The sequence below is a fragment of the Lepisosteus platostomus genome, chromosome 8, assembly GCF_059453375.1.
Source record: "Lepisosteus platostomus isolate fLepPlt1 chromosome 8, fLepPlt1.hap1, whole genome shotgun sequence".
Classification (NCBI taxonomy): domain Eukaryota; kingdom Metazoa; phylum Chordata; class Actinopteri; order Semionotiformes; family Lepisosteidae; genus Lepisosteus; species Lepisosteus platostomus.
In genome coordinates, this window is record NC_142618.1 from 7,731,771 (window position 1) to 7,992,879 (window position 261,109).

The window sequence follows — 261,109 nt, forward strand, 5'->3', positions numbered from 1 at the left end:
TAAGTGTTTGTTTCTTTATTGTTGTTGTTGTTGTTGTTGTTTTTTACATTTCATGTTTCAGGTTCATGTGATCATCAATTAAAGAGAAACAAATGTTAGTGGTATGGAACACCAAGATCTGATTTTGAAATGTGATTAATTAGCTACCGTACATAACACTTTAGAATGGCTGCTCATTTATAGTTGACCTTGCTGATAATGTTTTTGAAGATTCTAATCTATGTATGTGAATTAATAAGCAATTGATAAATAACAAGTTTATTTTCTTCTCACTCAACTTTAGACATATTAATAGTAGGTTTAAAAAGTTTTAAAGTTTTTCAGTTTTAAAGTTTTTAAAACAGTAGAAACAAACAGTGGAGACTGAGTAAATTGTTAATGCTGAAAACATATACAGTATATTGTAGCTGCTAATTGTGTCTGTCTAAAATGTTTGCACACCATTATAAATAATCAAGAAAGGTGAAATTCAAACAATCCAAATGTCTTCAATGTATATCCAACCTTTTTTCTAACTACTTCATTCAATTCAGTGCTTTGGGGGAGCTGGAGCCTATCCCAGCAAGCAATCGAAATGGGCACAAGGCAGGATACACCCTGGCAGGGACACCAGTCCATTGCGGAACACAGCCAGACAAACACACACACACACACACTCTCTCACCAGAGCCAGTTCTCCCAGAAGCCAATTAACTTGTACAAAGTATGTCTTTGGACAGATACAGAAACTGGAGCACCTGGAAGAAACCCACACAAACACAAGAAGATCATAAAAACCACATAGAGAGCACCCCAATCTAGAACTGAACCCAGGGACCCAGTACTGCGAGGCAGCAATGATAACCACTGCGCCACTGTGCTGCCCTACTAGATGGAGTTTTTAATGAAAGTTCGGGAGGAATGAAGGCAGCCGCGCTCATTCGACACAGCTGCCGCAATTCTCACTAATCCCGACGTAAGCAACCGGTCTCCATAAATATCAAACGTCACCCTCTCCTCTTCCTCGTTCGTTTTCTGCATCCCTCCTCCACCCCCTCTCCACCTTTGCAGCTACCCCATTGGTCGCATGGGGGTCCTATCCTCCCCGTCCAACGGCCGGGAGGTTGGCCCTCAGCCAAGCGGGTTACGCCAAATCTCCACATCACAATAAAAGATTCTAATTTCTCCCAAGCTTTCGGCTGCTGTCATTCCTCGTGAATTCATCTTAGTGAAAGGTACATCAAGCCTATTAAAGCCCCTGCAGGACAACATGCCTCGCTCCACTGTGCTCTCCCTATCCTGCTGGCTGTGGTTGCCTGTCATAGCCTCAAGGTTTGATAAGTGTGTGCCACATCTTTACCAACAATCCCCCACTTAATGCTAGCTACGTCTCCTGCAGGGAGTCATGTTCTTCTATGCCCCACTTAAGACCTCATCCAAGCATTACCTGGATTGCTAAGCAAAGGTCACTGATGTGGTACTTCCCCAATGGTAATAACTGTCCCTCCCGAGGCAGCAGGGTTGTTAAGTCCACCTTTTTGTTGTTGTCGGGTCAGAACCTCGAAAATGAAAAAGTGGCAGAAGAAGCCTGTTCCTCAGACAGCACATTTTAGCAGGATTGCGTTTTTCCTGTCAGCTGTCGGGATCAAATATTTTAAAGAAAACCTACAGGGAGGTGGTGACGAAAGCACCTTCACATTGAGCTCTGACTGTGTGCTCTGTTCTCTACTTTGAACAGACTGCGCGCCTCCAGTTACCACTGGCCAGCACTGAGCTACAGTAACAAACTCAGCCAAGAATCCTGTTTAATAGAACATTTCTCCACAAATAAAAAAACAAACAGGTAAAAACACTTCCAAATCATGGCTTTGATCATAATATGAACAACATTTCATAAAAAAAATAGCATTTTAAAGTTTATTTTTTGTAATCTAGCTACAGTATATTGGTTAAAAAAAATACCTTTTTGGAACCAAAGTTATAGAATAATTTCCATTAATTGTTTCTTTGTAATTAGAAAATTAACTCTGTGTTAAAATGCTTAAATGTAAAATGTTTTACCCTGAAATAGCCTTTTTTAAAATGACACTTTTTAGACAAATATATTTAGTAAAATTATACATATATAAAATTTCCAATTTTATGTTTGAGTCTTAAAAATCATCCGCAACATCAAAACAGTGAATTAAATTAATCATGTTGAAAGATTTGAACTATGTTTTAACTAAACGTGCATGTAATAAATCAGTCTATAACATAAATGCTTGTAATGATACATCAGAAAGTAATACAACGACTAGGCAGTTTTCCAAGCTCTGCCTTTTCCATGCTAGTTTTGTGTACTGCTCTTCCGCTGCTATTGAGTAATAAATTTGATATTTATCCACATATTTTAAAACATGCTTCAGTATGCAGGCTTTAAATTGACAAGATATATCTAGGATATCTGTCTGCTAGGCTGCTCCATGATGCTTTTTTTAGCATTACGCAGATGTGATGCTATTTACATGTGAATCAAATAGCATTCAAATATGTCTGACTAAATGTGAGTGCATATAAAAACAGATGCGTTATTCAAAATAAATAATTCTGTCATGTTTTTGTTTTTGCCTTGTTTTCTGCACAACAGCAGCAAATTAGGTCCTGCATCTTAATTCAGTATGTATGGAAGAAACAAATGGAAGAACTATGACAAACTATTGAAAAAGACAACACTGCAGTGTTTCTTTAAGGGAGAAGGGGAAGCACCTTTTAAACATCTTCATGTTCTGCACCACAGAAAACAGCTCTCCCTTAATTTTACTAGGATGATTCTGGCACCCAGAGAAATATAAAATATTTTATCTTTCAGTCATTGCAGCTGGACTTAAAAACGTATTATTGCAATATTATCTTGGCAAGACATTCACACTTTAAATACTTTCCTACAATATTACAATTACTTGTACTATTTGTATGATTAGAAATTAGGAGCGATTTCCTCAGATGATTTTCAGACCAATTTGACCTACTTAGAATTTCACTGTCAAAGTTTTGCTATTAATCAGGATTTTTCTAAGGCCGTATGGATATGTGTCTCAAGGAACACATAGTTTTTCATCTAATGACTGTAGATGGAGCTCAGAGAGGAAACTGTACCAAGCCAATGCGTTCAGTTACAAGGATGTAATTACAGAGGTGTTAAACAAAGCCTGAAACACAATCAAAATGCAGGTCTGGGCAGATAACATGTGTCCTGGAGAAATCTTCCTGAGAGTAAACTGTACTCTGATCTTCAGACTGAAACCATAGCAAAGTAAAAGTTCACATATAAGGGAAAGCCATTCATCTTTGGGTGATTCTGATGCTGTTAATTACAATTACAAAAACATTTGTCTGATGGATTGGGTGTTCTGATTAAGAATACTGATTTGTCGTGTTGCTACTGTATGTAACAGGTGAGTGTGAATTTGCCCTGTAAAGTAAAAAAAAACTCAAAAAATGTTTGCAAGTCAAGGAAGCAGTAGTATAGAAAAAATGCAGTTTAGTAAAACATATTTACAGATCAGATGTTTTAAGGATAGCAGAACATCAGCAACAATCCAGACCCCTGGTGAATTAAATAACACTGTGCTTTTGTTTATGTAATGAAAGTGTTGTATCTCTTTGACAGACTGCAAAATGTGAAGAAGCTCTGAAGTACAAAAAATGAACAAAACTGGAAAAAAAGTTATTAGAATTTAAAACAGTGCATGATTCTGCTTCAGATTTTTTTAACACATTTCATACACAGAAATAAAGATCATAATATATACAAAAATGCACAAGTTTATATATATAATATTTACTGTAATATAATATGTTAGTCTGTAATGAGTGTATGAATAAGTATAAGAAAGAGAAAGTTAAAATAACCTGGTAGCACTTTGTAAGAAAAACGTTTACAAACACACAAAATATCTGAATGACAATATCCAGGTGCTGAATAAATGTTATCATGCGAACCGACACATTGGCTCTAATGCAATGAAAATGCATCCTTTATTTGAACACACTAGTTCTCATAATTTATTTTAAGAGATTGTGTCTGTGGTCTCTGTTAAACTAGGATACACATTGGCATAAAACTAGGGACACAATTTTATGCCAACACCGAAACACAACACAACTCTAAGGTGCAAAACTGGAAAACAGTGATAAAAATGTTTAGTAGTTACAGCTGTAGATTGTAGTTCAGGTGGGTAGCTGTGCCAGCATGCGTAGACTGCAAAGGAACAAGTAAAGGTTTATTCCCTGCTGAAAAGAGAAGAGAAGGAAAGAAACAACATTTTTCGGCCTTCTTCGGGTGTCAGCTGTAGATAGGTTTGTAATACAGGAAAGCCATGTTTCATTCACTGGCTAGCCCTCAAGGTTGAGGATGATTGTCTTCTGTGAACCTGAAGGTGACTCAGAAAACCGATATGGAAACCGCTCACCGCAGGCTGGACAGGCCTTGTCTTTGGAGATATCAGGATGTGCCCATGGTGAGCTCTCTGTGATGCTCTCACCATGCTTCCTCATTCTGTCACTTTTGAGTCTCAAAACATTGCACTCCTTCCCAGATTTTCTGTCTCCCAGGTTTTCTTTTCTTTTGGTCAAGGGCAATAATCTCACAAGAGTTTATATTAGTGCTTTATTTCTTCATGTTTTTACAGTACATTCTGTCCTCTTCTGGTTTTATTGCCTTGGCTAAGTTGGGAGAGTCTGACATCCAGACGACATGACTTAACCTAACTCAGCTGGTGGCGGATGATCATAACTTCAAGCTTGTGGTATGTGTTTGGGTGAAAATACTAATGTTGATCTGTTTGTACTCCTACGTGTCCTCTAACAGCACTGATGATACATTTCCAGCCTTCATTAACTGTCTCCTGTATGTAGTCCATGTTTCAGCTCAGTGTCATACATTTGGAGTGATGACAGCACAGTGGACCATCAGAATGATTTCAATTTTGTTCTTACAATCCCAATCCAAAGTAAAGACACTTTCTAAGATATAGGAAGTACGCTACATTCTTCAGGCAGTCATTGTAAATCTTAATGGATGGTGGGGGGTGCACATCTGGAGCTTGCTGCTGGAGAAATTTTGATTTTCTGACTCTTAAGTGTGACTGCCATCTTCTCATGCCCCTCAGTAAATTGACAAATGTCTGACATTGATCTTTCAGCACAAACGTCAACATCAACAGCGTACCGGAGCTTGATGACTGAAGTCATTGAAGATGAAATAATTTAACTTCCATTGGAAAGAGGAATAAGACGCTTCAGGAGAATGCTTGTAACGATTTTGCTCATGGTGGTTTGTTCCCCCCTTCCTTGAAGTTTGTCACAGTCACAACACCCATTACTTCATCTTTCCAGATTCGTATGATAAGAGTGTAGGCATACAGTATAGATAAATCTTGTACACCGTGTTTAAAAAATCAATAAGAATTCCACTACTTCCTGCTGTTTTTTTGTTCTTTGTCTGCATTTCAAGCTTGTCTTTAACTGGGAGCTGTTGATGGAATTGAATATTCTATTGTTGATAGTGATTCTTGACAGGGGATCAGAATGCTCCTTCCACAGACTGTTGCCTGCCTTCCTTTCCTTCATCAGGTCTCCTTCCATTGGTCGAAATATCCAGAGAGACTGGTCCCTGGGGACTCAGGTCATAAACAGTTCCTGTGGCAGTGAACTTACCATGAATATTGTTTATGGCTGTGAGGTGTTAAATTTCTTTTGCTTGGTCTGCCCACTACCTGCTTTTTTTAACTCACTAGTTTTCTTTGTACCTCTACATCTGCCTGTTGGTGGGCCACCTTCTTCTGTTTGGAGTTAGGATCAATCTTGCTTGCATAGAAAACCTTGCTCTTGTGATCAATAAACTCATTTGTATTTTATAAAAAAATCCTAGTGTATCCACAATGTACTTCACAGCAACAGGAGAAGGGTACATTAAAATAGTGTGTGTTTTTTTTCAGTCAGATAGTATTGTGCCATGCAATAAAAACCTTTTGTTTTGTGCATTTAGTTTAAAAATATACAGATTTTCTTCTTTAACATTACTCTGAACCATTTTCTTAATGCCTTTGTTAAGCATCAGCCATATGCTTAGTTTGTGCTGTGCATTTAACAAAGGTTTCTAACACTGGCCTGAAACTCCCAGATTCATGAAACACTATAAAGATGCTATTGACCTCAAGGTTAACTTATGTCAGGTAAGCTTGAAAGATAATGGACAAAGAGCATTTCTTTTACAGAAGGAATGACGAGGCATATTCAACTCCTCATGCATTGACAGATTTTCTAATTCACTGCAGATTCTCATAAAACTGGGTGGCCAGTGTTAAAGAAATCCAACAAGGAGGCCATTGATACTGGGTGGGACAGAGGCAAAGCCAAATTAACCTGGATTAATTTAAAGGAGTAAAGGGTCTTCACATCAGAATTAAATGAAGATCAATAAATTAAATGTTAGGTCAAGATGTCAAGTTGCTGCGATGACAGACCGACATGTGGAAAGTTTGAACTGCACGGGCTAAGGATCCTAAATAACTTTATCACTAATAAGAAACACTACCATGTGTGTCTCTGTGTACTCGAGGATGATTTTGTTATAAACATTTATGTCTCACAAGAGAATACTGACTACTTTTATTCTTTGGTGTTCAGATTATTTAATTAAGGTGGGTGTGCTCTTGACAGGAATTACCTTCAGAGTTAAAAATGAACGTGTTCAGTAACATGAAAACATTTACTTCTATCCTGTGCGTGAACCTTTTAATGACAATATGTATAGTTAAATGTGGGTAAACCATTTCTGAAAGGCTGAATATAAAATTTGATTAAACAGGACAATGTATATTCCAAAATCTAAATATTTAAAGACCTTTTCTTCAAAAAATAGCTTGGCTAAATAACTGCTTTTGGATTTCAGACTGTGGGAACAACAATGTCCATAAGGCATCTCAGCTCTTTTCTCTAGCCAAGCCTTTCCTTTCGACATCTGTTGCCATACAGCCAACCAATTTAATGATCTGTGATGAAATATGACAGACGTGGGGCTACTCAGGGAAGGGGTTTGTATCCACTGCAGCATTAGGGTCCTGCAGGTTAACAGAGACATTCTTTAGCTAAAAGATCTTATCTCATGGTTAGTACAATTCACTTGCAGCTATATGATCAAATATCCAATAGGTGCTGCCTACTGAGGACAGCAAAAATATAAAATTAACGTAGCCAACATCTAATACCCTTCTGTTCTACAATTAGAAATAACCCAACAGCCCCCTTTTAGAGCTTTGTAAGTTAGAGAATCTTAGATTAAATCGCAACAATACTTTGTTTTTAACCTGTTTAAAGTTAATTAGGTGTATTTATTAAAAAGTCACATGTGGTGAAATAATAAATATGAATATCATTAAATGCTTTGGCCTATAATTCTGATTTAAGTCTGAGCTGAACTGCCTCATAGTACATTGAGTTTATCAAACTCAGGTAAGGAGCCTTGAGCTTCTTCTTAGCTTATTGCAACATTCCTGCACCTTATTCTGTTGGATGGAAAGCAGACACTGCCACTACAAAGATATTTCCATCCGGTGTTATGTTTGCTTTTTTCTTCCAAGCGCATGTGCTGTGTATCACAGGCAGGTTTCAGAGTTATGAAACCTCACACAAGTCTTAAAAGAAACATAACATGTTACAACATTACTGTGTACATACAGAACTATACAGAAACTGTCTTTCTGTCCCTGATCCCTGCTGGACCGTGATTTTCACCCTTTGGGAAATGGCTCAATTGGGACTGAGACTAATTTTACAAATATGCAAACAAAATACTTCAACGGATTACCATCATTGTTTATATAGGACACATTTAATGTGAGCTACAGGGGAAATACCTGTACAGTGTCAAAGTAATATATTGTGTTACATACCCAGCATAGCTACTATGTACAAAATAAAATATGATCTTCCATCTCCAGAAGGAGCCCTGCTTTGCTCCAGATGGGCTGGCACAGGAACAGATTAGCTTGTTCCCTGCCAGCCCCAAAGGTCTGGCAAATACACGTTAACATCCTTCCTACTTTTTCTGGACATATTTTTGTAATTGCCTGTCTTCAGGTACAAGGTGCTCGCAGGAAGTCATCAATCTTTCACGAACCTAGTCTACCATTTCTTAATTCAGGACAATAAAAGCTCTGAGAGGCGGGCACACTCATGCCATTGTGCGCTTGGGGAGAAGGGGAAGTTTTAATGGAGGATAAATTTGATCAAATGATAGTGGGAGATAATAAAGCAATTGTGTTAAACAGACTAAAGTAACAATAGGAGCAGGAGCAAAGAGAGAGACTGTTGCCTTTCTGATTTTTTTTCCTCTCCCGTCTTCCCTCTCCTCTTTTCTCAATGATATCCGAGACAATTATGAAACATTTCAGCTACTGGCGATGCCTTGCCCCAAAGTGTCTGCATTCTGCTCGCAGGATCCCCTCACACAGGTGCAGTGGAGAACACAGTCAGTCCAGCTGGTGAGATCTCACAGGCAGATGCCTCAAAACAAGAACCCCACATACCTGCCACCTGTCACTGCACAGCACACACCATTACCAAAAGGTATTTTAAACTTCGTTAATGGCTCCAAAAAAAAAAAAACACCGTTATAAAATTATAGCAAAAATCGAAGAACTTAAATTGCTTTAATTTAATTCTCTTTACATTAAGAGGCCATGTTCCATATGGTAAAAGAGGTTTTTCAAAGGTTGGGCAGGAAGAAGGCGATGTACAGCAGGGAGTCAGAAACAGATATCAGTCAGTTTCGAGTGTTAAAACTGATCCTAATCATGGCTTACAGTTGCAAGGTAAAAAAAACGTTCAAACAAAGTGCCAAATGTGAGCTGAATAATTCATAAATCTCTTTTTTATTTTCCATGTCAAGAACCTGAGTGAATCCCTGAAAATTGCTGCATTGAAATTCAGTGACTTGAATTGAATTCAGTGAAGGAAACTCAACCTGAGCCTCCACATCACTTAGAGCAGTTTTCTCTCTCATCATTGCATTATAAAATCCATACAAATGTTTGGATGTTTTTTTGTTTGTTTGTTTGTTAGTTAGTTTGTTTGTTTACATCCTCTTTTTCAACACTGGTTTTAATTACTCCGTTATCAAGGAAAGTATAACAATTTGGTTGTTCAGGGAGCTGCCTATCAGACCCATTTTAATTCTTATAGTTCTTTGCAGGAGCCAGGCGACTTCCAATGAAAACCGGTGCTGGCAGCTGAGAAAAACAAAGGACCCTTTATTCCCAGGTCACTGCCTGAAAGCTTGGCTTTCACAGTATTATCTACATATCCTGCAAGTGTGCTCACGCTGAAAAGTCAATCAGAAATTTTCAGAAAAGCCCCTAAAACCTAAGCTTGGGTTTCAGCATTTTCTGCTTGCTTTTTTCTTTCCTAAAATGAAAGGATAGAAAAGATCCATGATTATTTCTAGAGTGCATTTGTCTATTTTCTTTTGCAAAGTTTGACAAATTATTTTTTTAAAAGAAACTTAGGAGGTGAATAAACATCATTTTACATTGTGGAAGATTTGGCTAAAGTGGAACAAATATTTGAATTTTGCTTTTTTTAAAGAAATTCTAAAATGAAATCCCAAATACAAGGAATTTGGCCTGCATATTTTATATATGTCATGGTAGGTACTAATTAGGACCACTTGTAATATCCTGGGTATAAAAAAATATTTTAAAATATCTTAAGATTCAGAAAAAAGCAACTCAACCTGACAAGCAGGAGTGACAGAAATAGCAGCCTAAATAACATCATGAACCCTTCTGTCAAGAGTTTTTCCTCTACTCTTGTAGCAAAGATGCTTCTGGAGTGAATCACGTGTGGAAAGGTGAAATGTGGCCAGCACAAGTCAATGTAATCCATTCCAGACATGTGTGTAACACTAGGAAAGCAGGTGCAAACAATTGAACCAGCTGTCAGTAAGCTGCAGTGATCTCTTTTGATATCTTAATTGTTAGTCAATCCAAGTGCGACTTTGGCAACATCACTGTCAGGGCAGACTGCTCCTCACACATCTGTCAGGTTTTTTTTTTTGCTTTTTGTTTCCAGGGAGCGCTGATAAGTATGAGTCCACCATATCCTGGCATTTTGAACTAAATTAGGCCCGATTACTGCGGTTTCCGCTTTCCTGTAGTCCAGTCAGGTAGTTGACAAATGTTCATAATTGCTACAGTTAACTACTGTGTGCCATGTACTGCACCAGCTGAGCCGGATCACACACTCATTAGCATATCCAGAGCCAGGACCTGAACATGTGTCACACGGAGAGCACATCTGTTTCATGGCTGATCAAAGAAATTAAAACTATAAAAGCTTTCTCACACCCTTGATCGGCCCTTAAGTTACAAGGCTCTTCCAAAGTGCATGAACTACGCAGACCTTTTCCGCAAGAAAGACACTGTAGTTACAGGAATGAGCCATCAAATCATTTCATCTCCGTACCAAACAGGGCTCAGAACTCGGTTGTTCATTTGTATCTGCCATGAATAAATGAAGGATACTTAATGCAAGACATAAAATGCACCATGACAGAGAAACAATACCTGTTGTTCATACTGTATAATGAATCAATCGTTGTGGGGTTCTAACAGATTTTCTTCCAAAAAAAAGGAATGTCTTTTTTCACAGTTCAGGAATCAGGTTGGTGCTCCTGTCCCCGAGAGCCCGTGACCTTTGTCTGAAGAGAGCAGGCTGGTGAGTGGGTGCTGGCGACACATCCTGTTACCCAGACCTCTCCAGCTGTTCGGCAGGGCTGGGACAGCACAGGGGAGGTGGGTGCTCCACGGAGCTCAGCCGAGACCTTCATACTTTACAAAAACCACCACCTCGAAGTCAGCTGCTGCAGGAAACCAATGACAACAAGAAGATCTAAGTTACAGCATTTTCCATGAAACTAGTGTCCTTTGGATTTTGTAAGAAATATACAACTGTTTCTGAAAGTATGAAGGGTGTTTTTTCAACTGAAAATTACCCATCCTTCTTATTATAATTCATAAAATCCTCACAACCTGATTTCCCTTATGGCTAAGCTATTGATCTGATTCATTTTTCTGTTGACGATCATCAACATGGAGTAAATGGACAATATTTTGATATATTTATCACAGACATTTGCATATGCGCAGCATCACGGGCTCACTGTTAAACCATTACAGCTACAGCTCGTTTGATTTGTACAAGAAGATCCGAGACCAAGCAAAAATAACGCCTGAATTAATAATGAAAGGTATCCTGAATTGGTCTTCAGAGACTTGTTCAAGATGCTACTGTGCTCTTGTCCAGCCCCAAAATCTGCAGCTGACACACACTGGTCTGTATTTTCATTCCAGCCCCGTCAGCTGGCCATCATATTTGTTCCTATTGAACGCATTAGCTTCCTTTGGTCTGTTGTTTCACCTGGAAGGCTGATTGTATGAACAGAGGCCCTTCTCTGAGATATTGTTATTACCGTGATACTTATTAAGAAGGCAATCTACAGTATATCAAGGTTTTATACATTTGATGATGATTGTGCACTTGTTTTCTTTCTGCTTCTTTTTTTTCTATTCATGATAAAGAAACTCATTACTCAAATTATTATGTCTTGGCGAAGGCAGAGGAGGGGGCTTACGCATTGTATATCGAAATCTCTTTAGATGCACAATTCCTTCCTAATGAACTAAGATGAAGGGGTGGATGAAAGACAAAAGAAATACAGACCACTGATCAGACTTTATCCCGGTCTCTGTAGCGAGTCCTGCATTTAATGACACAACTGGACCACTGCATCTCTCTTTCTGAGCCTTTGAACACTGTGTAGAGGATACAGCAAGGGTACCATACAGCACTTAAAATCTTGGAACAATATATTTTCCTAAACACCACCAGAAAATATCAGAGTACATAAAAAAAAGTTTGAAGTGTAATTTTATTCCACAGGTGTTCTCCCATATCAGTATCAGATTATGGTGCAATGAAGTGCTTAATTGCCAAATACCCTAACATTTCTTTTCTGAGTTGACGAATATGAAAAGAAAATACGTCACTTCTCTTTAATTAAACTCATAGGAAACAATTAAATAAGTTAATAACAATGTACCTGCACTGGACTGGGATGGGTTAAGCCTGTGTTTTCTGGGAGCAATTACAGTGCTGTTATTATTGCCACTCAACTTTTCCTGTAATTTGTGGCCCATCTTGCTCCCCAATTACGAAAATGACAGTGAAGTTCAATATTGTTATACTTATTCTTTTCTTGCTAGAAATCAAAGGCATGTCTGGTTGATAAAAGGGCAGGGACTCCCGAAACGACAGATGTGGAAGAGGGAAAAGAGGACAGGGTCAATTTGCTTTGTGACATTAGTGTTTATCATCATTACAAGGGCTTGTGTGGCAGCTGAGACTGAGTTTGTATGGCTGTTGCATATTACATATGTATATATTCGTCTTGCTGAAAGGTTCGCATAGAACTCCTCACTTTTTTTGTCTGCGTCTGCCCCGGACACTTGCCACATCTTTTAAATTTTACTGTCTTCAACCGAAAAGTCCGATTTGATTTTTTCTTTCATGGTATGCTCGGGAGCGTGAGTCATGGAACAGGCTGAGGTTTTTAATAGCTGTCAGTTACCTGCACACATCTGACAGGCCTCAAGCCTGCTGGAGCAGATGGATATCACTTTTCAGTTGTGAAAATGTAGCCTATATAAACACAGACTAAGTCATGGTGTCTTTAATATATTTTTATATATTTAGTCAGCGGCGAATCTGAAAGACACTAATGTGGGCTGTTCCTTTGGCGGCTGTCGCGGTCTAGCACTCCTGCAAAAACCATTAAAAAGCTGCAATAAGCCGTCACTTCCTGGTGCAGCTACAGGTGAATATTTTAGTCTGGACAGATCTGGATGTGCATTTTTCTTTTGTGACTAAGAAACAGGAAACAGGAACATTATTTTGTGGTGTTGTTGCAGGTACCTGGAAGATATTTGTCTGAGACAGGTACAGGACACAGTCAGACTGTTTCTTTTTTATAAAGGCTAAATCTGATTTAGGTATGATCAAAAGTAGTGACCTTTAAAGAGGATAGAGAACTAGCCAAGCTGGACAATAGCTGTCCCTTTTGGGATATTACTTTCTCTTCCTGGAAAGTATATAGTATACCAGATAAATATTATATTTGTATAGTATACAGTATGTAGAACACAGATAGCTATCACTCCCCACCATCTCTGTCACTGATGCACTTAAGGTGTACCCAGTACCTAGATAGACTTATTTGAGAATGTCCTGTGAGGACTTCTGGGTATATGTGGAAAATGTGCTTTGAGTGTAAGAGGTTTTTCCCTGCCAGTGAGCACTCCACTGCTCCTTTTCAATGGCGATTCCCAGGCCACTATCAATCTTTAGGCACAATGGCTTTTGCCGGAGGGTCTGACTGCAGCCAGAAAAAAATAATCTATTTTACGAGGCTGAGTGGAGACTGATACCCTTAGATCATGCATGGTAATATGGATTTGATGGACCTGTTCAATTAGCCCCCATTTCCCAACCTTGTCTTTCTATTTTGTAGGCTCACCCATTTTATGTGGACATTTTTTAAAGGTGTTCTTTGTATTTTGTCATTTTCTCCTGAAAAACAAATTTCAAACGTGCTAAACAATAAATGCAGTTTCAGATCCTAACCACTATCTATTAAGAAGCAGCATTCTTAAGGCTTTCATAGACATGCAATGTTCTACAGAGCAAAAGACACTTTAATCAGCAAAAAGTATTTTCAGCCTCAAAGTTACGGCATCCACTGTAAACCTTTTACTGCTCTGTGTGGAAAGGAGACTTGAAGATTTAATTGGGAACTTGTGCTTGACGCCAGATAGGAGACTGCTCTACCAACTGTCAAAATGGGTTTTCCTCCAAAAATGCCTAAAAAGGTTTTAGAAGGTAATCTATAACTATGATTCTACCTCATTTAAAAGTTTTGTAGTCATCACTTTGTCTTCTTATAATTATTTTTTTTTCTTTGTTTATTATGTTTCAATGTGTTGTTTTTTTTAAATTGAACGCATGGCCTTTGCATCTAACTTTAAAAACGGCTAATGAAATTGAATCTTCTTTTTCTTTATCAACATTTTTTAGTGCTGTTGGAGCGATGGGATTTTGTGTGATGTGAACAGTGCTATTCACGATTAGCCTCTCTGATTAATCGAAACAGCCCAGAATTCTGTAACACTCCAGGTCTGGCAGTAACACAAGGAAGTTGTGCTTGCAAGACCCAAAAACCACAAGGATTTTTCATTCTTAGAGAACACACTTCTAAGCATCAAAAAAGACATCAAAATAATCACCTCTGGAAAATATGTTTTTAGTTCAATCTATTACATAAATATTATGAGTAAAACAAAAAAACTGACAAATTCTAAAGGCAGCTGCAAAGGTTAAAATAATATAAATCATTGGAGAACATGGCATGCATGAAGACCAAATTGAACCTTACGTATGTTTTTGACAAATACTTCTCTAAAAGAAGATGTATTTTGCATTTATTTTGCATTAAACACTACATTATTTAGCAATATGGATGAAACAACTGTAGTACTCTGCTACTCCTTATTTATTAAGTAATGGGTTTAATAGATTTTTATCTAATATACAAACAACAATGTATGTACCACACACAGTGAAAATACAAACAAATTAAGTCCAAGATAATTCTACTTTCAGGGATATTTTACAGTACAGTATTTTAGTAGTGTATCATTAGTATTGATGATAGATTTTTGCACAAGTAAAGAGATTATGTAGAAAAGCTTGATCTAAATAATAACAGCTTAACACTTAAAAGTTTAATATAAATTGTATTTTCAGTTTTTTAAGTCAAAGATAAGATCATTTCAGCTTGACGTCAATTAATACCTCTGCCCACCTTCATTAGTATTTAGAATGAACTGTTTCTTAAAGATTTTGTTTCACTGTTTGAAAATGAGTCTGAAAACTGTTTGAAAAGAGGGACTATCATTGACTTCGCAAATAAAATATGCTCACAACCATTAGAAAACATCTGAAAGTGCCCATGATTCACTATAGGCTGTGACAGTGTTAGTGCCTCATAAAGTTTATGAGTCACTGTTTACTTAAGAAATGTCTTTCAGAGTGCAGTTTTTCTTCTCACCCTTATTTTCTTTGCAGAAGAGGTCCAAAGCTGACCAAGTCCCCTGTCTTCCCTCTGTGTGAGGAAATAATGCCGAATTTGGATGTAAGTTCAGCTGGGAAATAATTCCAATTGCATTAGGTCTCATAATCAAAATTTAGTTTAAAGAACTGAGAAATTAATAATGCTAAATCAAATCTCACTGTTTCCATCCAACATAGAAACCTGTCACCTGATCCCATATCTTGAGATAAAAGTCTTTGCAATTAAGAATCCGACATACACTGCCTTTAATCTGACAAGGTGGAACACAGGAGCCAGCAACATGAGACTCAGGGGTGAACACTGCATTTAAAACCTATTCTTCTTTTAGGAGACGACACGCCTGAGGGAATCAACAGCTAATTCTTCTTTTAAAAACCAGAAGAAAAATGAAAAGTTCTACCAGCGGAGTTAGATTCTTGAGTGGTATGAAAAAAGGTCTCTTACTCAATAAAGAATCGGCAATGGTCTTTCAGGAAAAACTAGCTTTGAAAACTGGAAACAAATGCCTTTAATTCAACCTGTTCTTAGTTTTCAGCCTCCAGTGAAGTCTGATCATAAAAAATAACAGAAGGTAACAAAATGTACATGAAACAAAATTATTTTCATGAATAGGGAAAATGTATTATTTGTATAAAACCTTCTGGTCTAAATTCTTCGGAAATATGGTCAAATTGAATTGAAACTTAAAGCTGCAACTCAACAGTTCTAAGTTACCCTCCTTCCATTACTAAGTTTTAGTAATGATAAACAAATGGTACACCACATTTTGTACACACTAAGTTAAATTGAGGAAATCTGTGCAGTAGTGAATTTAATGACATTACAGAGCTTATTTTGTTTTAATTCGGTAGGCATGTCATTGAAATATATTCACAGTAAAAAGTTTAAAGTGTTATTCTTTGATTTTGTCATCAAATCCTAGCTTAAATTAAAACTGCACTGACACTTACTGTAAATAGGACATTACTGGCTTTGGGCATCAAACACTAAAAACCAAATAGATAAAAAAAACAGATTATATAAATTCCTCTTGCATGTATTTCTTTGAATGAAAAAAAAAACATTGGAAAATTTGATCATCAGAAAATGCCGTAAAACAAACATACTACTGATGAAGAAGAATAAGTCCTTATCCACGAGATATTTGATGAAGGTGAAATGTAGGTATTTTTCTTTCTGATGCAATAAAACTACACAGACAAAGGTGCAGTAAACTTTAATGTGTATCAAACAAAAGGGCAAAAAAAAGAATGCAGTGTACAGGAACCCTGCATGATAATTAGCAACGGGTGCTTATTACTGTAATGAAACTGTATCATGTTTCTTTGCTTATTGGACAGAACAAAGGAGCATGGCATCAGCTTCACATTACATGCTGGTGTACCGCCACCTGCTGGAAGATCTAAGTACTTGTTTTAGTTTCTTACATTCCGAAAAAACACACGTAGCCCTCATAAAGTCTATGAGGAATATGCAGTGGAAAATAGCTTTTACTAACACTGTATTATTAATAAGAATTTTAATATAATGCCTAGTCAGAAATTTCCGTTTTTTGTCAGAGCTGTGTTTGCTGTTGCTGAATACACCTTTCTCCGTTGTGCTGTAACTGCGCCAGGAGACACTCTTTCTGAAAGGCTTCTTCTCCTTAGTATCAGGAAATTTGGGGAAGACATTTAGTGTAACACAGTCACTGTCTCAAAATCCATCTGTTCAATCAAAACCCCCCACCTATTCCTGGTAATTACTGGGCATTGAAGAGCATTGTCTCCGGGTTAATGGTGGGATTATTTTACTCTCATTTATAATTTATGTAGTTCATAAATTCAACCTCTTTTTTTACAGATCAACTCACCTTTGCAAGATTTAAGGCAAATAAAATCACTCTAACTTACAGTTAAATATTTTCACTATTCGTGTTGGGAATGAAGCAAGAAATATCATTTTCAAGGTGTATGTTTTGTGCTTTGGTTTTTCTCTATAACAAATACTACTAACAATGCAGTAATTCCTTAAAAAAAGATGAAAATTATCACACAAATAATGGAGATTATGGGGACTGTACCCCTCCACAAAATTCTGCAAAGCCTTCTTTACCTTTATATGCACTACTGCTGGTGACAGGTCCTAACACTTGTATTAATACTTGCAGGGGTCTTAAGGGCTCTGCTACATATACAGTAGCCCTAAGAGCTGTGTGACTTAAACAGGAACCCTGGGGTCTCCATTAATAATGAGCAAGACTTAGAGCTCAACCTACCATACAAAGAACCCATGGTTTGTATTAATAATGCATGGTCTTTGGGTGCTCTGTGAATGATAGATTACAACAATAAATCACACATGGGCTGTAGTATCAGTATTGTATGAGAGGCTAATTTAATAAAGCACATGGCCCCTTGGGAATATTAATAGGCTCCTAGAGACTTGGTAGCGAATAATAAATGCCCCTAAGAGCACTAAAAATAACACTTGTTGCTCCAACACAATATTACAGCCTGCAGTTACTTCTAATTTCTGGATATCACATCAGAAGGAAAGAAATCAGTTTCTAACGGGACTGGTGTTTGAAGAGAAAAGTACTGCACTGCTTTGCTGAAGAAACCTGTTCTTGAATGAATTCTCTGGGTTGCCCTGTCCAATCTCAGACAAATACACTCACCCTCCTCCTGACAATCACTGTGCTTGGCCACCGTCTTACCAAAATGTGCAAGATTCAGTTCTCATAATAAGCATGAACTATTTCATCATTTGAAAGCCTGTGTTCAACATGTTTCCCAGCGTTCCTGGTACAGAAAACCACTCCAGTCACCTCACTATTTTTGACTACTTTTACTGCAGCATTCAACAGCGTAAACCTCAACAGCTACAAAACGTCCAATTATAGATTGAAAACCCTGTGACATTTGTAACGTTTAGCAAATCCACTTAAACCATCTTTCCTATGTTTGCTATTTTGCTTGGCTGTATAAGCTTAGCAGTCTAAACCTAATTGGTCAGTGTGGGAGAACAACACGTTATTATTTAAATTGCTTGCTTTTCTATTCTGACTAATAAAGGAACATTTTCAAAAAGCATGATGTCATCCTTGCGTTTTATCTTCTCATGGCCCAATGCCACTGCATTTCCATCAAGGATTCTATAATGATCTGAAATCCAGGCTAGGTTTTTGGGAATTCTCATAGATTATTTTTTCTGTGGATTAGTGCATCATGTTCCTAAATAGTATTTTTTTACAGAACTCCCACTGTGATCATCCACTGCTCCAATTTTCCGAAGAAACACAATATATATAAAAAAAAATGTATAACAACATGTTTTGAGTTTTTAAAACTTTAAGAGAAGGACACTTTTTTCTGCTGTTTTTTTTTTGTTTGTTCGGCAGCACTATTTTAGATTCACTTTTGTGGGAATCCTATTGTGGCCAATAGAGGGAACACAGCCCCTTGGTAACTGCCTATTAAAACTAACAGGCCAAGTCACTGTGGCTGGTTGTTAGCTGTGTTTGACCATCAACCAATAAGCATTACAATAACATTGTAATAAAAAACAGAAAACCTTTGCTTCTATGTATGTTTCTAAGGATAAAAGCCCACTTAAAGTATTATAATCCTGACTTTTTGGCCAAAGTGTTACTGTTTTACACATCTTTGCAAAATGGAGAAACACAATAGTATATACGGGTAACAGGCCTTATGGGCAGTGTCTTTCTCTTGCCAATGTAAAATCAGTATTGACCTACCACAGTCATGTGATCAAGGGATTAGTCCAAGTCAAGCCATCACCCAGGGGTGTCCTCTAGAGCATGGGACAAGGAGGTTATGAGCACTAGCTTCCAAATGATAGTCCAAAACCTGATGGCACTGTCTATGAAGCTGGGAGACATCAATACATTACTCCAATTAAGCTGATAATGAGCTGCCATGTTTAACTCAATAATGTCCAGAATAATTTAAAGTTTCTGTCAGTAGTGGTTTTAAGCCATGTTCTGCGATTCAGAACAAGGCAACAAAACTTCAGGTGATGTGTTGTGGCCCTATGACCTGTACACAGGCAGGCTTGTGAATACATCTCTATTAATCCAATAGAAATATTGCTCTCGATTTCAAGATGGTTTTGCCCGACAAATACTACTTGTTAACTCCACATGCAGATCACGTTGGAACATCTCTGTAGTGAAATGTCCGTACTTGTTCGCTCGTACATTGCATTACATTAGTCGTTACAGGGACTAGTGAGCAGGAAGGGCCGCATCACGTCGCACTTCGTGGGAACTCGCAAATGCGAATTTGCAACAACATGGCAACTTACAGTACTTCCACAAAATTCATGATTTTGTGCTCATTTCGAAATTCGTAAAATTTTCTATAATGTCAATAAATTTATTTTTGTTACCTAGATTTAATAAACGGTCTGAGAATTTAGGACTGCAGTTCACCTTCATCTGCTTTCAGTTCCTTGACATGTTGGGGGTTTGCCTTTAACTTATTCATTTCGTTAGCCACTTCAGGCCTTCCAACATTTCTGTAGAAGACTATATTTGCAAAAGGTTCCAATCAAGCAGCTCCAAAGTTCTCAGCAGGAATGAAAAGCAGCAGCTATGTACAGTTTGTCCAAGGGGCTGGGTTTGGGATATCGTCTTTATTGGGAACCAAATAAATTACCTGCAATAAAATTGTACCACTGTACTTTGCCCAGTTTTACTGGAGACTGATATTGCACAGCCCCACCTAAACATTTTGCTTCCTATCTGCTTTACAGGAACACAGTATCTTGTGCAGGCTTTTGTCCTCTGTGTGACAGTCACTTGCTGTCTCTACTCTCAGTTGTATCCTGAGAGATCACAGGTCCCAAATGCACCAACAAAATATCTATCCTAAGTCCAATATGTAGTTCCTCTGGAACGTAGTCACAGTTTTGGAAGTGACAGTATTGCACACTTAGAGAATGCATGTGATCCAGTGACACAAAATATTTAATGAATTAAATATTCATTTAATTTCTTTGGTGGCTAGAACCCCTTTTATTGTTTGTTGTTATTGATGTTGTTTTTTATTTCATAACTTATGAAATCACCAGTTAAATTTCCAATTATCATTCTGTGCTTCAAGCAGTGTGAATGGGATTGGAACGAGTGGTCTTTGTATGGCTTTAGCCTTCCTCTCCGCCAGGGCTGCTGGGACCTGTGAATATTAATTAGTTTTTTTTTTCATTTTAATTGAGCGAATTTTCATTCTGTTAATTGGGTAGACAGTCAAATTTTTAATCAGAATTCTGCCTCTCAAGGTCCTCTTGATAAAGTTGAAATAAATGCAGAATTAGCTTAGTGGAGAAAAATAAAATTACCAGCTGAAGGGATGATCGTGCGTGTCAAACCATGTCTGCACATACTGGACACTTTGAAAATGTGAAATCCTAACAATTTTGCCAGATGATAGATCTTAAAAAGATATCTGTACATGTTCAAATTGATCTCACCCCGGTCACTGGTTATCTGTCTTTCGTGTCTGTTTACCTTCAATTTTATAACTTGAAAAGAAAGAAAAATGGTCCATTTTTAGTTCCGTAAGACCCCCAACCCCAACATTGATATGACTTGTCAAACCACTTTTGTGCACCTGAACCAGTTTAAGTTTGCAATAGCAGGTGGGAGGAGGGCGGGGGGGTCAAATACTTATGCAATCAACATATTTTATTTTATTTTTTTCTGCCATTTTTGCTGACATTTAACTTCTTCCACCTATAAAAGTGTTCGGTTTGAGCACGTTTTTTGTTAAAAAAATATTCACTTTAAAAAAACAAGTATACAAGTAAACTAAATGGTGACCTTTGAAGGTGGTGACTATTTTTAATACAAACTGCATATTACACTACATCAGCCACTTGTCTCTCTTCCTCTGTATGCTGTATATATGAGTTTTACACATGGGTTTTGCAGTATTTCCCTACGAGTGGCGTAGCAAATAATGACAAAATCTGAAAATAAATGCTTCGGAGATCAGAAGCTGGAAATGGCTTTTGCTGTTATTGTTTTATGAGTTAGAGTTTTACTTTTATTATTTTCACCTCCAGCTGACCTCTGATTTAATACTGATCATTTTAGTGCCTGTCTATCTTAGTAAAAAAGCTCATAGGAAAGGGAACACGAGGAAGCTTGATGCCAGACAAAATAAATAAATAAATGGCTCATTGACAATATGTTCTTTAAGCAGTGTATCTTTCTTCTGGGGTATGCTTAGTGGTTTGAACTCTATTTTAAAACCGAAACTCATTCCTGCAATTCTCCTGTGAGCATGGAGTTGTAAAGATCAATGTATTTCCTCTCATCACACTGTGGATCTGCTTCCCCTCTGAACCCAGCATCTTCACTCAGCGGATGTTTTCAAGTCGCTGACCCCGGGAGAGTGGAAGAAAAGGATCTGTTGCCCTCGCTGAGCGAGATCCTCTTTCCGATCAGCCATACACTACCCGTTTCTTTGGAGTGAGCTGTGAACGAGAAAGAACGTTTGTTTAAGAATAGGCGCTTGCTGTTAAAATTGCTACAGAAAGAAAGGTGAAATACAGCGGATGTGGAGATACTTTGCCACGCTCATCTGAACTGTCTCTGTTTAGGATATGAACTCATCCTTCTTGAAATCTCTCAGAATGGTAGGTCCTCGTTTTGGAACATAACCCAGCTTAGATAGGCATCACCGCACAGTTTTCAGGACTTTGAAAAATTAAGTCATCTGTGGTTTAGAGGGGCACTGGAGATTTCTCATGTTTTTTAGTGCAGCCTCTTCAGGGTAAGCATTTATAGAGAATATACATGCAGGCTCATAGAAATTCAGAGCATGCATGTGAAAGCCAGGAGCTATTTACCTAGTATATGAGAACAGGAGAGAGGATCCTTCACTCTGCCAAAAATTGAAAAAAGTGAATTCCTTATGTGCAGTCATTAACTGTAGAGGCACAGAGAGGTTTTTTTTAGCAGGACAGAAGCCTTACAAAGGTAATGGAAGTAAGCATCGCCTTTTTCATGCTAGTTGTGGTTCGGCACAAGAGAAAATCACACGTCTCATTTCTCAGACTGTTCCTGACTCATATGAAAATGCATTTTATGTACTTCTTCCTCCAGTGCAGATGGGTTAAATATTACATCAAAGGGTCTTTAATGTTTCATAGTACTTCTCATGTTTCTCTCCAGTATCAAGTTCAAAACTACTGCATGGTCCATTTTTACAGTAGATTTAATGGATCACAGTCCATAATCAGATTAGCACTGGCTTAATGTATAACAAATTTCACCAGACCAGCATCAAAGACTGGGTTTAATAATATAATTGTGCATAGCTTCTTTTTCATAATTTAATAATTTGCTAGTTTTGAGGAGGGAAAGTGTATTATAATAACAGAAGCTTATAAATATAGCACATGTAAGAAAGACCAGTCACAGACAGAGGGGCCAAATATTCCTAAACTGCTGCATATGTTTTATTTCTTCCCCTAACCTTTAAGGCATTCCTTTCATTGTCCCATTTCAATCTTGTTATATAGTGTGCATATGGAGTATATACTGTACTCCAAACATATTACAGCAAATCAGCTTTTCTCTCCAATATCATCATGCTTTTAAACTAATTCAAAAATATAAAAAATGGTTAAACATATGTGATGCCATCATTGATCATTTAATTATCCCTCATATGTGTATGTCGCTACTCTCAGTTGTATCCTGAGAGATCACAGGTCCCAAATGCACCAACAAAATATCTATCCTAAGTCCAATATGTAGTTCCTCTGGAACACATTACATGGACGATTTAATTAGACAGTTGTTCCAACTGTTTTGTGTTTATTAACACTTGTTATGGTATGTTGCCTGACAGTTTTTAAAAGGAATAACCTCCCTGCTCAGAAACTAACCAGAACTGATTGAACAGAGCTTGTATGGCTCATTCTTACAAGACAGCTACATGCAAGCATGGTCATGTAAAAGCTGAAGTATGACATCTTAGTTAAAAACATGTGCTTGTGAGTGGGCATTTTCAAAGGTTAATAAATGTCACGTAAGGTTATCACATTTAATGTCACAGCTCAGGGAAAGAGATCAGAACGTGCGCTGGGAACACTGGATTTTAGCAAGGCTGCCAAGTGACCAGGCGAAGCCATGGTTGTTCCAGACCTGGTGGCCTACAGCTGGGGCTATCTGAGGGCTTTCTTCAACACAGCAACAGCTATGGCTGCCAATACAATTAATCACAGTGGAAAACTCATAAACCTGATTTCCTTGCCATGAGGCAAATCAGACTTACTAGTATCTAAATGCACCTACCCCTACAAATTTAATAAGCATATATAAAAATGTAAAAAGGTTACAGATGACAAGAGGTCTTCCAGTACCTCTAACCCATTTGGTTGCTAGTATCTGTGGATCTCATCCAGCTGCTTCATGACAGAAGCAAGGTATTGGCTTCAATCACAGGTCTTGACTTAATGCCGCTGGTCTGCATAACAGGAGTTTCCATCAACATGAACAAGAACATCCTGGGCATACTGAGAAAGGCTAGTGTTTCATGAAGAATCCCAGCTCTGTATTCAAGTCATTTAGCAATAGCTAAGCACAAACATTCAGGAGAAATCGCAAAATGCTCACTGGGTTCCATGTTAGGGATTAACATTGGTATGGTGACAGTAACCTGACGATGAGGGGCGTGCCTGCAAGATGGTTTCCTGGTTTAAATTACTCCACTGCACAGCATTATGTTGACCACATTTTGAGACCAATGTTTCACCTATTATTACAGCAACACCAACAACAATGTTTTCCCTCTACATTTTCAAAATAGCAATGCTTTTCTGTCAGACTGGGAATGGTATCATGCTGTGGTTGGATGGTTGAATGATTGCATCTTTACCAGACTGAATCAGATTGACACATATTGTACGTCAGTATCATCCACCACCAACTAGAATCACTGATCTGGCATTTGCTTTACAAATTGAAAAAACATTTATGTGGTCAGATGCAAAATTTCTGCCTGTCTGTGCCATGACATGTGAGTTCTTGCGTTTGAGCAGACTGCAAACACACCAGGAACTGATCACTTACTTAAGGTTAAAGCTGGAGCAAAACAAAATACAAGCACAAAGGTCCCAAACTCTAGTTCAAAATACATGAAGTGATTGTAAAGCAATTGCATGATCCAAAACATCTGCACAGTATCAGGCTGCCAAGGTCAAAATCAGTTTTTGTAGTATAGCCTCCCAAGTCAGAAAGATGTCTTCTTCGTACACAAGGAAAGATACTTTTACCAAAACGTAATTGGTACTTGCCAAATACAGTGTCCATGGACCTATTAAAGTGTCAGTATATAAACTTAGTTTACAGCTATCAAACATAGCTTTTTTACTTATTCATCTATCATTTAAAAAACACTTTAATGATAGATGAATATTTTAATGTACAAGGAGGGAAAAGTACTTCATTTACTGGCTCACTTTTAACTCAAGGAATAACACGTTGTATGTTTTACAATGATACATACAGTATGCAGTAGGATCATACTGACATCACACCACAACATTGGAAGTGTGTCTCTCTCATTAACTTTTTGAATCTTCATTTGCCTCATTAATTCACGAGATGTACATCATGAAATCCATTGATTTTGTTCTTTAAATAGGGTAATTAAAGTTGTGTGGGAAAAAGAACAAAAACAGAAATTAACCCACCACAATATATAAAGTCATACTAATTTACCTGTGCCACAAAAACATAAAATCTGTGCTCACGTAAGAAAAAATCAAAAGAAAGACTTTGAAACAGCAGCCAAACTGACTATAATAGAGATGAAAGAGTTCATTTCTCCTCACCACTTTCCAGCAACATACTCAGGACAGAAAACATTTTACTGAAAATACAACAGATGGACAAGTAAAGCAGCATATTGTATCAAAGGGCTCCACGAAGGGCTTGTGAACAACAACAAAGTGTTGGGGGATGAAATTCAAATGAGCCACAGTGACCTGAGAGTGTGTATTGTCAGAGGAGGAGGGGCATACAACAGTTTTTCACTATAGCCTATTATCAGCATTGTGGGAGGAAGTATAGGGTTCAAGGTGAGACTACACCCTGGACAGTATGTTGGGGTGGGATACGCACGCGCACATACACAATTAACCTAGCCAGCATGTCCTTGAAAGGTGGGAGGAAACCTAAGCACTTAGCACAACCCCACAGATGTTGCCTCTGTTCATGATTCATTTATTTATCTTTGTGCCCGTTTGAAGTGCTGGACTTACTGATGCAATCTAGGAAGAACTTTAATGGACACCGGAATATCAAAATGACAAGATAAAAAAAAATAAAGGATAAACGACTGGATTAAAAAAAAGGATTGTATGGGCCGTTATTAACAACGAAGAAACTAGGGTAAGCACTATGCAAACTTTTTAGATTCAACTAAAGACTCAAAAGAAGCTAAGTATGGAAGTTTACAATCTCTTCAGCAGTACCTTAACGAGACAAACATCCATGACAAAACCCAGAAATGAAAACCTTTCTTTTGTGCCACACACAAAGACAAGCAATGGACATCCCACTGCAGACTTACAGTATGGGAACCTAATCATTCCCTCTTTGGAGTGTTACCTTTATGGTCAAAGAAATTTCAAATGCAACAGTTTTTCGCCCAAAGAGGGAACAAGAGATTCAGAGAGGAGACGGAAGAAGAATGTAAAGAAATGTCCAGCGTGACGGAGGTTTTGTTGTGGATGTTGTGGGGTTGTTTATGTTCCCAAGGCTCCCATGACCTTTGTATTGTAGAAGGATCAACGAATACTTCAAAATATCAAGAAGCGGTGCTCTCAAGCAGGTTAACCAGTGCAGGCTTATTGAACAGAAGCTTGAGTTTCAGCAGGGTAATGACCCTAAACATTCTGCGAAATCTACAAAGGAATTTCTGCAAAACAAAAAGGAAGATCGTTGCTGTAGACTGGCTGTCTGTCCACCTCTGCAACACAGCTCAATCCCATCAAAATGCTTTTGCGTCCATGCAGTTGCAAAGATGAAGCCAAAGAACACTTCCATTTCTTCCATCCCATCCAACAGTTCCAGAGCTCAAAGCTGTATATGATGAAGGCAAGCATAAAGCCAGACAGCTGCCGTGGACCAGCTTAACACACTGGGTTTTCAAGAGGAAAGATGGCCAGCTGTAAACAGAGCAATGGGTTCTAGATCAAGGGTGCCAAAATACTTTCGTTATATTCAAAAATCCATTTTCACTTGCATTCATCTTCAGTAAAACTTCTAATTTCTTCACTTTCGTAGCTCCAGTGGAAATTACAGAACTCATTTTTTAATGTGTTCTAACTGGCCAAATGCTTTTTTTTTTTGGCAGCTCTCCTTTTTCTACATTGCTTATTTATGTACATGATGGGCTAAAGAAAATAGTTATTCATTTTTTAATGGATAATCTTTAGCCAAAGAACCCTTTCATCATAAAAAATATTGAACCATAAATGAATGATAAACAGTAAAATTATATATAACATATAAAGTATCTCAGTACTGTGGTTTAAGTGTAAAATGCAAAGCAACAGTTTTCTGATTTCCCTTCCTGGTTATAACAAAGGACAAAACTTCAGCTGATTGCAGTCATGTTAATCAAACCAAACTTCCTCTTCAGAGAGGCAGGATGTGTTGTTCGTTTGCCAGCTGCTGCTTATTCATAATTTACAATCTTCCATTGCAGCTGATTGCTTGCTTGTACAGACTGTAAGCATGAAATTTTGCCCCATCCCTCAGACCAGTCTAACATAAATAAACAAAAACGCACTACAATCCATCATCTCCCTCATTGCAGAAGCATAACCAAAAAATCCAGAGCTTCTGTTTTCTATCCTTAAAAATGGAATAGGGAGATATCCTTGAAACAGCAAAACATGTCACACTCACTCAGGTCGGAGTGCAGTGATTGGTTCTGAAGAAACACAAAACCACAGTCTATAACTCTGATTATACAAGTTGGGGGTTTCATTTCACAAACTTTTTTTCATACTCTCTGTGTTTAATCTTTCAGCTTCTGCTAACATGTTGTGGTTTGTTCCAAGCCTACAGAAACATGTGGCCCCTACTTGAGAGAAGCATCGGTCTCATAGCTCAATTCAAGAATTGTTTGAGGGTTTGACATGACGACTGGCTCTGAAAGGCAGGGGATAGTGGTGAGAATTGATGCTTGTGTGATTTCAGTTTTGTGTTTGTTTAATAATAAAAAACTTTATTTTACATAGCACCTTTAAAAAGTGGATTCTCAAAGCGCTTTACGAATACAGCGGTTTGGAATACAGAGGGACAGACACAGAACCAGCGAAATAAAAGCAGTTCTTTTGAAAGAGCTTGGGGAAGATTACTCTCTGATATCCTTATGGAACGAATTCCAGAGCTCTGAGGCTCAGCAGAAGAAGGCCCTGTCATCCATAGTATTTATTTTTATATAGCACCTTTAAAACTGACTTCTAAAAGCACTTTACAGAACAACACAAAAAAAAACATATTGGAAAGAGATAGTAAATGTAAGAAAGCCAAGCAGCACATAGAACCAGTTAATTAATTCCATACACCTATTTAGTTTATCTAACTTATTTCTGGACACTGTGTTTCATGTCTTAGGATGATGATTCCCAATGCTTAATCCACATGCATTATATTAATAATACACTTATATAGTGCTTTTCTGGAATACATCCCAGAAATTGCCACAGTTATAAACCTTAATACATGAAGGTGTTATTTTGTTGACATACTGTAGCCTCCCTGGAAACTAACAATCATGTGTTATGATTGTGATGCTGATATTATTATTATATAATATAGTTAATATATAAATTAAATTATAATAGTAATTGCTTACACCTATAAAGTACTTTTCTGGACACTCCACTCAAAGCACTATACAGGTAATGGGGATCCCCTCCACCACCACCAGTGTGCAGCCCCACCTGGATGATGTGACGGCAGCCATCGTGCACCAGTATGCTCCCCACTCACCAGCTCTCAGTGGGGAGAAGAACAGAGTGATGAAGCCAGTTCAGAGATGGGGATTATTAGGATGTCATGAACGTTAAATGCCAGGGGTAAATTATGACACCGGGGTAACACCCCTACTCTTTTCGAGAAACGCCCTGGGATTTTTAATGACCACAGAGAGTCAGGACCTCGGTTTTACGTCTCATCCAAAGGACAGCGCCTTTTTACAGTATAGTGTCCCCGTGTCTGTACTGGGGCATTAGGACCCACACAGACTGCAGGGGGAGCGCCCCCTACTTAGGTACTTCAATACGTCTTCCAGCAGCAAAGTTTTTCCCAGGGGGTCTCCTATCCAGGTACTGACCAGGGTCACACCTGCTGAGCTTCAGTGGGCTGTCTGTTGTGAGTTGCAGGGGAATATGGCTGCTGGCTAGATAAATAAAAGTGCATCTAAAAAACAGGTTTTTGAGTTTGAAAAAACTCAGGGAAGGTGACTATCTGATATCCTTAGGGATAGAATTCCAGAGCTCTGAGGTGCAGCAATTAAATTCAAGCTTTATTGTCCCCTAGGGGACACTTGTAGGAGGAGAAGACCCTGTCACCCATAGAATGTAGACGGGCCTGGGGGACAGGCAGGAGACCAGAATTAGACACGAAGGAAGGCTGTGAGGTGGGAGGTAGGATGATCGTAACTCAGGCAGCTACTGAGGTGCCAAGCAATGTAGAGCTTCATATGTGAGCATGGGGATTTTAGGCCAGCGGTTCCCAATCGTGGTCCTGCCTACAAGGGCCACCTACTTCAATTCTTGGATTCCCTATCAGGGACATTTCTGTTCCAATGTCTTTGTGGGCTTTTCTTTGGAAATTAGCAGTTGTCACTTCAGCAAAAAGGAAAAAGGTGGGGTTTTTTCATTATTTAAACATTATTTCATAATTTAAAACAATAAACAGGGTGAGGGAAAAAAAAAGCTCAATCACCTATCCAATTGATTTTAGACTTTTGAACTCAATGTTGTTTTGTTTTCCTTGTTTATTACTGTCTCTCTTTAAAGTTACAAGAATGAGACCATAGCTTCTTACACTGCCCATAACTGAAATTGAAACCAAATCTCTCAGCTCAAGTGATAACCTTCCCCTACTACACTGTTGTAATGAAATGCTTCATTCTGAAAAGCAAAGCTGCATGAAATATATAAACCATTTACTGGAAGTGAACTTTGTAAGACATTCACAACATTACAAGAATCTGCTTGTAATCTGTTTATTATGCTTTTATTGGAGGCATTCATAAGACGCTTTTGCATTGCAATTTTAGAAGCTGTGCTCAGTGCGCTAAAATAAGTGTGAATCGATATCTTTCTTCACACCAGTAATGCTGTACGTAGCAGTCTACATTCATCTAAATAATTGTTTTGTGTATTAGTGTAATGAGAGATGCTTGTAACATATGATGAGAAACAGTCAGATCTCCATTTGGAAGAGAAAAAATCCATGTTATGGTTCTAGTTGGATATCTGAATAAATTTAAAACATTGACATGCATACGAAGTTAATGAATTGATTAGAATAACACTATTGATTACACATCATGGAGGAAAAATACTTAGTGAATGAAAAATTATTAGAAGTGAAAAAAGTGATTAAACACAAAACAGTCAACATTTTTTTTAAATGATGACAAACATATAGTACAAAAAAAACAATGCATCTGTTTCTCATTAATCTGACATTTCACCTAATGAAGTTTGAAATAGAAAGTTGAAATGAATGGGAGTAATTTTAGACAATCAATGTGAAGACAACTGAATTAAAAACATGTGTACCTAAGTGCAGAGCACAGGCACACAATGTTAATGTTAAAGAGTTAAGTGACACCCTCCCACTGATATTGTCTCATGACAGTTTTGAAGACGCAGGGGATGGCAAGTTTAAAAAATTGGGCTATGTTAATGTTTCGGAATTACTGTTCCCAATGACCATCTGTGAAATACGCTTTTTACCTTTTTCTCCCCGACCACTTTAACTGAGATAGTTCAGCTGCAAGACTCTTCCAAAAATTAAAGTAATGCATACATAAATAAAACCTGCTTATCATGACAAATGATTAACTTCATTTAAACAAATGATTAAAGATACAACATCTGTGGGAAGTCACTTCTATTCAATAAAAAAAGAAAAAAAATGCACTAGCTGTGCCAGGTTAAGTCTTACGCCTTACCTTTTTTCAGTCCGTTTAATCAGTTTGTTTTTGTCTCATAAGACATGATTTATAAAGTTTTTAAAAAGAAATAAAAGCACATTTCATCCAACATTGCATGCAGACTTTATTTACAGAAAGTACAGGAAACACAGTGCAGCTCTCTGATCAGGGCCAAATGGATTGCATTTAATTAGGCGTTTCTCATTGCCCAATCTGTCATTGACAGAGTTCATTTGTTGGCATGTGTACTGTGATTAAAGAACTTCAGTGTCCTTCATACCACACTGAACCCACAAAACCTCTGAAATGTAGGGAATTCTCTTACAATGAGGCAAAGCCCCATGTCACTAAGTTGCCTACAAGACATTTACAGATTACTCATACTGCTGCTAATGTATCTTTGCCTTCACTGCTGGAGTCAAGTCAAACTAATTAAAGACATGCTGCATCTTGAATGTTCATTAATCTCAGTTTATATAGACTTTGAAGCAGTAATGAAAAACAGCCATTGAATAGCTGGCTTCCTAGTTTATTGTGACGGTACATACTGTGCTGGGATTACGTTTGTTTGTGCCAGATCTTACTGGGGACCAAAATAAAACAGTACTGGTAAAATAAAATGCATTTATTGCAGGTAGTATTAACTACTCAAAACAGACAAGCTGGCACATCTTTAAGGGGCAAACATTTAACACAGTTTTTTGGTTTAACAAACCTATGGCTAAATCTATTAGCATTGTGGTTTTCAAATTTGTGATTTGTTTTAGGCTACTAAAAATTTTTATTGGATCATCCATTATCTGCTTTAAATCAAAGTATATAATTACATTTAATACTCACAGTAACCAAGGCAAGTAAAGTGTCACAGTAAAAGCTTGGAAATGTCAGATTTTCAGATAAAATAACCTGGAGGCACACCTGGAACTGGTCATTTGACATTTGACCTCACCTGCCTGTAACAACAGGTTTCTTCTTGCTTTCCATTGTACAATTACAAGTTCAAATGAAAGGATTCACCAAGGGGTATGCAATCTAGTAATTAATTTTTTTAATTTATTTGTATTGCCTTTTTCTATTTATGATATGTTTTCTATTATTATCTTTAAATGACACAGATATCTTCTAGGGAATATCATTACAAGAGGTTTCTTGCTTTTCTCTGGCATTTGTCCATGCATTAGCCAGAGGCGTTGGATTATGCCCTCTTAAAGCATCTTGAAAGTTGTGTTTACTCTATTTCATCTATGATCAATAGTACCAATACATAGTAGATATACTGTCTATACTGTGATGCCCCTAAGGGTGATATCCTGGAAGGACACTACTTTCCTAAGCTGGTTGTTGATTTTGTTGATGTTTTTGTCCGCTCCAGAATCCATAACGTAAAATGGAGGTGGGACATCATGTCTGTAACTAGGTACTGGCGTGGGTCCTGTTCCAGACCGTATGAATTCCCAGGAGAAAGGATAAACAGGAGTGAATACCAAAATAGAGGACAAAATCGCCACTACAGCAACCTGTAAGTGACCTGAGAATATATTGGCTGGTTGTATGTTACTGTATATGGGAGCTGTGTTACATGTGGGAGAGAGGTAGTGTGAAGACAGAAGTAAACAGAATGCTAACTACAGAAGGAGATGACGGGGAAAGGGAAAGAAAGAATTAGGAAACTGGGAAAGCGAAACCGAAAGGGATGGAAAGAAAATAGAGACCAGAAAGCATGCAAGCACGAAATGACAGACGCCAGGAAGTAAGAGAAACCTGAAAGTAAAATCAAGCAGAAATTGGAGATACTTTCCTATATTTTTTAGCCCCCACGGGGAGAGAACTTTACATTTTTCCAGGGGCAGATTAGAAATTTAGTTAGAGGACAAAATGATGTAGAAGTTCCACTCTTTCTTTGTACTTTGTTTTGCTGTTGTTTGAGTTGCTAGTATTTTGTGTGTAAATTAATCTCCCATTAAACATTCCTCTCTCAAAGAGTTTTGTCTCAACCCACCTATCACGGTCCCAAATGATGACCACACCCCCAGCGGCATCACATTATCTGTGATATGTATAAAACAAATGATCTCAGAGAAAATATCTCCATCTCCTCTGAAGAAGAGGAGATTATATTGTGGAAGTGCATTTAAAACTGAGAACAGGAGGCACTTTTTAAACAAAAGATTGTGGAAGTGTGGAACAAGCTACTCAGCAATGGTTTTAAAGCCAATATGGAGTCTCCTACTAGAAAGAAATGAATGAGAGCATCGTATCAATTAGCTACCAACTACCAAATAGACTAAATGAGACAAATGGCCTCCTCTTGTTTGTAACCTGTCATACTCACATGTTCTCACTTTATGAATCGAGGGATGACATGTTAAAATTACACAACATATAGGTTAGATCTAACTTGGAATATCTGTTCACAGCACTAGGAGCAAAAAAGCTGCCCTGGAGGCAGTCCAAAGGAGAGCAACCACACTTATTTCTGAACTAAAGTGAATGGCACACTACTAAAATATTTCAATCTTAATTTATTTTCAACATCATATATAAAAAAATGGCACCAATATTTTGGTCCACACGAATCATCCGGACAATTCGTGTGGAGGACCTTCATTTACACTTATTGAATTGGAGACTTAACTGAATACACGTTAAAGGCATTACATTTAAAACAATATAATTTCACAAAGATATGTGATTACAATAGCATCAATATACTTGCTGTATTTACCCCCTTCAAATGATGTCCTGTTTTGTTGTTGGAAGTCCTTGAATGCTCATACTGAACACTTCTGCAAGTAAAAGATGTTACTGTAAATGTTAGCAAAAACTACAAAAAAAAATCAAACAGTAAAACATGTTGAAAACATAAGTATTTACCCACCCCATTGTCAGTCTAATGCTGAATGTGCTGGCATTGCATTGTCTCAATATGGCAAACCTAAACTTGTTCAGGTGCACAAAAGTACTTTGACAAGTGACAAATTAGTTGAATGGCTTCCGTCCATGTATAATAATAGTAATTCACATCTTTTCAGACTTAATAAATGTCTGTGTAAGGTACCTCAGTTAATTTAGTGAACTTCAAGTAAAAGATTCAACCAGGAAAAACAATTAGCTTTCAAAATAAAATTCAGGGATGAAGTTGTAGAAAAACACACATCAGGGAAAGGGAGCAAAAAAGTTCGCTGAATATCCTTTTAAACTTGGTAAAGATTAACACTAAGAAGAGAAAGGTGTATCACGACAATCAGAAACTACCAAGATCACATTGTCCCGCCAATCAAATAGTAAACTGATTAGCAATACTACCACGTGGCTAGCAACAGCTTTATTGATTAGTCTTTTTGAAAGAGTGCAACAGAGTTCAATGATTAAGATAGGAGAAAATGTCTGTGAGTCAACAATATCCTGGTCACTCCACAAAGCTGACCTGTACAGCAGAGCGGCAGACCCATGGAGGGTCAACAAAGCATTTAAACAGTTAATACTGCAAAGATGTGTCAAATGTGCAGATGAAACATAACTGGAACTATCTTGGTCTAAATGCAAAGCCCCCAGCCCAACACAGTACATCATCCATTGAACACCACATCTGCAGAGACTAGCAAGCTTGTCAATATTGAAGGATCAAAGTAGAGGCAAATCTTAGAGAAAAACATGCTTCAATCAGCTAATGACCTTGGACATTTACCTTTCATCAGGACAAAGTTACACAACCAAAGCTACAATGGGGTGGCTTAACAAGAAGAAAGCGCATGTCCTTGAGTGGCCTATTCAAAGTCCTCACTTGTATGATCTTCAACCAATTGGACAGGGCGACCTTTCGTATGTTCTTATGTTTTGGAACATGGGAATCTGATACAAAATTTAAATAAAAAAAAAGACAAGAAAGAAATCAACTCTGATATTAAAGACAGATATTGTTCTAACCTATAAAAACGTGATACTGCTGTTTTAAGCAGCGGAAGCTATCTACAATCATAGAAAAATAGGCTGGTGGAAGCATCTGTCATCTCCCAGTGATTTTTTTCTTTTTAATGAAGATCTACAGTTCATCATGCGTCCTGCCAACATGAGCTTGACCAACCATAAAGATTCTACTTCTAACTTGTGCTGGCTTACTGTCATAGTAAATGTTATAGCGCTTGTCCAGTATTGAAGCCTATACAGTTTCCTTCAAATACAGATCAGCTCTGATCACTGACCTCACAACCGCTTAATTAGTGCAGGTTTACAGGAAGAAATGTGGCAAAAACAAACCACAATATTAGCAAGCTGTGCATTGTAAACAAGTTTTTTTTTCTTAAGAATTTCATATTAAATGAAATCATCATGAGCTACAGAAGAACAGCTTGAAACCCAACACAAAATTGTAACAACCTTGAAGTGGTTTACCACTGCACAATTTCTTCATTAAAACTTGTAGTTTTATAGAGTGCTCCTGACAGAAGGCAACTGTTTAATGAAGGTTAAGTGCTCTTTTAAATAAACAAGTAAAGAAGCACTAGGCTCTGAGTGGAAATCTCTGTGTTTATTTGAAAGCCAACTACTGTTTCAAGAATCTGTAGTCCATCAGCATGCTTTGCAGGTGAGCTCACTAGAAACCACAGATGTCAGCTTTGTTATGAATACCCCAGAGGAAAAGTTGTGTTGAATTCTGATTTTCGGGCTTCCACAATATTTTGATGGTAGTCAAAACAAAATTAAATTCGTTTGTTATCTTAAAATTAACTCAGAAAAGATTCTTAAACATCCAACATTTCTTCTCCACAGTATATATATACGTTCATTTGTAAGTGCCCTTAGGTCAGAGTTCTTAAGTAATATGCACTTGATGATATTCTTTAAAAAAAAGGAGGTACAAAAAACGACCTGCAGGACTTATAGGACTTATGGTGGTGATAGTTATATATCTTGCGCTGAATTTCAGCCACTTATCAAAATAAATAAATCTGACAGATCATTTTACAGTTAGTTATTGTTTTATGCTTATCCAACTAACATTAAAAACAATGATGTTAAATACCACCTGATGAAACCTATTTTTTCAAAACAATTTGTTCTCTACCATTTTAATTCTGCCTAATTGTTGTGGTAATTTAATCCTAGTCTAAATTTGGAAAATTGAATATCTATTGGCAATATGAAGTTATTATACATTTTTTCACAACTACCAAGGGTTCTCCTTCGAGGGCCCATACATGCATTCTGTATAGTAAACCGTGCCCTGTTTGTTTTGATATAGTAAAGTGATAGATCACAGAATGAACGAGAAATACCTTTGTTATTCACCTGTAAACTAAGCTCCTGCACATAATTTAAACCCATCAAAAATCGGGCCCTTCGTTCTTTTAGTGTTAGATACGTAAGCGTGACATCGTGTATTTATGTATACGCCAATTTAAAAAAATGAACATTTTTAAGAAGTATGGCCTATTTAGGTTATCCTGTCCTCTATTCATCACAAAGATGTTGATCTGGGGTGCTATAGCTGTTCAAGGTGGAAACAGCATTACATGGAATGTATTCCTTACTGTTTCCATGGTCTGGTAAATATCTATCCAAAAATGTATAATTTAGAAAAATAACTAGCAAACAGATAATTAAATCTAAGAAATCAATGCAGTCTTGAAGGAACCAATTTTATAGTTGAAACTAAAATGTATCTTTTAATTCTTAAGAGAGAAGTAACTCCTGCAGAACCAAAGAAACAATTATACATTCAGATGTACCAACTAAAAACAGAAAAGAGGGACAAAATCACAATCATTGGATTGATTGATGATGAACAAACAATCATTGGAAAATAAACATTAATAAGCACAATGTGATACACACAGGAAGTAGAAACATACACTATACATATCACTCGGGCAATTCTGAGCTGCCTTGTCTCATTTTTGGTCTTTCGTATACTCCTAACAGGAAGCAGACCTCAAATTTCTAATAACTTTATCCATTGAAGAACATAAGACAGGTTACAAACAAACACCGTCTGTCATAAATGTCCTGGATGGATGGGAGAGCAACCCAAGTGATGGACTGGGCAGTTTTCACCACCTGCTGTAGGGCTTTGCGGTCAGCGATACTGCAGTTGCCACACCACACTGTGATGCAACCTGTCAGTGTGCTTTCTGTAGTGCATCTGTAAAAGTTAGTGAGGATCTGGAGACATATCTTAGTCTTCTTTAACCGTCTTAAGAAGTACAGGAGCTGTTGTGCTTTCTTGATCAGACAGGTAGCGTTGAGAGACCATGTGAGGTCCTTGGTGATATGGACGCCAAGAAATTTGAAGTTACTGATCTTTTCCACTTCAGTCCCGTTGATGTGGATAGGGGCATGTCCGTTTTGTAGTTTTCTGAAATCAACGATCAGCTCCTTGGTTTTGCTGACTTTGAGGGTGAGGTTGTTGTCTTCACACCATGTTGTAAGAAGATTGACCTCCTCCCTGTAGACCCTCTCATCATTGTCTGTGATCAGACCTACAACTGTGGTGTCATCGGCAAACTTGATGATGAAGTTGGTGTTGTGTTTGGCCTTTCAGTCGTGGGTGTAGAGGGAGTAGAGCAATGGACTAAGCACACACCCCTGGGGGACCCCAGTGTTCAGTTAGTGTGCTGGAGGTTTGGTTTCCAAGCCTGACAGCCTGAGGTCTGCCTGTCAGAAAGTCCCGAATCCAGTTGCATAGGGTGGTGTTGAGACCCAGTGCACTGAGTTTCTTGACTAGTTTCTCTGGAATGATAGTGTTAAAAGCTGAGCTGAAGTCGATGAATAGTAGTCCTGCATATGTTTTCTTTTTATCCAGATGGGATAGGGCAGTGTGTATGGCAATGGAGATTGCGTCATCTGTGGATCTGTTGGGCTGGTAGGCAAATTGGTACGGGCCCAGTGTGTTCGGAATGGTGTCCTTAATGTTCCTCATGACCAGCCTCTCGAAGCATTTCATGATGACAGGTGTTAGTGCCACCGGTCGGTATTCATTAAGACATGTCACTGTGGTTTTCTTCGGTAGTGGGATGATAGTGGTTATCTTGAAGCAGGTGGGGACTACGGCTTGGGCCAGGGACATGTTAAAAATGTCTGTGAATATACCCGCCAGTTGATTGGCACAGGCTCTGAGGATACAACTGGGTATGCCGTCAGGTCTTTCAGCCTTGCGTGTGTTCACGGAGGGTGCAGCTCTGTTGAGTGGTTCTGTGTTGCTAGCTTCAAACCGAGCATTGATCAGTGGCATTTCCAAGCAATTAATGAATTCTTAATCCAAACAAACACACTTCCCACAGTACCTATTGCCTGTAATTTGACAATTAATCTTTTATAGGGTAGTTTATTTAAAGTATTCTGAACATCTAAATATATTTCATGCTGAATGTGTCAAATACTCCAGTTACGTGTCTATCTATCAAGTAAGACCTATTTTGTATACATTCAAGCCGATTTCCATGTTTCTCAAGGCATTCAACCTACCTTTTCTAAGGCTACACTGAATAACATTGAACTACACCTTAAAGCAACAGAATCCTTTAATACCAGACACCTGTCTTTGGTGTAAATCCATAGCCGTGGTTTTACATGAGCCTGGACTGCTGTATGTGGATGGACTGGAGTTAACCACCTGCTGCGTGTTAATTTCTTCCCTAGTCTTCCCTACGTTCATTGGTGCTCAATGGAGCTGAGGCAAGGTATGAAATATTCACCTTCAAATTGTGAATAAGCCAATGTAATAATGCATAAGTCCTTGAATATGCACACTTTTGAATCCTACATAACAATCATTGACATATTATACAATACATTTGACATCTAAGCAGCGCTTTCATGACATTAATTTGCAATTACTAAACTAATGATGCTAAAAAACAAAAGCATTATTTCAGTGTTCATAGTTTATTACATCTTGAGGAATATTACAGTAAAAATATTAATGATACATTAAGTGTGGTTATTATGTTAGTATTTGAACAATGTAACACGTTCTATATAGGGATGACATTCAGACTTCCGGACCTAAGCTGTTAGTAAACAGAACAGTTTTCAAGTGAAATGGAAAATGCTTTTACCCTTGTGTATCTGAGAGGTGTTTTTGTAGTGCTGTCAATCAGTCACAATGACACAAGGCAGAAGTGGGTAACTATGAAACCGTTAAACCTTACAAGATGGTGTCTTAACAACAATCTGGCCCTGAATGTCAACAAGACAGAAGAGCTCATTGTGGACTTCAGAAAACGCAGAGGGAGTCACACCCCAATCAGCATCAATGGCACAGCAGTGAAAACTGTCAGCTGTTTCAGGTTCCTCGGCCTGCAGATCTCCACCGACTTGGCTCGGCCTCACAACAGTGTAGCCTGTCTGAAAAAGGCACAACAATCCCTGCACTTTCTGTGGTGCTTATGAAATGTGTTATAGAAATGTGTTATAGGGAAGCAGCACCTCATCAACTTTTACTGCAGCACCATAGAAAGTGCCCTCACTGGTGGCATCACTGTATGGTTCAGCAGTACTACCAGGCATGACAGAGATGCACTACACAGGCTTTTGACAACGGCACAGAGGATTCACACTATCCGCTATCACAATAAAGCCCAATCTATAATTCCGGATTCCAACCATTCCGACCACAAAGCGTTCTCCCCCCTGTGCTCTGGTAAGCAGTACCTCACTGTTAAAGCAAAGACCACTAGACTCAAAAACAGCTTCTATCCCACTGCAGTACGCATCCTCAAAAGCTAACTGCACTGCCTCAGACTCACACCCACACTCTGCATTTTTCGCACGGTCTACCCTGTATTTTTCTCACTACTAAATATTAATTGTCCACAACATATTCATTGTTCCTGTTGTTATTATTTATTATGTGATGTACTGTCTACATTGTGTGGTGTTGTCTGTTGTACTGTGTATGTCCTGAGATATCAGCGCAATTAAGAACTCCAATGTACCTGTACATATGGCAATAAACTACCCCACTACTCTACCTAAAACCATGCAAGCTCCCCACAGGTGATCCATGTATAACATTTTGTCAAAATGTAAACAAATTAATAAATGTATGAATACAAGAAATAACAAATATAAAAAAATCAATGAATAATTAATTGTTAAAATAAGTGTTTTAATTATTGAATGCCACTTTTCAACATCAGTTTAAGAGAGATGCTCTGCTAAACCTATAGTTCTGTTTGTTCTCCAGTTTCTTTGTATCAATCCTTTTTCTACACCAGTGGCTTTCAATAAATAACCTGCTATTAACACAACCACAGGCCAGCAGCTGAGTGTTAGTAGTTGTGCAAAATCCAGTGTTGTAAAAGATAATGCCAGTTCATTCTGAGAGATCTTTTTAACAATATATAAAAAGAAACAGTGATTGGGTTGCAAGGGATAGGGAAATGCAAAATAAAGTGAAATATTTTAATACATTTGGGAAAGTATAAATAATCAATTTATAAATAATCAGAACACTCAGAAACATTAAATATATAGTGTATACAAGTACAGGAAAATTGAATGCATATCAATGTCCAAGTATACCATGATATACATATAATTATTATTCTCAGCTTTAGTTAAAAATATCTTTTACAGATCCAACCTACAAAGAGCCATTATTTTGGTGAAATATTTTCAATTCAAGTGAGATGAACTTCGGTGCCTAATTTGTACACTGAAAAAAAGTTGTAACACTGGCGCCACCCAGTGGGCTTTATATGTAATAAACCTCCACAAGCAAGACATTTTACTGCTGTACAAAAGTGTTCATTCGCGACGGTTTTTGTCTGCTTGCTCCCACTTCCAACCCGTCGACTTCATCAGGTTCCACAACACAGTATTTTTTGGGGTGAAAGAATTTATAGTAAAGAACAAGACAAATAATACCCAAAACAAAAGTGCATATTACTGTGATACAAATTGGAAAGAAATAATCTGTCCTTTGAGCTGATGGCTTCAAAAAGTAATTTACTAACATAATGAACAAAGTCTGTAATGCAGAAAGTATATAGTAGATTGTTATTGATTCTTTCGTGTTTTGTCCTTTCACATTAAAAAATGTGAAAACAAGGAAGACTCCTACAATCATTCGATAAAAAAACTCCAAAGTTTTGGATGTGCAGAATGTTGTCTTCTGTCTGAAGGCCCAAAGAGTGCCAAAGAGCCACACAACAACCAATGCCGAAGTCCAGACCACATTCAAAATGGTCAGGAGAATTATGCTTAACACACGCGAGGTCACTGTGAAGAGTTTATAAAGCAGGTACACCACAGTAGTTAAGCCAGCATGCATTTCTTCCTTATAATGTAAGGATCTCCGAAGACACCTCTGATAGTCCACAGTGGCCCAGGCGATACTGAAGAACGAAGTCAGGATGGTAATATCTGGAAATTCAGTTAAAGATGAAGGGTTAGTAAAAGCATAAAATACTTCATTTCTCACATAACTACTGACATGGCACAACAGGTATTGTATTTTTAGCAAACTGCTGAGCAGCTCTTAAATTTTCTGCACAAATTAAAGCTGACAATCAGATTTCCCCAGCTGATCCTGTACATTCCAAACACTTTGTATCCAGTTGCAAAGGGTGACATATTTAAACCATATTACTTAATGGTGTCATTTAAAGGATGTTCAAGAGGAAGTCAAGGTACTCCATGTCTACCCACCACTCTGTATGCATCAGTTCTTGTCCCCCTCTCTTTACCCCAACTTCACCCTTGCAGCTGCCTCCCTGTTTCATTCCTCAGTGAGGAAACACCTCTGACCAGAACTGTCATTTCCTCAGCCTGGTGAGTTTACCAAAATATTAAATGTGCTATCTCTTAATATTCTTCAGTTCATTTTAAGATAAGATCACTTGAGAAGCTTGGGTTCAGAGCTCAGGGTCAGCCATTTATACGGTGCCCCTGGAGCAGTTGGGGTTAGGGGCCTTGCTCAGGGGCCCAATGGAGTAGGATTTCTCTGCCGGCCGCGGGATACAAACCAGCAACCTTCCAGCCACAGGCGCAGATCCTTAACCACAGAGCCACCACGCCACTCCATTTTGTCATTATTAGAATTTGACCAAACTACTGAAAATGTATTTTTTGTAATAGATCAGGATGAAAGTGTTTCTTTCTCAATATGCTTCTTATTTAACCATTCATCGTTGTCAGAAAGCTGATAGTCATGAAAATCGGGAGGCTATCTTGGCAGTATAGTGTGCATTGTTTTATAATGAATCTTAAGAGCAGCACAGTGCTGTGGCAGTTTGTACTGCTGCCTCACAGTTCCTGGTTCTCTAGCTCACAAATGAACCTTAAAGGCATCTGTGTCGAGTTTCCATGCCCTTCCCTTGTTTGCGTTTGTTGTCTCAGATGATTCAGTTTCTAGCTTCCTTCAAAAGGCATTCTGACTTGGCTATCTCCGTGTGTTTGTGCTAGTGATTGTGTGCGTGCTAAGCTTGTGAGCCGGATCCCCATCCAGGGCATAGTTCAGCCTTGCTCTTAGATCACAAGCTCCAGGTGCTTCCATAATAGACTCCAGGTTGCTACAACTCTTATCAGTGACTTTCAGAAGGATGATATATATTATTCCACAAACATTGACAATGGTGTGATAGAAGATTAGTTTTTTTTTGTTTCTTTTCAGTTTGAATTTGAGAAGTTGCACATTAAAGTTGTGTCTTATACACACAGAATTGAAAATATTTTTTAAAATAATTTCTCCGGCCAGCTGCTGTTTCCTTCTCTTTTTGGTGTCTTCTTCTTATTGTACACACGCTGATAATTCTAAAGACTGAACACTAGCTGAGCATGTTCATTTTTTGTTTTCGTTTTCACCTTGTGCTTGTACTAACGGTGGCCAGGCGTTTTCGCCCCGTGCAGCTCGCCAGCACTACGTACTGCAGCTCTGCACTTACACTGAATGGTGATGATGTTGCCGTATTCCAGGATGATGTACAGCTGCAGGACGAGCTGGGGGACACTCTCCAGGAAGGTCTCGAACAGCCTGAGCATGCTGACGTCGGCTGCCTCAGCGAACGCCACACAGTGGATGTTATTTCCCTGGTAACTCACAGAGCATCTGGACTTCATCGCTTTGAGCCCCTTACCAAGAAGCCAGATATACCTTTAAAGAGCATAAAGACAATAAAAAATAAGAGTTTTACACAACTGCCATTCTTTTCTTTTATTGGGCAATTTAACTGCAGCTGTCTTTTCACCAACTTAAAGATACAGAGTTCTTGCTTTTGTGAAAACGTATATACAGAGAGAAATGTGCATGAAAATAAAGCAATATGTCATTTTTTTACTCTACCTTTTCCCCAGGTACCATAATATTGTTAACTGTCTCCTTCACAGCCAAGACTACTAGCAATAGTAGTTTTATACAGTGTATACAGCTATACAGTTCAATATGTTCAAGCTCTTCTTTTGTTTGCACATTATCTATGGGTGGGCAGAGCTTCGTTGTTCTTTTTCATGTTCACATGGCACATGCTTTTCTCTAAAAACGACTCCAAAAAGGTGGACCAAAACAAGAAATTTGCATTAAACTTCTCCACTCTAGTATGTTAACAAATGGATAATACCCACCTATTTTGTAACCGTGGATTATAAAGGTTTTTATATATTAATAGAATTGTCTGGTTAAATTCTAATAACAACAAAACAAGCTGACAAATATAGGGGGACAAACGTACTTCATACTCGCCTGGCTGAGGAAATGACAGCCCTGGCCAAAGGTCAGCACTGTCACAACCCCCCTCACTTGCGAGGAATGAGCCAGGGAGGCAGCTTTAGTGGTGAAGTCTAGATGAAGAGAGGGGGTAGAAAAGATGTGTGCAGAGTTCTATGTAGCCAGGAGAATTTATATGCAAGGGAGTAGAAGTACAATATTAGAATTTAATGAAATAGTGTTTAATAAACATAATTTGTTGTTTTCTTTAGAATTCTTGGGAGAAAATACGATACAGTATGGTCAAATAATACTTTATTGTCTGATTTCTCAGACATTTGTTTTGCACCACTGCACCTACAGTATGTTTTACAGACTTATAAAAACATACAAACAGTACATATAAACATGACATTATAAATAAATATAACATTACATGAAAGACAGCAACCCCTACAAAGTCATTACCCCTCACTCCTACAGGAATCCACGTAGATTACCAGAACTCATATGTTCAATTCCCCTACAACCACCCTGAGTCGCTATAATTGCACAGTTACCCTTCATTTTTGCAACTAACCACTAATTGTACTTGCCCATAAACTTTAAACAGCTTGTTGGAAGGCATCAGCTGGTATTCTTCAAGCAGAACATGTGAGGGATCAGATGAGCTACTAACATCTAGTCTCAACATACTTGTAACGTAAGCTCAGCTCAGCTGGAAGCCCTACTATTTTAGATCACATCCTGAAGAGTCTGAATGTATAGGCTTTTTATTGCACAGAAAGATTGTTATACCAGACAGTTATCCCATAGTGCACGGCAATTTGTACCACAGAACTGAAAAACACAGACAGAATCTGACTACGAGCACCAAAAACCTGTAACCTACTATGGAAGTAAATTTGGCGTTACACTTTATCACATATAAAGTCAGCATATGCCTACCCAGACAGATTAGCATCTATGTGTATTTCCAGATATTTCAAGGATATAACTTATTTAAAGAACCCATAACAAATTATATCTGGGGGTGGGTATTCATCCTGTTCAAAGACCAAAGGCAATTTATTCTGTTTTTAATTTAAGTATTTAAAATCCAGGCTTTCTGATCACACCATGCAACCAAACTACACGATTCTGAAACAGGCTGGGATCATCATTATCTTTCATCAAAGAAAGTAAGGTGGAGGTATCAGAAAAGTTATTTAGGAACTGATTTGGACCACTGGCAACACAATCATTCGTCTAGTGAAGTGAAGAGTGAAGAGCAGTGGTAAATTCACACATCCCTGGGGCACTCCACAGTATATTATTGACTTTGTCTCGGAAGGATTGGGTTGTACCAAAATATCAGATATGGGTTCATCTGTAATTGAATCATTTTCAACAATAAAATGTAAGGAAAAAACGACTACCGCAAAATACTAATACATTCCTTCAGGCCATTTCTAGGGGCTTTAAAATAGTTTTTCAAATAACATGAACTTTCTTTTGAATTGATCAGTGTTGTCCTCCATGTGCTACGCTATTGACCAATGGCAAACAAACAGTGCTATTGCCTGAAACTTGGTTCAGAAAAAGAGCTGTACTTTACTTCAAGTCAATTTTTTCAATGACATAAATAACATGCTTAAATAAACACACTCCCACACAAGTCTCTCAGATCACACGGAAAGGACAATCTTTGACAAAAGCAGACACACAGCATAACCTTAATAAGCACTCATAGTTCATGGTCATGTAGACTAATGGATACTGACAGAATTATGAATGTCTGCTCTGCGTGTTAACATTTGTTGTAAATAGCACAAAGGCATGACAGTCATTTCGTAATTGTGAAGTGTCAGGAGGTTTCTAACAAACTGAACTTGACAATGGAATTCACACTCACCTGCACGCATGTCGCAGAAATCACGTTTCAGACATAATTGCAGGGCACACACAGACACCGATATGCACACACTCACATCAGAGCCAATTTTACAGGCACCTGAAGGTATCCCACGAGAACATGCAAACTCAACATCAATCACATCAATCCAGGTCCAGAACTGAAGTCGGGTCCCAGGGCAGCGAACCACTGTGCAACCCAACAACAGATAAAGTTATGTTAGTATTAGTAAAGCACTTAAGTATACTTAAAGTATACTTCCCTCTAGTGGCACCACCAGTAAATACAATCTACTACATTCCATCTCCCTTAAGCCTGGAGTTTGTTTTTCTACAGGTTTAACAGAACACACAGTTACACTTCTGAAACAAAACTACCACCCTAGTGAACTTTTGAATTTCCCAGTTCAAGATCTTTCAAATACCTTGGAAGTTTGTTGGTTCTCTGTGAAAGGCGGAACTTGCTGTCCCCCCATGAACTGGCAGGGTTGTCTGTGGAGATTTCCTCAGCTTGATCCCCATCTTTTTCCACCTTCCGGTGGTGTTGTTGGCCTGGGGGTTTCTGCTGCTATGAATGAATCGACTGGTGCCACCATGACCAAGTCTGAGCGTTCTGGGCCTGATTGATTGACTTGCCTCCACACTTTTGCTACCGCTTCCCGGTTTTTCGTGCTATCAATGAATATGATCCACATGACGTCTCCCCACGCTTCCACCTCCTGCCTCCCAGTTCATGACACTGCACTGCTTGCTTTTGCGGTCCCGGGATCTGCTCTGGACCATCACTAAGGTTTCTGGTTAAAACATCGTCTCTCTGTTGGAAATTACAATCCTGAAGTCTGCTCGTCACGTCCTGTCTTCTGCTGCTGTTGTTGGTTTTCTCTCATTTTCTTTTTTAGGTCTGGCTACTCTAAGTTAAGGGCGGAATGCAGTTAGTGGCTCATTAACATTTCAACAGGGGACTGTTTTCTTGTGGTTTGTGGTGTGATCCTGTAACTGAAAAGCACTCGACCTACTTTAGCTGATATACTCCCCTCAGAGCTTTTTTCCACCATAATTTCCTTTAAGTCTGAACAGCACACTCTACCAGCCCATTTCAAGACGCCTGCTATTGGGCTGAAGTTATGTGAATAATACCATCCCTTCTCATGAATTCCTTGAATTCTGTGCTGGCAAAACATGCTCCGGTTTCTGACACAACCATCTGAGGTATGCATCGATTGCTTAAGCTGTATAATTGTTTATGATGTATAAACAATCACTTGTAACAGCCGAAGTCTCTGAGATTACAGGATACACGTCCATGCATTCTGAATGAGCATCTATTAGCACCAAAAACAGTTTCACCCATAAATGGTCCTGCAACTGCATAAATCAATATGTAGTTCAAGGAGATAGCAGTGTCAGCATTCATAGGCTGCAAAGGAACAAGTAAAGGTTTATCCCATGCTGAAAAGAGACAAAAGAGAAGAAAAGAAACACAACGTTTTGGTCCACACCAGAGGAAGGCTCCACAGCCAAAACGTTGTTACTTTTCTTCTCTTTTCAGCCTGGAATAGACCTATTACTTATTCCTAATCAATATGTAGTCTTTTCCATGGTTTGTCTGGCCACTCCCAGGGATGAAGGGAAGCCACAGCAGTAGCCTTTTTGTGCTCCCGACATGACTTAAGGTGCGCGTTTCTACTAGATTCTCAATGTCCTCATTCAATTTTGACCTCCACAAACAACCCCGGGTCAAAGCTTTCGTGCGGGTGGTGCCTGCATGACACCGATGCCTTCTACCCTTGTGGTGGGGTATGTAGCGGCAATGCTTGTTAATAAGACAGAATTAAGTGTTGCTGTGCAATTAATAATTGCCCCAGTAAATGCCCAAACCCTACAGAACTGGTGCCTTCAGAGAGCACACTACAGGTAATTAAATGTGCATCCATTCTGCACACTTAACTGAGTTTGGCAAACTATGTAGGGGCCAAAGCCACTTCTCTGGGTTTGTTCTTTCCAGCATTTAGGTACACAGTCTCTTACTCCGGGTAGGATAGGGTCTGTACATTTCTATGCTCCAACTTGGGTGGCTTTCACCAGGTCAGTGTCTGCATCCTCAAAGAGCAACACTCTGTGGTAAAGCTCTGGACTCTCAGGTGTCTCTGGATGTGGAAGATGACTTAAAGCATCGGCATTCACACAATCCCATCTCTGGATTCTCCGGGCCTCCATCAGTGCCACAGTCTTCATCTCATTGAAAAGAGCTGGGAGAGGTTTGTGACCTCAGCGGATAGGGCATTTACAGCCGTACAGAGTTTCTGGCAATGCCATATGCTGAACATCCCCGCTAGGCCCTCTTTGTCTCATTGAGCATAATTCTTTTCAGCGGAGATCAGAATAAGAGACACTAACCCAACAGGCCTTTTGTTTCCATTCTGCATTTTATGTGACAGTACAGCACGCACTCCATACAGACATGCATCACAAAAAAGTATAACTTCTTAATCTCCATTATACTGAACTAACACTTGAGAAGACTTCATGAGTTACTTTGACTTTCCGCTTCTGCTCCTCACTGGTATTCCCTGTTTCTTAACAGCAAAGTGTGTGATGGAGCTGGGACCATGGAGAGACTAATGAGGACCCCGTCGTATTACCTCAAGAGACCCAAGTAAGCTTTAAGTTCTGTAACGTTTCTGGGTGCAGGCACTTTGCTGATGGCATTTACCTTATTGATTACAGGATGTAGCCATGTGGCATCAAGTTTTTGTCCCAGGAATTCCGCTTCCTTTCCCAGAAAAGTATATTTACTCCTGTTTTCTGGTCTTTGGAGCACCTCCGGCAGGTGGTTAAAGAGGTCCTGGTCATCACACCCCATCACCAGGTAGTAGGTTCATGTATTTCCAGCAACCTCATTTAGTGCATCGCATGCAGAAAATGCCCAGCTATTTACATGGGTGAGACAGGAAGAAGACTGGCAGCCTGGTTCAGGGGACATGTCAGAGCTGTGAGGATCACAGATCTCTTCCCCAACTTGCCTCTAAGGGCCAAGACCTTTCTGATCTCTCTCGCTGTGTCCTCACAGAGGGGTGTTGGAACTCCTATTGCTGAAGGACATCTGAAACCAAAATGATCCTGAAACTAGGATCACACCTTCCTCCTTCTCTTAACCACAGACTCGTCTCCTAAATCCTCTCTCTTCATTTGCAGATTCCAGCTTTCCACACCTCTCCTCCTGTTCTTCCTTAGTCTGGCCACCTGCTTTATGCCAATTTCCTTCTGTTATCACCCCTTCTTACCTGTGTTTTGTTCTCCTATGCCTTTTTTATTTGCCCTTTTCCCCTTTCCCCTCTCACATAAAGAAGGCTTCACTTCTGAAACACTGTGTTTCTTCCAGCGTGGAATGAACCCTTACCTGTTCCTTTACAAGTACTAAGGCCATTCTTGTTTAAATTTAATACTCAGCATTGCTGTTTATATATTATATGTAGGGGATGCAGACTTGGGCAAAATCTCTTGTATTCGTCAAGTGACTCATTAAAAAAAAAGGAACAAGTAATATGTTTATTCCGTGCTGAAAAGAGAAGAGAGAAAACACATTTCGGCTGTGAAGCCTTCTTTAGGTGACTGACCCCACCTGAAAAAGGCTTCACTGCTGAAACATTGCATTTTCTCTCTTCTCTTTTCAGCACGGAATAAACCTATTACTTGTTCCTTTGCAGACTACGCATGCTGATGCTGCTACCCACCTGAACTACTTATAATTAATAATAATTGCTTTCACTTATATAGCGCTTTTCTGGCCACTCCACTAAAAGTGCTTTAAAGGTAATGTAGATTGTTAATAATGATCAGGAACAACAATGGGCCTACAGTAAAATGATCTGTGTGGATCTGTCCAATTGCATGTTTCAAGATTGTTACCCAATGCTTAATCCACATGCATTATAATAATAATAATAATAATACACTTATATAGCACTTTTCTGGAAACTCCCCTAAAAGCACTTTATAGGTAATGGGGATTCCCCTCCACGACCAGCAGCGTGCAGCCCCTACCTGGATGATGCAAAAGCAGTCATAGTGCACCAGCACACTCACCACACACCAGCTCTCAGTGGGGAGGAGAACAGAGTGATGAAGCCAGTTCATATAGGGGGATTATTAGGAGGCCATGACTGGTAAAGGCCAAAGGGAAATTTGGCCAGGACGAAAAGTTTTTGATTAATGAAGAAAAAGGTGCCACTGAACTTTAAAAATTAAAATGGTAAGGTCGTTTAGAAATAAAATGTGAAAAGGGAAGTAAAACCTTTAAGTGCATTAAACATCAACAGCGCCTAGATGCTATATAATAATCCCAGTAGATGTGTTTTTTTAAATGTTTAAAAAGTTAAGCAGAACACACTTGTTTGTAACTGCAAAATGGTGAGCTTCGCAATTAACAAAGTACTAATGTGATTTTCAGGTGGCGGTGTTCCACAGAAAATCTAAGATTCATTAACTCCAAATTTAGTGAGACTAGCATTAACACGAGCAAGTCCAGACAATATCACAGTCGCATAAAATACTGGTCTAGAATAGCAAACAGCCTGTAGCCCCAGAGTAACATTGAGAAAACACGATATCTACGCCAATAAAAACTCTCACCTCTTGGCCGCCAAACCACTTGGGAATTTTTTTCCTGGAGTTCAGCCTGCACTTATATCTACTCCGCCCTCGACATCTGCCATCTCGCCTCATTATTAACTTATGTACACTGTTATAAAACTATTAAAATATGTATTTGTGATTTGGCGTATCCTGTCTTCACTGTAATGCAAATACTGCAAATAATACAATATTTTATGCATGATGTGTGTATGCTATTTATGATTTTTCTTTCTCTTCTTGAATATGTCATGTTTTTGTGATTTCGAGCGCACCACGATAACAATTCCTAACAACTCGAAGGGTTGATTTGGCGATAAAATTGACTTTACCCTTCCGGTGGTCTCATATATCTTCGCTACAAGGGTATTTTTGTCCGACAGAACGGCTAAAAGTTTTAAAAGAAACACGTCTGCTACAATACGAAAACTTAACGTAATTGTGAAAAAAACATAATTTCATACAACCTCGTAAATATCCCCATCTGCAGCAGGTGCAAGAGAAAGATACAGTGGCCCGGAGCCTCTTGCTCTTCCTGTGTTTCTTCGCCACGCTCTCTCTCTCGGTCATCTTTGAACCAGGAGTAGCTGAATATCTGAATTGTAACTGTTGCGCTGACCACGAATAAGAGAGTCAGCGCAAACCAGGCGTACCGTCCATCCATAAAGTACTGGAAGGCAACCCAGACATCGGTCCCGATGTCAAGGAGGTAAGTCAAGACCCCCACAACGGTCCAGAAGCAATGGCGCTTGGAGTACTGCATCGTCTTGATCGCGCAAGGTTTATATTCTTTAAAAGCCGCGACATCCCCTTTCATTTGAAGGCTTGCTTCCGTCGTGCTCTCGCCCTCGGCTTCATGAATCTGGGTTTCCCCGATATCCCCTGCCACAGCGTGGCCACGTTGCGCGTTCCCTTTTAGTCTCGTCTTTACTTTATCTGTAGAGACCAACGAGGTATCATTTCTTCCGTCACAGAGACGTTTCAGTCCTCCATGTCAGAAAAGAAAGAAAAATAAACACCGTCACAATTGTATGCCCAGGACAGCATTATTCTGGGCGATATGTTTTAACTTTTGATTATACGTTTTTGTAGATTTTAAGTACCTGTAACACATAGTTCAGTTCAGTTTTTTTGCCATATGCACTGAAAGGGCAATGAAATGCTTATTTGTACACGGGCTCCAATACAAAGACGTTAAAGGGACCGCCAAAAACATAAACACAGAACAGCAGCAACAACAACAACAACAAGTGAAATAACATACAACTTTAAAAAAAGAACACCAGCGTGATCCAGTGGCAGGGGGTGGAGTTCAGTAATCTCAGTTTGTGGGAAGAATCTGTCTCTAATAATATGTATTATTGCAACCTGTTATGACAAAATACTGATGAAAGTGTTAATATTACTAGATGTTTTGAGAATCTTATTCTTATTTTGCTTCCACAAGCATTAGGTCTAGGGATATCTTTCACTAATTGATGAAGATACTGTTTGTAGTTTGTTTGACAAATTTCTTAGTTTTAAAGGCATTCAGTTGTTGTTCACTGAACTTTACTTTGAGTTAAAAGATGTAACGTTTTAAATAGTGGAGTAGCCTGCATTCTGCATTGTTATGTTTGGACCTTGTTCAAATGAAACCACACTTCTACTGAAGTCGTTATGGCCTTGCCCTCATTCCATCGCCATGCTTATTTCCATTAGCTGGTTTCTGCTGTTCACTCTCCAGTGACATTTTCCAATGGTATTGGAAGAAAACTATACTTGAAAATAAAAGATAATAAAAGCCTTTCAAACGCCTGTCAGCATTTTGTTTTCGATGGAATTCCTCACAGCCAGACTGTGCTTGATAAATGTTAATCCGGACAGCTGTTTCACCATTCCTAGGACACTTCAGCGTGATATACTGTAGCTAACCCTGACCAGCGCCACAAGCATGCACTATGTATACGTGTCTGTTGTTGTTTAAAAAAAAGGCAGTCACTATAAGTTAACGGAATTTGAATATGAATTCAGTAATTTCACAGTACAAGAATGTTTCATTTATGATCAGTTGTAAAAGCTATAGCAGGTTTTATTTGACCTTTATTTGGCCAGGAATGTACAGTATTTTACTGCAACACACAACCGCAGAATTATTTTCTACATGTCCCTCTTGTCTTATTGGAGAGTTTCAACCAAATATATAAAGACAATTTTCCAAAGTAAAGATACAATATTCCTGATCTAGATTTTACCCAGACATTGAAGGTTTAAATATTTTATTATTTTTACTACTAGAAACTATATTTTGTTTAACCAAAGAACACCACAAAAGCATTGTGCTTATAAATAAAAGACGGAACTAAAACATGAGAAGCTTACAGATCAAAGTCTCTTTTGCAGTCTTCCATTATCGCTTACCTTGTGCAAATACTGCTCTTATCAAAAAACTATACCCGAAGTGTACATAGATACGCTTTTGAAAAATGTACAATTACCTAACACTCTAGCTGATTTTTTTTTTCAAATTATACCTAGTTTAATCCACTTTGTAAGTCCACACATATTGTTAGCATATTGTTATGTCCTCATCTGCTGCTGCACCTTGCTGGTTGTCTCCTTTAAAATCCTAACTGCAGCGAGAAGGGGTGAAAGCCCACTGAGAGCTCAGAGGTAACTGACAGACAAGCACACGGATAAAAGTAATATTACATTCACACTTTAGCTCAATTACAAAGCACAGTCTTACCATATAACGTCTGGTCTCCTTACATGCTGTACACTGACAGGGGTTGAGAAGCCAGACTACTTGACTAGGTGCTTTTCTTTCATTTTCATGTGAAACTTATTAGGAAACACCACACCCACTTTACTCAAGACCGGCACCACCAGCAAACGTGATTGCAGTCTTAACTATGAGATCACGTGTGCCTTGTTGAAGTCACTGCACTTGCCTCACAATTACCTGCTTCCAGATGTCCTTAATCATCAGATTGCAGGAACAATGTTTGCTTATTGTCATGTAAGCTCTTAGTAGTATGCTCAGAGAAGCAAGTATGTTCACCCCTCGTCCTGTTGGTAAGAATATGAGGCCAGAAATTACAATCCCACACAAGATTTGAAGCTTGAGTTTGAGAGAATTGCATATCATCTTGACATCTTTCAGAGCCCAAACATAAAACTTCAACAAACATCACATAAATTACAATGTAATGTGGACTCAGGCTAATTTTACTATTGAATTGCTGGAGTTTACACTCTGAAGTGTGAAGACAAGTTTTTTGGGTGCATGTTCAGACTGTTGTAACTTAATTTCTTTTAAACTTTAATGATGCAGTCATTGAAATGTATTCATTCTCATAATGTTTCAGATTCCAAGTATATACATTCTTTTAAAATGTTTTCTATGCAATTTTTTGGCATTTCCATAAGGCAATGTATATGTAATAATGTGTACTACATTACTGCAATAAGATAAACTTAACACTGTGTATTCCAAGCTCTCACTGCCATACAATCTGTGTCTTTAATACATTGTCTTCACTTGACTTCACAAAAATGATGCTCATGGAATTTAACAGGTACTGGTAGCTCCTGCTATGTTGCTTAACTTGTTTGGTGAAGTCTTCATTTTTTTTTCACTATTCATTTTTTGTTATTCTTTTTAATGTATCTACAGTGGATCATTCATTTCTTTGAACGCTTATAGTCCACCTATAACCACCAAGATAAAAAAAAGCCTCTCTCTGGAGTTCTTCAGTCTGAACAACTTCAAACTTCAAGTCTTCCAAGCTAAATCTAAAGGCATTTTAAATAGATGACTTTTTTAATGTGAAATGGTAAGTGGAAAATACATGGGTATTTAAAACAAAGAAAAAGAGGCACTTTTTTTATACAAAGGGTGGTGGGAGTGTGGAACAAGCTACCCAGCCCTGTTGGTAAAGCTGATATCCTGGCTTATTTCAGAGACTACTAGATGTGATCCTTAGATAAACTGACCACTAACTTCCTAATGGGCTATATGGGCCCTTTTCTAACTCTCCCCTCTTTTCTAACCCTTCTTGTTAACTTTTCCTACTGTAGGTTCACACCTATCTAGAAGGGTGCAAATGTATAACTATGTTTTCAGTCCATTGTTGTTTTTTTTCCTAAATAATACTAGCAGACATATTTCAAGAAATAATCTTAATTTACAAACACACATATATTGTACATACTATATATACACAATATGTGCCAATCTTATGGCCATAAGCAGGCAACATAACCTCTTTCAGCAACTTTACTTGCAATTACATTGCAAAGCAAAAGCACTGCTGGTGACGTCACCCACAGCTGCCTGCGGACTCCTGTTCTGCTTTTCTGTTTGTACCTGTCTACCAACACGGTGATGAAGTGGTCAAGAGTTTCCTTTATCAGTCTCTTTTTTTCCCCAATAACTGTGGTTCCGGCACCTAGAAACACGTCGTGGAACCAAACCTTAAGCAGCTGTGTTCTTCTAGCTCAGGATTATCTCTTGCTCGGCTTCACGGGATGGTTCACAAAACGCCCGGAACCAGACCCGTAGCAGCCAGGGCAGCTGGAGCAGTAAAACGCCTGGGGTAGGAAAACGCGACTGCTCTCGTCGCGCACAGATCTGCGCAGAACAGGCGCCGTGCTTTTTAAAACATCTGCATGACGTCACTTAGTCCGGACCTAGGACGCAGCTGCAGCGAACCAATCGCGCGATGTGACGCCGTGGTCAACAGAGGTCTCAAGGATTAATTTATTTCCTCAGTGTTTTTTTTTTTTCAAACGCCTACTTAGAACCTCATATCTAAAGGCGCTTGAATCTTTATCGGCCAAGAAAAAAAATAAAGAGTGTGTCTCTGTAGGCATGTGTTTTTTTTCCTCCGAAGCTGCCAGTGACGTCAGAGTGGGCTTTCTAGGAGAGAGCCGTGCAGCAGCAGAGCTGCGTGTGGGTTCTGTGCACTTGGATGTTAACAACGGGGATTTTAACTAAAGAGAGAAGGAGACAATGGCGGCTTTTATTCCTCGAATAGAACAGTTGTCTTCCCGTGTAGTGCGGATTCTTGGCTGCAACCCTGGACCCATGACACTCCAGGGAACAAATACATACTTAGTGGGCACAGGAAAAAGGTAACATTGGGGTCAAAGAACTCAGTGTCGTCCTCTCGTTGCGTTCTGCGTGTGCGAGAAAAGATACACTGCTACCCTTAACCGAAAAGGAAAGAAGAAACAGAATTGGTAAAAAAAAATAAAAATATGTATCAACAACCGCCACCCTCCATGTTTTTGTTTCTCTCGGGACGTTTCCGCACTAAGCCTCAGGTGATCGTGTGACTTTTCTTACCTAGAAGATACAGAGCGTGTTTTAAAAATTGCATTTCAACTGAAAAACCAACTTTCATTTGTCATTAAAACATGTGATTACTAATCAGCTGTTCCCTATTCCTGCCAATCTGGACCCAACTTGTTTGTGCGACGGTGTTTTGAGGGGCTTAATATTTCTACTAACGCCCGGTTCTGTTAACAGCTCCACTAACAGCCTTGAGCAGTACGAGCAAGCTACAGTAGCAGACGGCCCGTTGTGTTAGAACATAACATGTATATACGCTTAACTATAGAAAGACTAGGTATAAGGTGCAAGTATTAACTGCAAGTTTAAACATGGAGCTTACAAACGAGAGGAGCCCATCCAGCTCATTTGGCTTTCGGAAATTAGTTGGTCTGAGGATTTCTTTCAGAATAATCTTTTTGAAGTTTTGAATACCAGTTCTTATATTGCTAATATTATTAGAACGAATTAGCCGAGCGGTCATTGTCTTAGTGTGAAGTCGTTCGGCTCCCATCTTCTTAGATATGCTTACTAAATATAAAACGAAACATAAATAAGAAAGTTTATAATAACGGGGTTAAAAATAGTGGCCATTTGATTGGTTTAATACGAGTAACGTTTCCCCGCTTTTCACCGCCCACCACTCACAACGGCCTTACCTTGCCATTTCCCATGAACCTGGTCAACATGAACAATTATTTAGCAGGTCGACCTTAATGGATGAGGGTGAAACCTGGACGCTTCTCCTTTATTAACATGCATTCTTGCGTTGAATTATTTATACGTTTTTTGGTTTACGCGAATTCAAGAGGTACATTACCTGTATACCATATCGCATGTTCTACATTCATTATAGCTGCTTGTTCAAACGGTTCAAGCAAGGTAGTGAAGCGAGGCTAGTCTTTTCGAAATCCTGACTGTTCCCTAGAATTTATCATTTGGCGGGTTCTGTCGCTTTTTATGGGTGGGAACTACATTAGAAGTTTTATAGTCAATGGGTTGAATCTTTGTCTTGAGTGAGTGTTGGAGGAGGTTTGTTAATGGTTTATAAAATGTTTTTTTTTTCAGACGTTTCGTGCAATACCATTAATATCTGGAGATTTAAGTGTGTGCCACTGTGTCACAGATCCCATCCATGTTAATATCTTAAAAAGAGCTTTCTTATGACAACGAGAGGCATGTGGTTCATTTCTTCGTAAAATTAATTGACTTAACATCAAAAGACACATATCACTCCATGCACGTGAGTTTAGAAGACTGAAGTATTGTATGTGAGGTTGGGATATTGATTAAATGGTTTTGGTGTCAATTGTGATTAGCCTAATTGTTGTATAGACCATCCTGATGGGTTACAATGATGGTAGCTGTTTTTGTACCAGCAGCTTTTTTGGCCATTTTTACTTTTTTGCCAGAATGTGACAGTTATGCCAGGTGATTGTCATCAGAAGTATTGAATGTTTATGGGATGAACTGGGATGATGTGTCTGATCCGAGATTCAAAGACCAGATGTTGGGGAAAAATCCCATAGGACAGCACTGCAGAGTGGTGCGCAGCGAACATCACAGAAGCAATAATATTCATAATAATTCCTTACACTTATATAGTGCTTTTCTGGACACTCCACTAAAGCGCTTTACAGGTAATGATAAATTCCACTACCACCAACAATGTGCAGCCCCACCTGGTAGTACAGCCTGTACCAGTTCCAGCAGTGGCAATACAAGCTGGAGGCCTGTGACTTTCACAGTACCTTATTAACCTGCATCACTTAATTAAATGTTGCTGCACCTGCTACAAAAAGATTTCCTTCCTGTCATTTTTTTCTGCGCTTGGTGCAATTGAAATGGTTTATTTTGATCAAGTGGTGTAGGGTTTCCAGGCCTTTTCAAAACCTCAGCTCCAGATGAGCTGAGTAAATGTGTTATATTGGGTCCCATTAAGCCACTTAAGAGCCTGTTTAGATCTTTAAGAGACTTGCAATGAAAGCATAGACACACCAGAAACAGAGAGCCTGTCTCTGGTCTGAATGTTTCCCATTTTAATGTCTCAGATACTATTCTTCATGTTTTACTCTTCCTTGCAGTTGTAATAATGAAAAAAGCTTGTATTCTTTTCTTGACCTGTTTTGTTGACCTAAAATTTCTAACTTACAGCTCTTTATTGCAGTGAACTGTGAATGAATGCTCTGACAGCAACGTTAAAATAAAAATAGTTGAAATGTAACGTTCCATCTTTCTAATTTTTTTCCGCCTTTCTTGCTTCAGCAGCTGTTCTTATGTTTGTTTTGCTTTTTCTGTTTTCTGTGAACTGTTGTGGATTTCAGTTTAATGTGTGATTTGGGTGAGATTGTGTTTGCACTACAAGCGAAATTTCAGTATAAAGAGTGTGAGGGGACAATTTCTGTTTTCACTCTATATGACTTCAGTATCTTAATATAGTTTACACCACTGCTGGTAATCCTGGTCCTGGAGGGGTTGTACTGCAGCAGATCTTCTGAATCCTAAATAGTTAATTCCTAAAGATCTAAAAGAATTTTGTTCTGAGCATTAATACAGGGGTTCAAAAAAGTAGTTTAAAAATAATTTAAACTGAAAGTCTACCTGCAACTCCTAAGGTGAACAGCTGCTCATTCTTGAATTAATTAGTGCCATTAACTTACCACATGTTCCATGTCTTTAGATATGGCTGATTTAAGAATGACCTGTATTACCTGCTCCCCCGGGGCTCCCCAGAATCTGGGTTGGCCACCTCTGTTTTCCCCAGTTCAGGCTTGTTGTGGATGAGGTGGTGCAAGTTTTAATTATGTCCCTAACAGTGCTTCCTAGTCTGCAAAATACTGCTGTGCTAAGAGCGGAACACTGTTGGCACCTGTATAAGCAGAGGCTGTAAAGCAGAAAAACCATGTAGCTCATCTGATCTCTCCGTTTTATATCTGTAGTAATACAGATGTTGAAAATCATGCAACAGTCAAGTGGAAACTAGATGGAAGGGTATCATAGGGGAACTGCAATGCTATTTTTATATTTCAGGGTTAGAAAGAATCAGCATTGTTGAGTGCATTTCAAACCACAATAAAAGTAAAATGTACACAGTAACTTGTAAAACCTCTAATTTACATAATAAAATAGACAAAATTTCAGGAATGTGCACTGCCATGTTCAGCAATTCAGAACGAGGCAACAAAACGTCTGGTGACATGAAGTGGCCCTATGACATTATAAACAAGCAGGCTGGTGAATACATCTCTTTTAATCCAATAGAAATAATGCTCTCGATTTCGAGATGGTTTTGCCTACAAATCCTTATATGTTAACTCTGCCTGCAGATCACTTTGGAACATTTCTGCAGTGGAGTGTCTGCAGCATAACCTGTACTTATTGTCTCCTGCATCACATTAAATTAGTCATTACAGTGACTAGTGAGCAGGGAGGGCCACTTCACTTTAATTATACATCATTTATAAATTTCATTTTCAGCTCCTAGAATTTTACCAAGTTCCCAGGATCTGCATCAGAGATTCCGGTTGATTTTTATTATGAGATTGCTGCCGATTATGTATATTTGAGACCCTAAAAAGCACTTCAGCAATAGTACAAAAGTTCATTTTCTAAAAGTGGGAATTAGTGAGTGCTGATTGTTGAAGAAATGTGCTGTTATGGTTTATTATGTGTACTGTAAAAAGTACTCTTGCAGTTATCTTGAAATTGACAATGCTGTTCCTCATTGTTTCTAAAGGGTTATGTGTGCGTTTGACAAACTGTAAGGGTAAAAAGCTTGTTAAAGTATTCAGACGCTGCAAACAAATTAGTATGAAGGAATATGAAACATTTCTGTTCAAACAGTTCATTCTCCTTTTCAGGCGAATCCTGATAGACACTGGAGAGCCCTCAGTTCCAGAATACATAAGCTGCCTGAAGCAAGCGCTGACTCAGTTCAACACCACAATCCAGGAGATAACGGTCACACACTGGCACATTGACCACAGTGGTGGCATTGCAGATATATGCAAAGACATCACAAAAGGTAGCATGAATATCAACAATTTATTTTTCATTTCCTAACTTGCATTGGCTTTTACTTTAATTAATAATAATTCTTACACTTATAAGGCACTTTTCTGCACACTCTGGAAAAATGATTAATGGCTCCGTTTCACATGCTCTGTGATTTCAGATGGATTCGAATATTTTAGCTTTCAGCAGCAGAATTCAAGTCGAAAGTGTCCTTTTAAACCAATGTGAGATACTTGCATTTAATGGAGACGAAAAATTGTTATTTTTAATAGATTGTGAACACACATTTCACACGAGATTACAAGTAGACTGTAGATGTTGTCATTGTTTCTTTGTTCTGTTTTTCTGATTGTACAGATTCTGATTTGCGCATCACAAAACTCCCTCGTAATCCTCATGTTGAAGAAGGTACTCTGGAAGGGAAGACATACATGTACTTAAAGGATGGGGATGTGTTAGAAACTGAAGGCGCCACTCTTAGGTGAACAAACCACTAAAAATCGCAAACAAATAGAATGAAAATTCAGTATCAAGTCTGACCTCTGCTGCACATTTTAGGCCAGGTGTTGTCAGACCTGACAGTTGAATAGTGTAGAGGTTAGCACTGCTGCACAGCTCTTGGGCCCTGGGTTAAATTCTGGTCCTGCACCCCTTCTGTGTGGAGTCTGCATGTTTTAATATGCTCATGAGACTTTTCTCAAGGGACCAGTTTCCTCACGCCACCCAAAGATATCCTGCCTTGGTTTGGCTGACGATTCTGAGCTGTTTCTCTGTTGCCCTGAGATGGCATAACCTCTACTTCAGGCTGCTACCCTTGCCAGGAACTAGTTTCAGTGGTTTCCTGAAAAATAAAGAGGTTCTCAGTCCAATCTGTTGGGTTGTCTCACACCCGAACACTTGCTGGTTGGCTACGCTGCTGATATTTCCTGCATGCCTAAAGTGCCAGCTTATGGAAAATAAGTACTTATGATATAAAGTAAATGTGGATCAAGCACATTCATTTCAAATGGGAAAACGTTTAGTTACCTTTGTATTCTGTACTTGACAGAATAAAATAGAAATGGAATGCAATCTAATTATGGAAAACGTGGATGTGTCTTTCCACTCTTAACAATCCTAAGCTACGTTTAAAAATGCTCATGCCCGTCCATTCTGTAATATATTCTTGGGTGGGAAATCGCTGATCCCTGTGTGTTTTTGTGCTTTAACCTGCTAGCTTCAAAATGACGCTGATTGCTCAGTGAGATGGCTTTCCTCCACAGGGTCCTCTTCACTCCTGGGCACACAGATGATCATATGGCTCTCATTCTTGAGGAGGAGAAAGCTGTTTTTTCTGGAGACTGCATTCTGGGGGAAGGGACGGCAGTGTTTGAAGATCTTTATGATTACATGAAATCGCTGGAGGTCTTACTGAGCTCTAAAGCCGATTTGATCTATCCAGGTTTGCCATCTCCTCCTTTCATACATTAAGCCTTTCTGTACACAGCACCACATAGAAGAAACAAATTAGAAATATTATTTAGAGGGTTCTGGAGGGAGGTGTTCAACAGTCAAATAATATTTGTTTTTTACTGTACATTTTTTAGCATTGGAAAGGAAAGGTGCTCTTTGCCTTCCTTTTCATGCCTGGACTTTGCTTACAGCTTCAGATCTCCTTCAGGTTTTCTTCTATATCTGAATATGGCATAAAATAACATATCAGAGTTTTCTTCACTAATGAAAGCCAAATGAGACTTTACATAACTAGGTATTCCAAAAGGAAATGATTCAGAATTACGGCTGACAGTAAGATTTACACACCACCTTGTAATGTAAGCAGGTCTGACCAGCCAATGTACTGTATAACCTTGATTTGTTTTCCTGACTCAAAAAGAAATTGTGATGTTCACAAAGAATTTGAAATTCCACATTCAGTTAAATGCAGAAATACCCTTCATAGCAAGTTCCTAATTTCCCTTTCTGCCCTATTCACATCTTGATTATATAACATATAATTCGTTGTGTTGTTTTGGCATATAAGGATTTTTTTAAACGTAGGGGCACCTAATGAAAGAGATTCACCCACAGTGTCATTTTTCCTCAGTTATGTTCCTCTCCCCTCAGGCCATGGGCCGGTAGTGCATAACGCAGGGAGCAAAATCCGTGAATACATCGCTCACAGGAACCTGCGTGAGCAACAGATTCTCCAAGTTCTGCAAGAGAATGCTGGAAAGTCCTTCTCCTCAATGGACCTTGTCAAAGAAGTTTATAAGGTATTCATTGGATTTCCATTTTTACAAGGAAACAGCCACTCAATAGCTGCATTATCCTATTTTAATCTACTAAGGAATTTGTAGATTGTATAAAAAAAAACAGTTGAATGCTGCTGTTAACTGCATTGCAGTAAGATTCTTGACAGAATATGGTAGAATTCCACCACTGTCTCCTGAAGATTTTCACTTGTGCATAGTGAGCTACCGAAGCAGGATCTGTATTTGTCTTGTGTTTCGTTTCAACCTTGTACGTCATCTGGGATAAAGGGGCTATATAAATATTGAAGAATAATCATTCTTTTTTAACAAATGATGGAAGTTATCCAAATATCAAATGAACTGTAGTGAGCAGACTTTTTAATAATTCTTATGTCTGTGACTTATTAGGAGACTCCAGAGGTTCTACACAAAGCTGCTGAAGTGAACCTTGTGCATCATTTAAAGAAGCTGGAAAAAGAAGGAAAAATAAGTAGGTTATTTCTAGTTTGTGGTGGCTGCTCTACGGATGGCTTTAGAGAGTCTTTCTATAGACTGTATCTATAGAATGACGGTCTATGGACTGTAAATATGTATATCATCTGTAGATTCAAATCATGTCTGCAGTCTTCACACTTTAATTTGAACATGTTTTTCTAAGAGGTAACGGGGGATGGAATCTGAAAGGAAAAGACTCACTATAATAATATCTAAGGAACACCACATCTTCAACTTCCGGAGCTAAATTTCATACGGTCCCATCTTAGAAAAACTTCCATTTTCTTCCCTTGCTCTCGGGATTATCTGTATGCACGTTATAATGCACTTTACATTTTTGATTTTATCCACAGACAAAGAACATTCACCTGCAGTAAGATGGAGGAGCAGTCTGTGATTCACTTCATTAACTCAGCTTGCAGTTTCTTAAATGCCTTTGATTGTCTTTTAATTGGAACAGCTACAGCTAATTAAGCACTGTTAATGGGTTTAAAGTGACAGATTTTATTAAGGTTTTTCATCATTTTGGTGGCACTACATACTGGCCGGAGGTCACGTCAGTGAAAGGTAGAATTACCCACGTAAAAGTGACCATTGCTTTATTTTCATTGTCTTTGTCCTCTCCGTTCTTTCTTTGCCCTCTGTTCTGCACAGTACATTACATGTAGCTTCCCAATTAGCCTTCCAGTGTGGAATTAATTGTTCAGTCTAATAAAGATAAGATTTCCATGCAGTTAAGGTAACTGATTACCCGTTTGTAATGTAATGGAAGGATGAAAAGCTCTTTCTGCTTGGTGAGATTAGCACTCACAGCACTAGGACCCTGGGTTCAATTCCTGGGTTGCTGTTTGCATAGAGTTTGTCTGTTTTCCCTGTGTTCACATGGGTTTTCACTGGCTGCACAGCTTTCCTCCTACAGTACAAAGACATACCAGTAGGGTAACTAGTTTCTGGGATCATTCTTCTGGGCGGAGCGGTGGAACTGTGACTAAGGATCTGGGCCTGTGGCTGGAAGGTTGCCGGTTCAAATCCTGTGGCCGGCAGAGGAATCTGTTGGGCCCCTACTCTGTTGGGCCCCTGAGCAAGGCCCTTAACCCCAACTGCTCCAGGGGTGTCGTATAAATGGCTGACCCTGAGCTCTGACCCCAAGCTTCTCTCCCCACCTGTGTATCTCATGGAGAGCAAGCTGGGGTATGCGAAAAATGATATATGGCTAATAAAGTGATCTTATCTTAATTGTCCGTGGTGTGTGTGTGTGTGTGTGTGTGTGTGTGTGTCTGTCTGTGTCTGTGTCTGTGTGTGCCCTGTGATGAACTGGCATCCCATACAGGGTGTATCTTGTGCCCGTTACTTGTCGGGAAAGACTGTCTCCCCTGCAACCCTGAACTGGAATAAACAATTTGGATGCATGAATGTGCTACATAAAGAACATGCAACATGTCTGTCGTCTGCCTTTTTGAGAGCAGGATGATGTCCGATTGCTCAACAGGTTTGTTCCTACATGACAGTGGTAGTGTGCCTCAGCATTTCCACAATAGATTCACCGTAGCCCAGCCCAACAGTGCTGCTTTTCTGATCTTAACAACCTTTGTAACATTCAATCAGTATGTGCACTTGGCCTTAGAGGCAAACATAGCACCACAACAATATTCCTCCTAAAAGGAGAGACTGAGAGCTGTTTTGGATACAGTAGCCTGTGTACTGTGTTTTTCTAATGCTCCTGGAAATGCATGAACATGTATGGAATACGTCATATGCAATAAAATAATTAAAAATGTTTTCTCTCATGTCTTCTATAAAAACATTAGTTTATCAGGGTTTGATGCTATACACAATATAAGAATCTATAGGACATAAACTCCCAGATCCTTTTTAAGTGTGCTGCAGCTCCAGATCGCTTATGTACAGTATGGCAATAGTCCGTACTACCCGCATTCGCTTCCAGAGTGGTCGTTTCATGTCGCGTCCACTAGATGGCAGTGTTTTCCCAACAATGAGAAACTATCCTTTAGGTTTAGCTGGATTTTGTTTTTCTCAGCCGCACTTAATTCTACCGGTATGCAATTGAAAAGATCGCTTTTCTCACAATAAAGATGGAACAGGAAATAATTATTGGAGTGGATATATAACCCAACTTCTGACTTAAGGGTATGATTTTTAACATAAAAATGAAACTTTCCCGAATACAGTCTCAAATTATCACAATGCGATACGGTGGGTTTACACGCGAAAACTACGCCGTGCCAGAAACGCCTTGCAAAACATCTCCCGTTTATGCCGGTCAGCAATACCTCTTCACAAAACTGCCTTCCCTCCCCCCATCGGCCAGATTTCCGTGCGCTTGCCATAAATTTATATGCACGCACATAGCACTATTACATACTGTACGAACAAAGCATGAGTTCTGAACATATGGCAGCTTGTGGAGCACATTTTAGCACTGAACACAGAACGCAGCTTTTCAATAACCAAGGCTGGAGAGGACAAGAGCACATGGAAATAGCACAGCCCTAAAAAAAGTTCCATTAGGGAGCTGCATCAGCATGCGTAGGCTGCAAAGGAACAAGTCAAGGTTTATTCCATACTGAAAGGAAAAGAAAAGAGTCACAGTGTTTCGGCTGTGGAGCCTTATTCAGGTGTGAGAAGGCTACCCAGCTGAAATGTGCCCTAAAAAAGAAACCTTCACTTCATTGTGACCTTAAACGTCAAGTGCAAGGCTTTGATTTTGACTTAGATTTCATTCTCAAAAACTTCACACCCTGAAATCTGCAGTGGCGTTTTTACAGAAAGCATGCTGAAATGATTGGGAGTACCATATCTGATTCATTTTCATCTTGGTCTAGAATTAACATCCTTTTCTGAATCGGCGTGAGCCCCACTTGACGGGAGACGTGCCGATGGAAATGTTGCAAGGTCAGATTGATTTATTGCTCTCGCTGACTTCACAGATCTGGGTTCGGCACCTGGAGAAGAACAACCATTCGGCAACACAGATCTGGGTTCGGTAACCATTAAAGAACAGCAGTGCTTGACCTGTTTGGAGACATCAGACTCGACAGCACGAACCTTTATTAATGTGACATAATTGGCTTTTCCTGGAACCTAACCCCCCTGCGCAGGTCTTCAGGCACCAGAAACTAACCCCCCAGAGAAATTAGTGTGAAATAAGTATTTATTAATGTAACTGCCAGTAGATCAGTGGATTGTGAAATCGCCTCGAGATTAATGTGTTACTAAATCAAGACAGTATCTGGGACAGAGGGTCTGTGCTGCTGTGTTCTATGTGTACCTGTTCAACTTTCATGCTGAAAGCAGTAAAACAAGCTTTTGTTTTCACAAATTCACAGAATTGGCTTCGGTTTTCAAGTGTCATCTCAAAATCTTCGGTTTATGTGCGACCATTAATGCTTCAATGTCCCCAATTCCATAAAATTACCCAGCAGAGATTCACGGAAAGCAAGCAGCTTAGCAGAAAAGTTCATTTTAAACATACTTTACTACTGATCAGTACTGAGATGGGATATTGAAACATGTGCTCATAATATCAAAACCCAAAATAATTCCCTGAAATGTGTGAAATGGACATTGTTACCTTACAATAATGTATTTTAGAGCAAGTCTTTCTATTTGCAACCCTCACCTCCCTAAGTTCTCTTTCTCTAAATAACTGCAAGGTGAAGTGAGCCTGTGATACAGCTAAGCAGTGGGTTAAATGCGAAATGCCTTTGCCGCTGTAGGGACGCAAGAGATCACAGTACAGTTTTGAAGTACAGTAAGTGTATTACCAGTCATCCATTCAGAGAGCAAAGCAGATGTACTGCCTGCTCTGTTCTGCAACAATCATGTTTGACACACAAAATCAAATTTAGGACAAGGACACGTGATTTATTTATTTAAGCACAGAAGATAAAATGATGTACATGGTGTGGGGAATATTTTTATGCAGCACCACAGAATGCTTATTCTGCTGTCTGAATGTTTGAGAACATCACGAACATCCAGCCTTCAAACTATCTTGTCTAATGTTGTACAAGTGCACATCTTGCACATCTAAGTTCTGTTTTCACTGAATTCTTTATATAAATAACTGTTAGAATTGATTATATAACCTTACAAAGTACTGTACTCTTTCCTCACTGTAAAAGCTGGCCTTGTGTTCAGGGAGTAGCTGCTATATTTTTGTTATTGGATGTCTAAGGGTGATGAAGTCACTCAATTCACACATTTCAAGGCACGTTTTAATAAGAGTAGTGCATTTTTAATGACTATGAGTAAGCAACTTTCCCATTAAAGAATGATATGTTTGTAAGAGTGGAACAGCACTCCTTGTAGCCAAAAAGCTGGGGCCTGCAGCAAGTTTCTTCGCTTTTAAAGCTATCTATCAAATTAACACAAAGTATTATGGTACTTGTCAGTTGTTTCAGTAGCACAGTACTACATCTCACACCAGGGAATGGCAGTGTTTTCTTTCCTTAATTGTGGCCCCAGGAACGTTTTATGAGACAAGTGTTGTAACGTGGAGAATAAACAGTGGTCCCTTCATATGCAGAGCTTCCCAGTTACTGAATTCTTTCAAAGTTTCGGTGGATAAAAATCTAGAATTCAGGACACTGATTCGTGCGTCTGTGGCTTGATTCCGTTACACACAGCGTGGCAATACGCGAGGGTGTGTTCAGTGTGGAGGCGGGGCCCTGGATGAAGGGTTTTTGGCTAAACCGCAGCCGTGGGGCCCTTTAAGATTTCCTGAACACTGCCCGGAGGGACAAGCAAGTCCTCGCAAGGGGAGGAGCATTCCTCTGACAGTCCCGGAGGGGACTGTGACCAAGCGTGAGGCCGTCGTTTTTCCTTCATTTTGTTTTCTTTTCCCAAGGCCGCTGTGTATCTCCACCGGGGCAGGCTGATCCTTTTTCACGGGTCTGAGTTTTTATTTTGTTTTGGCTTTGCGCTCCCTGCTCTTCCAGACTGGACCCCGTTAAATAGGGTAGTTCAGTCTGGACGCCGCGGGTGCACAGCGGACCATTATTATTTTTTGCTTTTTGTTTCGTTCCACCCCTTTTGAGTTATTTTCGGTTTTCATTCACCTCACACCGGTGCCTCTGTCCCTCAGTCGGGAAGTCGACTTTAAGCGGTGCTCGCTGCAGCTCCTCCCACTCCCACACCGTTACAACAGATATACTGTACAGTACTTATTGTTAATGTTAGGCATGTGATAATACACTGTAACTATGTTTGCACATAAACATTATTTATGTCGTAAAATTGAATTGTAAGTTCTAAGTAAAATAAACCGATTTACTGTTCATTAAATAATTGCATGAACAGATCTGTGTCTCTTAAACAGTTCTTAAATGCCATAATTCCAGATCCCATTTGCACTGAACTGCAGAATTATGCTGAAGAAGGGCTCCTTTCTGCAGGTGACTAACTCATACCTGGCTATAGAACTAAAAGTGAGCTTTCCTTACAGGGCTCCAGCCCAATCCAAGTCACATGCATTTCCCTGTACTGTACCTCAGCATAATATGTCATTAAAGATCAAAGTTTCAGCATTAATGCTCATAATGACAAATAGCAGGGAATATTTCATCATTCCATAGAAAATTCCTGGGCTTCAAATTGAAAAACTGAGAAGACTACAAGGAGGTTTCATTCAAGTCTTAAAAATCTACAAAGGCATTGACATATTCAACTCTATCGACTTCTTCAGACTCAGTAATGAAACATGAACCAGCATCAAAAGTGGAAACTACATGGAAGTAGTTAGTCTTTCCCGGCAAGCAACAGGCACAAGGCAGGATACAGCCCGTACGGGGTGCCAGCTCATCACAGGACACACACAGACGCACACACTCACACCAGGGCCAATTTTCCCACCAGCGAGTTGATCTACCAGTCTTTGGACTGTGGAAGGAAACACACACAAACATGGAGATAACACAAAAACAGGCTGGATAAGATCCCGGATCAATTACTGTACCTCTATAAACCAAATGGGCTGGATGGCAAAAAGGCTTCTTTTCATTCTTTCTAATCTTTCTTACGTTCTTGTCTTTATAACCTTGAGATCTATATTGCTGCTAACTTCTAATCTGAATGCGCCACTACATTATAGATGATGTGTTTCATGGAACTCTGCACTTATTCTATTTTTAGAGTTGCTATGAGAAAAAAAAAACTAAATTGTTAGCCATTTGCTGTTGAGCTGCTACCAAGAAGTACAGCCAGCATTTGTTCAAGTGTAAAATGTCATCCAACCTGGCATAGATAAAAACACGTAGTGAGATAAATGAAGGCTGATTGTAGCTTATGAATCTGCCAAGTGTGAGACCTGTACTTATAATGTTTACATTTCTATGGGGAAACCCACAGTCAGATTCTAGGCCTTTGAAACAATCCTGTCTCTTTATCACTGCATTAAGATAACATGACTCTTTTATGAGCAACATTTACTACTTGAAGTGAAACAGTATGAGTCTGCAGCCTTCTGTCAGACGTCAAGCAACTCACCCTAGTCTTTACCGATGCAGGGTTGTGTCTTTGATGCTTTTGAAGTGAAAGAAAATGTGGTATGAGCTAACAACTGGCCTTTAGTGAATAAACACATACCTGTATGCCAATGAAGCCTGCCTGTTGCCCACTTAGAAGGGAATATTCCATTGGGTAGTAGGGCTGTAAAACCACAAAGGTACAGAAGGAACAGATATATAGAAAAATGGCCTGTGCAGACTCGAGCTAGAATGTGATTACTTTCAGGACAGTCTGAATTATTGGCAATGCAATGGTAATTCAATTACTTTGATTTATAATTGCAGACTTGAAGAATCAGTGAGGATTTATTTCATAAGCTCTTAATGTGCATACAGTAATGATTTATGTCAGAGTAACTCCATTAATTCAAAATGATGGGCTAGTCATATACTTAATATGCAGATTTAAACTGCCGCCTTAAATAATTATAGCGCTACACACATTCAAAAACTTTAAAACTTGCAATTATAATTAAGATTGAACACTCACATGGCAGGTTGAACCTTTAGCTTGGTTATTTATGACTGATGAATGTAACCAATGGAAACAAGTCCTTAGTAAAGGTTAAGCATGGAAAAATTACATATGCACTTCATCACATGTCTTGAGATGGCTGAAAGCATAATTAAAAACTGAAACATTAAAAAATAAAAGCACTCTCCACACTCTCGTAGATTTTTTTTCCAACAAGAAATAGACTGCCTGGATTTTCTTTATTCGATAGCAATGTTTTTCTTGAACAATAAGCATCTGGTTGTTGAGATATAAACTAAATCCATTGCAAAACAGTGGTATTGTTGATTTTTGACATTAAATGCTCTATAAATCTCACTTGAGCATGAAGTAAAATGGCTGAATATGTGAGAGATCTGGGAGTCATGTACATGTCTGCCTATGAGGTAAATAAGAACATATGTCCATTATGACTTATGAGAATCGCTATCAATGAGAGAAGGCCATTCATCCCATCTGACCTATTTGGTTGGTAGTAACCAAGGATCTCATTGAGCCATTTTTTTAAACAACCCAGGATAACTACAACAACATCACGACTGTCTAGCTTGTTTGAGACCATTTTGATCTTGTGTAAAAAATGCATTCTGGACTCAGATTTAAGTACACTTAGTTGTAGTTTGCACATGTATCTGCTGGCTCATGTGTAGTTGCTATGCTAAAGATTTGAATAATAAAAAGAGGAAGGTTTACTCTGACTGTGCAACCTACAATTATAGAGGGCTATAATCTCTCAGTTCTGCCCTTTAACTGGGTGAGCAACTGTGGTATCCGTGACAGAGAAGAAACAGTATTCAAACCCACAGGGTTTGTTTTCAGCAGAAAAAATATTTACTGTGTTAAAGAAAGAACCTACAGGCTTATAGCAGCACACATTTTATTATCCTAGAGATTGGTGACAATAGACCATCAGAAAAACAAGATAAAAAGAAGCAGGTCAAAACTGAAGGGAACACAACCATACATTACACAAGGAGATATCTTCTTTAGCACCAAAAATGTGCATAGCCACGTTGTTTTGTAAAGGCGGTGCTGTAAATATCATGCATGTGTTTCTTAGAAGGAACACTGTTCCAGTTTAGGCTATGTGTTGTGAGCATGTAGTTGCAACACATCATGGGAATGAATATTGTTGAGCTCTTGTCCAGAACCAGTGCTGTGGGAGACGGGATTATCTTATGACTTTCTGCACTTATAAAGTCATACACAGTTAAGCAGCCACGGACCGCTGTTTGACCTTACTGATGGGTTGTGTATCTGTGACAATTCTTGTCCCACAAGGCCTCCCAATTTGATGGTTCTGAAATATGCTTTCTTTGTGTCCTTTTATTGCAAAATAACATGTTGATCGGGTGGACTTGTGCTTTCACAGACTCCACCAATGTCTTATATGGTACAGACACGCACGGACACGAGCAGGTACTAACAGTTGCTAAAACTGAATTTTATTCTGAACAAAGACAAATGAAGTGCCAGTCTAATGAGCTTTCCTTTCATCATAAAACATCAAGAGTGGGTGATAAGTGATTTTAATATGCTAACCATTCCCAAGCAAAGGACACCTGTAGTGTTTAACTGTGTTTATTTTATGGAAATAAAAGGTAGTTCATAGTTCGTCACCAAATTGCACATCACAGCAGCCAGCAGCCATATGGCCTTGCAACTCTGGTCAAGCCTGGTCAGTACCTCGATGGGGGACCCTCTGGGATAGCTTAGGTTGTTGCTGGAAGAGGTGTTAGTGGGGTCAGTAGGTGGCGCTCACCCTGTGGTCTGTGTGGGTCCTCCTAATGCCCCAGTATAGTGATGGGGACACTATACTGTAAAATGGCGCCATCCTTCAGATGAGATGTAAAACCGATGTCCTGACTCTGTAGTAAAATCTACAAATCCCAGGGCGTTTCTCGAAAAGAGTAGGGGTGTAACCCCGGTGTCCTGGCCAAATTTCCCATTGGCCCTTACCCATCATGGCCTCCTAATAATCCCCATCTATGAACTGGTCTCATCACTCTGTTCTCCTCCCCACTGAGAGCTGGTGTGTGGTGATTGTACTGGTGCACTATGGCTGCTGTCACATCATCCAGGTGGGGCTGCACACTGGTGGTGGTGGAGGGGAGTCCCCATTACCTGTAAAGTGCTTTGAGTGGAGTGTCCAGAAAAGTACTTTATAGGTGTAAGCAATTACTATTATAATTGAATTTGTATAATATCTATATTATATAATAATAATATCAGCATCACAATCATAACACATGATTGTTAGTTTCCAGGGAGGCTACAGTATGTCAACAAAAATAACACCTTCATGTATTAAGGTTTATAACTGTGGCAATTTCTGGGATGTATTCCACCTACAGAGGTTTACTTCACATCACATTAATAATGCAGTTCAAGTTTAAAAAAACTCCTGGGAACAATGATGCAGCTGATATTTCAGCACCTCATAACAATCTGTTAGCTTGTTTGGCTGCATGCTTTTGTAAACCAAGAAGTGTTTTTTTATACCGGTTTTCAGGATGAAAACGTGGCTGTGCATTACCACTGGAAACTCTGGGGGGGAAATGTTCAAAATATTATATTGATTAAACAGATTGCAAATCAAAAGGCAGTTGCATGTCAGTTGATTTTTTTAAAAATTAACAAATGCATGACAATTTTAGCTGTGCTATATTTCCTAATCAATCCAGGCAGTTCTGTGAAGCCTTCAAGACTGCTTTTAAGAGTTGGATGAATAAGATCCTTCCATCAGTCAGCTATTAACTTCCACACCAAGTAGGGCGAATAGCATAATATTATCTGTACACTTTCTTAGTTCCATCACAATTGGCATTAAATTCTGACAAGCTATGATTTGTAACCGCTTGAAAGATGAAAATACATTTTGACTGCAGCCGTAGAACAGGAGATCGTGATCGTTAATGTTGCTTTTGTTAGCTCCAGAAAAGCAACTTTGTTAGCCACTTCAGCTTGTCACTAAAAATCCCACCAGAGTTCTTTACCTGCTTGATTTATCTGTGAGATCTAATGGCGAATTAGTGTTAACGCCAGTGGGGCAGCGTAAACAGTAGGCTGTGATCTTATCTGTTTGACCTTCGCCTGTCACCATCCAATAACTGGCACCTTGCACCATTCAGCCAGACTGCTGGGGAGCCTGTGCTGATTAATCAGTGCACTGTAGCAGGGGTCACCAAGGCAGTCCTAGACACCATTCTGACCGTTTCCTTCCTACACCCAGAGTTCTACCGGTTGGAAAACATCCGGCACAGGAAGGGCAAGCAAGCTCCTCTGCTAAGTGCAAACCAAACTATAGGGCTGTCTGAGCCCACGGGGGCTGCACTATCAGTTCTGTCCAGCAGACATTGTAGATCAGTGGTTCCCAATCCTGGTCCTGGTGACCCACACACCTATTGGCTTTGGGTACAGCTGAGCCCTCCGTTCCACAATCAAACCTTTCATTGTCTTCATTATCTGATTAATTGGAGCTGTTTGTTCCCTGCTCTTAAACAAGTTGGAGCTTTATACGTTGTGTTCTGCGAGTAAAATAAAATCCCGAACTTGGGAGTAGAAACACCATGCCAGTATCCCACTGAAGTAGTTTCTTAGCTCAAGCGAGGCTTCGGTGACCCAGCAAAGGCGGGCTGGGGTGAACAGCAGCAGGCGTGTGAGTCACCAGGACCAGGACCACTGTTCTGGACCCACGTGGGCCTGTGCCGAATTAGACCTGTTAGCTCGAGTCTTGGCAGGAGACCAGCCAGTCCTCCTGTTACCAGGCCGGGAAACTGCACCACAGAGCCGTGCGTCACGAGAGCAGAGTCACGAGGAGCCCCAAGCCCCCATGGAGGGGATGACAGCAAAGGCTACACCTTGCTCTGGGTACCACTGTCTGACTCAGTGGCTCCACCTTGAGGTCGTCCTGATCAGTGTATTACGGCTTTCACTTTTTTGTGGGGTCTGTGTCTTGTTGTTTCCTTTGTCTGAATTCTCTGAATTTACTAGACTGAACATACTAAATGTAGTGTACTAAACTAAATTTTCTATTTTTCCTCTTTAACTGAAATATCGTTCACTACTAAGCATTTTCAGGTCGATTATTGATTTTTGTTTGCTGCACGTAGAGATCTTAGTCATAAACATGATTCCAATGCAAACCCCCCACTTAAATAAGCAGCCATATTAAAGATGTGATACCAGCAAAGAGGAACTAGTTTCATAAAACATTTCAGTCCCTCAAATATGCATTTTAGCATGCTTTAAGAATGTGTAGTTTTAAGATATCACGTTCAGATTTACAATATATAGAAAGGAGACTATGTCTAGTCAAAATGACCTCTGAACCAATACAACAGTTTAATATTCTATACATTTGGTATGGGATTCAGGCTGGCATTGAGTGACAGGGGTGACCTTTTTACTTATTCTTAAATGTGAATGTCAGATGTGTTCAACCATCATCATTGTCAAACATCGAAACAACATAACCTTGAGTTTCTCTGACAAGAAGTCATGCAGCACAAGTTGTCAAGACATGAAGTCTTATCATTCAAGGGATAAGGAACACTTTTAATCATAGCTCACTAGTGGAAAGATAAACACCCCTTGAGGTTCTTGTTTTTTTGAATGAAAGAAACACAAACCATTTAATCATATTTAAAGAGTTGATGGTTCACATTTTTAAACAGATGACGAATCGATTTAAAAGAGCATGCAGAAGCCAAATTGCATTTGTGTAGGATATAATTTGTTATTGTTTATTTAGGTAAACATGGCTGTGACTCCACTATAATGTAGTATAAGGATTGCACCAAGTCAGTACACAAAATATTGAATATGATTTCAATCATCTGTACATAATAAAGCAAGGCCCTCAGTTTAATTATTTGAAAAGTGCAATATGGATCCCATTGTTATGCTAATAAACCACTTTGTGAGGCTATTAGTGTAAACATCTGGTTTCACGTGGAAACTTTAACAATTACTGTGGAATAAGGTATGAGAACTTTTATCTAAAGTTCTTAAATTGTGTATTTCTGGCAATTTTGCATTATAAGGAAGAGGGGCTCTTTCATTCTAAATAACAAAGTCATCAGTAACACAGTAATCTCTGTAATTTAGTCTACTACAATGAAACCTTAGACTACTGGTCAAAACACTCAGCAGGAAAATTAAATCTTTTCAGATAACCCTGGTGCAGTTTATAAGCTGCGTGCTGTCCCTGACACTAAACTAAAAAAAATCAAAGCATCGTCCATTGCTTGGTGGCGTTGGTTGTATAAGGAAGTGCATTTCACTGATAAATCATGAACGTGTGAACACGCCAACCACAACTGATGCATTTGTGCCCAACAATGGGTACAGTGCCACTAGCACTTAATTCCCATCGCTGTACCGTGCGATATTCAGATTGCATACAGATAATGCCCGCAAAAGTAGTCGAGATCGCAACCCGTGGTGCATGAAGTGCGTCGGTTCGCCTCACCGCACGTTTTTTTTTTCTTTTACCTTTTATTTTACGGGGTTTTCAGCCGGCAGCGTCGACCCGAGCCGAAGCCGTCGCTCAAAAGGCGCCCCCAGCACCAGGCTGGCTGGCTGGCTGGCTGGCATGCAGTCACGCATCCTGATGTGACTCCACACGGCCAGGTGGCGCCGCCTTAAACTGCGAGGGCCAGCGCAGCAGATCTGCCCCGTCTTCATCAGCCAGCAGTGCGCTACGGTACGGCAGCAGGGGTGGCAGAGAGCAGCCGCGCTCGTAGTAGACGTATTCCTGTCCTTACCAGCGGTTTTCCAGCGGCCGGCGGGGGAGGAAGAACAGAGAAATCAAGGCTGCAGCAAACAATTAATCAACATGGGCATCCGAAAGAAATCTAGCAAGAACCCGCCTGTCTTGAGCCACGACTTTGTTATCCAGAACCATGCAGACATCGTTTCCTGTGTTGCTATGTTGTTTCTGCTCGGGTTGATGTTTGAGGTAGGAAAATGCGATTTATTTTTTTTGCTATTTTAGGTCTTGGACTTCATCGCGGCTTCTTCTTCTTATTTTATTGTGTCGAGGGGGGAAATGAGATCCTTGAGATTGATTGAAAGATACTTCAGATAACTGAGCCTCTGCGATACGAGGATAGACGGTCACACTACTTCCTCGACAAAATGAATAAAAGTTTTTAGAGGCCCTTTTGCGTGTTTATTTCTCACCCCTTTTTTACTGGCACATTGAGTTTGTTTGTATCGTGTACACGAAGCTTAAAATAGTAGCAAATAAGGGTGACAGCAGATGATAAGCGAGTTAGTAAAGACATACTCTTAATTTCGACCGAACTTTTTATTAAAAGAAAACGCAAGAACAAAAACAACGAAAATAATTGCCTGTAGTGATCTGCAGTTCAGGTTATAGAATTTATTGAGGTGTAATCATGTGGTCGTAATGATAATGGTGCATCTCTGAACTCGCCGTTTTTTGTGAGATTTAAGTGTTACGTGGCATTCACTCAGTGACTGGTAACTATCTGGCAATCCCTGATCTTAAAAAAAAATGGATGTCCAAAGGCAGCGTAAACTGCCGAAACATAAAAATGCGTTTCCGAGCTCAAGATGAACACTTGGAGCGCAATGCAAGACGATTAATTTGCTAGATTAAGTATTAAAACAACCAGAGCCGTACGCTGAACATTAAATTTTTTTCCTTGAGTGCGAAGCGGTGCACCTTGGGAGATGAAGTCCTTCCTGGGAGTGTTTTTTTTTCCTCCCTGGGAAGCGGGACACCTTGCAGGTCAGCGTTAACAGGACTACAGCTCCCAGCGCTCTGTGCGCTCAAGGCGCTCGGCTTGAGCGAAACACGTTTTAGTAAGGTGACGTGTACAGTGCTGTTGAATGTGAACTCAGGCGCGCTGGGTTGTCTGGATTGTGCCGTCTGCTCCCAAGATGAACAGGAACGCTGTATTACTGCTAGAATAAATGCAGATGATTGCCATTTTATATACTTCCGCTTGCGTTTGACTGTTTGGTCATCATTAAATGTTTTTGTTGTTAAACAGCTGACTATTCACACTCGTTAGTCGACTGTCAAGTTAAATCACTGCAGTGTTGGCCACTGGTCCAGATGTATTTTTTTTTAGCAGTGCTTTGGCGAATAGTGGTGTGGTTGGTTGGGTTCAGTTACACTCCCCAAAACCTAGTCTTACTCCGCATAATGTAGCGCAAGCTTAATTACAAAGAAATCGTGGATAAAGGGATTTCTTTTTTCCTCTTTTGCTACAGGTTACTTCCAAAGTGGCTGTTTTGTTCATTACCGTCCAGTATAATGTTACTATTTCAGTAAATGGTAAGTGTCTTTCTCCACAACTTGCCGTTCCTGTATGTGTTACAGCAATAGTGTTTTGAGGACGTTTCATTCCATAACTTCACCTGACCACCATTGTCGTTTTGTAAGAAGCTCAGCTACAAGTGCCCAGAGATGACACATTTAACTATCCATTTCGTTGCTTTTTTGTGTGTGATATATTTTCACTCCACTTCGGCACTTTCATGTTACTAATTTTTGTTTGTACTATCCACGGAGGTGTTAGCTGAACTTTAACTTCCACAGAACTATGTGGAAGAAACACAGAGAGAGACGACAAGCCTTTAGAGACAAACCTTTCATTTTGTATTACATTTGTAATTTTTCTGTCTCGGTGGGATAACCAACTGGGTGTACATCCGGACATTTTTCCTGCTTCCTCAGCCCATTGTGCTGTGAGACGGGAATGGAATTTTACCTCAAGTGTGCTATTATCTGAAGATCAGTGATCAGTCCCCAGTAAACAATGCTATGCTTTGCATTGATTTGTTTATTGTGCATTGAGTTCTTGCCAAAATGCTTTTACAAATTCTTCAGGTATTGAATCTCCTTAATTTTAGAACCTGGCACCGTTCTCTCAGAACCTGGGTGTGTTGAGTTGATTTTGATTTGACTAAATTAAAATCAAGTTGGCGGGACATTCCTTGTGATGTCAGAAATATAAAAATATCACATTTACTACCCCCAGACTGTCTTGAAATGACTTTGCATTTATCAGAAGACCAGTATAAAGGATGCAAATTAGAGGGGGCCATTCAGCCTATCTCACTGATTTTGTAGTTTAATCGCCAAGTGAAAATAAACTTTGTCCTGTGTTAAAAGTACCCAGAGCTTGGGTCTCACCACTGAAGCCTGTTCCAAATACCCATCACTCTTTTTGTAAAAAACAGTTTCTGCCCTAACGGAGTATCCTTTTGCTTTCCTATGGTGGAAACTACATCCTTGTTTCGCTGCTGGGTATGAAGTAGTCCCCTGAGTTCTCCCTGTCGACTCTTCTCGGGATCTTGTATATTTGAATCAAATTGCTCACGCTAACTGAGCCAAATCTGATTTTGAAAGGATTGGACTCCCTTAACTGCTTGTATATTGACAGGCAACAATATCCTTGTGGTTGTGCTTGATAAGTGCTAAGCTTTCTGAAGCTGCATCTTGATTGTTGTGCTTACAGGGGTTTCTGGCAGCCCTTATATCTGGCTGTTATCACTTATGCTGCTGGACAATTTACTGAAGCATTTGGTGTGTGCCACCACCCCACAGTCTTCCAGTTACAAGTCCAAGGCTCTTAACCATTCCTTCACGGTGCTGTTCGATAGTGCTTTGAACTTTAGCACCCACCTCACAACTGCCTGTAATGATCTGTAGATGACTATCCGTAACGGGAAAAGTGCACACCTAAAGCCTGCACTCATCAGGATCTTTGTGCTAGAGGCTGTCCACAGTAAAATCAGACTGCTGTACTCTGGAGATATGGGGGGTGGGAGGGGATACCACATATGGAGATGTTTTTTCTTAGTGAAGCGTGTTTTGACTCTGAACTGGGAACGGCTGAGCTCTAAACACTTCCTGTGTGTTGCAAGCGCTTGTTTCAGTTCCTAATTTCTGTTCTGATTTTGAAATTGCTTGAAGTATTTAATGATTCTGCAATACTTCAAAGCTCATATTTATTTACATTTAACTAAACTGAAGTTTCTTGAGTTCAAAAAGTTGTTCTCTTAAATGAAAACATCTTTTGTTTCAAGTTAATAGCAATACTTGATGGTTTCTTACATCTTATAGAGTTTGTACCAAAACAGTATAATGGAGGTGCTGCCTGGATCTTCTCCGTTTTAAATTCCCATGAGAGCGAGCTGTCTTGTCTGTGGTTGAACTTTTGTCCTCCCTTGACTGCTCAGCTTTGTTCCCTTCATTTCTAAAAGGTGACCTTTTCTTGTAGTGTTTTTTTTTATACAATCAAAACGACTGTGTTGAAAATGTAATTTGTAATTTGTTTCTAAAACGACCTTCAACATCTCAAAATGTTGGGTTTCAAATGAGAGAGCTGTCTATATATTTCATGAAGTGGACCGCCACTGGGTTTTAAAATGAACTGTTGTTTTCTAGAAGGTCCTGAGGAAACCACGGTGAACTATTTTCATCATGGACTCAAGGATTTGGCCACCGTTTTCTTCTACATGCTGGTGGCGATTATCATGCATGCCATCATCCAGGAATATGTTCTGGATGTAAGTATGGAAAGCCACACTTCCGATTTTTAAAGTTTCCTAGTTAGTTAGATGTGCAGCCCTTGTTAGTAAACAGTAATGACCAGTGATGCCTTTATTTCTGTGTTTTTTTTAATTGGGATTTTACTTCTGCATTTTTTAAACATCTGGTCATATCGTGGTTATGCAGTCAAGAATGTTTGCATTTGTTTAGTTTTAAAAAAAAAACTGGGGAGGAGAATTTTGGACCATTTTTCTATTTTCCTCAATCTGAAGTTTCAAAGTGAAGAACCAATAAAAATAAAATGGGTACAGTCCTGCGATATAGGATAATATTTTGTATTTGGAAGCATGATGAGCGCAAGCTGTATTTGAAGTGCCAGCAACCTGAGAGGAAGCATTTCTCATAGTCACATGTTTTTTAAATCTCGGGAAAATAGGAAATGTGCAATTGAAGGAGGTAATATATGAAATTGTATATAACAGTAGTTTAAATGAAGCAATTCTTATTCTATATAAAGTATTGTAAAATATCTAATATTTTATATTAGATGTTGTTGTGAAGGCTTGTCTGTTGTCGCCTAGAAAATCAACAGGAAGATGCATTTTTCCAAAACGAAGCACAGCAAGTTCAATGAATCTGGGCAGCTCAGTGCCTTCTACTTGTTCTCCTGTGTTTGGGGAGCGAGCATCATCATGTCGGTGAGTGCGTCAAAAATCTGTGTCAGTCCGAATTGTGTGCAGCTTGGGAACAAAAACTTAACAGAACCAGAAGTGCACAAATAGGTGATTTTATGAATGTGGGGATCAACATCCTTCAGTTTCTTTTGCTTCTAGTGGTGCATCACCGGTTGAGAAACAGCTCCACTTCAACATGACAGATGGAACAGAGGGCTGGGATCATGCACACTGTTCCTCTGGAACATGCTGGCTCCGGTGTTTGACAGCAGAGCTTGCAGGGATGGGGGGAAGTGATGAGACTCTCACAAGCTGGCATTTATCTGGCATTGTCCTTGTCCACACTTGCTCTTGCCCGCTCTGGGCAGCCCTCTGCCTGTTGCACACTGCTGCCCAGCCTGAGCTCTGGGAATCCACGTGCACGGTCAGGAGTCCCCGCGAATGGTTTTGTTTGAAAATATGAAAATAAACATTTCATGGTTTGTGTTGGCAAAAATAATAATTTTAACAGCCAGAATGAACTGAACTTTCTTGATGTTTGCACTGGTGGCTTTTAAAGCCAGTGCAAGGTGGAATACATTTCTTGTCTTGCCTTCAGCTTGACTTTCAGGAACCATCACCAGTCAGCCTGGCCTTTTTCTGACTTGGCGTAACAATTGAAGTAACAGGTAGCTTGAACAGAATATTTGCAAGTTTTTTTTCTACTCAAAAGTCTGGCGTTTTATTTTACTTACGGAATAGTTAAAAGGCCATCTCCCAACAGGTTTAAAAGCTAGGAGCAGTGAAACGAACCGTCTGATTAAGTCGGTTAAGGGTTTAATTGTTTAACCAAGAGCTTAGCTAGAATAAAACCCTGCAAGTTTGTGGCCCTTTATCATCAGAGTTGTCTTGGGGAATAAAGACCAGCTAACCAAAATGTTAAGCAGGAGAAATCTTTTCAGGACCTCTGTTCTTCTTGAGACAATTTTTTTATTTTTGTTTTGATCAGGAAAATATTTTGGCTGACCCTGCCAGTTTATGGGAAGGATATCCCCACCGCTTAATGCAGTAAGTAGGACCTTAATTAATTTGATATACAAAAAAAACTTGGAATACTTGCCCTGTAAGGGTCTTGTTAATATCCTATCTGTGTGTTTAAGTAAATGTCTCGGTTAGATCATCAATGCATGTTAAAGGAATTCCGCCATACTTTAATTATGGATTTGGCAGACTTGTTTAATGGCCACATGTAAGTGCTAGAGCAAGAAAAGAGGAGTGCATTTTTAATCAAAGGGCGCTTTCCCAATGTTTGGCCATTTGATGTGAGTTAACAGTAGTGTGAGTCACTGGAAGCCATATATGAAACCTGCAAAAGCTATATAATCAAACTAAATGACCAGAGATCGCTTTGCATGACAGTTCTGTGCTCCAGATGTCCCTCATAAATGTCCCTACAAAACATCTCCGCTTTCCATATGTATTTCCAAATATGTAATGCTCTTAATCAATTATTTGAGATAGATGCTAAATAAACCAAAGATAAAGGAAGAGCCCAGTACGTGTCCTCCTTGATGGGGGAAAAACTGTTCTCTATACAAGTCTATATATGAGTGTGTTTTTGGAAAAAGTGCCTTATTCTAACCGTTCTGGTCTGTGTGAAGCTGCAAGTGAAGGACATGCAAATGTGAAATCACCTTCACAGAAACATGACCTGAACGTCAACTGAAACAAAAGGTTTGTAAGAAAACCACAGTTCAGATCAAACAGGAAGGAACAGGTGTGAAAACACCTCAGCCTAAAGCATACAGATGTGATAAATTCTAAAGTTTTAGTAGTTTCTGGAATAAATTACGGGGATGCAAAAATAAATGGCAGCCAGGAAGTCATGAGAAGTGAGGCAGGAGCAGATCTTAGGACCTACAGGGACTGATTTGAGGTTTGGGGTGACAGTGGAAGTTGCTTCATCCACTATCATCCTCTTCATTGCTCATTGCGCTGTGGTGGGTTTTCTAATTAGTTTTTTTTCCCATGTGATCCATTCTCTGTCTTCAGATTCCAGATGAAGTTTTTTTACATCTGTCAGCTGGGATATTGGTTGCATGCTTTCCCAGAGCTGTATTTCCAGAAAACCAAAAAGGTAAGTATGCATCGTTTTTAGGCTCAAGGGCTCCTCTGCCTGACGTTTTCTGGGGGCCGATCCATCTCAGGTTGGGAAGAACTATTACCGCTTGGAACTGTGGCTTCCGGTTTTTATTCTTGACGGTGACGGTTGGTGTTGTTGAGGTATTGCCCCTGCACGTTGGAAACATTCCTCCACACCGCTAACCTGCTTTGCTTGTTCACGATTTATTTCTGTGACTGACAGTCTTCTAGCAATTTGATAACACTATTCTGTTTACCTTTTCACATTGCAGGAGGATATTCCACGCCAGGTGGTGTACATTAGCCTCTACCTGGTCCACATCGCGGGCGCATATCTCCTCTCGTGAGTACCTGTGAAGAGTGATGTTGACCAAGTCCAGGAGGGGGGCTAGGCCAGCACAGGTGGGCTAATCTCAGGTGTGTCTGTCCCCACAGCTTGAATCGCCTGGGCCTGGTCCTGTTGGTGCTGCACTACTTCGTGGAGCTCCTGTTCCACATGTCCCGCCTCGTGTACTTCAGCAATGAGAACAGGCAGACTGGGTAAGCAGCCAAGCGTGTCCCTGCGGGGAAAGGGTACGTCGAGCTCCGGAGCCTAGACAGGCTGCGTCACTGTACAACAGGGTGTATTGAAGTGTGTAGGAATGCTGACCTCTAGCAATCAGGCTAAATGTGTGTGAGGAGTGGACATAGATTCATCGTTCAGGTTTGCCTTTGATGTGTCTTGCAAGAAGTGACAATGCTCCACATTATTAAATGCTGGTTATGAGCAAGCAATAATGAGCCTAACACGTGAATCCGTTCAAGGAGAATCCTAGAAGGGCATACTTTTCCCTCCGAGATGTTAGCTTTCTTCTGTAAGTTAATTTTGTCGCCTCACTGCGTAGAAATGGACGGTGTCTTTCCAGACAGGGTGCATTAATGTCCGCACGCTTTTTCTGTGCGCTTCTGCTGCGGGCAGGCAGCAGGCCTGAGGAGCTGGTCCTGGAGTGGCTGTGCTCAGGACAGCTCCCGCCTCTGCCTCGCCCGTGGGGTGACGTCTCCGTGCGCATTGCAGGTTCACGGTGTGGGCTGTTCTCTTCGTCCTCGGCCGGCTGCTTACGCTGTCTCTGTCGGTGCTGGCGGTGGGGTTCGGCCTGGCGGGCGCCGAGCAGCAGGGCCTGGACATCGCCGAGGGGAACTTCAATGTTCTGTTTGTCAGGTAAACCTATGGAAAACAATTTTTTGCCTCTTAAAGGAAAGAAAAACACTTTAAAAGTGTTTTAGAGGATTTTAGGAATGTTTTGCTTTTTTGTGAGGGAGTGTCCTGAAGTTTATTAAAAATATATGGACATTTATGCAAAGGCTGGTCTCATTTGGACTATTTTTCATTTTTTTTCCTAAACTGTTTAAGTTCTCTGTAAATGCAAGATCTCCTGAGGGGGGAAGCTCGTAGTTGTGGGTTCTAAGAGGGCTAGGGCAAGGACCAAGAACTGGGAGGTTACCAGTATAGACACCACAAAGCAGCAGTGTGGAGGAGTGGTCATGGTTCTGGCCTCGTCAGCTGGAAGGCTGTTGAGTCACATTCCTGGTGAGCCACTGCTGTGTGCTTGAGCAATATATTTCATCTGGATTGGTCCTGTAAAATATCCAGCTGTATAGACAGTATGTGTGCAAACATAAGTTGCTTTAGATAAAAACGTCCTCTGAATTAGTAGCTCAGGTATGAAGTAGTGTTGGGCCTTTTGGTATCCATTAAATTTGGTAGCAATAAACATGCCCACTGAGATTTTTAGCTGTAGGAGTATGTAGATGATGGAGGCCGATATGAAAATAACTTGACAATAGGTGAGTTTGGTAGAAAGGAAAGAGTGGAAAGAATCTCACCACATGCAAGAGAAAGTTCTTTACAGTGGTTCAGCGGGGGGGAGGGTAGAAGGATTTTTATTTTTCTGATCAGTGTTATTTGCTGTCCGTGTTGACTGCTGGGAGCACGACTGGTGGCGTTGGCGGATGGCGTCATTTTGAAACCACAAGTAAAAGCATAACATTGGGAGGGAGCGGCCTTTGGAGGTTCTTGTCATTAAGCTCTGCTAGTGGCTCTGGGCCAGCCATCGCAGGATTGAGTCAGGGTCGTGTCGGTAACCGCCTGCAGACTGCAGAGGGCCGGTGAGATAGTGTGGCTATTAGCTGAGGCCAGTCTTCGCCTCTCTTGAGTCTCGGAGAAGCAGAGGCTTCGGCTCCGTGAAGCTTGCAGTGATGCCGGTGGGAGGAGTGACCCTCTCCTCATCGGCGCTGAGTCTCCGGTGGGGCTGTGGAGATTGTAATCGGGCAGGGTGACAGGTGGGTGTGTTGAAGGAACGTGTGCTGCAAGGGACCTGTGGTATAGTGGTCTTAACTGTGAAAACAACTCTTAGACAAATAGTCAGCTTGAACATTCCAATTGGTGGGATTGTTGTTCTAGTGGGAATGGAAATGAATGGATACGCAATAAGCTTCGATACATCTATTCATGATCAGTTCACCTGTCCTGGTGAGGATTGGAGTGTCTGTGAAGGTATTAAGCTGATTTTAACCCCACTAGATCACACTAGATGAATGCAAATTACTGAAACATTCTGTCAGCAAATGTATTGGTGTGTATTGAAGCATGGCTGGCAACATAACTGTGACATTGGTATTTCTGTTAACTTATTATAACACTTTAAAACTATTTTATTAAAGTATTTCCTTACTATTTGCATCTTTTTTTTTGAGGTATTGAATAATTAACATGCCTTTTAATTATGCTATTTAATCATCAATGCTTTATGCACTTTGCAGTTGTGGAGACTGGATCCCTTTGATTAATATTCACAGATGCAAGACACTGGGGTTGTGCTTTGTATGATGTGCTGCCCACCAGCGTAAGATCCTTTATTAAAGTGGAGGGTGTCTTTCTGCTGCAGGATCACCGTGCTGGCTGCGATCTGTCTGACCCAGGCGTTCATGATGTGGAAATTCATCAACTTCCAGCTGCGGAGGTGGAGAGAGCGTGCCCAGGCTCAGGCAGTGAAGAAGAAGGCGGCTCCTGCTAAAAGCAGGTCATCTAAAAAAGACAAAGGTCAGTGGCCCAGGCGACCTCGTAAAGCAGCTGCTGACTGCGAGCCGGTTACTGGTGTTGGTGGGGGACTGGGAGGAGCGAAGCAGCTTGCTTCCTTGCGTCCTGCAGAGCAGAGCAGACCAGTGGAAAAAGTCCATCCCTCGTGAGCACCGGTTGCTCAAAAAGCCAAATGCAACTCTTGTCGGGCCGAGAAAAACTGAGGAACTTTTCTTTCACTCAGTAGGCAGTTCACTTTGCTTTTCTAGTCATAAGGGAAAAAGTGGGCTGTGTTGCAGACGGTATAGAATTGAGTAAAGAATGTGTTATGTCCTAGATAAATATTTCTCAGGGTCCCAGCTCGTCTCGGGTTTTCCTGAACAATATTGAGAGAGATTTGATACGCCAGTGCGATGAAGAACACAAATAAACGTGTCGGGACTCAGTGACCATTTATGACCGAGGTACAGCCTTTCACACTTTCTGTTGCCTGACCACAAAAATGCAACTGGGGTTACAGAAGCGGTTTGAAATGTTATGGTCAAGGCTTTTTCTGGGCGCCTGTCGGTTAAAATATTTGATTTCCTTGACCTGAAGAAATGTTTTTGGCTTGCTTTTCAGCTAACGGTGTGAACGGGGCACTTACTCCCAATGGAGCAGAGTCTTCTAGAGTTAAGAAAGAGAAGTCATCGTAATAAAGACGCAGAGCCTCCACCAATGAGCCAGCACCTCCCCCAGTCCTCTGCATTCCAGAATCCGCCCCTTACTCGAGGAACACGTTTTGTTCTTTATTCTGTCAAATGGGAAGTATAATTTACTGCAAGGTCTCAAAGCAAATAAGCAGGGCACGTGCTTGGTCACAATCAATGTTAGAAAGCATCAATTTGCAACCTAAAACTGTATGAAAGCTCAAAATCCACAAAGATATGAAAGTGCCTAATAGATACATGCTGGAAATTTAGGTGTATTAGAAATTCTCCACATTGGCACATGTGAGACCGTGCTGTGGGAAACTGTTGTTTTTACCATCCGTTGTGTATGGTTCTCACACAGAGTTGGCTTTGATCAGGTCTTGCAAAATCGTTTTAAAAGATCCCCTTCTCCTGCTGCAAATCCTGGTGTCCTCCTCGCTGTTCTCAAAGTTAGGAGTTTGTTATTGGTGATTAAGGAACAGTATTCTGAAATAACCCATTTCAATGTTCAGGAAATTAACGGCATTTCAGTACAGGGTATCTGGGGAGCCTTTACAGACATCTGGATGCCAACATGACTGATTTTACACAGGATGAGACTTCAGTGCAAATGGATATACAATACTGAGGTTATATTTTTAACAAACCCTCAGTCTTGGAAAAGCAACCACTTAACCTATAAAAAAAGATGTCTTAATCTTCTTGCTTTTAATGCAACTAGAAATGACCAAAACATTGTTTCACTTTTTTCATTGGTTCTAGTCGTCTTGTTCTTGTAATTTAGCTTCAGACATGATCCCTCTTATCGAAGACCTTAAGAGCAAGTCGCGGCAGGGTAATATTTTGGCAGTATTGAGTAGGAGACCAGCACCTGTGGTTGTCAAGCCAGTCTTTTCACTATGCCAAATGTGGCTGAAGCTAATGTTTCCATTCCAAACCCTGTCAAGTGTACTTAGTTATTTTTTAACACAACCAATTAGTCTGCTTTGGGTTTGAATATTGCAAATCTTCTTCTCAGGAATGTGGTCTTTGTGCGCTTCTGTGGACCTGACTAAAAGCTGACCCAAAGGGATCAGCTGAGTTTTGTACCCAAAACGACCTTGGTAGTTCAATATTGAAACTACATTGTAGCATTTAAAACCAAGGTGTTTCATTCATTGATTTTTTTTTGCACAGGAGGATATATAATATATGCGTGTGGTGTCAAAATTGTCAGCTTCTTGTTGTGTGTAAATAAATTTTATTCCATACCTTTTGGTAAAAAAAATAGGATTGGGAAAGGCTTTCATCTTAATTACTGGCGTTTTCACTTCTTGTCCTGTCCTGTCCTGTCTTGACGGTGTTAACTGACGATTTGAAATGGTGGTAAGCACTATCAGTTCTGTGGGATGTGTTCAGAGTGGATTGCTGGGAAGGAGTTAACATGAAATTTTGGGAGTTAACACCGAAACAGAGCCAAGAGCTTTCTTTTTTCCACCCCATAGTGTCTTTGTCTCCGATTTGAAAATTGTGATCATAAAACGGGTTACAAAAGAAATAAATATACATCATTCTTTTGTTTCTAGGATGCATTTACTTATTCAATCAAAGGGTAATTCTATATGAGAACTGAGACATTAATTGCCATTGATTCAAGGCCAGTGAAAGGATTTATTTAGACATGAAATCAAGTTCTGCGAAGTGACAATTGCGAGAAGTTAAACTGCATTATTAATGGAAATGACAGGTGATTTCCGATTCCTCTCCATGACCTTTTCAAGCCATCTTGCATACAACATACAAGCCTAGGTTTTTAAAAGGGAAACAGAATACTGTGCTGTTTTTTTTTAAATATGTGCATATAAATACACTGATTAAAATCAAATCTTTTACTTATATACCTGGAAAACATATTTTTTAGATAAAGATCTATATTTATACAACTTTGAAGACAGCTGTTTCTTTCTATATAAGTGAAAGTGTTTGAAAAAGAAATTAAGATGTTTTAATAATGACCAAGTTTTTCCATTTTTTTTTTTTTCAATCGTCAGATTTGTATGCCTATGTAACTTTACACCTTGTATGAAAACTATGGTTATGGCTTCAATGGTTATAATTAAACTGACAGAGGTTTCTTGTGTGTTACAGGATTCAGTAAGTTAAGCCTCTTGTTAGGTCTTGTGTGGAAATGGTCTGAAATAAAGGAAAAGGCTGGGATGCAGATTGTCTTTCATTATTTGCGGTCTATAAACCTAGAAAATGCCTGAAATGACAGGAATGCAAGAATTTGTAGCTCACAGCTGTCTGAGAGATTAAAACTCTTGTATACTTATTTAATATAAATATTCTGACCTAAAATAAGAAAAGAAATGCTATATGTAACCCGAGTGTCTACTCAGGTTACATATGTCACCTTAAAATCATAGTGACCTGGAAAGACCAGTTTTCAGAATTGTACCCTGTGTTGCAGATGCTGTGAGTTCCATCTAGATCTTAAGAGATTTGTTTTTCTGTGATCTCAAATCTATGGTTGTTCTTTGTTCTTGCCAACCACTTAATAATGTTCTGTTATGCGCACAAATGATCCTCATTAAAGAAATGCCAGCTCTGCCTTCAACCATATTGATGGTTCTTGTGCGCAATTCACAATTTCCAGTGCTCTGCAGTCATTCAGACCAAATCTACATATTGTAAATGTGAAACCACTCCTGAACATGTTGAGTTAGGGAAGTGCAAAGCACTAAGTGAAGGGAAGCTTATTTCCACACTTTGCCAGCAGCCATAATGCCCTGTAGCTCAGCGGGTGTGAGCCTGGTCAGGACCTGGATGTGAGACCTCCTGGGAAAGCTGCTGGAAGAGGTGTTAGTGTGGCCAGCAGGGGGTGCTCATCCTGCAGTATGTGTGGATCCTAATGGCCCAGAAAGAAATGTAGAACTGGTCCTGACTATCTGTGGTCATTACAAATCCCAGGGCGTTTCTCAGAAAGAGTAGGGATGTTACCGAAGTATTCTGGCCAAATTTCCCACTGGACTTTACCAATCATGGCCTCCTAATAGTCCCCATCACTCTGTTCTCCTCCCCACTGAGAGCTGGTGTGTGGGGAGTGTACTGGAACACTATGGCTGCTGTTATATCATCCAGGTGGGGCTGCACACTGGTGGTGATGGAGGGGAGTCCCCATTACCTGTAAAGCGTTTTGAGTGGAGTGTCCAGAAAAGCTCTGTATACAGTAAGTGTAAAGGAGTTATTACTAAGAAATAGAAAGGAGAACACCTGAAGAAGGCTCAATAGCCCGAATGTGTTTTTCTTTCTACTTTTCAAGTGTCGAATTAACCTTTAATTTTTCCTTTGACTCCTGAACACGTTTTAAATAATGGTGTCATAAATAATCTAGGATCCCATGAAGTTAGTTAACAATCATCTATTGGGTTGGCAGGGGACAAGTTAATTGAAGTTAATTTCTACTTGTCTTAGTCATGAGAGTGTGGTGATTTTTTGCACTGTTTTAATCGATTGGATGGCTTTGCTGCGCTGAATCAGCTCATTGGTGAGAGTTGACTGGGCACAGATGATGGGGTGATTTCCCAGTTTTTCAGGCTGTCTGGGGTGTTCACAGCTAGCCATTTGCAACGATTGTTGCGGGTCTGTAAGCGATAACCCATAATCTGGGAGTGCACAAGTCAAGACACCTCAGCAAGATCATCCTCATCATCATCTTGCTCCGTCTCTGTCTATGGATTCCACTGTAGGGTCGCTTTGACAGGCAGGTCGTGGTTTGCAGGCCAGAGGAGCACATGCAGTAGATTCCCAGTGCTCATCAAACCAACAGAATGAGGGAGTCTGCGACAGGTCAGCCGGACTTCGATTTGAATGAGTTATTCTCTGATTTTATTTCGACGACAAATTAGAAGTGTAACACACAACTAGTCTAATTTATGGTCCGTAACAGTACCCAGTTCCATTGATTCTGATGGAAAAGTTTCCCGCAAGTAAAATGGACAAGGTTTGCTGTCCCTAACTTCCATAATTTATTTGTTCTTTTGGGGGAAAATTCCCTTATATCCGTCGTTTATTGTGTGTTGTGTGACTTGGTGGTATTGATAAATGACTGATTTTATTCAGACAATTATTACATGGCACTGATGCGGCATTGACTCCTAAACATCACACTTTCATAAGCAATAGGCCATTGGTACAGTCTTTGTGTCCTTATTTAAAGAAACTTCATGGGGGTTGTCTCGAAATAAGGATAAACACACTTTTACTTTTCTAATCCTTTACAATGGCTGGAGGTACATTTAATAAATTAAACACAGAGATGTCACCTTGCTGTGATTGTTCCGCTTAGTCTTACATACAGTAAGACAATGAATATTGGGTGTGAATGAAAATAAAATTAATCGATTAATTTAGGAACTGTCTACGAACTGGAGACTGGAGCCACAGTCGGCGTCACTTAATTTTGTATTTTGCCGAGTTTAAAGGAATATATAACACAACGCCTTTGTCGTATCAATGCTAAAGGCGATGCTGATGACAAATACCTTGAAAACGCGTGCTATTGTCTCAAATGTTTAATCTGATGTGGAACCGATATGGACATCATGTAATGTGGTCTCTGTTCACAAAACAACGCGTTGAACCGAGTGGTGGAGCTGTAGCTCACACTAGCTCCCTCGTGTTACTGCTCGACGCGTATAATATGTCAATAAACCGAGTTCTGGTTTCTGTTTGAGCCTTTTTTTGTTTCGCCTCCTGCCGAGTTGAGGACTTCGTCTGGCTAAAATTCCGGATCCAAAGCAGGCACTGTAGTAAGACGGTTTTCATGGGGGTAACCTACTGCTTAGCGCATGGCCGCTTCTGAATCTGACCCAAATCTCAGTCCTGGCGAGTTGGGGGAGAAAAAAAAATAATCAAAGATTTCGGTCTTACTTAGACGACGGGAGTCGTGCGTTTGTCCGTGCGACAAATATTTCAAAGCAAGGAGGTACCGTGATTTTGCCCTGCATGGACTACTTGACCCACGGCGAGAGGTCCTGCGACCATTTGCTCCCGGGAGGTCCTGTATCGGAAATCGCTGGAAGCCAGGGCTGATCTCGGACCGGAGCTTTGCCAGACAGAGGTATGGTAACGATGCCGGCGGGTTTTCGGACATTTGTGAAATTGGTTGTGTGTTTTGACAGTCGCCGCGTTTATTTATACGTTATGGCACTGGAATATTCCATTCGGGGATAAAAACATGGATTTTGACTGTGCTCTTTAGTATTGCTAGTTTCTCGTTAGAGCCAGAATTCAGATAGATTCTGCAAGGTGCATTGTTATCTCCGCACTAGTTGTCTTTGGATCACAGGATTGCGATGTTTTTATAGATTTAGCGCTGGATAGGATACGGCTATTACCCTTCCAGATCATATTTAATGGTGATTCTCCCACGTATTTTGTTTTCGATAAAACACATGAGCGACTTACAGAAGTGCTTTAATTATAGCGAAACGAAGTCTCCCCTGAGCACCGCGATCAGCCGAAAATGAGGACTTGCTAAAAAACTGACCTACATTGGAACAACCTTCGAGTCCCCAACAAATAAACTAGCATTCTGCAGCTAATTAAACGATCCGTACGTGTTCTTTAAACTGTTAATGCGTGGAGCACGGCAGGTTTAATTAGTTTCTGGTCATCTTTTAAAAGAATTCGGCATTTCCTGCAGGTATTCCCAAACAGAAATGATGTGAAATTGCAAACATTGTTGAACCCACTTGTGATTATCAGAGTTACAGGTTAGAAATTTCCCTCTCTGCGACAGTCATTCTCTTTACTGATTTATGTTACTGGGGTGCCCAGCTGTCACCGATTTCCATAAATTCACCGGTAACGTCTCACTCAGCTGGACCTGAGAGGGCACTCCAGCTCACCGATAAATGGCTTAGAGCACACGGTCACAAAGCTGAAGTTCACAGTTATAACATGTTTCCAGAGGGTTGTGAGAGCCCGAAACGAGCTACCCAGCAATGGTGTCAAAGCTGATCACAGTGGCGTCTTTCAAAAGATCTGATGAGACCCTTGGGTCAGCGGACAACATGCCTCCGAAAGAGCAAGGGTCCGATATCCTTCTGCTGTATTCTAGCTGAAGGAAGAAGTTGCAGTATATTAACATTTCAGATTTCATGTGAAGTTTTTTTTTTGGGCTCAAACTGGATGACGATTGCTTTTTTTTTTGTTTCCCCTTTTATTTTTAAACACGGTGCGTATTTCTGGGGCTTTTTGCCTGAGAAATTCTATTTCGGTTTCGCCAGATCACGAGTCTTCATAGTCGGCAGCCTTCATACTGTACTCCAGACGTCGTCTTAATTTTACTGCCCTGGCCTTCCGCGAAGCTGCACAGTTTTCATTTGGATCTCTTTGGTGCGGGTTTCTGCTGTAAATCTTGCTGCACTTCCTAATTATGTACCTGCAGTTTCTATTGTTGGCTTATACAGTATGTGAAAGCTGCGCTGGTGTGACAAGTTCCCAGACAAATGTAAATATGGGTGTGCTGACTACAGTCAGAGCAGGATGTGTCTCAGTTCATAAACCTGTTTGTTGATTATGTTTTACGTGTCAGTAGTTTATTCGCCACAGTTCTCATCATTTGATGATGTACACCTTTGGCCATCATAGGAAATGTACTGCAAAAGGTCTTTATAGGACCTCTGTTCTCTGGAAGTTGCGATGCTAACTGTTCTTAAGGCAGCCCGTGGACAGGTGTGTACTCTGGCAGGTTTAGGAGATCAATTTGAAATCGGTGCCACTGCCCTCTGAGGGGTCCCACTGGTAAAGGCGCTTGCCTGAGCGCAGGCTGAACTCTGTGATCGCGGGTTCGAGTCTGAGACATGAGCCAGCTGTGGCTGCTGGGCAGTTAGGGTGGGATGAGTTGGCTGGGATTCTCTCGGACCTCACAGATACGTAACCCGTGCAGCCTCCCCAGTGCCTGCAAGCATGTCAGTGAGGGAGGGCTGTTCTTGTCCTCCATCGCTGCCGAACCTCCAGTATGGGGCTGTGTAGTCAGTGGTGTGTGAAATTACAAGTGTCTTGTACTGTAGGTGGGCTCTTGTAGTGTCTGGAAGAGCCTGCCTCCATGTCCTCTTTCTCCCTGGGTCGTGGTGGAGAGCTGAGACATGAAAATCAAAGTGTGTTGCATGATTGTAAGCAAAACAATGTGAAAAGTTAATCATGACAAAATGTCAGCGTTTTACATGACCAAATTTTACAATGCATTTTCTTGAAATCAGGGTTTACATGTAAACTGCTAAACTCCTGTTTTTCTTCCCGTAATGGAATTGACTTCTCCTTTCTAAATTAATAAACTGTTTCTACTCAAACAATGGCATAATCCAAAGTTTAATATTTTTATTTTACTTTCAAGATGGTTATAGAAACCGGTCACAGACAAAGCAGTGTGTTGGCTGTATTAATTCCAGTGTTTTAGTTATAACATTGTAATGTACTGTATTTTTGCTAAGATTCTGGATGAGCTCTGTGTCAAAGGTCCTAATTCTTATAATTGGTTTTACTTTCTTTTTCTCTTTCAGAATGATTTACAATTTTCTTAGAGGGAACTTGTTGTCATTTCCCTCTTTTAAGACAAATTCATTGCCCGGAATGAGGCTGTTGGCTCAGCCAGTAATAAAATTAAGAAGTCCAGTGATTGTTTTCATCTTTATCTTACTACATAAAAAGGAAAGTGTATGAAATATCATAGTTTTAAAGGCAGTGGGGGATGCAAGTCAATTATTTATAGTCAGACTAACTGTGACAGAATTAAAGTTGGACCTTGTCTCTTTATTTTAGTATTGATTGTGCAGTATTGCTCCATTCTCAAACTAAAATGCTTACAGCTTGCTGGTAGATTCCTTTTAGGACCTTCATCTGTTTGCTGTGGTATAAAACCTGGTGCAGTGTTTTTTCACTTAGACCACAGCAAAACTTTTGCAGTGTGTTAGTATGTTTCTTGTACAAAGAAAGCAATGCCTTCATTAATTGTAGTTCCAGTCATGTTATGTCTGCATGCTCATGAAACATATTTGTTACTGGAAAATAAGAAGAATTGTTTAATGTTTTATTTTCAACACCCAGGGTAGTTGATAGATCTGGATGTTTTGTCTTTCTGCAATCCAAGGTTCAGATTGCCCGTGGAGTGTGTAAAAACCGACCGCGGTAAACTGTGTCATAATCTGTACCGATATATGTGGCCACTAATTAAAAAAGTGCAATTTGAGCAGCCAGATCCTGGAACTGAATTTAGCATGTGCTTGTAAATATGACTTTTGGACGTGTAATCTAAAAAGGTAATTAAATCAGTTGACAGCATTTTCTTCATATTTCTTTTCTCACTCCCTCTCGTTTGCCTGGTCTGTTTCCTGTAAACCTGAGGAATCAGAAACCACACACAACCCTGTGGTTTGCTGCCAGAATTGTTTGATGAAGTCACTGAGATTAGTTACTGCAGAAGATAGCCATTTGGTTTGTATTTTTACTGAAGGGGACTAGAAGGGGTCACAACGAGTAAAATATCGTTGCATGAACAGAAACGTAGTTTTTTAACCCTGTTTAGAAAATGCGGGGCTTTACCTAATGCAGGACATTATTTTGAAAGACCATAAAAATAGAGCAACAGAAAATGTAGCTCTGTTCATTTAAGCAGTAAAATGGGACAGCAGAAGAGCAGAGCGAGACCAAAGTTAATATGTGTGAGGCAGAGGCAGAAAGAGAGAAACGGGGGAACTGTGAGGAGACACAAGAAGATGGAAAACTGGAGGACGTCGGTGTGTTCCGACTGCGGATTCGGAAACCTGCTGTTTTATTGCTTCAGAAGCAGCAGGTCAGGTTAAAGGGGAAGAACCAGCCACAACAGAGCGCTGTGGAGTTCCTCGGCATATTGCTTTCTGGACAGTGATCGATATCCCTTTCCTCTGGGAAGGGCGATGCTGCTTACTGACCACAGATAGAATCCAACAACATTTCTAAAGGAATTGTGACATTCTGCATGATGCTGCCCTGAATGTCTCGGGCAGTGATGTTTCGGATCCCAAAACTCACATTTTATGTTGTTCTTCATGTTTTGTGGTGTAATTCATGTTTTTTTTTATGCCACAAAGTACTTCATGTTCAGTGCTTGTTACTACCATCCTGCTTACCGCTGGGCTTTTGGGAAACATACAGCATCAGATTACATAGCAAGAATACACTGCTACTACAAATGTTTTCCTGTTTCCTACCGAAGAGAATTTCCACAATAACATGAATGTTCCCAGCAGGAACAGTATTCTAGTTTTGAATTGGTCAGGAATGTCTGAGCCCTTCGATCACTGGAATGAACTCCTCACCTGCTCCACACGGATCAATGGAATTCTCCAGCTGGTTTACAGTACGTATGTGTTTCCCATCTGTAAGGCCCTTGCCTGGATGTCTTCTTTATGAAGACCTGCCGCACTGGTGCCAGAAAAGGACATCCCATCTCTGTTGCAGTGGTGTTGGCCTCTCTGTCAGGGCTGCTCTTTTCCCCTGATTTTCTTGTGGCAAGGTCCTTTCACTGTCAGAGACTCCGTTTTCAAGAAACCCGTCTTGGTGAAGGGTAATCTGATTTAGGCTTACAAATCAAATCCGGAAATCTGCGTTATTTTTGTTTCGGTCACACTACTGTTCCTTGAAAAGTGTAAAACAGACTCTCCGCAGGCTCACAGATTCCAACTGTAAGCACTGACGGCACAGGTCTGTACTTTAGGACGTTGATTTTACTCACTACTAGACTATTGATTGAAAAATTCCCCTTTGTACTTTAGATCAGATTAAGTTGTAGCTGATATTTATGCGAGTAAAAACACAACGTTGCACAGATTGTGGTTTAACTTTTATGTCTTTTTATATTACTAGAAGCCAGCGTGCTGTGCAGTAGTCAGGGTGTCTTGTGATTTCTGTATAGATCAGACAGTAAATAGGAAAGATGCACTGTGCACTCTCAAGCCTGTTTGGTAGCTAGTAGTTGACTGATCCAAGGATTTTACCCAGCTGTTTCTTGAAGGATAACCGGACATTGGCTTTAGCCACATTATTAAGTACTATTTTAGGCAGGTTCTCTTTTGTTTTTCTTTTTCACTGTGTGTTCAGGCAAACCCTGACAATGAGATTGCAGTAGGGAGAAAACACTTATCGGGATGTTTGACTTCCCTCTGGTTTGAGGGATTATAGCCTTGGCATGTGAATGAGGAAGTCAGAGCCCCTCGTTCTAAACCAAAGGACTGCTGAACTGCTAGTGGCACTGGGCATGACAAGTGGGTGTTGGCATGACTGGTACTAATTGGTGCCTTTAACAGTTCTGATTTCCTGTGTTGCTTTTTTGTACTCAGCTCTTGGTTTCACAAACGGCTTTGCTAAAGCACCTCTTTCCTTCGCTATATCCAGGAACTTGAGAACACAACTTTATGTAGTCTCTCCTCAACTCAACTCGTGTGACCAGTATGATGGGATTAATGTATCCAAAACTCCCGTAGTGAGCATTCCTCCTACCTCCTGCAAATTAATTTGGTCACATTTCAGCTGACACTCCTAAATGAGAGCAACTCTGAAACTCACTATATAGAACAGTGCTCATTTTTACACACCCTGTTCAACTTTTTTTAAATCCTGAAAGCAAATTTAATAGTAAGCCACAAGTAGAAAATTGAAATCAATGAATAAGCCTAATTAGAGACTTATCGGGGCAGAAAGTTGTGCATTGGAGTTTTACATAAAACATTACAGAAGTTTCCACTTTCAACAATTTACATTCTGTTTAAAAAATGACCAAAATAACAGTTTTTCCAGACACTTGTGAATTTGTTTAAAATGCTATATGCTGTAGAAGAAAACACTCATTAGGCATAACTACAGGAAGAAAAATAACATCATTATGAAATAAGGTCTTCAAATATAAGTATGTAACATCCTTCCGATAAGCAGAGTTATGCAAACAGTGATTTTAGAAATACAATGCTAAGAAAATCATCCATGTGTACTACCAAACAAGGTTCTCAGAATAACTTGTTCTTATTTTGTTTTAGGCTGTTGTGATGAGCAACACTGATTCATGGTTCAGTTTTTTTATCTTTTGGACTCATAGGCTATCGATTCATATTTTTGTGTGTTTGTTTAAATGATGAGGCCTGACGTGACAGATCTCTGAAGCCAAGTGATGGAAGACCTCCGTGCAAAACCAGGGTGCGACTGGTAATGGTGTTTAATCAGTAAGTGGCTCTGTTCCATCTGGGACAGTATTTCCAAATCTGTACCCCAGTATGGTGACTGTACTGTTGGAGGTACCTTCTTTCAGAGCTGTTAAGCTTGATCATTAAAAGTGACAGGGCACTTTTTCGAAATAGCAGGAGTCTTAACCCTCCTGTCCTGGCTGAATTCCAGTACATTAAGCAAGTATTGGGCTTGCACAATCTGGTCTCCCTAAAGTTCCCCCTTAGTTCAACAAGTGAGGAAATGTCTTGCTTCTTTGTCTGATCAGTCCTGTAATGAGGCTGACTCCCACACAACACTTAGGTGAGTGCTGTACATCACTGCTAATAGAGCAACTCCCCTCCTATCTGGGAAGTGCTTTGGGATTCAAATCTATATAACAAAGGCACGCAATTTTATTTTTTTTACTGAAACAATGCACTTGTAAGGCAAATATAAACACCCCATTCTGGAGGGCACACGACAGCAACAGCATCGTGTGAAACACTCTTTTCACCAAATGTTTTCCAGTTTCCTGTTGGTGTACCTGTCAAATAGTTCGAATAAAGGTTTTAAACGTTTATTTTAAACATAAATTGTTATAAAATTGAGTCTTTCTATATAAACAGGAGCCTGTTAGCTAGAATTTAAAACTAGTTCGAATTTGCCACTGTCATTGCTTATTTGTATCTAATGTTTCTGCTTTGTTTTACTGGGCAGCACTGGAGAGGAGGTGTCATGAAAGGCACTATAGAAAATAAAGATGTTGATGTTTTAACTAAAGTTTGTATACATAGCATAACAGGGCAAGCTACTGTATGTGGGGTATTTACTCCTGGTTTGTACTGTATACACATTATAGAGTTCTGAGGACTAATATGCACCTAGATCTTTTAATGTGATTATTTTAGTGACTTGTTTCTGTAGTAGATACCATAATAAGATGTGGTACATGTAGTTTCTCCTTATTTTAGAAAAGATTCCAGCTGCATGGAATATGAATCAGATTATATGCCTCAACAGTTCAAGTAAATCCAGTAAAAACATCTTTAGGTATGCATTTATAGAATAGTCATGTACTGTTTATAATTCAGTTAACATAGGATAAAAATTACAATAAATTAAAGGAGAGTTTATAGACAAACGTTAGCTCAGTGAGCTAGCTAAATAAAACATAAATTTAAATATTTTTACCATTTTAGTTTTTCATTCTATGCTCCTCAAGCTATTATGGGAAACATATTAAAGACGTACTGTAGATATCTAAATAATTTAATATTTAATGCATCTACTTCTGCTATAATAAATATAAGTATCATATTTTCAATAAGTATGTACGTACCAAGTACGTTTTCTAAAATAGTATCATTATATATCAGAACATGACCTTGAGAAATAACAAATTGTAACTATATTTTATATAAATTACGTAACAATTTTCAACAAAGATTTTCTATTTCTCTGTGCTTTGGAAAAGTGTTGTGGATATCCTTCAGAATTCACATTCCCAGAATCAAACTTAAAATACCTTTATTGCAAAAACAACAATTTAAAATGTGCCTTAAAACGTAATCATGGTTTTGTTCAAATCAAAGCTCGTTTGCTAAACATGTCCAGAAACTGGTTCGTTTTTTAAGTTGCCTTTACCATACTTACTCGTCAACTGAAAAGCGCGTACTAAAAACTTTTCACTAAATGTTTTTTTAACCCACGTCTACTGACTTTTTTCCCCCCATAATGAAAGGGATTCACCATCTTTTTCTGCGAATTCTGCGATTTCATCTAGTTTTCTGCAGTATCCTAAAGCCGCTACAATTTCATAACCTGTCGAGTTCTTTGTAACTTTCTTTAATACTATTTTACGTCGTGCACCGAGGATTATTCGTGCTCGTGTGTGTGTGTGTGTGTGTGTTTTTTAATTTCTGTTCAGATTTCGCTGCTCTTGGCGTGTTTTTTCATCCCACTCGCCAGCCGGGACTGTCCGATTCCACGAGGTCTCCTTTCTCTGATAGCGCTCGCCTATATCATCGCTTCGCCTGTTTGCTCGCTGCAAGCCGCTGTAGTAAATGAGTAGATAGTGGTGCCCGTAGTGTGTGTGTGTGAGGAGGAGGAGGCGGTGGGGGGGAAGCTGGCGAGATAAACAAGCAGCCAGTCATCAGCCAGCAGCTAGGAACATGGCGGCCGCGGAGCAAGCTACGGTGCTGTTTCACAAACCCGAAGGTCAGAGCCGGACATAACATGCGGGGTTCGGGAGGATTCCAGTTACGGTGAAGTTTGCAAAGGGGGTGCTGCTAAGTGTGCCCTTTTAATATCGCGGAATTGTCTTTTCTCTCTCGTGATTTGGAGAAAAAAAAAAGAAATCTGAGAGGGATCCCTATCTCAGTTGTGTGGCGGCGGCGGCTGCTGCTGCGTTGCTGTGTGTGAGTTTTTTCCCCCCTTCCCTGTGTGTGTCACTTTGGTTCCGGAGCTTGAGGTGCAAAATGCTGGCGTGATGGGACTGGCGGTGGGAGCGCACGCAGACTGCTGTGGGTCTCCGTAGTAAGACGTCTTTTTATTGTTTTGGCGAGACTTGCTTATGTTTGCTTATCCGCTTATGGGTTTTTTTTTTGTTTTTTTGGAGGTGGTGGTGGTGGTGATGGTGGTGGTGGGGGGTAGAGTGACACAGAAGTTTAACTGGGTTACATTTTGCACCGAGCGAGATGGTGGCAATGAGACCCACACGGCAGCGGTGCTCCTGCGGTATTCTCCTTTCGCTTGACGTTATGCAACAGCCAGGCTGGGTTTCGGGAGATCTTGGCGGAGGGCTGGGAGTCATGTCGAAGTTGCAGCTGGGAGCACGGGAGTCGGGAATATGCAGAATTCCCCGGAATCTGGAACGGTGCCTCTTCTAGAACGGGACGGAGACAATTGTGTTGAGGACGCACTTTCGGGGAGACGGCTCCTCTGGCGTGTTAGGTTATTAATAATCTTACACGACTGAAAGGGAAAAACAAAACCAGACGCGTTAGGAAAGCGGCTTCGACGTGCTCAAGTTCTCCTGTGATTTTAAACCCCCTCTATTTACTCCTCACTCTCGACGGGGGTGACGTGAACCTGTTTTTTTTAAAAAGCCCGAAATGACAGGAAGACGTTGGCGTTTGACGGACAGATTTACTGTCCACTCGCTGCAGAGCTGCGAAGCCGTGACGTGCCCGGCCGTGTTTTGTTCGGTGCCTTAATCGCCGAGTTTCAGTTTTGCCTGCCTGCCTCCGGCTGATGCTCTGTTTTTCTTTTTTTTTTTCGTTCTGCTGTCACTTTTGGCGAAGCTGCGTTTTCCACCTGTGCTGCTAGATGTCAGGGGGACGTCACGTTCCCCGGAAACGTTGAGGTCTTGTGGGTTTTGAGTGGATGGTTATTAAAAAAAAAAATTAGTTGTCAACGAACTTCAGCTGGGTGTTTCGTGAGTCTTGGGCTGCAACAGGAGAGGTTACCATCAAGGGGTTGCTGCTTTTCAGCATTTTTTTGTGCTTTGATCAGGTGCAAAACTAATCAGGTATTGTTAAGTTGCAGAAAAGTTACAAAAGCTCCTTTAGGTTTTGTTTCGTACAAGCATCGCAAGAAAAACACGTTTCAGCAGTTGACTTCTCGCGTACTACTGAACTTTCAGTGACATGGAGCCGCGCACGCTTTTCAACAGACGCTGTATTTGATTTTTTTTTGTAGTGTGTATATATATATATTTCTTTATTTTAGAAATTACGCTAATTAGGTGATGAGCGAAGGCCGGTCGGAAATTCACGGGGGATACACATTTTCATAGGATACTTAAGAGTCTCTCCTCCGGGGTTTGTTTGTGAGTCTTGCTCATCTATCCACTCACGAAGATAGGGAGCGAGGAATTTATTGGACGAAATCAGCCAGATGTTTTATTAGACTCACACAGCAGTGGGTAGAGGGGTACTATTCTTGAGGTGTGTAAGGTGCCCGGCAATCTTTTTCTTATGATCGGACGATCGAAACCACGGACTCTTATTTTCTATTTAAGTATAATTTAAAATGCATTGTGGCAATCTCAGAAGCGGACCACCCTTCCATTTTCCATATTTTAAAATTCCAATCAAATGACAAAAAAAAAAAAACACCCACACACCCCCTCGCCATTAGAATTGAAAAGGCTGGGAGCAACACAAGCTGAAATTGGGTTTCGGCTGACAAAATGGGGTTTTCTACAGCATCTCCAACGCGACGTGTCGGAGTGCGTACTGAGGGTTAACGAGTGCTTTTACGGGATGTGAGACGACAGGTTCTTAGATCGGTCTGCCTGGGACGTGTTCTGTAGAAATACACACACCCTTCGCATCTCCACACAGTAATTGTCTGACGTGGGCGTCTCTGGTCTCCAAAGAGAGCCTTTTGCATGAGAGGTAAACTGGAAACTTATGTGGGATTAGTCAGGCTTTCTGTCCCCCATAGAGAATCCCTGCGCTGTACAAACCCAGGTGCAATTCCAGGGGGATACAAATTTTCCAGGGACGGGTTTTTATGACAGTGGGTTTCACTTTCTGCGTGCGATTTGGAAGTGGGGCAGTGCTGATGATTAACCATCTTGACTGACAGCAGGTCGCAGGGAGTATAGGAGCTACCGTGCAGGCAGTTCAGCAGTGTAATAAAGATGGTTTTATGGCCTTTCCTGTAACTGGTCGATCTACATGTAGGATTTCGTTGAGTTTTGTTTCCTGTGTTTTGTGTGCATGCAACACTGTACGTCTTTACATTTAATAATATGAAATCAAAGTGAACTAAATGTGTATTTGAATATGTTTTTGCTGCATGTCTCTTGTGTGTGGTGTCTGAGATATTAAAAGCGTAGGCACACAAGCTCGTGCCTGTAATTCTTGAGTCATATTGTATACTAAACCTGTGCTAAAAATGTGTCCCCTAGTCATAACTACTACATTTCTCCTTTTCTCCTTGCTGTGCAGTTTAGGTGGCATCATGAAAGAAAGCAGTGTTTCCTTTAGAAAAGGAGTAGTGTCCATAATCATTGGTATTTCCCCAGATGTTTCGGTAGAGACCCCACAAAATACTGTTGTCAAAGTAAAGTGTGTGAGTTGTGCACCACATTTAATCATTTGTAAATCTGAAACATTTTACTGCCGTGTCCTGTCTCCTCTGAAGAGCTGGTTGCATAAGAGATTGGTGAGCCCATGAAGCAGTGAAATCGGCTGTTCAGGTCAGCGTTTCCTTGTGAGGGAGGGGATAGTTGAGACCCATGGTGTGAAAACACAAGAGCAGCGATTTCCCTGAGTAAGGAACTAAATGAATTGATTTCTGATGTTTCAGAGGTGGGATGTGTGGAGCTACCAAAAGAAAGGGCTGCATTCAAATAGTATATTAATTTTTCATGGTTTGTTTTAAAGGCACATGTTTTGTGCAACAACACCTTTCATTTTTTCCCAAGCACGCAAGCCCAGCAAGTCAGTAACAACCTCCACTGCACATTGAAAGTAGCTGCTGCTATCTGTTCTTTTCCCACTGAACTGCACAGCTGAAATATAGGGGGTTTCACCCTGTCCTAACTCTTCACCTCTTATTAGTTTGCTGTACAGGCCTTGTACATTTTTGCAGTTCCACAGTCTTTGTAGTAAAATATTGAATTTAAGTCACCTACTCCTGTGTGTATAAAACCAGTGAGCTTGTTTAATGACTAAGGAAGAAAAAAAACACAAACATGTATTGTTTGTTCTGTGGAGCAATACAGTGATTTGAGTAGAATCCTGATTTTTGATTCATTTGAATCATTCTTTGAATTATGAAAAATGAACACTTTTTTATTTGAATTACAGCTCATCTTAATGGCTTATATTGCAAAATCTGCAGCTCTTGGTCTGGTCATCTCGTGGGATAGGGAATGAAGAGGGATTTTTTTTGCATTTAGATACTGTGTGTGTTTTTTATGCTTTATTTGATCCATGGTTAACCAGGGCGAATTGTGGGTTTAAGCAAATAGCCTCTTCAGAAGGTTTTTTTTCCCTCAAGTGATTTTAAGAGATTACTGCATAGAGAAAAGGCTGTAAGCAAGACATGAAATTAACAAAAATGAATGAAGCGGAGTTGGTTAGGATTAGTGATCTTATTAAAAAGTCAACTTTTGAGGTCACGTGTTAAGAAAAACAAAAAGCCGGAATTTCTTGATCCATGTTTCCTTGAATTATGTGTTTTTTATTTGATTATATAAAGAAACCAGCTAAAAATGAAGACTGGTATTCATCATCTCTCCTGAAAAATACTGTGGAGTACAGACCTGTGCCTGACCTTTGGATATGCTGCAGTATTTGTGTTAGATTTGATTGCTCAATCTCATGTTGAAGGAGTCCGGTTTTACTGTATTGCAGAGATCTTTGTGCTGTAAATTCTTCAATCCCAGAAGGAAAATCAAGCTCTCTAAACTAAAGAAAATCAATACTTTCTCCTTTTTAATTGAGATTGATGATTCCAGATAAACAAATGCTTGCCCGAGCTTGTGAATGGTATGGAGGTCAGCAGTAGTTCAGATGAGGCCCTACGTCATCAGGAAACATATGAAGTCCATTTATAACGGTGCACTTGTAAAAAGGCTGGAGCTTACTGCAGCTCTCTCACTGTTACAGAGGGCACCCATCGGTTTGTCTTTTCAGATGCCCAGTTCTTTGTGAAAGAAAAGCTGATGTTTTTGGAAGCAGGGCCAATCTTTTGGCACAGTATTTGTCGCCGTTATTTCATACCAATAAAATATGGTATTGAGACGGAGGAATTATAAAACAAAAAACAGTAAACGACGCATTGATGCTGTTCAGCCCGGCTCATTGTCTTATGTCAAGTAACCATTATAGTAGGGTTTAAAGCTCTTGAGTTTTGTACAGATGTTACATCCTCTCTTTGAGGAACTTTTTTACTTGGGTTTTAAATTTTAATCATTTTCAATTATCTTCACTGTGGAAATATCAGAAGACCTTATAAAAGTGCTTTTTTCATTGTAATTGTTTGCAGAAGGACTGCAAAATCACTGCCCAGTTTCAAGCTTGCCAGATGGGTGCATTTGTAAAAAAAAATAACATTTGGTAGATGTGGTCATCACTGGAATAACAAATAGTTGAAGGAATACATTGAGCATTTCTGTGAGAATTTGAAGTGGGCTAATACTCTCATTTAGAATGGCTGTAAATTTGTTTGAGGATTTAAATCCTGTTCCCCCCCCTTTTTAGTAAAGAAATACCAACCAGGGATAAATAGTCTGTAGTTATTGAACACTATTAGTCAAGCTTTGGTTTTATTCCTCACCTGATTTTAACTGTGGCATCTTCGGCCTTTCAGACACGTTTAAAATCGACATCATGGAAAACGAGATTCCAATTTTTTTTCCAGGTCAGCAGCACCCATGGGTTATGTTGGCATCGTCTGTATGAATTTTCAGTAAATACAAAATTCATGTGTTCATGATGGCTTTAATGGTTGCTTGATGTTGGGGTACAGAAAATAAACAATCCGTGGTCCCATTCTTCAGAACACAATTTCATTCAAACAGCTAAAGTTGGTTTGTGTACACCTGCCCGGTGCAGGATGTGTACTGTCCTGTACTCTTCTCAGAGAGAAGACCTGGGGTTGAGTTACTTGCTGGCATGCCCCTTCAGAGCGTGCTTGCCTGCAGTGCTGTACTCCTCTGTAGTTCGCTTGTTTTCACACGGTGCCAGTGTTGAACATCTGTTTGCAGCGACATTTTATTAGAAAATACAACCTTTTATGTGGGAATTGCACAGGACTCGTACAGAATATGTGGTTTTATCCTGCCGTTACCCAGTTGTGAAAAAGGTGACGTGCGCTGTTCTTTTTTTAGTCTTGATGTTGCGGTGCATTCTTTATTGGAGCAGTCTCCCGTCTGCAAGTGATTCCCCCTGTTCAGTCGGCCGCTGCTCACAGCTGAGCCCACTTGTGTGCGTTGCTCTCTTTTTTCCAGCAGATAGCTGCTGCATTCATGTATTCCTGGGAACCGGCCGAAGAGAATGTTTTTCTGTTACTTTGACGCTGTTCCTGGAGGTTCACGTTATGGAGACAATGCAGAACAGACGTGAGCGAAGCAGACACGGTAACCAGGTCCCTTTTAAGAGGTCTGTAATTGCCCTTTGCTTAACCATCCCTTGTGAGATGGAGGCATGAAGTGTCTGCCTGTGGCTCTACTAAGTATGGTGGCTCTTGTGGCATTTCTGCAATATGCAGGTCGTGGCAGAAAATCAAGCACAGTGTCTGTCCACCACCCGCAGCAGCAGCACTGACCATCTGAGAGCTGCGTCAGAGGCTCCTGGGCTCAGTCATTACACATGTCCTGGATTCCAGGCTCGTAGCGGAAGGACCTGTCCTGTGGGCACGGTGGAGGCCTTAACTGGGATTCCTTATTTCTTGCTTGTCATTTTTTTTTTTAAGATGTCTCATCATATCGACAGTTTCAGTAAATTCAAGGGGAAGATCTAGGCTAGATTCTCATAATGCTTTTTTTTTTTGCCCTCTAAATTAAGAGCTTTCCATTGCATGTAGTGTACGAAGGTGCAAATACTGAGAATCGAAACAGATCTGTTCCTGTGTGCATGTATATTTTAGATAAAGTATATAATTCTGGATGGTAAATATTTTTGGGGTCATTGTATGTAATTCGTGGTAGACTGCGATACACTTAAGTGACTTATTGTGGCATAAAGCACCTAGTCCCTTTATTAGTAACAGCTGATTGGTGGCAGGTATTGGGACGATTTAACCTGTTGAATGTGAAGCCTAAGGCAACACAAGAAAAGCACAGAAAGGAACCAACGTCCTGGTTTTACAGAGATCACTACTGAGAACAGTGCACTGTACCTTTCTGTTTGGGTTGTTCAGAGAGAGACTGTTTGTGTTTGCAGCGTCTTGCCAGATTAGAAACCGTTTTCAGTCGAAGGCGGTGAGTCATGTCACCTGCCCAAGATCAGTGGAGAGGTCCAAGTGTGCTGGTCTGGCCAGGAGTGTCTAGTCGATACAGAGCTCCCACTTGCAGTGATTAATGCGTGGTGCTATGTTGACTGAGTCTGTTTGCCAAGGCCTTCCTGTGGCCTTATTTTGATGTGAGAACATTTTAGCAGGTGGGCGAATGTCCTCATACTGCTTGTTGTTGTTGCTGCAACATCCTTCATGTGAGTTGAGAGAGTAATTGTTCTGGTGTGGAGACCCCATCAAGCATCCGCTGGGACAAAGTGTGGCATCTAGGGTTTAAGATCGGTGAAGAGGGGCGTGCTTGTCCGGGCTCAGCGAGCGTCACAGACGTCAACACAGCTTGTGCACGGTGCTAGCCTGGGTCTTTCACTGTAGAATACATGTTGATCAAGCCTCTCCATGACCAATATTAATCAGCAGTTTTCCTTTCATAGCTGCAATATATATATATATAATATCATAGTGCAAAAAATATCAGTGCACCTGCTACAGTAAGATTTTTCTGATGGCTTTGAGTTTCATGCAGTTATAGATTAAAATGTCTTTTTGATGCCGGTTGTCTTAATTTGCACTTAAGTATGTTTACACAGCTCCGTGCTGCTGCTTTTCAGAAATGGATTAGAGGAGGTTTTAGAAGAGAAAGAACCAGTGTTCCTCTTTCACCAACACATCAGCAGTTCTGATGTACATTTTGTTGTAGTTGTGCTCAGGCTACCAACCAGTATATATATATATTATACTGTTACATAGTTTCCATACTTTATTATACCAGAGTTTGCTTTGTATAAGGTGATATTTTGTGTTAAAATAGTTACCTAAAATTCTAAGTCACTTGTCAGCCTTGTTTTTAATGACATAACATGCATAACCTCTGTATAATGCCTTGCTAAGAAACGTTTAGGACAATAAACTAGGAACTTATTACCTGTTAAAGCTGTAATTTATTATCTGCTAATAAATGTGTACCCTTCAGGTTTAGTTTTTGAGGCCTGTATTAGCCATTTACTAGAACTCCACAAGCTGTGTTGATTTGCATGACTGTGTTTCAAGAATAAAGTAGTAGTACGTGGCTTACGGTGTCTGTAAGCTCCCAATAAAAGCTAATTGATTTCATCTGTGGTTGAGACAGGTAGGGACCTCAGCCCTACCCTTTTGTGTGCTTGTGTTTCGCAAGACCTTCCATTTGTAGCAGCTATGTGAAGTGACGACAGTCCAGCGTCCTGCCTGTCCCGTCTCTTCGAGAGGCAGGTTTCTGTGGCTTAGTGACAATGATCTAAATGTGGTAAATCCTCCAGAGGTTTCCTCAGCCACGTGACTGGGACACATCTCTCTCTCCTGTCTAACGGTTTGGCTTGTTCAGATGCAAATTGCACTGCTGTGCTGTGGCTGTGCTGTGTTATTCCGCTTGTATTCTGCGTAGAGTTATTTTTCCCCTGTGTTTGCACGGCAATCAACATTCACTTAATATATTAAAATTCACATTTCTGTCATGAGGCATGCTTAAACCTAATCTAGTGACTTTTTAAAGACAAAAGTGTAAGTGCCCTGCCACGTTGTTAGTTTATAACTGGAGCCATAGTGACACTTCAATTAGTGGTTCGTGTTGTATAATTAACTTGACACGCAAAAGAATATGTTTGAGAATTTTGTAAAACCGAGACCATGATATTGAAATTATAATCAAGAGCAGAGCAGTTTTATGTAATCTCTCAATGTCACACATTATAGTTCATAATGGGAATAAGGGTATTATTAATATTCCCCCGTGATTAATATTGGTGTGCACTCTAGGAGTTTCATTAGTTAGTCTGTGCATTGAGTTAAAAGAACTCATGGAAAGCTTTTCTGAGCTAGAAAATGGCCGCAGTGATTGCCTCAGATACATTTACTGTATAATCTCAGTGTATTCTGCGAAATGTGTGAAAAAAAATAATCAGAAATAAAAAAAATATATCTGAGGACCTCCTGGTCCAGCAGCCTCCTGGTTTTCCTGGGAGGTCTCTCCCCCTAGTATTGACCAAGTCCAGCCATCCTGGCCTTCTGAGATGTTCCTAGAGCAGGCTGCACAGTGGGAATACTGCTGTTTGACTTGTTTGCTTCTATAATGTGCCTGTAGCTGGTGTGGTGTATTGGGAAACGGCACAGTACACATTTTAAAGAATACTGGTTCTTATCGGTTAATGCCGTCCTCCCAGATTGCAGGAAATGATGCGGGAAGCAGCTAGGGTTTCTACCTGTGGTGATTGGGGAGAACAATCCTTTGGAAATGAGCAATCCCTTTTTTCTAAATATATTGGTATATTGAATAACATGTAAAACAGTGTCCAAAGTATGTATATAGAGAGTTAACTCTTTGCTAGTTTTGTGTGCCTGTTACCTCTGTAGTTTTAGTTGCCCCTGAGTTTTTTTTTAAACTGGCTTTTCCCCAGTTTGTGCTGTTAATAATGAGCCTGATTTGCTGAGGTACGAGATCATTGCAGTTTGATGCTTTGAAAGCATGCAAACTTTTGGGAACTATTTTATTGGGCCCTGGAAGTGACTGACAACTGAATTCTGATGTTTTCTACCCAAAATGATAAAGAAAACACTTGTACAGGTTAAAAGAAGCATCCCAGCTAAGAGAGATTTTCGTGTGCTAATATATTTTATCCAGATGAGACGCACGTATGCATAAATCTGAGTTTCCAGCCTTTTGGAGCCCGGGATTGTAATGTGCTGTCTGCCCCGCAGAGGCGTTTTGGACATTGAGTAACTTCAATCTGTCGTTTATGGTAGAATAGCACTCTACTGATTGAATGCTCAACTGAAATGGAACTTCAGCCCTGAACTTCGTGGCCATTCTGGTTAACTGGCTGTAATTTCTTTGGGCTGAAGTGGCTGAAAGTGTAACCCAGCTACCAATCGGCAGCACAGACCAAAAGAAAACATTTGTAGAAATTCAGCATCCTTCACATCATAACAGATTAGCATGTGTGGCCACTTCAACGCTGAAAGGAGCCGAGAAGAGTCTTAAAAAGCAATCACACCCACGATCCTCAGCACTTGGGGATAATTTAATTATGCTATCAGCAGTGTGTTGACTTGCTTGGCTTTATAGTAGGCTTTCCATACTCTGGTGTGTGAGATGAGGGACACTGATTTTGGGATCCTGTTGTTATGGAAACTGTGGTTTGATAGACTTGTTGTTCTGGTGACTGATGAGATGGGGTATAATGACCACTTATCTCTAGTGAAGAGGAACAATAAAAGCATTTCTCTATTATGCCTGAGCCTTTAGAGGACGTATCTGCAAGCCGCAAGTGTTTAAAGCACTGATGTTTCCAAGCACACAGCCAGGTTCAAGTTGACTTTGTTGTCATGTTAAGGATAAATACATCAGAAACCGTGTGGTAGCCACAGCAGAGAGATTTTGCGTTGTGCCATAGCCGGTGTGCAGTCTGGTGTCATTTTGCACGTCGTCACAGATTTTTGAAAATGCTTTTGTGGAGCAGTGTGCACAAAGGCCGAAAGGACCCACTTTAATGGCAGTGAGGCTGCCAGAGTGAATGCTGAGCGAGGCAGGACTGTTTTTCATCTGCAGCCCTTTGCCCTCCTTGTTTGATCTCACTTCTTCAATCGGAATGCCCTGCAGATGCTTGCTTGCTTTTGTGCTTTCCGTACTTCTGAGCGGAGAGGGAATTTGGAAGTGTCAAGCTATCGCTTTGGACTTGTTGCAAATGTGTGTAAGAGAAGAGGTCCCCAAGGTGAGATATCGTACTCGGTGCTGAGGTTCCTGTGTGTTGCTACAGGGTTGTACTCTCTGGGCAGATGGGTTTAAAATATAGCCAGCGCTGTTGGAGATAATAAAATGCCTGCCATCTAACAGGTTAGCAAGTATATTTGTTGACTCTTAACCAAGAGTTTTCGGTGTGTGTCCAGGTATGACTTGGCGGAGTGAATCTTTTTATTTCTACCGCAGTTTAAATTGTTCTTGGAATTGCATAGTAGCTGCAGTGCAGTTCTGATTACAATAGCCCTCTAAAAAGGGAAGGAGCTTGTGGTTTGTTCCTAAAATGCAGCATGTACAGTATATGGCTCTTAAATCGTCTTCGTTTGGAATCGGTTGTAATGAAACAAATCAAATCTTTTGTTACGTCTCTGCAGTTTCTTACTGGTGTGTCATAACCACAGAGTCTCTCACTACCATGAAACGATTTGAAAGTTGCAGTAGAGCATAAGAGAGTACCGTCGGGGGAAAATCCTTGTCGTTTTACCGCTGCTTTTTATCTGTGTGTGTGGTTCTGTGACTTTTTTTGTGATGTCAACAGCCATCCTTTGGTAAAACAGTGTCTCGGGCACATCAGCAGGTTTCTGATGCGTTGTTTGTGAGAAGGTAAGCTGAGAGCGGTGCAACACAGTGTAGTAGGACACTGATGGGCACTGCAGTCTTCAAGTCACTTCTTATTCTCCAAGGTTGCTCTGGATGTAATTCGTGTATTCAGTCATTAATCATCTCTTGTCGTTGGTGATTGTCAGGTGAAGGTGATTTGCACTTCATGCACCGGTTTATTTATTTTTTTTGCAAAATAGCGATTGATGAGGTGTACTGCAGCTAATTTTGAGTTTCCTCGACTGAATCCGCAGGTCTGATTGAGGGCCTTGCAGATGGGCAGCACCGGTGCTACAGTACAGCTCGGGGGTCCCGGCTTGTGTTCTGGTCTGTGTGGGTTCTGTGTGGGTCAGCCCCTAGCTTTGAGGAGCAGAAGCCGGACCCCTCCCCCTCCCCTCCTCAAGAGGCGTTGCTCAGATGGGCCACTTCCACGCAGAGCAAGCGAGCGGGGGATAGAGCAGAAGCACTGCCCGCAGCGGGTTTCTCCGAACGCCCCCCCAGAGGCGGACAGGCGTGGGCGGGGAGGTGCAGGAGGCGTTTCCTCCGCGGCCCTGCTCGGTGGCTGGCCTGGCTCCCTCTCGCGGCGGCTGTGCCAGTCAGGGGGGAGGAGCAGCGGCGATCGGGGAGGGCTGGTTACCCGCCTGATTGCTGGGGCGTGCCCGTCCGGGAGGCGGTCGGTTCTCTCGCCCTCCCGCGTCGTGTGCGCTGGGCTGGGACGTGCGCGGGAGTCTTTCCGGACTGTCTGCATCGCTGAAGGGATAGAGGTTTCACAAGGCTGCCTTACACAGGACTCGTGCCCGTCACCCGTTAAAGAAAGCTTTAGCAATCCCAAGTCGTCACAGAGCTGTTAACCGTAGTGGTGTGGAGTCCCCTGCCCTTTGGTACAGCTTAACGCCGTACGGGGGATTGTACGGTGAAAAGAGGAACTGTTGGCAGTTTATACCAGTGCAGTGAAGGCCTACAGAGAAAATAATGGAAACTTCAACTGTAATGATCATAGATTTTATGCAGATAACTAGGAATCATCTTCAACAGCAGGGGTTGTTTAAAATAGGAATAGAAGTGTAAGTGCTTTCCGAGAAATGTCTTCTTGCCGTTGGACTGCTAAAGGGGCTGCTCTAACTAACTTGGAGCGGTCGTATCAAGGTACGGGAGCAGTATTCCAGAAACAAATAATGGTGGAAATCTAGACAAGTAGTTAGGAGCTGCTGTGAAAAACACAATAGGAAAAGTGTTGAAACAAGGGTTTTAGATTCACTTTCTCACTTCAGGGATATTGGCTGTGTTGTAGAAATTCGGGACTTGAACAAATGCTTTCACTCACTGAATTGTTGAAACACTACATTGCTGTGAATGGCATGTAAGAATTAGCCAAAGGACCTTGTGTTAGAGGAAACCAATCAGAATTTCAGAGCCTGAGCCCATCTGCCCGTTTTGCCCTTAGCATTAAAAATGACTTTTTACTTTAGGTCACAGTGGTGTCGCCACCTTTTTCACTCACCTGTGGAAAGGCACTTTCACTCTGTGTTTATTGTGCTTTATAGTATCACTCCTGTTATTGTCACTAGGACTGCTACTCAATGAACATTGCTTTATAGTTAAATTAGCCCTCAGGCACATTGATTTCTCCTACCCCAGCTAGGAAGACCTATATATGTATGTGAAAGCAGTTATCACATGACACAATACATGATAGTAGCAGAGAAAATTGTTAGTGTTGTCACAGTGTCAACACTTTTAGAAAATGCATGTACAGTCTTGACAAAAAAAGTACACCCTCTTTCAATTCTATGGTTTTAAATATCAGGACATAACAAAAAATCATCTGGTCCTTACCAGATCCTAACATTAGGTAAATCTAACCCGAGGTGACAAACAACACATAACAGATTCCACTGTGTCATTATTTATTTAACAAAAAATAAGCTAAAATGCAGAAGCCATGTGTGGAAAAAGTAAGTACACAACCATGATTCAGTAGCTTGTAGAACCACCTTTAGCAGCAATAACTTGAAGTAATCATTTTCTCTATGGGTTTATCAGCCTCTGACATCGTATTGGAGGAATTTTGGCCCAATCTTCTTTACAACATTGCTTCAGTTCACTGATGTTTGAGGACAATCATTTATGCACATTTCTCTGAAGGTCTTGTCACTGCATCTCAATGGGGTTGAGGTCTGGACTTTGAATTGGCCATTCCAACACCTTGATTCTTTTCTTTTTCAGCCATCCAGTTGTAGATTTGCTGGTGTGCTTGGGATCATTGTCCTGTTCCGTGACCCAGTTTCGGCCAAGCTTTAGTTGTCGGAAGATGGCTTCACATTTGTCTCTAGAATACTTTGGTATAAAGAGGAGTTCATGGTCGACTCGATGACTGCAAGGTGCCCAGGTCCCGTGGCTGCAAGACAAGCCCAAACCATCACCCCTCCACCACTGTGCTTGACGGTTGGCATGAGGTGTTTGTGTTTGATTTTCGCCAAATGTGGCGTTGTGCATAATGACCAAACATCTCCACTTTGGTCTCGTCTGTCCAAAGAACATTGATCCAGAAATCTTGTGGTTTGTTCAGATACAACTTTGCAAACTTAAGCCCTGCTGCCATGTTCTTTTTGGTGAGAAGCCATAGTGTTCAGTCTTTTTCTGATTGTATTGTCATGAGTTTTAACATTTAACATGTTCACAGAGGCCTGTAGATCCCCAGGTGTAGCTCTTGGGTTCTCTGAGATTTCTCTGGGCATTATACGGTCTGACCTTGGGGTGAATTTGCTGGGATGCCCACAGATTTGATGAGCAGCAACAGTTGCTTCTCCGAGTTCATTGCTGATGTCTTTTCTCCTTGGCATGGTGTTAATACACACCTGAATGCTCCAGACCACCAAACTGCCAAACGTTCTGCTTTAATAGAACTGCTGATGATCAACTTATCAAGTGCATTTGATCGGCAGCACCTGGCTGCTAATTGCCTTCTTAATTCCTATGTAGTAAGGGTGTACGTCATTTTTCCTACATGGTTTCTGGATTTTGGCTTACTTTTTGTTGAGTAAATAATGACATGGTGAAATATGTTGTGTTGCCTGTGATCTGAGGCTAGATCTGTCTAATTATAGAAGTTAGGCGAGGACCCTTCGATTGTTATTTATGCTCTGGTATGTAAAACCATTGAATTGAAAGAGGGTGTACTTTCTTTTTCACATGACTGTATGTGGTGGTTTTTAATGCAGTACATCAATGCAGATCTACAAACTTGTGTGTAATCTGTAATAGTATTTAAAAATACAGACTGATCTGCAAGATCTGATTGGGTGGGGAGATCATTTCACAGCTATGGAGCAACAGCACAGAAAGCTCGGTCTTCCAGGGTTAGAGCCTTATTTTGTGAAATGTAGGAAGGCCAGAGTCCAAAGAGCAAAAGTGACGTGCCACTATACAGGGAGATAACAGTGCAGTGATGTCGTCTGGTGTCAAACCATTTAAGTCCTTCAAAGGTGAGCAGCAGCATTTTAAATTCTCTACCCATAAGGAGCTAGTGTCAGGTAAAACTCCAGAGAGATGTTCCCATTCTTTTCAGGTTGTGAATAGTCGCCATCTTTGCCGAGTAGCAGTAATGTGCAGTTTGCACAGATTGTTTTTTGTCCGATAAGATTTAAACCATGACCTAACAATTCCAGTTATACCAACACCCCTCTGTAATCTGTTCAGCAAGATACGATCATAACAGTAAGGTAAGATCAAAGCCCAGCAGGACAAGATGAGAGAAAAACATGACTCTACAGTGGTAATTCCGTATTAGTAACCTTAACGAGCAGCTTTCGGTACTATCAAGTCTGAGCTTGGAGAGAGAAACATTTCATACAGCATATTTGCAGACAAATTACTTTGCAACTGAACATCAGCCAAAAGTTAAGTTAGACCCCAGGCTGCTGGTCATGACTAAGCCTGGGTTCTGCTTTTTTGACATAGGAGATAAAACGCAAATTTAAACCTTTTTTTACATTGCACAGTTTTCACAACAAATGTATTTCATCAGTCCTACTGAAGCTTTTTTTTAAATAAAAAAAACAAGTTTGTAACACTGGAACAAAACGGTAAAGGCCATCTCCACCCACGCCTCTTTGCTGTTCCCCAAAAGTCACAATGCTAAGTTCTTAGTGTAGTGCTTTATCTGTATCCTCCAATTCAAGACTGGTTAATGTTCCATATTTTTAACGCGCAGTGGCCGTTACCAAGTTAAATGGATTGTAAATAGGCGAATGGCTTTTTTTTTTGCTTTCTATGTTATGCAACCAAACCCCAGTGTTGTTAATAATAATTACTAATGTAATTTTTAGACTTTTAACATTGTTGTCAACAATGGTGTCAGGTTAATTTAAAATAACATGAACACAAGTGTTCTTGGGGTAAAATCAGTCTTGAAAAATAACCAGATATACAAACATCCAAAGATTCAAATTCTCAAGTTTTTCGGACGTGCAGGAGCATAGATGCAGGAGGTCGTGTAGCCCGTGGTCAGTCTCCGCCTTGTAAATAAAATCCAACTGGTTTAGTTTCCATAGTTACAGTGGGGGGGGAGTGTGTGTGTGTGTTGGGGGGGGGTCTCCTCAAGGCACACACAGTTCCCAAGCAGTGCCCTGGCTCCCTGGCTGCCACAGACCGAAGGATTTATACTGATGGCTCAGTCGCAAATACAAAATACAATTGACTGGTTAACAGGTTTTATTACCACTTTATGTGGCACGAGCATAGAATTCCACTTGGGATTCATTTCTATTTGTTTATTTTACTTTACTTTTTGGCTCCGAGCTGTCTTGGCTGTGAAGTGTTTTTTTTTTGTTCTTTCGAAGAGCTTGTGGTTTTGGAATTTGGTCAGCAGATATCAAACAGTAACTGTGTAGTGCACTAATAAGCATTTTTGAGGAGTTCCGGTAGCCAGCTTTTACATTAGAACAGTAGGTGCATTGTTCTATTGTTTTTTTGCTCAACAGCAAGATTGTGATATGCTAGTTCTTATTTTCTGTTCAGTGCCTTCATAGTTTTGTCTAGCAGTCTTCTACATTATTATTCAGATGAATTACTTTTACTCTGGATTTGTGGATTTCAAATGGATCTTGGGAAACTGTAGTGCTTTCGTTTGTGAATTAAAAATTTGTAAGGGACTGAAATCAGAAGGTCAATTTTTCAACAGGTCTTCAATGAACAATTTCAATACAAGCAATTTCATTTGAAGCACTTTTACCACAGTGTGGTCTCTCAAAACTGGAGGATGTAAAAGTTCACTGCAGGTGTCTTAAAAAGGGGCCACACTCTTGATTATATCTACAGTTTGTGTTTTCAGCCTCCTTCTCTGGTAGACATCAGCAGGCCTGGTGTCTGGTGAGGTCCAAGCTTGGTTTGCAGAGGCTGTTCTTGCCAAATGGGCCAAGATGCCTTGCTTGGTCCATTCCTTTGTGTTATTAAACATTTGCCCGTTTTGGCGCACCTGCAGCGTGGACCTCTGATTTAGCGTGACATTTGTGGGTTTGTTGCTCCGATTCGGTTCTCTAGCTGATGTACAGATGACCAGTGCGACGTGCCGTTACTGTAATAGTGTCCCGCACAGCTGACTGACGATTCATAAAGAACAGCAGATGTCTGCAGTCGCCCTCCCCATCCCCAGCTCGTTTAATTAAACATGGAGAAAACAACTAGACTCCCCGCTGTTCAGTCTGTCTGTAATTTAAATGAGACCATGGCTTTCAAGAAATCAATTTTTCATCCAATTAATTTATGGCGTAACTGTTTTTAAAAGTAGTGATTTATTCAAGAGGACTATGCTTATTCCATAATATAATGTATTTGGAATATTGTAAAATCTTGGGATTAACCCGTTGTACAGATCATACAGATTTAAGTTAGACTGAGGTGTGAAGATTGTAGACACGGCGGTGGTTCGTGAGGAGCCCTCCTTGATGTGTTGTGAAATAAGGCCTCCCGCTCTGTGGTGTCAGAGAAGGGGGAATTTCCCCTTGCGGGTGAAACACGGCCTGTCGGCCTGTTCGTGGAGAGTCGATAGCAGGGGTTTCCAGTCCCGCTCCTTTGAGACCCACACAAGTGTTGGTGTTCGTCACTGGCTCAGCCTTTTCCTGCAGCGAATCCTTAACTGAACAAACAGAGTGCTTGGCTAGAACGTTTTTGGTGTCCTAAGGGTGGAGGTTTGAAGCTACTTAAGAATTGCAACAGTTAACAGGCAACCCCCTGTTTGTTTAGGACCTGAAAACAATGGAAGAATTCAAATCAAGGCTATTCCTGAGTCCGTTATTTAATGGGGTGCTCAGGTGTGAGGGTCCCCAGGACCAGCGTTGGGAGCCTCTGGCCTGGAGGCTACAGACGGACATGATGCTGTAGGCCTCCGGACCCCAGGCTGCCACCCAGAATTGCATGTTCTCAGCGCTCTGGTCCAGCTTTGCTTCAAACCTCGGAGTAACTGGGCCATCTCAGAGGGGCATTAGGACCTGAACACGTCTTTCAGAAGCGGTTTCTGGTTCCAGTCCCCTTTCATCTGCCTGCTCTAGAGACGCGTGTGGTTTTGGCACCTGGAATTATGGGTTAGTCAAAACAAATCCTTGACTTTCTCATCTGGCAAGAGAAGAAACAAATACACACGCTAAAGGGAGAAGAAAAAGACCGGCAGGATTGTATTTTCAAACGACTCGCCAGAACTGTTACCTCCCTTTTTTGATTTTTATGAATTGAAACCATTTATGTGTGATCTGCCACTTCCACCACAGCTGGTGTTAAATTGGGCTGGAGAACTTTTAGGAGGTTTGTGTGTACTGCAATAGCGTTGAATTCGGCAATTTTATTTTACTATATGTTTTTTTCCTCAAGTCTTGTTTTTAACTCCGTTTCCCATGTAATTTGGAAGACGCTCACAAACGGGTGCTGACATGCGGCAATAAGACCCTTACACTTATATAGCACGTTTTTGGTTACTTCACTCAAAGCACTTTATAGTTAATGGGGACTCCCCTCCACCTCCACCAGTGTGCAGCCCCATCTGGACGGCAGCCATAGTGCACCAGTATGCTCCCCACACACCAGCTATCAGCGGGCAGGAGAGCATGAATCATGAAGCCACTTCATAGATGGGGTGATGAGGACACTATACTGAGGCATACAGGACTCAAAGAGACTGCAGGGTGAGCACCCCCTACTGGTAACACTGCTAGCACATCTTCTAGCAGCAACCTTAGCTTTCCCATCCAGGTACTGGCCAGGCTCACAACTGGCACCTTGCTGAAGCTGAGCAGGTGTGAGCTGCAGGCGGAAATAGCTGCTGGCAATAGTCCATGGAGGCCAGTAGAAAAGGCTGTGTGCTCGTGAGCTCAGCATTTTTCCTCGGCTCCGTTAGCATGGCCACACTCACTCTCTGACTTTTTAGAAAGAGGGGTCCTTCTGCCCTCCGCTGAAGTCTTGCAGCAGGTCAGCATAATGTGATCTTGTTGGCAGACAAAATGAAATTCTCCCAGAATTTTCTTCTTTCCCCAGCTTCACTGTGAAGGATGCTGGAGAGAGATTCTTGACCCAAGTATGTTAGAGTCTGTTACCATATCTGTAGTTCACAGCACAGTTTGGCCCGTGTCTGTTGTGTGCTGAATTGGGTGCCGGTGTTTTGTGGTGAAATCTCAAAGGCCAATGTAATTTTGGCACTCTGCTCAGTATAAAATGCATTTATTTCAAATTGGTATTTCTGTAGGTCACTCCAGTTCATCAAGTAGGTAGCTGCGTCAGCATGCGTAGGCTGCAAAGGAAAGTGGAAAAATAGGAAAGAGGGATTTTCCTCTCTCTCACACCTGAAGAACGTTCCACTGCCGAAATGTTGTTTCTTTTCTTCTCTTTTCAGCGTGGAATAAACCTTTGTTTGATTGTGACTTGAGCTGAAATGTGGGTAAAACTGTAGCTTTTGTCAGTCCCCTTCCTCACACCTCCCGCTGTGGTTGGTGTGGTACCGCTGTCTGAGAAAAGGTCACCGCTGGAAAGGGAGGCCAGCCCTCGGAAGAGAAGTTTAACTGGGGTCTCGATTACTTGGTCATTAAGTGTCCCGTGGCACTGTGTGTACAGACCAGCGTTGTTGTCCCTGGTGTCCTGACTGAACTGCACGCTGGGCTTGTACAGCCTGGCCACCTTAAAGCAGAGCTTCCCACACCTTTTCAGCACACATGCCCCATCCCAAACATTTTAGGGCGCACAAAACAATATTGAACTTGGCGCTGCTTGCGATGTGCATCTGTCTATATTATGCGTCCCAAAATTTGAATTGAAACAATGACTAAGATTTAAATGGAAATATTTGATTTCATTTTTTTAACTTTAGAAACTCATGTACAGGAGGTGTGATCTTGTTTCTGTGAATGTGTCTGTAATGTTTTGTTCAGACAATTAGGTGTAGATTTTACTCCATTGTTTTCATTCTCATCTTACACGTATGTCGCTTATTTGTTAATGGGCTCATGTTGCGTTATATGTACTGTGCAATTGTGTTATGACTTTTACCTGCCTGCAAGGCAGATTTCCCATTTGGGACCGTATAAGTGAAGAGTTACGCAAGACCACTGATCTACACTTCTTACACACAAGTCCGCGGAGATCTTTCCACAGCACACCAGTGGACCATGGTCCGCAGCCACAGGGAAACACTGCCCTAAAGTTACCCCTTCGTTCAGTTGGTGAAGCAATTCCTGTGCATCCTGAGTCACCTGGCAGTAGTGGTGGGTAAATTGCTTTGGGTGAAAAACGTTATGCAAATACAAGCAGTTGTACTTTAATGACTGTTGATCTTTAAGGGAAATCCTGAAAATGAGTAGTATAGTATATAGCTCATGATCACAGTGTGATGCAAAAGGCTTATTAGGCCACCTTTAAAACTGAGTTACGTTTGTGTCTCATTTACAGATATAGGGATTTATGATTTATTACTTTAAAATTCTTAACGTGACAAAATATTGATAAAAACAGAAGGGTGATGAGTTGTAGGTCTATTACTCACCCAAATGAAAAAAGCCTTGCGTGACATGTACTTCTCTCACCCAAAAAAGTTTGTTTAGAAATTTGGATCTATATAGTTTTGGAAAAGTTTTTTTTCCCCTTAATTCAATTAAAAAGAGAACTGAAACAGCAGAAGTGGGTGTTTAGCTGTCACGTCGCAGAGCAATGGAAAATTATCTGAATTACGTACAGCTTAGTCCTGCAAATCTAAGGTCCTATGTGGTGAATTCTGTAGCCTTTTCAGGCGGTTCCCACTATTTGTTTCTTTAAGTTTGAATGTTCTGCAAAGAATTTTACAACAACACTAGCAGTTATTTGAAGTGCATTTCAAGTGGATGGTGCTTTCTGTCAGAACACCATTTGGTACAAAGCTCGACCTGTTACCTTATAAATTGTATCTTTTCAGAAAATCAGGGGTGCTTTTAAGTCAAATGCATTGGGGATCAGACCTATGTCAAAAGGCTTCAGAGCACAGGGTCCTTGATCCTGAATCTTAGACTTGGAGGATCAGTGTGTTCACAGGTTTTCAGTCCAGCTGAGCTCTGAATAACCTGAAGCAGCTTATTGACTTAATAAGATCAATTGACCAGCTTATCCCAGCTCTTCATGTGCTGGTATTTTAAAGACGCCTGAAAAACCTGCAGGTACACCAGCCCTCCAGGAGCGAGACTGGGTACCCATGCTTCAGAGCAACACGACTATTTTATGAAATCTTGGAATAGGACCTGTGAAAACCCCAGAGGATGTGATTTTGCAGTTTGCGAAAACATAGTATGCTGGTTTGAAGGCTTAACAAAGCCTGCTTTTTACTAGTGTGAATTCACACATCAATGTAAAATGAGTTTCAGGTTCAAGTAAAATTGTTTTTTGAGCCGGACACAAAGACAGCTCAATAAGCTCCTTTGTCAAGGAGTTTCTATGCCAAAACTGAAAAGCCCCATATGGGAGAGAAAGTAATCAGAAGTGGAAATGCAGCTGACCAAACTTCACCACTAAAGTGAAACCAAATGCTGATTTCTGTGGTTTCTAAAGGAAAGTCAAAAGAATGAATAGCCTGCAGCAAGAAGCATACTTAGGGGCCTTGTCAGGAGAAATTTGGGTACCTAGCACTCTTCTTTTTTTTACCCCAGGACGAGCCACAGGAGTTGTTAGTGAAAGATTCAAAGGCTTATTTTACTGGAAAAGTAGCTTTCCGCATCCGATACACACTGGCGTGGTAAAGAAGCAGATGAAGGACCAGAACAAGTCCTGGTTTGCAGTTAGGGGAGAATCGGGTGAGGATTCCCAAGTTACTGTACCTCCTGTAGGTTTTCCTTGCTTCAGTGCCGTTCTTGACGACAAATTGTAGGATAATTTTTGCATTGGAGGAAATCCACATCTTTGTGTGGACTGGGATTGTTTTATTTAGAGGAGATAAAACAGTTAGGTGGGGCAATTTAGATGGTCGGTGCAAAAGTATGGTTTAATTCCCATAATAGATTGCAGTAGCCTGTGCTCTTCTTTTGGCTATCTGGTATTCTTGTTGCTGAGTGACTTTTTTTTTTCTTACAAAAGTCATCTGTGAGTAGACACTTCATCGGTGTCATAACAGTCGGTTAGTAGGGACATTGGTCAGCTTATAGAACTATTCAGTTTCCTTCCAGCTGTTGTCCCACTTAATCTGGTTTAGTGTGGTGTCACATGGCTTAACAGCTCTCTGTAGTACAATGGAGGTCTGAGAAAGTGTCATGTCTTGTCTGCTGTGCTTTAAGCACTACGTGAGTCGTACTAAATGTGATCAAACAATCGGGCCCACACAAACTCCTGTCTTCTGCACATTCTTCATCAAACCTGATGCCTCACTTGATCTTCAGTAGGAAGGCTTGGATAGTCCCCAAACTGCAAAGATGACCTTTCATTGTTTTTTTTACTGCAGATCCATTCTCGATCTGCATGTCCATATTGTGTTGCTACCTAGATGAGACTGTGTTTGACTCCCAAGCGTCTTCTGGGACTCCCCTTGCCTGGCTGTGAAAAGATGGAAAACAGTAATTCTACAGTGTACAGCACTATATGCAGCACTCTATTTACATCTGCCATAACAGCTGCCCTTTCATAATGCTGTATAATGCCTGGTAGGTTTGCAGTCCCCGATGCTTCTAAGAGTCGTATAAAGGTCTGATAATGTCAGCACCCCCTTGCTCAGAGCTGTAGACAAATCCAAGGCAGCTGTCTTCTACTTCTAGGATTTCTGTGTACCTCACACAAATGGCAGTGTCTTCTCATTTAGAATCCCATGCCTTGTTTTGAGCTGAGGGGTTCTTTCAGTCTTACAGGCCCCACCCTTTTGTAGTGAGTATAGCATCCTGCTTAGAGAGCATGTGGCATAAATATAGAAGGTTCCCATGGCTTGATTAATCTTTTGTCATGGTGGCCCTTCAGTGCAGTTCCTTGTCAATGCTGACACTTTGACTTCTTCCAAGAAATGGCTGGGTGACATCCTTGAATTAATGAGCAGTTAAAGCAGTAAATTGGTGACTTCAGCAGCTTGTCTGCTTTCTGTCTTGTGAGAATGCAGTAACTGTGTCATTAAAGACCCCACTTCTTTTGATGGGGAAAAAATGGCACCCCCTTTGACAAGGTCACTCGCTTATCCTGATCTTGCATGTTTCTGGAGTGTTTTATGTTGTTTTTTTTGAGTCACTTGATGCTTTTTTCCTGTGAAGTTGGTGTCTTTAGAACTGCTCGAAAACCGCACTTGCCTTCCTCCACTCGAAAATGACTCATAATATTCAACAAGCAATCGATTAGTAAAAAACGCTTTTTTAAAGTAGTATGAAGTAGTAGAGGCCTTGAAGTCCTTGTGTCAGTAGTACCAAGGTCCAAATATGAGACTTAATGAGGATAATGCAGCGGAGGCCTGAGAATTATTGCTGTCTTTGCAGTGGACGGGGCTCTGGAGCTGTAGCAGGAAGGTTGTGAGTTCAAATGCCAGGTGAAGCCCTGCTCCCATGCCCTTGAGTGACGTCTTTCACTCAGATTGCTCGAGTAAGAAACACTACATCAACGGGTACATTGGAAGTCACTGTGGCTTAAAGACTCTTGAAATGTCACACGCGGCGTGTGCTGTGAAGTACTCCAGTAGCCTAGCTGCAGTAAGCGAACGGTTTGACAATAAGTTTGGGGAAACGGTTTTGGATTTGTGATAATGATTCCTTATTCCAACTCCTGGTAAAACTTCCTTATGTTTCAGAAAGTTTATCAGCCTCTTCTACGTGCAGCCCGTGGTTTAGGCTGTATATTATTGCTGAAAATGTCATTATCCGTTTAGTGAACGGCACAGTCAGGGCTGCGTTAATTGCATGTGTGGCGGCGCAGCGTGGAGGCAGGGAGGTGGGCTGCGCTGAGTCACGATCCGCCAGGCTGAGTCACCGGACCGGGGGGGGTCTGCTGCTGGATCGACACCTCGGAAAGGTGTTCCCCCCCGGGATCGCCCCGCTCGCCCGCAGCCCTGCCTGCGTTTTCCTGGTCCCACGCGGCGGACCTCTCGGCCAGCCTGCCGGGAGAGCCAGGACTCCCGGGCTGGGGCTGGGGAGGGCTCGTTGCTCTCGGTGCTGTTCGCTCTGGTCATCGCCGCTCCCTCTCCACAAAGGATCTGCTCGTCTGCTTTTATTGAATTACAGGCCACGCCGGGGTTTTTTTTCCATAGCTTTCAGTGAGGTTGTTGGTACACTGAGCACTGCAAACTTGATGTGCTGTCAGTTTTAATTCATTTCAGGTTGGCAGGGTTTTTTTCCCTCCCATGCGCTTATTTAGCCTTGTTGCTGTGTTGCATGGTTTTACGTTGTTTTATGGTAACTGTCAAGCTGAAAAGCCCCAACATGTTGTAATCTCTACAGTATCTTGATTGTTTTGCAGTGTGCCGGTGACTGTGGGTGAACGTAAAGGAAGAAAAGCATGCCTGTGTTCCTGGTATCTCACACGTGCAGGTTATAATTACTGAAAAGACTGAAAATAGGGAAAGCACCTATACTCCATACAGTTCAGTTAACACCAGATCTCTTTGTCTGGTAACATGCATTAATCAGAGCTCATTAACCGGACTGCACCGTGACCACGTGTGTTGCAGCACAAGGATAATGCAGACTTGCATGGTCTGAGTCGTGATTCAGCTCAATGGCATGTTCCTTAAGCGGGTTGAATCAGGGCCTCAAACAAACAAACAAACAAACAAACAAACAAACAAACAAACAAACAGCAGCAGTAGTAAAAGGTTTTGCTGCAAAGGTGCAAAAAGAAATCTGCTGGTTCCTTCCCAAGAACGTGCACGTCAAGGAATCTCCGGTGTATTTTGCCTTTCGGATTCGTCTGTCACGATGAGTTGGTTTTGTGTTAAAACTAGCGCTCCTCGGGTCTAATCTGAGCCCTCCCCGCCAGCTGTGTGATTCGCGTCTTGGTTTCCTTTGACATTAGCCCTCAGTGACAAGCTCGTGGAAGGGAGTAACACCTGCTCGGAGTGTTAAAGACGTACAAATACTGAAAACACAGGATTAATATGACTCGCTGCATCAGCTTTGTACATTCCAGCCCACCTCCAAGCACACTGTGGTTATTAAGTGGATTTGACTGAACACATGAAAGCAATTTGGCTGGTGCTACATTTTTATAGCTCCAAAGAGTTACAATATGCGCTCTATCTTCAGGTCTGCCTGTCTCAATGCATGTGTGTGTCAGAAGCAAGGGGATGCCTGGCAAATATTAGGAAAACAAAACTCATGAGAATACACCACGGTGTTAATTCATATAAATCTCAGTTTGAACAAGAGAACTGCATCAAGCGAGAAAGCATTTTGCAATGATGTAAATGCAAATGTTTTTTCTTCAGAATGTCCTCCCTTCTTAGCAGTCGCTGCTGCACGGACTTGTAATTTCAGCAGTCTTTCATTGTTTAATCTGAATCTTCTCCTGTCTTGTCTCTCGTCACGTTTGTCCATTAGGAGATCAGAGGGTGAAGGTTGTTGGACAGGAGGCTGACAGTTACTTTATGAAACCTTCTGCTCTTCTGTCTGATTCAAGAGGTTCTGCATGTTTAATGTCAGAATCGTTATAAACACCCCTCTCCATCCCCCACCCCCCCTTTTCTGAATGTCTCTTGTGATGAAAGTGGACATTAAAGTGTCAGTGAAATGTCCTCTGTTACATTACCTTTGAGACTAACTAGGTATCACTTTCATCTTTTGTTGGTTCCTTTTTTTTTAAAGATGATCCAGGCACCCCCCGTAATTTTCCCAGCTAGTGCATACGTAGATAAGAAAAGTGACTAAGTAGCATGTACTGTAGTGTATCATTACTGTTTATGTAACTAGCGTGCTGTCTTTTAACCTTTCCAGCAAATCGTCTCATCAAAATGAAGCAGATTTATGATGTTCTCGGCTTCAGAGCCTGAGAACTGTTTCATTTATAGCTTGGCGCTCGTTTGAAACATCCAACTGTTAAACCAGGTGCATTCTCTTCTGTGCTTCAAGCCTATTTTTAGCTCTTTGCAAATGCACCCTTTCCATTGCATTGGTGGTATTAGATTTTTAGCGGCGATCAACACTGGCAAGAGATTTTAGTGATAACTGCAGGCTGCTGTTCCTGCTTTTGATTTTTCTTTATAGTAATTAGTGTTTTGTCATGTCATGAATCTGTGAGTTCACACATTTATTAGCTTCACCAAAACTGATATAGTGTGTCTTCATTTAACTGTTCTCGTAGTTAAATGAAAAAGTATATTACCATTATCACAACATAAATTTATTATATTTTTTTTATAGTTTTTTTTTCTTAACAAGCTCTGAATAGCCTTTTTAAATATTTGCCATGTAGAAACATGCTGTTTGCAATTACAGCAAGAGCAGAGGATTGCCCTAAAAAAAAAAAGTGAAAATCTTAGAATGAATGGATTTTTGTTTGATGATGATATGACCCAGCAGGACAAGAAAGGATGTGAGAGCAGGGCAGGGGCTGTTCACAGCAGCACCGCTGTGTCATTTGCCAAGAGCCGGTGAAAGTGCTGTAAACTTTTGACCCTGTGGCAGTGGAAACTCTGCGGAGCACCTCGGAGAAGACGGGACCGCCAGCGCCCCCCTCCCCCTCCTGCTAGGGTCCCAGCAACAGGGTCCTGCCTGTCAATGTTGGGTGTTCCCAGTTAATCACTGTTCCCAGTTAATCAACACCAAGAACAGCAATAAGGTCTTCTGTCTGCACCTCTCAAAAGTGCACAGCAGCATGCGTGACGCATGAAGTGAAGTTAAAAAGAGAGTAAAGCACAGCAAACGGGTGCAGTTAAAATGAGTAAAACGATTTTTTGCATTTAAAGGTTCTAGTTAAGAGCGACGTCTCTGAAGCAAGTTTTAAAAGTGTCGATGGATGCCGAGTCTCTAAGGGATTTGGGCAGGAGGTGCCAAAGCCTTGGAGCTATGGACTCAGGTCATTGTCACGGTACCATGGCAAATCCCAGACTAGGGTTTAGGCTATACAGATACAACAGAACGGAGCTAGACCATTCAGTGCCTTGTGCATTAGCAGGACTTTTCACTGGTAGAAAAGTCCACTCTAAATTTCACATTGATCCAGTGATGACGATGCAAGTTGTGTGCTGGTGCAGAATAGTAACTGGCTTCAGTTTTTTCAGGTTTCTGTGGCTTCTTAAGTACTTTGGCAGACACCCAAGGAATTATGTTGTTACGACAGCCGTGCCTTGTTGAAATAGTCATGTCAGTTTCAGCATCAGGCAAGGATCCTAACTGAGCAGTGTTGCATAGGCAGAGGGAGGACACCCTTCTGACCGTCAAATGTAGCACCAAGGTATCTAACTAGCATCAAGGTTGAAGTTATAGGCTTAGCCAAGCTGATGCTGTGAGCCTTTGAGTTTAACCTCAGTCTTGGAACAGTTTAGCTAAAGTTCTCTGGCATCCACTTTTTTTTATCAGACTCCTGAAGCTGCATCAGTGATATCTGGTCTCAGGGTAAATATGAGCAACGTTTGCATAGCAGTGAAACAAGTCCATGAAAAATGATTCGCAGCATATCAATGCTAAATAGTAAAGGTGCCAAGCAGAGTTTGAAAAGAGTTAAGAAGAATAACAGGCATAAGCAACATTAGTACAGGCAAAAGTTTATTAAGTACCTGTAGCCACCTCATACTTCAAACAATATTAATTGAGAGTATAAAAAACTGTGCTTATCCAGAAGAAGATTATTAAGTGACTCGGAGTCAGAAGCCATAAGTAAATCATTAACTTCCCTAACAACAACCTTTTCAGTATTGTTGCTCTGTTTCTGCTGAAAAGGCTCAAAAAACTCATTAGATGCACGGTGAAGTGCAATTGAGCTGCCTTGCCTGTTCAAAATTGTTTGCGAGAAAATGCAAATTGGAAGCTGAAGAGTATCTTTGGTATTGGGGGACAAAACCAGATTTCTAAGAACTGGCCACGAGGTTTGTGACAAAAGAGCAGTGGTGGAATACAAGGCACATGTAGCTAAAACCTGACCAGAGAGGCAGCGTTAAGAGCTTCAAAATGAGAAAAAACTAGAAACTATGAGAATGTGAGGTGAGGCAGCAAATGATTATTGGCTGTTCCGTTGTTCAGCATAGGGAGAAAGAATAAATGTATTAGCTAGCATGTGCAATTTACTGATGTAGGCTGGATGTGCTCATGGTACACGCCTCACCTGTGGCCACATGTATGCGCTGAGAAACCGACACGCTGGATGAAGCTAAAACTGACCACAAAGTAGCTCAGAAGCCGACAGTAGCCGAGCAGTTAGAGTTTACGTGTGTTGAAATTGCCGAAAAGTAAAATATTTGCATGGGTTGCATAAGGCAGGGTTAGTTGCAAACGTGGACAGGAACCCAGTCAAAGGTCTAGGCAGACGGTAAACCAGAAGAACCAGAACTGCAGAGGCTGAGCACCGTGTGTGTTAATAGCAAATAAAAGCAAGGGCAAAGATGTGGAAGAATGTTTCATCTGTGGGAATAGCCTTTTGTGTTTGTTAATTTAAAGATATGCATGCTGACTTTTTTTTTGCAGTTTTCTTAGTGGCTCTGAAATGAACTTTGCAAACATTATTCAGCTTACGACATAGTTACTTTAGTAATTGGTAAAGACAAAAAGTTCTCCCCGTGTGCTTACATATTAAGAATTGGAGGTGGTAAGATGACTTTTACAAAGAAACGCAGAACATGGTTTCCAAGAGGCTGTAGCGAGAATGAGTGTTTGCTCTTTCCGTTTTTCATTTTACTGGGGTTAAATTATGGCAAATTAAAGGATTAATTTTAAACTGAATTATCCTTCAGGAAGGCAAGGGATTTTAAGTGTGATTACAAGCATTTGCTAAGGAAGAGACTCTGTGTTTTAAGAGTTCAGAGACTAATCCTAGGATCGGGGGGATGAGCTGAAAGGTCTTTTTCTTTCTAATTACTTGCAGAACGTAATTAAAAAGGTATTCTGCATTTTATGTTTGAAAAATATCCCAAGAGTAAAAACAGTTGCTGTAGACCTAAACTTCACTACTAAACTGCCTTATGAATGGAGGCTGCAGGAAAACGTATTTTTTTAAATTATTTTTTGCTTTTTTTAAACAAATGACCCTCGTCATGGGTTGTGGTGGTAGGATATTTCTGTACCTCAGAATAGTTAAGCTGGTTGAACAGATCCGTTGAATTTGTCTTCCGTTCCTCTTGGCTAAGAGTTTGTTTTTCTTTTACGATGAGGTTAGCTCTCCTGTGAAGGAACTCCCCACACAGATGTTAGGAAACCAGATTTGTACGCCTTTTGTGCTGTTGAGTATCAGTCTATATGAACTCATTCATTACTGCAAAACACCACGTGAGACGTCTGGTTAACCCCAAATGGGCTTTTTGCATCGAAATGCTCAAGCTCAATAACACATTATAACACAAACTGAGTGCTGCAGGAGTGAAGCATAATGGATCTGGTTGTGATAATGAAGGGGCTGGCTCCCTCCGAGATCTTAATGTGTCCTAACTAGAAGTGAAGACAGTATCCATCCTTCTGTTCGTTCTGTAACCTCTTTATCCAGTACGTGGAGGGGGCCGGAGCCTATCCCAGCAAGCAATGGGCGCGAGACAGGAAACATCCTGGATAGGACACCCGTCCATCGCAGGGTGCACGCACTCGCACCAGGGTATGTCTTTGGACTGCTGGAGGAAATCGGAGCACCCAGAGGAAACCCATGCGAACTTGGGGAGAACATGCAAACTCCATGCAGATAGCGCCTCGGGGACTGCACCCAGGGCTCCAGGACTGCAAGGGTGTAATGTCAACCACTGCTCCACCATGCTGCTCGTCATATAGTATGCTTTTTCATCCTTTTTGTCCATCAAGAGAGCCATGGGATCTTTAAAACCGAAGCAGTTAGGACCTTTGCTTCACCATACTGGTTTTGGAACTGATGGTCCGAAGTCTAGAGTGTGATTTATTGGTCCGGCAGCACCACTTAGAGCACAGCCTTGCTTTCCCTGGAGGTGTCCTAACCCAGTACGGACCACACCCAGCCCAGTCCTGCTTAGTTTGTGAATTTAGATGACGTCAGCCTACAAGATGCTGCAATCAATAATTAAATACTAGTGCATTGCACAATTGTAACACAGCAGAAAGGCTGCAAACCAGAAGAGGCCAATCAGATATTTGGGTTTAGTAGCTAAGTAATATATTGATCTTCTTATCTCCCTGTATAGTATATCCCTGTATCTTGTATTGCTCAATTACTGAATTTTTACTTTGCACAGCTGAGCTAAATTTAATCTTATGCATCTTTTAAGGGGTGTGTACAGATGGGATTTATCCATATTTTGCTGAAACCTTGTGAACAAGCAGTACAAAGGACACTTGCAAGTGGGGATCCTGCTTTTCATTTCCTATAGCTCAAACCTTGACTTGTGTTCATTCTTTGTTATAAATGTCTCATTGTCAGGTAGTAGTAGCACTCATAGAAGTACTCTCTAACATGTTTGACTAAAATGGATAGCAGACAATGTGGCCAGGTACAGTGGACCACTGTGATAGTGAATGTCACATACTGTAGAATTAACACCATGTGCTGTTGTTATTATGATGCATCTTGAGAAACAACTGTGGTCTTTCTTTAATATCTAATGTGGCACAGATAAGTCACATCCTTGTAATTATTTTTGCATTAATTTATTTTTGCCATTTAATATGATAAATGCTGTGCTGATGCAATGTACATGGAACAGATTGTTTAAAATATTTTAAAAAACTATTTAAGTTCCTCAGACCATGTTACATTAAAGCTACATCTTTAGTTATAACGTCATTAAGAGCTATCAATTGGCAAATATTCAAATAATGTAAAACCGTGTCAGTAACTTTTAATTGCATTCCTTCATTACTTTTCAAAGGAACTGTTCAGCAAAGAATGATTTTAAAATGTCACAAAGAAGTCAGCATGTCAGATTGTCTCTGATGGTTATATTCATAAGAATTAAGTCCAGTGATCACCTTGCCTTCGTCTGTCACCACTTCTGTTTTGTGTAAACATTGCTGTTTCTTTGAAATTTTCTGTGAGATGTAAAAGAAAGAATTTAAAAAAAACAGACATTTGAGAAAACAGAGTCATTGTTGATCTACAGTACTATGTATGTGAATTGCAAAGAGCTCCAGGCTTGCTACATGCAGCAGGAAAGAGGCCTCCCTGACTGTGCCTTTAAGTGAGGAATTTCAGGTCAACAATGAATCAGCTGCTTTTGTAGCCCCACTCTTTTGCAGCTGTTGACAAAAAAGAAGCTTCTAAGCCCCTTCATTAGCATGTACATGACAGGAGCCCTGTTTGGAACGTTAACACTGCATTGCAGCATGATACACTGTTCTGCTCAAACATGTTGAAATCTCTTGTTTTTACTGCATTTCCCCTGTAGCATAGTGAATGAGAATGATCTAGTCCGAGACCCATGTTCCTTTAATGCAAATTTGAACACCAGCAGAAGAGGCAGTGGTGCTACCCAGCCATGCTGTTGAAGCCTTTCTTTCAGCAAACGGCTGGATAAGATGCTTCGGTCGGGACAGTATTCACATCTTTACACTGGGTTGTGGGAGTGTGGAGTAAGCTACCCAACTGTGCTCCTGAAACCCATGTTCTGCCTCTTTCAAGAAATGACAGGATGTGACCCCCCTGTCAATTAGATACTAACAGCCAAACACACAAAAAATAGCCTGACAGTCATCTCTTGTTACTTCCTTTACTGTCCCAGATTGGAAAATGTGCTTTGCAGGCGGGTAAAATACATAACGCATTACACAATACATTTAACACAGCATGAACCCATTTGCAAATAAGAGACACGCATGAGAAAGAAAATATTTATAAGTGAAGTAAAATATACAGTCAGTTGTCCAAACTGAGCAGGTTAATAGCCGTGGGAATAAAAGATGATTTAGTTCTGTCGCTCTTGAATCTAGGCGACGAGGACCATTATGTTCTTAAAGGAAGGCTTCCTGATAAGCAGCAGAAGGTTAGGTGGAAGTTTTATTTTAGAGCTATAGATGTATATGCTGTGTGTCAGTACATTCCTAAATCCTAAGATGCCTTCTGGAACTTTGAAAGGAGAATGTCAAATTATCAACTGTTCAAACAGTTTGAAGAGCTCAGTGGTAGCTTCAAAGAGATGGGCAACCTGGTACTGACTGACCTTTGCCCCCTTGAAATTACTGGGTTGACCACAAAGCATTTTTTTGTTCTAAGATACATCAAATATATGCACAGCATTACCCAGAGATTTAACATTTTGTATTGTGCTTATCATTCATATTAATCTCATGATCAGAAATACAGTTGTGTAAATACAAATACACTATGTTTAAAGAAACACACATTTTGACTGCTATCCTTTAGTCTGTAAATAGTGGAGTGCTTAACAGATATTCAGAGTATGAGACTTTGTCGAGTAGCGTGGTTGCTACTGTTCTGCCAAGGCAGAACACCCTTTTGATTAGTTGGTCAGTCTCAGCTTTTGTCATAGTGCCAGCTCCATCAAGTGTTAACTCCCATACATTTCCAAGCACTTTATCCAATGTAGGGTCACAGGAGAAGCCGTAGCCTATTACAATGGGTCAAAGGCAGGGTACACCCTGGATGGGAAGCTAGTTCATTACGGGACACACAACAGATAGATGCACTCACTCCGGGGCCAGTTTTCCCAGAAGTCAGCTGAGCTTTCAGAAAGCAGACCGAAACCTTTGTTCTTTGTTTGTTTGATTAAAGCCATGGCTGATGTTAGTTCTCAAAATGTACATAACTAAAAAACAGTCAGAAATAAGGAACTGGATTGCACTGGGCATGGTGACATTGCTTGTCCTGCATATAACTTGGCAGTGATTACGCCAAATACTAATTACTCACTATTAATCTCTACCTAACTCATACATTAGCTCCAGGAGCATAAAAAATTTGTGAACCCCAAAGGTTGGTTCATATTCTTGTGTGTTTTAGATGTAGTATAAAATGTAATTGGGTTTTCTGTGAAAGTCCTTAATAAAAGATGAAGATAACCCTCATTAAATTTAAAATGCAAAGACGTAAATTATATCTGGGTTATCTGATGATATTCAACAGTAAAGATAACAGATTAACAGAGTAAGTAACAGATTAGCTCACACCTGAGGAAGGCTTCCCGGCCAAAACGTTGTGTTTTCTTTCTTCTTTTTTCAGGATGGAATAAACCTATTACTTGTTCCTTCAACAGTAAATATTCTTTTGTAAATAAGTACTTCCTATGATGCCTTTGATTCACTGACTGGTGGTACCTCCAGAGATTTTCTGTTACTGTTTATTCGTCTGTTTCATTGGCTTTTAAGAATATTGTCCCAATCTTACTTCAAGAACCACTTCATTCCGCTGACATTTGGGGGGTTTCTTTGCTTGAATCGCTTCTGATCCTGCCATAACCTTTCACCACGGTTTAGATCTAGGCTTTGAATTGGCCAGCCCAAAGGAGAATGTTGTTTCTTCTTCAGCCTTTCTCCTGTAGAGCTACTCGGAGGTTTTGGACTGTTTTCTTGCTGCATGACCCACTTTCGGCTCAGCTCCTGCTGTTGAATGGAATTCAGAATCTGCTGATGCAACACTGAATCCATGATTTCATCAATGATGACAAGAAGCAGTGGTTTCTTCCTGGCCATCTTGCCATGAAAAACCGTTCCGGCTCAGTCTTCTCCTGATGGGTGAGGCATGAACAGGAGAGACATTCGTTGCAGCACGAGAGATCTGCTGGTTCTTTGATAGTTGTTGCTCTGGAGTTCTTTGTGACTTCCTGGATGATGGACCAGTTACTCCTGGAGAGATCCCGGCAGGGGCACCGGTTCTGGGTAGAGTCACTGCGGTGCTAAATATTTTCCATTTGGAGACTGACTGAGTGGATGGAGTTCCAAATGTTTATATACGGTTTTGTGGCCTTCCACTGGGTTTGAGCTCCTCTGAATTCCCTTTTGATTGTGAAAGGTTTTCATTTACTGTAGAACCACACTCGCAAAACTTCTGACCATTATGTAGGATCGGGCTGCTCAGACTTGACCCTTGTTTAATTACCCACTTAATTGTGCGAAGTGAACTAGGGGTTCATTTACACTGATTCTGAATTATTTTAATTAATATTCCATTACATCTTGTTGAACTGGTAAAAATATAAACCCTTTTGGTTATTTAGGAAGGGCCTGTTTTTTTGATTGAACAATGTTATTATGGTAATAAATGATCATTTCCATGATTATATTGGAAGTTCACCAACTTTTTTCAGCACTGTATATTGCATGCCATACACGTTATGAAAAATGATCATTATTTTTCTCCTGTTTAAAAGAGGCTTAAATACAAATTTCAGTTTTAAATGTTATTTTTGCATGTGACGGAGTTATGTGAGAAAGCACTTTTGAATAAATCATCATGTATCATTGACTGAGCAAGTTAGTGCTTGCTGTTTCAATAGATAAAAGAGCCAGGCCAGCTCAGGAAAGAATCAATATGACAAAATATCATCCACTATATGATGGGGTAGAGGTGTCTTTGATTTATTTTTTTTCCTGCATTATTAAATGAGAACAATTAAGAAGGTTATTGTATTTGAGTCAAAATCAATCTTATTTTTGTTCAATATAAGTATTTGCATAGAACACCTTGACCTTCAAAATATCTAATACTTGTAATATTGTTCTGTTTGTATCTTTAAACATGCTGAACTCTGGCCATGCTTTATGTGGGGTATAAAAGGTCTTTTATTTACTGCAATGCCTTTCAGAAACTCCAGAAAGGTTACCTTTGAAGTAAATATATAGATATCACTTTAATCTCTGATGCTGTTTTATCATTTATAGATAATACAAGAGTATTAAAAGAATCTGGATTTTTGTTTTGCATTAACTTTAAAAGATGTTCAAGGGTTGTTAGCATCATATCTTATTTTACACAGGATCTTCAAAAAACGACCCGATTTAAATTCTACAATTCTAATTGTCCTATGCCCCATGCTTAGTAAAATATTAAAGGCTTTTGTGAATGGTAAACATTCAATTGATTTATTGACAACAAGAGCAGCCTAAATAGTTATGTTTAAATAAGCAGTTGGATAGAGATTTTTTTGGAGACGCTATGCTCTTCAACAGGGGTTTAAGCTTTTTAATATTCCATAATGAGTGGTTTTTATTCGCTTTTTTTTAACTGGGAGTCCACACTGAGATACATTTGAAACCCTTGCTCTGAGACATATGTGGGTGAACTGCCAAAAAGGATGCTGTATTTTCTTTGTAGCAAAGGAGCATTGGCCCTGTGTCTTTATGGTATGATAAGTGTTGAGAGATTAAATGTTAACTGAGTGAATCTTACTTCACAATGTAATAAGTCAGCACTTCGCTGGTTAAACAGTAAGACTTGCTTTGTGTCTGTAGGAGCTGCTCAGAGATGGTTTTCAGTTTTTGACTTCTGTCTGTGTTGTGCTTATCTTGCTTCTGTTTTTGCTGATGGGATTAGCAGTGCTGTCTTTAGCAACTTTAAACAAACAAGATCCCTCTTTGGGTGTAGTTTGAAACAGTGACATGGGACATTAAAACATAGACTGCGCTCACTAGAGCTTGCTGTAGTCAGAGTAGCAGTACATGGACGAGTACATTGGATCGCATGGAAAATGAAGTGTGCTGTTTCTACAATTCCTGCTAGTGGGTGAATTAATTGAAGAGCGGAACTGGTCTTTGAATTCAGTACATGGTCTTTAGTACAGTACTGTCAGGATGTGATCAAGTTTACCGTTCATTTTTCCATCATCCTGAAGGGAAAGTACTTTCATACAGTATCTCAAATATCAGGGTTTTCGTTTAATCTGTGCAGTACAGTGGTAAGATCCTGCTTTGAAATCTTTCCTCGGAATGCGCAGAATGCTCTGGATCGCCTGTCTTTGTGCTCCGTTCCATCCAGCAGTGGTATAAACGTCTGCTCGTTGAGAGATGGATATCTTTGCGACCTGTGATTGGGGAAGATCCTGCCGTCAGTATGAGTGAAGTACAGTTGCTGACGTGCTGTTTTCAAAGATGTGATAACACTTGGCATTTGATTTTCTAGAAATGCTCCCACTGAGCCCTTCTAGGTACTCTTCACAGACATGTTATTTTTCTTAATGATGGTAAGTCCTTTTCCTTGCAGTTAAAGTACTGTTTCTGATAATATTCAGAAATGTTCTGTGTTGGGAGATCTTGAAGCTTTGCTTCATAGTACTTTTGAACATTTGACTTCTAATTTCATTTTAGCAACAAGGATAAAGTAGCAGGACTTAGTATAATAAGAGATGTTGTAAACCACTTTCAGAGTTTTAAAACCCCGCAGTTAATGCTGTACAGCTTTGCCAGTAGCCATGTATAAACTCTAGATCCAATTTTTTACATGCTTAGATTTTGTTTTCAAACATTCTGGGTTCCTAAGAAATCCCTCTTGTGGAATTGGTCAGCCCTAGTCTGTATTGTGAAGGATATTGCTTCTTCACCATCAAGGTCCAAGCCTGGACACTGTTCTGTTTTGTAAACCTCGTCCTCTCTCTGTTGCTGTATCTCGGGAAATGGAGACAGACATTGCTCAACAGTCATGTAGAACAGCCTAGGACGTGTCTTGGCAGGAACTGTAATTTGGAGACCAGGAGAGTGCCGCAAGTTAGATTTAAAAAAAATGTGAAATTCTTAAGTTTATTAAAGTGTTGGTTATTTTTGTCAGAATTTAATAGTCAACACAACTTAACAAATATTTTGAAAATAAAGAAGTAATAAAGAATGATGTGATTTTCTTGTGTTTGGGAGAGTCATTTTTTATAATTCCTGTATAGTGTAGATTTTTATTTTTACTGTAAGCTTTCAGTGAATTTACAGCTGAATTTAGATACACGGCATTTAGGCCATTCATAAAAAGATTTTGCTCTTTGGTTTTGTTCCTCATGATGCTGTTTGTTGTTGCAGTTATCCTGTGCATTAAGGTAGTTTGTCATGTCGAAAATAAATCGTAAATAAATGGTGGACTTTCCCTTGCTGGGTCGAAATATCAGTTCAGCTTTACTGTTCCCTCTTGACATTTTGGAGCTTGTAGAGCTACTGGAACCTTTTATTTACCTTTTATAATGTGAGAATTTGACAGTCGCTCCTAGATGAGGACATACCACAAGCTTAATTACTAACCACTTAGGCGTTGTTTTGAAAGCTGTGGGAAAGCGCACATGTAAGCCAGTTTGAAAACAGTTCTGTTGTAACATTTCGCACCACAAGACCATTTCTCAAACGGAGAAGGATAAAACTCAAACAAGTTTCGTTAATCTTGTAATTTTGCCGAAGAGCCGATTTGATACAAAAGAAAAAAACCTGGGAGGCACACAAAAACTCCAGGAGCAGGAATAGAGAACTCTGCCCAGTGTTCATTTTATTTTTTGTAGTCAGCTTTGGACTTGCCCGTCTGTCTAAAACAATCTTTTACTAAATCATTAAGCTATTAAATATTATTTTATTAACAGCATTTACCGAATAAACCAAGAACTGTATAGCACACCAGGGGGGGTCTATTCCTCGTGTTTGATTTTCAGCAGGCAAATCATTAAGTTGTAAATGCAGATTTTGTCTAACAACAGGTGTCTTTCCTTAACAGAGAGAAGTGGATGATGACTAAAGATTACCAGTTATTCTACTGCTGCAGAAATGCCCTAGGGGCGTGTTTGGACTAAAGCCAAGGTGAGCCGATCAAAACCTACTGAACCAAATTGTTACCCTTTTCTATCAGCAGTGCTGACAGAAGGCTGCGTGCCTGTTGCGTAATAATTGCTGGGCCTTAACCTCTCTTCCAACACATCAGCTGTTGAAATCATGCATTGCGGTGATAGTGTCACCTTTTTTTTTTAGTGTGTAGTTTTAGCTTCCCAGGTTACACTGGGGATCCATGACTGGCGGTTAAATGTTGTCAGAAAGCTATTTTGTTGCAGAAAGATGGACAAAATAGTTTTGTCTGACGTCTTTTGGCTTCAGATGGTTATGGTGTACTGCATCATCAAATCATTTTTCTGGAAACTTCTGAAAGGCTGTACTTCAGTAGAGGAAAATGGCTGCTTCGTTTTGAAAGAGTGATACCATTAGTGTTCAAAGTCTCTGCGTTTAAGGAGATTACGAGACATCCTCTCTGCTAAACAATCCACTTCCTGTTTTTACCATTAGCATACCTCATTAGGAGTATATCCCATGTGTAAGGCCTTCCTTCATTCACATGAAGTCAGGATTTACTAAAAAATCGTTTCGTCACTAATTTGACAGAGACACAAAGCAAGCAGATCGTCAAATCTAGGCACCTCGTTTTCACTTAAAATGCATGACCAGATAGTCAGCAAATTTCATTGCTTAGAAAGTGTGTGATGTGGTTTGTGTGGGAGTCCTGACATCACTTTCCACAAGCACTTGACTTCAGGTGGGTGAAAGAGGAATGTTCTTATTATGACAAGGGAAAGACCTTAAAATGTGCGTCTTAATGAGATAACGGGCAGCCCAGGGCACTGTAAGAAATTATTATTCGACTTGGGAGTAATGTGTTTAAAGCCGCGGTGTTTGGTCCCAGCAGTGGTGAAGAGAAAACCGAGTTCCCTCTAAAGCTTTAGGTTTCATTGAAAGTGAAAGAGAGCAGAGTCAGGAAACAATAGGCGCCTCTCTCTCTTGTGTAAAAATGCACAACCAAGTCCGTTGCTATGAAGCTATGCCGTTGTCAGTTCTGTCATGTGATGAAAGGGCAGGCTATTATCTCGGTAGAAAGGAAACCACTTTTCTGAGTAGAGCAGCAGAAGCTAGAGGAATTTTCGAGCGCTGTGCTGGGCTGGATTTTCCTGGGGGCTGGGGGTGGGTGGGGGGGTTTGTGGGGGGGGAGGAGGGTTCTAGCTCATCAGCAGCTCTGTAAGGATTTGCATTGGTAGTTTGTCAGCTGTCATTAGGAGCAGATGACAGAGGAGATAAGCTGCTGTTTGCACATGTCCTTGCCGGGCATGTGCATTAGTTTACATCATGACTGCGCCGTCTCGGACGGGATGGAAATTTCTCTGGCGAGATTTTTTTTTTTTCTTTGTGTTGGCGCGAGAAGGGAGCGGATTGGAAATCTCAGTTTCTGCGTTCACTTTAGGTTCTGGTGAAAAAGGTAGGCCTTTGTAGTACAGAAAGAGACACTGTAACACTTTGGAAGGAGTGATCTTTTAAGACCACCACAAAATGACTAGATTGTTGTATTTGCATCAGGTAATTGATGATAGTCTGATAACATTTTTTTTTTTGGCTGAAAACATGACCAGAAAGCTGTGTCAATCTGCATTTCTGTTTGATGAGAACATTTACATGCTTAGATCCTTCCAAGTGTTTAAGTTAGTACAAATCGGCATTAATGGGAACCACTGCCGGTAAAAAGGGTGCGTGTGTGTTCATGGACAGGAGAGTGACCAGGGCTGACACCACAAGGACAGGCCTGCAGCAGCCTGAGCTGACCTTTCACTTGGAGGGTGGTCCTTCCAGAGCAGGGCCTCAGACAACTGGGGAGCGACCTTCTGCTGCCTGTGCTGTGGGCAGCTCCGCGGGCTCAGGCGCTGACTTGTTTCTGTATGTTGTGGGGGAAAAACAAACTTGGGTCAGTGCTGGAGTTCAGAGTGGCCATTGTGAATTGTTCCAGTCGGGGGGCATACCGTGACGTTTGTGCCGAAGGTGTGATTTCCAGTTCGTTTTGGAAGAAAAAAAAGTATATAAACCAGTATGTATAACAGTATATGATGGTTCACGACCTGGTTTTAAACCGAATTAAAGATTATTAGATTGTAATGTGAAAAGGATGGTTCAACGTTAATCTTGATAAATGCTTCCAGTTTGCCTTTGAAAAACAAGTGTGGTGCCGAGCTGCTTGGTTTTTTTTTGTCATTCTTCCACGCGTATATTCTTGTTATAGATGCTCCATGTGGTCATATACAAAACTGTTTACAGTTGTTTAAACAGGCACTGCCTGTAGATGTATGCATGTGATGACCTCTGTTCTGTGCCCAGTCGGCCCTCTGCAAGTTAGTGGTGTGGTTTGATCACTAATTCTTTTAATCGCCGATGGATTTCATAAGCAAGCACCTCACTTTTTAAATGTGCTTCAGATTAGTCCAGGAGCCGCCCAGTCACAAAGGAACTCGAAAGAGAACCACAGGCTTATCTTCTCTCTGCACTGTGATAAAAGTACCAATTGGGTGTGAGAAGTTATAGACATACTCCACAGCTGAGCATCTGGACAGCAGCCCTTTCGGTTCGGGGAGAGAAAATAGGGAACCTCACTTATCGCATCTTTAAAAAATCACCACCTGCTTCTTTGAGGCGGCAGAGGAAATCTTTTTGTTTTCTTTTATGTGTTGTGTGACTTTGAGATTCAAGGTGCAGCCTGGATTTAGGGCCCATATCAAGACATGAACAAAATGGCATTTAAAATTGAAAATTAGAGTTTATACAATAATCACACCCAGCCATGTCTTGAAAGCTGCAAGGGTACACTCCCACACCCCTAACATTAAAGTAACAGGGACTTCTGTTCTTGTGTTTTAATGCACCTCCACCTAGAATTCCACTTCTATCCTTTGGTTTGTGTCTCACTGTTGAAAACAGTGTTACCTGTTGTGTTGGTTACCACAAGTTGAGGACCCAACTCCATTGCCTTCCATTGCTACTGGTGTTTCCCCACCAAAGTTTGTTTTTTCCTAGTAAATTTTTACTGTGAACGTGAATATGACAGAAATATAAAGGGCAGCCACTGTTAAAAACACACTTGGTTCAGTATGGAATTACTACAACCAAAGCTTTTTATTATACTAGAAACAGACAATGCAAATACAAAAATCTAAGTGGTCCATTAACGCCCTCCAGGGATAGTAACAGTGACGTCTCCCTGGGTGCTCTTTAGGGGTTCAGCAGGTAAGAGTATGTGCTTAGAGCACTAGTTAAGTCTGGGGCTCCCTGGGCCCCCAGGCGGTGGTATAGATGGGGTAGCTGGTGGTGAATGGGCCCCCCCCACAAAACGAACAAATGATGAAACGTCAGTCCTAAATTCTGCACATTTTAACAGTCCCCCCCCCTCCCCCCTTCAAATATTCAAAGATATTTTTTACGTAATATATTGAAAAAAATCAGTTTCAATGAATAATATCAACTATACAAATTCAAATATGAAAGTCAAATCTTCAGATCCGTTTTTCAAATATTGAATTGGGTGAGGGAAGAGCTGCTTCCTCAGGGGCCCTCGAGTTCGATTCTGTGTGGAGTCTCCATGTTCTCCCCGTGACTGTTCTCCAGGCGCTCCGTTTCCTCTGTTGCCTCCCAGAGACGTGCCGAGTAGGTTCATTGGGCGTCTCTGAAACGGGCTGTGTGAGCGCACCCTGCAGTCCAAGGTGGAGCTCCTCCTTCCTGTTGTCTTGCCTTCTGAGAGAGGGGGGGGCTGCTGCAGGCTGTACCGGTAACGAGCACTTTTTGCTGGCTGGGTGTTTGTGGTTGAGCAGATTGCGGCCAGTGCTGACAGCTTACAGAGGTGTAGAGGCGGGGAAGTGTGGCTTTTCTTCAGTCCGTTGTACCAGACATGCACTGTGGAAACAGTCCGGTGAGGAGTTCTTTGAAGAAAACTTTAAAGGGGAACCGCAATGCTATTTTTATATTGCGGGGTTAGAAAGAATTGGCATTGAGAAGTGCATTTCAAGCCGCAACAAATGTAAAATGTGTAAAACCTCCAATTTTACACAGCCCCATATTGCTGTCATTGACAGGGGTTCAGAACAAGGCAAGAAATCTTCCTGTGACGTGAATTGGCCCAGTTATATTGTGAACAAGCAGGGTTGTGAATCTTTTTAATCCAATAGAAATATTGCTCTTGACATCGGGACGCTTTTGCTGACAAATACTACTCTGCGTCCAGATCACATTGGAGTGTTTCTGCCACACAACCTGTACGTATTTGCTCGTGCATCACATGACATTAGTCATTACGGGATGGGCCTGTTTCCGTCGCAGTTCTTGCAAAGTCTCGCTCTCGGCCGTGGTGAGACAGGGGTTTGCAACACTAAGGCGTCCATATGGTAGTTTCACAAAGTTCGCGATTTTGTGCTTCATTCGGAATTCTGTCAACATTTTGCAATAACGTCTCATTAATTTTGTGACCGAGATTTAGTAGCCGGTCTGAGAAATTGGCACCGTAGTTTCCCTTTATGAAGTAACAAAATGATGAGAAGAGACTGCCTTTGTGGTTGGAGAGCTAACAGGTTAGTTTGAAATTCCTACTAGAATACCATGTCTTGGCTGCTTTCCCTGTGTGCTTGCAAACAGCTTATCAGGGATACAAGCATGCTGCTCCAGGGTGATTGTCATTGTGACTAAGTCTTTGTTTTGGACATCACCGGCTGTGCTTTAAACATGTTGTACACGTTTTAAAAGCCACTTAGAATGCTTAATGAGGGAGGCATGGTGATTAGACACCACACTGAAGGGGGTTTTACCTAATACAACTGCAGGTTGGTACACACACAATATGTTGCCATTGTGAATATGAAAACCGAAATTTCAGAGGTACATTTATGCCGGTGTGGAAATGAGATTCCTCGTGGCACAACATTTTGAGTCTTTTCACTGTTTACTAAAAGCAAAGTCTCGGACGTCTGCCATCAAAAAAAAGATGTTGCTATGCTTTGTGTTAATTTCCACAGATGAAAGAAATCAACTACTGCCATTGGTTCTAATAGTTTTTAATTCCGATCAGTTAAGGCTAATTTTTAATGTGGGCCAATGTGATTTGAGTTTCTAATGACTGTCGGTATGTGGTCAGTTTTAATATTGGTCATCAGAGCAGTTTCATCAGGGTGTGTCACATAGACGTTCAGCAATGGGTCTGATTCCTATGGGAGTCTTTTTTCCCTCACTGAGTGTTTAGTGGGTTGTGAGTTAGTGTCAAGCCATCACCCTAAAAAGAGCATTTCACCTAAAATCAAAAGTTGGGTGCATTTAACTGTTGCGTTCACTGTAGAGCTTTTCCAGTCTTGCATATATGAGATTGACCAATGAAGTGTCTCGATTTCCTAGGTCCCTTTGGTTAAAATGGTGGAAGAGAAAGGTCATTTTCTGGGGGTACTTTGCAACTTATTGAAGTAAGAAATCCTCTTCAGTGGAAGGTGGAGAGTGAGTCCAAGAGCAGCGTCTGCAGAGTAGCAGAGCACCATTCTGCATGACAGTGAACGATGGCATCAGCACATCTGTATCCCAACAGGAGGGAGAGGTCACATGTGAGGGAGATCGTGTGAAGGGTTGTAGATCAGAAAGCACATCTGTCTCACATTGACTGTCTCCTAATTACTGGAACTGGGACTTCCGGATTGTTGCACAGGCTGTGCCACCTCGATATCATAGCACATTTCCCCCACTTGATTTTTAATGTGGGCATTAAAGTTTATATTTAATCTAGAACCGTTTCAGTTAAATTGAATGTGTTACAGTGAACTTGTATATATAAAAAATATATTGTTTCTTTGTGGCGTTTTTACCGGATCACTACCATCATCAGCACCTTAAAATAAAGGCAAGGTTTTTCATAAATTCACTAAGAAAAATTCACTAAGAAATAGATGAGGTTAGTTGGTTTTTAATTTTTAGGTGCATCTCTTAATAACCATGTTCTGTGTCGTACAGTAACTTGTATGTTTTGTGTGGTACGTCACTGATGTTTTAACAGTGGAGGAGACAGACTTGGGTCAGTTAGTGCGGACTTTTAGCTATTTTGAATTCAGGCTAAGATACTATTGCTCTTTCCAAACAGATTTTCATTTTTAAAGTTTCAGTTGCTGACATAATAGACTTGTTCACATCATCTTAATCATGTTGTCCAATTAAATATTTAATTGGAGTCTGTGCGCTTATTCGCACAACTGAGGGATAAGGGGTTTCAGATTTCAGGAAGCTTTCTTTTTTTCTGCAGAATGGCTTCTTTTTGCTTATCTTCGCGGTGTGTCTTGTGTCTAAGTAGCCCCTAACAGCCATTTGCAGCTTAATGCGTTTAGTATCCCGTTCATCCCAGTGGCATCTCGGAGTGTCTGACGGTGTAAAAGATTCATGAATGTGATCAGCTTTCGGTAAATGGAAGTCGGCTGTTTGTTGCCGTCTGATGCTCTCACTTTAAGGCCATTACGTTCTCGTCGTCGTAAGAGGAGACGATGGGCAGGATCCCCGCGCTGCACCATCTCTCGGCCGTCTGGGACAGTCGGTCAGGGCCAGGCCCAAGGCGGTGGAGCCCCAGTGATGTGGTTAAGTGGCCAGGAGGTGTTCGCAGAAGAAGACCTCAGTGCTTCAAAGACGGGAGGAGGAGAGTTTTTTTTTCCTTCTCTTTTAGACTGAGAAGTGGCTGTCAGTTTTTGAAAACAGAATCTCATTTCTTTCTCCAGCTGTTGGGGATATATTCTGTTTGAACTCAGTCCCCAGTTGTTGTTGTTTATAGTTTTTTTTTCCCTCATAAGCTCAAATAAGCACACCAGTCTCTGTACACAAAGACTTAATTAGACAAAGACAAATATATATATACAGAAATTGATTTATCTTATCTTTGTGATGTTAGACAACCTTTGCAACATGTGCATCACCACTGGCTGCTTTTGTTGCATTGTAGTTCTTTTTCCATTGATATTCTGAAATATTATTATTGTGTTGTTTTGTTTTTCATACCGTGAGAATAGACTTTATTTTTTTTTTACGGGCTTGTAAACTTTCTTACAAGCATGAGCAGAACCAGTGAGAGATTCCTTTAAATGTCCTGAGTGGGGCGAGTTGAACGTTTGAACTCCGAGTATTAAGAACTAGAATGCGTAATCATGAAAACAATGAACATAGAGTTTTGCTTTTAAATGCTCGTGACCTCAATCTGACCTCAGGCTAACTTCCTCTTTACCTTGTCTTTCCAGCTTTTAACTGCTTTAAGTAAGGAGCTGCAGTTAAATTCGGAGCAAGGTGCTTACAGAGCCTTGTGAAGTCCTGACTTCATTTTGTGGTTTTCATGTTTTTTTTCCTCTTTCGTAGTGTGGTTGTGTTATTGTAAATGTTGAACACATTCATAAGTACCTCCATGTGAAGCTTTTTGAAGTAGTACGTCGTTCATGGTAGGATCTGATCATTTTCAACAGTCCAGTTGCTCTCGGTACTGGGATGCTTTTGTTCTGTGAATGCATTTGGCTGAACTGGATGGTTATGATTTTGTTTTTCTGAGGGGGTGATAGATGGTGCAGAGCCTAAAAGCAGTGTTGTGTTTCACTATGTGCAGCAGGTTTCTAAGGGATGGCGCAGGGCAGTCCCACTGATACCTTTACGAGCCGCAACATTGAGTCGTGTTTAAGGCTCTGAGGTCCCTGCCACTGGTTTGCGTGTTCAAATCCCAGCTGGGGCACTCTTTTGCTTTTGAGAGCAGTACTTGGCTTGGACTTCTCTAGTAAAACCCCTACCCTGTAAATGTGTACTCTCCACTCTTGTGGTCACTCTTTGTGATCGAAACCGAGAATTTCCTCTGACTGATCTGGTTAAAATAAAGAATTAAGAAGGTGTGTTTTGTGAATTGAATATTCATTGGAGACGTGTAGAGAGATGCAGTGCTGTTGAGGCAGGGGGAGAGTCACAGCAGTATGTTAGTTTACTGCCTGAATGATACTGACTCCATGACCCTAATATTAAAGAAACTTCCAGAATTTGATTACACCAATTGTAATGGCAAATTGTGCCCCTGGCTTGCATGCCCCTGATGAAACAGCAACAATAAATGTCAAATAATGGAAAGATTTACAGTTTGGATAATGTTTAAAAAATTCTATAAATGCCATATAGTAGTCTTACCATTCGCATTTGTTCATAACAACGCTGTGGTTAGTATTTTGTAAGTCCTTCCCTGGCACATCTTACACTGACTGGAAGCCGCCTGCACTGTACAATGAGGTTCTGGCACTTCAGAGCAGTCACTTCTGAACACACTTCTATGTACAACTTCTCTAAGTCCTTCAGACACTTGGGTTTCCAGTTGAGATCTTGAGACAGAGATGACAGGCCAAAAACACATATTCTGTGTGCAGTTTACTTTTCCTTTCTTGATTTGGGTGTGCTGTTCGGATCAGTATTATGCTGGAATGTCCATTTTCGGCCAAGCTCTAGCAGATAGACCCAGGTGTCTGGCTATATTGTGCTGGATTTCATGATTTCCACTGTCTTGACAAAGGTTCCAGGAACAGGCCTGTTGATCCACCCCAAAACATGAGACCCCTTACAGTATCTCACAATGAGAATGACTGGTTTATTAAACATGATCTTTACTTATTTGGCCCCCCGCATGTCCAAAAAGCCCCATTTTCATTTCATCTGACCTTGCTTTGACTTTGCTTCAGCTGTAGTTAGGCAAATTAAGGTAGCCTTATGGTCATTCAGAAGAGAGAAGAGGCTTAAACCTTGCAACCAGCTACGAATACTGCATTCATGCAGGCAGCTTCAAATGATCATATTCAAGATCTTATAGCCTGTAGATGAGAGTGAGTGCTGAAGATCACCAACTGTTGCATTTGGATTTATGGTTGCCTCCCAAACACTTTCCAGCCCTAGGTGGTGAGATGTTCTCGTTTTCTCTTCCTGGCAGGGCTGCTGCCTGTAGCTTTCCATTTACTGTGAACCTGTCTTGTAGTGGAAGGTGGTGAATTGAGCTTTTTGTGGGTTCTTTTAGAGCCAATCCAACTCATGGAGGTCTGTGGCCATTTGCCTGCAGTGTTCGGATCATGTTCTTGACCTTATTGATGATGGTGCCTGCTACTGCACAATGTTTTCTGTGTTACTTCCATTTAAACCCCAGGGAAATGGGAAACCTCTATATATTGTAGTTCCGGAGGCTTCCAAGACACTTCCAAAGAGTGGATTTTCATTATAGAATTATTTTATCTGAAGGAGAATTCAGAGATAGGAATAAATGTGTTTTCACAAATTAAAACAGACAATGAATGTCACAGTTTTTTTTTTAAAGAGATACATTATCCAGTCTGTAGATCATTCTGCTGTGTGGTGCTTTGTATTCCTGCTTCACCATTAATATGGGAAGACCACTACCCGTAACTGGTAAAACTTGTGTTTTCAAAACTTGTAAAATTGACGACGTGTTTTCAAATGATTTTAAACGTTGTATTTCATTGAAGCAAACAGAACAGGTACAGGTTGGTATGGATTCAGCTGAATTAGGATGTCATTTGTTTTTTTAAGGAATTTTAAGGTTCAACTGTTTACACGGCAGAATTGTGCAGGGGGGTTGAATTAATTTTCTTCCGTACAGCGGAGGACTGATCTTGATGCCTTAAGGGCAGCTCAGCCTGAGACTGTGATGATGGGACCTTGTGGGACCTTGCCTCTCAGGTCTCCCTCTGGGACTCGACGCTCCGCAGTCTGCCTTTCTCTCTCTCTATTCTAATGGACCCAGACTGTGTGGCTCCTTCCATTTTGGAGGAAGCCTTCTTTAGTTTCGCCTTTTATCCCAGGGACGAACATTACACTTTTTGGGGGGCGGGTGAGTGGCCCTCGAAGTCAGTCGCTTGCTCGTCCCGTGAATCCTCCCTTCCTTTCCCTGGCGTTGTCCGCCACGCAGTGCCGTTTGCTTCATTCTGGGGTGAAAACGTTTCTGGCGGGAGGCGGCGGCGGGGGCAGTGATGACCGCTGGACGAGGCGGGACCCTGGCGGTTGCCGCGGCTGTGGTGGGTGACTCCCTCGCCCGCCCGCCAGCGCGAGGACAGCGCCGGGTGGAACCGTGGGGCCGGGGTCGGAGCGTGACGCTGCTCGGAAACGAAGGCCGGCGGCTGTAGTGTGTAGCCGCGCGCCTCACAGTGTGCGCCTTTAGCTACTGTGTCACACGCCAGTTCTGCTGGCCGTCCTTTCTAGGATGGGGAAAGTGGAAAGTGATTTTCAACGTCTGTTATTCTTTGAGGATATTTTTTTGGCATATTTGGTCATTTAGCAGAAAAGAATATCTCCTATGCCCATATCTCTAACGCAGAAGAGAAATTGACCGTCAGTATTCAGGGGAGAGGTTGTGTGGTGCTAGTGTTAAATTTGGTGAAAACAGAACACAAGTACAAGTAATTGAATCTCTGTACAACTTACTTTTTTATGTACAGCGTATTCACAGTTTCACTGGGACTAGTAGAAAACATTTCACTCCTAGGCAGGGGGGAAAGGGTTGCTCATTCTTGGTGTCTTTCTAAAGGAGGTGCCTGAAATGGGATATAGAGGAGGAGATCCTGTTATTGTTTGAAGTGAGTTTCTTTAATAACTCAGTGGTGTGTTTTGAGATGTTTTTGTTTATATTAAAGATATTGGTAGGAAGTGCTGTATCATTCCTAATCCAGTCTCAAGTCAATTTCTTAAGAATTCGCTTTTAGGTAATAAATCTGTGCTGATAACTGGCAGCATTTCCAAGTCAACTGCTGAGTCAGGGTACTTTTTTACTAAATACACCACAGACTCATGTAATTTTAATTACAATGGGTCCTTCCCTTAAAAGAAGAAGTTCTTTTTTTCACTTTTCATAATAAACTGGTGCCTTAAAGATTAGGATGGAAGATTAAAGCTTGTTTAGTACATTTTGCGTCTTGTCTGCTTCTTATATACGCCTATATAGCATGCCATTTAGTTCCAGGTTTATTGGAGTTGATGTGTATCATTACAGGTATGTTTCCAATGCTGAGAATTAATTTTTAGCCCTTTGGACGAAGGCAGATCCATTCTGGGGAAAAAAATATTGCCGTTGAGTTCAAGGTGGATGCAAAGAGAATGATCATCCATCTATGTAGAGTCAGGAAGCAGTTTATTAGTGGTCAGTGTCACAACAACCTAGAGCACAACCTGGATGGTACAGCAGTCCAAGAAAGATTATGCATGTTATTGTTTTCGAGCTTAATTAAAATTAAATATGCAGTTTATTGATACTTATGCATGGAAGCAGTCCCTTTTGAAAAATGCTCATAAGCTCAGAGCAGTTAACGGTGTCATCTCTCCAATTAATGTAAGGCAGGTTCTGTGGAATTTTAATAATGTCCATTCTTTTTCAGAATGTAAAACCTTCTGACCAAATCTGGTAAACGGTAACTGTTTTTATATTTAACACAATGTTCTTGAGGAAAATGTTCTCGGAATTCGTTCTCATTCTGAAATCATTTTCCCTTAATTGATAGATTTTTTTAAAGCAAATTCTAGAAGTAATGGGGGGAAATAAGCTTTTAGCTCAATTTAAACTCCTGTAGTTTAAATATTAGGAGCTGCTACTTTTTTTCATTCAACATCAGAGTTTACTGAAACAATAAGGGTTGATGTCTTGCTAATCAGTTTGAAGTGAACATCAGTTGTTCCAATCAATCTGCACAATAATTCATTTATGGATCAGTTGACCTGTGAACCATTTTCTTTTTTCCTCAGGAATTATTTCAAAATGGGTGTTCTTTGCTAGGCATTAGACTCGGAAAATTGCATTAGCATTGAATTACAAGGAAGAACAGGGATATGTTAACCATTTATAGGAACCTGTATATTGCTGCTAGCATTGTAAAATCACATCCCTGTCTGTGACCTAAAAAGCGGTATTTAGCCAAAGAAGGTTATTCTAAATTCTTAGAGATAATGTATTTCTAAAATTAAACCCCATGTTTGTACTATAAGCATCTTTACCTGATTGGTTAGTGTTTTTAAGAGGATAAATGGTCATCAAATATGTTGATTAACAATTTGTGGTATTTGCATATACACATACATATGTTATTTTTTAACCAAGCATTCCCAGTCATCTTATTTTTTGTGACCTATTTTCACTTATGAGTAAATAAGTCTAGGGGTTCCACTTGCTTGTGTTTCTGTTTACCCTGTGGTGTGGACTGGTATCCTGTGTAAGGTGTAGATCCTGGCCTTGTGCCGTATACTTCTAGGAATAGACTCATGGATGAATGGATTGTGTACCAGATAACATCCAAGGGGAACAGAGAATTTACTAATGGACCTAACTAAAGATTTTATTTGTGCCATGCAAGTATATCGGAACTAAACTTGAAATGGTTATAGATACTGGTGTATCCAAATGGAGGCTCTGCTTTGAAATGAGCTTTTTGTGCTCCCATAGGAATGTTTGAACGGCCTGTGGTAATGAGACATGAAGATTTTAAAAACGTCGTGATGTAACGAGCTTGTGGGACCACGCAGCTGGTCATCACTTCAAGAGTGTGATCCAGACAAGTGCACAGTGATTGACATGCCTTTCACTCCCTGTTGGGGAAAAATGTGCAGAACGTTTCCCCTCCTGTGCACGCAAGAGAGGTGCTCAGAGATGCCCCCTCATCAGGGTAGCAGGACATGAGACGTATTGCTCCCGCTCCCCGCTCTCCCTCGATCTTCCTGCTCCCTGCTCCCCGCTCCCCGCTCTCCCTCGATCTCCCTGCTCCCCGTTCCCCGCTCTCCCTCGATCTTCCTGCTCCTGCTCCCCGCTCTCCCTCGATCTTCCTGCTCCCGCTCCCCGCTCCCCCTCGATCTCGCTGCTCCCGCTCCCCCTCGATCTTCCTGCTCCCCGCTCTCCCTCGATCTTCCTGCTCTCCCTTGATCTTCCTGCTCCCGCTCCCCGCTCTCCCTCGATCTTCCTGCTCCTGCTCCCCGCTCTCCCTCGATCTTCCTGCTCCCGCTCCCCGCTCCCCCTCGATCTCGCTGCTCCCGCTCCCCCTCGATCTTCCTGCTCCCCGCTCTCCCTCGATCTTCCTGCTCTCCCTTGATCTTCCTGCTCCCGCTCCCCGCTCTCCCTCGATCTTCCTGCTCCCGCTCTCCGCTCTCCCTCCTGCTCCCGCTCCCCGCTCTCCCTCGATCTTCCTGCTCCCGCTCCCCGCCCTTCCTGCTCCCGCTCCCCGCTCTCCCTCGATCTCGCTGCTCCCGCTCCCCCTCGATCTTCCCGCTCCCCGCTCTCCCTCGATCTTCCCGCTCCCCGCTCTCCCTCGATCTTCCCGCTCCCCGCTCTCCCTCGATCTTCCCGCTCCCCGCTCTCCCTCGATCTTCCCGCTCCCCGCTCTCCCTCGATCTTCCTGCTCCCCGCTCCCCGCTCTCCCTCGATCTTCCCGCTCCCCGCTCTCCCTCGATCTTCCCGCTCCCCGCTCTCCCTCGATCTTTCTGCTCCCCGCTCCCCGCTCTCCCTCGATCTTCCTGCTCCCTGCTCTCCCTCGATCTCCCTGCTCCCGCTCCCCGCTCTCCCTCGATCTCCCTGCTCTCCCTCGATATTCCTGCTCCAGCTCCCCGCTCTTCCTCGCTCACGATGGCTACTGGCCCGCTCATTTTCTACCAGTCAGGTCCCCCTCCAACCACTAACGTCTCCACCTTGCACCACTGGACTTCGCACACATCGGCCTCGGGTTTGACTCTCGCAGTCCTGTCTCCACTGCATGCGTGCAATCAGAGCTGGAAGGTACCTTCCGCCAGCCGGTTCTTCACCTGTAAGTTGAGGAGAGGTCTCCTATCGGAACACTTTCGGACTGGAGGAAATGCAGAGATAATAAGGAGATGGTCTGAAATCGGTGAAGAGCATGTTGAAACTGGAAGGTTTGTTAAGCAGGGCAATGCCAGGGCCTCTCTCCAGTTCAGTCCATATTCTGTCTTCTGATCTGCATCTCTGATTAATGTTATTTGTTGCTTGGATTTCTTTACTAGTGTTTCAACAGTTTTATTTTGTTTACTTTTATATGGAGGTAAGTGGTGCAAGATCAGTTATCACTTCATCTCAAATGAATGTTGACTGTTGTGTAGCAGATTCGTGATTTAGCTGCTTCCTACACAGTGCAATTTAAAATGATCTTCTGTGCGCCGTGAAACACTGATTGAAATTGGGTTGAGAAGTTCAAGCAGCCAGTTTTTTTTATTTTAGTATGTGATGTACATCAGAAAACGTGACAGAAAGCCGACATATAGTATACTAGTTGAGGTGGGTAGTTGCGTCAGCATGCGTAGTCTGCAAAGGAACAAGTAATAGGTTTATTCCATGCTGAAAGGAGAAGAGAGAAAACAACGTTTCGGCTGTGATAACGCCTAAAGAAGGCTTCACAGCCGAGACGTTGAGTTTTCTCTTCTCTTTTCAGCAGGGAATAAACGTATTACTTGTTCCTTTGTATACTAGTTTAGCTACTTATCAGTTTTTCTGTGATTGATTGTAATGCTCATATATGTTACAATATAAAGTAGAAACCAGGGATTTCATGAAATCCCTAAATATTTCAGTGAAATCCCTGGTTTTGTATTCTTTCGGTAATATATAATGGATGATTTTATGATTTAAGAAGAAATATTTGGTTGACAACGTCATACAAGGTCATGAACAGTATTAGTTGTGTATATGCACCTATTGTTTCTATCAAATGAACAATTCTCCTCCCCACCTTAAATGGTAATTGTATATGACAGCTGGAATTTCTGGCTGTAGCAGTCCTGCTTGGTGCTCAGTGATCTAATGAGAGCTGTGTGTGAAAGGAGTGATTCTGTAGATGTACATCTGCTTTTGCGCTATCAGGAAGACAAATGATGCAATTAAGTGAAAGAATGATATAGTTATTTTAGTAGGTTATTATGTGGTTTCTTACTGCTTATGTCCCACTGGGTTATTGCTGCTAATCCATGCATTTTAGTTTTCTGTGAAGTCTCAAGAACCCATTCTTTCTCCTCCCATTATCTTTCAAAGGAGTGTCAATTAAATTTAGTTTTTAAAGGGTGGGTAGCTTAACTCTCTGCTTAAAAAGCCCTTAAGAAACCTTAAATAACGGCCTCTCAAAGCAACACCAGTGGGAAAAAAAGATTGAAACCAGAGTAATGCAATCACACAACATAAATCCTATTATATTACTTTTAATAAGGCTTCTTGAACAGTGAGATCAGATTGCATCTTAAATAAATTGGTTACTTTCCAGTTATACTCAGTAACGTGTAAGCCTAGTGTACTGTACAAACGAATCCAGGAAAGATTGCATGATAAGGTTTTGAAATGTGGAAGTGATTCTACAAGTACAGAAGAAAGTCTGAAGGAAATCGAGAGTTTCAGACCATGAGGACATTGAGCCTTTGTGAGAAGGGCAAAGTTTTTGTTAGGATACAGCATGGCGCTTTTCAATTTTAGGGGATCTCTGCTGGAGTTTGTTTTCTCATATTAAGGAATTAGAGTAGATTATCTGCAGTGTGAATCTGAAGTTTGTGGGCTACTTGTGTTGGCAGTTAGTTTTCTTCAGGGTCTTTGTTTACAAGCTCTACTTTCAACTCTTAGCTAATGCTCTTCCTTTTATGGTAAAGCTACATCACCCTATATACAGTGTTTGTTTTCCAGACTGGACCTGGACTAGTTTATTCTAAGAAATACGTAGCTTTCTCCCTGCTGTTATTGGTAATATGTCAACATCTGTGCAAAAGTGATTTGTCATGGTCTTGTTAATTGAGACAAAGGGAATTGATGTTTTAAACTTTGTTTGAACACTTTACCTCGTTGCATAAAGTACACAATACAGGAGTAACATGAGTTTGCCTCGATTGTGTTATACGAAGAATTGTAAGGTATTGGAGCTAAATGTGTACCCCCTTTCATATGAGGAAACCATCTAAAGACGTTTCACCTGCTACAGTGCAAAAATGTTTGGTGACTTGGCTCTTTACAGTTTGCAAAAGCATATAATAGCATAATGAGATTTTTAGTTTATCATGACTTTGCACTGTCTGTTATTTTGGATATTGAAAATTCCTACCTTTGTATTTGTGTAACTTAGGTGCAAGTGGAGGACCAGGGTCAGATATACATTGATGTACATAAAGATACAGGCTGTTTTTTAGGTGAAATCAAAATTACTCGGTAGACCTAGTTCAGGTGGGTAGCTGTGTCAGCATGAGTAGGCTGCAGAGGAACAAGTAATAGGTTTATTCCATGCTGAAAAGAGAAGAAAGAAAACGCAACGTTTCGGCCATGGAGCCTTCTTTGGGTGTCAGAAGAGAAGGCTTCACGGCCGAAACGTTGTATTTTCTTTCTTCTCTTTTCAGCGTGGAATAAACCTATTAATTGTAACTTGGTAGGCCGCTGTCTGTCCGTCCCCTTCCCAAGTATTTTTTAATTAATGTTTTGTTTTTAGTTTTCTCTGCTGCTGTGATCTCTGTGCTCTGCTACTGTGGTGTAAGTAGGCCACTGCAACCCAACAGGGATCCCTACTGATGATGCATTCAGATTAGCAGTCTGCTTTCCTTAAACAGCGCTGTGGCAAAAAGAGGCTGCTCTGAAGTTATGTAACTGGTAGATGTGCTACATGCTGTTGCAGCCGGTCTGGCTGGAAGGAGAGACCGTAATGCAGCAGTATCTACAGGGCTAAAGCAGAGGATACAGATGAATATCAGTGTTTGACATTGCATGAACAGAGGATGTTGCTTAACCATCAATTATCACTAAGGCAAGGTGTGGATGTTAACCAAGCGTGGTCTTTAAAAATACTGCAGTAAGTGCACCTGCAGTTTATTTCTACTTGTTGCAGTAGTGATGTATTAATTTGTATGGTTACCTCCTGAAGACCTTCATAGATATTGTTGGATATGCGTAGTGCATGTTTTTTTTTTCTGACCCTAACGGCTGACTCTAGACTCGAGAGACGACACATGTTCGTGCTGTTTCGTATCTGGGGAGCTCCATCGGAGAAATGAAGAAGAATAAATTCAAGAAGTTAATTTTGTTGATAGCTGGTAAATACTCTTAAACTGGTAGGACAACAGGACAGCTTTATTGGGTTTTCATGCGTGACTTTAGTGTTGAAATTCCTGAAATGTCAGCTGGTTACTTTTTCCATGCAACTTCACAAAAGAGTAAGGTTTCTATTGTAATGATCGTCTCTGCGATTCAGAGTCCATTATCCTTTGTCTAAGCACCAACAGATGGCTCTTCTTTACCTTGGTGTCAATTATTAAAGGCCCTTTCCTCTGCATCGATTGATTATTGTTAATTTAATGCACCAGAAGGTCGAGTCATCAACACACCCAGGGCACGGTTTTCTCCATCTGAGTGCAACTTGGCTGTTTGGCAGAAGTGCTCTGTCGGGCAGTTTGATTGAGATTCATTCATAGTCTTCCAGGAGGCCCTGGAAAAGAAAAAAAGAAATGCAAATCGGAGCAAGCACATCCGGAAGTTGTAAGATTTTTTTTGGAGTGCTTTGGTGCACATCCCTTCGGTTTTTGTTGGAAGAGCAATGTTTATCGAAGTGTTATTCAAAATCCTTATCCTGTAGCTGGACAAGTAATGTGCTTTGTAACTTATCCTGGTAATTGAAATTTTTTACTTTATTGTCCCTGGTTGTCCTTAAATGTTCTGTAGTGGGAGAGAGATTTGAAGTGATTCCGTATCATTATCTCAGGACAGAAACGCTGATAGAGGAGCTGACAGAATTATATGCTGTTTTTGTCAATTAAGGGTACTGTTTGACAGCTATACATGCTTCAGTCTTTGGGAGGTTCATGAGACATAAAACCGAGGTCCTGACTCTGTGGTCATTAAAAATCCCAGGGCGTTTTGAACGTCGCTAACAGGCCACAGATCTGTACAAAACAGAAATTTGTCTCTTAATTATGCTTTCATGCTTCAGTCCTGCAAACCAGAATTTTTAACATGGAACTTCTGTCCGCTGTACAGGAAGGTACGGGGAACCTGCGAGGCTAATTCCTCACTTAAAACTGGAAGAAAACAAATACGTTTTGGCTATTGCATGGGCGGGTGTTGGTTTATACCGGTCTAGGGAGCGAAATCTTTCTTAACCTGTGTCTCGTCTCCATCTCTCCACAGTTGCTGATATGCGCTGAAGATGAGTGGGGTGGGTGACAATACCTCTGACCCTGCAAGGGCAGAGTCCAGGAAACGGAAGGAGTGTCCATCTGATCTCCTGGGACCCAGGTAATGCCAGGCATCACACTACCCGACTTTTCCTAGGATTTTCAGTTGTAGCCTTCATTTACATAATCGTAAGAAAATCACAGCGAGTTGTAGGGAGTGGCAGCGCGCGCCCGTTAATGTCAGTTGTGCAGTGTGACACCCCCTGCGGCTCAGTCATAGCGCTTTTAACCGGCCCTATGACTCTCTGCGACTCGCTACAATAAAATAAAACGGGTTGGATTTTTCTCGGAGTGAGTGGCAAGTCGTAGGGGTGGGCAGTGAGCCAGATGTGTACTTGTGAGATAATGTGCTCATTAGATTACACTTTATAGCGCAGTACTTATTTGTTTACAATATTTGTTTTAAAGATGTTTTATAGTTTTAACTGTTTTATTTGTGTAAATTTGTTCTGTATTAATAAGGAAGAATTATATTTTTTGAAGATGTTTATTTGTGGGGGGGAAACGATGCCCGTGTTCCGTTTTTCAAGATGTTTACGTGCTTTTTCTCCATGTTGTTTACTGTCGTGCGGCGCTCCTCTTGTCCTCCACGTTAATTGGCTGCCAAAATGAGGCGACCTCGCGGTACTTTCACGGCGCAATACGAGATTTGGAACCGTGATGGAAAGGCGCGAGGGAATCGTGTCATCAGTCACCCCCTGCGATTCCCAGTCGTATAATTTGACACCCTCTAGGACGGAAAAGGCAGGGAGATTCAACAACTGCAGTCGTTAAATTTGACATGTCGAGTCGTGTAGTGTGACGCCAGCTCAAGGAGTCTCTGCCTTACAAACAGAGGAGAAGATACAAACAATAGGAGGCCATTCGGCCCATCAAGCACGTTTGGTTTGTGTAGTTAAATGGTCCAGGGATCTCATCCAGCCAGTGTGTTGGCTTCAACAACACGGCTGGGCGGTTTGTGCCTGGCAACCCTCAAACGGATCCAAACTGATCTGTTACCACATCCTCAAGGCAAGGAAACATCCTTTTAGATTTCTGCTTCCGAGTCATCACTTAATACAGCACTTGGTCTCCGCATGGTGTTGAGCACGTTCTGGCATGCTACACCGCATGCGCAGACCAGAATCTTTTGGAGACAGTGATAATATGACAAAGGGTTACTCCGAGACTACAGGAAGGAAGTGCCAGATCAAACAAATTGTTTTTGCTTCGGTGCATACTACTTTCAAGATGAAATCTACCGATCAGCTCCTAGGAAGCTAAACATTTTAGTCTCTGGTACCTTTTGTTTTGTTTTGATATGGTACAGCAAGGCAGTCATAATGACATAGTAATAAATGGCTTTCATCTCCAACTATAACATTACCTACGCTCTGAGCTGTGCTGGGCGCATTTCTTAAAAATTGCTCATTACTTTGAAAAATTGTATCATTGTTAATTACTAGTTGAGAAATGATGCCCAGCATTATTTTTTGGTTAACTGCAACTTGATACCATTATCAAAAACGAAAGCTATTATTTACGTAAGTGTTTCTTTTAATTGATAGTTACTAAATAGGGGACATGTTGTATCTTTGTTGCTGGGTGAAATGGTATTAACACATTAAAAATATCAAAGGTTCTTAATCTCTTTTGAAAAGAGGCAATCTTAAATAAGGCCTATGTGTTACATTTGAATAGATCCTTATGCTCTTTAAGTCGTCACACCAAATTAAAAATGTAGCCATGAAGGAAGCTGATGACATTACTAAATCTATGAGAGGCAGATCCGAGTATTGTTTGAGGACACCCGCCAAAAGAGTATAACTGTCAATTCATAATTGGAGAACTGAGCTCTCGGGCACAGAGTCTGTCAGACTGGAACTATGGAAAAGCGATAGTAATATTATTTCTCAGAACACATGAACCACTATTACATTCACTGTGACAAAGTATTTTTCCCCTATCCTGATAATAACTTTCAGTAGTACTGTGGAGACGTTAGGAGGGGGAGAGAAGGAAAGTGTCTTTATATTATTAACTTGGGGAAAAGGTGTGATGTGGTGCTGGTCTTGAAGTTATATAATAATCACCATCATCCCTTCCACTTATATAGCGCTTTTCTGGGCACTCCTCTCAAAGTGCTTTACAGGTAATGGGGAATCCCCTCCATCACCAGTGTGCAGCCCCACCTGGATGATGCACCAGTACTCCCCACACACCAGCTCTCAGTGGGGAGAACAGAGTGATGAAGCCAGTTCAGAGACGGGGATTATTAGGAGGCCTTGAAATTTGGCCAGAATGCTGGGGTAACACTCCTACTCTTTTTGAAAAAAGCCCTGGGATTTTTAATGACCACAGAGAGTCAGGACCTCAGTTTTATGTCTCATCCAAAGGATGGCGCCCTTTTTTTTTTAAACATAGTGTCCCCGTCTTTATACTGGGGCATTAGGACCCACACAGACCTTAAGGTGAGCGCCCCCTACTGGCCCCACTAACAACTTCCAGCAGAAACCTTAGCTTTCCCAGGAGGTCTCCCATCCAGGTACTGACCAGGGTCACACATGCTGAGCTTCAGTGGGATGTCAGTTGTGAGTTGCAGGGTGATATGGCTGCTGGCTAAGTTTTATCTCGATTAAATACCTAAAAAATACTTGAGCACTAAAAATGAAATTTCACTTTAGTGAAATAGTCACTTTAGTCAGCTGATGCACATAGTAGTGGTCTAATTTGGACTGAGGCAGGCAGGGCACGAGGGCCACTGTAAATGCATCTTTTAAAGAAACTTGTGAACAGGCACAGAACAGGAAGCACTTCATTACACAACTGGATGTGGAGTGTGGAACAAGCTGCCCAGCCATATTGTGGAAGCTGAAACCCTGCTACCTTCATGATTCATCCTCAGATCAGTTACTACCTGCTAACTACCAGACGGGCTGGATGGGTCAAATGACCTTGTCTTGCTTGTAAGTTTTCTTACCGATATAAATCAACGTCATTGATCAGATTCATAAAAACATGGGAGTTCTAACTAGAAAAGCTGCGATTCCACTCCTAATCAATACAGACAAAATAAGACAAGCAAAATATACAGCGTGGATTTCATGTAGATTTTGGAATAAGTCCACAAGCAGCACCTATGATTTCTGATCCGTTTCGGGATGTTAATAATAATAATAATAATAATAATAATAATTTTATTATTAGTAATAAAAATAGAAATAATATTATTATTACTGTACAACCAATATCATCACAATTCGAATGTTTTATATACCCTTTTTTAGAAGAGTGCTTGAGTGGGTAGGACAGTATTCTCTTCGCTTTAAACATCTCTCTTCGTACTTATGCATTTTGTTTTACATTTGTGACTAAAAATACAGATTTGCATTGCATGTCGGTGCTTAAAATCATTTCTAGGACGTCGAATGACACTGTCCCTTCTTTTGGGGGTTCAGTTACTTGGCTCATTCAGCCACAGATCTCACGTAATGAACTTGAAATGTCCATGGAAACCAGGTTTAAGGTTTCTTTCACATGAGTTACATCACATGCGTTGTGATGCACTTCCCCGCTCTCTGATATGTGGCACAGGGAGATGGGTTCTTCTGCATGCTAATTATGATTTCCTCTTCAGGACCTCGGCACCTCATCTGTACTAGTGCCCGTCAGGGCTGAGTTGAAAACCACATTCTGCAGATCCCGTGTCAGTATATGTGGTCATCCAGAGCAAAACCAACCAGCTATGAGTCTGCTAATCAGAGGCTTTCATCTAGTTTCTCATATTACTGTTGCCATAAGCAAATTGCCAAGGGCTGTAAGATTTGAAAAAAAAAAAAGGTTTCTTAACAAAAAAAACAATGAGAAGAAATTATATTATAGTTAGTACTTTGAACAAGCCACTCATCTTATCTTGACTTGTTTTAATGTTTAAACCTAAAAAGATTCCTCTCCACTTGTGGGATATACCTCAGAATCAAGCAGGCTTGGGAAACGCAGGATGATGAGGTTGGCCAGGTGATGCTGCAGAGCGAAAAGCACCACAAGTACAGAATGAGTGGTGAAACAAGCCGAGGGCAGTTTATTTAGAGAGTAAGGTGGTGTCTGTGTGCCAGGCCGGGCAGGGCTGTCTGTTTCTCAGGGTTGTTCGTTGGTCTTTGCACATTTTCATGTTTGCCTTGCACTCATATTACCCAGCTAATAATTCTTAAAATAGTATTTTCAATGGACAGGTCCTGATGGATGTTTAAGTTGAAGTCTATTGTTATATCAATAAATGTCAGCACTTCTATAAAGCTTTCAAACCACAGTATGAATTCTCAATGCTTAATTGTGGTGCGTTTTTAAAAGTAGGACTGTTTGCATGCAAGTTGATATACTCTCAGAAGTAGGAAGTGGTGATTTTTGGAGTTTGAACTTTTTTTTTTGTCGGGAAATTTAACCCCTTTAATTAGGTATTGAAATGATTGCATTTGTAATCACATGACATGTTTACATCTCATTTTTCCCTCCATAGTAAATTACTAGAAGACAAACGTTAAATTAGGATTTAAACACAACTACCCACCTGCGTTTCCCATGCCGTTGCCTCAAAGTGTGTTTTTTTTTCCCTCTCCGCAGCCCTAAACGAAGCACTGAAAAACGAAACCGTGAGCATGAAAATAAATACATCGAGGAACTGGCCGAGTTGATCTTTGCGAACTTCAGTGATATCGATAACTTTAATGTTAAGCCTGACAAATGTGCAATCTTGAAGGAAACTGTGAAACAGATACGTCAAATAAAAGAACAAGGTAAGAGGCCAACACCGTTTTGATTTAATATGGTGAAATGTAGCTGGGGCATAAATGCTGTTTATCTTGGTCCATCAATGAATTTCTTTCCTCTTTTTTGCGTTTCAGAGTTTTTGTAGCATTTGTTGACTTTGTGCCATGGCATAATGTAAGAATTTTACACTGGGTTTTTGCAAAGCATTTAGACTTACCTTCAGTCTGGGGATGGTAAAGTTTTTAAAAGATTTTTTTTATACCATCAACGCTTGTGGTGGGGGGGAGGAAGACGCAGTACCAGACTACCAGAGGCAGCTGTTATTGTGGCAGATTTTTAGTTCGTCGATGTGCCAGGAGAAAAGTATTGAGGTTTAATGATTGTGTTAGAGCCTTTTAAAGGGATGGGTGCGAATGTGCACGAGTTGCATGCATTTGCACATGGGAGCAGCGCTGCTCCCTGCTGCAGCTGTCGCTCATCAGGAGGCCTCTTCAAATAGGCTGAGAGAGAGAGGAACGGATGGAATCACCCGTTTGCATTAGTCTGCGGTTAGAGACTGTCTCCCGGCACAACGTTAACAGGTTGCAGTGGATCTGAATGGGTTTTGGAAGTTAGGAAGGAGAACCGAGCTTGGTTCTTTTGAGGGGATATATGTGTTGCCACCAGCCAGAGAGCATCCTCCACGGAGCAGGTTGACTTGAGGTGTGATGGGGAAGACTGGGAGGGGCGGAGCACAAGTTAGCTCTCCCTATTGGTTTAACGCCAAAGGTGAGGACCTCTGCTCTGGCCCACTGCTTAGGATTGAGGTGTAGCTCTTGGGCAGGGGCCGTGTTGGCTGCAGTAAGGTTTCAAAGCTGCCATGTACACTGGTAGATTAGTAGCAGACCTGACTGCTGCTGTGATTACGATTTCTGTCCCTGGCCAAACAGGATCAGCCAGGTAAGGTTATGCTACTTTATACTATACTATGGGTATAGTAACTCTGTGTCACTTTTAAACTCTCGGGTTATTGTTCTTTTGTAGTTATGGTTGCTAAAGCTGAATGTTTTGGTTAAGACTGAGGGAAAGACAGTGTTCGTTATCTGGTAATAAATCCTAGAGGGGGTTGCAATGTTGGGGCTCTGGCCCCCAGGACCAACCATAGAGAGGGAGCTGCACCTATAAGCCTTTATTGCACTGTAACAGTAGTTACAGCACTATCAGCACTATTTGTGTTGTAGCTGAGCAGTAGAGCACAGTAGACTTACCTGACCAACCAGTCACTGCTTCTTTGTCTCATTAATCACTATCAGCTACCTGAAATAGTGTCTTGTTGCTTTTATCTATGTGCTGCTACCTTAAAATCAGTATATCCTCTCCTTTAGAAAATATGATTTTTGTTCACCAGGACCTTTAAACCAGATTTGGTAGAGTGAGCAGCTTTAGGCTCCAGAGAGCCTTGGCATGATAGACGTTTACTAAGAAGTAGTTACAACGTCTGACCAACGTTGAGCCAAGTCAAGATTTAAAGTAAGATTACAAGACGAGTGAGGAAAGCTGCTATTTGGGATAACATCCTCCTCCTCCCTCTCCTCCCCGGACTGGATTATTTTCTGAAAATTAAGCTTTGGTTTCCTATATTCAGTGAACTGTGACAGCAGGAAGCCCTTGGCTCACATTAGTTTGCAGCTGTTTTGGATAAGTACCGTTTTTGTTTCTTTTTCTGACTCCTGACACAGACTGAATGAAAAATACTGTCCAGTTGTGTGTTAAGACTCTATGAAAGGGTGGGAAAAACAGAGTTTAACTGTTGTCATCGTTTGGGTTCTTTGTATTTATGTCGGCTTGTGTTCTGTATTTTATCTGTTCCCACCAAAAGCATTGGTAAGAATATAACTTGGGTTGCATTTACCTTATACCCCTGTTCCGTTGTAGTAGTGGAGAGGTTTGATTGTTACTCTGTTGAATGCGTAGAGGCAGCTGTGAGGCCTGGTTGAGAGCGGGTCCTCTGGTCGGCGTGCAGCAGTGCTGTGCTACAGTGCGTCAGCTGTTTGGGTGCGTCGAGGTGGGCTTGGGGACGAGAAGCCCTGGCCTCAGCGTGGTTACATGGATGCCAGACGTCTGCAAATACTGTAAAGGTCACGCGCCGCGGTTTTCTGTTAAATGCAGCGATGCAGGTTTAGTCAAATAAATGGCACCAGTCGGCGGTAGCACAGTGATTCCCAAGCCCGGTCCGGAGGGACGCCCACACCTGCTGGGTTTAATTCCAGCCAGGCGCGCAGCTACTTAATTGATACCTTCATTGGCCACTAATAGGAGTAGTGTTTTCAGTGTCTAATGACGTTGAAGGTTACCTTTTAACTATTGAGTGTTTTTAAAACAATGTAGGATCTCCAGATTCTGAATTGAAAAAACATGCTAAGCTTAAAGGCAGTAGTGGTTCCAGTCAAGCAACTCATTAGTTCAGTGAAGGATTAAGTTAAGTAAGAAGCTTGACTGCCAGTGGAACAAGCAAGGCTGGAAAGCCCTGGTTTAGTTGCATACATTGCACATGGAATATTCATCACTTGATCATTTAGTTCACAAAGAAGAAAACGTTGTTGCATCTGGCTGTAATTATCCTTAGTGATGGGGTTAGTCAGAATGGACTTGCTTCACTGCACAACACAAACCATATTCTTCTGAGCCAACTGGTCTACTGTTACAGCTTCGGGGTCACTTACAGGCCTGTCAGTTTCTGCACCCAATGTCCTTGTGCTGGGTTTGCCATCTTGGCAATGAGACGTTTCAGATTTCTTCATGAATTTTGAGATTTGAATATGTCCTGCCAAACTGTAAATGTGGTCACGGTTTAAGATTGTCACCCATTGAAGATATAAAGCAGTTATGAAGACATTTAAAAAATCCTAAGGTGGTGTGACGTCCTCGCTTTTTGTGGGCAGAGTGAAGAAGAAAGTTGCTTGGGAAGTTTTGAATTATTTTTTATCTAAATCTGCTCTACTTGTAAGTATTGACAACTGGAACCGTGGTGTTGCCCTGACTCATGGCCTGAATTTGAGATTGTGACTCAAATTCCCATTGTGGAATGGAAGTCAAATTAAAACTGTAAAGCACAAATTTTCAGAAACCTAAATTTAGACCAAGCTGACACCTTTAATCTTGCGGTTTTGTGTGAATGAATTGATCAGTTGGGAAGAAGGAGATATATTCGAATTATATTAATAGGGGTAAATCAACAATGATGAAGTATTCAGTATACCCTCATCATTATTTGTTTTGTGTGTGCACCCTGTACAATTGTATTGCATGTTATATACATTATCAAATTAATTCAGTTGAAATTAACATAGAATTACAATCTGACTTTGAAAACAGCGCCACCAATAAATTTTATGTCTTTATTTTTTTTCTTGTGAGTAGAAAAGAGGCAGGATTCAATAAAAACAAACCAGCATAGTAAAAAAAAAAATAGATGAAGACTAGCAAAGGGTCCACAAAAAAATCAAAGCTGATCTTGCCAGAAGAGCAGCTTACGACGGAAGAAATCAAGAGCTGTGGACAGAATGAGTGTTGGAAAAATATTGTCGTATCTCGGGAAGCGAGACCTAGAGTGCGTTATTGGAAACTAAAAACAGTGTGAGCGCAGGAGGCTTAATGTTCCTGAACAGTGCATTGCCAGTATCGTTACCACAGACCCCAGAAACCAGCCTAGAGCAGTGCCTACTGCACCATGCGTTTTGATGAAAACTGAAAAAAGAAGCCAAAAAAATACAGGAAGTACAGGAAAAGATGTCAGCGACGACACGGCAAACGTGAGTATCCCGGCTTTCCAAGAACATCAGCTCAGAAGTTGTTGAAAGGAAGTAATCAGAAGAATCGACGTGTTGTTCAAGCTGTTATTTCCCATAAGGCTCCTCCAACAAAAACATGTGAACTCTCCAGACGAATATATTGTACTCCCGTTTCTGGAGCCGTGGTTCGCCTAAGTCTGCTTAAGACGTTCGAAAAAATAAGTTATACCTTGTTTCCACGCTTACAGCAGTAAAGTACTGGCACTTTTGTGAAGGCATGATTCATCGTCTCCAGAATGTTTTTTGAGAAACACAGCATACACTGCTGGGTGAGGACCCTGCTGTGCCGTGCTGGGACTGTGCCTTTCCCCAGTTAGCACAATGCCATGCAGTGTCCTGCTCTCCTAGGAAAGAGCACATTGGAGCCAACACCATGCTGGTGTCCAGTCACACCTGATGCTGGTGTTGCTTTTAAGTGGCAGTGTGAAAGAGTCTAGCGCTACAGGACGAACGACAATGTCCATTAATGAACTGAGAACCCCGACGAGGGAGTTCAGGAATTCTGCAGGAACTTATTAGAGCTTTGCTAAAAACATAAGGGAGAATAAAACATCTAAAAGCATCTGAATGCTGCCATAAGAAACCTAAAAGCGTATCTCCAGGTATCTCAGATACTGAATAACAGTATAGGAAGAAAATACTTTCCAGTTCTGGGAAACGAAGTCTTTTTTAATGTTTTACAAGTTACTGGATGAAATGCTAAGAGATCATTGTATAAATACCAGTGATGGCACCACTGTTGAATATTAATCTGGAAGAGGCATCATGTAAGGGTTTTCTAAGGACAGGCCATCAGATGAGCAAAGCTAAAAAATGTAAGCAGTGCTTTTCTACAGTTTTCATTTCCTACAAACTCTGAGAAACGTTAAAAGTGAATGTTGATTAAATTTTTGTATTACAGTCTGCCTTGATTTATGTTGTTTGCCCCATTAGTTAGAATGGTGGTTGTCTGAGCATTAGTGGACACCTTTTGGTCTGTTCTTCATCTTTCCCAGTTAATGAAGTGTCGAATTTAAGTAAGTGCTGCATAAAGATCATACTCAAAACCACCCTGTTTCGCCTACTAAAATAGTTATATGTTTTTGCAGAATTGTGATGTTTCTAGGACTTTTGTATTGATTAGCAAAATGTACTTTTGTGATGTTACACCAGTGGTTTCCAGTTCTGGTCCTGGAGTACCCCTGTGTGTGCTGGGTTTTGTTCGTTAACCACCAGTGCTAATTGCAGCTGGTAATTCCCGTTTGAAACCAGGCCTTGGTTTAAAAAATACCCTAGTACAGTGGTTCTCAGTCCTGCTACATAGTACCCCTGTGTCTTCAGTTTTGTGTTCCAGCTGAGGTACTAATCACAGGGTAATTCTTTTCAGTTTTCGCTTTTATGCCTTTTTTACATTTGTTTTCAGCTGAGATGAAAAGGCTGAATGAGAGCTGTAACTGATATGAACCTGGTGTTAATAATGCAGTGTGAGAGCTGCGCTTGTTCAGAAAGAACAACCACCAGGACTGATTCACTGTGGGAGTGTCTTATATGAATACTGATGTTCTTCCCATGTGTTTTCTTTTCATCATTAATTGATCACCTGTAAAGAGCCGTTTAGTCAGATATCAAGGTCTAAATTGAGGAGAGACTGCATGAAGATGCATGTGCTGAAGTTGCTGGAAATAATAGACTTTTGGATTTTTTGAAGTCGAGGACTGAGAGCAGAAAAAGTCCTCATCAGCAAGCAGATCCTATCTGACTTACTGTGTTTCTGCTCCCCACCATGCAACCTACATTTGTGCGATTCCTGTCTCCTGTTTTTACCCTGAGCTTGCTTACACCCTGTGGGCGACTGGGCCTTCTCTTGCTAAGCCCCAAAGATCAGAATTCTTTCCCCAAGGACATCAGAGAGTCACTTACCCTGAGCTCTTTCATATCCAGACTCATAATCAGCTCTGTGTCCATCCCCTGCATCGTCTTATGCATTATAAGCTCTTGTTTTTAATTGTGCTGTTACAAACGGCGATTAGCACCTGTGATTAAGGACCCAAACAAAAACCAGCAAACTGTTCTTCAATATGTAATAATAAGTCAGTATATTCATATAGCAATGTGGAGCCCCAAAACTCATTATATAATTGAAGACAACTGAAAAACTATCATATATAGTTCTCTGTATATACATTCTCTATTGTAATGTAGAAATTCTATTTTAAGGTTTATATATTGAATCTGATATTATATATTAATAACAATTAATGCATATTGATAGGTTTCAGTCTCAGTAGGATTAGAAAAAAGAATATAACCAGAGGCTCACCAGAATGGCTCTAACTGAGCCATTCACAAGCTTATGATGCAATGGAAGAGAGGGAAAAGAACAGAATGAAATTATTTTAATTGCATAAAAGTTTACGGTCACTCAGTTGGCACTGTCATATCTGTGTTCCTTCTGTATGTCTTTTGTTTAAAGTTTGCCATTTCAATTTTCTGATCCAATGAAATTAAATTCAACAAGAAATCACTACGAAAACTCATTGAAGTGCCCAGTAATTCTGAATTTACAGTAAATGTGTCTCTCTCAAAACTATGATTATGTCTAATACCAAATAAGGTAACTTTATTATGTCTTTTACCAAGTAACCAAATAAGGTTTATTTGTTGACTTTGTGTTTGCTAATAAGATGTGTGGGAAATGCAGTACTGATCAGCTCCCCAGATGACTGCCAGTGCAGCGGCCTGTGGGCATTCAGGAATCTGTTCCTGTGTGTTTTGTGGGTACAAGTGGCTGTGACAGTGTATAGCTTATCAAAGTTGGTATCATTCTGTTGCATTATACATCTCTGTCTCCATTTGGGGTGCAGCGACGGAAACATGGGTGGCACCCATGGCCCTCTTAGATAGTCCCTATCTTTCTACCGAACCCGTTTCAATCTGAGGTTTAGGTCTCTTTAAGTGCTTTGGTGCCAGTGCCCGCAGATAATGTGCACATTATTACACCCATTTCCAAACAGGTGTGCCACGAGCATGCATTTGCAGTTTATTGCCGGTCCCCAAAGGCGTACACGGATTGATGCTCGCCCCGCAGTTGTTTGGTAATGGGTTTGGGAATTTTCTCACGCTTACTCAGATGTGGCTTTGCACATGTTCCAGCCAGTCTGGGTCTGTAAAAAGATGAACATTTTCCCGTTAGAGTGTAGACTTGTCTTTTCTTCTGTGTGATGCAGTTAAAAGCTGAGGAAGCTGGTAGAAAAAAATCCCGAAACATTTTTAAATCCTCTATCTAACAAAGACAATATTAAAATAACCTGTGGATTACAGTGCGTTGTCTTGATTCGGGTGTACTTGAATTTTATAGCTTGTATGCGGACATTTTTCAGTTCATCTTACAACTATAGATGTACAGGTAGTGGATCAACAATGGAAACACCAGTGTTAAGTCACTTAATAGAGCATTGGGACATCAAGGGTGAAGCACAGTCTACCAGCGTCTGGAAATCTGCAGGAGGGCGCTGACGTTCTTCCGTGAGAAAGTCCGTGTACTTCCGTCTGGTTGAGGGAAGTGGCGTTGGTCCAGGATATCCCTCAAATGCTTGTTGAGGTTCAGGTCTAGTCATTGAGAAGGCCATGACATGTGACTAACTCGAGTGCGATGCTCATCAAACCCTGAAGCGACCACGTGTGCTCTGTGGATGAGCTGCATTGTCATTCTGGAAGACACCCCTCACAGCAGGAAAGATGTGCCACAACATGGGGTGAAGATGATAACTCGGAACCATTAAGTAGTGGCTGGCATTACCCTTGCCTCCTGAGGGAACACTACGCTCGTTGGTGCTCAGCCCATTGAGTGCCAAACCCGGGGGAATCCTGGTCACAGCCAGCTACTTCCCGACCGTGACCGTAGAGATCCTCTTGCGCTCAGGCAGATGCCTTGGCGGGTTGAATAGAACGGAAATACGATTTTTGGAAGCAAGGTAATAACCGTGGAAGAAAACGAGAAATCAATTTGGTAACAATGTGGTTGCGACGGAAAAATAAAACTCCGAAATGTTCCATCCCTGCTGTTACAAATCATCAGTGCCAAAGTTCGTACGTTTTCACATGGGGGGGAAAAAACGTTTTCGGAAATCCAAGAGAAAGCTGCCAGTTTGTTGTATACATGTCAGTTAAACTGTCTACAGGCTAAGGCAGAACGTTTCAAATGGTAAACTCTTCAAAGTCACTGTGAAAATGTTTTTTAATGTTAATGTGTGATCAATTTGACGTTTCCCGGGGGATCACGTTGTTTATCTTGTTGTTATAGCAACACGAATTCAGTGGGAGCTGAACAACTTTGGTTCCAAGCAGAGTAGAATGTTTTGAGATCAAAAAGAGACATCACATTAAAAACAAACCACAATAATTGTCTTCTGAAGTCAAGGGCATGTGACCTTAAAATGAGGATTCCATGTTTGCTTTTAAAGGGTTATGATATTTTAGGATTAGTTTGTGTGACGGGATGACAATTTTATTTCATCAGGTGAATTGTAATTTCTGTACCGAGAAACATCAAAACAAAAGTTATTTGCAAAACCAATCGATACCAACTGTATTTGCATTTTTAATGCTTTGCAGTAGCTTTTCAAATGTTCTCTCTGAAGTATTTTCCTGAAGCATGAGTACAGTTTGCCTATGTATTCACTTCTGAAAATCACTTCAAAGGAAAATAAAAAACTATTTTATTGATTTTTTACTGCAGATCTTTCTCATCAAAATATCCCCCCTTAACAACTGACTTTGCTTCTTGTTGGTTCAGCTTTATACTTGTCCCAGAACAGATTTTTCCTGGCTGTAGTCATTCTTTTTCACTCCGCTATGAAACTGGTTCCAGAGTCTTTTGGTGCAGTTATGGTCAGGGGACTAACAAGAAAACTACATCTTTGTACATCCGTCATTTTCCTCTGGGTTTGTTTTCTTTGCTATGTTCAGGGTTCTTACCTTGTCAAAAAGCAAACCCTTCACACACAGTTTGTCTTCCTGTGGGTGTTTCTTGACATTATAGAATGGAGATAATTATCTTTTCTAAAATATGCCTTTTGTTTTTTTTATTTTTTTCCTGTTTCTTGTTTAGAATAGTACCAGACCTTTATATTACTATGTGTTAATAACAGTGGATTCTTGAGACTTTCACCTATTCTTCCTCGTGCACTGTTCGCTCTTTGAACTGAAAAATTCTGACTTTGCATCAGGGTATTCTCCATTGGTTTTGAGCTGGCCTTCTGTCACCATTCTAGTTACTTTTGATAGTAGGATGGCACACAGGTTTTTAATCTGCAGCTAATTTCCATCCTGCCACCTCCTGTGATGTCCTCTCGTTGTTGCCTGTGATGTTCAGATTGAACGTGTCATTGACATCAGAAACGGGTTCAGAAAAGCTGTGAAAAGTCAAGTTCTGTCTCAACAGATTTTGTTTCAGTAGGTACTATATCATTCTAATTTTTCTATAAATTGTTGCCTGCACACTGTTTGGCATGAAAACATACTATCAGGTTCTCTCAGAACACCACTGAGCTCTGTCATAAGAGGTTATAGTGTTATGAGAGCAGCGAAAATTCACTCTATTTTTCTGGAATGAATTGAAAACATTTGCATATGTCTGCTACTTACAAATTCCTTTTTAATAGGTTTACAATTTTGGAACAGCATTGTGTATTTTATATTCCTTCCCCTTGTATTAAAAAGCCTTAAGCATATTGGCTGTATCAGCCAAGTCACCTCCAACAGGCAAGAGAGAGCCGATGAGTCAGGGTGATGATGCAGGCTGTTTATGATTCAGTGGAGAGGGGTTATGTAATGATGAGCAATGTGATGCAAAATTTAAAGAGCAGTGACTGCTCTCTGTAGCTGGCTGATGGTGGAACTACACCCTCTAGCTTCACTGCACTTCAGACGTCAGAAGCAATAAGCATGTTGTTTGTCAGTGGCGGCAGTATCTTGGAGTGGGGAGCTGTGTCAGCATGCAGGATACAGGGGAACAAGTCGAGATTAATTCCACGCTGAAAAGTATAATGAAAGAAGAAAAACAACTTTGCACATACTGCCTACCTGAAGAAGGCTTTACAGCTAATGCATTGTGATGTATTAATTGCAGCATTTTGAAATGGCAACAGTATTGCTTGTATTTTTGGTGTCCGGTGCAATCTCGATACAATCAGTTGGCTGTGAAGGGCAGTATTACACCATAAACAATCTGTGGAACGTGAATAGCAGCAGTTTCCTGCAAGTACTTTCTGCATCACTGTCCCTGAGGCAGAATTCTCCTGGTGCAGAATATATAGACAACCAGACATTGACAGACTTTAGATTTATTCGAAGCCTTCCAGAATATTTGTTCAACTTTTATTAACCAGCTTGGCAATCGGGTGCTCCGCTGTAGCTCGTGGCCGATTGGGAGGCAGGAGCTCCTGTGCTCCTTTTTTTTCTCCAGTGGGTTTTATGTTAGTTTCTTTTTGGGATGTATGTGGTTTCCTTTCAGTGAGTGTTAATAAACTCTCGAATTCCCCACCCCCAACTCGCACGGGCCCTGATTTATGCAGCACACTGTTCCTCTTGGCCTTCTCTTTTCTTGACCATTTCCTGAATTTCCTTTTACTTACGCGACTGTTTGCCCTTTTCCTCTCTTTGAAAATGATTTGTGTCGGCTGGTAACCTTTCAGATAGTGTTTCATGCTATTTCTTTCTTTCTGCAGTTGCTTTCCATAAATGCACACATGCGTGCAGAGTGTTCACAGATTGCTTCACCTTAAATTGTGGGCTGAATAAGAGGGCCAATTAATACACAAATGTTGTGTTGCTCACTAACTAGGCTTCACCATGTGCTAGGCTTGTATTGAGGCCTGCGTGCCCCTGTGGTCCTGGGAATTATTGACGCCAAGCAAAATCTCAAGGGGTGCGTCAGTTTGAGGGTTGGGATTAGTCCCAACACTTTCAACCCAAGTTACGACAATGTGTACATCATCATCAGCGACCCAACAGGGGACACCAGCTGGTACATGGGCAGTATGGCGTCTTCAGGTGGACGCCGTGGGGGGGAGGAGAGTCAGGAGCTCAATGTCTCGGTACATGGAATGTCAAAGACGGGCACAAACTACCAGGGAGATATAGAGACAGTTTTGAATGGTTTGGTGCAGCATGCAGTATGAAAACCAACAGCTCGGCCATCCTTTTCACAGGCAGAGGCTATATACACATCAGTTGTGCGGCTGGCACAGTGAGCAAGGACAAGTCCAGGTCTCTCATACAATTAACGACTGGCAAATCAGAGCAGCGCTTGACTGCAGACTTAACAAACTCATCCTTCTCCAGTGCTGTGCATCTACCAACAAGGCAGAGGAGGAGGAAAAGGAAGATGATATGAGCAACTACAGCATGCAGCATCCAAGGTCCCTCTACATGACCTGCATAAACAAGAGCATGTCATGAATGTAGAGGTTGGAGCAGATAACACTGACTCTGAAGGACTGAGTGAATTGAGTGACCTGGCTCTGGTAACATCAACAACATTGGAGAAGGGCTATTCAGCTTTTACCATTACCTTCATCGGCACTGGCAACATTGGTCTCTCACAAAAATTTTAATAAGCTGGCTTGCAGGTCCCCAGATAGTTGCATGTTCGACTAGATTGACGACGTCATCGTCTACAGCGCTCGGCTATTGGATCATAAGCGAGAATAGCCATCAGTTCAACAAAGAATACCACAGCCCTTGAAACTGACCTTCTGCCGGCAAATGTGAAAATGGCTGCTAGGGTGTTTACTAACCTCTTCTGCAATATAGGGGAAAATAGTCATAACCAAAGATTGGGGGTAAAAGGCAGCTTTTTAGATATGCAAAAACAGGGGACCTCTGCAATGGTGACAACAGGTGAAACATCTCACAGCTTTCCATCCCTAGCAAGATATTGTGTAGAATTTTTTTCTGAGTGATGTTGGGCTTAGGCAAGAACATGCAGGGGACAGAGGATGTATATAATGGATATTTCTTCTGCATAACATCATCGAGCAATGCTTGGGATACAATGCAACGTCTCTACATCAGCTTCACGTGCTTCAAAAGGGCATTTTTATAGCATACTTCGCAAGAGCTTGTGGAGCTTGTGGAAGATACTCGGAGCCTACAGAATTCCAGCCAAGATTGTCATCAGGAAGGTATATAAGCTCTTTCAACGTAGTTTCTTCCCTAGTTACGTTGAGTAGCTTGAAGGGAAGTTCTGGAGTGTACCAAGGAGTGTAGTCCCATCTCTTATGGTATTTCTCGTCACCATTGATTGGATTAGCAGACAACGTAGGGCCATCCAAACAATACAGTATTAAGATAAAGGTAATGTGAAGTCATTTCTGCTATATGGTGTTCCATAACCATTGCTCACATAAGATCAGTATGACTCTTAGCTTCACTCCTTTTCTGTTCAGTTCAGTGTAAGGCTCTAGGGATCAAATTGCCATAGGGACATATTTTGTTGTATTTTTTTCTGTAATTTTCTTAGAGTAGAAAAGTTTGAATAAAAAGAAATACTTCTGGTGTTTGTTTTTCCATCGCTGATCAATCACAGTTCTAAAAACTTTTTTGGTTGCTCCATCTAACCTGCATTTCCTTGTTCGTGAGCTTTGTTTATTCTTATTTATGATTTAACCGTTTAACTTTTTCAAAAGTATTTTGCTTAGTAATGACGACTGCTGAGATTAATATGAGTTCTTACGACACACACACAAGAGGAGTTCCTTCACTGTAAAAACCATACGTAGTCTTAAATAGTTCTGTACAGTTTTCCGTATTATGAAATCATTCCTTTAACACTCCACTTAGAAACAGGATAGTTTGTTGTGACACTAAGCCTAAACTTGACCAATTAAGATCAGTGGACTGGCACATCAGGAAATGTAATCTTTCTAGGAGCTAGCTCATTATCCATGACTAATTATTTTGCTTTCAAGTTTTAAGTTGCTTTTTTAGTTAAATTTCAGTTGGATCATGTATTCCTTTTTGTACTGTACTGAGGCAGGTTTATAATGTTCTGGAGCTGTTGGAAGTATTGTAGTCACTAAATTGAATAAAAAAAGTAGACTTTTTTCCTTTAATGTTAAATATTGCATGTCATTTTTCAGGCACAATGGGGAATAACATATAATATGTATATTTTTAGTTCTGTTTTATAGGATGAAGTTTACTACAACTGTGAAGTTAAGAAAAGAATCAGATGTGTATTTTTGGATAACTAAGGATTATAAAATTCAGACTTGTGTACGGATGAAGGTTTTCATCTGGTATATTAAAACAGGAAGTGAGACATGACTCGGAGAAAATTTCCAGAAGGAAGCCTAGATATTTGCCTTTCAACACATTGAGTAGGGAGGAGGTTTTTATTAAAACATTTGATTACAATTTCAGTTTTCAATATTCTATAAGGATCTGTGGCTGTGGCTGGAAGGTTGCCGGTTCGTATCCCAAGGCCGACAGGAATCCTACTCCATTGGGCCCCTGAGTGAGGCCCTTAACCCACCCCACTCCAGGGGTGTTGTATAAATGGCTGACCCTGCGCTCTGACCCCAAGCTTCTCTCCCTGTCTGTGTGTCTCGTGGGGAGCAAGTTGGGGTCTGCGAAAAGACAAATTCCTAATACAATAAATTGTATATGGCCAATAAAGTGATCTGATCTGATCTTATATATCAAATAAGGGTGTATCAAATCCAATTAGACCAGACATTCCTACTGTCCATCTCCGATGTTAAATTTACAGTTAAATTCTCTTTCTCATAATAAATTAGGTCTTGTGTGTGTAATCTCCAGCATGCTTTCAAATAAAATAACTTGATTTTTTTGTCTCTTTGTGTTCCTTTTACATAATCTTATTCAGGCTTCCAATGCAGGTATACATTATAAATATGAAAACAACTACAGCTGGATTACTTTAGGTGCAGTGATGTGTTGGGTTTAAATGTCTGAACCTGAACGAGACGAGGCACAGTACATCTGCCGGTAATTTGACACAACAAAACAATTCCGTGAAATGCAAAAGCACACCTAGCTTCACAACTGAAGAGCACGACTGAGTTCAACAGCAAAGTTTCAGAGAAAGAATCTCGCTCACCACTGATATCAAGCAATTTAAATAATGTAGCTGACCTTTTTTTAAAATAAAATCTATTAAGGAAGCCAAATTGAATTATTTTTGTAAAGTGCCAGTCATGTTTTCATGACGTAGTGAAACGTTAAATAAAAAAAAAGGAAAATATATACATCTAAGCTATCTATACCCAATGCAGGCTACGCGAGAGGCAGTGGAGTGTTAACAACACATTGGAGCACACATCCAGCTACACATATCTCGGTCTCACCATCAGCTCTTCCGGGAGTTTTGACCTGGCAGTGAAGGCACTGAGGGAGAAGGCACTCAGGGCTTTCTACGCAATAAGAAGGAGGCTCTTCAACATCAACCCACCAACAAGAATCTGGCTCCAAATATTTGAAAGTGTAATCCAACCCATTGCCCTATACGGCAGTGAAGTTTGGGGTCCCCTCACAGACCAGGATTACACCCAATGGGACAAACACCCCACAGAAACTCTGCACATGGAGATCTGTAGAAACATCCTCCGTGTGCAGAGAAAAACTCCTAACAACGGGTGCAGGGCCGAATTAGGCCAGTACCCACTATTGATAAACATACAGAAGAGAGTATTAAAGTATTGGCTACACCTAAAAAACAGTGACCAAAATTCCTACCACCACAAAGCCCTGCTCAGCCAAGAGCTGAGCCCAAAACAGAGCCCCCTGAGCCAGCTGGTCCTGAGGCTCACCGACCTGAGCCACACCAACACTAACCAGCCTCAGGACAGCACTGCTAGAGCACCACAACCCAGACTCAACCACATCACAGCACAGATCAAACAGCAATATCTCACACACTGGGACACACACACACAAACACAACATAAACTGGAATGCTACAGAACCTTAAACAGACAATACACACTAGCTGAATATTTGACCAAAATAAAAAATAACAAACAGAAACAGACCCTGACGAAGTACAGGCTCAGTGACCACAACCTGGCCATAGAAACTGGGCGACACAGGCAGACCTGGCTGCCCAGAGAGGACAGGCTGTGCTCCCACTGCCAGCAGGGAGAAATAGAGACAGAGGTGCACTTCCTACTGCACTGTGACAGATACTCTGGGATTAGAGAAACATTCTTCCCGAAATTCAGAAATCTAATCCCAGAGTTCCCACACCTGCCAAAACCACAACAGGTCCCAATCCTACTGGGAGAGGGAGGAGGGAACTCAGTTGATCTGGCAGCCCAGTATGTGATCTCCTGTCACAGCCTGAGGAACAGTGAGTCCGTCTCCCAATAATGCTCCAGCCGCCTACAGTATATGTCGATATTATATAATATGTCTTTGTTGTAAATGTCTGTAACATGTCTGTAGATTTTATTTTACTTCTATTTTTTGTTTTGTTCTATGTTAATTGTATTATTTTTATTTGCTTTGGCAACACTGATTGTACCCATCGGTCATGCTAATAAAGCACCTTGAATTGAATTGAATTGAATTGTTAACAGCCCTCCTTCAGCTCCTTCTGCTGAACTGCAAAACGTAGCATCGCAGGAGACCTCCGCTGCGATTGGGAAGCAGCTGCTTCCCTGTCGCAGCACTAGACAGCCCTCCTTAGCGGGGGGGGGCGCGCACGGAGCGAGCAGGCGGCGCGCTCGCCCGCCCCGTGAGCGCTCGCACGCGGAAAGGAGCGCAGCTGGGTTGGTTTGCTGCGCCCGGCTGGAGATCTCAACAGCCCGGTGATATATTGTACATTCATGTTAAAAGATAAACACATGTGGAAGCGTGGGACAGCCTGCGTTTGGTCCCCCCCTCCCCTCCCCGGCCAGCCCTGCCAGATCGTTTCCTAATGACTGGGAATCTGCTGCACGCCTCCCAGAACCATATGTCAGCTGCGCTAATTTTAGCAGCGTGCGGCTGTATAATTGGCTTTCTGTGGCTTCCTTCATCTCTCAGAATCTGAGATGCAACTGCACAGCGCACTGTGGGATCCGGTCTGTGTAATGTTTTCTTTATGACATATGTAATGGAGCAGCTGAAGATAACAAAAAATCAAGATTGTATGAATTGATGGCTAATTTTACACGAAGTGTCTAAGTTTGGGGAAAAAATGCTCCCACCTAAATCTTCAGTCTTCCGCACTAGTGTCTTACGTCATTAAACAATTCATATCAAAAGCAGTACAAGGTTAAAGACGTCTTTTAAAATCAATTGTGTACAGGTATACGCAAACCAGAATTAAAATACTATCAGAAAAAAGAACATTTGTACAGATTTCTTTGATTAAACTGCCTCACAGTATTTTATATTTGCCTAACGTAAGAAATTAAAATTTGTTACCTGCAGTATACTGCACTTGCACACACCTAAACAGGTGGATAGCAGTGTTACGAAAGGGAGAACATTAAATGAACTAAGATTTATTTGAAAAAGTGTAAATAAAATTGGAGGCTAAAACTTGAAAATTTATATCTAAATGTCTAAATGATATTATGGTATCTAAAATTTGAAAATGTCACATGGTTCGTTAATACCAATAGATTAAAGTTGTCAGATGAAAGGGACATTTTGCTTGTTATCAGACCCTCAACAGCCTTGTCTTCCTAATTTCAGACCAGGAATATACTCCCTCTTTGTTTTTCCTGGGCCCTAGGTCTCCAGTTCCACTGACTGAAATTATTAACAAGACAAGGCTATGGTACCTTGGGGTGGTTTCAGTTATGCTCATTTCTTGTAAAAGCTAGAAAGAAACTGTTTTCTGATGATATGGAGAGAAGAAGGGTGTTTTGCATGGAAGTGCCACAGACCAGAGGCCAAGTAGAGTCACAGTGCCACAGGGAGCAGCTCAGAGAGAATGTGGATTGATGTTAGTATTGGGCACAGCTCAGAGGTGATGTGGTACAAGAGCAGTAATTGAACAGAGGTGATGTGGAGTGGTAGCAGTACTGGGCACAGCTCAGAGGTGGTGTGGACTGGCAGCAGTACTGTACACAGCTCAGAGATGATGTGGAGTTGAAGCAGTAATGTACACAGCTCAGAGGTGGTGTGGACTGGTAGCAGTACTGGGCACAGCTCAGAGGTGATGTGGTACAAGAGCAGTAATTGAACAGAGGTGATGTGGAGTGGTAGCAGTACTGGGCACAGCTCAGAGGTGGTGTGGACTGGCAGCAGTACTGGGCACAGCTCAGAGGTGGTGTGGACTGGTAGCAGTACTGGGCACAGCTCAGCAGTGGTGTGGTTTAGTAGCAGTACTGGGCACAGCTCAGAGGTGGTGCGGACTGGTAGCAGTACTGGGCACAGCTCAGCAGTGGTGTGGTTTAGTAGCAGTACTGGGCACAGCTCAGAGGTGATGTGGACTGGCAGCAGTACTGGGCACAGCTCAGAGGTGATGTGGACTGGTAGCAGTACTGGGCACAGCTCAGAGGTGGTGTGGACTGGCAGCAGTACTGGGCACAGCTCAGAGGTGATGTGGACTGGTAGCAGTACTGGGCACAGCTCAGAGGTGGTGTGGACTGGCAGCAGTACTGGGCACAGCTCAGGTGGTGTGGTTTAGTAGCAGTACTGGGCACAGCTCAGAGGTGATGTGGACTGGCAGCAGTACTGGGCACAGCTCAGAGGTGGTGTGGACTGGCAGCAGTACTGGGCACAGCTCAGAGGTGATGTGGACTGGCAGCAGTACTGGGCACAGCTCAGAGGTGGTGTGGACTGGTAGCAGTACTGGGCACAGCTCAGCGGTGGTGTGGATTAGTAGCAGTACTGGGCACAGCTCAGAGGTGATGTGGACTGGCAGCAGTACTGGGCACAGCTCAGAGGTGGTGTGGTTTAGTAGCAGTACTGGGCACAGCTCAGAGGTGGTGTAGAGTTGAAGCAGTACTGTACACAGCTCAGAGATGATGTGGACTCGTAACAGTACTGTACACAGCTCAGAGATGATGTGGATTGGTAGCAGTAATGTACACAGCTCAGAGATGATGTGGACTCGTAGCAGTACTGTACACAGCTCAGAGGTGATGTGGATTGGTAGCAGTACTGTACACAGCTCAGAGATGATGTGGAGTTGAAGCAGTACTGTACACAGCTCAGAGATGATGTGGAGTTGAAGCAGTACTGTACACAGCTCAGAGATGATGTGGATTGGTAGCAGTACTGTACACAGCTCAGAGGTGATGTGGACTGGCAGCAGTACCTGGCTACAAATCTCAGAAAAGAAACCTTGCCCCAGAATTGTCAATGGATCTTGGTGGGAACTGCAAGCTCTTCCAGCTTAACTATACCAAGCAGATTTTAGGGGGTGATGCTGGTTGGTCCTGCTTGGTTTTTCCTGTAATACTTTTGTTTTGTTTGATCATTTGTACAAGTTCTGTGCTGATTCTGAAATGAAAAGAGGACATGGTGCAGATTTCTAGGAGAATACATATTTTTTGTACTTATGTGTTCTGCATTAAAAAGCCCAAAATTAAATCCTAAAATTAGAGTACAGAGAAAATGTTGTGGGATTACACTTCCAAGAAATTCTACCTTTTTTAAAGGAATGCAGTTCTGATTTAAACAGCTCAAAAATCTCAAGGCTGTCATCTTTGCAGAGGATTCCTAACTGAGCCTGTTTCCTTAATTATTAGTTTGATATGCTTACAGCTCAATTTATCCAGTAAGTCTACTACAGCTGTCCAAATCAAATGTAGTAATTTGCTTTGACCTTTTACACTGCTGTTGCTAGGTTCTTAGGTGCACACCATAGCAACATGCTGTAACAGTGCACAAAAGAAGAAGGGGCTTTAGGAAAATCAGTTAAGTATGTGCTTTTTGAAAGGGTAGAGATTTGCAGTTTGTTTTTTACCCAATCTAGTCACCGTCACCTTACCGCCTGCCAAAACGTAGACAGTACTACATACTTCATTTTCTAGAAACTGCATATTTTCCACAAGATTTGCAAAATTTCTAAACATACTGTTTTTATTTGACAATAATGACTCATTACAGCTGGCAACTGTTGATTTTTGTACTCTTTATGAAAGATGAAATCTGTGAAATTGGCTCTTTAACATTTGTCAATTATGATCTTACAGAGTGCTCCTAGCTGTGCTCGCAGCTCTGAAGTCTTCAGGTGAAAACCACCATTAGCACTGATTAAATATGTCCCATTTTATGCCGGTTGTGTGCCACTTCTGCTTTACTTTAACCTGATCGTTTGTTAGCTGTTCATTTCTTGAATCTGGCTCGTGCAGGTGGAAAACAGACTACCGCACCACAATGCCAATCTCGAAGAACCGGCGTCCTGTACTACAACATGTGTCTGACGTGTCTGAAACCTTCTGTCTGTTGCAGAAAAGGCTGCAGCAGCCAATGAGGAAGAGGTGCAGAAGGCTGATGTGTCCTCAACAGGCCAAAGTGTTATTGACAAAGATGCCCTTGGACCAATGATGCTGGAGGTGAGTCTGCTTTACTTTCTGTCGCTGTTTCTGTCTTGTACAGTGCTGCTTGCTTGCTCCAGGGTCTGCAGGCACTTCAGCTGGCGGTGTTTAATGACAGACTGTTGTCCTAAGTCCTAAGAGCTCTTTGAACATAGTGTGAAAGAGAGAGCAACGATCACACACTCACGGCTGGGAGGTGACAGAGGACTTTCTTGCCAGATGTTAAAATGTGCACCCCGACAAATAGCACTATGACAAGACCTGTAATACCTCAATTGTAAAAATACAGCTATGGCATGAAAAGGAAATTCGAGAGTGATTGTAATATACTTGACGTAATCAAGGAGTTTTCCATCTGACTGCAAAACCCATTTTCAGGGAGTGTTACTCTCAATAAGATCTCCAATTTAAGTTTGTTATCAGAGTGAGATGAATTGTTGTAATTGGCTGAAGTTAATTAGAAAATGTTAGAGGCAGGTCAGAAAGTCCACTGGAAGCACGATTGGAACAGACAAACTATGTGAGAGTTTAAATTTTAAAAGGTACAATAACTGGGATGGAAACTCTTGTTTTAGGGGATCTGTGGGCAATCCTGAGGTAGAGCTCTGTCTTCACATAACTGAACAGTACATTTTTGTAGAACACACTCCCAGCTTGAAGAGCTCTATGAAATATCTTCTGTAAAACACTGGCAACAGTATTTAATGATAATGTAGTCCTCCACTGATGGAGGCCTTACAGGCAATCAGCAGTTGCAAAAATGCCTTGGAAGCTCAGTGCATGCAGATGCACTTCCAATCTGTGTTCTTGCAGAAAACACTGTTTTTATGTTTGAAGCTTTCTTGTAGGATTTGTTTGACAAAGTAATCCCAAAACCTTTCCCATACCAAGCAGCAGAAGCAAAAAAACCCTTCTGTAGTGCCTAAACTGTGTTCACATTTTTCCCCTGTTCAGTTTTGAATCTGCCTGGACAGAGTGTATTTATAGCTTCTGAGGTCCTGCGTCACAGTATTGACACGCAGCAGATTCTAAATATACTGGCTGCTGCGTGTTGTCTTGTGTTTTGTGAAGTGTGAGGCGCTGGGACAATTCATACCCTGCGTATGAAGGCAATCAAGGCACTAATTAAGACGTGCCTGTGACAAAGACCGGCCAAAGGAAACAGGCTGATTTGCTCTTTTTGCCCAGCAATCATTAACTGTTATCTGACAAGTTGTTGTGTGGATATAGAGGGGACAGACAAATACAATTTATGTCTCATCAGAGTGTTTTTGTTGTTTTCCTGGTGTGGACTGCAGACTTCAGAAAACAATCCTGTTGTCTCATTAAAGGAGAGGACTGGCTGTCCCAGGATGGATAAAAAGTTTGATATTTCAGTATTGGATTGCTGTGGCCCAGTGCATTGTGCATTTGCTTTATCGACAGCTGGATTCAGTGAACAAAGTTTAACTTTGCAGTATGAAGGGAGAGTATGCAATCCAGCAGATTGTATTAAGTTTAGAATTCCTTAAAATTCTTCATTTTTTCATTCCGAGTATTCAGAAGATTGAAGACCAATGACAGTGACAATTATTGTTATGTTTATCAGTAATCCCTTGACGGTGTTGGTACTCAGTTTCGTAAGGTAAAGGTTTATAGAGATTTTAACATTTGACTGTTTCTATTACTCTTCAGTATTAGATTTTAGTAATTAGTTATTAGTTATTAGTTTCTAATGCCTCTTTCCAAAAAACTGCTTACATCAGTCTTGCTTTGAAAACGTTTCTGGAGTCCTGGTGAAGGCTTGACTTTTCAGATCTGGACCATGTGTGGAATTTATAAACTGCATGTACAAGATATTTTCTGAATATTAGCTGTGTAGAACCACTCCAAATAACACCTGTATGCTCATTGCTATATGACTAATTAAGTCGAATCATTGTGGCACAATCACTGTCTTAAAACACATGTAGTTATTGTCCTTGAAATAATCTGCAAGGAATAGTGTTGTTTGATGAAGAAATTGACATCATAGAGCTTGTAATGGTTGGCTTGGGGCCATTCATTCAATTAAGACTTACAAATATCGTCCTTGTCGTGTACAATCAACTGGCATGCTTGTGGCTATGGTCTGTCACACTCAGGCAGGAGTCTGAAGTTGCGAAGAAGTCTAATCTGCATTTGGAATGAGGGTGAACAGCTGTTCAAGTTTGCTTTGCTGTCACACAAACAGATCTGTGTGGAGGAGCATGCACTTAATAGAGTCTAACAACCATTTGTTTTTGGTTTTGTGTTTTTAATAAAATTGGATCATTGCAGATGATGTTGTGTTGCAGAGGGTGGTAGAACTGGGAGCTGGATAGAGGAAAATAAGCAGGGATCCGAGTTTAATGAAAATGGTGTATTTGTACTTTCTTCTATGTCCCTAATGCATTGTGCAAAGTACAAATTGAAACAACCACACCCGATGACTAAACTATTCTTAACACATTATTGTTGAAACATGCACTATATATTGATAAGTCAGAAAACGTGCATTTTCGTGACTCAGTAGGTTGAGCTTTATGTGTAGCATGTTCATTTGTGCTCTCTTCAGGCATTTGAGGCTGCTTTCAACTTCGATGTCAACCTTTTCTCTTTGATTGGAGATTTAAAAGGTGTGGAAAATGGTATTATGTCATTCTGATGTGACAGTTGGTGGATGAGAGTTTCTAATCCTTGTACAGGTTTTGTGCAGATTCTCTCTGCATGCCTGAAGTGCGAGCTGAGAGTGATGGCCAGTACACCAGGCAGCGTCAGCCCCTTGTGCAAGTTCTCAAAGGTTTCTGGAATGGAACTCAACTGGTTTTGACCAATTAATACATTTCCTGTTCTAAAAGTATGGTGTGAAATGTGTTGCAGTAACGAAACAAGAACAAAAGTAAACTACACATGAAACATCAGCATTTTCAAGTACCAGCTGAGAAGTAAAATAGAACCATTATTTTAACTGTTTAAAATGGTGGTATTTGCTGTAGTTTGTCCTAGCCCATCCGGTCTAGCATCCAGTAGTTGAGTTGCTAATTTAAAATTTTTCCCTGTCATTTCTTGAAGGAGCCCAGGAAACCAGGTTCTATGCATCTGCAACTCTCTGTGTAAAGTTTCCTGGTCTCCATCCTGCATTGATTCCAGTTGTGGCTGTTGTCTTTGCATCCTTGATTTGCTAATGAGTCTGAGTACACCTCTGTTTTGCCCCAGTCTGTACAGTTTTGGAAGGAATATACTTGTGTCAAATCTCCTCTGTGTTTTGTTTTAATTGGAGGAAATTTAGTCTTACCCTGGCTGTGTACGATGATCCCCCTGAGATGAGGAACTACTCCTGTTGCTCTTGTTTGAATTCTTTTGAAAGATGTATCTTTGTGGTGCATTAACTAATACTGAACACAATGTTCTACATGAAGTCTTACTAGTGCATTGTAAGTCTTGATTTAAGCACCACACCTATTGCTATATAACCAAGCAATGTTTTCTCAATTGCCCCACCAAAATGTTTTGTTGAGGACATAAACTATGTAAATAAAAAGATATGTTTTACACACAGCTTCCTGCAGCTCAGACTCACCGATGTGATATTCATTTGGTTAGCTAACGGTATCCACCTTGCTAATCTCAATCAATTACAGTATATAGACCAGGAAGAACCAAGACAGAGATCTGAAAGAGATTTCTGCAGCACACCCCTGCTTGCACCTGCCCAGGCAGACGTTGTACCACGTTAGATGACAGCACACTGTTTCCCGTTTATTAACCAATTCTTGATCCATGTGCGTACTGTACTTCAGTTAAAAATCCTTGAACAAAATGTCTTGCTTTTGGTTTAAGAACCTTTTTTTTTTCATTGTATCTCTGCTTAAATAGTATTCATAAGTTGTCAACATTGCTTGTTTGAAGAATTCTGTTAAGTTAAAACTTAAAATATTCCGTCTCTTGAATTGTTTTTCAGAATTATTTATGCAGTTGAGCTCTCGTTACTTGTTCCATAACTGTACCAGTCATGAGAGTCTTCTTCTGTTATTCTCGTTTCGTTTTATCTCCCTTTTTACATTTCCTCAACTCCAATTAAAGGTGCATAGTGGCTACACAAGTAATGTATACTGATGTCAGTATCTAATAGTTTTTCTAACTGGTCCCTTAATTTTTTAATATCCAAATGTGAAACATTTTTAAGTTTAAAACATTCTACTACATTTGAAGTTGTATTTAAGTTTTTCTGTTTTAAATGGAATTTGTTTTTATGTAACATTTTAAAAGAGTGTCCAATGACCACTTAATTCTGAGCCTTTCAGGTAGTCAGATGTTCCAAATCCAGTGCAGACCATAACGAACAGTACAAAAATTGCGTTAGCATTAAGACCCATGAGGTTGCCGTTCAGATTAATACCCCTGTTTTTGGTCACCTCCTGCATGGCGCTTCGACACTGCTGTGCCTGATTTGCTTTCTTTGAAACTGTCAGGGTGTTTTCACTGTGCGCTGTTGGACAGCAGAAATGCTCTGCCTGCTTTGTGAAACTTGTGAAACAAAGAGATCCATTCAAACCACGACACAGACATGCCAATAAAAATGTGTGCTGTTAACTCCGGTGTGAAGAAGAGCTTAAAACATGTCATAAACATTAAGCGCTTGCATTGTATATTGTATATTGTATATTGTTGAAAGCCAACAATGAGTTTTAATGTGTGAATTCTTAAAGTCACAATCTGCTCAATACCAAACCTCTCAGTGCCTTTCACAGCATCGCACAAACTGTCTACTGTGGACTTGACCCTGCAGTTCCCAGAGGGACAAGCATTACTAAAGAGTTACAAAAATAATTTGTTCATAAATGTTCGATTTGTACAAAACAAAACTGTTCACATTTAAAAACACAATTGTAAACGCATAATGGTAAGGTCCAAGATGCAAACATTACTCTTCAGCTACGGCATAATTTTTATTTTTCAAGATATGAATACTGTATATTTTTGTTATGGCTATTCTGTGTTATTTAATGTTCAGCTACTCCAAATAAATTGGATCAGTTTCATTGTCTTTATCTCTCTGTACTGTTTGCATAGAATAGTATCTCACATTCAGAGACCAAGTAGCTAAGCCTTTAGGGCAGAGAAGTCAATGCAGACTCAGAGAATTAGGAAATGTTTTGAAATGCAGTATCACTGAGATGGCAGAATCATGATGACCTAAACTAATCGCAGGAACAAAAGCTGAAATTCTGTTCTTTTGCCTCATAGGTCTTTTGATGTGAAATACAAATTTCATTAGTACACAGCAAAAATGACACATCTCTTTTCACTGTCCCAATACTTAACACATTTTGCTACATGTGGAATCCAGCCAGTTTAAAATCATGCTGTACAAGACAAGTTGGTCACTAGTGTTTCTTGTTTTTCACCTTCCCTCTATCTGCAGGCCTTAGATGGGTTTTTCTTTGTTGTGAACATGGAAGGCAACATTGTGTTTGTGTCAGAGAATGTGACCCAGTATCTGCGGTACAACCAGGAGGAGCTGATGAACACCAGTGTATACAGTATCCTGCATGTGGGCGATCACGCCGAGTTCATTAAAAACCTGCTGCCCAAGTCCATTGGTAAGAACCATTCCTTCCTCATTTTATTTGCCAATTCATCGATATGTCCCTCCAGCATAAGCGTATGGGCTGTGGTAATTGTCTGCTCTTCTTTTTGTCATACTTTCATTGCACGCCAGAGAATAGATGAAGTGTGCATGCATGCAGGAAGGTATTCTAATACTATCTTCTACATGCACCCAGGAGCAAACAGAGACAGAGATGCTTAAAACAAAATAAGAAGAATGGTGCCATACTCAGCCAACACCGGGTTACAAAAGTGAAACAAATTAAAGACTCAACACAGTATTTAAACTCAAGCTCCTGCATAACATTCTTGTTCCATCACATCTTTCTTAATTCATTCAAATTAAGTAGGATCATCCACTGGTCTAAGAGTTATAGAAGCCAAACACCCTGATTGCGTTTTAAACAAATAAATGCCATCTGGCTTGGCGCTCCAAAAGAATGACAGGTGGTGTACTGTCTAATTAAGACTAATGTTAACAATTTAAAGTCTTAAATATAGAGGACAAAAAGGGTATTGCACATGGCTAAAACATGTATGAGAGACTTTCTGTTTCTGTTAAACCTGTTAAAGACTGGAGTTGGATTTGTGAAAGGGTAAGTCAGTTTACACTCTCATGCGACTGTAGTATGATTTTAATTTGTGTTAGCCTGTAAATGACAAAAGAAAAAGGTATGCACACAAACTGGTCTTATTTGTCACGTAGGAGGGTGTGACCTAAATTCTGTACCTACAGAGCTGCTAATCTAATAAAGTTGAGAATGCAGTAAAAATAGCTGAGTAGATTTTGGGTATCAAACCTGTGTAACAAAGTAAAATATCAAGCCTTCGTTCCATTGTTTTTCAGTGGGATAATTCATTTACAATTGATTTTATTTTTTATTGCATTACTTGTTAGATAATATCACTCATTAAAATAATATCAAACTATTTTATAGTTCTGCAGAAGAGAAAATAGATATTGTTTATACATTGTGAATAGGCCGTTTGGATTGGAAATTGCTTATAGGTGCTATCCTTGGTATGATTGGACATTAAACTGACCTGACTAATCATGAAAAGCATTAAAATCTCAATAACTAATCAAACAAAACCAAAATATTCAAAGTGATGATTACAGTATTTGTTTGCTAATGTCAAACACATTTTGGCTGTCAGTTTTATGTCTTCAGCTTCAGATGAGTATGGAATTGAATCCAGAATCTTGCATATCTACAAACATAAAAGTGCTTTAGGTCAGAACTGCTTTGCGTTTTGTCCCAGCCCAGCTAAAACACAGAGGACTATCTTCCTTTTGATGATCCTTAATTAGGTGTGCCGGCATAAAAATAAAATAATACTATTAGGCTTTACTGTATTTTCTTTAAAGCAGAAAAAGTCCAATCAGTCTGCGTAGTATGTGGGTTCCATATACACGGGCATTTTCCAGTGCTGGTGTTTTCAGCTAATACCAGCCTCTCGGGTGGCACGGTAGCGCAGTGGTTAGCATTGCTGCCTCGCAGAGCTGGGGCGCTGGGCTCCTTCCAGACCTGGGGTGCTGTCTGTGTGGAGCTTGTGTGGTTTCCCCATGTTCACGTGGGTTTCCTCCGGCCGCCCCCAGTTTCCTCCCACAGTCCACAAACCATCCTGGTGGGCTCACTGGCCCCCGCGCCCCCCCGAGTTGTACTGAAGCGGTTAGAGAACAGCTGCACGGGGCTCAGGCCAGTGAGGCGCTCCCGCTGGCGGGCCTGGGTCAGTGCTTGCTCTCCGTCCCCGCAGTGAATGGCGTGCCCTGGTCCAGCGACACCCCCCGGAGGAACAGCCACACCTTCAACTGCCGCATGCTGGTGAACCCGCACGGCGAGCCCGAGGACGAAGGGCACGGCAGCCAGGAGCCGCTCCAGAAGTATGAAACTATGCAGTGCTTCGCTGTGTCTGAACCAAAGTCCATCAGAGAAGAAGGGGAAGGTGAGAGTGTGGCCGTACGGTTCTGCCCTTGTGATAGTGTCGTTTGTGGAGGACGGCGGCAGCGGATTTGGGTTCGGGCTTGACACTTTTGCTGTTTTATCTTTTAAATGATGATGTCCCTTTAGAACTCGCGCTGTTTTCATTAGATAAATCAAAAACACAAGAGTCTGGGCCGATTCCTCTGAAGTTGGTCCTGAGATCGGAAACCTCTGAAGCTGGTTGACCCAGGGAAGTGTGTGTGTGGACCTGTAGGTGGAGCTCTTCCCCCTGGATGAGAATTTCCCAATCAGAACCCCACTGGCCGAGGACATTGTGCTGTTAAAGGGGGTGCCCTGACTAGGATGGCACGTTAAACCGACCTTCTGACTGATCATTAAAATCATTGCAGTCTGCCTTTCGCTCAGTCATTAATCACTAAAAATCTCATGTATTACATTTGTTTTGTAGTAAATTGGTATATACAATACTGCTAAACAATGTCATTTTCAAATGTTTTAAAGAAATTATATTTATAAATAAGGTATATAATATATCTTTTGAAGTCATTTCTCCACTCTGACCTGGAGCTGCACAATTAAGTGTTACTCAGAACACAGAAGGAGTGAACTACCATTCAGTTCAGTCATTTCATTTTGTTATGTCAAGAAAATGTTGACTCTTGCATTTAAACACATTCAAAATTCAAATAACTGGAAAGTGTTATTTCTCTTAATAACAAAAAATCAAACTAATAAATATTAGAATTTACAGATTCCTTGTCTGCAAGCCTTGTGAAAGTTTGGGGTGTCAAATCATTGGCCTCTTACTTGCATTTTATAGCATAAGGTGGGAAACTAGTCCCACAAATGACTGTCTCCTTCCTGCACATTTTATGTTTTCAGCTACTACCAGGCCCAATCAAAGCAAAAGATAACTCCACGATTGGAGCCCTAGCTACACTTACAGGCTCTCAAAAACTTGATGACTATATTGGTCTTTTCTTGTGTTTTAGCAATGACTACAGCACGTCGCATTTTCTCAGCTGCCTCGGCCTCTCTTTTTTCCTCTGGTTTTCCCTCGTACAGCAAAGCGAAGACTTGATTCTGTTTCACGGGTTCAGAGGTCCTTCAGGAAAAAGACCAAATTAAATGCCCTTTAATACCCTGTGAGAGGAAAGCTCATCGCGAACTGCGGGCCTCATCACACAGAAAGCAAGCAAATCAATGTTCCCCTTGTCTACCTGGAAACATCCTCATTAGAACAGGGCAGAGGAAACAACTGTCTTTAGCTGACAACGTTACAGTGGGTAGAGGCTTCTCAAAGCTTTTGGCTCACAATATACTCCCTCTGTTTCTCTGTCCTGCATTGTCACAGCCTGTTTGCGTTTAGTTTTTGCATCTGAGTCACAGGAAGCTGCATGTATTTATTCATATACAATGCTGCTTATTTAGGTAGACATTTTTGGTCAGTTTTGAATGCAGAATTAAGGGTAAAACCCCAAAAAGCCCCTTTTATACTGTGCTATAAAAGACCTGGAAGACTGTCATATGCAGGATTATTTTTGCAATGAAAGATATTCTCCATGTGGTTGTTTTGCATTCTCAAGGGAGAATAGTGTTGTGTAGCAACTAGATGGTGCTGAAATGTGTTGTTCTTCGTGTTCTAGAAACACTTGGCTCCTCTGCAGTCTGTTTAGAAGTCAGTGGATGTGGTGACCTCAGCTTACCAGATGGTGATTTGTTGTCCTTTTCCAAGTCAGAAATCCACTACAGAAGTCTTTACAGTTGCTCAATATATGGCAGTCATCTTTTGCTTCACCATTTATGTCCAGAATGTTTGTTTTTGTGTAAAAAGTAAGAAGTGCTCATTTATGGTAGGCCACTGTTCAGATCTGGCTTTTTGGGAAACAAGCTCTGGCATGTGTCCATCTCCATTCTGCATTCTCTTGTGAGTCTGAAGGCTCTACAGCAGAAACATTGTGTCTTTCTACTTCTCAGCATAGAATAAGTCAAGTCCCAACAAACATTAAAGGTTTTGTTAAGATAACTTCTGCTTAGTCTTATTGTAGTGTTCCTTGCCTCTAATTTCACTTCATCTGCAGTCACAGGACAAATATCAAATGAAAATTGACGATACTTTTTGATACTAGTTCAGCATGCAGTGCATTTATTTTAAAATGGCTCTCGTTTTAACTTCTTGTCTTCTTATGTTTTTAAAGGGCATTGTTTCATAGCAGCATTTTACCCTTTAAAACATTTCGGATTTCATTAGGCGTGGGAAATTAAGGGTACTTAACTTGCTATTTATATGTCCTTCAGGACAAGACCAGTCCTGACTGTGAATGTCCCTTGTAAAATTAGAATTTACTCTTTATTTACACCTTTTTAAAAATAATCGATAAGAGTTCAGCTGTCTGTTTTTCAATAGTTTGAGAAAAAGTTAACGATTAACACTTAGTAACAGAGGACAGAAGCAGCAAACTTTATGGCAATTTGCACTAGGATTTTTCTTCATTTCGGTGGCTGGGGTTTGACTTCACTACTTTTCTGTGGTGGTTTTCACCAGTACTGGAAACACATTAAGCCTCCGTCTGATGTTAGCGAAAGGCAGAGGAAATACACTTACATCCCTTTTTCTCTGGAAGCCGCAATAGGGAAAGGAAAGTAGTTTGTAATTGGAAGGGTTGTGACTTGTTTTTTTGGCCAGTTCCGTTTGAACGTCTTGCCAGGTTCTCTCCCACAATCCCCTCCTGGCTTTGAAGCCTCTCGGGGCTGGCCGCCAGGTATCAGTGTGAAGAAGCATGCAAGGTGCTCTCGGGGACGCAGCCAGCAAATTTCAAAACACCCGCCAGGGCTTCACCGCCTGGCACTCGCACAGCTGCTGAAAAGAGGCTGAGTCAGCCGAGGAGAAAGATCAGATGTTTGCGTTTCTCTGAACCAAAACACCGTTTGTGAGTGATGTCAAGTAAGGAGGGCGGGGACTGAAGTGCTTGGCAAGAAACTCCAGGAACTGCTGGACCCTCTGCTGAGTTCTGTGTTCAAGAGGGCTGTCAAGTATAAAGGTTTTTTTTTTGTACTCTGTGGCTTTGGACTCGGTCACCTGTTGAGAATGGTGTGATAGACAGGGGGACGTAGTGAGACAGAGTTCCAAAGCCACGATCCATCTTTTTACCACTGTCCTCCCTTTCATATTTGTTAGCACACACCTACGAAGCAATTTTTCATCCGTCTTAATAACAAAGGCTTTCTTTCTTGTAATCCCTAGACGATACAGAAACATTGTTTGAGACAGGTTGTTGTTGTTTTTTCCAACAGCGATGACACTGTACGGGATTGTAGGTTGTCATTCTGTCGGCAGGTGTTCTGACTTGTAATCGGCTCCTTCAAGAAAGAAAAATGCCGTGAAGGTGGTTGCTGTGATGTCTGTGTCCATGAGATCCACATACAGTTTTATGTAAACGTTTAGGCACCCCTGGCCTGGTGAAAAGAAGTTAGCACAACCTCTGCAACGAACAAACTTAAACTTGACATTCCAGAGCTTAATAAATTCTGTGAAAAAAAAATCCTAAAGCGTCTGAACAAGTGAGAGGGGCTGAATAGCATGTTCTTATTTTTAACTTATGTTCTTCTGTACCTTGCAGATTTCCAGTCCTGTTTGATCTGTGTTGCAAGAAGAGTACCTATGAAGGAAAGGCCCATCCCTCCAACCCATGAGAGCTTTACTACGAGACAGGACCTACAAGGTACAGTCTGTGCACCAAACAGAGCCACAGAAGGTTTGACATCATAATGAAGGAATATCAGCATGTGACCTGAAGTCTGCTTTGTTCCTGTATAGAAGATAAGATCACTTTATACGATCACTCTATTGGCCGTATACAGTTTCTTGTATTAGGAATTTGTCTTTTCGCATTCCTCAACTTGCTCTCCGTGAGACACACAGACAGGGAGAGAAGCTTGGGGTCAGAGCGCAGGATCAGCCATTTATACGGCACCCCTGGAGCAGTTGGGGTTAAGGGCGTTGCTCAGGGGCCCAACGGAGTAGGGTTCCTCTGCCGGCCGCGGGATACAAACCGGCAACCTTCAAGCCACAGGCACAGATCCTTAGCCACAGGGTCACAACTTTTGTTTCTTTTTTATGGCATAAAAGCCTCAAATTGCGGTATAAGACTTCAGTAAGTCTAATTGAATTCTGTCCCGAAATTAACAAACTATAAATATCCATCACCTCATTTATTTTCTTGTAGGCAACCTATTTATATTTACAAAACACATCACCAAACATTTAGCGTTTTCCTGTGCATTTTATTTCAAATTTGAAGATAAATCTCATTTAAGCCAAAACCCTAATGCTGTTCCTACTGATTTAGTAGAAGATTATGCCGTCTGAGGTGTCGGTGAAGTTTAGCCAAGGTAGAGCACAGCTGCTGGCACAAACGTTCCAGCTACACCTTGCAGGCATTTGTGCTCGAATAATTTGGATGTTACAATGTAGAGGAAAATTGTTTGATGTTTTTTCATTGTTAAGCTGGACTGACAATTTTTCCTGTGTGTCTAGTTTTTTAGGAAACTTATTTTAAATTTTGATTGAGCTTTCTTTGAAGGAAAAAAAAATAGTTAAGATCTGCGTGGGTTTTCCATTGTATTTTTTAAAGTGAAAACAACAAACTTTTATTTTACCAGAGGCCAGTGTCTGCGGGATAGCTTTGCATTCTCCAGGCGAATTCAGGGCATTAAGTAAACAGGGTTTGTCACTTATGATGAAAGTACTGTAGTAATGTGAGTGGTGGACGGCTTGACGTGGCGTTCCATCTGACAGACTTCGTGCCTTTCTGACTGCAGGCAAGATTACGTCACTGGACACCAGCCTGTTGCGGGCCTCCATGAAGCCAGGCTGGGAGGACTTGGTGAGAAGATGCATTCAGAGGTTTCATTTACAAAATGATGGGGAAATGTCCTTCGCCAAAAGACATCAGCAGGAAGGTGAGGCTTGGTTACGGTCAGCGCAGATCGAGAAATAAAAAGACCTTAAAGGTGTTTCTCCAAGGGTATTAGGTTAACAGATGGATGGTTTGCTATTGGTAGTCTTTATTGAGCTGGTAAAAGGTTAATATTCCTCTTAAAAAATAGTATTCTTTTCTTTCACCTGTTGGCATAACGTAGTTGAGTAATACAAATGTCCTTTTTGTAGAATACAGGAACGAAAGGGGACTATTTTTCCGTTGTCCTTGGAGAGACTGACATAGTCATGCTTTAGTGTTCTCCAGTGACGATTTCAGGTTCATTTTGAAATGATGTTGTGCACTCAGAAAGCCTGTGTGAGCCCTGCTCTCCTCATCTCGCTGCGATTTCCATCTTCCGCAGTCCTGAGGCAGGGGCAGGCTTTCAGCCCCATTTACCGCTTCTCCCTGTCGGACGGCACGATCGTCTCTGCCCACACGAAGAGCAAACTCGTGAGATCTCCGGCTACAAACGAGCCCCAGCTCTACATGTCACTACACATTCTCCAGAGGTGAGTTCTCCTGTCCCAGGAGCCCCCGACGTCAGAGCTGCCCTTTTTTTGTGTGTGTGTGCGTGCGGGGGGAGAATCTGATAGGCGTACACATAGAAATATAAACCGCTGGATAGGAAGGTACGGCCCGGCCTTGTTTACGCTAGCAGCCTTGACGCGGGGCTCGTATGTCGTAGCAGCAGACAACTCCAGGAGCGGAGCACGTGCACACACTGGTGACTCGGCCATGTGCATGGTGCTTGACCTGATGCAGACATCCACGCAGGAGGCTGGTGTTTACACCACAGGCACAGATGCGCTGTGCCAAAAAAAAGTCATTGTTTGGGTGTTCTCATTTTTAAAGCCTTGGGGCTCATATATAGACAGATAAAATGCATTCATAATTGTGCAGTAAATGCTATTTTGTTTCAAGGGAAGAAAAGAGCAGAGCAGTCCCAAATTTCAGACAAAGAAATTATTATAGGAGCAATTTGTTCAAAGTAGCTAAAAGTGACCAGCAAGTCAGTTGACTTAGAAATGGATTCTTAAAAGTGCTACTTATACTGTGCCGTGTTCCTAAGTCTGCACAGTGAGGTCTTTGTTCTTTCAGTTCTTTGCTAGTGCTCAGGCTTGTTTTCATGTCATTAGGAGTAACTTATTGAGGGCTTTTTCTATTCAGAGGTGTGAAGATAAGATGTTTAACATGTTCAGAAGGATGCCCCCCAGGTACAAATATGTGTTTTTGATATAATGACATTTCTACACTGGGTTTATTGGGTTTGTGTGTATTAGGAATACCTTAGTTAGCTTAAAACTGTAAAGTTAGGCCTGCCTTATCTCTTCATGTGTATTGAATGTGCCACGAAAGTTAAACCACAAGGAAAGAAGAACACTATAAGAAGCTGAAGGTTTTACGAGGAAGCTCAGGCTTCCCTTCTGGCTCAACAGGAAAGGGCACTCGGCTGAGCTCAGTTTGAGCTCTGTCATCACGGGTTCGAGTCTGGGTCATGCCAATAGCTGATTGTGACTGGGAGTGGGTGGGATTTGTCGGCCAGGGAGATCCCCACAGCAGTCTGGGCGTGGCGCGCTGTCGATGCGGGAAGCTCCTCTCCTCTCCTCCAGTCAGAGCTGGACCTGTGGCAGGGCGCTGTGGCGCCTGTGATGTGTTTCAAGAAGACTGCCTTCGATTCCCTCCTTCTTCCCTGCGTGTGGCGTCAGGGACCCTCACCAAGAATACACAATTCGTTACTCCTAATCCGAGGAGTGTAACAAAAACAAAGGGCGAAGTTTAGAAAAATATAGAGAGATTTTTTAGATCAAAATAAGATTATGTGAACTAATTTAGTTCATCAGATTTGAAAAGAATCGGTCAGAAACTCTGTCCTCAATGTTACAAACAGCCAAAATCTTGTAACTTTTAAGTCTGACGCCTGGATTAATGTTTTAAAGGAAATATGTTTTAAAGGAGAAAGCTTAATAGGAAACTAATTGGAAAGGTAAGATGTTATGGTGGACCATGTTAAAAGAATTTGTGGTTCGGGGCATTCTTTATATACTACAGCTACCGGCTTGAGGAGCTTCCCAGAGTGGCCAATACATCGATCTCTCCAGTGAAGCGGACGGGGTCTTCTTCCTTATCTTTTACTCTTTCCTGTTTCCCAGGGAGCAGCCCGTGTGCGGGATGAATCAGGACGTGGCCGGGCAGGGCATGGGGAAACAAGTGAACCACCCAGCCACCCCTATGACTCCTCCAGCGCAGGGAGGCGTGCCCACTGGGGTGCCAGGCCAGGACACGACTATAAGCAGCAATACTAAATTCAACGCCATGGGTGGCCTGCAGGACCACGCTGGAATGGGACAGATGTCCAGTAACAGGTTTGGGTGCCAGGGGGCCATGAACCATACGCCTGGCATGCAATCAGCCACTCCTCAGGGTAGTAACTATGCACTCAAAATGAACAGCCCCTCACAGAGCAGCCCTGGCATGACCCCCGGGCAGCAGAACTCCATGCTCTCCCCCAGGCATCGCGTCAGCCCGGGCATGGCCGGGAGCCCCCGCGTCCCCCCCACCCAGTTCTCCCCCGCAGGAAGCTTGCACTCTCCTGCAGGGATGAACAGCAGCACAGGAAATAGCCATAGCTACTCCAGCAGCTCCCTTAATGCACTTCACGCCCTCAGCGAAGCCCACGGGGTCACTCTGGGCCAGTCCCTGGCATCGCCCGACCGGAAGCTGGGGAACGCGCAGAGCTCCCCCAGCCCCGCCAACCCCCACCCCCTCGCCAAGCTGGGCAGCTCGGACTTCAAGGAGTCCTTCGGGCTGTTCGGCGAGCAGCCCCCGCCGGAGACGGCTCAGCAGGAGGGGGCCGGCCACCCCCCCGAGCAGAAGGACGGCGGTGAGACCAGCGCGAGCCAGTTCGGCGCGGGGGACCGGACGCCGGACCCCCAGAGCCGGCTCCACGACAGCAAGGGCCACACCAAGCTCCTGCAGCTGCTGACCACCAAGTCCGAGCAGATGGAGCCCTCTTCGCCGCTGGCTGCCGCCGGCGGAGACCCCAGTAACAAGGACTCCATGGGCGGCGGCGCCGCGGGGGGCGGCCAGGCGGCGGGACACGGGACCTCACTCAAAGAGAAGCATAAGATCTTGCACAGACTCCTGCAGAACAGCAGCTCTCCGGTGGACCTGGCCAAACTCACCGCCGAAGCCACGGGCAAGGACCTGAGTCAGGAGGGCAACGGCAGCGCGGCCCCCGGTTCCGAGCTGGGCGCCGCCATCAAACAGGAGCCGCTGAGCCCCAAGAAGAAGGACAACGCGCTGCTCCGCTATCTGCTCGACAAGGACGATCCCGTCATACAGGATAAAAGCATTAAGCTGGAGCCAGGGGAGGGCAAGATGGACACCTGTACTAGCGTGAAAATCACAACTGTGAAGACTGAGAAGCCGGACCCAGGCTATGAGAGATCAGAGCAGGTGAGCCTCTCCTTTCCGCTAACCAGCCTTGGAAACGAGAATCTCACGGCGGCGCTGTGCCTTTTCTGTTTTGGTTTCTGTGCTTTTGTTTTTTTTTAAAGAGAAGAGCGGTTGTTGGAAATGCGTTGGCCCATACCGGCCGCTTTGATCAAACGAATGGGTGCAGTTCGGAAATGTTTTGCTCACCCTAAAGAATCTTTCGCCGATAGCTCGGCGGGCCACGCTGGCGGTGGTTCAAGCCTGCACCCCCCTTTCTGAACATCTTCTTTGTACCAGTACTGGATGGGAGTAAAACAGCCCAGCTTGAACTCCTCTCAGGTGGGAGATGTAATTATCAACTGCAGAGTTTGAGGATAGAAAACGTCTTCTTTGTACTGGATAATACCAAGTTTTTCTTTCTGTAATACATGAGGTCTAGATGTGTGTAGACAATGATCAGCTCGCTGAGCTAGTTCTGACAGCAGAGCTAGGCCTCTTTATAGGACTTTGTACAGAATCAAGGGCTTCTCACACTGGTGGCGGAGTTACGTCGTATTTAAAGTACATGCCAGATATGTACCTGAAAAGTGCTACAGCGTAAAGGAGGAAATGACAGGTTTTCCTGTAATCTAGATGAAGTGAATTGATAATTGTCTTGGCTGAGCAAATGCTGCTCTACATTCCTGAACTTGTTTCGGGTTTATTTTTCTGTAGACCCGGGAAGCATTCTGGTGGCGTCATGAATCCGGTGACAGTTGCAGTTCAGTTCAAGGCAGATCAGTTGAGCTACTGATCAGATTCAGTAATAATGTACATGATCTTCTGCAACATGCTGAAGTTGAATTTACGTCCTCTTGAGGACTGTATTTCACTGTTGAAGTACCTGTAATCTCCCTATCGCACATTGGTTTTGAAATTCACTGATTTAATTTTGCTCAATATTCCCTTTCCACTGCTGGGCCCTGTTCATTCTGATGAGGGCATTTCAGATCTCTAGCTGCTTTCAAGCAGTTGATCCAGTATGAATTTATGGGCAAAGTAATCTTGAATTATTTTGGTAATGTGAAGAAATGATGAAGGCCAGTAGAAAATTTATAAAACTCACAAGCTGGAGTGGTTAGCTGTTTATCGGGAGCTTAATTCTTGAAATGCTTCACAACAAACCATTTGAATTCCCTTACATATTATGTTCAGATTCCTGACAGCTTTTGTCCCTTATAATTGTATATTATTTTGCTTTTAGTATACCTCTTGGTGGATTTTCAGGGCCGTGACATTCATTTTCGTTTAGTACTAATGCAAAACATCCAACACATCGCAGGACAGACGCGCAGACGCGCACACACTCACACCAGGGCCACTTTTCCCATAAGCCACTTAACCTATCAGTCTGTCTTTGGATGGTGGGAGGACACCAGAGCACCCGAAGGAAACCTGCATGAACACGGGGAGAATGTACCATGCAGATAGCAACCCAGGTCTGGATTCGAACCCAGGGCCACAGCACTGCGAGGCTGCAGGGATGCATATTAATGCCTGGCGCGCGTTCTGTTCGCTCATTCCACTTTCCACATCTGCGGCAGGACTTGGTAATTAAATGAGGAGACGAGCCTCAACTGGGTCTCAGTTGTTTTGAGAAGTGACCCCTGCAGGGAGGTATGTCTTAGCAATGTCACAGTCACTCCCCTCACGGCGTGCCTCAATTCTCCCCCGTCCCGTGCAGCACCAGCCTTGCTTTAGAAACGCTTTTGCCTTTTTTGTGCTGCACTTTTATGTAATGCTCCAGCTTTTTTTTTTTTTTTTTTTTTTTTTTTGGGTTGTTGTGGTGCAAATCCTGGCAACATCCAGTGGAACTGGAAAGAATATAATTGTATCCGGGGTACTGAAAAGAGTCCTGGTGTTTGTGTACTTCTGTCACATTGATACAGTAAAGAAAAATGGTGAACACCTAAGGTATATGGAAAGGGGCTGTGACCCTTGAAAGGGGCGCTGTTCACAGTATTTGGGTCTTAGCTGCATTGTTGGCAAGCTTTCTAGGTTTGGCATGTCTTTTGAATGGTAGAATGAGTGAGCTTTGAAACCTTATCTATTGTAGAATAATAGACAAATAAAGACCCGCTGTATTTAATGCTGTCATGCAATTGCTTACATTTTTAACTATATTGTACTGTCAAAACACTTTCCTGCTCCCACCTGTACAAATGTCAGTGTATTTCATACAGCATTCCAGTTGTTGTAGCCTGAAAAAACAACAACATTTGTCCTCTTTTTCATTTGAGAAATATTGAATATCAAAGGTGTTACAGCTGAAGTATTTTTCACATGCCTCGTCAGGATTAGAAGGAGAGGAAATGTGAGATGATTAAAGAGAAATGGCTAAAGGCCGTGGGGTGATGCTGGCTCTGTAGTCACGTAAAAATCAGAAGCCATTTGCTGACACATGTCCACACTGCAGGGATGAGTATTCATGGACGACTGTGGCGGCTTATTGCCAAAATCCTTCACGGACCCCCAGGTCTCACTGACTGAATCCCATCACACAGATGCTTCCTGAGTTTTCTTTAGGTCTTGTTGTACTCAGATGGAAGTTCAAGTTTGATTGACTAAACCAGTGATTCCCAAACTGGGGGCACAAGGCCAGGAGAAACATTTCCCCATTTTTAATGTCAAACTTGGCTGAAGAGCACGGTTTATCAGATACATTCAATCACCTCTTTAGCATCTGTCAGAATTGTAAATCCAAGCGTTAAAAAGCAATAAAGCAGATTTCAAGATTTGTTAGCACACCAGTGTCTCACAAGAATCGAGACAAAAGGGTTTGTAGAGCTTTTGCATTTAAATACATTGCTAATATAAATTGAATGATATCTGTTAGTCATTATTCAATACTCATTCAAGTGTTTTAAATTATTTTTAAATTATACCTAAATTAAGAGAGAAATCGGTTAAAGTAACTTTGTTCTACTAAATTAAAGGCTCTTTCTGTGTTTTCCAGCTGTCTGTCTCCCGGTAATCAGCAGTTAGTCTCCACTAGATTCCAGTCTAGTGAGAAGTATTCCTTTTCAGTAGTGTAATGTTTTTTATTATTCAGTGTATTGATGTTTAACGGTGTACTTGGGATTAGTGACCAGCATCAGTCTTTAACTCTGCTAGAGAGGCTGGTGGGGCCAGACAGCTAGTGGCTGTGGTGAAAATCGAAAGCCGTTAGACGTACTGTAGGCTGATTAGTTACTTCAATGGGGATGTCAAGTGATACGAATTAAACACAGAAGACCGAGTCCTACGTAAACATTTTTGTCGGGGAAAAGAGCAGGGCTTTGTAGAATTATTAGCTTTTAAAAAAATGTTGTGAAAGTTGAGATGATCTGTTGCCTTCGCTTGTCATATCAGGTTATGTTTGAACAGTGATTTGTGTAGTAGAATGCCTCCATGTTTGGCACAGCTCTGGACTGTACCTCCGGGTGCCTACACAAGTATTTTATTAAAGACAAGGGGGGCGTGACCCCGATCAGAAGAGATATGCCTTGTGGAAGCTGTTAGCGAAAGCTTTAATAATGTTTGCGCGGCTCCTCGAAAAGTTCTTGCGTTTTGGAAACAAAGCACATTTGTTCACTACGGTGAAGTTTTTATTATAGGATATTCCTGTTTATCCAATTACAGTAGCTGACATTTTTTTTTATTTTTGTGCTAGAGAACCATTCACTGTGACAGAAGTGCCTAATATGTTTTCTAAGTGTCAGTGCATGCCTAGCCTTAAAATAGTTTAACTTCACTTCCTTCAGTACATATGGATAAGTAATGGTACTGCACAGCTCATTACAGCACATGCCTTTAACAGTGCACTCCCGTCGAAACATCTCAAGTGTACTGTAATGATGCTTCCAAACAAGTTCCACAGGAAATAATTTAACATAATATTGTAATTGTGGATACTACTAACAGCTATAGTCATTGTGCTATTATTATAGTGTGAAGTAACTCAGGAAACAATTTGGTTCAGTCTGAAATATCCAACGGAAATACACAACCATCGCATCTACACAGTATTTCTTGAACTTCGAACACTGCCTGTTACTAAAACTTTATTTTATGGTTAAATCACACTTTGCGTAGAAACTGCCAGACTGTGGTAGTGGATTATCATAATCATACACTTCATTGACATTTAATTCAAAACATTTGTGTTGCATTCAGGCCGATACTGATATGACCAAACTGTGGAAGAGAATCCACCTGCCGTTTTCAATCTCTTTACTTTTAACTCTTTAGCTAAGTAAAGACAGAAAAGCTCTGAACAGTAATTCCCTCAGGCGTCCATTATTGAAACTCCTTGCAAAAAACATCTTTGCTGAAAGAGAGAAACTTGAGGGGGTGGTGTAAACCTTCCTGGGCTTCTCTTTTCAGTTGTCTCCTTTTGTCCCTTGCTCATTTGAACCCGGATTTCAGTGGGTGCCTGTTCTGCCTGTGTGATAATGGTAATATGGAAGCCCAGCGGCGGAGTGCTGTTAGACAAATCAAGCTGAACGCCAGCTGACTGATTACTGGTAACAGACGTAACTGTTTGTAACATAACATATGCGGCTGAGTCTGTAAAAGCATCGAGTGCCATGGATCTCAGTTTAACATTCACCTCTCCTCCATGAGCATGGTGAAAGTCTTGTCCAGAGGCCAGAGAGCCTCCTGCTTAGGACACCACTTACATTATATACGCGGTGTTCCTCAGAGATTTCCCATCCCAGTACTGACCTGGCTCAAGCCCTGTCCCTGCCTTGCTCAGCTTCTGAGATCTGGTGCTGCAAATCCCTTGTTACTGTGTGATTCTGCTGTAGACCAAAGTCAGTGATAATAATAATTCCTTACGCTTGTATAGAGCTTTTCTGGACACTCCACTCAAAGTGCTTTAGTGGTAGTGGGGACTCCCCTCCACCACCACCAATGTGCTGCCCTACCTGGATGATAAGATGGCAGCCATAGTGCGCCAGAACGCTCACCACACACCAGCTCTCAATGGGGAGGAGAACAGAGTGATAAAGCTAGTTCCAAGATGGGGATTATTAGGAGGCCATGATTGGTAAAGGCCAATGGGAAATGTGGCTAGGACACTAGACACCCCTACTCTTTTTTAGAAATTCCCTGGGATTTTTAATGACCACAGAGAGTCAGGACCTCGGTTTTACATCTCATTCGAAGGTTGGTGCCTTTTTAACAGTACAGTGGTCCCCATCACTATACTGGGGCATGCAGACCCACACAGACCACAGGGTGAGCAGCCACTGCTGGCCCCAATAACACTTCTTCCAGCAACACCATTAGCTTTCCCAGGAGGTCTCTCATCCAGGTACGGACCAGGCTCACACCTGCTGAGCTTCAGTGGGTTGCCTGTTGTGAGTTGCAGGGGAATGTGATGTCAGTGGATCTGTGCTCCTTTGTGACTGTAATGTGGGATCCATATAATTTATTCAAAATTCATTAAATGAGCATGTCAGTTTTCGTTATCTCCATTGTTGCTCTATGCCCTGTTAACAGTTCTTTCAAATTTATCAATAAACAAATGCTGTAATACTGCAATGGTTCCTATAATTTCACATATGCGAATAGGAAAATGTCCTGTTGGTTATTTTTTATTTTAAGTATTGGTACTGGGCAGCACAGTGGTGAGCATTGCTGCCTCACAGTGCTGGGGCCCTGGGTTCAATTCCTGGTCTTTTATCAGTGTGGCGTTTGTATGTTCCTACTGTGTTTGTGTCCTAGTTGTACCGTACATCAGCATTGTTTAGTACCAGCTGTTTTTTTTGCTGTACTTCATCAAAATCGGGCATCTACAATTCATTATAATACAAAAAGGTGCAAAACATGAAATCCAATTTGAGTGAACTGTGCAGCAAATAAAACTGTGATAGAGGATGCAATTCCTGTGTGGTGTTCTCAAAACAGAGTGTTTTTTCTGGTCATCCTTTTGCAGGTTATTTGTGATTAATTAAACTGCATGCTGTTACCATGTAAAACGTGTAGCAGCAGAGTGCTTGTTACTGTGTAATGCTTTGAGTAAGCTCCTTTTCTCTGCAGAAATGCTGGCCTAGTTTTCTGTGACTCCATTTCAGAGATGATAAGCATTTCCATATTAGCACTGCAGGTGATTTACTACATTCTGTATTAGTACCATATTCTTGATTTTTTGAGTATTTCACTGCCAGTACATTTTTGAAGCCTTTTTGATTGCCTTACATAGGGTTAAATATGTGTATTTTCTTATTAGGACACTGTTACCATAACTAATTAAGGCAGAGGTCAAGGTCGTAGGCTGCCACTGTATAGAGGCTTTCCAGCCCATCCCAAAGGGGAATGTTTAATAAAGAAATTAAAATACAGTAGAGGTCCTTATCTAAGTATATTCCATTTTTTCCATTGTTTTTTAATGGCAAAAGAAAAGTATGTTCTTAAGTAATTTAATTGTAGAACTTCCATGTTTTAAAAGTTCTTTTTATTAAATTGGCTGCAGGAGTATACTTATTTGGATTTTATTTTTAAATATTAAAGCACTTTGTGAAAACAAAGTCCCGACGTTCTAAAAAGTGAGACCTCAGCCCCTTTCCCCTTCTGCCTCTCAGACAAGTTTGTAATATCAGCCTCCAAACTTCTGTCCCCACTTTGTTGTTTTGCCCGTGGGGTTTCCAGCGGTTTGGCAGTGCGTGTGACCGGCTCACGTTGGTCTTTTCGGTTGCCTGTGTTTGCAGTCCAGCGAGCTGGACGACATCCTGGACGACCTGCAGAACAGCCAGCCGCAGCTGTTCTCGGACACGCGGCCCGGCGGCCTGCCCGCCGCCGTAGACAAGCAGGCCATCATCAACGACATCCTGCAGATCACAGGGGAGGGCAGCCCCGTCACAGCCCTGGGGCAGCAGAAGCACTTCCCCGGCATGGCTCAAGGCAGTAAGTTCACGGCTGTGAGGGAGGGGCAGTGTAACATAGACATTTTCCGACTTCTGTGCCAAGCGAAAGCCAGTGCGAGACCTCCAGAAACCCTGTTCGAGTATAAGCAGGGAGCTGCGTCAGCATGCGTAGGCTGCAAAGAACAAGTAAGGGTTTTTTTCCATGCTGAAAAGAGGAGAGACAAATTTCGGCTGTGTAGCCTTCTTCAGGTATGAGGTGATACCTGAAGAGGGCTCCACAGCCAAAACAACGTGTCTCTTTTCTTTTCAGCATCGAAACAACCTTTACTTGTTCGTATTATTCCTATTATTTTTCACTCCCCTTGTTAGATTTCCAGATACTTTGAGCAAAGTCCTTAAATTTGACAACGTGAGAGCCGCTCTCAAGGTAATTCACTTGACCATTTGAACTCTTTTCCCAGGTGTAAAGAGATTTATATCCTGCCTGCTAATGGTCCTGAAAGACAGGATTTCAAGGGCACCATATTAAGAACAGTTTTGTTTTTTGTAGATAGGGATCTGTACAATCCAATAGGGGGCGCTGGGGGCGCCTCATACATCTCCTGTTTCTTTATTATAACTTTCAATTCTAGAGCAGCAGGTCATTGATTCCTAACAAGCTGTCATCTGGTGGCAGCATACATATGTTGTTTTTCAGAGGGCTGTAAGGCTTTAACTGTTTAAGAGAGCGTGACCTAAACATCTTCCCATTCAGAAGCAGACATGCAGGTTAAGTCACTCATGCAGTGAAAGAAAACTGCTGACTTATCAAGCAACAGTTTGAACCTGCACATGCCAACGAGTGCACATGGCGGCTTTGTTTGTTAATAAACACAGTGATACCGGCATTTCCCCACCTCACTCAAACACACGTCCTTTAACTGAATTACTCAAACAGGAAAGGGGGCGTCTTTCCAGGACTGTGTTAAAGGGGACTTAACAGAGGGTGTTGTGTTTCCTCTCGGCTTCAGTTTTGTGCTTCTTACCCAGCTCCAGAGCCCAGCTGCATTATTTATTGTTGAAGCCTGAATTCCTGTTTATAAAACAAATGAATGTACAAGCTGGATCTGTCAGATGATTAGAAAAATAATCGCCGTTAGTCTTATTACAAATAACAAATTGTTTGTTTTATTAATCATGTTGTTGTTGTTGTTTTTATTAATGGAATACGTTTTTAACTAAACACATCAAGGCTAAGAAGTGAATTAAAGCCCTTGATTCCAGTAGTTCGATATAATAAGGTTTGAGTGGGGAGCTGTGCAGTGTGCATTGGCTACAAAGGAACAAGTAGAGCTTCATTTCATGCTGAGAAGGAGAAAGGATAACAAACTATTTCAGCCTGTTCAGGAGTCTCACACAGCAGAAGAAAGCTCAACAGCCAAAACCTTTTGTTTCTTGTTCCTACTTTTCAGCATGAAACTAGCCTTTACCTGTTCGTAAATACAATATTGTTTAATATTAGATACATAGCCCTTTTTGTCCTGTTTGTCCTGTTGTCGGGACAGGACAGTAGCAGGCTACCAAACACTGTTATTTTACCTGACACCCTGGAGATTTTCAGATCAATTACCCACTGATTGCAGCTACAAGCGAAGTACGGGCTTCTCCAAGTTGAAACCGTTCTTAAAGTTCAAAGTTTATTTATCAAATTTATCAAAATTTATTCGGCCCTTAAGCTGTAGTAAATAACTCCTGGGCTCCGGGCCCGAGATGATTTCAGACCCCGAGAAGCTGGGGAAGACAGGTGTGGGTTCCTGTGGACGGTGTCCCACGCTGCGTAGGTTTGAGGCGAAGAAGTAACGGCAGAGTGGTAACACGTCTCTCCTCCGGCAGACTTTAACAACCCCAGGGGCGGCCAGCCCGGCCGGGGACCCCCCTCCCTGCCAGCGCCCGCGTCTTCGGGACCCTTCCCCCCCATGAGGAACAGCAGCCCCTTTTCGGTGGCGTCCCAGCAGGGCATCATGACAACCCAGGGCATGGTCTCCAGCCAAGCCAGCCTAGTGAACCCAGGTCAGTGCCACCAGGTGCCCGGGGGCCTGGAGTTTGCAGAAAAACAAAATGTAAGGATTTGCTGTGCCGGTTGTTATGGTAACTGTATTAACACACGGCTTATTTAGAGATGTCAGTTTCGATATTTCAGGAAAGCTGAACGATACCATGGAAAAGGTTTAAAACACAGGGCATTGTGACTGTTTCCTACTAGACAGCACCTCTGTGAGACTCTGACAAGGTTACTAGTAATTTCTGTAAATCTCATGTCCTAAAGGTAACACAAACTGCAGAATGTTGTGACCAGCTTAATTGAAAGTCTAAAAGTCAGTTAAAAGTCAAAACAAAAATTCGTATGAAATGACTTGGGTGGTGCAGTGGCTCTGTGGCTAAGGATCTGCACTGGTGGCTGGAAGGTTGCCCGTTCATATCTCACGAGTGGCAGAGGAATCCCACTCCGTTGGGCCCCTGAGCAAGGCCCTTCACCCCAGCTGCTCCAAGGGCGCCGTATAAATGGCTGACCCTGCGCTCTGACCCCAAGCTTCTCTCCCTGTCTGTGTGTCTCATGGAGAGCACGTTGGGGTATGCGAACAGACAAATTCCTAATACAAGAAATTGTATATGGCCAATAAAGTGATTTTATTAGAGTTAACGATGTAATAATTTTGTTAATTTTTTGTTGTGCCCACAGGCAATTTTTTGGTTATTTTTAATATCTAGTATCTGTTGTGCTGTCAAAAAGTGTCTGAACAGACTGAAAATTGTTAGGGATAAAAAAATTCAATTTTTAAGTCACTCTTCCACCATAGTGCACTAATGTTTTTATATCGCTGACACTATCAGTCTCATTTGCTTCTAGCTCTTGTTCACTGTAAACAATAAGCACAAATTGTTTAAGCTTGCTCTTTCATTTTGCCTGGCATAGCACTTGCACTGCATTATCAGCTTGTGCTGACCTAACACTCATTTTATTCATTTTATTCCTGTTTTTCCTTGCCTGTGACTGAATTCTTATTGACACATTGTAAGTTATTTTGGATAAGGGTGTTTGCGAGGCAAGTAATGTACAGTAGAGAAACACCCCAAAACAGAAAACTTAGATGTAACAATTTTTTTTTCTTGCCTAGAGATTTGAAATAACACTTTCTTTTCTGGGCACACTCTTAAACTAGCCTTTAAAAAAAGAGCGAAAAGATTTCTGCATGAATCTGTAGTGCCGAGGAAGGTATTTATGAAGCTGTACTGTCAATGGACATGTCACTGCAGCCTGAGACTGGCCGTGTGGTGCCAGCGGGAAAGGAGCTGTTTTGCGATTTTGTGCTCCACTGGAGGAATGAGGGGTTTCCCCTGGTTGAGGTTCACCTGTGACAAACGCGCGTTGGAAAGTTCCTTTCTGTAATTTCCCTTTCTGTTCCTCTGAGTGCCGGTTTCAGACTCTTCCAGTCTTACCGGCACCTCGGGCTGATAAAAACACAGCAGCTCCTGCGGGCTGAGACACCCCCCTCTTTTCCCACAGAGCGGAACTTCTTTTCGAAGCAGGTCTTCATTAGAAAATCGGCTCTTTCACACGGCTCCCTCGCATCCCCGGCGTGCGCGCGCCCGCGCCCGCGCCTTGTTTGGAAATAAATGCTTTGACGTAGGGCAGAGCAGAAGTGATTCATTTCCTGAGGAAGGAAGCCCGGGGGTTAACCCTTGCCACCAGCTGCTGCCTCTCATTCCTCGGCACCCGTGGTAGGAGACGCAGCTCCCCCTGTCAACAGCTTGGCAGCAGGCAGCAGAATCCACTCCCCTGCCGCGGTGTAGTCGCTGGGATGCCCGCGTACGGCGACACAGGCGCCCCCCGCGGCGCCGTGCCCCGGGGCCCCTAGCTCAGCGCGAAGCCCTCGGGCGTCTGCGAGTTCCGCCCGCGCCGGCGCTTCTGGAGGATGAGCGGCTCTCCCAGCTCTCACGTCTGTCGCTTTGCCTGCAGTGGCGCTGGGCAGCAACCCCTCTAGAGCCAGCATGCAGTCGGCGGAGTGGGCAGCCCAGGGCCCGGCGGCCAGCAGCGCCAGCGCGGGCATTCCCGCCTCCCTCGGCCGGCCGCTGCAGCAGGGAGGGGGCCTGGTCCGGAGCACCACCCCTGGGGTCCCCATGAGGCCGAACAGCCAGCCCGGCCCCAGGCAGATGATGCAGATAATGGGTAAGACTGAGTGCCACACAGCGGCGGGCATCCTCTGTCAGCGCGGAGACAGGAACTGCAGCACGCCGAATGCTGTGTTGTGCTTTGCCGTCCTTTTAAGCTGAGACGAAAAACTAAGAGCAGAATAATGGAGTGACACCGTTTTAAAAAAACACCTTCAGTGCCAAAATCTTGCTGCAGATGTCACTGGTGGTGGACGATAATGTATTTATGTAATCCTATGAAACTAAACTTGAATGAACCTGTTGCATGGTTACAGATCAGGTCTTTAAAATGCCAGTGTCCTTAAAGGCTGGTTATCTTTTTATCAGAAGCCACCTGCTGTACAGGTGTACTTAAGTGATTCCGAATGTTTACTGGTGTCGTGCAGTTCTGACATGACTGGGGGTTTTAGTTAATGTGCTTGTAAATCAAGTCCGCTCTCTCTAAGAGCTCAGGGGAACCACTGAGGAAGTCTTTCAAAAAGTGTTAAAAAATTATTAGCTGTTGCATTTTATCTTTGATCAGTTCAGTACTCAGCATGTTCTTGCATGACTCGTAACAACTGTGTTTACCGAAGCGGCAGATTCCTTGAAGGCAGTGTGGCAAACCCTTGAGCTTTATAGTATGCAAATCTTTCGGAAGTCCTACGCTTCAGAACGGAAAAACAAAATTATTAACGTTTCTGTGTTGAGTGTGCATTTGCTCTTTGTAGAAAAGGACGCAGTCTTAGTGCACTGTGCTGAGCGAGCTCGGGTTTTCCTGTGCCCTAACTGCCCTGTGCCCCCATGTGTTTCTGTGAAGGACCACAGTCTGAGCTGGACATGGTCATGTCAGGAGCGGCCTTCTCCCAGCAGCAGGCGCCACCCAATCAGACCGCCCCGTGGCCTGACAGCATGCTGCCCATTGAGGCGGCCCCCTTCGCCAACCAGAACAGGTAACGCTCTCCTGCCATGCGGACTGCGAGCACAGCAGCAGTGCATGAATGAGGACGATCTGAGCCTGCAGGCGATCTCTTGTGTGTTAAATATGAACAGTCTCTCTGGCCGTGTCATTTCTCCTCTACAAGTACCCTCCCCCTGTATGAACACATTTCCTGTGAAACCAAAAGTGGAGTAAGAATGAAACGCCATATCTGAGTGTACGGAGGAAAGGTTGTGCTTTCAGCCGAGTGCACCAAATGCGATCGGGCAGTAATTACTTTTACAAGATGGGATCTGCTTGTTAGTACTGCAGGTTCATTGTAGAGCAGCGTAGTTCGACCATGTTTCTTGAGGGTACCGACTCTTGATTGTTTTGTATAGTACAGATTACCATTTTAATTACAGCTACTGTAACTACCCAATAATATTATCACTAATAGGAGACTAATGGTATTTCTGATGACTGTACTAACTGTTCTTAAGCAAGTCCCTGATCACCCCTCTAAATTTCCCGCAAACTTAAATGCAATAATAATGTAAAGTAAGAAATTTAACTGTTAAGAAAAGGTGTTGAAAGTGGATGTGATAGAACCAGCTAGTTTTACATGAAGGGTGAGACCTTTAAGTTGACATAACTGTTTTCAAGAATTGGTTATGTTTTTTGCAGGGAATAATTATTCCACGTCTTTATAAGAGGAGAGAAATTTTATATACCTTCTGTTTGTAATCATCAGAAAATGATTAATTTCCAATCCCAGAGTTTAAAGGATGAAGAGAGGAACTTGGAAACTTGAGTCAAATGCAACAAAGCAAATTGAGCAATTGTTAATTGTTAAACTCCTCAAAAATACAAAATTGCCCTCATAATAATGATGTGTGTATATTTGAAGGCTTTGCATGAAGAATGTATTTTGCTGGTTATTTCAGACAGTTACATTGGTTTGAATTTCACATATTCACAAATTAATCAGATTATAATAATATTTATAGTAATTAGTAGGATACACCTACTACAGGAAGACTACATATTTTTGTCTGTTTTAAAGTTTCAATTATGTATACTGTATGTAACCATATACCAGTGATTCCCAGTAACAGGCAGTAGCTGTTATTATATGCTGTCTACATGGGCGCACAGGCTAACATAAATTATAAAGCACCAGGTTTCGAAAACTGTTATGAGTGCTTCTAAGTTGTCCGTCGCTAAGCTGTCTGTCAGCTGTGGAGCCCTGTAGGTCATGCCCACTGGTGGTGGTCTGATGGAATAACCACGCACTGAGAATGACCCCCCCATGGGATCTCTTCTTTAAAAGCTTTATTTCTGAAAAATTAGAAGGTAGATTGGGAGAGTTCCAGATGATTCCTTAAGACACCACATTGTAGCAGGGAACTATGAGGCCATACAAGATATAACACAACTCCTGTCACTGCTGTCACATACAAGATATAACACAACTCCTGTCACTGGGTTACATATACGTTATTAGGTCCTCAGCTAATAATAGTAACTGCTGATATGTCCTAAAGTAGGTGAAAAACAGTGTCTGACATTAGCTTTCCGTTTTATTTTTCCCCATTATTATTTAGCTGATGACCTTGATTTGGTGTGATCAGAAATAAGAATCTAAAAACCATCACGTAACTGTTTTGCTATTTTCTAATAGTTCTCAGTTTATGATTTATTTCACCCTACCTTTGATTATTTCATTGCCATCAGTTCTGCTTTAACACGTGTTACAGCATTGTGAATCCGATATAAGGCCATGCCTTTCTTACTACCACTGTGTTTGAGAGTGGGAGTGTGAGGTGGTTATAACACCGTCGAGTATGTAGGAACTAGTCACACATGAGTAAGAGTGAACAGGCTTGTGGCTGCCTCCACGCAGCCGGGCAAGTCACAGTAAAATAACAGCTCATTAATATTTCTTTAGGTTAAAAAAGTGCTGAATGAAAAACATTTTCACTTCCTCCCTTTACTGCAGTTCCTATTGCAAAGGCTGATGCAAATACTGTCCCTGCTTCATGCCCTGTTTTCATTGTTTTCAATTAGTGAATGAAAACAGTGTTTTATTTATAGAATGAGATGTAACAGTAATAGACAGGACTCAATGGAAATATTTCTACTGTGATGGTGTTTTCTAGACCTTTTTTCCTCCTAACCCCTTAACTCCCACTGAATCAATGGTTACTGTGATGCAGGTTTTCCATATCATGGGATTTCTGCTATTGCGTTATTGCAGAGCTGGCTGTTTAATACAATGAGTATGCTTTGGCCATATTTTTGCTTATCATTTATGTTTTGCTTCTTTTAACCTTCAGGGGACAGCTGTATGCGGCAAATATGCTAAGCTCTCATCATCTGTATGATATTTCCTCTATCATTTTCACAAAAATATTATTGGGTTTCTCAAACTACTTATCTGTCCGTGTGGAAGTGGTCAAAGAGTACCAAGACTATCAGCTGCAGATAGCAGTTTATCTTTAGAAATGCATAAACCTCATTTCAGTAACTTCCTCCCGATATGGTATTCATTGAGTCTGTACCATTCAGTTAAATGATACCTGTTGGAGTGGTTCACTAACTCATGTCATTGGAGTGATTCTGTAGTGCTGACTCGTTCACTGACTCAGACCTGATTCAGCACCGCTGGCTTGTATCATGTGGAGTGTTGCTGTTCTGTGTGTACCGACTCAGACAGCTCAGTAGCGTAGTTGCGCTGGGTGAATTTGTGGATCCTGAACGAAATCTTTAAAGTGATTAGTTTCACTGAACGGAATGAAATGAACCTGTTCCCTAAAAATAATCAGACTGCCCAGAGCTAGTTTAGCAGAAGATTTAAGCGAAGATTTTGATGTCTGGAGTGGATTTAGAATGTCTTCTCTTTACAAAGAAGAACAGGAGCTGTTAGCTGTGGAATTGGGCAGGAGGTGGACAGGGAGGAGGCAAGATGGAGTGGCCCTGTCACAGCTCCGCTGTACTGTTCCCCCCAGGCCGGCCTACAGCAGCCCCCAGGACGAGTCCCTGTGTGCTGCCCCCTCACCCGAGAGCACTGCAGATGAAGGAGCCCTGCTCAGCCAGCTCTACTCAGTGCTCAAGGACTTCGATGGCCTGGAGGAGATTGACCGCGCCTTGGGGATACCTGCTTTGGTCAGCCAGGTAATCTTTAAGCCTGAGCTCGTGTGTACGTGTCAAAGTCACACCAGAGACGCACTTGTGTCTGTGTCTCTATGGCGTTGTAGTGGATGCCAATCTTAAGAAGCAAAATGTCCTGTGATTCCTGCAAATTGCTCAGGTCCTCTTGTAGTTCACCTTAAAGGTCAGTTTGCTGCAGGCCTTCTTAATCTCCCACCAGTGAAAGTACAGAGGCTAAATATACAACATTGTACCACATTCTTGAGATCACATAACAATGGGACGCTTGAAATGTAGTGTGTACAATCTCAGCATTTGTAAAAGAATCAGGTCTGATCGTGTTCCCGATATCAGTCAAATAATGTTTTGACAAAATGATTTCCCTCTTGAATTAGAAGCATGTAGTAACAGAACAGTTGAATTTTTGTGACAGGCTAAACTCTTGTGACCAATACTGCCAAGCGGGACAGAGTCAACTTAATTTATACTGCAATGGCTTTTCACTGTACGAAAAGTATATTGCCCCAAACAGGAATTGAGTGAATTGTAACGGGACCTGTTATTAGTCTTTGATTAGCTCTTAATTTTTGCGATTAAAAGTAATTGGTTGCAGCCAGCCTGAAAAACTGTAAACCAGGAGCTGTCCCATCCTTGTCCTGGAGGGCTGGGTTGGGCACTGACACCTGAAGACCTGGGGGCAGCTGGTGAATTTCTCCCCTTGGGCTGAAATCTCTGGGATATCTGGCTCATCCGGGAGCAGTACTGCCAGCTCTTTACTGCACACCAGTCCAGGATGAAGCAGTAGTTAGTTAGGGCTCTGGACACCTGTCTGGAGGGCTGTGGGTTCTCACTGTGATTTACCCCTGGGCAAGGTACAGTACTGCGCTTCAGTAAAATACCTCAGTGTATGAGGGATATAAATGCAAGTCGCTTTTGAAAATGTGTTTGAGGTCACGTTCTGTGGTCACCTGGTCTGGATTGCAGTTTTCTGTTGACGGAAGACCAGCGCCTGTTGCCTTGCATGTTCAGTCATGGTGTTCACTGCACGTTAAGGCGGGGAGTCTGTTGCATGAATGCACGAGTCGTACCAGAGCCCACGGAGGGTCTGTGTGTCCGTGTCTCTGCAGGGCCAGCCAGTGGAGCCCGAGCAGTTCCCCAGCCAGGACCCCAGCATGATGCTGGACCAGAAGCCACCTCTCTACAATCAGCAGTACGCCGGCCCGGCCCCCATGGCGCAGGGCAGCTACCCCCCGATGCAGGACGCCACCTTCCACGCCATCGCCGGTCAGATGGGCCAGAGGCCGGGGTACCCGATGCTGCGCCTCCAGGCCCGACCCGGACTCCGTGCCCCCGGGGTGGGGCCGAACCAGCCCAACACTCTGAGGCTTCAGCTGCAGCACAGACTGCAGGCGCAGCAGGTGAGCGGCGGCGGGGCTCTCGCCGTTAGCCGTTTGAGTGGCAGTGGCTTCTAAACATGACCTCAGGGCTGTTCTAAAATACATTTTTAATAGATTCTCAAAGTCTTTTTACTCATTTGTACCCAGAGGGATGTATAATTAAATAGTGTGATGGGTTCCCTGTTTACTGAAGACATATAGTTCTGTGCTGCATTGGAGTGAATTGCTGAGTGGCTCTAAGTGCCCCCTGGTGGAAATGGGAGGTATAACAAGGAGGATTTGACAGGCTGCAATTCTGGGGTGATAGCAGTGTTTTCAAGATAAATTTAGCAAATATCAGCACTCCTGTGATTTCATATTTTATGGAAGGCTGTTGGATTATTTTTTGGCTTGCAAAATGTGAAAATTAAGAACTTTCTGTTAGTAGTAGAAAATATAGTAGAGATTGAATAGGTATGATTGCTGTTTTAGATACTATAGATTAACAATAGTTACATTACTTTTTAATGACAATTGAATTTTTTGGAGTCCATATATTGGTATATTTTTCTATCCGCTGTATAATGCACTGTTCTGAAGAAAACATGAAATAACCTCTGTGGTTAATTCCTTTTAAGAAAACAAAATATTTTCTTATATGTTAAGACTGAAACATGAAGTATACAACAATTTTACCTTATCACACTCAACATTTCACTCTTTTTAAATTCAGTCTGTAAAATACTGCACTGCTGAGATTTTTTAACCCTCTTGTCAGAGTTTGTTTCAGTGCTAACATTTTTAAATCTTGTTGTCAGAACCGTCAGCCCCTGATGAACCAGCTCAGCAGTGTCTCCAACTTGAACCTACCTCTAAGGCCTAACGTACCCGCCCAGGTCAGTCCCCATCTTTTCATGTGACCTCTGGCCACCCCACTGTCTGATTTCTCGAAAGACATCCCATGATTAAACTTCACTTTTCCTTGGCCTGGTCACCATTTTGGACCTTGGCGAGTATCAAATGAGATATGAGGGAAATATCACTAAATGTGGATACAGAAGGGTGTGTAAAATGTATAATAGACATTATTAACCCCTGTCTGGGGTTACGTCAGATTCGACTTGTCAATTTGACTGGACATAAGAACAACTTGTGGGTCCCAAAATAAAATTTTTGGAGCTACAGCAAGTTCCTTCTGTGGATTAATAGCCACTGTGACTCCATTTTACCCTTTGTTCCGTCTCATCTCATTGTCTCCGATTGTGTTATTTACTGTGTATTTTTTATACGCGCGCAATATTTGGGTTTTGAGGTATTACAGTTATCAGATTTCAGAAGTTATTTTTATCGGGGAAAAGGATTTTATTTCTCAGTATCACGAACGATAGTTGTCTCTCTGCCCTCACACCACGGTAAGAAGGGGTCGCTGGCGACGTGTGTAAAGACTTTCCCTTCCTGGAACCTCTGTGGAAGTCGGGGAGTGGGTGTAACTCCGTAAAGAACACGGCGAATCTGAGTAATTACTTCATGGCCGGGCCTTGTGTGGGGGTCTGCTGTCAGGTCTGAGTAATTAAATGGGGACTGCAAGGCTATTTTTATATTTCAGGGTTAGAAAGAATGAGCATTGTTGAGTGCATTTCAAACCACAATAAAAGTAAAATGTACACAGTAACTTGTAAAACCTCCAATTTATATCACAAAATAGACATATTCTGCAATTCGGAATGAGGCAAAAAACTTGACGTGAAGCAACTCTATTACATTTTTAAAAAGCAGGCTTATGGATGAATCTCTTTTAATGGAATAGAAATATTGCTCTCGACTTCAAAACTGTTTTGCCGATAAATGGAACTTGTGAACTGTCCTTGTTGAAATATCTGCTGCACAGCCTGTGCTTATGCTCTCCTGCATCACCTTACATTAGTTCTTCCAGTGACTAGTGAGCAGGAAGGGCCGCCTCGCGTCACAGTTCGTGGGGAGCTCTCGCTCTCGCCCGTGGCGAGACTGGGGGTCCCCAACGCCATGGCGACTCACAGCACTTTCGCAAAGTTCCCGATTTTGTGCTTGAATCCGAAATGCGAGACGTTTTTCTTTTCTGAACCGCCAGCGAATTTATTCCATAACCGAGATTGAATCGCCGCTCTGAGAAATTGGGACTGCAGTTCCCCTTGAATGAGTCAGCTCAGGGCCGTGCCCCCCCATAATAATAATAATAATAATAATAATAATTTATTAGCCCTATACAATTTCTTGCATTAGGAATTCATCTTTTCGCATACCCCAGCTTTTCTCCATGGAGACACAGACACAGACAGGGAGAGAAGCTTGGGGTCAGAGCGCAGGGTCAGCCATTGTACAGCGCCCCTGGAGCAGTTAGGGTTAAGGGCCTTGCTCAGGGGCCCAACGGAGTAGGATTCCTCTGCCGGCCGCGGGATATGAACCGGCAACCTTCCAGTCACAGGCGCAGATCCTTAGCCACAGAGCCACCGCTCCGCCCATGCGGGCGCGGTCAGAGCGGGGATTGCCAGCATTGTCCTTGTGCTTCCCCAGGGAACCATCAACGCCCAGATGCTCGCGCAGAGGCAGAGGGAGATCCTGAGCAACCACCTGCGCCAGCGGCAGCTCGAGCAGCAGCGCCAGCAGCAGCAGCAGCAGCAGCAGAGAGCCATGATGATGCGGGCGCAGGGCCTCAGCCTGCCGCCCAACATGGCGGCGGCGGTGGCGGCCCCTGGCGGCCTGCCGGGGACAATGAGCAGCCCGCGGATCCCTCAGGCAAACCCACAGCAATTCCCCTACCCGCCGAACTACGGTACTGGACTTACATCCCCGCCACCTTCCACCAGCCCCTTCTCCCCAGTGTCCCCCAGCCTCCCCGGGTCCCAGCTCCTCTCTCACAGCTCCTTGCATGGCTCCCAGATGAGTCTGGCTAACCAGGGAATGATGGGAAACATTGGAGGACAGTTTGGGGCTGTAATGAGTCCCCAAATGCAGCACAATGCCTTCCAGTTTCCCAGCTCAGGTACTGCCCTTTCTTGAAGTGCTTTTTATTACTTTCCTGAATGACAACACTGTGCAGGCTTAACAGGGTGCTTTGTAATGCAGCGTTGATGTTCTTTTGACATGAAAAGAAGCAGATGATTGGATTGATTTAAATTGTTACATACCTGTTGAAGTGTCAGTGCAGATTGCACGTATGGAGTCATTTTTTTTTAATCATCTAGATTTCTACAGCCAAAGCCTCTGAGTGGAGATATTTGTTTTTATGTTGAAAGGTTAGAACCACAGGAGGGCTGTAAATGAGCGGCATTTGTGCCCGATGGCTGAATAGGCAGTATATTCTGTGGAATATCCATTCCAACAGAAAAAAGGGTTAAAATTGCAACTGAGCATTAGAAAGTATCATTTTTGAACTTGAAGTCTAAGTATTGTAAGTAACAGTACATTTGAATGGATGTGATCTGATAAGCCTGTATAAATTGTTGTATTGTGTCATTCATGTCTGATGTTTGTTATACCTGGACTAATTGGCTGTTGCTTTCTCCAAGACTGTGGAGCTCTTGATTTAAAGGAACCTTAAAGAACCGTCTGTCCTCATCACTCCCCATTCCTGTTCTTTCCCTGTGATGACACTAACTTGCATGCTTTGTACTGTCTTAGTGCTTGCAATTAACCCTATTTTTTAGCCTACATCTGAGCCTCTCTAACAGTAGAGTTCAGAACGGACCCGGCCACAGCACTAGTGTGCACGAGTGTATTTCTATCTTTTTAGGGACATGCTATGGTCGTAAACTTCACTCAGTTGAAACTCGTGCCGACCTGTGAACCCAGAACTAAGATTTTTGGCACTTAGACATCTGCAATGTCGTTTTCATTGTGGGAGTACCCCTGAATCATCTAGCTTTGTTTGGATGTTTTCAGATTTTGTCTCCACATTTTGATAGCAATACCACTCATTCTGCAAGTAGTAATAGTAATAGTTATCTTTTGTACGTTTTACAGCACACAGAGTGCCTCTCTAAAATGTTATGCAAATTTCTTACATCTGCTATCAATTTTAATTTTGTCTAATATTTTGTTATAACAATCAGCTGTTTAAACTGATTGTAACTTGAACTGAAACAGAAAACAGGAACACATATTTATGCTTTCACGAGAACAACATATTAAGGAAAGAAATCTGCTTAGTTACCCATTGGTAACCAATTTAGAAGAGAAGGATTGATTTGAATTCACTTAATCAAGATCTCCTGAAAGTTATCATAAACTTATAATTCTAAGACTACTTTTGGAATTCATTATTATTCTGCCTTGACACACGGTTTAGGTTCCTTGGAATATGTGATTTGCAGCGATTGCCTTTATACTGTATTTTTAAAAATGGATAAACTTGGTTTATAGTAATATCATGAGCTATGTTAAATTTGTTACAGTTATTTAACATTTCAGTTAAAGATTAAGATCATTTTATTTGACTTGTTGTCTTGAAAACTCATGTTTGGTCACTGAGTTATAAATGTAGCATCTTTCCACGAGTGGCAGTATCACTGAAGGTGGATGCTTAGGCATTGATGGTAATCCTGAACATAATAGTTTTATATTTCAGTTTAAAATATTGATAAAAAATAGTTTATGTAATCAAATCCCAGGTTTTGCAAGCTCCCTTCTGCTGGGAGCTAACTTGTTGATTCAGAGTGGCTGTCCATATTTAAGATGGGCCACATTCCTGTTCTACCACTGCATAACCCAGCAGCAAACAGAGCAGTGTGCTTAACAGCTGTGTGTTGACCTTCAGGGATGAATCAGCAGCCTGATGCAGGTTTTGGAGGTGCTACCACCCCCCAGAGTCCTCTGATGTCACCCAGGATGGGTCACGCCCAGAGCCCCATGATGCAGCAGCCCCAGGCCAGTGCAAGCTTCCAGCCCTCATCAGAGATGAATGGCTGGCCACAGGGAAACATAAGTGGAAATAGGTAATCATTGCAGGATTGCACTATTCCTTTTTTAGCTTAGGTCCTGAAGAACTTCTATACATCCAAAATAAGGTTTGTGTGTGAGTGTCTAGCCAGGTCTTGAAGAAGACCATGTGTTCTGGTATGTAAAAGGACAGAAAGAGCTCTTGATCTTAATTGCCATCTGGGAATATGACACATAATCTTAGCAGTTCTTCATTCCTTCAGTTGACGCTACAAGCTGAGACCCTGACTACGTGGTCTTTTAAGATTGCAGGGGCAGCATTTGTAGGCGTTGGGAGTATTACCACTGGTAAGTTCTGCCTGGGCCGGCTCAGTCTGGCCTACTGGAGGTTCCCCCTCAGTTGCTGAAGCAGCTTGTCACCCTTCTACCTGATCTGCCGTGTACTGAAGCTGTTTTGCCTCCCCCGGGCAGTGCTGCACTTCAGTAGCGGAAGCAATGGGTCCCCTCTCACTTGTAATGAGCTTTGGGCCTCTGTGGGATGAAAAATTAGTGCAATTAGAGGAGTTCACTTGGAACTGTATCTAGCCTAGATTGAACTGTGAAATATCCACACATATCCTCACTTCTTCTCTGAGATTTATTTTGTCAGAGAACAGGGTTTAGGGGGGGTTAGATGGCTGAATTCACAGCATTTTCGGTGCCGGTGAGTTTTTTTTCCAGTAACGGATCTGTTGAAACACACAGCACAGCCTTGTGCCGTCTCCCTCAGGTGTGTGTGGTTAGCACATTCTGCGGCATCTGGCGCCTCCCAGTGGATTAAGCTGCAGCTGGTTTCATTTCCATTGCAGCTACAAGACAACACGCCGAATCTGGAGTGGCTTCCGATTGTTAGATGCACTTCAGAATGCAGTGTTATGTGGCATATAACTTTTTTCATATTTTAAGTTGAGCCAATTTTCTTGCAAGATCACACAGAATCCCCTGTCCGGGGAAATGCACTGTTGATGCTTGAATTCAGTGAGACTTTTAAAGTAGGGCGTGTTTTCCCAAAGCTCAGTCAAATCAGAGATTTGAATGACACATATGCTATGGATTTTGTTATGAAAGTCTTCTCGGTCTGGCAATTTAAATGGTTTCGTTTTTTTTTATCTTTGGATAGCGTGTTCACACAGCAGTCGTCACCTCAATTTGGGCAGCAGTCAAATGCCAGCATGTACAATAACAATATGAACATCAACGTGTCAATGACAACGAACTCCAGCATGAACAACATGAATCAGATGTCAGGGCAGATCAGCATGACCTCAATGACCTCGGTGCCTACATCGGGGCTATCCTCCATGGGTCCCGAGCAGGTTAGTACCACAGCCTTTCCCGAGCTTTTTCCACCCTGGGAAATCCTTGTTCACTGCACATGTGTAACGGGAGCCGGTCCAGGCTCTCGTGAAGCGTAGTTCAGGACCCTATGCAGACGGTATAATCCGGAAGTAAGTGGAGAAGGACAACGGAAGAGACGTAGAGGATCAGGAGGGGATGATGGACAGGGGGGTGCGACGATGGTGATCCAGGGGGCGTGGTGCAGCCCAGGCAAACAAGTCCAAACAGCCCAAAGGGGGAATCCGGGGCGCAGTTCAGGGTCCAGGTACCGGGTGAACCATCCAAGAAGTTAAAATCCAGAACGGGATCCGGAACAGGAACAGGGAGTTAAAACAAGATAACGGGGCCAGGCACTCCGAGCCCTGGACTCGGACGGTCAGGACACCATGATGAAGCCTATGCCATCGGGTCTCTCCTGGACCCGCTGGTAGGCGGGCTTCCGGGCGTCCATCTCCCAATGCTGAGTGACGAATAGAGGGAGCGCCGGGCTTAAAAAATAACAGGCGAAACGGGGCAGGGCTTTAGAAACTTTCTCAGATCTTTCTCTTCTCACAGGTGAATGATCCTACCATGAGAGGAAACCTCTTTCCTAACCAGTTGCCTGGCATGGATATGATTAAACAGGAGGGTGAGGCAACACGAGTAAGTACATCCACAGCTAAGTGTATCTCAGGTTCTCTTTTCCTCACTCTTGTCTGCAGAAAACAGCTATATTACAAATGTTAATTAAATATGAGCCTTGCAGTCTTCACTTTTTATATAGTCGTTGAAGAGTTGACCAAAGATCGAAGTCTCCGCCTTAGGACAAATCAAAACTTTTCCTTTCTCAATCTTATGGTATTTTTCAAAACAAGTGAACTAGAGTGGACGACAGCTTTCTCTGTACTGATTTATGTGATGCATTTTTTTTCCACGTAACCCATTACAAGTTGAAGGCCTTCTAAGTGTCTGCTCATTCTTAATTGAGCCGTTTGGTGCACAGCAAGGTTGTGAATAATTTAACATAATTACCTTATGTAATTCTGCGACCAAGAGTTATGGTGCTAGACTGACTTAACACAACCCCTTAAGATGGTGGTGTAATTAGTACTGTGCACTTAGTGCAAGACTGATTTGTTCTCATGCAGACAATATTTTAAAGGACAAGTCCTTGTAGACTTCAAGACATGACATCAAGTGCTGTACAGCAGACATAAACAAAGGCTCAGATTGCTTATGTGTTTATGCTATGTTTTATCTATTGATTTTTCCCCCTACATTTTGCGTCACACTCTGCAAGCAGTATGAGTGCTATCATTTTCAAAGGCAATTCAAAAGGGATGGCTTAAAAATCTATCTCGCTTCCCAAGGGGTTAATAATTCACAAGTGCTGTTGTATTAAACACTGTTCTAATCATTTTCTCCTGTAAGCCACACATCGGTACGAATTTGGCATGAATAAAAGGAGTTGCACCTTGCTTCCAAATATTTTGCTATTGTTTGATTAGCCAGAAGAGTGTTTAAAAGTACAATGTTTTGAAGAGCTGCAGACTGTCTGCATCGCCACCTAGTGGAAAATGGCCATATTAAATCGTATTTGGCTGAATCGTCTCAGATGTTTTTTTTTAATTGTGCAACTTTATGGACTGTGGAAAAAAATCATTTTTGTTGGGCAGAATCTTTTTGGGAAAGTTTCATGCTATCCAACCTTTATTTGTTTCTTCTCTAGGCTGTAGCAAGCATTTGAAATCTAAATAATGTTGTTATTGAAGCTTTTAAGCCTCATTAAATTGTATGAATATTTAACAGCAATACAACATTTTGAATGTGAACTCGACTAGTTTTCTTATAAGCTTTGGAAATTTATGTCGCTTGATTTATACTGCAGGAGCCCAAATGTAAAGGGCTGAAGTAAATAATTTAGTGCCTAGCCATTAGTGCAGCTACAACGAATTTATATTATCGCAGAGTTAGGAATTCCCAAGCCATTCTATTTTTAAGATATTTTGCTTCACCTCACTGGGGTATAATTGTTTTAAATGTTGGGTTTACACAAACATTATCTGTCTGTGAGCTGGGCTTTTGAACACTTTACTGTTTATGAGCACAGGACAGGAGATATTAAACATGCCTAAATTGTTGCTGTTTCTTTTGTTCTGTGGGTCATAACATTCATTGGGAACATTATATCCTGAACATTTATTCCAATCTAATCTTAGATTAGATTAGATTAGATTCTGCCTGTCTTTTCAAATCCTATCTTCCAACAGATCCCTGTCTTAATAACATGGCCTGTCTTTATATTGCGAGAGACAACATCAGGTGTAAAATCCATCTGTGTCTTGTGGCATAGCTGTGTGCTTCAGGGCCTGCTGTAGGTGCTCACGTGGGCTGATATTTATACCACTCCATAACTGCTATGGGGAGACATGGACAATATTGCCATGTTACTGAAATCTCATTTAATGTGACAGTTCTCTATGTATAGATAGGGAGAAAGAGACACACAGTTCAGTGCAGTCTGTGTGTATATATAAGTGTAGGTGGCTGTCTGCTCAGTTTTTCTGTGTCTCATAATCCCTGAAAAAGAATAAATAATGTATAACTTTGCTTAAAGCCCCTTAGTAACCAATACAAAAAAAAACTTTGTTGTAGAAATCAGTTAATATCCAAATGTCTTCTGTTCCAATATTGACAGCTGTTTATGTGTAGTTGAAAAGGTGGGAAGGTTGAAACACTGACCTTCGATTCTACTGTCGCCATTTTCTTACTGTCATTCCGATTGATTTCCTGTTGATAATACAGGTTAATGTCATCAATGCACAAGTATACAAGTGAACTCTTTTGTGTGTTTGCAGAAGTATTGTTGACCCTCGTCGCTGGCGGGACCTCAGAACATTACCTGGCAGTGCACTGCGAACGGCCAGCGTGCGTCTCACATGTTGGCCGGCCATCGCGCCACCCAGCTACGCCATCTGCTGACGAGCCCAGCCCCGCCGCCGCCGCCCTGCCCGCGGGGTGGGGTGGGGGGGGGGCAACGTCCAAAACCTTAAAGTGTTCTTCTCTGAGGAAGGAGAAGGGGGGGGGACGTCGTTACCTGTCGGAACACTTCTCGAAAAGGGCAACCCGAGTCTTTGCTCTGCTCGCAGTCTCAAGTAAACCTTCTGAAAGCCAGTCAGTCTGTTCATCGCATTCACCGTAGTGTGACTTAGGTCTCCCCTGATTGGCTAACTGAATGGCACCGGAATACTTGTCAGATGAATGTATTTCCTCGTGGGGGCGGTGACCACACTCTTGATCTCTTCTACGATGTACACTGTTTGCTCCTCTCTCTCTCTCTCTCTTCCTGGCTCTCTGTCATTTTTGTTTTGTTCCAAACTGGGTGTGAGGACTCCTCAATTACTTTTGAATTCTGGACGTTTTTTCTAAATTTCAGATGTCTGGGGGGCTTTTGTTCCTGTTTCTGTTTTTTTGCGTGTGTGTGTGTGCAAATAAGACATGGAATAAAGTTTAATGGTTTCTAAATTAATTGTGAGCAAAAAAAATAATGAATGGTTTGAAGAGCATATACAATTTTGTAAAATTGTTAGAACAGTTTGTATTATAAATTCAGACTAATATAGTCTAAATAAAGGTTGATAGTGTATAAAATTAAGTTTAACTGTTATGTATAGATTTATTTTCTTTTTTTTCTAACCGTGTAGACAATAAAACTATTACAGTTAAATAAGGTAATGACACTTTCTAAACTGGCAAAAGTGTGTTAAAAGGCTGTTATTGTATTTTGACCCCAAAATGTTTTTTCTGTTGGACGTATGGATTGGTTGGTCCCATATTTTCAAAAACAACAGACTCTTCAAATTTATCATCTCTTGTGATTATAATCTTAAAAGTATTGCTAGATTGTATATACATTTTTTAAAATCAGTTTCAGGCTGGTCTTAATAACTGCTTCTAAAGTAACAATGGAGTGTCTTGTTCATATGGGAGATGGCAGCACTCACGTGGGGAGATCAGACAGTTCTGGTAGGGGGTCAGGTATATTAAAAATACATTACTGGAGGGGGGTATACAATGTACAGATTATCGCTTGCTTTCAGCTTTTAGCCTAGATACCACAGAAGGAAAAACAAAAAACAGCCATAATAATTCAATATTACCGTGTGCTTTTTGTCATTTGGAGTGGAGTGCAAGTCAAGAGCTGCTAGATACAGACTTTACTGTTCTGGGTTATGTAATCGAGCAATAACTATTACTTGAGGATCTTTTGTTTTACAATTTTGTACAGTTTTCTGGAGGCAGATTTGTCCTAACGGTTGATTCCGAAACTAAGGTACTACAGTATTAAGCATAGCCACCTTTTTTATTGCTGTTGTGTGTCAGAAGACGTCAAAAGATGTTCCTTAGTAATTATGTATAGCATTTCCTTCGGTAGAAAACTAGGTGTGAGTGGTTAATTTGGTGTTTTAATTTTCTTGAAATCAGGCAGTGTAAAATCCTTAATCCACTGGCAGATTGACTCCCTAACATTTTTTATATAAGCAAGTCTAGTGCTGTCAAGCTGTCTTGAGATGCCTAGAGAGACTGTTTTTTTTTTTTTAGTTAAATTGCAATGTGAATAGTGTGGGTAGAATAAACCTACATATATATTTTTCTGTTTCATTTTTCTGTAGATTTCTTAATATATTTTAATTTTTTAGTATGTTTTTAGAGGTGTTTTCAAGTAAATAGTACAGAATTGGCAAGCTTGTTGCAATGAAATTTTACCACACATTTTTAATAGTATTTGAATGAGCCTGCCACAAATTAAAAAGCCAAAATTTTGTTTTTATTTCTGGAGGTATTAACTTGTGTTGAATGCTGACCCATGTTAGGAACCAGATGGTTTAATGAAAGACACTAGGAATTAGTTGGTTTTCTTTATCTCTTAATTTAAAGTTACTGTATTTAGCCCATTACTTTTCGTAGCCAATACAACTAAACCTGCATAGAATGTAGTAAAGATTAAAATAATGCTTTTATCTTTCAAATAATTGTGCAAGGTCATTACCCAGTTTATATGAAGCAACTTCAAAGAGCAGTTTTAATTTTATTTCTACAAAAAAGTGATGGAATAAAGTCCACATGATCTTGGACAGACATTACAAAATTACAGGTAAACACGCATATATCGTGCCCTCAAAAATGATTCAATCATCAGAGTGCCATTCATTTTCCTAACAAAACCCACCCTGATTTCATTTCATGAGACAGGTTTTATGGGCTGGATAAACTGAACTCTCAGTGGTTTCATATTCTCTCATGATAAAACTCCTAATGGAAATCATATTGCAGGTTATATTTAAGCTGTGTGGCCATTTTAGTTTTTCACCTCTGTGTTACAGCCATTTTTACTAAGCAAAATCAAGAGGTTAAAGGTTTTGACAAAGGTGTTCTGATGTGGGGAGGGTTGCATGCTTTGTCCTTCTGCACAGCTTTTCTAATGAGAGACAGTCCGACCTCCCGTTACACATTAGCAAACAGAACACAGGCTAAACTTTTTACCTGAGACTTGTTTTAAATGTGCATTCTGATCTATCCATACGTGGATGGTTTTTGTACCTTTTGAAAAGGTATCCTGTTTTGCGGAAGAAATAAAAAAACTTATTTTTTTCCCCATTTTCTTTTGCTTTCTTTGCTACACAAATTAGATTTGCTTTTTAAATGTATTGCTTGTTTGGAGAGTAGAAATTAAATGTTAAACTGAAAAAATACCCAATGAATTCATAATGGAAAACATTCTTTGGTAGTATTACTTTTGAAGCATGTTTGCCTTTAGCCAGTGTACAATTATTAATATAAAACTTGCATTTGCCTTTAAAAATGAATTTACCATGCATTAGTATTATAAAATCTGTATTACATGTAACGCATATTTTGTCTAGGTTATGCTAAATGCATTTGTCACAACTGAAAACGACTTATGCGTGTTCACCTGTGTAACTTTTCCATAATACTACAAACACTATGTGATTGTAGTCTTAGAATATGCCAGTGGTGACCAGTTTTGTTGTCATAGGCTTAGCCATTCCTTATTAAAAGATGTAAATTTCTTCTTCTTTTCATAGCAATGCAGCTTTCGTTAATGGTGTATGGCTTTAAATCTAGATTTACCTCCAACGTTCATTTAGAAACTGTGGCCCTAGTTCATTTGGGCTTCTTTAGCTGTCTTGAGAGCACCCGAAGAACTGCAGCTATACATCATAACTTAGTTCCTCTCAGTGTACTATGAAATCTGAAGACAATTCACCAATATATAGATTCCTGCCATCTGTAACACATTATCTCAACATAACTGTTTTCTGGACATTGGTTTGTCGTGTTTACCATCTTTTACTACATGTAGTGTTTAAAATTAAGCAACTGAAAGTATCAAATTTTAGGATAGCCAGTTTTAGCAGATGAACCGAGTGTAAAGCTCCCTTTGCAGAATCCAAAGATTACATTGTCAGTTTTAAGAACATAAGCCATGAAGTGTTGGTGTGGTTTAGCAACCTTTTTATAGTATTTGTATCTGGGCAGTTGTGACTAGGATCAGAGAAAATGTTTGCATTTAAAATAAAGATGAAAATATCATACAGACTTTGATTCAACTTACAGACTTTTGTCTCTCTACCTTTGTTTTAATTTTGGAATTTTTGAACTTTGTTTTGTATAGTCTGCCAATTTCTTAGAACTGGTAAAAAAGCTAAATGCAAAAACCTCGAAATGCTAAAACCTAGCAAAATGCCTTAGATCTGGTTTTATGTCTTGTATATTACTACTACAACCTTGTCTGTTGTATTATATTTGTATAGTGAATTGTGTACAATACTGAATGAGTGCAGCATCACTCAATATGTCTTTGTTGCTGGATACAGACTACAGCACTCTTTTTGCCCTATTCACCTCCTTATTACTGTTAATTTTTCATGTGTTATTTGTGATCAGTTGTGGATTATATTATTTGTACAATTGTTTCTCATTTACTGTCTGTGAATTCTGTATGAAAAGATGATGCAAGGGTAAATCTAAGCAATATGTAAAATATATGGTTTTTCTGGAGAAAGCTTACAGTGTTGCAGGCTCAGAGATGTTATTTTTCCAGATGTGTTCACACTAAACATCACCTTCTGCACCCGCATTGATGTTTGTAACCTTAGTGTGAGCATTTTATGCAAAGTTAGATATACGGAGAGAAATTTAAACACATTTATGCAAGTTGTTGACTAATATTGCTTTGCTATTTGATGTTAAATAATGCCATTGTAAATAAAGAATTCTGTTATTGCAACATTTAATAAAAGGTACGGACTGTATGTTCCACATGGGCCTGGGGATTCTGGGCTTTAGAATGTGTGTATGAATGACGGGATACAGATCTGAATCTTCTGCCTTTTCTGTGTTTTTTCACACCATCACCAAGAGTTCAGGACACAAACATAAAAATACTTCCTGATTGAAGTGTGCCTGTATGCTGTATGTACACAGGGCACTTCACACTACTTGCTGTAAAGTAATTACAGATTTTTTATGCACAGTAACACTTCGTGTTGTGTGCATGGTCATTGCTGTGAAATCACTTCACAATATTCTCTTGAATATAGACTTTTTTTTAACACATGATGGCTTATTAAAATCTCCATACAGAACACAGTTCCTCATCAGTGTCTTAGACAATCCACTTGACTTGTGGAATATCTGGAATATCACACAGTTTCTACGTATAATTTTGTTCTGATATACATCTGTCGAGAGCTGTGCTTATAGTCCACAATTAAGGAAGTGATTTGGTTTGATGATTTGGGGGTGAGGTACCTCTGAGAAGTTAATTTTAACATTTGTTCCTCTTTTTAAAATAAAGGCAACAGAAATGAGTCTTGGCTAGTGAACATGGAGTTTAATATGGGAATATTATGACAGTACTTCTGCGATCTGTCTCAATTAAACCATCGTCAGCCTGCCCAGCTTACAAATGAAATATGCTGTACTGACACCTGCACTCTGCCTGCAGATCCTAGAGCTGGGATTCTCAGCACCACTTTGCAAGTTAGTAGAGCTCATTATGATGAAAAGTCCATGCTTTCCCAAAGGTGTAAAGTGGTGATTTAAAGAGGCTTTACTGCAGCTCTCAAGGACCCAGGGTTGTTGTGCCTTTTCTGCTGCCCTAAGGGGGAAACAATAATTATTTTTCTTGCTTTGTTTTCTAATCAGTGATAGACACTACATTGTTAGAGAATTATTTCATCCCATGGTTTTGGTGATTCAGTTTTCCTGGAACTAATGGCGGTTCAACTATATTGTCAAGTCTATGACAGTGTTATTTTACTGCTACCCACACACCAAATTATTTTCACACAAGGATTTCAATTCTAGATTCGCAGGAAATTCCAATTCTGACTGATCCAAGAGACCAGTTATGCCTTTTGTGAATTGTAGGGTACGACTTTAAAAGTGAAAATACTTCACTTTTTCCTTCACGTGACGGAAATCTGAGCTAAACTCTTTACAGCTGTAGATTTGTACTAATATGATCAAGACTTGCTCAAACTGAACACCGTCAGTTGACTTGAGGCAGTGCGATTACCACGTCCCTACATATAAAGCCACAAATCACATTGAACATTGTTCTTGCTTGTATGTAAACTGCATTTTTTTTATTAAATGTAACTTCACTGGGAATAACAACTTCGAATAATTTAAGTGTATTGAAAATCTTTGAAGTGTTCTGTCGTAGTAAATTCGGCTTAACCCGCTTAGCTGAGAGCCAGTTTCGTGGCTCTGGGACGAGGAGGGTGGGATCTCCTGCTCAGGTGGAAGATGAAATGACGTCAGGAATGATTATGATTTAAGACATCTGAGGCCAATTGAACTTGGCTGCTGTTATCCTTCCCGAACTTTAGTTATGGGTTTCCATCAGCGTTTTTAAACTTCGACGTGTCCGGTTATTTCCCTCATATGATAATGGCTGTTAGATCTGACATCTTCTTTTCAATTTGTTTTTGTGATCAAACCAAATGATGATGTTCCGAAATAATATATTGGTTTATTTGGAGATCATTCGCAACTCTTGTTTAAGTGTTATGAGTGAATGAGACGGAACTACTATAAATTTAAACGACGATCCCCTTTGATTAAAACATTTCTGATGTTCTTAAACGATTCAGTTTTTTTAATGTACGTCTTCAGGTAATTATCTTCTAATATTTAATTTTAAGATATCAGCATAAAACATCACCCGTTAAATTGAAATGATTTGGGATTGATTACCCGTATCAGTAGGGGAAAAAAACGTATTTTACCGTGTGTATCTGTAGAACACAAGGGAAACTGGGCTTCTCGTTTGCACGGTAGGTAAATCTTAACGTGGATAAATAATTGGTAGCATTCTTTCACAGTGTTTTAGCTCCTATTCACCTTTATACACAGATGGCATAAAACAAGTGACACACAACGCTCTGTATATTTCAAATAATGAAGCCTTCACTTCTGAAGGCGCCCCTAGTCACGGCCTGCAATGTTGCAGTGTTAATTAATGCGTGGCGCGCTTCTCCACTGAAACCTTTCTGGGGGTGGCTGCTAGCCCTTTCGGAGTACTGTCGTGTGTGTTTATTCAGGAGCTCATCCATCTTCCAGTATGTCTTCTGCCTGTTCCGTCATTCACCGTTCACAGCTCTTCCGAAGGCTGGCTTGCAGCGGGAATTGTTATTAGGCAGCGCCACGAAGCGACTCCTCGCTTCGGATGTCGGATTTCCGGAGCCCAGGTTCTGAATACTTCTGACTTGAGACGCGTCGTCCTCTGAAACGCGTCGTGCTCGGTGGTGTAATTTCAGCCTCCAAAAAGCTGCTTGCATGAAGTGAAGACTGTCACTTTGCGAAAAAGAAAAGGTTCGGCGAATTGCTTCCATCCTTATCCGTGAAATGAACTGGTCCACGGTGTGGATGTCAAATTTAAGAGTGAAAATCTCTTCACGTTAGATGGCTGCGTGATATTTTCGTTTTGCCTTAACATACCTTGCAATTTATCTTGTCTCATTCCCGATAGGAAGTTCAGCCGTGAGTTTTTCCAACACATTTGTAATTATTTTTTTTAATATGTAATACTATTAATAGTGTTGGTGGCGATAATAACAATAATTTGTGAATGGGTAGGAATATGTTCTTTCACACCACAGTTTTAGTTGCCCAAATCGGTTCGTTGTCCAATTTAGCGGTTGTTACTCTAAACCCACTGAAAAGCTATGCCAACCTATGAAAACCTATCCATATCGAATAAAAATGTATAGGCTATTCTTTACTCTGGTATGTTACGAAATTACTCACATATCTATAATATTTTTGCCCGAGACGTTTTAAAACGGTTTAAGAATGACTTGTTGCTCATGCCAGTGACGTCATGCGTCGTCTTCAGCGTTAGCTTTCTAGCGCTTCTTGAACGGTGAGAATTTGTCCGATTGAGAAGATCGTTTCTCAATTCGACTATTCAACTCGTAAAAAACAGTCCAGTTTAAGAGTTCGTTTCTGATCCTAGTAAGTACATAAACATTTTTCTTTTAAGCAAGGCAATTGAATCAAATACTGCAACTCAGCCCTTTATAGACTGCTGATGGGATTATGTAGTCATAAACGCTAAATGAAATATTCTGCGACTGTTAAATGTTTTAACATTGAAATGTCCTTTCGGTGGTCAGTCGGAGACGAATTTTGTTTTCACGTTCATGTTGTACTTGGATAAAAATTATAAAGACTTATCAGCATGGTTACAATTGTCACGACTTATTGCTATTTATGGATTTTAACTACACACTTATACTGAAAGTAATCATATCGACTTTAGATATTGCGGATGTTGGTTGTCTTCATGTGCCGAAATCGGTTTGAGGGTGAATTTTCCTGAAGAGGCGTAAAAAGGGTTGCGTCTGAAAAAACTGAAAACATTTTAAATGAAAATGTTTCAATAATCAGTCAACATCTACCCAATTAAAAGGCGCAAGGGATAAAATAATTGTATTGTGTTCCTTTTCTGTAAGTACTGTTTTGGTTTTGCGGAACTAAATATCTAAACTAACTTTCCTAGCAATAAGAACAAATACATCAATATCTTCATAATGGTGCGATCAATAATTAAGCACTGATGAAGAACGGGCTGTGCGTTTATTTACGAATCACCGATTCAAGAAACCGCTGCAATCAATCGCCAGGCAGTTTAATTATTTATACAGGTAATGTTTGAGGACTAGGCTGTATAAATGCGCCACATGTGATGCATACCCGTCTTTTAGAAGATGTGAATTTCGCGAACATGTCTTTTGGATAGAGGGTATTTCCTTTTAAATTTTTCACTGCGCATTGTTACGCTTACCTTGAATTGTTTAAACCATCGCGAGTCCCCCGCTACACAGACAAAAATATATATTTTTTTAAAGTCACGCGTTTCTTTATTTTAAACTGCTCGAAACCACTCGCACATTAAACGCAACCCACAGGATTGTGTCCAGGTAATTACATTTGATGAGGAAAAACTTGGAAAACACCAATCCGTTGTTGGTGTGAAAACTTCGTGCTGTAGTTTCCAAGGCTGGTTTGAAATCGTTAAGCTAAGCTAAATCCAGTCGCCGAGGGGTATTGCGGTTAGTGTCATGAGACGTTATGAAAACGCAAGGCTACACAACAAACCGTTACTTAACGTTTTCTATATTTCAATAACATAAGACTCTTGAATCTCTTTTCTCATAAATGGGTTAATTCACCTTTAGCTGCGTCTGCAGTGTTTATTTGTCTTTATTTCTGTTAGTGTTACTGGAGTATTAAAAAGCAATCGATGAATTCACCTTCAGTGAGGTGCAGGGTATGCGATTGGGATAAGACCCTACTGAGGACAGGCTTACTAAAGAACTATCGAGATTCGTCAGACTTCAACTGTTTTTAGCATAAGATGAAGAATGTCGCCAACGTGTTGTCTTTTCTCTTAGCTAAATGTCTGGCCTTAAAATCCGTTATGTTTAAAGTGATCCCCACATTGAGTGCTGACTGCGTAAAAACAATGTGAATTTGTCGATATTTCAGTGTATTTATGTCAGAAGCTAGGATTATATGGCTTTTTGTTTACATTTGGATTAATCACATTAAGGGGAAAGATTGTGATTAGCGAACAGTCGGAGGAATACACATTTTGTAGATTGTGGTAAGCGTAAGATCAACATTTTTACGAGTGTACGAGTAGTGCTGTCATCCATAATCATCAGCAGGTGATGACCTAAATGGTTTAAAACCCGAAGTGTATTAAAGTGCAATCCTGTCTGAACGTTATCAACGCTTGTTGGCAAAGCACACCAACAGCAGCTGATCCCGGACCAGGCGTCGGAGCTCGGCGATCTGTTCAGGGGATAAAATCGCTAACGTGAGTGGAGTCTTGTGAATACTGTATAAAGCCGTGGGAGCAGTGGAAACTGGGGTTAGTAATGATAACGTGTTAAAGTGCTGTCCCCTGGGGCGCCAAGAGATGATCAGGATGAGCTGATTTCTGACCAATGGCGGTGAAGAGAAGGAGAAAGGCATCTTCTCTGGTCCTGTCTCTCTACAGTCCACTCTTTAACACCATCTGCCCTCAGTCTTAACCGGAGCATGACGCACGCAGACACTGACAGAAGAGCGCTGTGTCTGCCCTCTCCCAGCTCGACAGGCCACGCAGGAGCGCTTATTCATTCTTTGATTCAAAGAAATTAACTAAGCCTGAGGCTACCGAAAAAGAAGCAGAATACGGTGGAGTACTGGAGTTAACTTCACACTTTTAAAGCAAAGAGATCATATATTTAAGGTAAGCGCAGCATGTTTTCTCTTGTCTTTCTAAAATGTATTTGTGCTAGGTAATGTTCTCTTTTCGCACTTTGCGCTGAACTCTTTAAATAAGAAATATGACTTTTTTTGTGTAAGTTCTGGGGCTTTTAAAATCAATTTTATGTCAGAAGCTATTTAACTCAGCGGGTTCCATGTGTTTACTTAATGCTTTCCGAAGGAGTTCTGATGGCTTCATTATTGCTGACCTTTCCCGTTGACCCGGTGTTCTTTAATTTAGGTGTCACGACCCTGGTTTGTTTCAGTTATTGGCTGTTATTGATCTAGAACATAATATTCAAATTATTAAACATCAAGATGAATTAAAGGTCGCTTTGGGCTCACGCTCTTGCAGACCATAACCATTGAGTAAAGAAGTTTGTATCACAGTGTAAACCACAATGTAGATAAATTCGAGTCTACTCGCGTCAACAGAAGGGCAGACAAAAAACATCTAGTTGATACACATTTAAAGTTTAAATCAAAAGATAATGATTCTACATTCGCTAAAGTATGTAACTCTAAGGTTTTTGGGTAGTTTTTAAATGACTTGTTGGTGCTTAATGCCCTAGTCAAACGAATGCTCCTAGAATGGATATTTGTGTTTGTCGCTCTTCGATTCGCTACTGTTTTCCAGTAGGTTTTGAAGCTCCTGTAAATTGTTTGGAAAACACTTGTAGAAAAATTCCTGCAATTGTTATTTGTTTTGTCTCAACACCCAGCTGAGCTGAGAGTGAAGACTGGCGTGCTTATGAATGTTGCTTGTGGTTTGCTTGGCAGAGGGGGTTATGTGTCTTTTGTCTGAACCCTTCACGAATCCATCCATATAACTGGAGGCTATTTTTTCGAGTGCTTTAATGGCCCCCATTCTAAAATACCCCCCCTCTCAGGACGAAACGTATTGTTAAGATCACTGCGAAGTTTAGCCTCTGATTTTTCACACCTAGGTCGCAGCACAGATTTCAGTTTGCAAATGCTTTTGGGAAAATTAAGACTTTTGAATTGCAAGGAATCCGCGCGAACTGTACTCCACAGACCGAAGATGCCAGAAGCGCAAATAGGTGTTTGTTTCCGTAGTAATAAACGAATTAAGATGGTTTTCCCCCGACAGTTATGTTTCTTGATTGGAATCAATATCGGAGATCAATTTTCTCTTGCTTTAAAACTTCCAAGGTGCGCAGATTCGCACGTTTGTATAACAATCTAACAATTTCGTGGTCTTGTCGTTATTTTTTTCACGTCTAATTGTCCGTCTTCCCAGCTGCCTGACTAAGTGTGCCTTTTATTTAATATGTGTATTTATATCGTGTATAAATTTTGTTTAAAACAGGTCTCAAAAGCGCGTTGCAGGCAGAATAGCCCGTATACGCAGTCTATTTGGTGACATGTTGTAGTTTGTAGGTATTTCTTGTAACACTTTATCACTGCTCGGCAAACAAAAATGATCAACTACAAATCTTCTGGTAAGGTAAATAAGACACGACAAAATTCCACCATTTAGGAACATTTTTTAATTACAATCACATTTAAAGCTATGTAAGCCATATATAACCCATATAATAAAATCTGTATTTTAAACATATCAAAATGTTGTTTCGTTTTGCGTGCCAAAATATTTCGACTTTGCAAAACCAATCTAGCTTATATTCAATGTTTCACTCAACAATTGTGTGTATTCTTATTTTGCTGTTGCAACACCAGTACAAATGTGCTGAACGCTAACCTGACACTTTTAAACGTTTAATAATAATTAACAAACTACAAAAAGAGTGAATTTATGGATGGCTGTTAAGAAAACTTTTTAATATCGTTATAACAATGCTAAAATGCTTTTGTCTTGTTTTTAGGATACCTTCCCTCTCCTGGATCTTTTTGTTACCCGCTGCTGCCATGTCGTTGTCTCTGTCAAGCATTTCTACAGTGAAGGACAAGAGTTATCACTTAGAGACTCTTAACAGTCCTGGTAGAATATCCGGTTACTACCCCAATGTGTTCCCCAGCTCTCAATACATGGACGTCTTCAGGAGCGCACGGAGTGTTGTCCACCCTCTGAAGTCTCTTGGACGCCTGGTCACGGACACGCAAGCAGTCATGCCTTTCAACTTTAACGGGGTTCCGACTTTCCTAAACAATCCCCATCCTCACCAAGCAGCAGCCCTGCACGAACAGTTCTTCAGCTTGCTGCCGTCCAGGCTACCGCTCCTCAACAAACCGCAGCCCCCTGTCCCCAGCGCGTTCTATTCCAAACACGAGGAGACGCCAGCCAGGGCGCCCGAGAAGCTCCCAGGATCCCTGTCGGATTTCAGCAGCCCCCAAAGCGAGAAATCCGCTCTCTCGTCGTCGTCTTCCCCGGGGAAAGACGTTTTTCTCGGCCTTCACAACTCGGGTCCCCTCGCTGACAAAGCTCGCACTTTCAGTTTCAGTGAAGAGGACCTGTACACTGTTCTCTACGGTTACACTCAAGTGGACCGGGAGCAGAGTACTGGCCACGCAATATCCGGACTGGTTTTCCCTGAAAATACAGGTGAAGTGAATACCGTTGTTAACACTGAATTTGTTTTGTCCCCCCCCCATACTTGGCAGAGGGGGGACAGATGAAAAACTAAATTAGTAGGTTAAATGGCTGTTATAATTGAGTATGTCAGAAAAGTTCCAGTGGCGAATAGTCTTAGACACAAAAATTAAGCAGTTCAGGACTAAATACTAACGTTTGAAGATTGGAATTTAAGATAAGAATAGCAAAAGTTAAAAAAGGGTACAAAACTCGGTATAACTAATGTACGTATTTCCTTATAGCTCCTGATTCTCAGTTTCATCTTCTAGATAACGAGTCCCTTGTGCTACCAGAAGGTAAGTTTTATTTTTCTGTTAAATAATGGAGCATGTCTGTAGGTCTACATCTTTGTGAAATTTGTCGTGCTCAAATCTTGTGATTTCTCCTGTTTCCACACGCAGGGCTGTCTGTTCTCCAGACGAAATACGGGGGAGTTACTCATTCTGGCGTTTTCGCCAAAACTTTAATTCCGAAGGAAACCAGATTCGGACCTTTCCAGGGCAAAGTCGTAAACACCAGTGAGATCAAAACCTACGACGACAACACGCTTATGTGGGAAGTAAGCATGAATTTTAAAAAGTTATCTTTATTGGTTTAATTCAGTTTACATATATCAACACAAATATGATTTCCCCCCCTTGTACACTTCGTTAAAAAACTGTAATACGAAAAAACTGCAATAGGATTTAGTTATACGTTTTCATATATCCTGTAGGCGTAGACAAAAAATGAACAAAACGCATGAAATGAGAAAGCAAACTTATCAATGTTACGAATGTATTGTAAGATTGAGAACAGGCAATTAATTGTTTCGTTGGTTTTCTGGTTTGTCCGAGTAGTGTCGGAATATTCCTTGAAAAACAGGCCGGTATTTTCCTTAGAAACTAGAAAACGGGACAGGACAAAATGAGGGAAACGAATTATTGCTCATTTTTGTAGGTCCCGTTTTAGAACAAATTCATTTCAATAACTAAAACGTAAAAATGTCTGATTCCAGGTTTTCGAGAACGGCCAGCTGAGTCATTTTGTGGATGGAAGGGGATCGTCCGGTAACTGGATGTCTCTGGTGAAGTGCGCCAGGTTTCCGGAGGAGCAGAATCTCGTGGCTGTCCAGAGCCAAGGGCAGATATTTTACGAGACGTGTAAGGAAATCCGACCCAGGCAGGAGTTACTGGTCTGGTACGGAGATTGTTACCTGCAGTTTCTGGGAATTCCCCTCACGCTGAAGGAGACGGTAGTGGAAAAGAACACCCATCCCCAGAGTGAAGGTCAGCACTGAACACGATCCGGTTATACTTTCGATTGTCTACATAGCCCAGTCTTATACAGCGTACAGGGTCTCATGTCTGATATTTATAGGTAAATTAACTGTTTAATGATGCCCCAATCTATAAAAAAGAGTGTGTGTAAAGACAGAAAAATACAAGAAAGACGAGTATTGCAGAATACTTTGGAATCTGGCATAGAATTATTTAGATTGATGGAGCAATGTTTTTCAATTTTCTTTTGAATCGCTATCGAATTTGTGAAAAAGAAAAATGTGTTTGAGCCCCCTTCCTTTAAAGCCCTTTGCCTAATTTTGCTCGTGTTTATCCTTTTTCAGAATCTGGAGAAGGCTTCAAGTGTGAACGGTGCGGGAAAGTGTTCGCTTACAAATATTACAGAGACAAGCATTTGAAGTACACGCGCTGTGTGGATCAAGGGGACAGGAAGTTCCCTTGTCATCTCTGCAGCAGATCCTTCGAGAAGAGAGATCGACTCAGAATTCACATTTTGCACGTCCACGAGAAGCACAGACCTCACAAAGTAAGGCTCTGAATGGGATTTTGAGTAGTTTAAAGTAGTGTTTTTATCATTTTAGTCAGGAGACGTGAGAATTTTAAAAGTATTTAATAAAAATGATAACATTCCTTACACTTGCATACTGCTTTTCTGCAAACTCCACTCAGAGCGCTTTACAGGGAATGGGGACTCCCCTCCACCGCCACCAGTGTGCAGCCCCACCTGGACGATGCAAAAGCAGTCATAGTGCACCAGTACACTCACCACACACCAGCTCTCAGTGGGGAGGAGAAGCCCACAGTTTATTAGGAGGCCATGATTGGTAAAGGCCAGAGGAAATTTAGAAAGGACACCGGGGTAACACCCCTACTCTTTTCGACCACGGAGAGTCACTCTTTCTAGAGAAATACACAAATTGCTCGCGACCGTATATAATTGTAAAGATATGTTAAACCAGAATTATTTTAAGTAAAACAGATCTGAAGAACCCTACATAGGTTTAAGCGACACAGCAGGTCAAACGTGCTCAAATATTTACCCCGAAACCGTTTTTGAGTGTAATAAGAAAACAAGACACGGTTCTGCCAATATCACGGGGAGTATTTCCAGTTAGTAGCATGTTCATTGTTCATAACATGTTCTTAGATGGTCAAATATACTTATTCACAGTATGGTGCTGAAAGGACAGCTCCCTGTGTACAATGCAAGTTATTTTAAAGTGTATATCTTAATGAGATCACATAAGCAAACGTTCAACGTTGATCTGTACGTTTTACTTTTCATATTCATAATTTCAGACGGAACATGATTGGATTTAAAATACTTCTCTATTCTTCAATGTTTTAAAAGGGCGTATCGGCTGAAACGCATCACGGACGATTTTGAAAAACGACCGATTTGATATACCGTTTGAAGGTTTATGTGAACAATATGTCTGTCTCTTACAGTGTTCGGTGTGCGGAAAGAGTTTTTCTCAGTCGTCCAGTCTGAATAAACACATGCGAGTGCACTCAGGGGAGCGGCCGTACAAATGTGTTTATTGCAATAAGGTAACTCCACTCTCCGAGGCTCAAGGACCGAACTTCATTCGAGGTTTTACCTCATTTCACGGTGCATTTACCAGCAGAATGCTTATTGTGTTTGTCAAAGCGGGCACACGCCGGTGAAAGGCTTACATGCTAATTAATGCCCAGATGTACAGCCCTTTTCATTGTTAGCCATGATTAGATGAACTGAATTTATGGCTTTCAAAGGAACAAAAGGTTTAGCCCTACCAATTGTCTTAATTAATAAAAGGCAGTATTGTAATAACTATGATTCTTAGGATGCAATTACAAAGAACCGTTACCTCGCAGCCTTTATAATTAATAATAATATATATACCACTCCTAAAACGTGTCTGTTCTGTATGTCTTATTGAACGCATAGAAAAAATGTATAATTTACTTGAGTTTTATACATTGAAAATAAGTGAATTCTATTTTTTTCAGTAGCTGAAGTTATATACGTCATTCTGTTTCGATACGTCGGCTTTCGTAAATCTTAAAATGAACTTATTCTTTCGAGTTTCCCGGGTCAGTGTTGTAACGTGACGCCTTACTCGAAACGAGAACAACGTCGCGTTCGTCTGTCTGAACTGCGTCTCCACTGGGTCTTGTAGGCATTCACGGCATCCAGCATCCTGCGCACCCACATCAGGCAGCATTCTGGCGAGAAACCCTTCAAATGCAAACACTGTGGGAAAGCCTTCGCCTCCCACGCGGCCCACGACAGTCACGTTAGGCGCACACACGCCAAGGATAAACCGAACACGTGCGAGGTTTGTGGGACTTGTTTCCAGGAGGCGGCGGAGCTCCAGAACCACATGAAGACCCACACAGGTACCGTACGGGTGGAAAATTAAATTAACCTTTAATATGTTTAAATGTGTTGAGTGTTCTGCAAGTACTAATAACTTGAACAACATTTATCATATTGTGGCCTGGTGTTAAATCGAACAATTGGAAATTCTCTTCTGTTCAGGTGTTAATGTTTTCCTACACATTAACACCTTCAGTGAATGCTTCTTCATCTTTGAATACAGGATAATACTTATTATTGTTCTTCTCTTGGCAGGTAGACCACTGTTAGAGCCTGCTGTCCCTTCAGATTTTAAGAATTCTTCAATTTCTACAAATGACACTGTGGAAGGGGAGGATTTGTACTCCCAAACCAAAGACTGCTCAAAAAAGCAAAGGAGTCTAGGAGAAGCCTACTCCTACATAGGAAACTCTAATCTCACAGTCCTCAATCCAGAGGGATATAGGCCTTGGAACTAAAGAAAAGGATCTAAACGTTGAAAATGTAAAATAGATGCTCCTGCATGTACTGTATGTAGTGCAAAACATTTTAACATTTACCTTTAATTTTAAACTTGTTTTAATTTGATGGGTAGATCATTGATTTTGTTTTACTGCAAGATGCGTTTGATTTTATTTATTGCAAGATGCGTTTTGTGCTTACAGAACAATTGGATGTATTTTATAATTGTATAATATATGTTTATGCTATGATTGTCACCTTTGCACATGCAGAAACACCTTTTAATGCTGCTTTTGATATAAATGCAGATTGTTTGCTGTTCCGATATGTTATTGATAAATAACCACAGTATGAACTGTTTATGAGTGCGCACAATTATTGATGGTGCCCTTTACCTCTCTAGTGTGCATAACAAGAAAAATATTCAAAAATAATATCTGAACTCTTAAATCTGCCAAAGTTGCTGCACTACATACAGATTTTGTAGAGTAAAACGATAGGCTTCAAGTCACTATGCAATTATTTCCTACCTCTACAATTTCACTTTCTCTACAGGCTAGATAGGCCAAATAGTCTTTTCTGCCTGCTCAACTATTTATTTTTAAATATTTTTAAATATATTTCTGAAAGAGTAAAATTACTTGGTTGGAGACAGCCTCAGCTATCTGTCTGTAAACTTCCATTTAATATATTGAAAACCTGTGAATATTCAATTTATAAACAGAATGTTGCATGAAAACAACCCCATTGCTACAGTCATTACTCATATGAAACTGCTGTTTAGTAGTGTATAAAATGTTTTATTTAAATTTGAAATGTCAGCTACTTGTAACTGAATGTCATTTGTCCTAGATTGTGATAGAAGTCTGTTCTATGTTGATGCAGCTTCAAAGTTCTGAGTAATAGTAAAAATTAAACCGTGCAATGTTGTTTAGTGAAGTGGTGTTTCTTGCATGAGGGAAAGCAATATAGGGGGAAATTCTAAAGAAGTGTGTGGCAAAATAATTATTCTAATCTCTACTCCGATTTACGAGCATGCCTTTGTATGCACAACTTATTTTAGGTAAAATGGTATATGCCTTTGTTGCACAACTTATTTTAGGTAAAATGGTATATATGTGTGTATATATAGATCAAACTCATGATCTACATACTGTATAATGTCATATACAGTATACTAAAATAATCGTTGAATATATACATACATAAATTACTTAGTATTTCACGTAATTTATGTGAATGATGTCTGATTTAGTAATTGTAGTAATGTTACAGTAAGGGACTTCTCAAGATAGACACATCAAGTAATTTAAACTAGAGGACCAAATAGTCCAGAAGTGCTTTTATTTCTGTCATTTTTTTCTAAGTCTTTTTTTTTCACTTGCCAAAAAATTCTTATGGTTATCCGTTTATATTTTCCAGATAAAATTACACATTTTAAGTGACTTCTCTAAGTTCCGAAACGGTCTACATAGCAAGAGGTGTAAACGATGGAATTTGCTTATTAATTTCTCAAGAGATTTGGCAGTGCTGATCATATCTTTAGTTAAGAAACGTGTTGGTGCATTTACGTAATCGGCTCATTTCGTGTCACAAATGTCTCGGTGAGCTTTCGTTTCGAATTCACATTTCAACATTTTAATAAAGACTTCGGGCTTAGACAAATAGAATTTATCATCCGTTCTATCACACCTTTGTAGAACGTCTGCCCATCTTTACATTGACTCTACTTTATTCACATAAGTACTTTGTACGTTAGGCTATAACCACCGTGAGATTACTGATCCTGAGCCTCTCTTGTACCAAGTTAAAAGTCTTGAGTAGAAATATTAAAAATAATATGGTATTAGAGGCAATACATACTATGAATATGACACGACACCAAGCCCAGATTGCTAGCGATACCATCGGTGATGGAGCGGCGCGGTGGCCCAGGGAGCAGTTCGAGATTTGAGGTGCCATTTGCGTGGAATCTTTACTCCTTAATTTACAGTATAGTCGGGTTTGTCCGGATGCTCCAGTTTTCTCCAGCGTTCCCTAAACACACTTCTTGGTTAATTGGTTACTTGGAAAATTATACATTTTCCAAGTTTTATATTACTTTAATTTTATACCACTTACGAATAACAGGCATGGTATTTTAGAAACCACCGCCGTGAGCAGTAAGCCTTTTGTACCTTTTTCTTACGTCTTCTGAATAATTGATAAGTCTAAGTTTTTATACGTACTTTTTGTACTATCTGAAACTACACATTTAATTTGAATAATTTAAGAAGTTGTAAATCCGCCGTTATGAAATGCCCTTTTTAAATAAAAAAGCATATTTCAAGTTTTGGGGGGAATTTATTTGTGAAGACGAGGATAGGTCACATTTGTCCTGTGGTAAGGCCAACGTAAAGCTTGAAATACAATACATTAAATCGTGGGCAAATATCAAGTTATTTTTTTGGAGTAAGCCACATCAGTTTTTAATAGCCAAATATTATTATAAATCAGATGTACAGTATTTGTCTACATTACATTTCCTCACCTCAATTTCATTTGTAAAAATGTCGTCCTTGTTAAAGTTATTACGATATGAGGGAACAACATACAGTAGTATTTAAATATTAACGTATAACGCGTAACTCACGCTTAACGTATTTTTTATGAGGTCTATGTGGACCCCAAAAATGTCAAAAGGAGAACGGGAAATCTTGTTTACAGGGTGATTTTTGGAGCTATTGTTGCATACTGATCCATATATTTCAGGGGGAGAAAAAAAGCTTGGAATGTCTTACTAAGAAACTAAGGACGTGATTCGGATTTAATGATGCTGCCTGTCTACTTCCTGAAAATATCTTTCAATGCTTCAATGCTTCCTACTACATGCATTCTAGAAAAAGGGTGGAATAAAAAAAACAAGCATGTGCTCTTTTTTACCTAATAGTAATAGGAAAGAAAATGTCATTGTTATAAGACGGAGATATTTACACAAGTGAAGAACCTGGGTTCTTCCAGTAGGATAATCTGTAGTTTCCAGAGCTCTGGATGAGGAAATCCTCCATATTCATCTCCCTAGCTGTAGAAACACAGTGACAGACTGCGAACGGCGCAGGAGGGTCTTGTTAGAAGTGTGCCACAAGGGTGAAAGTGCCTCTGTTGAGGAGTGATCCGTTTGCTCGGCTCTTTGAACATGCTGTTGCCGGACGGCTTCAGGGGTGACAGAGGGCTGGGGATCTGGTGTTGTTTTCTTTGCACTTTCATCTGCTGTGCTCTCTGAAGGATTACTGTCCTACATGAAAGAGCAAGGGGTGCTGTTTGTCCATTACAGCAGGGATATTCATGAGAAGGCCTACTGTAAAGAAGAGAGTCCTTTTCCACAGGGACTGTCCGACCTGTGGGGAGCAGGGCTTCCCAGCCTGCTACGCCTGTTATTTTGGTGCTGCTGATGCATTTCACAAGGAAACGCGTCCTGTGTTCGGAGGCCAGCACCCGTGCAAAATAAAGACAACAGGTGAAGCAAGACAGCTTGCAATTTACAATGGCCGGTCAATGAAATTGAAGTTACTGAACAGCTAAACAAACCAGCTCCCAGAGCTCTGCTTGTTTCCATGACCTACAGTAAATGTCTCAGGGCACATACTGTATCAAATGGAATTATACAAGTATGCCACACTTTCCTCAACAGCTACTGTTTTGGGGTTTTGCACGTTTGTGGGATAACCGAAGTGCAGAAACTGCACACTTTTCCTTTTCGAAATTTGACAATGAAACATACCATCTTGCTCCTACAAAGGAGCAAGTAGAGGTTTATTCCACATTGAAAAGTGATAGTATTTAAACTGTGGAGCTTTCTTCTGGCTTGCAAAGTGTGTGTTCGGTATATATAATCAGATCAAACCTCTTGTCTCCATAGTGCATTGTCAGTATCTGATTAAAAAAAATAAACTTCAACAGATATGTCTCAAATTTTGCACTGATTAGATCATGCAAGTCAAAATTCTGAGTGTTTAAAAACAGCACTCCCTGAGGTATCAGACTTTAATCTGTAACACTGTCCCATTTTCTTCACTTTTCGAAATTGTATGTATTGAATTAGAAAGGGTTTCTGTTTCCTGTTGGCAGTGTCTGATATGGATGTTTACATTTTAAAACTTGACATTCCTTTGTTTATGAGTTTAAAACAGACATCAAAGTCTAAATCTGATTCTTAGTGCATTTCACAAGAGATTTAATGCATATCTTGAAAGAAACATTTGGCAGACTGAAAGGCCATTTATCTCTGCTTTTCCCAATGTTTGGAGGATAGTATTCTGCTAGTAAACACACAAAAGAAAAGGAGAAACATCAGGGAGACTAGAAGAGTGACAGGATGTTACAGTTACTTTAAGTGGTGCAGATTCAGTCATTACTAGCGATTCCTCATTAACAGCTTGCTGCACCACTTACTAAAATTAGGTTCATTGTTTCTTATGACTGCTGGTGTTTTCTTCTCTCCCTTGTTTCAGGTCCTGTCATTTGGTCACATAAAATAGACAACAAGGGAGCAAGAAGCAGGCTGAGCACTCTGTAAAAAGTTCTAGCAGCCCAGCAAATGTTGCCTTGTACTGGTGGGGGGTGGAGGCAGGCACAGGGAAGGGTGAAAATTAACAAACTGCAGCCCAAAATTAATGACAATGGACTGGAGCAATGAGGTGGTCCCACAGCAAGGAATGGCCGAGTGCTGAAGACAAAGGCAGCCCTCCTGACATCTGCTGCCCTTTGATTGTTCCATCATGTTACCAAATGTCCAAATTTGTCCTCAGAGGGCCCCCTGAACCCTTCCTCAGAAGAGAAGCTCCTTCCACCAGGCCTGGCGAAGGCACGGCGCGGGTTACTGATGGATCACACAGCTGGAAGTTACATCGCAAGATGTGCCTGTGAAGCGCTTGAGTCGACACACTATAGATCAGATCATCCAACTGGTAAAGGTAAAGCAAACAGAAAATGTTTCATCATCAACAACAACAACAACAACATTAATGTGCTCAAGACTTCATTTAATATTTCAGACTCATGCAAACTTGTAGGATCAGAACCCTTTTTCATGCCCACTGCTCATTTTACATACGGGTATAGCACATATTGGTATTTCTGATCTGGAATAAGAAATTCTGTAATAATAAGGAACATGTAAATTACCCCTAATTTCTATATGTTTTTGTATCTTAACATCCATGTTGTGCAATGCTAGAATTAGGCCTCCTCTGCACTTCTGATTATTTTAAAGATGTTTTTAGGTTAAGTGACTACATATTTTAATATTTTAAAAAGTACTACCTATTTTAATGGTCATTTTTTGTTCTAATTCTCATTCTGTAAAACTCGAAGATTGTTGTTTAATTTGGCATTTATCATCACTCGCAACACACCGACTGGATTGGTGCATCAGAAAAAAGTGTTATTCACTAAATATGTGTTGCTGATCAAACAGTAAATTGTTTTATTTTTCTAGATCTGTGCGTGTGGTGGGAATTTACAGAGAAAAGCCTATCAGGATGCAGGAAAAACTTTGAGGAACGCTGAACAATGGGTGTCACTCTGACTAGTTAAACACAATAAGTGTTACGGAGGAATCACTGAAGAAGCAATGAAGAGGTCAGAGGTTGTGAATTATTGGACAATTTAATTACATCTCCCAGTCAAAACGTTAGAAATATATGATCTTTAACAACCCAGGGTCTAAATCAAATAATGGAGGCTGATCCTCTGTAATATACAGCCCTTTAAACACAGTAAGGATCATTAAAAGCAGTTTTCGTGCTGCCCTTAACTCTCCAGGTCACACTGTCCATCTTTAGTTAAGAGTCAGAACACTGCCAATAAAAAATATGTACTTTAAATGCTGGGCAGTGCTAATGCCAATTTTATACTAGCAACCTTGTGTGATTAGTTGATTTAGAACCCAGGCCTACTGCCTTTATCTGGATTTTTATCCTTGAGTTTATAGACATTGATTTCCCACTTAAAATCCCGTGCAGTTAAACGTGTATGCTCTGGAGATCCATAAGCCCTTTTTATCATTATTTTATTAATGTTTTATTAATGATGACTAATAAAATGTATATTCTCCCTACATATTACCTACAGTAATAGAATTTAATCTCCCACATAGCAGTAGTAATTTATAGACAATAAGGAGTAGTAGAATTTAATCTGTTTCAATCAGACTGTAGTTCACTTAATATCTTAGCTTCCACGCGTACCAAGTCTGAGCAGTAATACAGTAAAAAATGAGCCAAATAATAACAGTTGGATATATGACAAATATGATGAATAGAAATCCTCAGTTTCTCTTTTATTCTAGGGAACCTAGTAAACTACTATACTTGAACAAAATACACTGAAGCTTCTGTTCAGAAGGTTTAAATAACCTTTCAAATTTTATTTTTAAATTAACTGTTCTAAATACAGTAGTTTTTAAATGAATTTCTCCAGTTACATGAAGATGTACTGGTGGGAAAAATGAGCCTCTTCCTTAGAAAGAGATGTTTAAAAACAAGAGCAGCATTGTATTTTTAAAAGACAAAACTGCCATTATGTACTAATAGGTAGCACTAAAGTTTCCAGGTTTTTACATCATGATCTTTGCTTGCCTTGATGAGCTGGGTTGATTGGCCTGCCACAGTTTGTAACACTTCTTAAAGCCACACAATATACAGTATTTGATACGCCAATAAATTAAAAAAAAAAAGAAATTTAAAGCAGGCAAAAAGAGAAGGGACACAAGGGTTCTAAGTAATTTGGAAAAACAAAATAGACAATGAGGGAGAGAGATGAGCATAAAGCAGGCAGTGTACAATCCCTTGAGTGATTTTGAAATGTCAGGTGGTGTCACGAACATTAGGATAAATTCAGATCAAATCTACTGGGTGTTCTTCTGAAAGGAATTGCTCCAAGGAGCTCTCACCTCATAATAAACAAATACTTCAGGCAGTTGTGATGGTAAGGCAGGATCAGACAAGATGGCAGCCCTTGCCAAGACCACTTTCTCAGAAAGCTGTAGGAAGGCAATGAGGGGCTGCCCTCAGTCACATGACCAGATGCTGGAAGACAATTGGTCATGTGACAGTATATAAAGCAGGAAGTAGAGGCTTCCTGTGCCAGTTGATCTGCTGTCTTAAATTTCCTAAAAATGTCTTTTAAAGCTTTTTATTACAGTATAAAGCAAAGAGCTGGCTAACTAAATGTTTCCTTCAAACCACTGCAGAAGGCAGTGTTTTGTGGAGTACTATTACGTCTGGCACCTTGGTGTTCAGGTACTGTACAGTAAGAATACAGATGCAGTGACAGTGAAACCCTTAGAAGCTGAGTATATACAGCCATAGCTATGCTTCCTGTAGGCTATGAAAGTTTTTAGATGGTACTGATGACATAGTCCAGTCACAGCACTCACAGCAGTTAATTTTTACTCCTTACCTCACGCCAGATAACCAGCAAGCACTGGACAAGTGTTGGTCCAATATCAGTTGTTTTGCTGAGCCAATCTAATTTTGCTCATTAGTCTGGAGGCCAATGGTGTACACCAGTACCGTGAGCTGCACAGAAACAAGTAGAGGTTAATTCAACACTGAAAAGTAAAAGAACAGAATAAGAAAAAAAAACCAATTCAACTGGTAAGCCTCTGGAGGTCCTATGATGCATATAGATAATATATATAATAATCCTCTACCTGTTCATATATGTATATATATGAGATTAAGGTGACAGACCACTTCTCAAGATCTGTGGCTCTTCTGCAAATCCATTTTTGTCTTAACATCGCTGCTCTGTTCGTGAAAAAAATCAACATAAATAGATATTAAATAAGGAAATATAAAAAAAGGAACTGGCATAATCGTACTTAATTTCTTAAAAGAGATACCGTTTGTGGGAACGTAAAGTAACATAAGTTTTTTTGACAATCACTGGGTCAACTGCAGCTCCCTTATTTCCACCTCCTACCCAAGATTAACTTCCATAGACCTAGAGAACATGAATGCTATTTAAGAGTAATGACTGTGTTTCGGATGAGAAAGCAGAAAGCTCATTTGCTTAAAAAAATTCCTCATGTTCTGTGCAAAGGCTTACATAAAACTTTAACTGCTCTATTTGTGCTTCTCCATCCAACCTCAGAAAGCCACTTATTCCTGGTTAGGGTCTCAAAAATCTCTGACGCACAAGGTTAAAGGTGTATCTCTAATAGAACACACATACACATACACATACTGTATGAAGGAACCGTATAGAAACACTAATTAACCTCTCCAGGATGCTTATGGATGATGGGAAGAAACGACAAAGCCAGGCGAAAACCTGCAAATGCACAAGGATAATGTGGCACTCACCTGTGCCCCCATTCTGAAATAAACCCCAGGATCAGAAAACCCACAGTCCTGCCCCCGTTCCTTTCTCAAATTTAAAGTTCATTTTAGTGTCACGGGCAGGAGACAGAAGCCGGTCTCAACTGTCCTCAAAGCCCCGGAGCAGCCCTGGGGAGAGAGTCTGACCTGCAGTGCTGTCTGTGGGGTTGTGGGCGTCCTGGCTCTGCGGCTGTAACCAGCATTCTCTTCACTGGCGCTGCTGACAGGAGCAGGAGAGAAAGAGCATGCTCCCTTGAGAAGCTTCACTTTTCAAAGTGTTTGACCCACAGACTCTCTCTAAGTGGCTACCTGTCAGTTCCTATTTCAGCCATACCTCAGTATAAACAGGAGTGCTGACCACTGCCTGATATATTACCTGTATTGATTCTCTAATAGCTGTCAGTGTGGAGCAAGAGACTATTCTAAGACAGCCTGTAGGCTCTTAGCTGAGTAGGATCATAAACTCCCCATTAAAGGGCTTTCATTCAATAATGTCTTTTTTCATCACAAAAGTGAAATACTGTGGTTTTTTTCACTTGAGTTTAAGGACTGCGTGGTGAAGATTAAAAAAAAGACAACAGAAATTACAGATGTATGAGAGGAGATTGAAATCAAACGCCTTTTCAATTAAAAAAAAAAGGTTATCTCAGAATATATAGAAAAACAATATCTATCTTGCAGTTTAACGATCAAGAAAACCACAGTATGTAGTTATGGAAAATGTAGTTATGGAAAACGTTCATATTTATAATAAGGTTTTGGTTGTTTAAGTGGTGGATCAGGCATGGCAACATCAGTGTCTGTATGCCTTATTTGTTTTGTTTTGGCTTAGGAATGGCAGAGCAGCAGAAGTAATCAGTAATCCCTCAGAAAGTGAAATGAATGGCTTGAATGCAACTTAGTGGATAAATAGAAGATCAAACAGAATACAGCTCTTCCCTGTTGCTGGCAGGAAGAGAGGCCAGATGATGTGAGACCACAGGCAGATGGCTACATCTTCTCCACTGGAGGTTCTTATTAGATTCTGCCTTGAGCTCCTTCCCTCCAGGGAAACAAACCTCTTGCTGTCCTCACTGCTGGCCAAGGTAGCTTTTCCCAAGAGAGGGGTTGGATTCCTGTCCACTAAAAGAATTTGTACAAAAACCTTTAAAACTAACTGTTAAAAAACACTTCTGCTTTCACTTTACTTTTGTCATCAAAATTATGAAGGTGGGTCAGAAAGATCTGAACTTCAGACAGAAGGAAACACCCCAGTTTAGCCATGCTACAACTGATAACCAGATCACAGTGTTCTTGTTTGCCTTGTTTGTTATTTTTGCTTTGCCCTACAGTTTAATTTAGGAAAATCATTAAATCCACCCGTTCTGTTGTTGAGTGTTTGACCCGGGGGAAGTCATTCCATATGTTTCTAAATTTCCTCCTCTGGTTCAGAGTTTCTGTCTGAGAGGTTGGTTTGCCTAATCCATGCGATTGCACATCCACCAACGTGGTAAAGCATTGATTATTTGATTATTGCCAGTAACTGTCTCATCAGTGGTTTTGAGTCAGGGCTAGGGTTGGAGTTGGGGTGAGAGTTTGAGTAAGTATTAGGGTTATGACTTGGGCTAGGGCTGTGTCAGCTAAGATGAGCAGCTGCTGAAATCATTGTTGTTCCATATATTAGCAAGGGGAGCTGTCCTTAGCACAACAAAATGTTTCTTGCACTCCTAACAAGAGGGGTGGCCCTGCATCTCAAAAATAATGCAAAAAACTACTGACTACTTTAGTGCTGCAGTGCATGTGCAGTTTAAGCAAGTGTGATGGCAAACTAGTCTGATTAGTCTTCATCATGAACGACAGTCTGCCTGACACTAAGCATAAGTGAGTCATCTAGAATAAATCAGCATGATCTGCATGAACTACGAACACCTACTGTACAACAACAATAGTCTCGAGGGTATTCTTCTCAGGTCTCTGTACTACTTTCATACTCTTATAGTGAATGGCTCTGAAAGAGTAATCGTAAGTACTCAATGGGAAAGAAGGACAAGCAACACAAGTTCAACAGGAAGGAAAATGCAGACCCCTTCATTGGCCTTAAATATTTTAAAGGCTTGGGCCAGGCATGCTAAATACTTTGAAAGGAACAGTACTCAGATATTACTGTGTGTCTGCAATATGTCGGCCGATGCAGAGCTCAACCCACAGTGGTAGATTCTGCGCTGGACGTACTGGAAAAGTCAGGCAAACCCAGCAGACTACAACTTTCACTAAAAGTAAAGGCCTTTTCTCTTCCAGCAAAACCGCTGGGTTCAAACCTTGGCCGAAAATGTGTGGCTGAGATAAAAGTCTGAGAAATGTCAAGCTGCACTGCAAAGTTAGAGAACAGATGTATGACTAATGTCATATGTGAATTTTCTAAATCTGGTGGTGCTTAAATCTATCAGGACTAGGGGGAGACTTGATAGAATTATTTAAAAACCTCCAAGGTACTGATGAAGTCAAACCCAGCAGATCTCTTCAGAATGACCAGTGGACCATGAGCCAGAGAACATGATTGAAAACTATGTGGAAGCACATTGAAAACCAGGAGCAGGAGGCTGTCTTTACTCAGAAGCTGGTGGGAGTCTGCAGTAAGCTACCCAGCAGTGTTGCTGAAGCCTTCTTTATATTATTCTTTATATATTTATATAGAATAATATTCTATATAATGAAGTGGATGAAGTGTTGTAGTCATTAAACTGGATTTGTAGAGTCTATTTTAAAGATGTGTCAGACCAAAAGGAACTTATTTTTCTTTATTTGATAATGTTGGTCAATTTTTTAAATCTGCCATTAAAATCATGTAACAGTTCTACTGTATATCAATCATCTATCATATATTGATGTAGTGGCTTGAACACTTTAAAAGTATAAGAATGGCTTCCTCCTTTTTATAACCAATCCGCTTCTCTTGCTTGTTATAATGATTTAAGAATGAATTCCATATATTGTATCCATTTCTCAAAGTTAAAAAGCTACAACCACACGTCAAAGGATTTGGTTCTAGATTTCTCTAAAGACACGTCTCCTCTGTCTTGAATAGTCCTAAACTTATCACTGATCTTGAAAGCTACATTTTCTATGGGTTGACTCGGTCAGTGCTTTTCAGGATTTTTGAATACCTGGAAAAAAGACCCCCTGTAATTATATAGTATTTCAGTTCTCAGTGTTTTCAGTGTTTAGATGTCAGCTGTTTGATATTCTGCATCTGGCTACACTTGCCCGTACCCCTTAGCTCTGGTCCACGCATTTTTCACTGCCCTCACTTTTGTCTTGCCTTCACAGTTGTGGAACCTACTGTTACAAAAAGCTGCCGGGGTGTAAAGTGTAGCATAAGGAGCTGAATGAAAAGTTAGAGACAAAATCATCTGCATTGTTCCCCCTGTTGACTGTCTGTGTTTCAGGCTCTTATTTCTGGAGACACGCTCTTTCAGTCCCTATTGCTTTTGGAGTCCCCTATTAAGAGAGCCCCAACTGGGACACATGCTCTGCACAGGGATCTGGTGTGATACCCAATGTACATATCAATTGCTCAGATTGTCCCCTCGTGGTGTTAACTCACCAGCCCTGAATGCTCTCTGTTTTCATGTGAATGCAGCCGCTGCCGAATCATTCTCATTGACAGTAGGCTAGGAATGGGCTAAAGCCATGTATTAGGTTAGTTAGCCCACATACTGCTAGTACAGAGAGGATAGAAGGTCACTTGGTTGGAACAATAGAGCACAGTCCCAGGTTCTTTTATTCCCTATTCAGCTGGTATTGTTCAAATGCAACACTGTGTGCTCCAACATTCATCTTGAAAGCAACACTTCTTTTGAATCTGTGAATAATAACCCAAAGGGATGTATAGAAAGTGTCGATTTTCCTAAAGTGCGGTGGATTATAGTCTGTTTAGAAGTTATATTTAGTTACGTACATATTTTCATTTAATTCCCCCATGATTTGTGCTGTGATTAACGTAAAAATGGATATGGTACAACAAAAAGGAATCAGTGTCATCCATGTACTGTAACGTCAGCAAACCAAAATTAAGCATTTGTTTCCAACATAAATGAGTAACGGTTTACATCCCAATTTTGCAAATCATGAAGGTGTAACATTTTCTGCACACGTTTATTGCTGTAGATAAGGTAACCACATGGCAAAATATTTTAAAATTAAATGAAAATGTAAAATGTAAATAAAATGTAAAATCTTAAAAAAGGCAAATTAAATATAGTAGCAGAACTGTGAGAGTAAACAGTTGTAAAGTAAGCTATTATAATTATTACTTCCTACAGTATAAGGCACCATTATTAATACAAAATTAGCAAAAGCATTACTTTATTAAATTCACAAACAAGCATTGTATTTAAAAAGTCTGATTAGGGGTAACAGAATAATAATAAAAATGGAAAGGCATTGATTTGAAATCCATCCAATTTTGCTTCATCCATGAATCGATTAGCAAACTTCCTACTGCAAAACACTGTAAAAATGTTTAGCCTTAACCCTTACACAGAGAAATCCTTAAAATATCATATTCATTCCCATGCACCAATGACATGACATGTCAGGTTACTGGAACAGTTGTGTCCATATTATCCTATATAATCCCTCCAGCTTTACATTTAAACTAACATTTGAACACCCCCCACCTCACCCCCAAACTGTGCCTTTGACAGCTCCTCCTTTTACCAAACTCTGCCTGAACAAGATACTGTTTATTTTATTTATTGTCTTCAGAATTGGCTTTTTTTTCCATCTCGGGGTCAGTATTCCGGAGGACTGAACTAGATTAGCTAATAAGCACTTAGGTCTATCCTCCACTGATACCATTACCGGCAAGAGCAGAAGGGTAATAATCAATTCCCCAAAGCCCCGTCCTCTGATGAGAGCTTGCATGAGCTCAGGTATTAAGCTGCAGCTCCTGACCACCGGCCTGAGCCACCGTCGCCCTGTCCAGCTGATGGATGGAGAGGGGCTGGTCAGCAGTGGAGCGGCCATCAATAACTGTCGTTCACATTTAACAAAGCTTACACAAATGGAGTCGGAAGGCAAGCGGGTTTATCTACTAGTAAGCCCCCTCCCCCTCCCCCTGTTGATGCCACATTCATGCTCCTAATCAGGCCTGTAGGTCTTTGTGTGATAGATGCCTGGAAATAGAGGCCGAAGCAGATTTACAGGTAATGATGGCATTGGCTATGATAATGACCTGGTCTGTAGCCCCCCGGGGGGCAAACGCCAGCATGTGCCCAAGCCTCCTTCCCTGTTTTTTAAGGCTTCCTAATGAGCGCTGCCTATTGACTGACTTTGACCTCCTTGTGTTGCCATGAAGGTCCAGAGATTACCTTTCCCGTTATTCAAAGGGCAGTCGTCGGTGACCCTATCAGTCGCTACAATGTTCTGAAACCGAGAACAGTCACTTAAGATGCATAAGGTCAGCGCTTAGGTGAAAAAAAAAAAAAAACAGCGTCTGAGCAGTCTAAAAAACGGGGAATCTATCCGCTGTGAGTGAAGCTGAAAACGAACACCTACCGTAGCTCTCACTGATTCGCGTCTTCTTCTGTGTGGAATGTTTTTTTTAATGCCCTCGGTACCAATTAGTGATGAAATGAATATGAATCAATATGCAGTCATTTTTACTAGTGATTGGCAAGGTAAGTATAGCCAGTGTAAATTTCTGAAGCTTCTGCCGGCAGCCATATCCTGCAACTCTCAACTGGCAGCCCACTGAAGCTAAGTTTGTGTGAGCCTGGTCAGTACCTGGATGGTGTGTGTGGGTCCTAATGCCCCAGTATAGTGACAGGGACACTATACTGTAAACAGGCGCAGTCCTTCAGATGAGACTCTCTGTGGCCATTAAAAATCCCAGGGCTTTTCTCGAAAAGAGTAGGGGTGTAACCCTGGCGTCCTGGCGAAATTTCCCATTAGCCCTTACCAATCATGGCCTCCTAATAATCCCCATCTATGAACTGGCTTCATCACTCTGCTCTCCTCCCCACTGAGAGCTGGTGTGTGGGGAGAGTACTGGCGCACTATGCCTGTTGTTGCATCACCCAGGTGGGGCTGCACACTGGTGGTAGTGGAGGGGAGCCCAGTGGAGTGTCCAGAAAAGCGCTATATAAGTGTAAGGAATTATTTTTAATTTATTATCATTATTACTAGTCTTTCGTAAAGGGCGATGCAATCAGAGCACAGAGCGAGCATGCTGGTGGGAAATGTAAGCCTTTGAGAGAGTGGCACTGGAACAAATCTGGTGAATGAAGTGGGTCCACTCAGTGTCAGTATGTGCTTTGAGATCTTTTGTGATGACATGAAGCTCAATGTAAATGCAGGGAATTATGATAATATTTCTGGAAGGCTATCCTTTGAGAAGACAAAAGGATGTTAAAGAAGTGACAGAAAGGTGCTTGAAGAGAGCGTTCCAGGACAAGGCAATGATAGCTGCTTCCAGGCTGTTGCCTAGCTTCTCATGGATTCTTGACGGCTTTTTACTGAGGATGTGGAGGAGGATAGTTGATGTGGCACTGAAACATTTATGAACTCTCGTGAATGTTGTTTCCCAACTAATGTGCCCTAACCATTTTTATTGTCGCTCTAGCCTAACTACACCTCCTCTGCCCAGCATCTAACTTCCTTATGACTATAGCTATTTTGTTTTTCATCCTTTTTTTTTATTCTTTAAAATCCAGTGTTCATCAAGAAGGTCCAAAATATAGGAAAGCAAAACTTGTTTACTCCTAGTGTAAATTGTACAGTGCAGGTGAATCCCAAACAAGGTTTATTGCCCTTGTTTTGTTGTTTGACATTTGATTAACATTAAGTAATTTAGACTGAAAATCACGTACAGAATGTCCAAACGTGTTTTGTGACAGAGTCAGAATTAATTCAGTTAAACAAAAATGCCTTGTATGAGATGTAAAAGGTTGAAACTACATTTGTATACTATATTGGTTAATCTGAAATTTCCTAAACCGATCTGCTTTCATCAGCATATTTCCTTTTTTGGTATGTCTGTCAGTTTATTCTTCCTTTAATAGAATAGTTAATAGAATAATATGTTAGGCCATATTACTGCAGGGCCACATTTGTAACAGTTTAACATCCTCTGGTGTTTATTCTGTCTTCAGATAAAATCACAATTCTGACACTAATTACATGTTCTATTACTACATATATGGTTGTGCGCTGAATAATAGCAATTAAGATTTGGACATTTTTTTAAATACCATAATGAATGAATTATGGAGTGCTTTGAAACTTTTTTAATTTCCTGCTGCTCACTTTGAGTGCTCAGTGATACATACCGTATTCTGTGTTAGTCAAAGTGACCTCTAACTCTAAAATGTACATTTAAATGCAAGTGAATCTCAGATGTTTAAGAAGGGAATATCACTCTTTTCAAGAATGTTGTCATCTGCAGCAAACCATTCATTTTATGACAGTTTCCTTCATTAAAGTTAAGAAAGGATGCAAACATTTTTGGAAACTGACAGGTCTGTTCTGAAAGCAATTTTCTGGCTTCCCAGTCCTCCCTCAACAATACACACTATCTGTAAACACATTTAAAAGGATTGAAAATCTTTACATCTCAATTCCAAATTTGAAATTGATTTGTTAATGTTTTTTTACTTCCAGAATTTCCATTAATGTCCCATTTGACAGTTTCTTTTAGCATCTCTGACATCCTCAAATGCAGGGTGTAGAAGGATATGCATTGTGCCCGTATACACAATATATATGAGCAGTAAGTATATTGAATTGCTTTTGCTTCTGAAGAGTGTGACCTTGAGCTGTCATTGTGCTTTAGAAAACTCACTCTGCGTTAGGAAGCCTCCATTAATGTCCTAGAATTAATGTTAAGGCTTGCCCCCATTGGGACCGCACCAATAAGCACGTTTTACAGTTCCCCAGACCTTTTCTACTGTTTGCTTCGTTTGTTAAAAATGCCATATGCTGAATTGATTTGTGTTACACAGTTAGAATTTAGGACAAAATTCCTGTTGTCTTGCTTTGATTTTTTTACCAGCTCTAAATAAACAATTTGAAGACTACAAATTTCCCCAGAACTTGATTCATTGTTTTATACTCTGGAAAATTCCCCCCATCTTTTTAAATTCCATTAATAAAGAACAGTTTTGATAGACAATTTTTAATGCAAGTGCACTTTCACTTATTACACAAAGAAGACTGAGGTTTCCTATAACGTTAATTTAAACATGTATAGTATGTGTCTTGATTTATTAAGGTCCTCATGCATACTGTATTAGCAAAATGGTATTTTTAAGAACAGACAGTCCTTATTACCTGACTTGTAAACAATCCCAAAATCATCATTCTTCTGCACATTTAGTCATGTTTAAATTCTTCTTGATCTGAAACTGTAGACAAATCATAAAACAAACAACATTGTATTTCAGCCAATTCATCAATTTGCTTTCATACAAGACTTCTTGTGTCTGTCAAATTAAGAGTACTTTACGCTACATGAGTAATTGTAAACCATGTAAATGTAAAGTTTAATCGACAATTGCCTAAAAGTAAAATTTCGGTATATTAAGAACATTACAGAATAGTCTTAATATTACTATTACTGAATAAAAAGAATAATGTATAATATATGTAATACTTTTAATCATTATAGGTTTTGTTTTACTTCCTTCATTTCAATTAAACATCAGAATAAGACTCACATACAGTATACAGCTACATTAGGAGATAGAACATAAAAATGTAGAATTGTGGTTTGTGTGAAAGGAGTTGTAGAAAGAAGTGTGCACATCTTGTCAATAAGTCATCAGGAGTTGGACTGAAATGTGATGCAAGAATTAAAAAGAATGTGAACAGTTTGCAAAGGTAGTATTACAGTATACTGTAGGTAAAATTAATGAGTTCACAAAGGGAAAAACAGAAATGTTTTTTTCTAATTTTCTAAGAAGAATTCCTTATAATAGATCATTTAGGTGGATTTAAAGGTTTCATTCGTTAGATTAATTTGTACTTTACTCCACCGAGCAACAAATATTTTGCTAAGCTGAACTGAACATAATGCATAACTTTGCATTAAATATAATGCATTTTAACCTGGAAGAAAACAGCCTTGTGACACAGCAGAGAAGTACAAATATTGAAATACATCAAAAACATCACAAAGGTAACCATTCTTTTCTGGGTCCCTGGCTGCAGTGTGCCAAGGGCTTTCAATGTGGAAAGCAGATCAATGGCAGTGAAATGGAGAATACTCTTCATTCACAGTATTCACTCTAATGGTTTGGAACGTCATTTTCAAACTCGCTTACCATAAGAAGTGCTCAGGTCAAATTTTGAACACAGTCAAAACAAACTGAGAAGAGGGGAAACTCAGGTCAATATACTATTCTAAATGGAGGTGAGTTGGGTTTCCCTTACAGCCTATTGGTCATTAAGTACAAGTAAAATAAAATTGCAGTGTACAGGCCAGACAGTGCGCGTTTGTGATAATGGGATACTTGTCCTGACTGTCATCAGTCCTGAAAGAATTATTTTAAGCAAGAAAAAAAAACATCTCAAGCCTTGAATATTTTTTTTAAATCAAACTAAGAACATCTGAGGACCTCCAGCTCCTGTAGAAATTGTGTTGGTTTTGAAATTGCCTAAGAGTGATAGAAATAATGATAAAAACAATCGGTATGTATGAACTAATGTACTCACATTCAGCACATTGTTACTTGGATCCTGAAACCTTGTAACTCTCATTTCTAAAACAGAGTACTCATTAACAATATTCCATGCTTCTTTGTTACCGTTGTATTTTGTCTTTATGTACAAATAGGAAACACAGTTACTTCTTCCAATTTGTCTGGAAAAAGTAATCCAAGTAACAATTTCTTGGAAATCTACTGACAATACATTGAATTATATAAAGTAGACTACATTGTATTTTGGTCTCTCATGATTTTAAAGTTACATTAATTAATTTTAAATTAATTTTCTTAATTTTCTTAAGTTTAATGTGTCTAATGAGTTTTTGCACTCTTTCATCAAATCTGAGTGAAGAGGATCGTCACCTCCTGTCACTGTCTGACTAGCCTCTGTAGGTTTTGTCATCACGTTTGTCAAAATGCTTGAGTCTGGAAGACAGGACTCTACCAGAACAAAGTCTGTCTGGCCTCATCAGAGTCTACCGTACTCAGAGGAGAATCAGGACACCCTAATGTCTAAGCTTGTTGATGAAGACATGTTGGAGCATCACATACTGTAATACCTAAGCGAAAATTTCCAAAATATGTCATAAAAATGCCCCCGGGCATTTTCAGGAAACACTAACGCTATGTATAATATTGAAAATACATTATTTCACTTTGTTCATAACTAAATTTAAATAAAATAATAACTCATTTAAAATGAAATAGTGGATCTTTATACAGTAAGCTCATGATGACAACATGTAAAAAGTATTGTGCACAACACAAAGGTCATTTGCATGCTTTTTTTATCAACAATATCAGGCCCATAACAGGTATTACTGCCAAATTACAATTTCCAACAAAACAAAGAAGCTTATTAGTTAAAAATATGTTTAAAAGATAGAATTTTTTTAAAACCTTCGGCATTTCACATTGTCGATGTTATTTCTTAATATAAAAGATCCAAAGAGTGTAAAAAATAGTATGTACTGATTGGTACGACAGTCATTTTATTATTAGACTGGATAGGTTAGTATTTCTAAATAAACCTCTTTATTACAGAGCAGATTACATTTTACTAATCACTATGTTGCCTTGGCTGCTCACTTGCACACAGTTGGCATAGCATTTTTTTGTCCTTGTAGTTTTCGGCATCAGTGCTCTATTGATTGGAATTAGTAAGTTAATAAGGTTTAGGCTAATTAATCAGATGGGTAGGGACTGGAACTGCAATGCAAGGCTTAATCAAGTCATCAAAGCTCTCAAAGCATGAAAAAAGTAATTAAAGGAAAAGGCTGCATGTTAGATAGTAACAAGGACCTAGGAGAAGATCCTGAGACGAAGATAGAGAACTTCCATTTTCCTTTCCATGTACTTTCTTATTATAAATCAGCCCGAAAGGTCAGAGGATGGCATTACACTAAGTGCTGATGAATCAGCTTCAGTCAGTTTAGGCTCTGATTTAAAACACTCAATCAAACCCTGGATATGAGTTTTGTCACCACAATAGGTGTCCCTGTTAGGAGGTGAGTTGCTTTAAACTGATAAAGAAATGATCTTCCTAATACTATGAGTTAGTCATTTGAACAAGCTGTCGATGAAGAGTACATAGAATTACTGTGTGATGAAAGACCCAGCCCACTCACTCTCATCTAATTTTCTTTTTACGTACATGCATTTGTGACTTGGGTATATAACATTCATCAAATGAAATTCTATTCACCTAAAAAAAATGTAATAGAACTTACTGGGTTTGTGTCCGGTTTTTGCTCTGAATGTTGTAATAAGCGCTTAGCATGAAGAGACTCTTCTGGAAAACTTATTTTTCATATCTCATTCTGACATTTTATTATTTTATTGAATCAGGAGTTTAACCTTTTATTCCTGTTTGGCTTTCGTTAATTTATTTAATATCCAAGATTTTTTCAGAGCCCTTTTGTGTAGACAGAAGGGTTAATCAATACGAACTACAAGGCAGAACATCATAGATCAGGCAGGTAATAATCAGTGATCACAATGTGGGACATCTTTAGGCAGGTGATACATTAACTTACAGCTAAAACCTGACATCTCTTGTTAAATGATAAATATAACAGGGAAATCACCAATAATTACTGTAATCATCATTCTCAATATTTCACCACTGCAACAGAACCGCACTTCTAGGAGAAAGATGATCTCATCTAGACCCATCGGTGATTGGTCACGCTGAGTAGATTTACACTTTTGTAAGTAAACAGCTTTTTTTCAAGAGTAAAGACTGTCATCAAAAGGCAACAGCTGTTAGCTCCCTACAGAATAGAATTGCTTCTCTATCAGGAGAAAAACATAAATAAATAAAAAACAGCAATGAACCAATTTAATGATCTTGTAATTGAATTTCTTAAAATGCATTCATAAATACCTATGTATATAGTATATTTTAGAATGTACATCCACTGTAATCTAATGCTACAAACATAAATGTACTTTAATATTTAAAGGAATCCCAAATTTGCACTGAAGCAGACAAGGGCTTTCTAAAGTATTTTAATTCTCATCAAACCTGAGCTAGATAATTATTTCTTCAGAAATTTTTTCATCAGAAAGATATTATTTCTGATGAAGCTCTAACACAGGATTAAACAAGATTTGCACAGGAACATAGAAGGACCTCAGAATATTTCTTTTGAAATTCCAGTCCCCTTTGAAAAATGCACCTAAGTTTCTGCTTCAACAGTTAAAATCATACAGTAGTTCTTTTGTTAATTTCACTGCCAATCACTATACAGTAGTGCACATACAATTGGTTACACATTTGGGTTTCAAAATTTGTATAGTCACCAGTCTGCATATCTTAATAATTAATCCTAATGTCTTTTAATCTTGTATTATTAATTCTGTAGTTTTACCGATTGGTGTATGCGGTGTTTTTACGTATTTAATTTTTAGATACAAAGTTACTGATCTGGTAGTGGAGCAATATTAATGAGGTCCCGTGGTAATTTAAATAAGAAGAAACGATTCCACAGAATGTTTCTGGGAGTCCTATTAGGTAGCCCTTGCTGCCTGTCTGCAGCCAGTTGTCCCCCCTAGCGTGTTTTATTCTTTTAACAGCCTGATTTTCTAAACCAGTAGTCTGAGTTGATGACATGTTCAGGTAATACCCCTGTGGCTTATTAGGTGAGCGACTGTCTAAGAAAGTACTTTTACAATCTATGGAAAACAGATCTAATGACGGTGGACTTTTGCCTGACTGCCTTAGTATGCCCTGTAATTGCTGTTCTTGTTTTTCTTTGTGTTTTCCCTCTTGTGGACCAGTGTTGCTGAGGCTCTTTCTCTTTGACAGTGTGCTCCTAAAGCTCCTGGAAGCCAGTTAGAACAATGCTGTACCTGATGCCTCCTGTGCTCCCCTTCCCGTCATAAAGAATTACTGTCTGCATCTGCTGATGAAGCGAATGAGAGCTGGTGGCACATCGTTTAATGCTTCTTTGGCTGCGGCCTCTCGTCCAAGAGCACCAGTCAGGCTCTCTGCTTTCTCCAACAGGTATTCGGACAGTCGTGACAGTACCCAAACAGAGCAACACAAAACAGCTTGGGTTCAGGATTGGGTCTACAGCAGCTGAGAACAAAATACTTCCCCTCCAATTACAATTTAAGTCCAATTGAAGACCAAGGGACACAACCCCTCTATTGCTAGACAGGAGCAATGGAGCAGGAGAAAAAGGATCTTCAGTGAGAATCCTTAATTAATTTGCAAGGTACATATTAGACTCGTAATGCAAATACGTCTGTCCTCTTTGGAATGTCTGACAGAGCAAAGGGACACATTAGCCAAAAACTGTAAGTGGAGCTTTATAAAGTTGTAGGACATTAGCTATGCAAATATTTTATCTAATGGCTAGATAAACCAAAAAAATAAAAATAAGACATTTATGTAAATAAATTGATGTTAAATTAAGCTAAAATTGAATGAATAAAGCACACAGTCTCAACTGTTGATGTGTTTTAATGTGGCTTATGAACATACTGTAGATGAGTCCAGACAATCACTATGCTATTGGGCAGACAGAGGGAGGAAGATGTTATCCCTGCTGCCCTTTTTTAAGACCAGTCCCTGACCCCGCCGGATCAATGAATAGAGGCCGTACCCTCTTTCCAGTGTTATAACACTGTCCTCTGCAGAATAAAACCATGCGTCAATAGAATAGCAAAATCTAACTAACTTAATCCTGATTTATCTTCTTTGAGACTGGAAAAAAGCATAACTTTTAGGTTGCTTGAGAAGGACGAGTATTTCCTATTTCAAACAACAGCTATTCATATCCCTTCACTTTTCTGTTCCTGCAGTCTTTGGAGCTTCATTCTGTTTTTGAGATAAGCTCTTCCTGGGCTGGTGTTCACCATTGGTGAAGCCTCTTGTATGCTGATATGTTTTATATGTTTTTCAGTGTAACTTGAAGTTGGTGGCCTTTACAAGCAGATAAACTGGCTAAGCGTAGCAATATTGTTCCAGCACAGAGGATCACCTTCAAGTGACCTGGTTCACACAGAGATCTCTTCAGTTCAGAGACACAAGGCCTCTCACAACTCCCAGGTTCCTGTGCATAGAAAACCCCTCGTTAGAGAAAATGCCAAATGTCCTACTCAAACTATCCTAGGAACGAGTAGAAATTTGTGTTAAGCGTTATGTTCAAGAAGCACTATAAGTAATATTGACAATATATGTTTCTTTTAGAATTGAATCATGATTCTGTTCCTTACATTTTATTTGAAATTTGAGGCTGATTCATTGCTATTTGTATCCAGGGATGTTTTCTGTTGTATGATTAAATCTTTCTGCCAGCTGTTTGTCCTTGTTAACACTACCATACAACTCATATGATTTGCTTTATTGATTGTCCTTTTTTCCAATTTGTCTATGGTGTGATTTTGGTGCAAGTCTTTTGGCCTGGTCATAACTGTAACTAATAATTTGTTCTCATTAATAATAATATTAATAATAATAAAAGAAGAAGAAGAACATTGATCTCCCAAACGGTAATAAACAGAACATTCTGACAAAATTATGTTATTGTTCCACTTTTAATGAACATGACAAATCAATCTATTTTATAACATTTTGATCACAACTGTCACTGCAGAAAAAACTGTTCTTAGAAGACAGAACATTTTTTTTCAGAACTGGAATTGCCCATAATAATAATTCTTGCCATGGGAGCTGATTGGAGATCACAAAACCCATTTCAAGTTATGAACCATTAAAAATCTGAAATCCTTCTAGCAATAAATATTTATTAAAGATGGAAAAAAACAACCTTAAAACACCTTAAATGGGTCTGTAATTATGCCAATTTACATTAAGATTCTTACTGAGATATAGCAGAATTTTTAAGACAATAAATACAGAGAAAATTGCATGAAACAAACACCAGCAAAACAGAAAAAATATTATTATACAGTAGAAAACATTAATGGTCTTTTTATGTGCATACCTTACTCCTACTAATAAAATAACCAAGGGGTATGGGAATACGTTTCTTTCTCTGAAGAACTACAGTTGTTTTACAAAATAGCCTGTTCTGTATTATTTTGTGCTTTATCAGTGAACCTAACACCTAGTTGTTAAGTTATTACAGCTCACTTGTAACAAGTGAAGGTTTTCTGTCTGCTTGGTTAAAAAACATAACAGAGCTAATAAGCTCCTGTCAGGATCAGCTTAATTTATGAATAAATAGTAAATAAGGACATGAATAAGAAAGGGTACAAATGACAGGAGGCCATCTGACCCATCAAGTTTGTTTGATAAACATTATTATTATAACAAAATTATTATTTCAATAATAATTTATTATGTACAGTACGTTAATATATCCTATTAGGTATTGATCCTCTCTTATTAAAATCTCTTTGCAGCAGAAGGTGTCTTTTTCCACTTTATAATGTTTGATATTGTACTGTAAATCCACAGCAGTGAAACCACAGTGAGATTTGCAATCTGGTATAAAATGCAGCCAACTTTATTGCAAAATTTCACACTGAGACACTGCACTGATATAGAATTTGCTTCAGTGGGGTATTAATGAATTTAAAAGGAGCTTTAGCTGTTTCTGAGTTAGTGAGACATACAATTAAAATAGAAATGTCGTGATACAGTCAAAATCTCTTTAAAACAGAAGACACTAAGCAGCACAGTGGGATTTCATCTCTGAAGGCATATGTCACAGTGTTGTTATCTGATACAGTTCTACTTAACAGACCACCCTTAGCTTCTGCCTTTAAGAGGTTCCACACATACTGTACTAGCCTGTTTTTAATGCTTGTTCCAAATTCTCTTCCTTTCCTTTGTCTTTCCTCTCTCCCCTTTCTCATTTTTATCCTTACATCTGATATAAATATCAATTTCAATTCAGTTCAATACTTTATTGCCATATCAACAAAGTCGAATGGGCTCCAGTGCAGCCCAGATAAGAGCAGAAAACCGCACAAACAAGAAAACACATATTACACTTAGCAGAACATATTCTTAAATTGTGCATTACATTAGTAAGATGAAAAACAAAACAATATCCGTAAAAAAGGCCTAAAGTCAGGAGCTAGTGTTTCAGGTTATTGCCTGGTAAACAACAATTATTAATGTGCTACCTATTGATTTTGGTTAATTTTAGATAGTTGTGAGGGAGAAACACTGAACAGTGATTAGGTGTGTTCAGTAAAGGATGGAGCTGTGCTTGTAATGCATCAGTGATTTGTCTCAGTCTGATATGTATCTGACAGTAGTTCTTACTTCACCACAGTGTGTCCCGGATTCTTCCATTAAAGAAATTCAAAAATTCAAATGCAAGCTGACTACAAATTCAAAGAAAACTTAGCTACTTTAATGAAATAGTTGTGTATTGCTGACAAGTTAATATTTTCTTACTGATGCCTTTAATTCATTAAATGCAGCACTGTCTGGTTCTCCGAGGTGTTTGGTTAGTATGGCCTTGTTTTCATTTAGTCTGTAAA

At 40.8% G+C, this 261,109-nt stretch overlaps 5 protein-coding genes across 20 annotated transcripts; 4 read left to right on the top strand and 1 right to left on the bottom strand.

Annotated features, from left to right (window-relative positions):
* Positions 1-38,282: 38,282 nt before the first annotated feature.
* xkr9 (XK related 9) lies at positions 38,283-54,209 on the bottom strand. Of its 5 annotated transcripts, XM_088642259.1 has the most exons (5): positions 54,047-54,209; positions 52,533-52,639; positions 50,056-50,575; positions 42,306-42,514; positions 38,283-40,785 (listed from the first exon to the last, which is right to left on the bottom strand). In XM_088642259.1, exons 3-5 carry the CDS (start codon positions 50,403-50,405, stop codon positions 40,148-40,150), a joined length of 1,197 nt encoding a protein of 398 aa, XP_088498385.1. In that variant the 5' UTR covers positions 50,406-50,575; positions 52,533-52,639; positions 54,047-54,209; the 3' UTR covers positions 38,283-40,147. The 5 variants fall into 5 exon arrangements, with proteins under 5 accessions (XP_088498385.1, XP_088498387.1, XP_088498383.1 ...); XM_088642261.1 differs by lacking the exons at positions 52,533-52,639; positions 54,047-54,209 and adding an exon at positions 52,317-52,455 and having other exon boundaries at positions 50,056-50,524; XM_088642257.1 differs by lacking the exons at positions 52,533-52,639; positions 54,047-54,209 and adding an exon at positions 52,317-52,455.
* A 185-nt stretch (positions 54,210-54,394) lies between these two features.
* Positions 54,395-63,422, top strand: lactb2 (lactamase, beta 2). Its single transcript, XM_088642262.1, has 7 exons — positions 54,395-54,706; positions 58,766-58,929; positions 59,277-59,400; positions 60,182-60,360; positions 61,023-61,171; positions 61,559-61,640; positions 61,999-63,422. Exons 1-7 carry the CDS (start codon positions 54,585-54,587, stop codon positions 62,040-62,042), a joined length of 864 nt encoding a protein of 287 aa, XP_088498388.1. The 5' UTR covers positions 54,395-54,584; the 3' UTR covers positions 62,043-63,422.
* A 10,941-nt stretch (positions 63,423-74,363) lies between these two features.
* tram1 (translocation associated membrane protein 1) lies at positions 74,364-86,963 on the top strand. 2 transcript variants are annotated; one of them, XM_088642287.1, is made up of 11 exons: positions 74,364-74,648; positions 75,935-75,998; positions 78,120-78,238; positions 78,803-78,919; positions 79,884-79,942; positions 80,927-81,011; positions 81,289-81,359; positions 81,452-81,556; positions 82,071-82,214; positions 83,941-84,095; positions 84,693-86,963. In XM_088642287.1, exons 1-11 carry the CDS (start codon positions 74,526-74,528, stop codon positions 84,764-84,766), a joined length of 1,116 nt encoding a protein of 371 aa, XP_088498413.1. In that variant the 5' UTR covers positions 74,364-74,525; the 3' UTR covers positions 84,767-86,963. The 2 variants fall into 2 exon arrangements, with proteins under 2 accessions (XP_088498413.1, XP_088498412.1); XM_088642286.1 differs by having other exon boundaries at positions 74,365-74,648; positions 78,117-78,238.
* A 2,469-nt stretch (positions 86,964-89,432) lies between these two features.
* ncoa2 (nuclear receptor coactivator 2) lies at positions 89,433-223,926 on the top strand. 11 transcript variants are annotated; one of them, XM_088642266.1, is made up of 23 exons: positions 89,433-89,864; positions 135,510-135,592; positions 153,744-153,851; positions 158,390-158,562; positions 177,766-177,869; positions 183,277-183,454; positions 185,220-185,408; positions 189,028-189,129; positions 190,229-190,369; positions 190,751-190,898; positions 192,540-193,845; positions 200,559-200,754; positions 202,587-202,763; positions 204,712-204,921; positions 205,705-205,837; positions 208,815-208,980; positions 210,084-210,374; positions 211,151-211,228; positions 212,883-213,351; positions 215,125-215,302; positions 216,406-216,601; positions 217,179-217,265; positions 219,461-223,926. In XM_088642266.1, the coding sequence occupies exons 3-23, from the start codon at positions 153,763-153,765 to the stop codon at positions 219,470-219,472; spliced, it is 4,623 nt and encodes a 1,540-aa protein (XP_088498392.1). In that variant the 5' UTR covers positions 89,433-89,864; positions 135,510-135,592; positions 153,744-153,762; the 3' UTR covers positions 219,473-223,926. The 11 variants fall into 11 exon arrangements, with proteins under 11 accessions (XP_088498392.1, XP_088498397.1, XP_088498390.1 ...); XM_088642264.1 differs by lacking the exon at positions 89,433-89,864 and adding an exon at positions 98,065-98,200; XM_088642274.1 differs by lacking the exon at positions 89,433-89,864 and adding an exon at positions 98,066-98,200 and having other exon boundaries at positions 212,883-213,141.
* A 4,244-nt stretch (positions 223,927-228,170) lies between these two features.
* On the top strand, positions 228,171-237,025 carry prdm14 (PR domain containing 14). Its single transcript, XM_088642263.1, has 9 exons — positions 228,171-229,437; positions 231,302-231,978; positions 232,251-232,304; positions 232,410-232,567; positions 233,006-233,276; positions 233,612-233,814; positions 234,738-234,839; positions 235,451-235,670; positions 235,906-237,025. Exons 2-9 carry the CDS (start codon positions 231,345-231,347, stop codon positions 236,106-236,108), a joined length of 1,845 nt encoding a protein of 614 aa, XP_088498389.1. The 5' UTR covers positions 228,171-229,437; positions 231,302-231,344; the 3' UTR covers positions 236,109-237,025.
* The last annotated feature ends 24,084 nt before the right edge of the window (positions 237,026-261,109 follow it).

What these genes read in the sequence shown, in the direction of transcription:
- xkr9 (XM_088642259.1), bottom strand. Translation starts at nt 50,405, where the DNA reads ATGAAAGGGGATGTCGCGGCTTTTAAAGAATATAAACCTTGCGCGATC. An exon ending in CAGATGGGGATATTTACGAG is followed by an intron (nt 42,515 to 50,055) that starts GTTGTATGAAAT and finishes TGCTCTTTAAAG; the next exon opens with GTATATCTGGCTTCTTGGTA. An exon ending in CAACATCATCACCATTCAGT is followed by an intron (nt 40,786 to 42,305) that starts GTAAGTGCAGAG and finishes CTGAATTTCCAG; the next exon opens with ATATTACCATCCTGACTTCG.
- lactb2 (XM_088642262.1), top strand. Translation starts at nt 54,585, where the DNA reads ATGGCGGCTTTTATTCCTCGAATAGAACAGTTGTCTTCCCGTGTAGTG. An exon ending in AGCCGATTTGATCTATCCAG is followed by an intron (nt 60,361 to 61,022) that starts GTTTGCCATCTC and finishes CTCTCCCCTCAG; the next exon opens with GCCATGGGCCGGTAGTGCAT. An exon ending in TTGTCAAAGAAGTTTATAAG is followed by an intron (nt 61,172 to 61,558) that starts GTATTCATTGGA and finishes GTGACTTATTAG; the next exon opens with GAGACTCCAGAGGTTCTACA.
- tram1 (XM_088642286.1), top strand. Translation starts at nt 74,526, where the DNA reads ATGGGCATCCGAAAGAAATCTAGCAAGAACCCGCCTGTCTTGAGCCAC. An exon ending in AATGAGAACAGGCAGACTGG is followed by an intron (nt 81,557 to 82,070) that starts GTAAGCAGCCAA and finishes TGCGCATTGCAG; the next exon opens with GTTCACGGTGTGGGCTGTTC. An exon ending in GTCATCTAAAAAAGACAAAG is followed by an intron (nt 84,096 to 84,692) that starts GTCAGTGGCCCA and finishes CTTGCTTTTCAG; the next exon opens with CTAACGGTGTGAACGGGGCA.
- ncoa2 (XM_088642266.1), top strand. Translation starts at nt 153,763, where the DNA reads ATGAGTGGGGTGGGTGACAATACCTCTGACCCTGCAAGGGCAGAGTCC. An exon ending in ACAGACTGCAGGCGCAGCAG is followed by an intron (nt 210,375 to 211,150) that starts GTGAGCGGCGGC and finishes TCTTGTTGTCAG; the next exon opens with AACCGTCAGCCCCTGATGAA. An exon ending in GGAAACATAAGTGGAAATAG is followed by an intron (nt 215,303 to 216,405) that starts GTAATCATTGCA and finishes ATCTTTGGATAG; the next exon opens with CGTGTTCACACAGCAGTCGT.
- prdm14 (XM_088642263.1), top strand. Translation starts at nt 231,345, where the DNA reads ATGTCGTTGTCTCTGTCAAGCATTTCTACAGTGAAGGACAAGAGTTAT. An exon ending in GTCCCTTGTGCTACCAGAAG is followed by an intron (nt 232,305 to 232,409) that starts GTAAGTTTTATT and finishes TTCCACACGCAG; the next exon opens with GGCTGTCTGTTCTCCAGACG. An exon ending in AGAAGCACAGACCTCACAAA is followed by an intron (nt 233,815 to 234,737) that starts GTAAGGCTCTGA and finishes TGTCTCTTACAG; the next exon opens with TGTTCGGTGTGCGGAAAGAG.